At 38.0% G+C, this 288,149-nt stretch overlaps 1 protein-coding gene and 1 pseudogene across 3 annotated transcripts; one reads left to right on the forward strand and one right to left on the reverse strand.

Moving 5' to 3' along the window:
• The first annotated feature begins 58,948 nt into the window (after window positions 1-58,948).
• Window positions 58,949-75,276, forward strand: LOC132010568 (tigger transposable element-derived protein 1-like; annotated as a pseudogene).
• Window positions 75,277-104,793: 29,517 nt separating this feature from the next.
• On the reverse strand, window positions 104,794-236,198 carry NECTIN3 (nectin cell adhesion molecule 3). 3 transcript variants are annotated; one of them, XM_059392007.1, is made up of 10 exons: window positions 235,989-236,198; window positions 197,089-197,430; window positions 182,544-182,840; window positions 179,456-179,573; window positions 174,324-174,475; window positions 157,229-157,367; window positions 154,951-155,035; window positions 132,859-132,960; window positions 113,528-113,590; window positions 104,794-112,764 (listed from the first exon to the last, which is right to left on the reverse strand). In XM_059392007.1, the coding sequence occupies exons 1-10, from the start codon at window positions 236,146-236,148 to the stop codon at window positions 112,585-112,587; spliced, it is 1,638 nt and encodes a 545-aa protein (XP_059247990.1). In that variant the 5' UTR covers window positions 236,149-236,198; the 3' UTR covers window positions 104,794-112,584. The 3 variants fall into 3 exon arrangements, with proteins under 3 accessions (XP_059247990.1, XP_059247991.1, XP_059247989.1); XM_059392008.1 differs by lacking the exon at window positions 132,859-132,960 and having other exon boundaries at window positions 235,989-236,197; XM_059392006.1 differs by lacking the exons at window positions 104,794-112,764; window positions 113,528-113,590; window positions 132,859-132,960; window positions 154,951-155,035; window positions 157,229-157,367 and adding an exon at window positions 164,104-168,038 and having other exon boundaries at window positions 235,989-236,190.
• Window positions 236,199-288,149: the final 51,951 nt, after the last annotated feature.

Genomic DNA, 288,149 nt, shown 5'->3' on the forward strand with positions numbered 1-288,149 from the left:
AAAATAAAATACCAAGAGCAGATGGTTTCACAAGCAAATTCTACCATTTAAATAATTAACACCAATCCTTCTTTAGCCATTTGGGAAAAACAGCAAATCAAAGGCATCCAAGCCTGCCAAAGACCCCACAAAAAGCAAAACTATAGGCCAATATCCCTGATGAGCATAGATATATAAATCCTCAAGAAATATTAGCAAACCAAATTCAATAGCACATTAAAGGGATTATACACCATGGCCAAGTAGGATTTGTCCATTAAATGTAAAGATGGCTGAACATACATAAATCAATCAATGTGATAAACAACATTCACAGAATTAAGGATTAAAAACCACATGACAGGGCACCTGGGTGGCTCAATGGGTTAAAGCCTCTGCCTTCAGCTCAGGTCACGATCTCAGGGTCCTGGGATAAAGCCCTGCATCGGGTTCTCTGCTCAGCAGGAAGCCTGCTCCCCCCCGCCCCCCCATATCCCTCTCTGCCTACTTGTGATCTCTGTCTGTCAAATAAATAAATAAAATTAAAAAAAAAAACTGCATGATCATCTCAAAAGATGCAGAAAAGTATTTGATAAATTAACATCCATTTGTGATAAAAACTGTCAACAAATTATGCATAGAAGAAATATATTTCAACCTAATAAAGGCCATATATGACAAAGCCACAGCTAACATCATGCTCAAGGGTGAAAACTGCAAGCTTTTTTCTAAGATCAGGAAAAAGAGTGCCCATTCTCACCACTTCTATTCAACATAGTACTGGAAGTCCTAGCAATTAGGCAAGAAAAAGAAATAAAAGACATCCAAATCAGAAAGGAAGAAATAAAATGACTGTCTCTGTTGGCAGAAAATGTGATCTCATATGTTTAAAAAAATCCTAAAGACTCTACCAAAAACAAAACAAAACAAAACAAAAACAAAAAACACCACACACACACACACACCACAAAAAAACTGTTAGAACTAATAAAATCAGTAAAGTTGTAGGATACAATATCAATATAAATGAATGAGTACCCTTTTTACACACTAACAATGAACTATCAGAAAGAATAGTTAAAGTAATCTCATATACAAAAGCATCAAAAAGAATAAAATATGGAGCACCTGGGTAGATCAGATGTAAAGTGTCTGCCTTCGGCTCAGGTCATGATCCTGGGACCCCCGGATCAAGCCCCACATCAGGCTCCCCACTTGGCGGGTAGCCTGCTTTTTCCTTTCCTTCTCCCACTGTTTGTGTTCCCTTTCTCACTGTTTGTCTCTCTGTCAAATAAATAAAATATTAAAAAAATAAAATAAAATAAAATACCAAGGAACAATTTAACCAAGGAGGTTAAAGACTTGTCTAGTTGGGGTGTCTGGGTGGCTCAGTGGGTTAAAGCCTCTGCCTTCGGCTCAGGTCATGATCCCAGGGTCCTGGGATTGACCCCACATCGGGCTCTCTGCTCTGCCGGGAGCCTGCTTCCCCCTCTCTCTTTCGGCCTGCCTCTCTGCCTACTTGTGATCTCTGTCTATCAAATAAATAAATAAAATCTTTTTTTAAAAAAAGAAAGACTTGTCTAGTGAAATCTATAAAATACTGATGAAAGAAATTGAAAAATACACAAATAAATGAAAAACTATATCATGTTCTTGGATTGTAAGAATTAATTTTAAGATTCCGCACTATGAAAAGTGATACACAAATTCAAAGATGCAATCCCTATCAAAGCTCCAATGGCATTTTTTTATAGAAATAGAAAAAACAACCCTAGAATTTTTATGGATCTACAAAAGACCCCAAGTAGTCAAAGCAATCTTGAAAAAGAACAAAGCTGTAGCTAACTTCTTTTTTTTTTTTTAAAGATTTTATTTATTTGTAAGAGAGAGAGATTGAGAGCGAGCACAGGCAGACAGAGTGGAAGGCAGAGTCAGAGGGAGAAGCAGGCTCCCTGCGGAGCAAGGAGCCCGATGTGGGACTCGATCCCAGGACGCTGGGATCATGACCTGAGCCGAAGGCAGCTGCTTAACCAACTGAGCCACCCAGGCGTCCCTGTAGCTAACTTCTTAATCTCAAATTGTATTACAAAGTAATCAAAGTAGTATGGTATTGGCATAAAAATGAACACACAGACCAATGGAACAGAATAGAGAAACAAAAACCATATGTATATGGTCAATTAATCTCTGACCAAGTTACCAAAAACATATAATTGGAAACGAATATAGTTTCTTTAATAAATGATGTTGGGAAACTAGATATCCACATGCAAAAGAAACTGGACCCTTATTTTACACCATACATGAAAATCAATTCAAAATTATTAAAGACGTAAATGTAAGACCTGAAACTATAAAACTCCTATAAGAAAATTCAGAGAAAAAGCTTCTTGACATTGGTCTTGGCAGTGATTTCTGGGACAGGACCCTGAAAGCACAGGGAACAAAAGGAAAAATAAGTAAGTGAGACGATATCAAATTAAAAAGCTTCTGTATAGCAAAAAGAACAATCAACAAAGTGAAATGGCAACCTACGAATGGGAGGGAATATTTGCAAGCCATACCGGGTAAAGGGTTAATACCCTGAATATACAATGAATTCCTATAATTCAACAGCAAAAACCATTATTAATGTCATTTAAAAATGTGCAAAAAACCTGAACAGACATTGCTCCAAAAAATATACAAATTACCTACAGGTATATGAAAAGATGCTGAACATCACTAATCACCAGAGACATGCAAATCAAAACTATAATAAGATATCACCTCATATCCATTAGAATGGCTATTATTTTTTTTAAGTTTATTTATTTTTTATTAATCTCTACACCAGCATGGGCCTGAACTCACAAACTCAGGATCATGAGTGACACACTCCACCGGCTGAGCCAGCCAGGTGCCCCCAGAATGGCTATTATTAAAAGAAAAAAAGGTAAGGGTTGGCAAGGACATGGACGAAAGGTAACCCTGGTACACTGCTGGCAAGAATATAAATTGGTACAGCCATTATAAAAAACAGTATGGAGTTTTCTCCAAAAATTAGAAATAGAAATATAATATGATATTTCTAAATCCCATTTCTGGGTATATTCCCAAGAGAACTGAAATCAGTTTCTCGAAGAAATACTGGCACTCCCATGTTCTTTATAGCATTCTTCATAATAACCAACACATGGAAACAATCTAAATGTCCACTGACGGATGACTGGATCAAAAAATGTGGTATATACGTACAATGGAATATTATTGAGCCTTAAAAAGAAAGAAATCCTGCCATTTGTGACAAGGAAGAAGCTAAAAGACATCATACAAGTGAAATAAGTCAGACACAGAAGGACAAATTATACCACGTATATACAGAATCTAAAATAGTCAAATTCATAGAAGCAGAGAACCAGACTGGTGGCTGCCAGGACCTAGAGGTAGGTGAAAACAGGGAGGTGTGAATGCAAAGGGACAGTTTTAGTTATGCGACATGAATACATCCTCGAGATCCACTGTCCACCATAATGCCTACAGTTCACAATACTGTTATATACTTAAAAATTTGCTAAAAGTGCAAATAATGTTAAGTGTTTTTAATCACACATGAAAATAATAATAATAAATAAAGGGAGTGGAGGAAAATTTTGGATGTGATAGATGTTGATGGCATAGACTAGGTGATGGGTTCACAAGTGTATACTTATCTCCAAATCCACCAAATTGTATACATCAAGTATGTACAACTTTTTGTATGTCAGTTGTATCTCAATAAAGTGGGCTTTTAAAATTTTTAAATGTTCACTGTCCAATCAAACACAAAACAAATGTAGACTTCAGTGAGTTGTTTTAAGGTGAACAGTCTTGTGGCCATCATCCAGGTCAAGAAAGAGGCCGTCGCTAGCCATCCCAGAAGCCCCTCTTGGCTGTTGATCCCAATAATGGCCCATACCGCCCTTCCAACAATAACCACTATGTTGATTTCCACAGCTATCAAATCCCTGTGTTTCCTTGTGGTTTATCACCCACATGTGCATCCTTAAATCCACAGTTTAGCCTTTGGGCATTTTACTTTAAAACTTTTAAAGATGCTATCTTTGTGCTAATTTCTCAGAAGGAAAAGTGGAGTGACCGTTTCCATTTTTACCAAATAAAGTCTTTAAAATTGGAAGGTTATACCTCTAAGTCCTCTCCCCCCCCACACTCATGTATGGAATATAAGAAATGGTGCAGAGGATCCTAGGGAAAGGAAGGGAAAACTGAATGGGAAGAAATCAGAGAAGACAAACCATGAGAGACTCAACTACAGGAAACAAACTGAGGGTTACTGGAGGTTGGTGGTTGGGGGGATAGGGTAACTGGGTGATGGGCATTAAGGAGAGCACTTGTGGGGATGAGCATGGGTGTTGTACGCAACTGATGAATTACAAAACTCTAGCTCTGAAACTAAGGATATGCGGGACATCTAATTGAATTTAAATAAAATGTGTGATAAAGTGTAAATACAAAAGTACGAAAGAAAAAGTTCCTTTAATTTCAGTGTACATGAGTTTCGTGTTACTTTGAAATATAATTTTTCAAGGCTTAGGGTTTTTTAAAAAATAAATATCAGCAGCTGGGCACTATTACTCTTTTCCATGCTTATGGCCTCTAAATTATTAATATGGCTCCACTTTTCCCATTATCCACAAATAATCTGAAGTACCTTGAGGCTCAGAAAAACTTAGAATGAAATACTAAGGCTTATGTGGAAAATATATGAGGACTATTTGCCTATTTTTTTTAAAAAGTGTTATAAGAGAGCTTCAGATTCTGAATCCTTTTCTCATTTCTAGGTACAGATATGGAAGGAGCGGAGGAAAGCAGAAACAGGACGGAGGATGGGACACCCCACCACCCCACAGCTTCATTAGCCCACCGCTTAGGGACAGACAGCAGTCACTAGAAAATTCCTGGCTTTGCAGCCTCTAGGCCAACCTGTGCCATGAGTAAAAAAGACTAATGAGAATTTTGCCTACATCTGAGGCTGGAGGTTACACCGTTTCGACTTTTTATGAATGCTTGTCTAGCTTAGCCCACTGCAGAGGGCCAAGGCCTGGAGGACACAGGGAGAATTAGACAATTTAGTTGCACTGCTTAGACCCATGGATCTTCCCATGTGAGCATAGCTCAGAAGTCACCTTTTTCATTTTAAGGTGAAGAAGATCCATACCTTATGGGAATGTTTATATTAATGGATTTGGCTTGTCTCCAACTTTCTTTCAAAAAAAAAAAAAATCCAATTCACAGTAGCATCCTGTTTCAAGAAATATGAATGAAACAAGACCCAGTTTAAATATCACATCCTCTTGTTCTCCCAGTCAGGATTCCTTGTCTCTTACCTGTGCTCTTCAGGGATTAAAATAGTTAACCCTTGCATCAGATATTAGCAGCAGGCTAGGTGTGTTACATGAGTTTACTGCTTGGGCAGTAAGAACTATTCTTTCTCCATTTTTAAGAACAAAACTCAGACTAAAAGAGGTCAATCCATTTGACCAAGATTGCTCAGCTTGTAAGTGGCAGAACCAAAATCCAAACACAGGGTGTTTAACTCTGGTTTCCACACTACAAAATACTGCCTCCATTAAGTACATCTTCTTTAAGATCATTTCATTTGCTGATTATAAAAGCTACACATAACCACTGTAGGGAATTTATACAAATAAAAAAATATTAAAATAGAAATGTTAGCTTTCTATAATTTTAACTACTACTTAAATTAAACCTCAATGTGTATTTTGATGGTTTTGTGGTATTTTTAAAACTTTCACGGAAGTTGTTTCACTTGATTACTGTATCATTTGCACTTTTCTCACATCATTGAAATCTTCATGAACATAATGTTAACTGGTTTAATAATAGTTGATCATAACATACAAAAACTTTCCCTTCTACTGGACATTGAAGTTTCTCCTTCTCTGCTGCTATAAATAACCCTAGGGTGAGCATCTTACAAATTTTTGTTCCACTTTCTGATTTCTCCCTTAGGAATAATCTCCTCTCTTCTCTGGGAACCATCTGCTCCACCCACACACGTCCCCTATTTTTATATTTAAGCTGCAGAATCCTGACTTTCTGACCATAACTAATTGGTACAATGTTATATACAAGACCCAAACTGATTTATTTAATTTTGGAATTTGGACTCTTAACCTGAGACACACAAAAACTTGAGTGTTATTCCTAGCCAAGCCACATGATTGGCAGCATTCTAGAAGGACAGACCATTATCTCTGGCTGATGCAATCCCCAAAGCTGTTCTGGTATCTTGTCCTTCCCAGAGCCTGGCTTTTGAACCATTCATTTGTGTTCCCAGATTCACTCAGCATCCTCCCAATAAACACCCTTGTCTGGCACACTATGTCTGATTTGTTTTAGTAATTTTCAACCAAAGAAAGTTAACTAGTAAAAACTGCACAGTAATATTTCTTAAAGAGGTATTACTTGGTCAAAGTAAATTTAATGTCATCCATGCATACTGCCCCATTGTTCCCCAGAAATTTCTAAAGTTTGCAAACACATGGGAAGATACTATTATACTTAACATTTTTGCCAAATGTGAAGGCAAATAATACTACTTCATTATGTTTACATGTGAATTTATTTAATTACCAATGTTTAACATTTTTCTGCATTTATTTTATTTATCAACATCTGTGCCTATTCTTTGTCCTTATTTATTGTGGTCTAAGGATTTTGTTGCTGATCTCTACAAGATCTTTCTATACTGAGAATGTCAAACTTGATTAGAGGACTTTTCACATTTCACTGTAATTATGTAACAATGTATCTGCCTCTGCTCCCCTGCTACTGCCTTGCAAGTATCCTAAGTTTTGTTGGACTGAACTGCATATATTCCTTGTTTTAGTCATGATGGGCTACCTTATGCTGTGATAACAAATAGCCCAATATTTCAATTGCTCAGCACAAACAAAACAAAACAAAACAAAACAAAAAACGGGTATTTTTGTTCAGGTTTGACAGAAGTGGGAAGAGTTTAGCATTAAACACTAAGTGAGCCAGGTTGATAGAAGTTCCATCTTGACTCGTGCTTTTTTGAGCATTGTGGCAGGACAGGGAATTAGGATATTTGTGTGCTCTTTCTGCCTAGAAGTAATGTACATCCTTTCTGATTATATTTCATCAACCAACAAGCCATGTGGCCATGACAAACCTCACACTGGTAGGGATGTACAGTCATACCAGGTGCGTAGTGAGAACCAGAATACATGTGAAGATTCCTAAATGTCTACCTTCCTGTACATTCTTGCCATTTCTCACTGTTTCACCTCCTGGAAACCTCCTTCTCCCCCACATTTGCAAATTCCATCAATCCCTCAAAGACCATCTCGAAGCCCATGTCACTCCTGAAGTCTTTTCTCATCTCCTCTGGAGAGAATTGTTCTCATTCTCCCCTGAGCTACATTAAAATCTTAACATAGGACACTCATATCTTCCTATCTGGAATTATAGTCATTTATGTATAATATTCCTCCCTCCTACAGGATCCTGAGTTCTGAAAGGGAACGCTCTGTACCTAATTGGTGATCATATACTTCACAGGGCTTAGTCTAGTACCCAGTACATTAGGCTCCCCATAAATGTTGACTGAATGAAAAACAAATGTGTAGTTCATAGCTTACACACTTTAATTTGGGAGTAATACTAAGATCTTCTTGTAACTCACTGTGTGAGTAAGTATTATATTCTTAAACATGCTAAGCTTTAAATCAGCATGATCCTTGACTTTCCTGAGGTCCCTTAATTCAATGATTTATTGAGAAACATGGTAGCTATACAGTACTTGACAAAATTGAAAAGTTCTTTCTCTATAGGTACACATGTAGATGACTGGAATTGTAGAACTTTTCAGAAAGGACTTGTTTATTGATAAGTGTATCCTCAATGTAGTCTTGAATCAGTCGTGGTTTTAAAGCTTTGCTATTCTTACTTTTAAATATAAATCACTGATAGTTGGGATGCCTGGGCGGCTCAGTGGGTTAAGCCTCTGCCTTCAGCTCAGGTCATGGTCTCAGGGTCCTGGGATCGAGCCCTGCTTCCCCCTTCCCTCTCTGCCTGCCTCTCTGCTTACTTGTGATTTCTGTCTGTCAAATAATAAATAAAATCTTTTTTAAAAAATCACTGATAGTTAATCTTCTCCCATTTATTTTGATAATTTGTTTACTCGACCCTATATAAGGTTTCTGTAAGTTTACCTAGTTCTTTATATACACACATACATATGCATATATGTAATATATATATATGAACACACATAAAAGATGTACATATGCAATGTGTATATGTATTTATATAGACACATAATATGTATACACACACAGACACACCCCTACACTGTATGTGCATACACAAACACACATGTATATAGGGTCTTTACATTTAACGTTTCTCCAGATCTTCCTATGGCAGATTTTTATCATTCACTCAAATGGCATCGCCTCAAATTTGTTCCCTGACAACCCAGACTAGAGAAGCATCTGACCACCCTCACAACCCTCACCCTCCCACTAAATTCACTGTTATATTTAGATTATATTATTACCTGAAAATCTCATATATATGTGTCTATTTTGGTTTACATCTATTGCTATTCTTATCACACCTACAGTCAATCTCTTCCCACTAAAATGCACTGTCTTAAAGGCAGGGATTTTCTTTTTTAACTATTATATTGACAACAAGCAAACATTGTCTGGTATGGAGTAAAATAAATATTTTTTCAGATCAATGAGTGAATGAATAAGAGTCCTTCTGGGATGACTGGGTGGATTGCAATGTCATTCTCTTGTAAAGAGAGTGCAAAGGCAGAAGTAATGTCAGAGGAATGGTGAGTGTATCTTTGATCATGTCAAGTGTGATGTTCCTATGTGATATTCAGATGAAGGTGTCAAGTAGGAACTTGGCTTCATGGTTCTGAAGTATAGACCAGGAAACAGAGATGTGGAGGTCATAGATTGTATCTGTAACCATGGGAATGGCTGTAATTCCTGCATAGGTGTGATAGCATAAGAACAAAAAAGGACAGATTTTGGCCTCCCAGACCTTCCTCTCTCTGATGTCTGCTCCTCCCAACAGCCTCAATAGGCAGCAGTCCCAGAAACCTTCTCCTCTTGACAGTGCAAATGGCCTTGCTTCTTTAATCTCATTGGCCTCACGATCAACAAAGACAGCTCAGGAGTGCAGGCCCTGTATGGTCTATTTATCCCAGTCTGTGAGACTTGTGTTCATCCCTGATGTTACAGATGTAGGAGAATCAATACATCCCACGGGACCTTACAGAAGCGGAGATCAGACCCCACTTGCTTACTCAAACACTTGCTCCCAGCCCTTCTGGCAAAATTCCCAGGAAGAAAAGACAGGGATGTGTGAAGAGTGTTTTATCGGGGATGCACAGCGGCAGCCAGCTGTCTCTCTAATGATTATTTGTATTCATACAGAGATCTGTTCAACAAAGGAATTCAGGCTCCGAAGGAACTCCTCCTTGGTGATACACACCACAGCCCTGCAAAGTGTTTTCATAATTTACTGTATCTCTGCCCTAGAGCTGTTCGAAGCACAACATGTAATTCAGAGCTTCTAAGAATAAATACAAGTTAAGGACACTGAGTCATAGCAACCTGCCGGGTGACTCCTGAAGACTGATTCTAGCACCAAAAATCACATGCCTGTTTCCTAATTTTCATTCCAGAACTCTACCTATGTCTTTACAATGATATCCTAAAAGACTTCATCTCCCTCCTAAAAGTTATATCAGCCTCAGCTCGTGAACCAGTATTAATACCATTCAAGGTATTAACTTAGCCAGTAAACTGAAACCGAGAGAAGGTGGATTTTATCCAAAACTATCTGCTTCTCTTTAACCTTTACACCCTATCCATCGAACATTACATGCCGAGGTTAGACATTAGACATTAACTATCCACAGGTTGCTTAAATTCCTTTCCACAGTTTGCTCATGGAGTGTTCATCCATTTCTGCTTGGATGCCCCAGGGATGCGAGATTCACTGTCTCCTAGGTTAGTGCATTTATTTAATGTTTAGGTAGATTAGGCAATTCCATGTATTGGGCTGAAATCTGCTGCAGTATATTTTGTACTTACTAGTTTTAGTCCTGCCCTCTCCAGGCACCCAGAAGTCTGGAAATGTTCTTCCACTGAAGAGTGCTGCAGACTAGTAAGAGAACTATCCACCTTTGTGTCCTCTCCCCATCCAGCGTGAATCTCCTCCTTTCCTTCAATATGCCCACATGCATTCTCAGTTTGCCAGTTTCTGCTCTGGAGCCCGGGGCCCTAAACAGCCCGTTCTCCCTCAGGTGCGCTCCTCCCAGCACAGAGCTGGGTTCTGTTAGTGCTGTCCAGAACCTCATTAGTCTTTTTGGCAGGCATACCACACTATTGATTCAGACTGAGCTTACAGCCAACTACAACAGGATGTAAAGGTGTTTAACATCCTGCTGTTAAATGATGTCTCCTTTATGCTGTTCTCAGGAAGCTAATATCCTGATCCCAAGTGCAGGACTTTGCATTTACTTGTGCTAAATTTCATCACACTGAAGTAGACCCATATTTTCAGTTTGCCTTTCAATATCCTCCCTCAAGTCAGTAATAAAGATTACAAACAGGACAGGGTCAAGAAGAAATCCTGTGACAAGGAGACTAGGTCAACACTGATTCAATCATTAATCCCTTTGGACTCATTCAACCAGTTACTAAACCACCTACCTATACTCTCATTGGCCCACAGCCCTGCATTTTGCCTTATGGGCTACAGGAAAGATGTTTTCAAACATGGGCTAAAATCCAGACTCACTGCATTCACAGCAATCCTCAAACAGTGGGTTGAGTAACTTTATCAATTTAGCCTCTACTCAACAGCTTAAAACCCGACTTTCATGATCAATTAAATAAGTTCAAAATATCCACTGCTGTATTTGACAAAATTGGTAATTGGGGATCTTATCTGATGGATGCGATCATAATTTTGGCCTAATCCTTGTTTTATGTTTAATTATTTTGCATGTGCCGATGCATGTACCATTTGCTATCCATCATGATAGACCCCCTGGAACCATACCACAGGCCCCAGGATCGACCTCTGGATAGAGTCTAACTGCCCTACAGCCCGCAGCCCCATCTCAGCAGAAAGCAGCCAGAGCAGTCATCATCCCATTCCCTAACAGCAGTTAGGGTTACTTTTCTGAGGGGATAGAGGGGAGGAGGAATGAGTAAGGAACAGGTGGGGCTGGGTAGGGAGAGATAGGTAGGGGGCCATGGGATCAGGCTCACAAAATTCAAAATGTGGGTGATGAAAGGAACCAGAGATAAGAGAACAAACCAGACCATCCTGTCCTAGGTGTCAGAGGTGGGGTCTTGGCTGGTCACAAGTAGCTGTTATAACAAGAATTACTGGACCCTAAAAAGGAAGTAAGCCATTGAAGATATTATTACTAGTCCTTACTCAATGGTGTTATCAATCGTGATGTTAAAAAGATTTAAGTACCCTGGTAGCTTTCTATAAAAGACCATCTCTAATAGCCCTCAGTGGCAACCCTTTTGGGACCCCTCTCACTCCTGAGAGCTTTATCTGTATCCTTGCTTAATAAACTTCTATTGCTCTACTCAATAAATAAATATAAAAATAAAATAAAATATCATTTTTAAATATTGAAATGATTCACAGTAACTTGGCCTTTTGGGTGAGATCCAGGCAGCCTTGAATGGGCTCCCTGTTTATAAATGCACAGCTAGGTGCCATCTCAGGTTTCTGTCAGAACCCATTCTGTACCACTCTGCCTCTGGGTTCTGGGTGCATTTCACCTTTAAGTCAGCATCAGAAACCTGAAGGCTACTGGACAGGTCCTTAGTTCTCCTGGAAAATTACTTAACATGGTGGGAAAAAAGATAGCCTCAGGTTTTAACGCTTTTCAAGGGCAGGAGGATTAATGATCACATAGCTATAACGGTTACTCTGAAAGCAATCTTGCCAACTGTGCATCACAGGAATTGCCCCCAACTGTCTTCCCCAGGCCCCTGGTACACGATGCATAAAAGAGGTGTAATTCTTTAATGTTTTGGCTAAGGAAGTCGAGACACTGATGCCTTTGCTTCCACAAAATACTCAAGATGAGCCAGAACAATTTCCTCCAAACTATCATCTTTAAACATGTGCTAAAATATCACCCAAGCAATGGTACCTCACAAGATAGTCCATGGTTCCAGAACTGGTCAAAACTTCCTGGAGGTCCCCCTTTCCGCTGGGGAGGTCACCACCAGTCTTTATAACAACAGTAGTGTTGCAAGGGATCCCAGAAATTCCCAGATTCCTTCTTCATTTTGCAGAGGAAAATTCCCAGAGATGCTGAGTAAGCTCCCAAAGGTTAAAAAGCTAGGTAAGCACAAAGGGCAGAACAAGAATTCAGGTCTTTTTGACTCAGAATCCAATGTCCTCCTTACTGCTACAAAGAAGAGATGTAAGACAAAAGAAAGAAAGAGCCAGCAATGTTCCTAACCACACAAGAAATCTCCAGAACCATTATTTCTTGTACATCATTTCCATGAGAAACGAAGAATTGGAGGGCATCTCCGATCAACTTCCTCTTCACATAGAACTAGGGGTAATGGTCATGTGCATATCTGCTCCAGCATTTCTGGATTACTGATAACTAAACATCAACATCCTTTTGACCCAGGGTGGTCCCTTCTATAGCACTGGATGAGAATGGAGCAAATTGCTTGCAAACTCTGCCATTTCTGTCTTTCTTGCCCAGTGTGTGCCACTAGCAAATCTCCCCAAGTTTGTAGCTTGTCACCAGTGTGCGATATTAGCTGCTTGCACTTCTTTACTTTGTACTTTCATATAAAGAGAACTCCAAACCTTAGAAGTCTGTTTTATTTTTCAAAAACACCACCACGAAAAGCTTTTTATTTTTTTAGGAAACTGTAAAGTTGCCTTTAATCATTTAGCTATCAGAGAACTCAGAGGCTTAGGTAATACATAAGAGAAGAACAAGGAACCATTCAGCAATTCAGACAGATAAAAGGAGGAACACGGTCCTCCAGCCTAGTTTGAGGAAGAAATGCCAGATACAAAACCCTTAACTCCCACAAAATGAGGAGCCTGAAAGTCTCATGTGATACTCAACCCAAAGGTACTAACTTAAAATGTAGAGAGATGAGGGCAACCTTGTCTTCCCAAACAAAGATCCCCAAACCAGACCAATCATCAAGGTCATCCTGGATGTTTTTTTCACAAGTTCCATTTCCATAAGTGGATCCCAGCATGTGTATTTTATCAAAGTATGTAACTTGATTCTTGTAAGTCTGCTTGAAATCATCTAGAGATGATGAGCTAGAATCTTGCGGATTTTACTTTAGAGTCTTATACCTCTTGTAGTATAAATATCTGTAATAACAAGGAGATAATAATGCCTTTTGTGTAAAATATCTTGACATGGGAAAAACAGGGAGAAATTTGTATGTGCAAAGGGTATTTTCTAGAAAAACACTTCAGCGGGGAGTACTATGGCAGAGTCAGATCCCTAGAAAGCCAAACCAATCCTCTTTACTTCTGCAGAATAAGACTTGAACAACTGTTGAATACTGAAAATTTAACAGTATACATTGTGTGCAGTGGCTCTCCAATATTCAATATGGGTTTTAATCAATTTAAAACCTGGGGGAAATGGATCTATTGTCTCGGCACTGACTTGTGTCCATGGAGAGAGGGGCTTCCCTTACATCGAGTTACATGCCACCTCATGGATTCTCAGATGCAACTGAGGGCATGTCAGCAACTCATAACAAAGGCAGTAGAGGTGGAGACACATTATTTAGTACACTCATATCGTGCTTCTCCCTGGTCATATTAACTAGACAGTGTTTTCTACCCTGCCTTGCAATTAGACATAGCCTTTGACAAGTTCTGGCCAACAAAATGTGGGTGATAGGACACTTCTAGGCAGTACAAAATCTGATAAAAAAAAAAAAATCTAGCAGTGAAATGAAGGCTTAGCCGGTGACAGAACCAGAGTAGGGAATACTGGATTCCTGAGTACATGTGTAGACAGGAGCCCTACCCTACACTGGGTGCCAGTTAGACTTTATCTCAGGAAGAAATAAACCTCTAATGTGTTAGCCACTGATATTTTGGGGTTACTGGTTCTAGCAGTCAGCCTTCTGTGTCTCCTACAGAAATCAGGACAGAAGGTGGGATGCTGGTATGATGAAAGCCTAAAATGTGTGGTGTTGCTTTTGTGGTCAAAAAGCAGACAGTATGGAAATAAATAAAGCAAGCTAGAGAGTTAGAAAGCCTTGATACTCTCCAGCCAAACATTTCATAAGTTTCATCTGCAGTAACAGAAAGACCACATGCTTCTGAACCTGAAGCTGTGAGGAAAGCGGATGGAAAGACCTAGAGGGAAAAGCATGTTGATTACTCTTAAGTACCTACAGTATTGGAGCTTAGGCAAGAAAGGAGTGCTCTTCATGCAGAGACTGAAGGGAATGGAAAAAGTATAAAAATCAAGAATCTCACAGATTTGTCAGAGTTGACTGAACTGTCGTACAAACAGTAAGAGTAAAGACTGGACAGGATCCTAAGTTACAGAGGTCCTCTAAGACTTCTGCTCATATACTGACTTTGGAGCAAAGATCAGCATAACAGAGTATCTTGGTATCCAAGCCTATTGTTTCAGGGAGGTTCAAGTTAGCTGCCAGGAAGTTGGGATGAAAGAATAGAAAGAAATCAGGCTGGAGCATTATGTTTAGGGAACAATTTGCATATGGTTACTTATTAGAAGAAAACAGGTCAGAAGTCTGCTGAGTCCCTGAGTCAATTATATTGCCAAACTAATCACAGGCTTGTACTAATGAGAATCCTGATTGTTTAAGGCTTAAAAACATTCTTGAGCTCCTGAACTTACATGAGCAGGAAGCAGGCTGTTAAGGCTGTAAAGCTTACAGAAAGACTATATTGCTTTGTGTACACTTCAGATGAAGCCATGGAGGAAAACAGAAGGAAAAAACTTCCAGTTAGGGTAAATCAAGGGTCATGGAAAATGGGGAACACAGCACAGACTCTGGATCCACCAAGTCAATTCCTCTGCTATCAGGGAAGGGCTCTTCAAAAATGTCTGGCTAGGAAGATTTCAAAAGTATAGCGGACCAGTGACTGCCTTGTATAGTCCATTCTGCCCCTTTTTAAATAAACATTTAAGTTGTATATAGCTTGACCATTGCCAATTGAGGGAAAATGCGGCGCCATGGAGGGGTGAGGAGTGGAAAATGATAACTTGTTTTTTCACTTCAGAGGTCATCAGAGGCTCCATATCCAAGCCTAATTAGGATTTTCAATCGCCCCGAAGTCCTGGACTTTGAACTGAATGTAGGAATTGGCTGGAACTTAGGGGAGTCTCCCTGGGCAAGGAAACAATGGGTTCTATATATGTGGAAGGATGACTGAAATTAATATTTAGTGACCAGAAGATAGACTGTGGCATAGATTAACTAGCCACAAAATCTATTTTCCTGCTGTGACTCAACCAGACTGCTTCTCCAGTCTCTTTTGCATGTGGTCAGGTTCTGGCAGTTAGGAATATGAGCAGAAGTGATGTGTCCACTTCCAGGCCTGGATCGTGAACAGTCCCAATGTGTCAAACTCACCCCTTCCCCTCATTTGCTAGCTGTAAGCAGAGAAATCAACAGAAGACTCCAGAAATGGCAAGAAGGAAGGAGTCTAAGTCTTTAAAGGCAGAAGTTCCACTTCTGCCCACCCGCCAACACTGACAGCCTTGATGTGAGCAGAGTAAACTTCTGTGTGAAGCCACTGAAATCTGCGGTATTTTCTTCCAGCAACAAGGCTTCCCTTATTCATACATGTAGGCAGGGCACCAACCATTCATACTTAGAGGATCGTTAATTGAAGGAAGACCCAGAGACATGGACCTCTGAAATAGGTATCTATTCTTTTTCCTCCTGTGAGTCAAACACTGAATCACAGGATAAGAAGGATCCTGTTGTGTAATAAAGGAGGCCTGATTTTAAATCTATGGTCTGTCACAGATTAGGAGCTAGTTGCTGGGTATCAAATCACTCTGAACTAGTTACCTTCTAGAGTTGATGCGAGGATGGAATGAGGGAATGTGAAGGCACTTAGCATAATTTCTGGCAGTGTTCTCTTCCTTTCTTCTTTCTATAATAATAAAGCAATGCTTATGGAGCTCTTTCTCTGCAAAAAGTGCTCTAAGCACCTTAAAAGCTTTCTTTAACTGTATCTAAACTATATAGAAAAAGCAAGTGTAGCTGTATATCTGATCCTGCCTGATGTACTCAGGGAAACTCAAAAGAAGCAGGCCCCTCAGGTCTCCATTTTCTCCTCTCTGGTATCTGCTGAATTGGCCTCCCCATCCCATTCAACAGACACATACTTGGGAGGGAGAGTAATGATTTCCATACCTCCTATTGGGTGACCCGGTAACAGTGGTTCAGAAATCCAAGAGTAAACCACCCAACAGAGCATTAAATCTAGAAATTCTCATCACTGATCATGTCTTCAGCAAACCTGAGAGCAGAGTGTACCTTCTGGATTGTGGGGTCCCCACAGCAGGAGAAGATATTCATCCAGGAGCTGAGAGTTTGCAATGAGTATTCAGAGACACGGCTTCTTCCTGGCCAATGGCACACAGCCCACATGTCCAACTGATAGGCTTCTAGCCTATTTAGGAGATATCCATCTTTTCCTCTCTTGCTGCTTCTCTTCTTTCAGTGGTAACCTTACTGTGGTACCATTGTCAACATCAAGTGAAGGCTTATTAAGTCTTGACCTTTTGCCATTTTGTTTACTATTTTGGTTTTCTTATCCCTTCCTAATCCAAAATCAACTGTCTTAACTTTTTTTTTTAGTATAAAAGTCTGTAGCAGCAAAGGCGAAGCTTAGCTGAATGTAATAGGTACAATTAAATTGAATCCAACCTTCAGCATATATTAGTGCCAACCACTTCCCTGTACACACACGTACGTGCACACACCCACTTTACATTTACTGTTTACCAGAGTGATTTCCAATTTACAAAATGACCCAATTCAAATTTTCCCTTTTTTAAAATAATTTTTTTAATATAATTTTTTATTTTTTATAAACATATATTTTTATCCCCAGGGGTACAGGTCTGTGAATCACCAGGTTTACACACTTCACAGCACTCACCAAAGCACATACCTTCCCCAATGTCCATAATCCCACCCCCTTCTCCCAAACCCCCTCCCCCCAGCAACCCTCAGTTTGTTTTGTGAGATTAAGAGTCACTTATGGTTTGTCTCCCTCCCAATCCCATCTTCTTTCATATGAGGAAGTGGTGTTGCAACATGGTGGCTTAAGTGGGTATGAGAAGAGTAAAATAATTTTTTTAAAAACTTTATTTATTTGAGAGAGAGAAAGTGAGTGAGAGAGAGAGCACGAACAGGGGGATTAGACAGAGGGAGAAGCAGACTCCCTACTGAGCAGGGAGCCCAATGCAGGATATCAATTCCAGGACCCCAGGATCAACACCTGGTAGGCACATGCTTAACCAACTGAGCCACCCAGGTGTCCCCAATTCAAATTTTCAAGTGATTTAAGCTATTCCTCTTCATTCGCCATAAGTTCTTACTCAAGTTTCTCAAATGCAGTTGTATGGTGATTATTAGATTTGTTTGTGCATTTTGTAGATGAGTGCTTAATTTGCAACATTCATAGGAAAAAAAAAAAGAACAGCACACATGACATTTGCTGCTAAAAATAAAAAAATTAAAAAAAAAAATTTGCAACATTCATTAATACCCCCTAGAAGAAAATCAAAGAGGAATAGTCTGTTCTGTCAACTCCCAGAGAGTTACAAGTTAGTTTTCCAAGGAAATCTGTCTCATGTTCTTTAAAGGAAGTTGGGAGAAACACCTTACCTGGACAGAGCAGAAGCCACCCTGTGTGGTATGAAATCAGCATAGTGATCTTCTAATCATTGTTGGTAAAGAAAAGTGTGCAGAATACTCTGTGGGTTTGGGTAAAGTCACTCCAGACATGGGCCATGGTTGTTTTTTGTCCCTACAATGATGACAGTAAGATATTACAGTAGTACCAGTGGGGCAAACTTTAAAAGGAATTCCTGACCTGGGAGTTAGAAAAATCATATGTATTCAAAAGAGACACTAAATAAGCAGAACTTAGTTGATGGAATTATCAACTATCCGACTACCTCCTTAAAATGTGTTCATATATAAGGTGGAAGGGTGTTCTTTTCCAAGCCCATGGATAAAAACACAAATAGTTCCATGACTTTATTTAGGATGAATGTAATTCTATATTCATCCTAATCTTAATGCTGTGTTAAAAGTGTCTACTCCTACATTACCACAGTTTCAAGTTAAATCCTTTCCTAGCTATAAGCAGGAAGCTGGAGAAAAAACCACATGGTCCTTCTTTTCTCTTCTCCTATCCCATGCTTTCATCCCTCCCTCCTCTTACTAACTGTGGTTTCCGACACACACCCCCCACCCAGGGTCAATCTGAGGAAGGAAGGAGGGACACAGGGATGTTCTGTTTGAATGGGTACTGTTGTAAGATGCCTACATGGCTTCTGAAACTGACCTACTCTCTAGCAGGAATGGTTTTTTTTTTTTTTTTTTTTTTTTTTTTTTTCCCCCCTCCACCTTTTTTTCTAGTTTTTTTTTTTTTTTTTCTTTCTTTCTCCCGGGGATTTTTTTTTTTTTTTTTTTTTTTTTTTTTTGCTTCCCCAGGACCACTCTATGACCAGTGTTGGGGATTTTTAACCTGTAGTTCTCACAGAGTAGTTGACTCATTATTCCTGATCATGTTACCTAGTCCTCCTACACTCCCTAGGAGTCCAGAAATATGTTGAACTTATTTTTTTGCCCCTTTAGCTCTCTACTGAACAGGGTCTCATGGGAGTCCATGCTGGTTTTCTTTTGAGGTGGCCCACTGTGAGCCACAGGAAGTAATTATCTGTTGTTTGTCCTCATAGCTCTGGGAGTGTAGGCTGGGAGTATAGGCTGATCCTAAAGCAGCCCCCTTCACTTGAGCTCATCTGTCAGAATCTACACTGTCCATCACTCTCTCTTTCAATTTTTCAGGTAGAAGTCAGACATAAGTCTATTCTCCTTCAAAGGGAATACACATCAAATTCTTCCAGTCAGCCTCTTGAAACCTTTTTTCTTGGCTAGAGAGGAAAGAGAAGTAGCCCTCCACCTCTCCTCCTTGATGGAAACAGGACTCAACAGTACAAACCTTCTCAAAGAAATCCCTCTGGAAGTCCTACCCTATGATCTTCAGCAAACTGGCACTTTACATTCTCACTGTGGATGAGAGGTCCCAAACTTGTACACACTTATCACTTAAAATTTGGGGCCTGTGGGATCACATGATGAATGTAAGAGTCATTGATAATTTGACTTCCCACACAAATATAACCATTAAGCATTTGGAGGAATACTTGTTCAGTCCTCTTCTTTTGCTTAGAACCACACTTAAAAACACATACTTTGGGAAAGTAGAATTACACTGTACATATAATTTGTAAACTGTTCTTTTTCCTCAAATACTCTGAACAACTTTCTGAGTCAATAAATGTATTTTTACATATTTGTACATGGTCGTTCCAGATATCATCTTTGGACATACCACTCCTGACCCAACAAATTATTTACTGTTAGGTTATTTTTCAACGGTTCCTTTACATAAAAAAACACTCTTATGAACATATCTGTTCATAGCAAAATATAAATAATAAAAGTAGAATTATACTTCACAGTAAAAATAAGTAAAATATAAACCCTACCATTTAGGAGAAGTATTTCAAGCTGTAATCAATAATCGCAACATGTGCATTGTCATAAATTAAGAACCTAAGAGCATATTTTGACTAAATGTCCTATAGAGAATCCAAAACTCACAAAATGGATTCCAAAAGACCCATTTTCACAATTTCCCCCCAAAGCTAGTCTTTAATTCTCACCATTCTCACCTAAAAATATCACTATATACTATTAATGCTACTCCAGAAATACTTTCTGCTTGTAGTCCTGTGTCCCCTTCTCCTCTATCATTTCTTTCATTCATGCCATCACCATTTCCCACCTAAACTCTATAATCAGACCCCTCCTTACCTTCCATTCCCATGGACACCCTTAAAGCATATCAATTCTTGTATTACATCTAGAGTTAAGTTCTATGCTGGTTTCAGAGGCTAAGAAAGTCAAAATGCATCTCACAGTAATTCAAGGCATTCTCGATGGAGCTCATTCTTGTTTCCAGGGTTATGTCTGACTCTTTCATTGTCCCCACACTGCAGTTTATGCTTTAGCTATGCCCAGTTTCTCACTGATTCTGAGACACATCGAGGTTTTCTAATGGTTTCTGTACATACATTCCTTCCTTTGTCTGGAGTGATCAAGCCTTGTTCTTTATTCATCTTTCAAACTAGTCCCTACTATCTCCTATCTCTTCTGCTGAAATGGCTAGGTGGTATCCATTGCATGCTCTCTCTCCCTCTCTCTCTCTCTCTTTCTCTTTGCTAGTTCCCAATACAGTGTTTAGTTTCATTCTTGCCTTTATCATGGTGTATTGTTTTTTCTTTGGCCTGCCTGTGTCATCAGACTGAAAGCTGCTGGAGGGCAATGACTTGGTCTCCTTGGCGCTCGCACCATTAAACAAGTAGAATATGTTTGATAAATGAGAATGATCACTTAGAAATCTTTGGGGCATTCATATAATACTTAACTCATAACATAATAAAAAAATAAGTATTCCTTTCTCTCATATTTTATAGCTCAAAGAATAAAGCTAAGGGCAGGGGAAGTCACAGCCTCAAGATTAAAGCATAGGAGTGTCTGACTAACAAGAAGATCTAACAATTATAAATATTTATACCCCCGACATGGGAGCAGCCAATTATATAAGCCAATTAATTAAAAAATCAAAGAAACACACTGACAATAATACAATAATAATAGGGGACTTTAACACCCCCTTCACTGAAATGGACAGATCATCTAAGCAGAAGAATAACAAGGAAATAAGGGCTTTGAATGACACACTAGACCAGATACACATAACAGATATATTTAGAACATTCCATCCCAAAGCAACAGAACACACATTCTTCTCAAGTGCACATGGAAAAGTCTCAAGAATAGATCATATCCTGACTCACAAATCAGGTCTCAACCGGTACCAAAAGACTGGGATCATTCCCATCATATTTTCAGACACAGTGCTTTGAAACTTGAACTCAATCTCAAGAGGAAAGTTGGAAAGAAGTCAATACATGGAGGCTAAAGAGCATCCTACTAAAGAATGAATGGGTCAACAAGAAAATTGAAGAATAAAAAATTCATGGAAATAAATGAAAATGAAAACACAACTATCCAAAATCTTTGGGATGCAGCAAAGGACGTCCTAAAGGGAAATGTATATAGCACTATAAGCCTTTCTCAAGAAACTAAGTTCTCAAATATACAACTTAACTCTACACCTAAAGGAGCTGGAGAAAGAACAGCAAAGAAAGTCTAAGCTCAGGAGGAGAAGAGAAATAAAAAAGATTAGAATAGAAGTCAATGTAATAGAAACCAAAAGAACAGAAGAACAGATTAACGAAACTAGGAGCTGTTTCTCTGAAGGAATTAATAACATTAATAAACTCCTCATCAGACTTATCAAAAAGAAAAGATTGGGGTCCCTGGGTTGCTCAGTGGGTTAAGTCTCTCCCTTCAGCTCAGGTCACGATCTCAGGGTCCTGGGATCAAGCCCCTCACTGGGCTCTCTGCTCATCAGGGAGCCTGCTTCCTCCTCTCTCTCTCTCTCTCTCTCTGCCTGCCCCTCTGCCTACTTCCGATCTGTCAAATAGATAAATAAAACCTTAAAAAAAAAATAAGATAAAGGACCCAAATAAATAAAATCGTGAATGAGAGAGATCACAACCAACATCAAAGAAATACAAACAATGATCAGAACATATGACCAACTACCTGCTGACAAATTAGGCAATCTAGAAGAAATTGATGTATTCCTAGACACCTATAAACTACCAAAACTGAACCAGGAAGAAAGAGAAAACCTGAACAGACCCATAACCAGCAAGGAACTGCAGCAGTAATAAAAAATCTCCCAAAAACAAGAGCCCAGGGCCAAAGTGCTTCCCAGAGGAATTCTACCAACACTTAAAAAAGAATTAATACCTATTCTTCTGAAGCTGTTTCAAAAACATCAAAATGGAAGGAAAACTTCCAAACTCTTTTTATAAGGCCAACAGTACGTTGATCCCAAAACCAAAGATCCTACCAAAAGGGAGAATTACAGACCAATATCCCTGATGAAACACAGATGAAAAATTCTCACCAGCATAGTAGCCAATAGGATCCAACAATACATTCAAAGGATTATTCACCACAACCATGTGGGATTCATTCCTGGGCTTCAAAGTTGGTTCAATATACACAAATCAATCAATGTGATATACTACATAAATAAAAGAAAGGACAAGAACTATATGATCCTCCAATAGATGCAGAAAAAGCATCTGACAAAGTACAGCAAACTTTGTTGATTAAAACTCATCACAGTATAGGGATAGAGGATACATACCTCAATATCATAAAAACCATCTATGAAAAGCCCACATCAAATATCATTCTCATCAGGGAAATACTGAGAGATCTTCCCCTAAGGTCAGAAACATAACAGGGATGTCCACTAACACCACTGCTTTTCAATATAGTACTAGAAGTCCTAGCTTCAGGAATCGATAAACAAAAAATAAATAAATAAATAAAAGGCATCTAAATCAGCAAAGAAGATGTCAAACCCTCACTCTTTGCAGATAGCATGATACTTAAGTGGAAAACCCAAAAGACTCCACCCCATAATTGCTAGAACTCATACAGGAATTCAGCAAAGTAGCAGGATATAAAAATCAATGCACAGAAATCAGTTGCATTTTTATACACCAGCAACAAGACAGAAGGAAGAGAAATTAAGGAGTCAGTTCCATTTACAACTGCATGCAAAACCATAAGATACCTAAGAATAAATTTAACCAAGGAGGCAAAGGATCTGTACTCAGAAAACCATAGAATACTCACAAGAGAAATTGAGGAAGACACAAAGAAATGGGAAAATGCTTCATTCTCAAGGACTGGAGGAAAAAAATATTAATAAAATGTCTATATTACCTACAGCAATCTACATATTTGATGTAATCACTATCAAAATACCATCAACTTTTTTCACAGAACTGAAACAAATAATTCTAAAATTTGTATGGAACCAGAAAATACCCCAAATAGCCAAGGGAATATTCAAAAAGAAAACCAAAGCTGGTGGCATCACAATTCCAGACTTCAAGCTCTATTACAAAGCTGTAATCATCAAGACAATATGGTACTGGCACAAAAACAGATACATAGATCAATGGAACAGAAGAGAGAACCCAGAAATAGACCCTCAACTCTATGGTCAACTAATTTTCAATAAAGCAGGAAACAGCCAATGGAAAATAGTCTCTTCAACAAATGGTGTTGGGAAAATTGGACAGCCACATGCAGAAGAATGAAACTGGACCAATTCCTTACACCATACACATAAATAGACTCAAAATGGATGAAAGACTTAAATGTGAGATAGGAACCCATCAAAATCCTTGAGGAGAACACAAGCAGCAACCTCTCCCACCTCAGCCACAGCAACTTCTTCCTAGAAACACTGCCAAAGGCAAGAGAAACAAAGGCAAAATTAAACTATTGGGATTTCATCAAGATCAAAAGCTTTTGCACAGCAAAGGAAGCAGTCAGTAAAACCAAAAGACTGACAGAAGAGAAGATATTTATAAATAACATATCAGATAAAGGGCTAGTATCCAAAATCTATGAAGAACTAATCAAACTCAACACCCAAAGAACAAATAATCCAATCAAGAAATAGGCAGCAGACATGAACAGACATTTCTGCAAAGACATCCAAATAGCCAAGAGACATATGAAAATGTATTCAGTGTCACTCATCATCAAGGAAATGCAAATCAAAACCACAATGAGATACTACCAGTCAGAATGCCTAAAAAATGAACAAGTCAGAAAACAACAGATGTTGGAAAGGATGTGGAGAAAGGGGAACCCTCCTACACTGTTGGTGGGAATGCAAGCTGGTGTAGTCACTCTGGAAAACAGTATGGAGATTCCTCAAGAAGTTGAAAATAGAGCTACCCCATGACCCAGCAACTGCACTACTGGGTATTTACCCCAAAGATACAAATTTAGTAATCCAAAGGGGCACCTGCACCTCAATGTTTATAGCAGCAATGTCCACAATAGCCAAACTATGGAAAGAACCCAGATGTCCATCTACAGATGAATGGACAAATATGTGCTGTGTCTCACATACACACACACACACACACACACACACACACACGCATACACACATGCACACACAAGTACCCATGATGGAATATTACACAGCCATAAAAAATCTGAAATCTTGCCATTTGTAAGGACATGGATGGAACTAGAGGGTATTATGCTAAGTGAAACAAGTCAATCAGAGAAAGACAATTGTTATAAGTTCTCATGATATGTGGAATTTAAGAAATAAGACAGAGGATCATAGAGGATGAGAGGAAAAAAATGAAACAAGATAAAACCAGAGAGGGAGACAAACCATAAGAGACTCTTAATCTCAGGAAACGAACTGAGGGTTGCTGGAGGGGAAGGGGTTGTGGGGATGAGGTGTTTGGGTGATGGACATTGGGGAGGCTATGTGTTATGGTGAGTGCTGGGTGTTATGTAAGACTGACAAATTACAGACCTGTACCCCTGAAACTAATAATATATGTTAATTAACTGAATTTAAATTTTAAAAATAATATTTTTTTAAAAATCTGGGATTGCCATCCTGCTTGCTAGCTTACTTGATAGTAGCTGGTCCAACTTGACCTTAATGAGGTACATTACAGAAAAACCTCAGATTACTAGGTTAAAACTGACACCTAAGGATTTGAAAATATATTTCTCCTCCCACTGTGCTGATCATGTACAATGATAGCATACCTGGTATGGCTAAAATACAAGCCCAGATAAGCATTTCCAGGATGAGTGAAATAGCGCTCCTATTCAAGTAAACATCGTTTTTACTGCGTGCACTAAATGATAGATTTAAATTAGAATAAAAAGACAGAAAACAGTATGTGAAACACTTCATTACCTTTTACATTTCTGTGAAGCCTAGGGTAAAGGCAAGTACTAAAATAACAAGATTGAAAAGTGGCTGGTGGAAAGGTCTTTAGCACTTCTCAACTGACATTTTTAAAGGGGCTTATTAATGCAAAAAGCCTGAGGCTTTCAACAGGCACACACAGATCCTGACTCTCTGAGGCACAGACAGGAAAGGAAATCTGCCCTATTTGAGATATTCAATAGAAAAGGGTGAAAGGACACTGAAGCTTTTATTCCTTCAATGTCTCTTCACCCACCCACTTCCATCACCACATCCCCCAAAAGTCAGGCTGACAAATTGGGTTTCAATCCCTATCCTAAATGCTAGCTTCGCCAAACTCTGCAGGCTGCCACGCCTCATTGCCTGGCACCATTACAGGCTGCTGGGTGATGCTGTCCATCCCACTGCTAAAGGAGTTACATGATAACTGTCACTTTTCCAAGGGCCAAAGTGGATGGTCAACCTGGCTTTCTGGTATTTTTTGACAGAGCATGAGAAATCCCTTTTACAGAGGTCAATCAGTCTCTCTTCTTTCAAAGCCAGCAGAAACCAAGAGCTAGCTTGCCGGATTCTCTAACATCACATCAGAGACATCTTTAAGAAAGACTATAATAGCAGCGTTCGAATTTGGAACCTTGAAACTTAAGGATACACCTGAGGGACAGAGCAGCTAGAGAGACTTTAAATTTCCAGGGCATAATCAATAAGGAAACTGTGAGGGTCTTCAGAGATGTGGAGACAACTACAGCATATAATACCTGATTTCTAGCAAACATGATGAAACTTGCTCATGCAAACTTGTGTTTTTTTGTGTGTGTTTTTTTTGTTGTTGTTTTGTTTTGTTTTTACCTCAAATACTCACTCTGTAAGAAATTTATCATTTATCCTAACACATAGATTCACAAAATATATTTGAACTTCTCTTTGGAGATTGTTATCAAAGCCTGTGCAGAATTCTTTTTAATATATTTGGTGTTGGTCATTGTTTGTCTTCAAGGTGGATTTGGTTATTAGAAACAGACAAAAGTCACTCTTCCCTGGAAGAAACAAGATAGGTAGAATTATAATTTTTTTGTTTTACAAAATTGTATATTGATAATGACACCAATTTTGTGAGTTGTTCTGAATGTGCTTCCAAAAGTGTCATTTCAAAAATAATCTAAGGAACGGCAGAGTCACTGGAATAAGGATATAATCTTCCCAGGTAATTAAAGCAGAGTCAACATTCATTGATTCAAATAAGTTTTGGTATTGTGATTCAAAGACTAGCTATAATAAAATGCATGCTGTCCTTTCAATGATGGTTGAAAAGATGTTTAATAGCTTAGAAAATGCTTTTGTTAAAATGGTAAATTAAAAAAAAGCAGGGTATAAAATTATACATCGAGTTTTATGGTAACCACAGAAAAATACAAATAGATAAAGATTGGAGGAACAGATACCAAAAAGTAAAAGTGAGGGTTTTGTGTAGTGGAACAGCTGGTGACTATCTTTCTACTTTTCAGAATTTACTTATTTTGTCTACTGAACGTTTATAGTCTGTATAATGAGCAAAGCTTTAATTTCTTTCTTTTAAAAACTCAATTATATGTGAGCATTTTCTCATAACAAAATACTTGCTTATATTGGCCTCCAACTATGATCACTTCCCAGCATAGTTCCTCGCCTCTAACATGACGTGGTTGGGAAATTACCATCACTCTGAAAACTTTAGTAAAGACCAATATGAAGCAATAATAAATGCTAAGAATAAACACCTAGAAGAGCCACAGAATAATCAAATAGTAGGGTTGATTCTAGTAAGTAAATATTTTGTTTACTTAAGTATGTTGTACTATAATTAGACTAAATTCTGCAACCATATATTTTAGACCAATGTGACCATGTGTTGGTTAAGAAGCTTAAACATAGGGGCACCTGGGTGGCTCAGTGGGTTAAGCCGCTGCCTTCAGCTCAGGTCATGATCTCGGGGTGCTGGGATCGAGTCCCACATCGGGCTCTCTGCTCAGCAGGGAGCCTGCTTCCTCCTCTCTCTCTCTGCGTGCCTCTCTGCCTACTTGTGATCTCTGTCTGTCAAATAAATAAATAAAATCTTTAAAAAAAAAAAAAGAAGAAGAAGCTTAAACATAACCGCACAGAGCAGAGCAAGACTTAAAAAGACGTGACATTCTTTAATTGAATAACCTGTTTGCCTACTACTCAATTCATTCCTTCAGTAGACATCTGTCTGGTGTCAGAAAACACCCAGCACCCAGAAGATCTATGAGCAACTGTTATCAACGCATTTATGGGATAGTTTTTCCCATGTTCATGAAATACGCTCATGTACATTACCTTGTTGATTTTTCACACACTTCTGTATTCATCTTATAGCTACTATCAGTGTTCATCACACTGAATCAGAAATAGTTTTAGGGTCAACTATTAATACTTTGATCGCATGGGCCATGTCTCATTTGTCTTAATGACCAAGAAATTTGCCAAATTAAATACTGATTGTGCAAATTAGGAAACTGAGGTTTGGGGTTGTCATGTGGTTTGTTCATGGTCATAAAGCAACATGAGGCTCCACTTCTTTTCTATTCTATGCCTTTTCTATAATAATACCTGTATTTTTGATACCTGTGATACCATTTAGCTGTGGTTAACAGAAAATTAGTTTAATACTCAAGAATCTATATTCCCAGAAGGGACAAAATGTACAACTAAGAGAGTGATTCTTTACAAAAATGCCTGTAATTAACCACACGAACAACTAAGGATGACAATTTACAGTTAGGCAATTACAAACAAAAAGTGCTATCAGAACATAAATAATAATGAAGTATGCAAGTTGAGTTTAGCCTCACTAGGAAAAATAAGACCTGGAACTGTGACCTAACAGAAGCTCTCAAAATCCTAAAAGAAACCAACAGAAGTTGAGAGATACATCCTTTATGTGGGTAAAGTACTAACAAAACTGTCCAGAGACCATCATCTAAGAATAAAAAATGAGAACACAAAGGATGAAGGGGAGCCTATCTTCTCACAAATAGTAATAAACACAGCTTCCCTGGATCTGACCAGCTATGAGCTCAAATGTTACACATTTCTTCCATAATATCACTGAAATGAAGCCCTCTACTCAATGATGTGTTGTAAATGTTCACAACCAGATCTCTGGGGTGGAGGGAAATGCATGCACGTATAAATGCATCTATGTTTATTATAATTTTGCTGATATAAAAGATATAGATCAACCGATTTGAATAGAAGTAACAAAAATGTTATTGTTTATCATAAACTCTGCAGTCAATTGATTCTCATAGAATGCTATTGTTGATTTTTTTCCCACATTCTTGTATCTATCACCAATCTATGATTGCAATTAAACAAGTTCAGTTCAGACTCACTGATGTCACTGAATATATTAATCAGGAAGGGACATGCAGTAAGGCATCATATATAGTATTTCCACCATACAGATATAATAATGTTAGTAACCACAAAAACATATATAATCATAAATGTAGTAAAATGAGAAAAGTGATGAGTTTTGTGTATGTATTATATCAGTTTCCAATATGATTTATTTGACTTTTAAGTTCACGTAATTGAATTCTTAAGAACAGCTTAAGAATTGTTCTGTTCGGCAACTTAAGAAATGTTCCACAATTGTTCTTGCAAGTGGCTTGCAAAATTCCTGTGGATTTAACAATAAGTTCTCCCAGGCTAGCATGAGACAGCTCCTGCACAACACAGTCCCACTGCACGCCATCACTCTCTTCTCTTACCCTGCCTTGTTTTTGTAAATGGTTTTCATCATTCAGATTTATATATATGTTTATTGCTTGTCTCTCCCTGCATAATGGAAGCTCAGTGAGGGCAGGAATTTTGTCTGTCTTGATCATTACTGCCATGATGTCTGGTACTTGATGGACAGGAGTGTGAGGAGGCCAGGCTCTATCTGAGGGAGCATGGGTAGTGGAGTTCAAGTAATTCATGCCATCATCTTTGTGTGCTCGGCAGACTGACTCTGACGTGGAGATTAGAGTGAAGGAGTTCATTAGGAGATGTTCTTAGCAACACCTGCAAAGAAAGGTGAAGGAGGAAAGGCTGGCACAGGAAGAATTTAATACAGGCCCAACCACAGTGTCAGCTTACCCACAGGAGCTTGGAACTGCGACAATCCTGTGGAGTTGCCCTGAGATGGGGCAGAGTACGAGCCTTTCCATCCTCACATCAGTCATTAGATGTGGGCTGCCCCCAGGACGGGGTATGACCATGAATGAGGAAATTCTCATATTGATAAGTGGATGACAGCTAAACAGGGTCTGCGGGCAGTACACTTAGCAGCAGGGGAGCGTGTCCTAAGGCAAAGTTAGATCCAGGACAAGGTGGCAGTGCCAGCAGGAAACTGTAGTGCAATGAGAAAATGAAGAGGAAGGAATCACAGGAAGTTGCAGGAATCACAGGAAGGGATCGCATCTGGTGGGGATCGAGGGAAACGCTCAGCTTGGAAAGCACCTGAGTTCCCAGAGCTTGCTCCACAACTGTTTTCTGGAGTTGGGAGACAATGATAAAAATCAGGGTAGGAGTACACAGCCAGTCTTTCTAATTTACCTCCCTGACTTACTCTAACACACAGGACCTAGGTAGTGAATCTCTATACAGGAGTCTTCAAAGCACAAGTCACTCAAAAATATTTACTGAGTATCTGTTATGTGTCAGGTCCTGCACTGCAATCTACAAAGGAAGGAGTGCATTAAATAGACACAGTCCTTGTCCCAACGGAGCTTATGTCTCGTGTGGGGGGTTCTTCACCCAACTTCACGTTAGTACCTCCTGCAGAGCTACTTTAACATGGCCAACGCCTGGCTTCCTGGCCTCATCACCACAGATTCGGATACAATAGGTGTCAAATGCAGCCCTGGCCTCAGCATTTTCTAACTCATGTTACTATGTAGTCAGGGTTGAGAACCAATGCTTTCCGCCATTGAAAGAAAAGAAAGTAAACGGGTTACAAACCCAATACTCCCAAATTCAAACTGAAATGCGTACACTCTGGATGCAAAGAGACAAAACCAAAGAAATAAAAACCCAAACAATTGCCTGGTCCAAAAATATGATTCCACCTGCTTCTCTGTACCCCAATCTGAATCAACAGTCATGACTAGAGCAAGTCATTGATATCACATCTCTGGGATGGACCATAAGTAAATTCCTTTGCTGATCATTTCAGATTACACGCTGTACGTATCCCCTGTGTTGTGTTTGATGGCTCAGTAGACATGCCTTGCATACATCAGTAGACATCAGGGCAACCCAAACATGTTCCAAACTGTTCCTGCTGAAAATTGGCAGCACCTTGGGCATCTGATTCCTGATCCTGTTGACAGTAAGTCAGCCTTTCTCTCTGAATTCCCAACTCTAGTGCCCAGACACAGTATTTAATTAGTGTTTCAATTATCATTTAAATGTTTGCACATCAAGTTCAATAAAGATCAGGCAGATGAATTCTGAGACAAGTGGGTGTATCATCAGTGATTTCCGCAGAGATAGCTTATGTGAAGGTTAACAATTCAAGCAGAGGGCCTCAGAAAGTTGTTAATTGGTGTAAATACTTTCTCAGCTGCAGAAATCAGCAGTGTGAATAAGTGACTAGCTCCTTTGATCGTAATGAATTAAGATGTTTTTCATGCATCACAGCAGCTGGTTGGGTCCTAAACTGCAGTTACCAAGAGCACAGAGGTCATCTCTTTTCCAAACAATCTTTCATATTGGCTAAACTGTGATAACCCTGTATGCAATTAGCCATCAGCTCACTAGAATGACTTTATTGCCTGAATGTTTTTAAAAATCATGCAAATAATAAAAGAAAACTTGAATGGAACTCTTTTGGAGTGGAGAAGCCAGCTTTATATCACTATCGGAAGATGAAAGAGAAGTGGAAGCTACGGGGAATGGGACTAGCTGTTAATATTACCTTATCTATTTTTGTGCTTAAAGGGTAATAACATTGTTTATGATCAAAAGCAACATGTGGGAGATAGAAGGAAGGGAGGAGAAAGGAAACTTAAATGGCATATCTACCCCCAGCACTTCATCAATACTAACATGACTTTAAATGCTATAAAGATTCATTGAGAATATGCCAAGACCACTACCCTTGTTTAGGGAGGTACAGTCGAATTTTCATTTAATTCTGAGTTTTCCTGCCCACAAGCCTTAATGGTTTGGGGCTTTTTTTCAACTCAGGTTCAGTATGGAGAAGGTAATGTTTAATAGATCATCAAAATCAGATGAAAGGATTCCAGAAAGCTGAAGATCCCAAGAACTAAGGCAGATTACCCGGCAATGCCTTGAAATGAAATCTTGTATTTTTATAGAACCTCAGGCTCTGTCCTCTGAGCATCTGATAATTAAAGAGGGAAAAGAAATCACATAATGTGTCTGATTCTCCCATGAGTCATTTCTTCAAAACTTAGATTCACCTTACTGTGTCCAAAACATATTGATATCCAATATTTCAGAAATCTTTTCAGGATTCTTCTAGGACTCAGGTACTCAATTGTTGCTGCTGCTGCTGTTGTTGGCTTCTCCACCCAAAGGAATTTGCTTGCTCTCTATTGCTGGCTTTTCCCAAGGCCAGAGTTGTTATTATCTTTTATGTTATGTCACCTTTTCTTACACTCCATCCTTAAGAAGAGAGAGTTGGAAAGGATCTTAAAGCTGGCAACAACCTTATGAATCACGGAGTCCAATTTCCTTACTTTAAATACTACTGATGTTCAGAGTGGTTGGTTGGTCTCCCAAAGACCAATATTCTTTGGCAAGCAATGACTGAGAACCCTAGTCCAAACCCCTCTGCACTGGTTTTGACACCAGCACCAACACCATTTGGTTTAGGAACCTTGTGAGAGCTCCTTAACCTCCCTGAGCCTCAACTTTTGAAACTGTTGAAACAGGAATAAGAAGAGTACTCTCCTGTAAGAAATGTGAAAAGGATCTAATGAGAGTTTTCATGAAAAGCACTTAGCCCAGTGAATACTTGAGTATCTGTGGCTGTTATCATTAGAGACAGAACCCAGACTAGGACCAAAGATTCTGACTTTCAGTACAAGCTTTATTCCCTTCTGTCATGTTGAACAACTTTTTTAGTTGTTAGGGCTCTATCATGAAACTCAAAGTCCTCTTGCTCCAGAAAGAAACAAGTTTCCTTTCCTCTGTATTTGAAGATGAATACAAACTCCCATAAAAAAAGTGAGTTAAAAAATGACTGTCCCTTAAAGGTGGCCCTTCCAAAGTGTCTAAGAAGAAGCAAAATGAAGTATAGGGTCACTGCCCTGGAGGAGTGAGAACAGCCCTCATTATTTCTAGCTGCTCTGCAGTCAGGCCATGTTGGACAGAATGTTCCACCTTTGATTTCTTGCCTGTTTTCCCCCTGACTACATGGTTAGTCAAGTTTGGCCCTCAGCTCCAAGAACATCTAATTTCTAATTATGCTCTTTTAAAAGGCAACCAACACATACAGGGTAGAGAAACGTACCACAACACAAAGTCAGAAGTCCTCCTTCTGAAAGATGGCTCTGCCATTCCTAAAGGTTATTCTCAGGATCACTCACTTAGAAACTACAACAGCATCTTCCTAATAAAGAAGGCAAAACAAAACACTAAGCCCACCACTAACATTGATTATGTTGTCAAAAAGAATAGCTTCTGAAGTGTGTCAAGCATGAAAAGCCGTTAAGGTGGAACGTTTTCAATTTTCGACCCTGGTTCATACAAGATGAGTTTCCCTCTTCTGATCTGTGTCACTGTGAGAAACTGCCGCCTCTGATGCACCAATCAGAGCCCTGGGTGGGAAGGCAGTGCACAGACCACCAGGCGGCTCAGCTGTCAAAAACGTTTTCAGGGAAGCGGTGGTTGTGTCACTGTGGAAAACGTCAAGGGAGCAAGGGAGCCTACTTACAACACTGTGAGGCTCACATACAAAGACAGAAATGTTCTGAAAAACCATACTCCCAGCTCTGTCAACTGGAAGGGTAAAAAGTAACATAAAGCTCACACTGAAACTTAGAGACCCTAGTATCTTAGAATATACCTGACTCTCCACTGAGTGAGCTTTAAAAATTACACCTTTAGAGGTCGAATCAGAACTAAAAGAATCTTCAGAAGCCACATTAGAATCTGTGAGCTCTCTCCCACCTTGAACTTGGCTCACCTCTGCTCCCTTGTCTAGTCCGTGATCACATTCTATTGGTCTTCCTCTTCCATGTTTCTCAGAGCTGCCTGTTCCTCTCACTTTCACCACCACAACCCCAGGAAAAATTCTTCAGCGTTCCCATCTCAATTACTGCCGCATTCACTTAGTTGGACTTCTTTGATATCAACTTCCTTATGGACCAAACCAACTTGTATTGTGTTACAGGACTGATCTTCCCTAGGTCATAATTTCCATTCTATCTCTTGCCTGTCTGCAAGGACACAATTATTCTGACTTCACGCGGGTACTCACACCCCCCCCATTTTCAAATACAAGTAGCTCCATTTCCAGAGCACCGTTACCTTAACATGTCTTGAATTTGCCTCCTTCCTTCTTACCTCTAGGCTATTTATTACTGTGTTTTCTGATGCAAGTTTACCTCTCCTTTTCTTCTATGCAAATATGACACTCTTTCCTTCTGAAGGCTCCTTCCCTGGGAGTAACTTCACCCACTTCGGTACTCATCACTTCATCTTTGAGCTCAGCTGCTTCTCTTATTCTCTGAACATTTCTCACTTCTTTACCACTCTATCCCGTGGTGACTCCACCCCTCCTTGTCCTCTGAATACACAGGGTCCTCAGAAGTTCCCCTTTCCCCCACAGCTTTGTTCCTAATCATAACCAATCTCCTGGAATAGCATGAAACATACACCTGACTAAAATACTCAAAAAAGCCTGGGACAGAGATTCCAATGTGACTACTATTTCCAGCAATACTTCTAGGTATACAAAATGCCTAAAAATTCTGGAAGATATATAAAAGCCTTTTTTAAAAAACGCATGGTTAAACTGTCTGGAAAGTGATAGATGACGTCTTTAGAGGTCAGAATAAAGAAGAAATCTCAAATCCAGAAACTGGCTATCAGACTTCGTCAAAAAGAAATGAAAAGTCAGCCTCTGTCCTCTTCCCACCCTGATGACCTTGAACTTCACTTAGCAAACCATGAGGAGATAACTGGGGGTACTGACATCACAGACACTCAGATCAGGGATCGCTATATTAAGCCAGGCTCCTGGAAGCTTCTGAGAGTAAACCTGGGAAAAAACTGCCTCAAAGAGATGTGGGAGAGATAATTATCTGACCTGGCCTTGGCTCTGAGAAAAGGAAAATGATTGCTCTGAAATTTTAACCCCAGTCCTGCCCTCATACAAATTTGAGGCTAAAATCCACATTAATTTTAAGAAACATTTTTTAAAAAGCACACACGCACACACTAAAAACGACGTTTAAATCAGAAGGTGGCAAACTGGGCGCCTGGGTGGCTCAGTGGGTTAAGCCACTGCCTTGGGCTCAGATCATGATCTCTGGGTCCTGGGATTGAGTCCTGCATCGGGCTCTCTGCTCAGCAGGGAGCCTGCTTCCCTCTCTCTCTCTGCCTGCCTCTCCATCTACTTGTGATTTCTCTCTGTCAAATAAATAAATAAAATCTTTAAAAAAAAAAAGAAGGTGTTAAACTATGGTTCATGATCAACCAGTCTTCCACCTTCTTAAATATAGTCCATGAGCTAAGATAACATGGTTTTTAAGTGTTTAAATTGTTGAAAGACAATCAGAAGAGGAAAATATTTCATGACACATGTAAATTATATTAAACATTTATCAGAACATAGTTATGCTCATTCATTTAGACACTGTCTACAGATCATTTCACATTATAATGATGGGGTTGAGTAGTTGTGACACAGACTATATAGACCAAGATGCCTAAAATATCCTAAAATATTTACTCCCTGGTCCGTGACAGAAAACATTTGCCAATTCCTCATTTAAAATGATCAAAAGCAAAAGCAAACACTAATGGTCTCTGGTAAGCAAACTTTAAACAAAAACCTCAAGGAATGCCACAGGTAAAGTTCTAAGGAATCTAGGCATACAGTAAAACTAGGAAGAAAGAGAGGCAGAGGGAAGGAGAGAGAGAGGGACAAAGGAAAAAGAAAGGGCACTAATATCCAGGAATAAGCACAGGAGACAAGAGAAGTAACTAATCAGCGAATCGGACCCCTGCAAAGAATGCAGATGGCCTAAATATCAGACACGGAAAATAAAATATGTTTTATCACACTTACCCAAGTCCAGCTGGGAGTCTCCCTCCAGTCATATTTATGTATATATCTGTTTGTTTGCTCATCTATTTTTCACTTGCTGTCTGCTTCCTTTATAGAGAGTGACTGATGGTAGTTTGGGGTTTTTCTGTTTGTTTTTCCCTACATGCATTATAAATGTCATCCCTTTTATAGACCATGATATTTTAGAAATTAATTTTAAACTTCGTTTAAAATAGATCCTGGGGGCACTTAGCTTCTAGACACAATCCCAACACTGGCATTTCACCTACTCAGAATGTAACTGTCCACAATGGAATTATAAAATTCTAGTCTACTGGTGTACTTACCACTAAGAAGTACTGCAATCCGCTTAGATTCCTAACCAGGACAAGTTTGTAAGTTGTATTCTACAAGTACTCGTGAAATTGGAAAATCTTAGATCTATCTGACCTTCAAACAGGTCAGTCACCTACAAACACTAAGTCATGCTACCCGATGCTAGGGGTCATGCTCGTCCCCTAGATCACTGAGAACTCAACTCAAATGTCACTTCATAAGAGAGGACTGCCTAAGTACCTTTTTAAGAACCCCTACATACATACCTTGTCTTTCACATGACCTATTTAATTACCTTCAAGACCCTTCAAACTATCCAAATATTATCTATTCATATATTCACTGTCCATCTCTCTCTCACCCCCAGAATGTAGGTTGCATAATAAAGGGATGCTGTCTTTGTCACACATATACACCATTCCAGTATAAAGACTACTTTTATTCCTAAGACCTAGAAAAGTTCCTGACCCACAGGTATTTTTTTTTTTTTAAGATTTTATTTATTTATTTGAGAGAGAGAGAGAGTGAGAGAGAACATGAGAGGGAAGAAGGTCAGAGGGAGAAGCAGACTCCCCATAGAGCTGGGAGCCCAATGCAGGACTCGATCCCAGGACTCCGGGATCATGACCTGAGCTGAAGTCAGTTGCTTAACCAAATGAGCCACCCAGGCACCCCCACAGGTACTCTTAACAGTTTACTCATCAGTGGAATTTTGCCTGAAAAGATGAATGTGGACACACTGAGCCTTTGAGACTAGATAGACGTTATAGATTTTTTTTCTTGCCTCTCCATAAAAGCCAATGATCTCTGGTTTTACTTTCATCTCTAAGAATTCAGGGTGATTGTGACACACCAGACTCTAGATTTATTTTCAGCCTTGAAAACCTAGAAAGAGGAGTTTATAAGTTTTCATGTTTAATTGCTCTTGAAAACTGAACTCAATCCTTCTAGTATACTACACTTTCTCCCACCAGGTAATAGGAAAAACAACAAATATTTGGCCATTCCCAGGACCATGAAACATCCCCAGTTAAGCTTACCAATATCAATGAACAAATCACCATGGCTCTCCCACAGTGTGGTGAACTCCTTTCTCACCAGAATGCACCCCTGAAGATTCTGTCCTTGTAATTACGAAGGTCTAATTCTTGGTGCTAATTTGTCTGCCTACAGACTAGAGATGAGTATACATTATCACATTATCCAATTATCAGAAAGGTGACTTTTTTCCAGTTACTGTTGCTTTGCAACAATCTACCCCCAAATGTATGGCTTAACACAAGAGCCATTTTATTTTAAGTATGGATTAAGAGTACAATGGCAGTCAGCACATCTCTACACCATGATGCCTAGCACCTCATCTGAGAAGACAAAAAGACTGGGGAGGACTTGGTGGCCAGGCTGGAATCATCTGGAGGCTTTCCATGTCTGGTGTGTGGCATGCTGACCAGAGCACTGACATGAGGGCTGTCTCTGTAGCTTGACTCCGTCACAGCACAGTGGACTCAGGTTTGTCAGACCATGGTGTCCATGGCAGCTTGGGGCTCCAAATTGGAGTGTTACACTGAACAAGGCAGAGCTTCATCACCATCTAGAACCCAAGTCAGGAGTCCTACAGCATCACCACCCCCATCTCCAAGTTCAAAGCAGTCAAATCCCTCCACACTCAGGGGAGGACTGTCAAAGACTCTGCAGACAATTTTATAAACTGCCACACTCTCCTTATCTCTAAAATTCACCCCTCTCTCAACAAGCTAGCTGAGTGTATCTAGCACTAAGGTTTAAAAAAATTCCTATCACTAACAATCTGGGTAAGGCTGGATAACTCATCTGCATAATAAAGGTGTTAGACTTGATGATCTTCCTTCCAGCTTTTACATCCCATGCTTCCACTATTATAGTGTGTTGAATAATGCCATCCAAAAATTCTTGTCTGCCTACAACCTCAGGGCATGACCTTATTTGGAAGGAGTGTCTTTGTAGATGCGGTTAGTTAAGGACCTCAAGATCAAATCATTCTAGGTGTAAAATGAGCCCTCACTATAATGGCAGATATCCTTATGAGAAGAGGAGAGGACACAGAGGAACACAGAGAGGCCATGTGAAGACAGAAGGAGACGCTGGAATGTTGTTACCACAAGCCAAGAAATCCCCGGAGCCACCAGAAACTGAAAGAGGAAAGGAAGGATTTCTTCCTTAAAACCTTTCAAGGGAGCATGGCCTTGTTGCCACCTTAACCTCAGAACCCTAGCCTCCAGAGCTAAGGATAAATTTTCATCATTGTAAGCCACTTACCACTGTGGTAAGTTATTAGGACATCCCGAGGAAACAAACATAATTACCTGCTCCACCTCCTCCTTTCCCAAATCAGGACTCAAGTACCAAAGGCAAAAAGCTCTTCCTGACTCCCTGCTCCTGACCTGCTCCACAGTGATGAGTTCCTTCACGAGCCCAGCGGCGAGAAAGTAAAGAACCGAGACACTAGGGGAGTGTGCTCATGTTTTCAAGCTTTGGTGCACCCAAGTCACCTCATAATTGTTTTGTCATCAGTTCCCCTGGGCATGAGAAAACATGAGGCTGGGGCTGAGGAGTCCTATTGTTTGGAAGACACAGATGTGCTCTGACGCAGGCTCTTGGGGAACCTTCTCTGAGGCAGGGAAGATGGGACTGTGTACGTTGCATCTACCGTCCATGCCTACTCCTTGAGAAGAGAAATGGCACAACTGAGAACCCCAAGTGCAATTATCTGTATTCTCAAGACATGGAAACCAGAATAGCTTCGCCCTGATACAACAATGTCTTGGAGGCAGGAAAAACAAGAAATAAACTTAATTTCATCAGTCATAAATAGTCTACAAGTAAATCATAAAGCTGTGATTTATTCAGCAGTTCACATTTTGATGAAGATTTTGCAAGCAGCCAAAGGCTGGCTGCTCCTTCGCAGCTTGAGGGATGCTTTCATCCCTTTCTCTCCACTCTGATGCAGCTCTCCCCACCCCCAGGACTGCTGAGTCCAGAAACCAAAGCTTTCTCACAGGAGCACTCCCCTCCCTCTCCCACATCTCATTTAAATTTCTAATTCCCCAAAGCTTAAAAAAGAGAGAGAGAGAGAGATGCCCCAAGAGAAGCCAAATTGAGAAACTCAAAGTGAATAGTAATAAGGGGTTCAATTACAGACCATGTATTCTCCTTCTCCGGGGGACAAGCACACTCATACAATTTGACTTCCTGCCCTCGTTTTACTTCGAAAATGATTCGATGGCCTCCATATATTTCAAAGAAAGCATCTTGTCCACCATTTCTATCTACATAGATCACATGCAAACTAGCCTAAAAGGAGAAATTTTGTTTTGAAGATTTAAAAAACTGCCTTTTCTAATGTTGTCAAGTTAGTGCTAATACGTACAGCTATTCAGTTATTTAGAATATAGGGCCTTACACCATTTAGAGAGTATTTTTTTATTTGTGCAAACCATTTTGAGTAGATTGTGGGGAAAAGGAACATATGTAATAAGGACATTAAGCTTTACTTTACAAGGCAGAAGATCACAGGGGACAGCAAAGGAACTGAGCTGTTTATCATGGGACTTCAACTGAAAAAGGGCAAAACAGGCTGGCCATCCCAGCACGCAGGTCAGTGAAAACTAAGACACTGCTCAGAGCCCTTCTGGAAGCTGCAGAAATTAAGCCTTTTGTTCTTGTATTGTGGCCTGGTTGACTTTGCACCAGGTCGAAGCAATGATCTGTATAATTGCAAACTCTCCCTATTACCAGCGGCTGTCACTTCAGAAGTGATGTCTGGGCTCCAAGCCAGATTTTGGTTTCACCTTAGCTTGCAGGATGCTCCATATTGATAAAATTAAGTATATTATGATGCATAAAGGAGGGAGAGTAGGAGCAGGAGGTGGAAGGCAGAAAGAAGGGCAAAAGGGGTGATGAAGAAGGAGGGGACCAAAAAGATTGAAAACCACCAGCAGAGGAGGTTGGACAGAAGGTGGTCTGCAAGATGGTGACATTGTTTTCAAGAACAGCGTGTCCGTAGTTTGAGGAAAAGCAGTGTGAGGACATATAGCAGATTTCCCTCTAACCAAGAGTCTACATCCCTCCATGTTTTCCACCACAACTTGTGCTCCAGCACCCCCAACTTGGGAAGCAACTCCATCTTGTTACAAATGAAGCTCCACCAGAAATCATGCAATTCTGGCTCTAGTGCTGACTCTGGTGAAGGCCAAGGAAGTAGGGGTATCCAACAGCTTGCCTGATCTGAGTTCTGCAGGAAGGTGTGGATGGAAGAAGAGCCTTGCATGGAGCCCATCTGGGCACCTGGAAGTGTTTAAAAAAGTTGTTGGATGAGCTGAGTTCAAAGAAAATCTATTCTGCATGTAATAAGAATACATGACTCACGGGTGCCTGGGTGGATCAGCGGGTTAAAGCCTCTGCCTTCAGCTCAGGTCATGATCCCAGAGTCCTGGGATCCAGCCCCACATCAGGCTCTCTGCTCAGCAGGGAGCCTGCTTCTTCCTCTCTCTCTGCCTGCCTCTCTGCCTACTTGTGATCTCTGTCTGTCAAATAAGTAAATAAAATCTTAAAAAAAAAAGAATACACGATTTAATTTTTAAAAATCATTAAAGTAATGGTATAGCATAGGGAATATAGCCAATGATCCTGTAACAGTGTTACATAAGGATGGATGGTGGTCATACTTGTGAGTATAACATGACATACAGAGATGTCGCATCCCTATGTTGTACACCTGAACCTAATGTAACTTTGGGTGTCAACTCTATTCAAATAAAAAACAAAGTTTTAAAATCATTAAAGTAAGGTCTAATCTTGAACTGAACTATATTCAATAGTTTGAGGATTTTGGTCTTTTTTTATTTTTCCTGATACTCATCTGAAGGTTGAATCTCTGAGCCCATTTCTCCTGGATCCACACAGAAAAACCCATCTAGATCATCAAGATTCTCATGGATCTTTACAGGTTCTGTGGTATTTAGTGGTTTTCAAAAATTATAAATTGCAATGCAGACAAAATATAAAATTTTTAAAAAAGCAGTAAGAGGTATGATAGCATCAAAAGATTATCACTCTCTTGGTATGTTTTGCTATACCTGTCCTTTGGGAGAACTATCACCTTTATTCTTAATATTTGCACTCAAAAAACTATCATCTTAAATCATGTATCATTCATTATTTAAATTGCAAAGTAAGTGCACAGAAAACATTGTAGCATGGGAAGAAGGAACAACTCAAATCCAGTGGAGGCAGGGCATATGAAAGAATAATGCACTGATGTGTAATCACAACTCCACTAAGTAATTCTGTAGAAATTATTTCTTCTGAGGAGTATTTCTAAACCATAAAAATCCCTAATAGAAGCAAAACAGGCCTATTCCCCCTAAAACTCAGAGGTTGCTGCCATCTTCTTCCCTTGACAAACACTGACCAACCTTCCTCTTAATTTGTTTTTGCCCCAGGCTGTTAGTCAACAATGAATGGCAGGAATAATCAGATGATCGATACTGGTGAATCTGCAGGAATAGGTAATTTTCTCACATTCACAGGACAGGGGAGGAAGAAATAATACAATTGCTTTTCTCACTGGCAGGTGAGCAACTCTAGCAATGGTGTACCCAACTCCATTACATTCTGCCTCTTTATCCCAGGGAAAAGTGATACTGCATCTTCACAAAGCCATGAGTGGACAAGATTTCCCCTCTGTATCCTTGGAATCTCCACAGTATCTGGGTACATGGCTCACACCCTCAGTAGCTACAACTCTCTTACTAATATCTTTTTTTGGTTCTCCAAGTGAATTCACATAGACTAGTTTGCTTAGTCTTCTAATCATTTTGCTCTCACTAGGTGAAGAAAGTCTCAGAGATACTAAGTGATTTGCTCAAGATTTCAAGTCTGGTAAGGAGGGGCCAGAAACCAGGTTTCTTCCCATTATAGAAGAACTAAACTCACTTAGCTGCTCAGAAAAAATAGCATTTTGGACTGGACAATGGGCTAACAACAACAACAAGAATGATGATGATGATGTTATCACCTAGGAAAGATAAGTAGGAAGTTTTTTTAAGTTGTGTCTACCATAATTAAAGATATGACTATCTGATTATGCTTGATAAATGGAGATGAAACCAAGTATAGCTTTTTATGCCACCATTCCTATGGTATATGAAAATTAGATCATTAATAGCTTTCTACAAGAAAGCACCTACCTCTAGTTAGCACTTCTTTGTATTGGTCTAAGCGAACCCCCCTTACCATTCCTTAACTTTTGCCCATCCATCTGAAACCACCGTTTCACATTACTGTGATTCTGTTGTTGCAAATGGAAATATGCCTTTTTTTTTGTATATCAACCAACACACTTATTACAGTATTTATTGAGAGTATATCATCTTAGGCACCAAGGGTAGAACAGTGATCAAGACATCAAAAGTAATCATTCCTACTGTGATTATGGAGCAAAAAGTACCCATATTATGTAAAGTCACTTGTATTATCAAAACTTGTATGGGGTTGGTTCGTCTGTCTTATCCACATGGGGATGGCTATGCTCCAACATCAGCAGGAGTGGATATGGTGACTCTGTCCAAGGTACCAGCATAAATAGTACCCTACCCCTCATCTCTCAAGAAGATGAGTCAATACTTAAAGTGCAAAATCTGGCAAGATTAGATATATAGAAACCCTAATTATAAGTACATAAATAGAGGAGATGATGTGGAGTAAAATCCTGGACTAACAGAGTAGGTAATAAAGTAGGTATTTACTTCAGTTGGCAACTTCAGCCTTCTTGGCAATGCACCACAGATTGCATTTTAAAGTTTTCATTCTGTCAGTAGGATATTTTTTCTAGATGATAAATAAATACATTGATCTCTTATCAAAAATAACCCTAGAGATCATTAGAACATTTTCTTACAAGTTACATTACCTTTGAAGTTTATTGCTGGTAATTTATTGCAGCATATTTAACAGAGCAACGGAAAATGGAGTTAGGTCAGACTCACAAAACCACCCATATTTCAAACATCAAGGATTCTCTGGAATTTCTTATTATATTAACTGACTTGATAGTCTACGTGGTTCAGAAGCTCTCTCTTTTATTCTCCCACTTTTATCCATTTACATTGTGTCCACTCCTAAAAAGAATGTTATACGATTTAAATACATGCACTTAAAAATTAAGATTAAAGAAACAATTTTGGAGAGAAGGAATAATTTTGTCCATTATCAGGATGAGAACATTACTGCAAGTAAACACTTATTTTATCTCCCAGCTTCCTAGTAGTTGAGGCTAACATTAAACATAATATTATATAGCTATGTTAAAAGAAGCCCACAATTTTATCTGGGAAGACATTTTCATGGCACTAAATTCCTGGACAATGTTCTCCATTCTGTGTTGCAGTAAGCAATAGAGAAAGCACAATAAAAAATAGAATTCTGGAGGTGATCATGAGATATTCCTCAAATAGCCCTTCCTAGGTCAACATCTAATAAAAATCCAACAACATAAATGTTTGCATGTAGGTATCTCTGTGGGAAGTTCAGAGAACAGTCCTGGTACATAACATCCCGAGGATCTTATTCTACACAAGGATAGAGTTTGAAGAACCTAAAGATAAGAAGAGGTGGCCTGCCTCTTAATCACAATCTGTCAGCTGTATTTGAAGGGATGCTATTTTATAGGGGACACCGTGAGTCTGAGATCTTTTACACGTGCCTAATGTGCTGATTTTCTCTGCTGTGGGTTGATGATAGTCTTGAGTTTTTGCTGTGCACATGAGATGGATCTTTGTTAAATCAAAGTATCGGTGAGATTCCCTCATGTTTATTACAGGATACTAACCTGGACACCACCCACCCCTCTGGTACCTCAACCTGAGTGAGTTGTGCTGTCTGGAGAGAGTGATTTCGCTGACCCACTAGCTGAAAACCATCAAGAGAACAGGTAACAATTTTAGTTTGAACAGCCTGTGTGTTAAGCATCAAATCTTTGTCAATAATTCATTTGTCTTTTAAAAGACCCAGTCAGAGAATTGGAATCTTAAAATTGGAAGGTACTCCTTCCATGTTGGAATATGAACAGCAACCGGTAACTTACCACTAAAAGAGACAGCTTGTGGGCTTTAAAGAAAAAAAAAAAAAAAAAAAGATTTTTTTTATTTATTTATTTATTTAAGAGAGCGAGAAAGAACATGAGCAAGGAGAGAGGCAGGGGCAACAGGAGAAGCAGAATCCTTGCTGAGCAGGGAGCCCAATGCAGGCCAATCCCAGGACCCCGAGATAGTGACTGGAGCCAACGAAGTCACAGGCTTAACCAACTAAGCCACCCAGGGGTCCCAAACTTGTGTAGCTTTTAAAACACTCTAAATATGAGAATTTTTTTATATATAAAATTCATATTTTATATATAAAAATATATATATATCATACAACTTACTTCTGCTTAACTTCTAGCTACAGCCCTTTCTTTCGCCCTCTAATACATGCAGGATATGCATGATAAATAGAAAACGTCCATTTCAAATCACAGCTATACTGAAATTTGAATTATGCCATGAGTGAAAAGTTTATCTTTGCCCATAGCGGTGTGTGGTGCACCTATATCATTTCCACACAGAGAGCTCACGGCACAACTGCTGGCTGTGGTGCGAACAGCATCATTATACTATTCTTCTCTATCAACTTAATGCTCCTCTACTTCCCCCTGTGGTGGGATCTTAAGCTGTATGTTTTTTGGACCTGTCCTTCGTATAGTTCCTAAAGAGTCAGTCCTATGACTAGGATGCTAAGCTAAGCTAGGATGGGTTGGAATATGGACAAATATCCCAACCAAAGTCTTACCAATCAAAAGCCCAACTGCTCCGGCTTACACACAGGAACTGGTCCCATAACATTTTCTCAATATTTCAACTAACATACACACTATGTCATTAGTCAGTGGGGAATGTTGAAATACCAAGATCATGCAGATTGGAGGCTGTCTTGGCTGTCTTAGCAGTTTGAGGGGTTGCCCGGAAACTGATAAATAGGAGAAAATAAGTATTTGGAGAAAGGAGAGAATGTGCACAGAAGGACCAAGTCTGTAGTTCCTCAGGCCCTGAGTAACAAAGGAGACAATTTGACTCCCAGTGAGTCTCATTTCCTAGTTACAGCAGCTCCGATCCTCAGATCCCTATGTGAGCCCTGAATCCTGACAGTGTTCTCTCATCTCTACTTGACCTCATCTCCCTGGGCCTCTGTTCTTCACCAATGAGACAGCCCTGACTGAAGAGGAATGGGACAGAAAATCCCAAGGGTACAGATGGAGCACCCAAGCTGCCAAGCTGCAGAATGAGATCAGAAGCAACAAAGAACACTAAGATCCACATGCAACACTGGCCGCTGAAAGCCTCCCCTCCCAAACTCCATTTCATACAGGCTAATTTCAATAACACAGATGGTTTTATGCACCTTATGCACAAAAAGGCAGACTGCTGATTAAAATAGATAAACCATGATTCCAGTGATCTTCACACACAAAGCATTAAGTGCACTCAGTACCACAGACCATCACCAGGAACTTGACTCTATTTAATGGTAAGATGCTGGCCACACTTCCCACGAACAGTGTGGATCACAGAATTTATGGGAAGTTTCTTGGGGACTCCTCCTCACACACCTCTCATCTTTGGATGTGTCATAATTCCAGGAGGACAGGATTATGTCTGACAGAGGGACGGTGAGGGCAAATGAGGGACAGAACAGGTCATGATCACTGTGAGGAAAAGATATGGATGACGTTTGAGAGCCACTGATTTGGAACATGATTCATAGTATTTTCCAAAAGGGAGTTAGTACCTCAGAGCACACAATTTCATACCATGCTGTATGTATTCATTTTCAAGCTTCTTGTCCAGCCTCTTACAGAGTTTCAGTGAGTCATTCTTCACATGTGTTGTATTATTCTAGAAACCAATTATTTTGAAAAACAATATAGAATAAAATGGTCTCTCATCATTCTGTATTCCTAGGAGCAATTGGTAATTTCATTTGGTTTGTAATATTTCTCTTTCTTCCTCCTCTTTCCTTTTTTTTTTTTTTTTTTTTTTTTTTTTTTGGTTCTTAAAATGTACCCATCGCAGAAGCCTCAAGGTAATAATGCATAAAAAATAAAAATATTAGGAAGCAAAATTTACCCCACAAAGTTCCCATACACTAGAGAGTTTTCTATTGGGAATTAGAGTGGGAAACAAGAGGGAGAGAGCGAAGACCAGGACTTCATAGTTAAAGTGATTGCTAACTGGCACGGGGGAGGAAAAAAAAGGGGAGGCAGAAATTATATTCAGTAAAACCAGAGCAAAAAGTGCAAAATGAATCACAGAAATAATGTCTGCTCAGAATCTGAAAATTAAAATACTGCTCTGAACAGAACAGATATGATTCCCAATTGAACAATGAGCTGAAATCCAGGAAGCCTTCAAAAAAAAAAAAAAGGTAATCACAGTGAAGAATAAAGGTAAGTGCACCTTCTCATTTACAGGAGCGGACAGTAGTTCCTCAACTACTTGCTTATTGAAATGGATTGTTAACCAGACTACAAGGAGCAAAATGAAATGGATCATAACGTTGCTCATTTGAACGCTACATTCTCTCAATGAAAATGTATTTTTAAATTAAGATATGATATGCGAGATGAAATCTCAACATCTGAGTGATCACAGGACTGAGAGGGATTTTGAATTAGCCAACCTACTGTCTGGGGCAAAGTGAGTTTTTCTTTAAGTGACCATCATTCTAACACAAGGGCTTATTAGAAGATTTCTATGTGTCTTTCTCATGCACCATCCCTGACTCCAGGTGACTGTAGCTCTGTAGTGTTCTCCAGGTGACTGTAGCTCTGCCCTCTTTAGGCAGAATGACTGACTCAGCCACAGAACGACTCATGGGGGCACGTGGGAGATGAGCCCTAGCCTCAGTGAGTTTTCACATCTGTCAGTGGGTTATTCATTGCTGGTGAACAAACTATTCTCAAACTTAGGGACTTAAAACAAAAACAACTTAGTGGCTCATGATTCTGCAGTTTGGGCTGGGCTCCCTTGGGCAATCTGTCCTCCTCTGATCTTGCCTGGCACCACTCATGGCAACCTGACAAGAGGTGGGTGGTCCAAGATGCCCTGATGGAATTAGATCTGAGGTGCCTCATTCCCTCTCACGTGACTTTGCCACGTTTCTTACATGGAGACAGCCGCCTTCCAAGAGGGCAAACCCCAACTCTCAAGTGCATATTAACCTCTACGTGCATCATTTTTATTGCTGTCCCACTGGCCAAGTCACACAGCAAATCACATAGCCAAACCCAGAGTCAACATGAGAGGGAAATCACACCAAGGCGTGAAATTCCAGAAGTCATGATTCACTCTGGGCTGTCAATGTAACAATATACTAAAACTCTCATTCCACGTTTTTTTATATATCTTTTCAAACCATGTATTCTGAAGTATGCTTTGAGTAAAAATGTTCTTGTTGAAGAAAAAAAAAAAAACTTTAACTGAGGGTACTCATTTAAAATAAAGCATATCAGAGGGGAGATGGGGGCAATGGGTGAAATAGGTGAAGGGGATTAAGAGTATCAATCAATACATCTTTTTTTTTAAAGATTTTATTTATTTATTTGACAGAGAGAGATCACAAGTAGGCAGAGAGGCAGGCAAAGAGAGAGTGGAGGAAGCAGGCTCCCTGCTGAGCAGAGAGCCAGATGTAGGACTCGATCCCAGGACCCTGAGATCATGACCTGAGCCGAAGGCAGCGGCTTAACCCACTGAGCCACCCAGGTGCCCAAGAGTACACTCTTGATGAGCATGATCAACGACGTACAGAACTGCTGAATCTCTATATTACACACCTGAAACTAATATAAAACTGTATGTTAACTGTACTGGATTAAAATTAAAAACTTAATAAAAATAAATTTTAAAAATATTTGTTTTAATTAAAACAATTTGGGGCTCCTTGGCGCCGACTCTCGGTTTCACCTCAGGTCATGAACTCAGGGTCATGAGATCAAGCCCCAAGTTGGGGGCTGAGATGCTGAGCACAGATGCTCAGCGAGGAATCTGCCTGTGCTTCTCTCTCCTCTCCTTCCTCCCTTACCCCTTCTCTAGGATAAATAAATAAATCTTTAATTTTTAAAAAATTAACTCCTATCTCCAAATTTCGGAATCATTTCTTTGCTTAACATTGCTTAACTTATAATATTTATAAACAGAATACAGAATAATAGAAAACAGAATATAGAATAATAGAAATAGAATATAGAATAGAAAAATAGAATATTTTTAATTGTTTAAATACTTATTAATATAATAAACATTTACTAGAATACAATCAGGGAAGACATTCCAAATAATTGAGAGATCAAACTAATAGAGAGTGGCTTAAATAAAATAGTAAGCATTTTATTTCATTTACAATCATCATAGATTTAGCTAAAAATTGATTTTTAGAAATATTTCAGGTTTAGCTTAGCCAAAATGCTTAAAGAGGATTTTTAGTAATGTTTTAAAATGCACATGTGTATAAAACCTTACCAATAGCCATTGAAGTGAATGTTTTTGAGGAAACTATGAATGGTAATCTATAATGTAACCCTTTTGTTGGTCTACTTCCTCTGGTTCTAAGGAAGGTTCTGCTTTTCTCCTCCAATCACTCAAATGTCCAAAATGTTACATACTTTTGGCCATAGATAATTTATATCTATGGTCATAGATATAAATTAATAGAGTCAAGAGTGGTGGGAGGAACTACTTCTCTGGAGTACCTGGGTGGCTAAGTCAGTTAAGCGTCTGACTTATTTTAGCTCAGGTCATGATCTGAAAGGGAGCCCCATGTCCAGCTCCACACTCAGCGGGGAGTGTGCTTGGGATTCTGTCTTTCCCTCTCTTTCTGCCCCTCCCCACCCTGTTCTCTTGCTCTCTCTTAGAAATAAATAAATAAATAATAAAATAGAACTAAAAAAATAAAAATAAAATAAAATTCCCATTCTAGGTTCAGCAAAGAATATACAAAGTCCTTGGCCGGGCAATTCTCTCAAATCAACTTTTCTTTCTGGCCCCTCTGAGTCCCACAGAAATGTTACAAAACAAAAGCAATCATATTCTTCAACCTGAAGATAGACTTCCTTCTGTATCAAGAATTCTACCTTCTCTTTGCTGAAAAGCCCTCTTAAAGCCTCCACTTCCCCCATCTAGCTCCTTCCATCTGCCAAGAATCCTGGCCATCCTTCAGGGCCCAAGTCACAGAGTATGCCTTTCCCAAACAATTCCATGATTGTCCCAACAAATGGGTATTTTTTCCCTTCTTTGAATGGGTATTTTTTCCCTTCTTCTGTATCCAGGTAGCACAGTATAGGAGAAATGACCCAGGCTTTGGAATGAGACAGATCAAGTTTCAAACCCCAGCTCTTTCAATCCTCGTTCAGGTTTCTTAGCTGTAAAAGAGGTCTACTATGTACAGTTGTTGTGAGGAGATTAAGAGTAATAACATGGTAAATGTCCGGTAGATTACATAACATATGATGGTCCTATAGACCTAGTATTAGGAAACACACCAATTTTGTGATACCGAGGTTTAGCTTTTTATCCTCTTATTTTGTGAACAAATATGTTCCATCATAGAATATTCATCCTTAAAGAAATAAATAACTATTGTACTCCATTTTATTGCTCAAGTCTGCCTCTCCTTCATTTCAGTGTCCAGAACTTTCTTGATGTTAGTTGAAGATACCTGTATCTTTTGAGAGGAAAGAAGGAAGCAGGGAGGGGAGGATGATTGATATCCACATTACATTTTAAGATTTTATTAATTTATTTGTTTATTTATTTGAGAGAGAGAGTGTGAATTGGGGTAAGGGGCAGGGGGAGAAGGAGAAGCAGACTCCCCACTGAGCAGGGAGCCCAATGTGGGGCTCAATCCCAGAAGCCTGAGATCACGACCTGAGCCAAAAGCAGACACTTAACCCACTGAGTCACCCAAGCACCCTGATATTCGCTTCTTAAAAAAATGACACAGAATATAATATCTCTATTTATAAAGGGCAAGTAAAGGATCACTACCTGGAAAATGTTGCAACTGCTAAACTGCTACAACATACTAAATGTCATTGCAGGAAAAGTTTGTTTGTTTGTTTGTTTGTTTTTAAACCATAGTACGTTTCTATTTGATGAAAGACAACTATCATATGATCTCCCTGATATGAGGAAGTGGTGATGCAACATGGGGGCTTAAGTGGGTAGGAGAAGAATAAATGAAACAAGATGGGAATGGAAGGGAGACAAACCATAAGTGACTCTTAATCTCACAAAACAAACTGAGGGTTGCTGGGGGGAGGGGGTTTGGGAGAAGGGGGTGGGATTATGGACATTGGGGAGGGTATGTGCTTTGGTGAGTGCTGTGAAGTGTGTAAACCTGGTGATTCACAGACCTGTACCCCTGGGGATAAAAATATATGTTTATAAAAAATAAAAAATTAAAAAAATAAAATAAAATAAAGTAGAAAATAAAAGTAAATAACAAATGAAAAATGAAAAATAAAAAATAATAAATTAAAAAGAAATATCATAGATTTATAGACCTGGAATGGATGGTAAGAGGTTGTTTAACCTAGCTTACCCTTCAAACAGATCTGCACCTGCTTCATATAAATGAAGGCGAGGGCTGCCTTCACAGGGGAGGACAGTGAAGCTCCTGCAAACAATCCATGGGTTGCCCAAGGGCCTCCACAGACACTGGCTGCTGAGACCACATGGAAAATGCTGGTGGTGGATTATGTCCAGTAGATCACCTTAAAACTGCTTCTTGTTTGGCCATATATGGAGATCTGTCTATTCTCATTTGGAGTAGTGCCAGAAAGTTCTTGGGGAGATAATGAGACACAATGAAGCTAACAGGCAAGTAAACAGGACAACAGGATTCAAGCTGGGAGGTAGGGACTTGGATAAATGAATTTTTTTTTAAAAGTTGTCAAGATCAAATTTCCCTTTCTATGTAAATATCCAAACATCTTGATTTGCACCGAACTATGTGAAACTTCTAAGGATATTAATAGATACAGAAAGACAGGATACTGTCTAGCATCACTTACTTGTGAAATCCAAAAAAGAAAAAAGAAAAAAAAAAGTCAAAGTCAGGAACAGAGTAGAAAAGTGGTTTCTGGGGTTGGTGGGGGTGGGAGGTGAAAATAGGGAGAGGTTGGTAAAAGGATACAAACTTCCAGTTGTAAGATGGATAGGGTCTGAGAATATAATGTGTAACGATAGTTAACATTGTATTGTATAACTGAAATTGGCTAAGAGTATAATTTAATGTTCCCCTCTACCCAGAAAAGTAATTGGTGAAGGAATGACTCTGTTAATTAACTCAATAGTGGGAGTCCTTTCACAAGATCTTACAACTGTCAATTATATGTCCATAAAGCTAAAAAAAAAAAAAAAGGAAAAGGAAAAGAAAACACAAAAATCAGTCCTTAAAACATTGCAATATTCCATATTCAAAGGTACTCAGGATAAGATAAAGAATATTAATTTTATGAAAGCCTTTTTGAACTTTAGAGCTCAAATTAACTATTCAATCAGAACATTAGAAATGAAACTTTTGTTAATTATACCTCAATCCAGCTGAAAAAAGAAGTCATTGCTAAAGCCAATGCCATGAAGATTTTTCTTTGTTTTCTCCTAGATGTTTCACGGTTTCAGATCTCACATTTAGATTTTCAATTTATTTCAGTTAATTTTTATGTATGGTGTAAAGTAAGGGTCCAATTTCATTATTTTTTATGTGGGTGTCCAGTTTCCCTGACACCATTTATTGGAGACTGTCCTTTCTCCACTGTGTGGTCTTAGAACTCTTGTTGAAGATCATTTGAGCACATGCAAGAGGGTTTATTTCTGGGATCTCTACTCTGTTCCATTGGTCTATACATATGTTTTTGTGCTGGTACTATACTGGTTGGTTACTGTAGCTTTGTGGTATGTTTTAAAATCAGGACATGTGAGATCTTCAACTCTGTTCTTTTTAAAGATTGTCTTGGCTCTTAGGTTCTTAATTGTTTTAAGATAACTTTTATAATTTTTAATAATTTTTAATAATTTTAAAGATTGTCTTGGCTCTTAATTCTTAAGAAAATTCTTAAGAATTTTCTTCTATTTCTGTAAAAAAATACCAATGCAGTTTTGGTAGAGATTACATTGAATCTATTGACTGCTTTGGGTACTATGAACAGTTTAACAATGTCTTCCAATCCATAAACAAGAAATACATTTTTATTTACTTGTGCCTTCCTCAATTTCTTTCAGGAATGTTTTGTTGTTCATTGTTAGTTAGGTTGTTCATTGTTAGTGTATAGAAATGCATCTGATTTTTGTGTGTTGATTTTCTATCTTTTAAGTTTGCTGAATTTATTTATTATAACCGTTTTGTTTATGCATGTGTGTAGAATCTTCAAGATTTTCTTTCTTTGTTTCTTTTTTTAAAGATTTTATTCATTTATTTGACAGAGAAAGACACAGTGAGAAAGCGAACACAAGCAGGGAGAGGTGGGGAGGGATAAACAGGCTTCCCACTGAGTAAGGAGTCCAACACAGGGCTTGATCCCAGGACCCTGGGATCATGAACTGAGCTGAAGGCAGATGCCTAATGACTGAGCCACTCAGGCGCCCCTCTTCAAGATTTTCTACATATAGAGTCATGTCATCTGCAAACAAAGATTTTACTCCTTCCTTTCCAATTTGGATGGCTTTTATTTCCTTCTCTTGCCTCCTTTCTCTGGATAGGACTTTCAGTAGTATATTGAACAGAAGTGACAAGAGTGAACATCCTTGCCTTGTTCCTGATCATAAAAGAAACACTTTCAGTTTTTCCCCAATGAATATGATGCTAACTGTGGACTTCTTACATGGCCCTTATTATATTGAGTTACTTCCTTCTATTCTAGTTTGTTGAGTGTTTTTATCATGAAAGGGTACTGAATTTTGTTCAATGCTTTTCCTGTGTCAACTTAAATGATCATGTGGTTTTTGTCCTTCATTCTGTTAATGTGGTATATTACATTGATTTTTAGATGTTGCAGCATTCTGGCAATCCAAGAATAAGTCCCACTTTGTCATGGTATATACTACTTTTAATATGTTGTTGAATTCACCTTGTTATTATTTTGTTGAGGATTTCTGCATTAATATTTATCAAAGACATCAGTCTGTAACTTTCTTTGGTTTTGATATCAGGGTCAGGGTAATACTGGCCTTATAAAATGAGTTTGGAAGTGTTCCCTCCTTTCTAATTTTTTGGAAAAGTTTGAGGAAAATTGACATTAATTCTTCTTAAAATGTTTGGTAGAATTCCAGTGAAGCCATCTAATGCTGTGCCTTTCTTTGTTGGAAGGTTTTTGATTACTTATTCAGAATCCATATTGGTGATAGATCTGTTCAGATTTTTTTATTTCTCCGTGATTCAGTCTTGGTATGTTGTATATTTATGGGAACTTAAGCATTTTTTTCTAGGTGATCTAGTTTGTTGGCATATACTTGTGTTTAGTAGTCTCATCACCCTTTTTTCCCTGTGATATCAGCTGTCATATCTTCTCTTCTATTTCTGATTTTAGTTGAGTCTTCTCCCTTTTTTTCATAGTAAATCTAGCTCTTTGTCAATTCTAGTGATTTTTCAAAAAACCAACTCTTGGGAGACATGGGTGGTGGTCTGGTTAAGCAGCTGACTCTTGATTTCAGCTCAGCTCATGATCTCAGGGTCCTGGCATCAAGCCCCGAACTTGGCTCCCCACTCAGCAGGGAGTCCATTTGAAGATTCTCTCTCTCTTCTCCCTCTGCCCTCCCCCCTACCCTGATCACGTATGCTCTCTCTCTCAAATAAACAAATTCCTTAAAAAAAAAAAAGTGTGTTTTTTTTTTCCTGATTGTTTTTCTACTATTACCTGTTTCTATTCCAATCTTTATTATTTCCTTCCTTCTATTAACTTTGGGTGTAGTTCATTTTTTTCTAGTTCCTCAAGGTATAAAATTGGGTTGTTGATTTGAAATCCTTCTTCTTTTTAAATGGATTTATTTGCCATTATAAACTTAACTCTTTGTACTGCTTTCACTGCATCTCAAATGTTTTGATATACTGTTTTTATTTTCATTTGTCTCAACATATTTTCTGACTTTACTTGTGATTTTTTTCATTGATTGGTTGTTTAAGAGTATGTTGTTTAATTTCCACATGATTGTGAATTTTTTTTTAAGATTTTTTTTTAAAGATTTTATTTATTTATTTGACAGAGAGAGATCACAAGTGGGCAGAGAGGCAGGCAGAGAGAGAGAGGAGGAAGCAGGCTCCCTGCTGAGCAGAGAGCCAGATGCGGGACTCGATCCCAGGACCCTGAGATCATGACCTGAGCTGAAGGCAGCGGCTTAACACACTGAGCCACCCAGGCGCCCATGATTGTGAATTTTATAGTTTTCCTTCTGCTACTTAATTCTAGTTTCACTCTATTGTAGTTAAAAAAAAGTTCTTGGCATGACTATTAATAAGTTTAAAAAGTCAGTCCCCCCAAGTGACATAGTACATGTTTTCATTTATACAGCATACAGAAAGGAAGAAATTACACAAATGGAGATCAGGTTAGTAGTTGCCAGGAGTTAGGATTGAGAGGAAAGTGAGTGTGGGTCTAAAAGGTAGCAGGAGGGATCCGTGTAATGGGACTATTTTGTAGATTGACTTAGCAATGCCAATATCCTGGTTGAGATACTGTACTATAGTTTGTAAGATATTATTGGAGAAACTGGGTGAAGGATCTACACTCTGTATTTTTTTGACAACTGCATGTGAATCTATCATTATTTCAAAATTAAAAGTTTAGTTCAACAAAATCCTAAGAGAGACAAGTATAGCAGTTGGGAGTTCAGAGTTTGTTGTCAGGCAGAACAAATTTCCATTCCCAATTTCATCATTAATAGTTGTTTGACTTTGGTCACTGTCTTAGCCTCTCTGAACATAAGTCCCTTGTGTGTCAAACGGGGTTAGTAGCACCAATTCCACAGAGGTGTGGCAAGGATTCAGTGAATGTGTAAGAAGTCTATTTCCAAAGCCAGGCACATAGTAAGTAGTCCAAAGAAAACCATGCTTAGTTATTATTGCACCCCTCCCCTCTCTCAATACAGTCTCCAGTCAATGAGCATCATTTGAGGGACAGAGGAGAAAAAGCAAGACAGAAAAATAGGAAGACTTGCTTTTCACACTGAAGTGGGGCAAAGACTTAGTGTGAATATGTCAGATGCATAAACTGTGTCTCATATAATGAGACAGAAATGCATTTATAATTAAACTAAACAATTTTATGAACTGGAAACAAAATCACTGCCCAGGTTTTTGTACCTTTCTTTTTTTTAATGAAACAGAGAACCAATTAAATAGCCTGAGTAGAAGTCTAAATAAGTATTAAACAGAGGCACAAAAGTGATAAAGATAATTCCTTCCTAGTTTCCTAAATTGCTAGCAATAATAAGCAGAATCAATTAAAGTTTTCCTAAGATGACCTTTCTTCTTCCTTGGAAAGAAATCTCTGAGATACTTATACTCATATGAAATAAATTCCCTATTGTTCTGCATGGTCTTCCTTTATGGGGATTCCCTACCTCCAACCCCCCAAATCAGGAGAGGCTATAAGATACTCAAATCATGTGGACATCTCTTTTCAAGAATAGTGGTGGATGGGGATAACACAGGCAACTGAAGTCCCTTATATATGTTGTAATGATTGTTTTTGTCTTTTTTCCCTACCAAACACCTAACCAACAACCAAATGGGCTGATCAGCATTTGCATGTTCTATCTGTCCTGATCACCAATTCCTCAAAAGGGAAGAAAAAAAAATACCCTGGGTCAGGATAAATTTAAGCAGTCTGTAGAGTCAAGGATATCATGACTTCCTTTGTACTTTAAACCATCATAGATTCAAGAACTCATGGAACATGAAAATTAAACTCTGAAAGAGAGAAAAAAGGAACCCCGTATAACATGGAGCATATGATTTTCTTAATGAGATTTTACTATTTGTGAAGATGAATCTATTATCCTGTGAAATGGATAGAGCACAGATACTGAAATCAGAAAAAATGTAGTCAAAACCCAAGCTCTGCCAATTACTTGCTGTGTGACTGAGACACATTATTAACCTGTTTGAGATGCAAAACTATAAAACTGCGATTAAAGCAGCTGTCTTCTGGCAGTTCTGGGAAAAAATGAGAGCACTTCTGTGCTCTAGCTCAATGGGTAGCTCAAAAGTGGAGCCCAGGACAATATTCGATCTTTTCTTTCTTTGCCCTTGTACTCCTTGTTCTCTTGTCATTGTGGCTTATTACTAGGCCAAGTGACTCCCAGCTTTTGATTATGAAATTGTTCCTCAAGGACTGAGCCCTGGCTTTTCAAGGCAATGCTGAAGGAAGACATGATGCCTGTCAAATCTCAATATTCCATTTCTCTTGTATTATTAAGTAAGTCCTTCTGAATCAATTGCATCCCACACATACCAAAATTCACACAACATTCATTCTTTGGAATATTTAGGAAAGAGAGATAGGTAAAGGGAATGGATCTTAGAGAGGAGTTCGAATCCAATGACAGGGGCCCCTTCAGAGACCAATGGGTTCATTCCCACTGACCATGCAAAGTGCATGGTCTCCCCATAACATTAAGTGAAGGCCTCTGACTGATGCAGAGAAGCACAAACATCCATTTCTAACCCATTTTCAGCCACCAAAAACTCAGGAAATTGCTAGTGGTAAAGTGGCTGTCTCCTTGAATGAGAGAAGGAAGATGGCACCTATGGGTCAAGAAGCAGGAATCTGGTTTTATGCCAAGGTCAGAGGCTCCTTTGATTACTTATCCATTATGTATTCACTTCCTTATGCATTAATTTTTTTAAATAGACTAGAAACAACATGCCATGGCAGGACATAGTCAGATATGTAAGCAAATGTTAATATTATCATGTGCATGAAATGGCCATCAGAAAACTGATCCTTTCCTAAGTTTCTGCTTATGCTGTACCAGAAAGTTAGACATCCAGCCAAGAGCCAACCATCCATCATGGGAATGAAGGCATCTAGGACTAGCCAACCTCATGTGGATCAATCAACTATCTTAGAATATGAATGAGCCAACACTAAAAAAATAGAATTTCCTAGGTGAGCCCAGCCCTGTAATACTGTGATTTACAACAAGAAATACTTATTTGGTCTTGTCTCTATTTCTGGTGCCTCCTAAAGCCCTTGGAATTTCCTAAGTGATGAGAGAAATAAAGGAGCCCTTTGTTATTTAATGGGGTGATTTTGGGATACAGCTAAGGACCTGGTCTAGTCTTCCCCAGGATGAAAACCATGTGATCAGGGAGCTGAAACTCTCAGTCCCACCCCACTAACCTACAGGGAAGGGAGAGGGGCTGGAATTTGAATCAATCACCAACAGCTAATGATTTAATCTATACTGCCTCTTAATAAAGCCTCCCAAAATCCCAAAATGATGGGGTTCAAAGGCTCCCAGCTTGATGAACTTGTGGAGGTCCTGGGGGAATGGCATGCACTGTACCCCTTTCCTCATACCATGCTCCACAAATCTCTTCCGTAGGACTCTTTCTGAGTTACATCCTTTTATAATAAACTGGTAATCTGGCAAGTAAAAGGTTTCTCGGGAGTTCTGTGGGCCACTCTAGCACATTCATCAAGCCCAAGGAGAGGGTACTGGAACCCCCAATCTATAGTCAGTCAAAGCAAAGGTGACACCTGAACTTGTGATTAACATCTGAAGTTGGGGAGAGGGGCAGTCTCGAAAAATACCCCTTAACCTGTGGAATCTGACACTGTCTCTAGGTAGATAGTACCAGAACTGAGTTGAATAGTTGGACACCCTGCTGGTATCAGATAGTTCCTTGGTGGTGGAGAAGGAAATAACATGTTGTAACTGGATACAGTATCATAAATCCAAGTTGCCAATGAACAGAATTATAACTAAATACACAGTTATAGTTTTAAGCCACTAATTTCTGGCTTGGTTTCTTACCTAGCTATAGATAACATACTTGGTGAAAGGATCTCTGTATGCTTTTGATACAACAAAAGACACAGGAAACCTCTTACTCTCACCCCCATTTTTCTTATATCTAACTGCCTTTGTTCTCTCCTTTTTTTCCGTATTTCTGCAACTTTTGAGATGACTGACCACCTTCTTTTTGAACTATCTCCCTTGAATGTCTTCACTGCTCTTTCCTGGCACCCCCATCTCATCAAGTCTCCTCCTTCCAGCCACTTTTGCTAGTCTCTCTTCCTCCAGATTTTCAGCACATCACTTCTTGACCCTCTGTTCTTCTTGTTCTGTCTCACCCCTTTGGTGAACTCAACCTGATGGCTTTATCCTGAGAATTATCCTCTCTATCCTGAAGACATGTAAGTTCTTACTATAATCTTGATCTCTGTATATCATTGTTTTCAACAATTACCTGGGAGCTGCTTTTCATACAGAAAACACAATACAGGCATACCTTGTTTTATTGTGCTTTTCAAGTATCACATTTTTTATGAATTAAAGGTTTGTGGCAATTTTTCTAACTGCAGCATTTTCTCACTTTTTGTTTCTGTGTCACATTTTGGTAATTTTCATAGTATCTTGAACTTTTTTATTTTTATTATATTTGTTATGGTGAACTATGATCAGTGATCTTTGATGTTACAATTGTAATTGTTTTGGAGTGCCCATATAACACAGCAAACTTTATTGGTAAATGTTGTGTGTGTTCTGAGTACTCTACCCACCAGCTGTTCCCCATCTCCCCTTGTCATGGGGCCTCTCTACTCCCTGAAACACATAAATATTGAAATTAGGCCAACTGATAATCCTATGGTGGTCTCTAAGTATTCAAATAAAACACTTTATTCATTTTTATACAAATAAAACACTTTATTCACTCACTTTAATCACAAGCGAGAGATGACTAAGCTTAATGGGGAAAAGTATGTCAAAAACCAAGATAGGCCAAAAGCTAGACTATCTGCACCAAATGGTTTGCCAAGTTGTAAATGAAAAGGAAAAGTTCCTGAAGGAAATTCAAAGTGCAACTCCAGTGAACACACAAAAGATAAGAAAGCAAAATAGTCTTATTGCTGATATGGAAAATGTCTTGATAGTCTGGATTGAAGAGCAAACTAGCAACAACTTTTCCTTAAACCAAAGCCCAATCCAGAGCAAGGCCATAACTCTCCTCAATTCTATGAAGGCAGAGAGTGAGGAAGCTGCAGAAGAAAAGCGGGAGGCTAGCATAGGTAGGTGTCTGAGGTTCAAGAAAAGAAGTCATCTTCATAACATAACTGTGCAGGGTGAAATAGCAGGTGCTGATGAAGAAGCTGCAGCAAGTTCTCCAGAAGATCCAGCCAAGGTAATTCATGAACATGGCTACACTGAACAAGAGATTTTCAGTGCAGACAAAACAGCCTTCTATTTGGAAAAGATGTCATCTAGGACTTTTATAGCTAGAGAAGATAAGTCAATGCCTGGCTTCAAAGCTTCAAAAAACAGGTGGACTCTCTAGTTAGGAGCTAAGGAAGCTGGCCCCTTAAAGTTGAAGCCCATGTTTATTTACCATTCTGTATAATCCTAAGGCCCTTAGGAAGTCTGCTCCATCAATTCTGCCTGTGCTCTAGAAATGGTACAACAAAGCCTAAATAACACCACATCTGTTGACAACATGACAATGAGATTAATGCTGTTATCATGATGGCTAATACAACATCCATTCTGCAACCCACGGTTCAAGGAGTAATTTTGACTTTCAAGTCTTACTATTTAAGAAATACATTTCTTAAGACAGTGGCTGTCATAGATAGTGACTCCTCTGATGGATCTGGGCAAAGTCAATTGAAAACCTGCTGGAAAAGATTCACCATTCTAAATGTCATTAAGGACATTCATGGTTCATGGGAAAAGGTCAAAATATCAACGATCACAGGAAATTGGAAGGAGAGGACTGCAACCGTAATGGATGACTTTGAGGGATTTAAGACTTGAGTGGAGGACGTAACTGGAGATGGGGTGGAAAGAGCAAGAGAACTGGAATTAGAAATGCAGCCTGAAGATGTGACTGAGCTGTCTCAATCTCATGATAAAACCTGAACAGAGAAGTTGCTTCTTATGGATGAGCAAAAAAAAGTGGTTTCTTGAGATGGGATCTACTCCTGGAGAAGATGCTGTGAAGACTGTTGAAATGACAACAAAGGATTCAGAATATGACACAAATTTAGCTGATAAAGCAGCAGCAGGGTTTGGGAGAACCATCTCCAGTTTAGAAGGAAGTTCTACTGTAGGGTAAAATGCTATCTAACAGCACTGCATGCTACAGAGAAATTGTTTGTGAAAGAAAGAGCCAATCCATGCAACAAACTTCACTGTTGTCTTGTTTTGAGAAATGGCCATAGCCATCCCAGCCTTCAGCAGCCACCACCCAAAGCAGTCAGCAGCCATCAACCCTAAAGCAAGACCCTCCCATTAACAAAAAGATTACGACTCACTGAAAGCTCAGATGATGGTTAGCCTTTTTAAGCAATCAAGTATTTTAAAATCATGGTATGTACATTGGTTTTATTAGATATAATGCTATTTCACACTCAGTAGTGAAGCATAACTTTTATATGCACTGGGAAACCAAAAACTTCATTTGATTCACTCTAGTGTGATTCTCACTTTATTGTGGAATATCTAGATATTCCAAACTTGAAATATCTCTAAGGTATGTCTGTCTTTACACAGACTGTGATTCTCAGAAGTCATGTCTGACAAAATTAAAAACATCTGGAAGTCTCTTAAGGGGTCCTGATTTCAAGAGAAGTTGTTTTCTTTGTTTGTTTGTTTGTTTTGCTTTTAAGATTTTATTTATTTGACACAGAGAGAGAGAGAGAGCATGAGCACGGGGAGTGGCAGGCAGAGGGAGAAGCAGGCTCCCCACTGAGCAGGGAGCCGGTGTGGGACTCAATCCCAGGATCCTGAGACCAAGACCTGAGCCAAAGGCAGACGTTTACTGACTGAGCTATCCAAGCACCCCTCAAGAGAAGGTTTTTTTGGGGGGGTTGTTTTGTTTTGTTTTGTTTGTTTTTTGTTTTTCCCACCTGACTGAAATTGCATAGTAAATTCAGGGCAAAATATTTCTCATCCTCGATGAAGAAGCCAAAAACCAACAAAAAAGCCAGTACGAGTCAAACTCTTCTGGTAAACCCAAGGACACAAGATAAATGAGATTCAAGTCCTACACACTCAATTATAACTGCTGCTGAAACACCGTTTTGTACTTAAGCATTCAGAGATGCTTCTGCCAGTTCCAAACAGGAATCCACATGTAGCTCTGGGCTTCAAAGAATGAAATAAAACAACAATTTCAATTTTATAAGTCCTCAGAGTGAAAACAACTGAGATGTAGCCTTTTTCTGGCTGTTGTGTGTTCTAGTCCCTGCAGGCCAATTAAGTTCTTTCAAAGCCCCAGCAAGGGCTTGAAGGTTAATTAAAATGTGTGATTTAGGAAAAGCTGAGGATAGTATATAGTGCACATACTCCACCAGCTGCCTTCGAAGCAACATTTAATTAACCAGCAGTGAAGCTCAGCACCTGCTTTTTTCCCTATTTCTACACAGACACCATGGAAGCGGAGAGCCAAGGTCTCAGTAGGTGATGCACATAAAGACAGTGAAGGGAACATCTCTCCATTCCCCACTCCCACTACCTCTCCTCCCCTTAGAGATGGATCCTGCTTTTTGGTGTCTCTATTATCATACTGTCCTAAGACTTTCTCCCACAAATGACAGATCTGTCCCCATTGCCCCTCCTCCAAAGCCCCACCTCCTGCTCTCCCACCACGCTACTTCCCATCTCTTTTCTGCATTTATTTCACTGTGGCAGCTACTTGGCTACTTAGCCAGTGGTCTGCTGAGATGCTAACCCTCACTGTAAATATCTGCATGTTAACTGAAGGGTCTATATGACTTGAAAGCCCATCTGGAAAGCAGTAGCCAGTCTCAAAGACAGCCCCCAGTGATCCCTGTCTCCTGGTATCTCACACTTGTATAATCTGCTCCACATATTTTACCAGGGTTGGTCTGGATGGTCAACAGCATATAACAGAAGTAATGCTATATCATTTCGGAGATTAAGTTATGAAAAAAACTTCCATTTTAGGAGAGGCCTTTCTGGTCTTGTGGCCTGAAGAGTTCCTGCAGCCCTCGTTATGCCTTCAGAAACTAAAGACTTGCTGGACTGTTTGGCTGCCACTTCGGGAGAGATCCAGACCTAGTCCCCCCCAGGTAAGCTGCTCCCAGATTCAAAACCTACAGAAACTGTGAGAGAAGCATTTTGTTGTCTTAAACTACTAAGTTTGGGGGTAATTTGTTATGCAGCAGTCGACTGCTAATACAGAATATTGTATCTTTCCCATAGGATGGAAACATATAGCAGCACACAGAGGTGACTTGCTGTAGAGTGAGCTGAGCACCCTTCCTGGGGGTTTCTAAGAAAAAAGGACAAGGAGAGCAGTTACTTCAGGAAAAATGTCCAATAAGAGTGTTGCTAGGCAGAATCAGCTGCCCAGGAGAAGGAAAGAGGTAACTGCTCAGGAGACCGGCATTTTACTTTGTCACATTAGGCTTTGAAGCCTCCTCTATTCCCTACTTTCTCTCTTCCTTATACCTCAGCTGCCCTGAGTCTATAGACTGGCTACACTTTGTTTTGTCAGACACCTATCTCACATTACCTCTGTCAAGGTATATATCTCCTCTTTCTCCTAACGTTTCCTTTGAGGAGATGATACACATCTGTGTTCCTTATGCATGAAGTGAGTTTTTGTGTAATGATTCCCAAATGGTTAGTTAGGAGGAAGAATCTATGGCACATGAGTGGAAGATGTGAGTCCTGTTTGGTGAACTAACAGACTCAGATGGGAAGCTTTACTAGAATATGGATTGCTCCGTCCTATTCATGCTTTCATTCATTTCACATATAGTTGCTCAAAGGTTTCAGGCATGGGTACAGGTACAAGGATGAAGAACTAAATGAATCAAACATCCTTGCCTGAATGAAGCTCATATCGGAAATTTTTGTTCAGGAGATTTGACTTTTCCTTCTATGGCTCTGTAGTGCTGCCAGGCTGATGAATGACTGACCTGATCCGACCTTGGGCCCAACAATGTGACTTCCTTTTTGATACAGTCACTCTTTCTTATTACAGAATATCTGATATTTACTAAAGAATGTAACATCTATATGAGTTATAAAATATAGCAATAAAATGAATGTCTGTGAACCCCTTATTAATTTGTGAGCTAGAACATCACCAGGGCTGTCCCATCTACTTTTGCTTTCATCTCCTCCATCCTCCTGCTTCCACCAGAATCCTCCACCTCCTTGGTTAAGTTTATTCCTAAGTATGTTACTCCTTTCAATGCTCTTAAAAATGGGATTGTTTCTCTAATTTCCTTTTTTAAAAAGAAGGACCTCATTATTAGTGTAAGAAAACACAACTGATTTTTAAAGTTGATTTTGTACCTTGAAACCTTGATAAATTCACTTTTTATTTCTACCAGCTTTGGATCATGTACCATGACCAAGTGGGATTTATCCCTGAGATGCAATGATGGTTCAACATATGTAAATCAATTAATGTGATACAGCACATTACCAGGAAGAAGGATAAAAACCACATGACCATCTCAACAGATACAGAAAATGCACTGGACAAAATTCAACACCATTTCATGATGAAAAACTTTCAATAAATTAGGTATAAAAGGAACTCACCTTGACACAAATGAAAAGGCCACAGCCAATGTCATACTAAAACTGAAAGCTTTCCCACTGACATCGGGAATAAGACAAGAGAGGATGTCCACTCTTGCTATTTCTATTTAACATCATCTAGCCAGAGTAATCAGTCAAGAAAAAAAAAAAAAGGTTTCAAGTCAGGAAAGAAGAGGTAAAATTATATCTGTTTGCAGATGACATATTATCTTATATGGAAAACTTTAAACACTACACACACACACACACACACAAATATTAGAACTAATAAATTTGGTAAAATTTTAGGACATGAAATTAACACATGAAGATCAGTTGCATTTCTGTGACTGTCTTTTATGATAGATTGGTGGTAGGGGGCTACTTTGATTAGTGGGAAAGGTCCTTGGACTGAACCTCAGATAAAGGGCTGCCTGCCCACCTATGGTACTTTGAAATCAGTCTTGGGTATAGGTGTTTTTTTTTGGGGGGGGGGTGCTGGGGTGATGTGCAGGTATTTTACATAAAGCACTGTGCAGTGGAAATAGCATGAACTTTGGAGTCAGTGAGACCTGAGTTCAAGTTTTCTTCCCACCACTCCATATTTTCTGACTCTGAGAAAGCCATTTTCTCTTTATGAACCTTAGTTTCTCATCTATAAAATGAGGCTATTAATATTTACTTCACACCTTTATTGTCTGAATAAGAAATGACATGGCATATATGAATACAGACGGCCTCAAATTTAATAGAGAGTTCCATATAATGCGGCTGTGAGTGGTGGCCATAGTAGAGTAAGTATTAACAGTAAAAGCAAAAAGCTTTATCAAGGTTATATTAAGTTTTATGTCTTGGGTACCAAGCTCTATGAAAGAATTCTCCCCCTCCAAACACTGGGACTTTCAGGACTCTCCTCCTTCCCTAAATTCCTTAGAAACTGGACAGGAAAGATGTAAGCATGTAAGTATGGAAAGAGGTTAACAAGGTAACAAGTATATCTACTCCCCATGGTGCTCCTGAACTCAGTCAAACCCACAGTAGATTCCATGTCTTTTGACTGAGAAGCAACATGGTAGAGTTGGAAAAGTATGTTTGGGTACCAGATGCCTGGGGTTCTAATGCAGTCTCTGCAGTTTGCTTACAAGCAGTGTTAGGAGGGTAGTTCCATTCAGACCTGCTTTACTCACCTATAAAATGGGAATAATATCTCATCCATTGCAAGCATCAAGTCAGGTAATATACATAAATCTTTAAACACAGTTCCTGTCATCAGGAAAATCCTCGCCAAATATTAATACTCTTTCTTTCTGTTCCCCCATCTGAATGACACAGCACAACTCTAGTAACTCATGGAGATTTAGAAGTAACTCCAGTGCTTATTTATGATTCAAAAAGGAGGAGAGGTATATTAAAACCCATTCAGATGTGCAATCACTTGTCAAGAGAGAGGAAATCCGTTCTTTGCCCGAATTGTTATGTTATTTGTGTTTTACCTCCAAATAACACTTAAAATACAGAGGATTCAAATAAACCAACAAAATTATTCAAACCACAGATGAAGCATATATGGGTTTTTAACTATTACTTATGTAACAAGGACTACCTCTACGGAAGACCTAGTGATGAAAGGGAACTTAGAGCAACACCTCCAGGCTAACTGTACATCCCATATGGAAAGCCCAACTAGAACACCTTTTAGAGACAGAACAATACTAGAATGCCTGGATTCAAATCCAAGCCTTCCCCTCATTAGTTGTAGGACACTGGGCAACAAACTCTCCAAGCCTCACTCTTTCCATTTCTTAAAATGGGAATAATTATAATATATAACTCATAGCGTGAGAATTTTTTTAGGAAAGAAAAAAACGCTTTATGTAAAGTGATTATTTATACCACTGCCTGGTAATTTAGTACATGTTAGTGGACACTATCATTTTCAAGTGGCCACTGAGCTCTAGCTTGAAGTTTCAGGAAAACTCAGGACACACAGGTCTCTCATCGTTAGATAGGGCTGGTCCTGTCGTATAACACAGATTAAAGGGAGGATATTCTTTACCCACCCAGGTGGGTCCCCTGATGCTTTCTCTCTCCTGTGGCTTCTGCCGTGAAGGTTTCTAGCCAACCTCCCCACTCCATTCCCCAGCTTTCCTGCTCCAGTTTACTAGTGACCTTCCTAGAGTGCATCACGCAGCATTAACCAAGTGCTCAGGATGTGGCCGAGCAAAATTGGACCAGGGTTGCCACTAACAAAGAGTGACACTGAACCTGTACCAACAAAGAATCCCATTGGGTTAGGTTTTGTTTTGTTGTATGCAATATTATAAGATCAAACTTATTTGGTGCTACATATAGGCCTTATCTCTTAGGTTTTTACCTTATTAGTTGATTTCAATGTTCCATCTATTCTGTCCTCCTAATAACACTTTGAATTCTACTTTTCCCACTTGTGTGTCAGCTACAAACAAAGCTACAAACGAAGTAAGAAGCTTCATCCAAATCATGAAGAAAGGGTATTTTCTTAAATTGCTGACAGTAAAGAGGAATGGTGCCCCACCTCAGTTTGTGTGACAGAAGGAGGGGTTGAGGCACATTATTGACCCAGTTTACCAAGGATAGGGTGGCCTGGAGTAATCTCTGCAAGCCAATAAAAGCCATTAATCAACAGCAAAATTAATTTATCCATTAATCAATCAATCAATCATTGGGGAGATGCCTGAAAGAAGAAATGCCCAGGCTAAAATTCACACTGGGTAAGAAATGACCAATATCAGATACTCTGAGAAAATGTTTTATTAGAGAACAATCATTCTATTCCTGAACAAGGTTAAAAAAAAAAAAAGTTATGCAAAACAGGAAAACTGAAAAAAACCCATAGAAACTGCAGTTAGTTCATAATTCACTATGATCTGCTAATACTTGCAGGACTTCTTTTTTAAAAAATGTTGGAAGGAAAAGACTGCTGTGACTCATAACAGATATAGATTCTTAGGCTACATGATTTACACCTTCCATATATGAAGATAACTAAGAGACATAAAAGATGGATTCATTTCCCTGAGGGATTTGTGTTAGAATTAAGGAGAGAGAATGAAAACACATAAATAAAATACAGTCATATTAAATACTGAGGAGAACCCAAGGGAGACCAAAAAAAGGGGAAGTAGAGAGGAAAGCAAAATATTATTGAAAGCCTACCGACTATGTGACAAGTGATTTCCATCCATGATCTCTTTTACTCCTTGCCAAAATTCTTTAGTATAAATAACCCATTTTTATAGATGAAAAAACTGATGCTCAATGAGTTTAAGTAATTTTTTCAAGGCTCACAGGTAAGAAGCCAAACATGACTCAAAGTAGGTTTATCTGCCTCTAAATCCTACACTCCCTCAGTGCAACAAATTGCCTCCTTGGGTTACAGTCCATCTGGGGAGAGTGGATATATACAAATTGGACAAAACAAATTCTGCCAAAGAATCATTTCTCAAGAATATCTGTTAAGCCCTAGGATGGTGCATGATGGTGAGTGTAAAGGACAGAGAAGAAAAAATGGCACCTCCAAAGTGTAATGGCAACACCACTGCTGAGGGTCAAAGTAAAAGGTAAAAATGCTTTTAGATGAAAGATTGAATCAATTTCTTTCTGAATTACTGAATCTAGGATGATAGTGATTTACACAACTTAAATTCTTTGTAGAGGAGACCAACAAAAGCTGGTGAGAAAATAGGGCCTAGAGTTCTGAGAGGTACTTCGACATTGAGGTAGTTGCTGAACTTAAGGCTCTCACTGACCAAGAGCAGAACATAAGAGACAGAGTACTGCTGAAAATCTGTAATTATGTAACTAGTGGGTCCAATGAAAGGTCACCAGAAACCTTCTGAGACGTCAGAATGAGGCAGAGTCAACAAAAGCCAAAGTAGGAGAGGGTCTCAGGTGTGATACAGTCCATGAGTGGCTTCAATTCTCCACCACTCCCTACACCCACATCTCTGCCAGGGTCTCATCAGTAGTGAAAGCACTTCTCTTCCAAAGACTTGGGGTTTATCACTGTGACTTGTTTTGACCAATGGTATATGGGAAGAAGTTACAGTGTGCCAGCCCCAAGCCTGGCTTTTGAGAATTTTACATGTTTCTGCTTAGCGTCCTGCGTCTCTGCCATTACCATAAGAAAAACACGGCTCAGCTTTCTCACTGATGCTAGGAGGAGAACAATCAATAGAAGAGCCTCCCTGGTCGAAAGTACAGCAGAGCCCCTCCGGCAGCCACAGCCTGAAGAGAGCCACCAGCCATGTCCGTCCTAAACCAGATGAACCCCTAACAACCTTCAAAATGTGTGAGCAGTAATGCCTAATTATTGTTCTACATCACTGAGTTTTTGGTTGGTTTGTTATGCAGTTGCACCTAAACATCAGGTGAGTTGACTTTGGCAAATATGTCAGACATAATATGGAGAAAAGATTATTGAACTTGGAAGCAGGTAGTCACTAGAGATCTCTAAGAATAAATGATACTTCAGGAAAATTGTAAGCTCGAAAATTAGATTTCAGGGTATTAAGAATAGCAGAAGAGTCTAGGAAATGCAGTCGTAAGTAAAGAAGATTTATTTGAGAAGCCTCGAGGTTAAAATAAACAGGATAATTGTTAGTGGGATAATCAAACATCATATCCCAATAGAAGTGTCTTGTGCATATCTGGAAGGATGGGAAAGAAATCCGTGGGGCGGTCAAGGGGGGCACCGGGAGGCTGATGATCGTGGAGCACAAGAGCCTAAGTGTGGGGGGAAGGGGCCCCAGAAAACAGACAGAAGTGAGGTTCAGCACAGAACACAAAATTAGTGATTCTGTAATCATCAAGGAGACATAATGAAGGAACTAAAGTCAGTTTGAGTCAATAGGCCACACTTCATGGACGGGGTGTTTTCTCCAGTGAAATCCCATGAATGTGTAGACAGCAATCTGAACAGGACTCTGAAGAGGGAAATATCCAATCAAGAGATGTATCCAAAGAGTTATAATAGAGTTTTCATGGTAAGAGAAGGAATTTGACATTCCAGTCCACAGCTTTGAGTCTTTCAAAGTGTTTCTAAGAGGGGCACCTGGGTGACTCAGTCTGTTAAGCATCTGCCTTGGGCTCCAGTCGTGATCCTGAGTTCCTGGGATCGAGTTCTGTATCGGGCTCCCTGAAGAGTCTGCTCCTCCCTCTGCCTCTGCCATTCTCTCACGAATAAATAAATAAATAAAATCTTAAAAAAATAAAAATAAAAACCAAAGTGTTTCTAAGTGGCTAGTCATGATATCAGATGGGGATGTGAGTTTCTGGGGTCTCAAGGAAAGAGGAGCACACGGTGTTGGGGTATTAGCAGAGAAGCATGGTACACCATTACTGTAGGCTGCCACCAGCCCCCCAGGCTAACAGAAGTTGCCTGTCTCAGGGTTTCTAACACCTGGAACTCTGAGGTTTCCTTTTTTTGGCCTAACTTCACAATCCCTAGCCAACTATATGAATGCATCTGTCTGAAGGTTTTTTATTATTTATTTATTCTTAAAGATTTTATTCATTTATTTGAGAGAGAAAGAAAAAGAGAGAGAGAGAGACAACAGGAGTAGGGGGAGGGGCAAAGGGAGCAGGAGAAGCAGGCTCCCCTATGAGCAAGGAGCCAGATGTGGGGCTCGATCCCAGGACGCCAGGATTGTGACCTGAGCTGAAGACAGCTGCTTAACCGACTGAGCCACCCAGGTGCCCCGAAGGCCTTTTAAAATGGCGTAATAAGACTATGGAAAACACCTATGAACAATTCATTGATGAGGCTGGTTCTATTTTTGATCACTGGTTTGCACTGTTGTGCCCCAAACTAGCTGAGACCAGTGCATCACAGCCATGTGAGAAAAACGGAATAGGAGCCATCTTCCAAAGGTCTCCTCTAGGCAGGACTGCTGCTGACTCACCAGGAGACAGAGTCAGCACCACGGTGCCTGGGCTGTCACCGGCAAGCTGTTCTGCCTCATTTCCACTCTAATGGGGAGGCAGGACAGTATTTACTATGCCTGCTCTGACACCACTGGGATATTATGAAGCCTTCCCTGCAGCACAGCACTCCTTCTGGCCCTCCGCCCCAGACTGCGTGGGGACTATCAGCGAAAAACTGAGACCCAGATGCTTGGTGCCGCTGGCCCATCAGCTGCATCCATACTTGTGATTCTGGCCAAAGTTACCCCCAGAGCACCGATCAGGTGGGCAGAGCATAATTGTCACAATGGGTTCGTGCAAGACGAGGAAGTGACGCTGTTTGGGGTTTTCCAGTAAAGGAAAAGCAGACACACTGCAATGTGAGATGAGAATTCGGCAGTCCGGCCTGCTCAGGACCGTCATTTCCAGCGGTGTGCCACAAATGCTGCTTAGGGGAAGGAAGAAGCATGTAAGGCAGACCTAGCCCTGAGAGCGAGGACACCCCTAGCGACCCTCGGTTCAGATCTGAAAATCTGCTGTTGCAGCATGTCAGCAGGTTTATGACTGGAATAGACTACATTAGCATTCCTATTCCTACAATAGCATAACTATTCCTACAATAGCAGGAATAGACTACATCCACCAAAAACTTAGAGCAGCTCCCTAACCAATGAGTGAACAATCTGTGCTGGGTATTGTTTGTTGGAAATCAGAACCTTCCTATCTTTTTAAGCTCTCTTCTGCCCTGCAGGGATGAGAAGCTCAAAACCCACAGTTCCCAAACCTCCTTGCCAGTGGGCCCAGCTCGATGTGGCTGATGAAAAGCATTTGTTTGAGAGGAGGGAGTTCTTTAATAAATGGTAGTCAGGAAAGGCCTCCTGGGGAAGGTGATCTTGGAGCAGGGATCTGAAAGAAATGAGAGAGTGAGTCACGGAGCTGTGTGGAAGAAGAGCTTCCTCCCGGCAGTCTTGGAGGCCTGAACATGCCGAGTCTGAATGAGAAAATGCTGTGGCTGAGGTAAAGTGAGCCATGGGGAAGAAGAGAGAGGTTCAATCCGAAAAGTGAGAGGGGTCCCTATTATGGACAGTCTTATAGATCATGGAGAAGTTTCTGGCTTTTACTCTGAGGAAGATGGCAAACAGCTAAATCATTTTGAATAATACCTGTCATTCTGCTTTTGTACTAAGGAGAAAACTTTAGAACCTTATTAGACACCTCAGCAAAGAAGATACAAAGATGGCAAATAAGCATATGAAAACTTGCTCCCACATCATAGGTCCTCAGGGAAACATAAATTAAAACAGCACAGGGATGCCACTGTACTTCTACTGGAATGGACAAGTGCTAGCAAGGATGTGGAGCAAGAGGAACGCTCATGAGCTACTGGTGGGCAAAATGGTACAGCCACTTTGAAAGAGGGTTTGCTGTTTTTGTTTTTTTAAAGATTTTCTTTATTTATTTGAGAGAAAGACAGTGAGAGACAGCATGAGAGGAGAGAAGGTCAGAAGGAAAAGCAGACTCCCCAGGGAGCTAGGAGCCCGACATGTGACTTGATTCCAGGACTCCGGGATCATGACCTGAGCTGAAGGCAGTCACCCAACCAACTGAGCTACCCAGGCGCCCTGGTTTGGTGTTTTTTTATGAAACTAAACATACCCTACCATACAATCCAGCATTTACTCAAAGGAGTTGAAAACCTATACTCACACAGAATCTTTCATACAGATGTATACTGCTTGATTCATAATTACCAGAACTTCGAAGCAACCAATATACCCTTCGGTGGGTGAATGGATAAACTATGATATATCCAAACAATATGTCATTCAGCATTAAAAAGTAATGAACTACCAAACCACAAAAAAAAAAAACAAGGAGGTGACTTAAGGGCCTATTATTACTGAGTGAAAGAAGCCAAGTAAGAAGGCTATAAACTATATGGTTCCAACTAGATGACGTTCTGGAAAAGGCAAAACAATAGAGACAGTAAAAAGGTCAGTGGGTTGTCAGGGGTTGGGGAGGGAGAGATAAAGAAGAGATTTTTAGGACAATGAAAATATTCTTTATGATGCTATAATGGTAGATCCATGTCATTACACATTTTGCCCAAACTAACAGAATGTACAGCGGCCAAGAGCGAGGCCTAACATCAACTATGGACTCTGGTGACGATGGTGTATTAATGAACATTCATCAGTCGCAACAAAGTACCACTCCTGTGGGGACTGCGGATACTGGGGGAGGTGAGGGAGGTGTGGGAGAAGGGGTGAAAGGAAATCTCAGAACCTTCTGTTCAATATTGCCGTGAACCTAAAACTGCTCTAAAAAATAAAGTCTATTTCAAAAAACAGAGCACGAGAAAACACAGACATAGCATTTTATCCTCAAAAACCACTCCGCAAGCTACTTCCCACCAGCCCACTACTCCTCCAATATAATCTACTGGCTTCTTGAGTTTTATTTGAAAACATCAGTTTTTGCCATCCTAACAAGCTGGCTTATGAATGATTGTGAATTCTAACATCAGGCTCTTACCAGAATTTTCTGCAAATTGCAGAATAAAAGCTTAGACCCTGGATGGGCTACAAGACAATGTTAGATTTAAGGAGAAGCAAGAGATTCAAAAGTAATAAGAAGTTCATGCAAAGCAAGTAGATGCCTGGATTTGGCTGAGACAATTCCTCTGGGAAGAAAGCCCACTTGATGTTAAAAAATCTCTCCCTGGAGGGGGCTCCAGCCCAAGACCTTTGAGAGTCCCACAGCTGCCCTCCGTTCCACTGTGCTGAAGAGAGCCTCCAGATGAAGAGGTGCTCTCATGTGAGGACTCACTTCAGTTCTTAGGGGCTGCCCACAAATACTATGCTAAGTAAGACTTGCCCAAGCGTAGGGCCTCTGGCACAAAACCAAGCTTCTGAAACAAGAGCTGAAAACCAAAGAAAATCGCAAGAAAGTGCTAAAAAGAAGAGGTGAGGAAAAATGTGGATGAGGAGTGGGGGAGGGGAGGAAAAGAGGAAAAGAAAAAGGAAGAAAGAAAAGGATTTAGAGTATCCCAGGTAACACTCAAATAAAGGGTTCTGTGAGGGGGGGGGGGGGAATATCCCCGACAAAACAAAGGAGAGAAAAATGTCTGAGTTTCATTAACTGACCTTAGCGAGAACTCAAGCAAAGAAGAATGCCAGGCTGACTTTAGAAACTTTCTCAACTGAAAAGATGAGAGAGGTTATTAGAGCTTTTATTTGTCGCTTGGTTCAATCAAACCCTTTCCCCAGTAAGCTTCTCATCTAAAGCCCCATTTGGGAAAATAACATCTAGTCATTAAAAAAAAAAAAAAAAATCTTCCAGTTCTATGTAGACATGAAAATAGTTTAAAACGCCAATTGTACAGCCAGAATTCAGAGGGCTGTTCACACACAAATAACCCAGATTTTAAAGAGGCACTCCTGGCTCTAATAGCTCACCTTGTCGAGACCCTGCTCGCCCCCCTCACCACACAGTGCCCACCACACTCCTGTGGCTCCTCCCACGGGCTCTGCATGTCCCACACCAGCCCATCCACACACACCAGCTTGTTCCTCTCATTGATTTAAATGCGTGACACACGCTGAATGGGGCCATCGACATCTGGGGAAGTCTTCTGCCTCAGTTACTGTGTTTGTGGCACAGCGGGAGAAACACTGAACACCTCCTGCCCCAAAGGACACGGTATCTGTTCATCTTCTAGAGATTCTCGCTATTCAGAGTAGGTATGTGGACCCCCAGCATGAGTATCACCCATTTGTTAGAAATAAAGAACCTCAGGTCCCACCCTCAAACCTGCTGAATCAGAGCCTGCATTTGAACAAGAGTGGCAAGTGAGCTCTGAGAAGTCCCGTTCCACAGAGGCCTGCTTTAGAGCCACACAGAGCCAGGCATCAGATAAAGGGACTGTTTTCTTAAGTTCTAACCGGAAAGAGTCCTGAGGACCTTCTTTGATATCCTCACTCTGGTATCAACTTTGGACTTTGGACATGTCCAAGAGAGGGAAAGGCAAGCTAGCTGCCTCCTCACTTGTGCCTTTTCTAGTAGCCACAGTAAAATGTCAAAAGAAACAGGTAAAAATAATTTTAACAATGTATTTTAACCCAACAAATACAAAATATAATTATTTCAACATGTACTTAATACAAAAATATATTAAAGAGATATTTTACATGTTCTCTTATACTGTGTCCCTGAAACTCAGAGAGGATTTTATAGGCAAGCACAACTCCTTTGGGCTCACCACACGTCAAGTGCTCAGTAGCCACATGTGGCTTGTGGCTTCAGTACTGACCTGTGTATCTCCCAAAATTGCTGTGCATCAAAGAACATATGTTAACAGACATTCTGAGCACTAAATGCTGACATTTGGAGAAAATTTATATATTAAAGATCACTGGAGTCTGTTGTGAGTTTTGCAAACTATCGTGGCCCCCAATTTACTTTGCTCCCTGAGGATGAGCCATGAACTGCACACACGGCCACACGTGTTTGTCTTTGGTGCCATGATTTGGTCTCTGAAGAGCACAGAACGTGCTGTCAGGATGCACACGGTTGTGTTTTTGACCATATCCTCATGGAAGGACTTTGGCCGAGTCCAGTTTCACTGTATAGTCTCAGTTTCCTTTGTTCTCTAAAGGAAAATAATCTCTCTTCCGTGAACCCCACAAAGTTGTTGCGAAGATAAAACGAGTATAATAGGTGTATGTAAACTATTACAGATTATGAATTACTGCTTCTTGTCCTACTTGCATTTATTAAACCTAGCATGCCCTCACATAATTCAAAACATAGATAATTATAGGTCTTTTGATGTTTTAGTACATTTCCTATTCACTGCTTCCGCTAGCAGAAAGCTACTTTTAAGGTGTTAAGGTTGAATATGCTGCGCTGTGCTGTCAGATGGGATGCCTACAGACACTCCCTCTGCTTAGAGAACATGTCCTGGGCAGACTCTTTCTGCAGGGGGCAGAGGAAAGCCAAGAGAAATTGAGACGGGAGCTGTGCCCAGAACATGGACTTGGAGTGAGAAAGAGCAGGTAAGAATACTGGTCCCACAACTCACCCTCCAAGTGGTTTTTCTTTCTGAGCCCCTGTGTCCCCATCTATGAAATATGTTCCTGCCTAGAATGGGAGTGGGCTTTACAAGAGAAAATCCTGTACAACACGGACCACTGTACCCAGCCCAGCGTCCACCCTCATTAATTTGTAACTGTTTTTCTATTATTTCAACACAGCAGATGTCTGGCATGTCATCTGGAGAGGGACAAGCTGTGGTGAGGTTCTAAAGTGGCCTGGCCGTTCATCTTGTTAGGCGGTTTTGTGTGGAGGCTGTTGGCATCTGTGTTTAGCAGGGACGGGCTCTCGGTTGGCGCTCAGCTTTATGACTTCAAGCCACTTAACATCCTGCTGGACAGAATCATTATTTCTGAAGAGCTAGAGAAGCAGCTCATGAGATGGATGGCTCCCTCCAGTCTGGCCAGCTCCCATGGGGCCTCCCTCACAGCATCTGGTCTCTCACAGAGAACCCTTCTGCTTGATCGATTTGGGCAGCTCTAGTCCCTCCTCTTGAGTTCTCCCTTCCTGACTATACTCTATGAGTTTGTGATGGCGATGGTATCCTTCTGGGTGGATAGCCATAAGAAGTCTTTTCAGCCCACCTGGTGGGGAAGCCTCTGCAGGAATGAGAGCTTCCTGGGGTGGCCTCGGAGCTCTACACGGACTGGATCAGGGCCAGAGGGGCACCATTTGCAGGCATTTTTAACTCTAACACTGAGCCTTGGAGGATAGAAGCCTGAGCAACCAACTGTCTTGGTTGCTGGAGACTCCGAAGGTTCCCTGGAATGCAAAACTTTTGTCAGATTATTGGGAAGCCTAGATGATAGATTTCATCCTAAGGAGCAGCTGGGTAGAGCAGGGCTTCTCCAACTTTAGTACACATATGAGTCACCTGGAAATCTTAATAAAATGCAGATTCTGATTCAAGGTCTGAGGTGGGAAGTTGAGATTCTTCATGTCTAACAATCCCCCGGTAGTACTGATGCTGGGATTCACAGGCCACGCTCTGAGTAACACTGGGTTGGCGTACTTGCACAAGGCTCTGGAAAGGCCTGGGCTGGCTTCCTGGCCACACCTGTTCCCAGATGGGATTCTGCGAACTGCACTTTCCTCAATCATTCTACTTTTCCTGGCCCTGAGAATGAAACCCATTGTTCCTAACCCCCTCATCTTCCATCATCCTAGAGAGCCATGGTCCCCCACTGCCTTTTACCTTCCCTATTCATACCAGTGCTCACACTTTCTCATAGTCCACAGTCACAGTCAACACATACAAGTTTCCTCTTCTCATTTCTCACATCTCCAGGAGTGGTGATTCCAAGTCACCACTATTAAAGCTCCCCCTCTTTTCAACTTGCCCACTTCACCCATTTCTAATGTAAATTTGGATTTAGCCCTCATTGTGCTACAAACATTCCCCTTGTACATTAGTGTGCCCTAGTTGGAGGCTTTCCCGCCACAGTAGACAGAAATCTAAGCTGATCCCCAGGATTTCTAGGCCCCAGGGTACGTGTACCGTCTGCCAGGAATGCAGTCAAACACCAATCTAGGTGTTAGGAAGAGATTTTGCAGATGTAATGATTTTTCTAATCAGCTGACTCTAAGGTAGAAAGATGGTGACCTTTTGGTGGGTCTGGCCTAACCAGATAAACCCTTAAATGGGACAGGGCCTTTCTTGGCATAAGAGATTAGAACTGTAAGAGGGAGAATCTCCTTCGCAGGCTTTGAAAACAGAGAGTGCATGTGGAAGGGAACTGCAGGGTATTCTGGAAACTGAGAGTAGGCCCTGGACACCAAGGAAACAAAGATCTCAGTCCTCCCACTGTAAAGAATTAAATCTGGCCAACCACCTGAACCAGCCTGGAAGCAGATTTTTCTCCATAGCTTCCAGATAAGAATACAGACCAGTCAACACCTTGATTTTGGAATCTGAGACTCTGAGCAGAGGATGTCATTAATCCATGCCTGGACTTTTGATGCACAGAAATTATATATGATAAATGGGCAATGTTTTAAACAACCAAATGTATGATAATTTGTTATGCAACAATGGAAGATTAAGATATTAATGTATCTACCTAGATTACCAAAACAGGAGAACTTATGATTACCAGTCAATTTGGCTAGAATTTCACTTGTATAATTTTTTCCAGGAATCGAAGTATACTGGGTCAAGGTATGAGTGAAATGATATGATCAGTGCATTAGAAGAATGTTATAGAAGTGGTGGACCATGGCATAAAACAACACCCCTGATTCTTTTCTGATCTCACCTTTTACCATTTTCCCCTCACTTCCCCTATACTAATCATACCAGCCTCCTTACTCTTCCTCAAATACGTCTTGGGTGCACCTCCCTCAGAGCCTTTGCACATGCTGATCCCTCTGCTTCCATCACTCTTCCTCCAGGCAGTTGCAGCACTCTGTTCCTCAAAGGCTGTAGGTCTCCATTCACAAGCCTCCTTTTCACCACATTTACAGTGAACATGATTGGTCACACATGTGGTCAACTATTTAAAATATCAATCCTCAGGGACACCCGGGTGGTTCAGTCAGTTGTCTGCCTTCAGCTCAGGTCATGATCTCGGGGTTCTGGGATCGGGCCGAACATCGGCCTTACTGCTCAGTGGGGAGTCTGCTTCTCCCTCCCTTCCTCTCCCTCACTTGCTCCCTCTCTCTCAAATAAATAAATAAAATCTTTTTAAAAATAAAAATATTAAAAAAATAAAATACCCACCCTTAAACCCTTCTCCACCAACACCCACCAACATTCATATGTATGCCCTGGCCCCCTGCTCCCCGACAGTTATCAATAGTCATTTATTTATTTATTTATTTGTTTGTTTCCCCCTCTCCTCTAGTAGAGCCTAATTTCTGGGAGAGCCCAGTTTGATTGTCTCTTCCCTGCCATAGTTCCAATGCCTTTCAGAGATACATGGTGGGCCCTCAATAAATATTAGAGATGGGGATTATTGTAAATTGTGTGATATAGGAAGGCCTTCTGTAAAAGAAGACAACCATGGTTAGCCAGACTGCAGGACACATCAGCCACAAAAAGAAAATGCTTTCTGACTTCAAATCCCTTTATAATGTCTTTCTATACTACTTATAACTTGTAATAATAGCCTGATGTACTTGAAAATGCCTACGTGTCTACGTTTTCACATGGGTACCCAGGCACACACTCGTATACACACATTCATGCACATGCACATGTGTACCCACACACAGCTTAGTAACAAAGAGTGAGCACCATATATGGGGGGGGATTGATGAGGGGGAGGGAATTCTCTACAAACCCTGAACAGCACAGCAGCCACTGCCTGAGCACAAAGTAGGGGAAACTTCTGTTGATGGGAAAAGTGGTCCTGAGCTTGGACTCAACTGAACTTGGATGAATTCACCAAATCTCTGTGTTAAGCACAACAGAGAAGAAAGTACATTTCTTTCTTGGCGAAGAGGTACTTTGACTATTCCACGGTGGCCTTAATTTAGTGCTAATGGATTAATTTCCAGGTTGCACGTCCTCTCTCCTTAAATAGCACTTAGTGTAATTGATGCCAGGTTAATCACTATGCTAGCCACGGGAAGTGTCCATGGGGCAGGAACCACATGCTGTCTCACCTGTGCTTAAAGAGGAGAATGTCACGCCTCTCTGAAGAAACAAGGATGCCTGAAAACAGTGCTGAGTCTCAAATGAGATCTTGGAGAAAAATAAAGCATGAAGCAAAATGTGGCAAAGAGACCAAACACTCACCAGTACCTAAGAATCAGAGTGAAGATGAGGGGGATTCGTTTTTTTCTTCTCTATATTACTAGGTAGTTTCCAAAATCATTACAATAGGTACGTATCCAATTTAGAATTACTGACAGTACAGTGTTATGGCGAAAAAAGACATATGGAAAGTATTTCCAATCTGAGTTAGGACTTATCTTAGTCTGTTAGGGCTGCTGTAACAGAAGACCACAGACTGGGTGGCTTATAAGCCATAGAAACGTATTTCTCATAGTTCTGGAAGCTCGGAGGCACAGTAGACTTGGTTTCTGGTGAGAGTCCACTTCCTGGTTCATAAACAACTGTCTTACTGCGGTCTCACACGGCCTCACATGGCGGGAGGGGTCAGGGAGCTGTCTGGGGTCTCTTCACTAAGGGCACTGACCCCATTCAGGAGGGCTCCACCCTCATGACCTCATCATCACCCAAAGTCCAGCCCCGCCCCTCCCCCATTCTTCATACCATCACATTGGGGGTTAGGCTTCCACATATACATTGTGGGGGGACAAATAAGGAACAACAAGACTCTACGGAAGCACACTAAAATGTTAACAGTCGATCTCTCTCAACACTGAGATCATTGCTAAATGTTATCCCTCCCCTCTTGGCTTTTTATTATTTTCCAAGTTTTTGATAGTGAGCATGTACTACCTTTTCAATGTAAAAAGAGTTGGTTAATTTTCTAAAAATTGCTACCATCCTATTTTTACAAAAACGAAGCATTTTTTTCATTTAAGTACGTTTATGTTAAACAGGTTTCATCTCTGATTCCTGGCATACACTGAGAGGGGAAAAGTTCTTACCTTGGAGAAGTAAAGGGCATGTTCCCTGTAAAGTGTACACCTTTTAGCAAACTTGCCATCCCATCCTCCCTCAGATTTTCCCATCACTCATTGAAACAAGTCAGGCATGGACAGCTACATGCCTAGACTTACACTCATTTGAACCCAGGGCTGAAGTGACCTTGGAGATCATCCAACGCCACCCTCTTTCCCAGCAGAGGAACAGAGTTCCTGAGACAGGATGGGATTTGCTCAAGGTCATACTGTATTGGTGACATCATAACAAATGCAAGTTTAGAATCTTAGAGAAAACACGTTTTCTTTTTTCTGTGTGTTCATGCTGCTTATTCTTTGGACTCAGATATAAAATCCTTATGAATTCCAAGCATAATGACTTATATATAGTAGATTCTCAATAAATGAAGATTTAAAGAATAGAAAAATTAACCAAAAAAAGTTTTGAACCTGAATGATTAATGCTTTAGACAGGGAAAAAGAGGCTCTGAAAATAGATATAAATTCCTTTTCCTTAACCTGATAGGAGGAAAGAAAAAGCAAAGACAAAACTATCTTAAAAGTAGAACATCTACCCGTCTGTGACACTGGTTGGCATCAGGTGCTAGGAACTGTTAGGTCCCCCAATAATGGGTCCATGATTAAAGGAACGAGACTGATACAAAGCGAAGGTCAAGCAAAGCTTTATTTTGCACCAAGCATCAAGAATCAAACCGAACGTTCGGGGCCGCACCTCTTACAAGAGAGGGCAATCCTTCTCGGTTTCACAGACTAGTTTTTAAGAGCAAAGGCCATGCGGTCGGGCCTGGCCACACACAGGTGGCCAATGAAATTGTAACACACAGAGAAAGCTGCATAGTGATGCTAGGTGACCAACTGAATTACAATTTACCTTATAGTAGATATTTGAACTAGCCTATCACCTTGGTTAGAACTGGCACCCAAAAGGCTCCCAAAAGGTGGGGCCCATACTCCTTGGTAGCTAGGGAGACAATATGCAACCCCCCTCTGATCGGATGTCTCCATCTGGCCTGACCCATCCTTGCATCTGGGCTTTGTTACCTGGGGCTGGTTTCCGGGACTTGTTTTTAAGGAAGTCCCCTGGGGGGAGGGGAGCAGGGACAGTTTAAGGGTTAAACAACAAGGTTATTGTTTAACCTGGATGAGAGCCTCTGGCTAAATAGGTCCTTACAGGAACTGTCCCCAGAGAGGAAGCCAAATGACTCTGATGATGGAAACACATGGGGAGGCCTGCAAAGATCCTTCTTCAGGAGTCCAAAGAACTTAGATGAAATGTAAAAATGTCTCTGTCTTTTCCTGGTGGGTAAGACAAAACCTAATTCAGTGGCCACAAGGGAGCTCCTGTAAGCAGTTGATGGAGGAGCTTCCAGAACCTAGTAGGGTATCACTCAGCTCAGTAAAAACCAAAGTGGTCAACACCTGACAGACTTCAGGTAGTAAACGAAGGTTTAAATGTACCCTAAAGGCAGTAAAAAGAAGAGAAAGAACATTTACTCTCCAAAGTAGGAAAGGTTTTAGAAGCAAAGAGAACATTTTCAGGATTTAGTAAGACTTACGAATGACAACACACAGGCTTCTCCAATGACTGGATGTACATAAAATGCAAGGCTAGTTTTTCTTCTGTCCTTTCAAACCAACTAGATTCTCCTCAGTAGCTGGGCTTACTCTGTGGCACAGTCATTTCAAAAGGACTTGGAAAACCACACCACACCACTCACAGACATGGCAGCTACCAGAGTTGACAGAAATTTCTCTACCATCCCCATTATGAAGGCCTCCAATGCTAGTTTTCATATTTTCCCATCCAGAGAGGCCTTTTCTGAAGATTTCAAATTGTCTTTTTAACCTCAATCTTTGACCCAGTTGAAACACAATGCAAACAAGACAAGCACGGTATACCAGATGTCCTTTCTCTAAATGTTTTCTCTCCTATTCTAAAATGGAGGGTTTGAGTTTTCTTCACAGGGTAAGAAAACAAAAGGTCTCTGAAGACAATACTGTAGCATTGCTGTCCTATGTGTCATGGGGTGGGTATAATGGACAAAGATATCTATCTAGTTCTCATAGAGCTCCAATTTTCTTAGATGCTTCCCTTATTGGAGGACAGCATTCTCTTCTCAAGATAATCTCTATTTCTCTTATTTACTAACATCAATACCTAGACTAATTTGGTAAAAAGACGGCTCTTCTGACAGAGCTATCCAGGTTGAAAGGAAATATATCAAGGGCTTTCATCTTTAGGAAAGGGTCTTAAATACAGACATGGCTTAATATGCATTCATTAAGTACTCCCCGTGGAAGACAGACTAATGCCTCTTCCCAAAGATATTCACATCCTAATTCCCGAAACCTGTGAAAATGTCAACTTACATGCCAAAAGGCACTTCACAGATGTGATTAAACTAAGAATCTTGCAATTGGGAGGTTTATCTGTATTTTCTTCCTGGGTTCAAGGTAATCACATGGGTTCTCATAAGTGAAAGGTGGAGGAAGGAAAGTCAGAGTAAAAGAAAATGCAAAGGTGCTGCAGCCCACTGCTGCTACCTTTGAAGATGAAGGAAGGGCCACATGCCAAGGAATGCAGGCAGCCTTCAGAAATGCAAAAAGGCAAGGATACAGATTCTTCCCAAAGCCTCCAGAGGGCATGCACCCCTGCTGACACCTTGATTGTAACCCAGTAAGACCCTTTCAGACTCTGACCTCCAGAACTGTGAAATATCAAATCTGTGTTCCTTTAAGCACTGAGTTTGTGATCATTCATCTCAGCAGCAGTAACAGGAAGCTACCACAGAAGCCCACTGAAAAGAACATTTGAGAAGTACCCAAATCATCCTTCATCCCTTTCTTTAAAGAGAAGATTGACAGAAAAAGCAACCCCAGAGACTTCTAGTGTGAACTCTTCCACCAGCCTCTCCCAACAAACCCGTGCCAGAAGGACTTGTAAGATCAAGCACATAGAACCACGACCACCCCCACTTGGGCTAATGGGCATTTCACAAAGTCATATGCAATCAGAACAATCAATTCTAAATGATAGAGCTTTTTGTTCTGCAATTCAGCTTTCTGGCCTCCTTTTCACTCCAGATTATAACAAATCCAAATACCTCAGTAGCACATGAAACAAAGACATTGCCTAATGTGTAATTTGGGAGGGAATTTAATGATACATCTGTCTGTTTTGACAAAGCACAGTCTTGAAGTATCTATTTAAAATAAAATCAGCAGATTGGCAGCGATTAAAAATGAAAGTCTATAAAAAGTTTAGGGAAAAAAGCATTAAAGTCTAATAGCTCTTGGTTTATGTGCCAGCATTATAGTAAATATTTCTAGCACCAAATTTCTCTTCTAAAATTTCGGCATTGGCTACTGCAAAAAAATGCCACCATTAAACACATACCAAAAAATCCATCTTTTATAAATATTAGACAATGAATCTATCTGGGATGCAGTAAGACTGGGTATGCATAATATTTCAAGATGTTTTACTGGATGTTGCTAAGCATTATCTTTCAAACCAGTAAGGTAGGAACAATAAGCTTTTACTTTGTCTGAAGATTGCCTTGAAATCTTTTTGATACTACACTAATGTTATTATGCCTGAGCAATTTATTAGGGAATGTTGGAAGTGTGTGAGTTTAGGATGCTCTAAATGATCATTTGGAAATATACTAAATAATCTTTTTATATCTGTTCTCAAAAGCTTTAATATAGTTTACACCTTAAAGCAATAATGTACTGACAACCAGAGCTACCAAAATGAACTTTTAAGTAATTTAGTCATGAAATTGCAGAAAGTACCAGTGCCTGAATGGCACTTGTAAGAAGTCTCAGGGTAAATCTGCATATGCGACAGCCTCAGACCCAGAACCCCATCTTAAATCACATCCCAGTGCAGACCTCAGTCCTCTCTTGAGATTCATCTTACTTTACCTTCTGGCTCCAGTTATGCTCAGTGTCTCCTTAAGTCCCCTGTGTCCCTTCCCCAACTTCACTTACTGAAACTGCTAGAGATTTGTAAGAATCCAGTCCTTACTTTGTATCTTTTAACTGGTATTAACCTGGTAATACAAATTCTCTTATATGAGCTCCTTATGCTATAATGAAACCATACCATCAGTGACTCTCCCAAGAATCACAATGTGAACTTCAAAATAATTTTACAGCTTTATAAAACTTGTTAATTGTATAAATGGCTACAGATGGTTTAAGGCTTGGCATAGGACTGTGCAAATGTGGAATTTTAATACCTTTGTTATTTTTTCTACTTCCTTAGAATATAGTTGTCCAAAGCTTCTCCAAGAAGAAAATACAGGGAGAATATGATCAAAGAAATCATGTTTATTCATTTATTTAATATATATTTATTGTATATCTAGTATATATTATGTCTTGTGCTAAGGGTTGAAAATATATTGAGGACAAGATGGACATGCTTGTGGCCTTTCTCCTCACGGTCTAAAATGACTGCTAAACCACCAGCCATCAACAAATGCATTCCAGTCATTAAGATGTAGAGAGGAATAAAGAAGAGCATTCTTCCCTCTGTAAGGGAGGAACTGTCCACATTATCATTTAAATCTCATTACAAAAACTGGTTTCATGTTTCCACTGAGTTGCAAGGTTGCTAAAGAAAACAGATTCTTAGCAGCATGGTTAGTGCCCAGCTCAAAATTAGGGCCCTTAAAAAAAAAAAATTAGTGCCCTTATTGCTAAGGAAGGAAAAATGAATCTTGGAGGTTAACTAGCATACTCTGACATAGTAACTTTATCCCTTTATATTAAATAGCACATAGCCTGACTTCAAGCATTGGAAAGTCTCCAGTTAGTCTGAATAGTAATCAAGTATGACAACACACGACACAGCTTTGTAATATATAAAGTGCCACATAAATGTAAAATATTATCATTGAAGTAAAAACCCACTAGCTGTTAATTCAGGAAATTGGCACTTGAAACACTCATGGTCTGAAAGATGTTTTAGGATAGAAATAGATCAATCCCATAATAGATTGACTTATTTTCTGTTAACAGTTCTTTCAACTTCAGGTTTATTTGGTTGCTAACTTTTACAGAGTTATTTCTATTAACAGACTGTTTTTCTTTTAAAAATATTAAAGTGTTTGGGTGCCTGGGTGGCTCAGTGGGTTAAGCCCCTGCCTTCAGCTCAGGTCATGATCCCAGGGTCTTGGGATCGAGCCCCATATGGGACTCTCTGCTCAGCAGGGAGCCTGCTTCCTCCACCTCTCTGCCTACCTGTGATCTCTCTCTGTCAAATAAATAAAATCTTAAAAAAATATTTAAGCATCATTCTTGTATAAAACACTTGTCCTTGGGTTTCTTTCTTGAATGCATTGCATATTCTCCTTATTCATCAAAAACGACTCAGGGATAAATTCACTCATTCAAGATATGCCTATTGAGTACCTACTGTGAAGCAAGCACTGTTCTAAGTCCCAGATAATAGAATACACAGTCCTTATTTTTAAATGCTTTCAGAGTTTATATTCCAGTGGAAGAAGAGAGAAAACAAAGAACAAAGAAAACTTTAGTCTTGCATTTTCTGTGAGTGATGCAAAGAAAAAGAAACACCAGTTAATGTCCCTTGACGTCTGTGATGATATAACAAACATAACGTGATCATTAAATAAACAGGGGGGAAGGGAAATGGAGCTGAATGGACCGGCTGAACAGGGGGTGACTTTATGGTAAGGGCAGGAAAAACAATAGAGAAGGAAAAAGCTGGCACATGTTCACGAGAGAACACTGCATTATGAAATGAAATGTTCACGAGAGAACTGCGAATCGTGATAGTGCAGAGTGTTTTGCTGATGAAGGTGTAAGACTCGTTGGTTCACCAACTCCAGAGCTTCCAGGGGAGAAATCCGAAAGTGGCCCCGCACACGGAGGGCAAGGACAGACAGACGACGAGGCAGCCCCTCAAGACGGGCAGGAAGTGGCGGGTTTAAGAAGCAAGGGAACGGACACAGGAGTCTTGTCTCCAGAAGCCACAAGGTGCGGAGATCGCCACACCGGTCGCCCAGAAACTTCACGGTTCACAGCGACGTCTTACCTGGGCTAAGTCAAGGCTACCGTCTCGGTGGTCTCAGCACGGCGTGGCCCGCTCACAGCTGCCTCCTTGAACGTCACGTGGTTCCCGCGCGGGGAAACGCGGACAGAGCGTGAGGAACGTGCGGAACGTGCGGAACGTGCAGACGTGCGTTCCAAGGACGGGGAGCGGGGAGGAGCCTCTGATAGCCGAAATCCAGCTCCCACCTCAAGGGTCAGCCGGCGGTCACGTCCATGGGATGACCTCCTCCAGCAGCTGAGAAAGGCTGGAAACACCGTAGCTTCTTTTGCCCTGTGCTGTCTTAGACTGAAGAGCTCACGAGCCAAGCGAGCAGAGGAGGGGCCAACCCCAGTGCGGGAGGAGGGGGCACCTGTGATGCAGAGCTGAGCCAAGGCCTTTATGCACCCCTGCATTCATGCTGCTGCTGGGGCCTCAAGCCTTCCTGTGGTGTCTAGTTGAGGGAGGGTTTCAGACACTCTAGGAACAAAAATAAATATAAATCCTACTTAGCACCCTGAAGGCAAAGCAAAAGGGTGATGAGAAACGATGACATGTCATCTGGGGTTAAGCTGGGCTTGTGCGGGGAGGGAGCGATCAGCAGAAACTAAGAAGGAGGCATCTGAACCCAGACAAAAAGAATGAATAGACGGTCAGCTGGGCGGTAGAATGGGCTACTTCTGAGAAAGCGTTAAACACTGGCAGTTACTGGTGAGAAAAGAGATTTTGGTGACTGAAGCCATTCAAAAATTCCCAGTGTCTGTGTGCAGATGACTCATTTGAATGTTGATATATAATGTAGAATATTTTCCATGAGTTAAATTTAGTATATCCCTAGCACTGGTGTGCTGGGCTAGCTTGAACTGGCTCACTAGATTCCACTGTAAGCATCTCTTCCTAAATCTGTGTTCAGTGATGTCAAAATGGTAGCTTGAAATTGGCCTTGGTCGGAGTCTTTACATCATGGGAACTGAGAAAGGCTATACCTGAGAGCTTTTTTTTTTTTTTTTCCTTTCAGAGAGCTGGTTGTTAAACATTTACCAACACATCTGCTCTGATGTCAACAAATGCTAGGATGGCAAGGCAAGAAACACTTGGAGAAAAGCAATAAAAAGCAGTAATCTAATTAAGCTATTTTAAGTAAAAACTTGATACAATATTTTGCTATTTTGCTAATGGTTTAACTTCCTCAGAGAGAAAGTATCAAGGTTATTTGGGGAACAAAGGGAAAAATCACACATTTAAGTTTGCTACATCTGTAGCAATTTGCTTAACAACAATGGTTCTAGAATTTACCTAAATCTAGTAACATCACTTTTTTTCCTTTTTTTAAAAAATAAAATTTTATTGATTTATTTGAGAAGATTTATTTGAGAAGAGTGAAAGGGTGGTGGGGAGGGACAGAAGGAGAGAGAGAGAGAGAGAGAAGCAGACTCCCTCCTGAGCAGGAAAGTCTGATGTGGGCTCCATCCCAGGACCTGTAGATCACGACTTGAGCCAAAGGCAGACACTTAACTGACGGAGCCACCCAGGTGCCCCTGATAACATAACTTCTAAAGAGAACGTTGTAATTTTTTGAAAACACATTTTATTGACTCAAATTACTCCTTATTTATTCAACTATAATCATTCAAAACCCGTCTTCTGATTACTAATTATTGTGCCAGGCTCAGCATGGGAAATACCAAATGAGAATAAGGATCCTAGGACTCAGTGAGTTTTCAGTGTAGTTGGAATAGGGAGGCTTTAAAATAAGAAATGTTTAAATATTGAAAGGGTACCAATATTAGTGAATGGCTCAAATATTATGAGATGTAAGATAGAGGTAACCACAGGCAGAGATGATGAGAGAGAGATGTCACAGAGAGCTTAAATGGGCCCGGGCTATCAGAAATGTGCAGAATGTGATTTTATTGTTACAGAACAATCTAACATATTGCTGCTGGGAATATAAAATGGTGCAGCCAATCTGGAAAAGAGTACGGAAATTTCTTACGCAACTAAATATGGGTTTACCATAAAATCCAACAATTGTACTCCTGGGCATTTCTCCCAGAGAAATGAAAACTTAATGATCCCCCCCAAAACCTATACACAGATGTTCATAATGACTTTATTCAGAATAGCCCCAAACTGGGCAGGGTAGTGGTGGTTCAGGGATTCCAGTTTCTTTGACCATTTAGCCTTGAATGGAATGAATGACTAAACAAATCAAGGTACATCTATACCATGAAATACAATGTGGATAGATCTCAGGGGGGATTATTCTGAGTTAAAAAGCCAATCGCGGGGTGCCTGGGTGGCTCAGTGGGTTAAAGCCTCTGCCTTTGGGTTAGGTCATGGTCCCAGGGTCCTGGGATCAAGCCCCACATCAGGCTCTCTGCTCCGCAGGGAGCCTGCTTCCTCCTCTCTCTCTCTGCCTGACTCTCTGCCTACTTGTGGTCTCTGTCAAATAAATAAATAAAATCTTTAAAAAAAAAAAAAAAGCCAATCTCAAGAGGTTACATACGGTGTGATTCCATTTATACAGCATTTTTAAAATGACCTAAATAGAGGAATGGAGAACAGATTAGTGGTTATCAGGGGTTAGGGAGGGGCAGAGGGGAGGAGGTGGCTATGGCACAAAAGGATAGTACAAGGAATTAGTTTGTATCTCAGCTGTGGTGTTGGTCTTATGAATCTACACATCTGATAAAACAGCTTAGAACTAAGCACACACACACATATACATGACAAAAGTGAGTGCATTTAGAACTGGAATCTGAATAAGGCCCATAAATTATATCAATATCAATGTCTTATTTGTGACATCATACTTCAGTTTTTCCGAGATTTTACTGTGAGAAGCGAGGTGAAGGGAACACAGAAAACCTTCTGTATTGTTTCTCCCAACTGCATGTGAATCTGTAATTATCTCAAAATAAAATGTTATTAAAAATTATAATAGTGAGTAGAAAAGAGAACATAATCTCCATAATACCAATTCACTGTTATAACAATAATGGCCATTTCTTTTATTCTCGTGGGTAGTAGCTGGATAAACACAAAGAACAGGATGGGGTTTATTTGACTATCTCAAATAATAATGTATGATTTTAACAAGGCACCAATTGCAGCTTTAATTATTCTCTGTATAAGAAGAAAATAGTACTCTCATTCAGGCTACTCTACCACTGATGAGTGTAAGTCTCGGACCACTTCCATCCTCCATGGCTCTCCGGACAGGACTAATGTGAAGAGTCGTAGCTACGACAGCAGATACCATTTAGGCCATCTGGGCAGAATGCTATACAAGCAGAGTGCTTCCTTCCCTACCATCTCTTAATTTTTTTAAAAAAATATTTTATTTATTTATTTGAGAAAGAGAGAGCAAGCAGGGGAAAGGGGCAGAGGGAGGCGGAGAAGCAGGCTCGCCACTGAGCAAGGAGCCTAACTTGGGGCTCAATCCCATGACCCCGAGATCATGACCTGAGCCAAAATTGGACCCTTGACCTACCGAGTCACCCAGTGCCCCCTTTCCCTTAATTTTTTAAGATAGAAGACAATCAGGAACTTTGTAGCAGAGTGGATCCAGAGCCTTGGCCTGCTATTGCGTTAGAATGTAAAACTTAAGGCTCGGAATGGCAGTGAAGCCTTATTTTTCATTTCATAAGGGGGGAAAAAAGGCGATAATCTGTTTAGTTGAAAATCATAATTGAAGGGTTTGGATCTTCATGTATAATATCCCCCACCTCCCCACACACACACTCAAAAGAGACACCTACTTTATGTTCTTCTTATAAATGAATATTGAAAATTATCTAGAACTTACTGATGAAACCATGCCATAAATTTGACATTTGAATCAGTTCTCTCTTGAGTAGCCCCAGGTAAGATCCAAAAGCCACAATTTAATTTTAGACCCATAGTGAAAGGTTTATGACCGTGTTATTCAAACAAACACATGTTGCTGTGAAATACCACCATGGCCAGGCCATCTGTTTATCTGGGCAATTTCATTTAGTACACAGATCTGACGGATAAATCAGCTGCCTTTTGGCATCACAGGGCCTGCAGAAAAGGCCAAAAGTCTGTAATTCAGTTTCTGCTCATCACTGGTCAAGCAAGAAGCCCTAATCAGAGGAGAGCGGTAAATGACTGATTTCAAACTGCAGCCTCTGGTCTTTCTGTCTGTAAGCTGTCTTTCTAGAAGGTCCTTCAAGTTAGATCGGACATACAACCATATATACCTCTGTATGACTCACCCAGGTAGTGTCTTGAAAATGCTAATGACATTGTTCAGCATTTTCGGCTGTTCCTCAGGCCACTGTTTTCAAAGCAAAGGTATTTTAAGATATGAGGTCAAAATAGAATCGTTGGTATTACTGGGCATTGTTGTGTTGGTCAATAAGGATCTCATGTGGAAAATTTAATAAATATACATATGCTTTATGAATTTTTTAAAATATTTATGTATTCAAAACAAATTCAGATAGATTATTTTTCTGTACTTCTTTGTGTAGGATAGGGGAATAAATACAAATGTGAGATCAACGGACACATGTTCAAATATCTACTCTCTTTCTTGACCCGCTCTAAATTGGGCAAGTTACGACACCTCTCTGAACATTACTCTTTGAACCTCTTCCCTCATCTGTAAACAGGAAAACTACCTCTCCAAGTTGTGTAAGAGTTAACCCAACAACAATTACACAGTTGCAGATTAAAAGCTTGCTCAAGTCTTTCTTCGAGCTTTTCTTAGGTAACAGATCTCCTTGGGTTGTTGTGAGAATTGATCCAAGAGTTGGCATACAGTAGGTGCTCAATAAATGCTTGCTCTAGCCCCTTACTGAGATTTTCTTGGGTAACCAAGTGCAACCACTGAACAGGAACAGCTGTTAATTCAGGGCACTGTGTACGGAGTGGTTCAGAGTGCGGATCCTGAGGCCAAACTGCCAAGCTGTGAATACCAGGCTCTAGCACTTTATGTGTACATAACTGGGGGCAAGTTATTTCATCTTTTTCATCTATGAAGTGTGGATAATAATAGCACCCCTACCTAAAAAGGATTAAATGAATTAATACAAATATAAAGCGCTCAGAGCAACACGTGGCATGCATCAAGTGCTGGGTCAGGGTTAGCCCCCACTATTATCATTACCATGTGTTGTTTAGAAACCTACACTTCATGGCTCATATCTATTATTTGCAATGACCGTTTTTTTTTTTTTTAAATCAGTCATTTAATAGATCTATTTCTTTTCCCATTGCTTTATATTAAAAATACCTGAGTAAATCTGGCTCTCTTTTTTTCCCCCGTCTCATCAAGTCTTCCTGGGTGAAATTAGGCTTCAAATGAGGGAATCGATGACCTTTATGAGTCTCTGCCAGGAGGAGAAGCTGGCTCTAAGGTTCTTTTGAATATCTGAAAAAAAGGGGGATTTTTCTAGTAAATCTACCCTCGGGCTTGACATTCTCTAGGGTTCCTTCCTGCATTAAAATTCTGTGAGGAAATCCTTTTCCACTCTTGGAGATGATTACGGAGAAAGAAACACGTTTATCTAAATCTCCATGGGAAAGAAATGAATAGTAAAAATGGAACTAAGACACCCTTACTCCCTTCTCTTCTTCAATGATGAGTCCAGTAATGTATTTCAAAACCATTCTAGCATATTAACTTTCACAAAGCTTCCTTTTTGCTTTCCTCTTTTGGGAAACCGCATATTTAATTATATTAAATGAAAATGTCTACAAGCCAGATTAGTAGCAGTGGTCTTCGAAGAGAAAAAGATGGTACCGATGGGCTTGTATTTTGCGTGAACTGGTGCTGGGATAATGGATTTGCACTCTTCCCAAACACTCTTATGCTCTACTTCCCTTTGACCAAGGTAACATGTCATTTGTTTAAAGATTTTATTTATTTGACACAGAGAGAAAGACGGGAGAGAGGGAGTGGGAGAGGGAGAAAGAAGCAGGCTTCCTGCTGAGCAAGAAGCCAGGAAGGCTGACAGGACTCCATCCCAGAATCCTGGGATGGTGATCTGAGCCGAAGGCAGGTGCTTAATGACTGAGCCACCTAGGTGCCCCTGACCAAGGTAATATGTTTCGGGGATGGCTGCCTCAGGCTACACACGTGGGTTTTCTCCATAGCCACAGCACAAAGCAGAGCCGTTGTGGGTCCACACCATGGAAGCTCCTGAGGTGCTGGGGACACTTCTGTGCTTTACTGACCACCCACAGACTCGAAGACAGGGTAAGCCACCAAAGCAGGTATGGGTCAGAGCTCATTTCATTCATCTTAGCGATCCTCCAAAGTAAGGTGACCGAGACAGGGGACCACATTTAAAAGACATCCTGGGTGGGGCGCATGGGTGGCTCAGTCATTAAGCAGCTGCCTTAGGCTAGGGTCATGATCCCAGAGTCCTGGGATCCAGCACCACATTGGGCTCCCTGCTCCCCGGAGAGCCTGCCTCTCCCTCTCCCTCTGCCTGCAACTCCTGCTTGTGCTTGCCCTGTCAAATAAATAAATAGGATCTTAAAAAAAAAAAAAAAAGACACCTTGAGTCTTTTCTCTTTCTTCCCCAAGACAAACTTCTGTGCTCTCATCCTATTTCCTAGTCTGGGTCACAACACAACATTTATGAAGCACTTGAACCCTCGTGGAACTCGGGGAAACCCAGTTTAAAGAAAGAATTCTCAATGATAAAGCTTCTAGGAAGAGGGTGCCCGACACTGGGTGTGGCTCTCAAGACTTGGACAGGCCGCCAGTCGCCGGTAGTTCCCTAGCTCCGCCCCCATTGGAGCTGATTGCTCAGGCACTGCAAGTAACTTGCACCTTGAGATCAATTGTTTCTGTCTTTAGTAGACCTGTGAAAAACTGAAGGCTACCATTGAAAGATAGGAGAGGACAGATTTTTTTTAACTGCTTATCAAATATATAGACTGTTTCAAAAGCTTAGCAGTGAAAATACTCAAGGTCCTTTAGGAATGAGCTTGGAGGTGGCTAAATACCACTGGCCTACTAGTTCATAGGTGACTAATTCTGCAGCAAGCTCTCCTGGGAGCGGCAGCATGAGTGAGAAGAAGGCGGGCTGCCCATTGAGGCTGGAGTAATCTAACTTGGGTGGGGAAGGGGGGTTCCCAGAGCAGATGCCACTGATGCTCCAGCCAGACACACAGTAACCATAAGACCCAGCTACACCAGGATGGTTCGATGTCATGCCTTTTTTTTTTTCCCCTCAAAGAAGTAATTTGCTAAATATAACTAAATAGTATCTAATTTTTATACTGAAAAGACTTTTCCAAGACAAATTGGGAAAAAGTGTCCTGTCCTACATGTTCTGGTTTGAGGTTAAGAAAATATAGCCTTTAGAGTAAGGAATGCATAAGCCAGAGCCGGGAAACTTTGTGTCCTGCCAAAGGAAGAGAAGCTACAGACAGCTCCAGAGCACCCACGGGTTTGGGAGTGGGGTCAGAGCCACTCTTCACCTGACCAGAGCCTGGGGGGGTGGGGAGGCAATGTGTTCAAGAAGTCCCCCAGCTAGGCCTTCCAACTGGAGCAGGTCTGCCAGAACAGGGAGAACAGGGGCATCCCGAAGGCATGGGTTACACTCCAGCTGCGCTTTGCCTCCAAAAAACCAAACCACATGCGGGGCCAGCCCAAGAAGGCGTCTGAGGTTTGCTGCCTTGGCTCATCTGCTTTGTGGTCCATTCTCATCCTCTGCAAAACACAAGACTTGAGAGCCGTTGCTCTAGGAAATCACTCAAAGAGAATTCATTTCAGGGACAACAATTTTTATTTATTTTTTAATATTCAGAAGACACCCATTATTCTAGGAGCTCAGAATTCCTTCCAGCCTTCTTGTATGTTTCCTTAGTTTCTGAAAGGCTTCACAGTCCACGGAGTTCATCTCAACAAGCACAATTTTACACCATTTTTTGTTTGTTTAAAGATTTTATTTGTTTATTTGACACAGAGAGCGAGCACAAGTGGGGCGAATCAGAGATGGAAAAGCAGGCTCCCCATAGTGAGCCGGAGCCAAACCCAGGGCTCCATCCCAGGACCCTGGGATCATGACCTGAGCCGAAGGCAAATGCCTAACCGACTGAGCCATCCCAGTGTCCCTACACCATTATGAATATTCTGCTCCACACTGATTGTTCCTTTTGCACATGAGAAAACATGTTAAACACATCAGCTAAGAAGCTAAAAGGGTGTGACTTCTCAAGTGAGGAAGGGGGAAAACTCACTGAGAGAAGCACTATTTTGTGTGGACTTCCTTCCTGTCAAAGTGTGAAGTTATCCACCACTCCAGCCACTAACAATGTTTACCTTGAACTCAAGTGTAACCGCCTTTGTGTGTTTAATGCTGTTTTTGAGACCATAAAAGTAATACATGTTTTTTATAGAAACTCTGAGAAAGACGAAGCCTCTTACACTGTTGGTGGAAATGCAAGCTGGTACAGCCACTCTCGAGAACAGTGTGGAGGTTCCTCAAGATGTTAAGAATAGGGCTACCCTATGACCCAGGAATTGCACTACTGGGTCTTTACCCCAAAGGTTCAGATGCAGTGAAAAGAAGAGGCACGTGCACCCCAATGTTCATAGCGGCAATGACCGTGACAGCCAAACTGTGGAAGGATCCGAGATACCCTTCAACAGATAAATGGATAAAGATGTGGCTCATATATACAATGGAATATTACTCAGCCATCAGAAAGGATGAATACCCACCATTTGCATCAACATGGATGGAACTGGAGGGGAATAAGCTAAGTGAAATAAGTGAAGCAAAGAAAGACAATTATCATATGGTTTCACTCATATGTGGAACACAAGCTGTAGCACGGAGGACATAGGGGAAGAGAGGGAAATGCAAAGGAGGAGAATTCAGAGGGGGAGATGAACCACGGGAGAAACAATCTAGAGGTTTCAGAGGGGAGGGAGGTGGGGGGAGGGAGTAACAGGGTGACAAGTATTGAGGAGGGCATGTGCTATGATGAGCACCGGGTGTTATACTTAACTAATGAATCACTGAACACTGCATCAAGGACTAATTGTGTATTATACGGTGGCTAATGGAACAGAATAATAAAAAAAATCTTAAAAAAAAAAGAAAATCTGAGAAAACACACAAACATAGATATAAAATAAAAATCAATTTTAACCCCATAAAGGAAGGGCTGATAACATTTATTTATATTATGTTAACATGAATTCACCCAGTTTTACTTATACAATACATACGTACACAGTTTGTGATTGTGTATCACACCACCCATATGCCATGCTACGGCAGCTATGACACAACTGAGATCACAGAATTTTGAATCTTACCATTTCACTTAATAATAGATCATTAGTATTTTCTTTGGTTTAAAATATTCTTTGAAGATATTTCAATGGATACATAATGTTCCATAGTATAAGTGTATAATTACATATTAACTTTCCTCCATTAATGAATTTTTGTATTTTTCCAAATATTTGCTTTTTTAAAATAATTTAATACAAATGTTAACACATGAATCTTTGCCTAATTGTTTTACTATATCACAGGGTAAAGTGCTCAATGGGAAATTATTAGGTCAGAAAGTGTGGGTTTCCTTTTCGAAAGATGCGTTAGTTTATATTCCTAGAGGTGGTGTATGAAAGTATGATTTTATTAACCTGCTTTCAATACTAAATATTATAATTTTTAAAAAATTTTCTGTTACTCTAAGGAGTGAAAAATGGCCATATCATTGTTGTTTCAAGTTTCACAGTTTCTAAGAAGTTTCGTTTTTCTAGGAAAAAAAGCATGATTGTATATATGGCATATTTTCTTCAATACATCTATAGTAGGTCTGTGATGCTTGGCCTTATGGAAACATCAGAGCACTGGCTGCCAAAAGGGGAAGGGCAAAGGGGGCAGTTTGGGGAAGGGGCAGGCTCTCTAGCCTGGAGCAGTGGCACAGCAAGAAGGCTGGGTCAGAGATGGCTGGGAAGAGGACTCTGGACACTGGGGAGAAAGGTGCTGGAGGGGAGAAAAGAGAGTCTTCGAGGATGTGATGGTCTGGAGACAAACACCGTGTGATAGTTTGTCTTCCTGAAGACATTTGTTTTGGGAAGCCAGCCTAGAATGGATGCTGGGATGGGCAGGAATCATGAAGTCCTCCAGCAGTGCGTGGCAGACTAGGGCTAGGAATGCAGCAAGTCAGACCTACCCATCTGGTAGCAGATAGTGGGAAGAAGTTCATCTAGGAAGGCTGAGGATGTATCCAGAGGGTAAGGTGGTGGCAGTTGTCCAGGTAGACAGCACTTGGCATCAAGCAAGTTCACTGAGTGGTCCTTGATAGGACCTGGAGACCCCCAAATGTGAGGCGAGATCAGGGTGCTGCAACATGTAAAGGCAGACCCTGGACCCTTAGCTGTGGCTCAGGGGAGAGACCAGCAAGGCTAAGGGGGGACCCTGGATGATCTCAGGATCTGGACAAGTTAGGTCAGATCCTTGGGCATCGACATCCAAAGAGGAGGCCAGTCACTACAGCTGACGTGCAAGGCTTGGGCTGGCTGGACAGGAATATCCTGAAGACTTTGGCACCAGCTTCAAACATTCTCCTGGCAAGGCCTGGGACCAAGCCCAGTTGCTGCCTCCTGTTGGGGCCCGAGAGATCTCAGCTGTGGGGACTGGCAGATGGAGGTGGCAAGGGGCCAAGAATGTCATCAGAGAAAACAGAGAGAGAGCTCTTGAAGACACCCCAAATGAAATTCAAAACACTGCATTTCATGCTCACCGTGCATGCTCTTGAACAATTGGAAAGTTCAAATGATAAATTGCAAGAGATTTATGGGTGAGGGGAAAAAAAAAAAGCGTGTACTAGAAAAGACCCAATGGGGAAGGAACAGAAACTAACCAGTAAAGCACGCTAACCAGAGTGGGATGAGCAGTCTAATAAAGTATGTTTTGATACCAGCAAGGGCAGGGAGAGGGGGGTCTGAAAAGCAAAAGAAAGATTTGTAGGGACATATATATTTTTTAAAAAGCCAGATTATAAATCAAGAGCATGAGATTAGTGATGACTTTTAAATGGCTAAGGTATTGAACTGATTTTCTTAATCTGTCTTTAATAAGAAAAATGGAACCAAGCAGTCGTTTCAATTAGGTAGTAATGTAGAGTTTGCAAAAACGTCCACAGCTGGTAAGAAAAACCTGGAGACTGTAAATATGCAGCTCAGCGGGTCTTGATGAAATTCATCCTTGAAGTCATGCCTGTAAATAATCCACACAACTTGGGGAAAGGGGTAGACAGAGTGGCGAGCGGGTGGGAGCCATGAGGAAGGCGGGAGAAGGCAGCCAGCTCCCGAACCCCTTGGAGAGTGCCATGGGGGTGCCGTGGGAGTAGGTGTTATGCCAGAGACATATGAGAAATCTCACCATGGCCTTGGGAGGCAGGCATGATAGAGCACTACTGCTCCAGGAAACACCATAGGGTGAAATGGTTCAGAGCTCGAGCAAGGATTTGCAGGTGAGGGTCAACGTCCTTGTGTTTTCTCATGTGTCTTTAACACCTTCCGGACAGTTTGCCAGGTCGCTGTGAAAGGCATTGATGGAAAGAGCTATCTTTGTCTTGAAGAGCATATGTTGCATTTTGTTCAACCCAGCAAATATTTGACAAACACATATTATGTGCTTCTCCTGTTCTGGGGGAGCGATGGAGGAGACAAAAATAGGTTATGACTTTTTAGAGCTTATGAGCTCATGGAGACACCAAAGACCAAATGAGGAAAGACCACACAATGGCATAAGCTACGTTGTCAGCACAGTCGGTGCAGGCCGTAGGGGCCAGGCCAGAAAACACACTCACATGGACTTTCAACTAGGGGAGATGTCAAGAGGGGAAACTTGAAATGGGCTTGAAGGATGAGAAGGATCCCAGACAAGAAGAGAGTGTAGACTCTCCCTGGAAAGGTTAGAACAGCAGGTAGTGTGTGCTGGGGAAATAGTACACTGGCTGGTGGGAATAGAGAGCCTGTGCTGGGAATTGGGAAGGGATAGAGAGGAAGAAAGTCATGTTGCAAAAGGTTAGAGTACCAGAAAACAGGATAGAATGTGAGTTGGTCAGCAAGAGTTATTGTGGCATTCTTGAGCAAGACAGTGACATGTAAAAAAGATGTTCAGTCCTGGAGAATGCAGGCAGGATCAGAGCATGGAGAGATGAATAGGAGGGTATGCCTTCAATAGAAAGCCACTTTTCCTGCCACCACCAGGATCTAAGCCACCAGACTTCTCCATTAAATGCTTTAGCCAGCCTCTAAACTAGACTCCATGGTGTGCTTGCCCCTTTTTGGTCAGTTACAAGATGGCAGTCAGAGTGATCCCGTTAAAGCATAAGCAGATTATATCTCTCCCCTGACACAGATCTCTCCAATGGATCCTATCTCACAAAATAAGAAGCCCAAGTCCTTACAATGACCCACAAAATAGTACCTGATCCAGGACCCACCTCCCATTCCCTCTCAGGCCTCATCTACCTTTTCTCCCCCATTCATTGCTATTCCAACTGTGGTGGCCATAATCCTGCCACAGGACCTTTGCACTTGCTGCACCCTCTGCCTGCATGGTTCTTTCCCCAGGTACATGGCTCTCCACCCCTTCACACTTTTACTTAAATATCACCTTGTCAGTGAGGTCTTCCCTGGCCACTCTATCTCACCTGTAAACTTTGTGCCCCCAATATTGATTCCCTTCCCTACTTTGTTTTTCATTTATACTTCTTACAATTTTTAAACTAAATTTTTACTGTCTCTCTCCACCTCTGTCCCCATGAGACAAAGATTTTTATTTGTTCTGTTCATCATCATATTCTTAGTACCTAGAGCAGAACTTGGCAAGGGCGCAACCCTACGGACTGCATGAGTGAGTGGATGAATGAGTGAATGACTATTACAGAAAGCTGAGAGGGGTTGAGGGTGCACAGCGGATGAGAGCTGTAAGAATGGAGAAAAGGGGGGTGCCTGGGTGGCTCGTTTAAGCAGCTGCCTTCGGCTCAGGTCATGACCTCAGAGTCCTGGGATTGAGTCCTGCATCGGGTTCTCTGCTCAGCAGGGAGCCTGCTTCCTCCTCTCTCTCTTCCTGCCTCTCTGCCTATTGTGATCTCTCTCTGTCAAGTAAATAAATAAAATCTTAAAAAAAAAAAAAAAGAACGGTGAAAAGGGGGATCACTGTATGAGCAACTGTATAAAGCTGCCAGAGCCTAGATTCCTGAAGGAAGAGTTAAGGAAATGCACATCCTCTCAGCAGAAGCCCAGCTGTTCCTCAAGGAGTCTGAATCCTGGGCTGATAAGGTCCGAGGCTGTAAAGGGGAATCATCTTTGATGCATGATAACCATCCAAATGAGACCCATTAACTGACCTGCTACATGAGTAAACCTCAATCTTTTCAGGATATTCCTAATGAGGTTTTGAGACACGTACTTTCTCTCCTTTTATCTTTAATTCTGCTTAATATTACTACAAAAAAACTATTTTAATACTGTTCACAATTCTAAAATCAGTTTTAATGCATGTTCTACACACCCTAAGAGTTCATTTTTTAAAATAGCATTTAGAGGTTTCAGGTTGCTTAGGAGAAACATTATAATCTATTGTTTTATAATGAGAATTCTTAAAGACGCTCACATATATGGAAATTGAAAATAAGGAAGAAAAGAGATTATGGGATGAGTGATATGAAGGGAATGAATGTGAATGTGAGGGTGAAAAAAACAAGAAACAGATGGAGTCAAGGTTTTGAGTCAAGGTTAGATCAAGGCAAGAACTTGCAAGTGGGTGGGGGTGGGGTGTGGGTGGGGAAAGAGAGGAGCCACCGCGGGGCTTCGCATGAAGTGCTGCCCATCCTCTCATCCGTCTGGCCTTGTGTGTAAGCACACAGAAGGTACCTGCCGAAGATGGGATCTGAGAGGACCTCAGCAATGATGAGTCCATAAATAAAGAGCAACCGGTCTAATGAAAATAACTAGCTGCGTTCAGTGTCTCTCCCGGTGTGAGCAGGGAAAGGGAGGAAGAGCTCATTGCCCTAGCCCTCAGCCTGTGACCTTGCTGCCGTGGGGTCTCCTCACCAAAGAGCTGGGGTGGACGGGGCATTCATCTCTAAAGAAATCTTTGCATACCAAAATCCATCTCAGCATCTGCTTCCAGAGACCACAACCTGCCACATTCTTCCAGTAGTCCTAGAAAGTGGTCAATAAGATGGGATTTTGGAGCCAAATCACTCGCCACCGGGCAAGCAATGAGGATTCGGCTGGTGACAAACAGACCAGGGCATCCCCTGGCCCAAGGTGATGGTCCAATAGGCAGTTAAATGAAAAGATACATCCCCGGAAAGGGACCAACTAGCAGGTGAGGTTTATCCGGTGTTGAGAAGGGAGAACGAGTAACTAAGAAGACAGTGGAATTGGAGGAGTATTGCTTAAAGCCATTAACACACAAAAGGCAGTGAAAAGCTGCAGGCAATGAATAGGCAAATAAAAGTGGAAGGTGAGACCCAGAGAATCTCCTTGGTAGTTACAAAGAGACTCTCACATCCTGCAGCTGAGCCCCAAGCCTGGAATTAAATCTAGTGCTGATCTTCAGACACCGCTAAATATCCCACCAAGATAGACCCTAGGAGCTATGCACCCCACTCAAGACCTACCCTGCCTCTTCTGTTGGCTACGAGGCCCATGGTAGGACTAGGTCACAGAATGACCACCCGGGGTCAGGATCCAGAAGAGGGACTCTGGTCCAGAGGATCTACAAGGCCTAACCAACATCTACTGGCCAAGACCAAGGCCATGTCAGTGGCACTGGATTCTGGGGCTGCTTGAGCAAGAGCAGCAGGGACATACGACTGTAGGGAGGCTACTGATTTGGCAGCATTCTCCTGAGGCACAAGATTCAGACCTTGGCAAGACCCCCATCCCCCAGATGGTTACCTTGCTACTAGGATGGTTCCTAGGTGCATGAAGAGAGAAACAGCCTATACTCAGTCAAGCTGAAATGCCAGAATTTCCTTAGCAGACAGAGGAAGAAAAAAGACTCAGGAATGTAGACATGCTAGAGGGTCTCCATATATATTATAATATATATTATGTGAGGCCCAGCAACCCACCAAAGGATTAGGTTCCACAGAAAGGCCTGGAGGACATGCTAGATACCAAGGCCGTCAGGAACACGCTGGTGGGAAGGGCTCCAGCATCTGTTCAGCCATGATGAAAGGACCACAAATGATAGGCGAGAACCCCAAATGGTAAGACCCCCAAATAACAGAGGCCAAGTGGGAAACTGCCGGCAGCAAGCCAGGTTGCTATTGGCTCATTGAGCAGGTGGGGGACAGTAGCAGCCACAGGGGCTTGACCTTCAGCGTTGTGAGCAGCTTACAGGATCCCTGGGCCAGCGGCACCAGCACCTGGGAACGTCTTAGAATTGCAACTTTTCAGGACTCCATCTAGACCTACTGAATCAGAAACTGGGATAAAATCGGAGCTTCGTCAAGCTGTGCAGGTGATCGTAATGCAAGCTAAAGTTTGAGCACCTCAGGATAGAACACAGGTTTAACAGGACTGACTTTGGAAAGCAGGGCTGTGCCAGGAAACCCAAGAAGTTGGAATGAATTACAGCAGGGGATACCTGGGCTAGGATGTCCTTTGCATTTTCGAACAAGTTCTGCTTTCTCTTTAGCCAACAGAAGCATAGGAGTTTACAAAAAGTCACAGAGCCTTCAAGTCCCTTTACCCCCACCCACACTGCCACTTGGGAAATGTATTTGGGTAACTGACAATTTTGAGTTCAGAGCAATGAGTAGCTCCACCCCTTGATCTATTAAACAAAGTAACGTAACACCTGCTTCTACCCCAGAAGCTGGTTCTTTTCTTTGATCTGAGCAGATGAATAGAGGTAGGTCAAAAGCACCAATTCCATACTGTCACTTTGGGTTTTACCATCCTTAGGAAGGGGAGTGTGTAGAAAATGGAGAGGGAGCCTCAGGAGACCGTGGACAAGAAGGCAGAGCTATTCTTAAACACAGTTCGTGAACTGATAGCAACGTGGAAATGTATGAGACTGGAAATTCAAAGGGCCATTTAAAGTCTGAGATATGAACTAATTATTGTCTGGATGATTCACCACCTAATTTCTCTCTCTAGCTATTTCAGAAGGTATAAAAGGACTTTTCTCCACTTGTATGTGCTTTTTGGTGAAAGCATAAACCTAAAGTCGAGGCTTTTCCCAGAACCTATGGGAAGAAGAAACTTGCAGGAAAATCCCTGATTGCAGGGGTTTGCAATTGTGTATCTAACCACCAAGACAAATCTTCCCCACATGTGTGCCCTTGCACATTTGTACTCTTGCACAAACCATCTACATGTGTAAAATATGTCTGCTCTTTTGTTTACCAGGTCATTTCCTACCTATGCAACACCTAGCTAAAATCTATGTCCAGAAAGCCTTTTGGGTGGCTCAGAATACGTTCCCTTGTGCTACTTTATCATTTTATTCCAATACATTTTTTGACATTCCGAGGAGTGAGATGTGGCTATGCTCCCAGAGTAATGAAGGTCGTTGGGGAGTCTAACAGTACAATGGGATGGGTAGATATTCTCCCTCCCACTAGCTGCCTATAGGAGTGGAAGAGATAACCAAGGACAGCCTTGAGGGTGGTGGTTACAGTTCCTGATCACCATATGTCATACCAGTTAGAGAAGGTTTGGGTCGGGGACCTGCTTGCAGCCGCCAATTATGCATATCCCTTCCCAACTCCAGTGATGGTGTGTCCATAGCTTCAGACTGGCTACGGTGAGATACTCCTACTGTGGGAACCAGAAAATGCTGTATCCGAGTTTTGTTTTGTTTTCCAAATCCAACAAGATTTATCAGTACCTTTATCACCTGTATTCTTTTTAACATTCTACATCTCCTTTGAAGAGGCTCATGCTTTCCTCTACATTCTTGAATATAAAGAATGTATTTATAATACCTATTTTAATGAGTCTGTCTTCTAATTCTACCTTCTAGATTCGAATGTTTGGCTAACTATGGATCTAATCCAGCCCAAGTCCCGTTTTTATATGGCCCATGAGCCAAGAATGGTTTTACATTTTTAGAGGGTGATAGACAACAAACAAACATTATTAGCCATCAGGAAAATTCAAATAAAAAACACAATGAGATCACACTTCATATTTACTAGGATAACTATAAGCAAAAAGATAAACAAGCATTAATGAGGTTGTAGAAAAACGGAGCCCGTACACACTTTTGATGGGAGTGTAAAAAATGCAGAAGCTTTGGAAAACAGTTCAGAATTTCCTCAAAAGGTAAGTAAGCCATAGAGCTGCCATAGAATCCAGCGATTCCACTCTTAGATATATATGCAAGAAAAATAAACACATATGTTCAAAGACTGGTACATGACAGTTCATAGCAGCATTGTTCATAATTCATAATTTCTTCCCCAAATTGTAAAGAACCCAAATGCCCATCAACCAATGAATGGATAAAATGTGGTCTCTCCATACAATGGAACATCCCTGGAATATTATTCAGCAAAAAAAAAAGTGAATGATAAATGATACAAAGCATGGATGAACCTTAAAAGCAGGCCAAGTGAAAGAAGCCAGACACAAAGGGCCACATGGTATATGATTCCATTTACATGAAATGTACAGAAGAGGCAAATCCACAGAGATAGAAAGCAGTCTGGTGGTTGCCAGAGGTAGGGGCAGGGGGGGGGTGGGGAAGGTGGGTGGGAGTGGGTTTCTTTTGGGGAAGATGAAACTATTCTAAAATTGATTATGATGATGACTACCTAACCCTGGGAATATACTAAAAAAAAAAAAAAACAAACAAACCACTGAGGGGCACCTGGGAGGCAGTTGGCTAAGTGGCCAGCTCTTGATTTCAGCTCAGGTCATGATCAGGGTCCTTGGATGGAGCCAGCTTCTGGCTCACTCAGGTTGGTTTCAGGCTCCGTGCTTGAGGATGAAGTCTGCTTGAGGATTCTCTCTCCCTCTTTCTCTGCCCTTTCCACTACTGGTGCTCTCTCTCATATAAATTTTATAAATGAATGCATGAATGAGTAAATAAATAAGTAGTGCTTAGTCGTTAAGCATCTGCCTTTGGTTCAGGTCATCATCCCAGGGTCCTGTGATTGAGCCCTGCTTTGGGCACCCTACTCATTGGGGACCCTGCTTCTCCCTCTCCTGCTCCCCCTGCTTATGCTCGTTCTCTCTCTGTCAAATAAATAAATAAAATCCTTTTAAAAATTAATAATTAAAATACTGAGTTTTATACTTTAAAAGGATGAATTTTAGGGTATCTGAATAAAAAAAAATTTTTTTTTAAGATTTTATTTCTTTATTTGACAGAAATCACAAGCAGACGGAGAGGCAGGCAGAGAGAGAGAGAGGGAAGCAGACTCCCCGCCGAGCAGAGAGCCTGATGTGGGACTCGATCTCAGGACCCTGAGATCATGACCCGAGCCAAAGGCAGTGGCTCAACCCACTGAGCCACCCAGGCACCCCCATAAAAAAAATTTTTTTTAAGTGGTTCCCAGACTTTCACATTTCAAAGACCAGTGAGCATCCATTCCCAAAACAAAATTCAGGGATCTATGATAGATAACCAATTTATTTTGGGTAAGTAATAATCTTTTTTTTTTTTTTTTTTTAGATTTTATTCATTTATTTGACAGAGAGAGAGAGGTCACAAGTAGGCAAAGAGGCAGGCAGAGAGAGAGGGGGAAGCAGGCTCCCTGCTGAGCAGAGAGCCCGATTGGGTAAATAATAATCTTAAAGTTACTGGGGTGCCTGTGTGGCTCAGTCAGTTAAGCCTCTGCCTTTGGCTCAGGTCATGATCCCACAATTCTGGGATCGAGCCCCCTGTTGGAATCCCTGCTCATCGGGGAGTCTGCTTCTCCCTCTGACTCTCCCCTCTTAGCCCTTCACCCTCTCATGCTCTCTCTCTCATTCTTTCAAATAAATAAATACAACTTAAAAAAATTTTAAAGTTATTATCTAATACAAGCATTATTTCATAAAAAAAGGATATTTTAATACCTAAGGATTAATAAGGAATGAAGAATTCTTTAAGTGGAATGAATTTAGCTTCACTGAAATATTTTCACAACCACTTATAATAACATGTAACTGATCATGTTTCAAAAACATTTCCAATATGCCTTAAGAAAGTACTTCTGTTGCTATTTTTATTATCTTTTTTAAAAATGGATCCCAGTATAGAAATTTACCATTTTAATTAAAGATGTTTTCAAATCCTGAATTTTACAGTCATGTAATTAGGTTATCACTTTTTATATGTATTTTAAACACAACTGATTTATTGATAATAAGGTAAATGAAAAACTTCAGTTGATAAAAACTTTATTCAAAACATGTCAAGAACCATACAGTTCAAAAATAAAAGGTAATTTCTGGTAACTTAAAAATAAAGAATATCTATAACAACCACATTAACTCTACTATTTATAATACAATCTCAAAATCAAAACTAATTTTTGTATTTCTATGTTTTGCCCCATTTGAGCTAAAATCGTCCGCCTTTCCCCACTACCTTGTTACGCAACCCTTTTAGTTTTAACACTTACAATACAACTTGAGCATTTTCTAACAAGTAAGAATATATACTCTTGGTTTCTTTCTATACATAGTTCAAATTCCCAGAAACGAATTTTTACTAAAAATATTTTTAAAAGAAAAAAGGAGAAAAAACAGGTTAGTAAAACATTTTTATTTGAAAACAATGGGTAGATTAGTATTCTGAACTGAGCTGTACAAGAATACATTTCTGCTTGAAGACTCTCCAGATTATTCGTTACATGTTTACGTCGTAGGGGACACATTTGCAAGATGCTTTCCAGCACTTACTAGCCAAGACTCACGACCCGCAGGTGCTGTGAGATAACAGAATTAACCTCAGTTTATGCAGGGAAACCGAGGCACATGATCAGATCTTCTCAGGGCCAGAGTGAAGTCTCACTAGACTAGCTTCTGACTTATGCACAGAGCCAAATGTTTGCATATGTACTATAATTCGCTGAATGGTGGGAGTAAACGTAGGTGGGATCTGCTGTGGGAGAATTAGTTTTGGCTCTGTAAATAAAAAGTTCAGAGAATGGATAAGGAGAGAGGACAGCTTCAGTGTAAAAAGGGTTAATGGGAAGAAAGTTAAAACCAGAGGAAGCCTATTCAGACAGAGATCACTTTCCAGAATTAAAAATAGCAAAACAAGAATAGGAAAAGAATTATAGCTATAGTATTTCTCATTTCTAAGCCCAGGGGCTTTTATAAGATCACTTTAAAAGTAGGACCTCACTTGAAGACAACCCCAAAGTATCTTATTTGTCCCTCCATAAAGTCATGTGAGGTACAGAGTACAAACTCACAGGTAAGACTGAAGACTACAGAAGTGAAGATGTTAAGACCACTTCAAGAGGGAACAGGCTGGAACAGACGTCATGTCTTTAAGCACTGGCTTAGGAGTAGAAACAGAAGATAGAGGATAAACAGGAACTTTTCTGCACGGACACGTGGAATAGTCCAGGGATCCAGTAGCCACAACAGCTACTTAACTTTTTTTTTTTTTTTTTTACACAAAGGACTTGGAATTTCAAGTACACAGCGAAACCTAAGATGGCAAATGCTCTTCTGGGTATTGAATATGCAGTAAGTTCTCATAAGACCGCGGGAAAAAGCAGAGGCATTACTGAGCCACAGTGTGGGGAAGTGCAAACCAACGCATTGAGGGCAAAATACTGCTGTCTGTAGCCAGAATATGAGGGACACCGAGTTTATCAACATGTCTTGAGAGAGGAATTTAAATTAGCCTGATCAGCGTGCTAGGGCGGGTTAAGGAAGAATACTGGTCGTTTCTGGAACCATTGTTAGAAGCCAAAACAGTGACATCCCATCACTTGACCCTGGGCTTCATAGATCTATTGTGAGTTATTATGGGACTTTAGGGATGTTTGAGGTATATTCCTAACTTCTGGAGGAGACTCACAAAACATCTCTTCATGGCCATTGGACATAGTTATAGCAGCATGGGTCAGAGTTCTAAGCCAGTGTAGGACATCTGATATTCTGGATTCCCAGGCAGTCTTTCGTTCTAGGTGTCACAGTTCAATCCCATGTCGTGATGATAAATACAACCAGTTCAGGCTATGATACCAAGGATCCTGCTGGGGAAAACCTCAAGGGGGCAACTGTTTGGTAAAGAATACAGAATATAGCTAGTTCTTTTTAGTGCAGGGAGGTAGGTAACTTGACACATAACACGGCCTTAGACCCCAAACATGGATTAGAAAATTCCTGCGAGTGGACCAGTGGAAGGGAGGTATTCCCAAACGATGACATGGAGAATCCTTTTCTTTATCCACGGCAGCTTCCCTTCTCCCTGGGATGTGGAAGGAACTCCCACATCATGCTCTCAGTTGATACTGGATGATAAAACGGTACGTAGTGTCATCTGAGGTTTCGGCATTCTTTTTCATTTTAGATTACTTGGTGCCACAGTCAAACTGAAACTTGAGAATAACTAACTTAGCAATGAAAATGCAGTAGAAATAACCCTAATGTTTTATGTATTTTGACCATCAAAGTAAATAGAACCTTTTTTTTCCTACCCCTAAACTTTTTTTTTGGAGAGATAATGTTAAAGCAAATATGATAAAATGCACCTGAAAGAGTGAAATGTTTGCAGATGTGAGGGTTCTTTTGTGCGTGTGAATGGAAAATTAAAAAAAAAATTTTTTTAAGTGGACCCTACTCCCCTCTGTCTCTCACACATATCGTCCCTGCCCCTTTCCCCCCAAGAAAGGAAAGGTCCTCACTAAGGAGAAATGTTAGCAGGTGTGATATCCTGAGGAATCCTGAGCAAATTCTGTTACATTATATGTAATTGAAATTATTTTGGCAATCTTTAATTAGTCCTAGTAAACACCCTGGAAGCCATTAGTTAACATTTGAAGAATCCTGCTGGGGGGGTGGGGGTGGGTGGTGGCGGATAACATCCTAGGAAGGCTGTTAGCATTTGAAAAAGTCTCTTTAGAGGCTTCTACCACCAGTGTTTTATTGGTAGCTTAACTCCAGAGACTTTGTGAATAAATGATAATTTTCAATGGCCAAATTACTAGCATTAAAGGTACATGGACTGGCCCAATACTCCAGGCCTCCCATCAGTAGGATAGGAGACTCAAGTAAGCCCACTAGCCCCGGATCCCTTGATTACTAACCTATTCTGTGTCTAGCAGTTAAAACAGAACTGGGTCGCCTGACACTAAACATTCTGGAATACTATTGGATTTGCTTCTAATAAACCTTTTGCGTAAGATGCTGTTGTAAGATGCCCTAAAAGAACAGAACTGGGACATTTTCAAGCTTACAGGACAGGCTGACTTGTTACAGGATGCCTGCTTGCTTGTAAACATGAATGATGTAGAAATTGGTCTAAAAGCTGATTTCAGTGTAAAGAATCACCTGGTGAGGTTGGGGGATGAGCTGCAGCCCTCACCCACCTCTACCTACTGGAGGCTACCAGAACACCCCAATCCTTGCAAATGACCAAACTGGTCAAGTCCAGTTCACGACAATTTTCTTTAATGGAGAAAATGTAAATTCCTTTATAAGTATCATAACATTAATCCAGGCAGAGTCTATAGTCAAATAGGCTTGCAAATAGCAGTTTCTAGTTTATCAGAAGAATGGGAAGTCCCGGGTCCTCCTAGAAGATCAGCAAACAGTCCAAGGATGAAGAATCTTGTCAGCTAAGGACACGGCTGAGCCACTGGCAGGGACCCCGACATTTCTACCTCATAGTCCTCCTATTCTTCTTCTGGTTTTCTACCAAATCTAGCCAGTCTTCCATCTACCCTCCTCTCCCTGGGAGTTCAGTAAAGGTGGGACACAGCAAACAGCAATCAGTGCATCCAAGAACTAAGGCAGAGGTGTTCGATGCTGGGGCCCAAATTATTCTAAACCAACTGGGATGCGGTGGCTTTAAGTACTGGATTGTTTTTGCAGCTCCAGTTAATCTAACAGATGTAAGACTCTCTGAGCATTTTGAGAAGTTCAAAAGCTAAGTAAAAATGAGCATGTGTGCTTCTTTTCATTTTAATAAACATTTCTTACGGGTTTTCTCCTGTGTATTTTCTTAGATCTCCGCTAAAAAACAATCAAGAAAATGTATTCCCTAACTCCTCTCCCCAGCAGCAGATTTTAAAGAAGTCACAGCTGGCCAGCGATTGGCACGGTCTGTGAGTGTGTAGCACAGGAATGGTCTGTGAGTGTGCAGCACAGGAATGGTCTGTGAGTGTGCAGCACAGGGGTGTGGGGCTTTCCATCCCCACAGGGGCTCCCAGAGAGGGGTCGACACAGGAGTGTGGTCCTTGTCCATGGGGGATTCAGGTAAGCGGCTTCTCCTGGAATCCCGTCTCTACCAAAAACTCACTAATGTAGCTGTTATTAGTAGTAGTCTGCAAACTAAAAGCAACCACTGGCTATGGCAACAGGCACCTGCAATTTTAGACCAAGCTTAAGAGGCTAAGCTCCAGATACGAAGCTTTCCATAAGACAAAATCGGTGTTATCGTAAAAGAAAGTGCAAGTCCTACTGGCACTCGTCTATACTCAGACTGGGTCAAATTGAAGTTCTCGGGTTACCACTGGTTCTTCCCAGTGCTGGTGAAGGTTCTAGAAGTTTAGGTCCAACATTTAATCATAATAGAGTCAAAGGCCTTTTCGATTGGAAGAGAACTTCTAATTTCCCATCATCATCTTGTTTAACCCTCACATTTTGGAGAGGCTGGGTAAAGTCTCTGCTTTATGGATAGTGGGCAACTGAGGCCCTGGTGAGGTCAGGTGACTTGCCCAAGTTTTCATGGCTAGAAAGGGGTTAGTTGGGAGTAGAATCTGTTCTTTTAATTCTTGGCATATGGTCTGTTCTCGATACCCCAGGGAATAAGAGGCTACAATGAAAAATGAAAGTGACTTTCAGATTACTATGAAAGAGAAATTAGGATAATATATATCCGCAAAACATCGACAAAGAAATTGTGCTGTCCTTGTGAGTACATGAGGCCATGAAGGATTTACGAGGGAACTAGTTCATTTAGTTTATAGGGCATTTATTTCTTCACTATCTACCATGTGTGTATTACAGGGAGGTCTAGCACAGGTTAAGAATTTCATGTTCCAAGTCCAAAATGCATAGACTTCTTCAAACTTAGAAAATACGAGAAGGCCAAGGATGGGAGAACCCTCACAGAAGAGCGGCAAATAACTGCCATTGAAGAATTAATCTCAATTAATTTTCTGCCATTGAGAATTATCCCATGATGTCAGAGCAACCCTAGACAGTACAGAGGTGTGGTGTGCGAAGAGCCTGATGACACGGCGATGATGCACACTCCTGGAGCCTGGGCTGCCTACACCCCGCAGGACTCTGGGGCTGCAGGTCTGAGAGGGAGCACGCCCCCACCCAAAAAAAACGATCAGCTGCAACCGTTAAGTGGGTAAGCGCTCTGGGGATTTATTTCTGTTTCAGTGTGTTTTAGTAAACCAGTTATGGGAAGAGTAGCTAGTATCAGTTGTGGCTTATAACACTCATTGACCTTTAAGGGCCTAACTTCCAAATTTAAATAGCCATCATCAAGTCTAAATGTAGAGATTGACAGGCTAATTTCAGATGGCATTTTTTTGGTTGAGGGGACTGGCTGATCAAACCCTTTTAAAGCTCCTTTCCGTTCCACTCAGTATTCAGAGAGAACAAACGGGAGACACCGGGATAAAGAAGTATATAGCTATCTGACCCATGAAAAGGGCCAACAGCTATAAAACCTACTGATTCATTCAAGAACTATTGAAGCTGACAGAGAAGCTAGGAGTTTGGTGGCTATAAGAGAGCTGTCTACACCCTGAAATTTCTTTCCTGTAATGACATCAAAATGTTAAAAATTTTATAGGGCTCTGAAGATAGGCCCCTAGGCTCCTAAAACCACCCAGCCCTTCTAAATTTAGCAAAATGAAGAAATCTTTACTCCCCTCCCCTACCCAAGGTCCAAGATGAATTTTTGTGATGCTAATCAGCAACCCCCTTCCCAGAAGGAGCCTAGAAACCATCCTTCATGTGTTAAGTCTTTTTAAAGCTTTCTAATGGTGGTGTCATGGCACCACATCTCTTCCTCTGCAACATCTAGGATTTACAAAAACTGCTTCTCTCTCAAGGAGAGCTGACCAGAGCCATCTCTCTCTTGTTGGGAAACAATTGTGGGGACTCCTCCACCTTCGACTACACTGTTCACTGATGGGATCGCAGGTAATAAAGTCAAATACGTTCTTTCCGTGTCATCTTGCTAAAAAAGGGCAGCAAACTCTAACTGAGGTAGCACAGTGACAACAGCGAGGAGGGTCCTTGGGGTTTACCCTTTAATTCCACGTGACCAGATAGCCTTGTCATTTGCTAAAGCACTGAGTTAGAGTTTAAGCATCTTTTCGCCCAGAACCGTCAGTCCCCCAGGCAACAGGGGCAGACTGTGGGACTACTGTAGAATAGCCTGGATAACTTGTCTGAACGAGCGTGGCACCTAGAAAAAGGAGACAAACACACAAGCAGGAACCAGAGCAGGCACATGAATCACAAGGTATCTTTGGTATCTCATTTGAAGTCTATATTCATATTCTCCTGTTCCCCTCTACACCCGAAACTTCGGCTGGAAGCGTGAACTCTTTTATTAGTACTTATGTCATTCTTTCCTACTATACGGCAAGTCTGTAGTGTTTTTCGTATCTGTGACATACCGCTCATCTTCCCGAACACGCAGGAAAACAACGCTTCCCTTAAGATGCGAGGGGAGTGATCGACATTTGGGAGGGTACCTGGGCCCCCTCCTCTGCTCACACCACGAAAATCACTACCTTCAATCTCAGGGAGGCTACCTTGGCAAAGGGTGAGAAAACTCAAGATGGCTGTTTGCAGGCACCAGAGTGTCGCACTGCTAAGTCAGTCACTACACAATTCGCTTTTTAGCATCCCTTCGCTCTTGTTCTTGACCAGGTAAGAGCGGGTGGGAGGATCAAGGGCAACATGGGGGTCGAGCATATAGGCCATACTGGAGTGGCACTTTAAAAAAAAATTTTTTTTCACATTTTCTACCTGGCTTTTAAAAGCAGGAGTTATTTCACGGTGATTTTCCAGCAGGCTTTTCTGAGGTAGATAAAACTTGGATGAGAAGCAGTCTGAAGAAGCGTGAGTGCAGTGGAAGCCTTTGTGGATAGGATTAGTTTGACAGGAATTTCAGAAGGCAAAGGTAAGCTTGTCATATACAATCCTACAGAAAAGAGGGACAGGGCTCAAGTCTGTCTACCACGTAGACAAGGCTTTTAGAATGGAATAGGTGGGAAACAGGCTAATCTGGCTAGGAAAGAACAGAAGTGTGGGAACAACAGAGCAGAACCTTGGTGAGCAAGCAGCTAATCCAGGCTAGGTGGAGAACAGCACAAAACATGTATCCCTCAGGACCTTAGCGATCAAGAAAGAACACAGATTGCAGTTATCACAAGACTTTCAAAAGCAACCAACAGGCTTGAGGGTTTCAACTGCTTTTTTGTTGTTGTTTTTGTTTTTGGATAAAAAGCAAATTTTGCCTCTTTCCTCAGGCCTCCTGTTTGCACAGGTACTGTAATTGCATTAAGCATGTTAGGGAAAGCCAAGTCCCAGAGAAATAATTAGGGAGATGGATTCTGAACTCTTTTTTCTGCTCATTTGAGTTACAGATGAACAGGCTGGCCTTCCTAAAACTCAGCCAGGCTAACAGTCCCAGCTGGGGCCTTTCTTTCTGGAGAATCACTGCTGCCATCACGGGCAGATGTTCTACGTTTAACGAACATGCTGTCGGCCAAATATTAGTGGTTAAACACTATCATCACAGAAACAAGTTCACAAACACAGCTGGTGGCCAAGAAACTCTTAAGGAAGGAAAGAAATTGGCTATTGGCTCCAAGCCATTCATCACGACTTCTGATACAGGTAAACTGGGATTGTTTTATACGAGAGAGAATAAAATGATAACCATTGACCTCAGTTTCTCTCCCCAATTTAAGATAAAACGTTTGTCAGGACATCCACTGGAAAGAGAGGGAAATCACACGTAATGTTCTCGCGGGTTGATGTAGGCTCTCTCGGGCTCGTTGCTTTGACGATGTTTGCCAGGACTCCGGTCTTGGTAGCATATCTGACTGTAAAGGGGGTACATCTGCTGAATCCCATCTTCCCCCACGGGGCTCTCATCTTCATAGTCCAATCTCCTCCTATTTAGTCCATTCTAAAAATTCAAATATTACTTACATTAGCAGAGCAGCTTGTTTGCATTTTCCTAGCACTTTGGTAAAAACAGGCAAAAAACTGGATTCATTATCTTCTGTGTCTCTGATTCATTATCCCACAAGCTACTGAAAGGCAAGGTAAGGTACAACAACTTATCATTTTCCAGTCCTGAGTTACTTACAATACCTGGATAAGAGTCACAGCAGCTCCTCAATAGAAAGTTATGACTAAAGGGAATATAGTCAATTTCAGGTTTCAAAATTTGGAACCAGTATCAACTAAACTAGGGAAGAACAAGGCTGTGAACTTCCAGAGTTCCTTGGCAGGCCTCAAGCTGGTGATGGGTGGCTGAAATACACAGGGAATTACATCCAACAGCCAAAACAAAACCAAAAATACCTCAGGATTCCGTGCTGGGGAATTAGGGAAAAGACAGTGAAATGAACTGGTATTTGACCATACGCCCAACATAACTGAGACTCACAAATGCTGTCATAGCTATCACCATCAAATGAACCCCCAAGATGCTGCTCTGTGGCATCTCTGGTACTAACCTTCTGCCTGGTTACTGGTTTCATAAAACTTGATTACTTCTAAGATAGGCAAGCAAGCTCAAGGACTTTACAAAATCATACTATGGATGTTCAGATAGCAGAGAGGTGAAAAAAAAAAGCAATTTTCATGGAAATCAAATGATATTTTAATAAGTATAATAATAAGTCCACTTGGGCAGACCCCCACAGAAGGACCTCGTTACTTACAGAGTGCTGGAGACCGCCAACCTCCCTTTCCTTGAACTGAGTCTGCAAAGGCAGGTGTTCGGTCTGGAGGAAGAAGACAGAACAAGACAAGCATTTTAAAGAACCAAGCACGCAGTGGTACACATCAACCAAGACCATCCATGAAGATGCCTAAAGCCTGTCATGTCTTGTCAAATGTATGTCAACTAAGCAAATGTTCCATTTGAGGAGGGGATAAGTAAATACATTTCTTGAGTTTGTCTCTCTCTCTCCCTACTCCAGATCTCCCCCCTACTCTAGACTTCTGGAAGGAAGAAAACATACCAAACATCGCCTGCAGAAACTCGAAACTCTCATGCAAATTTATACACATCTTACTTGAGGGAGGACTTTGCATAAAAGGTCTCTTACCTCTTCTGCAGAAGAATCAGATACTTTTTTTTTTTTTAAGATTTTATTTATTTATTTGACAGAGATAGACACAGCGAGAGAGGGAACACAAGCAGGGGCAGAGAGAGAGGGAGAAGCAGGCTTCCCACCAAGCAGGAAAGGAGCCCGATGCAGAGCTTGATCCCAGGATCCAGGGATCATTACCTGAGCCCAAGACAGATGCTTAACGACTGGGCCACTCAGGCACTCCAAGAATCGGATTCTGTGAATCAGCTAAAAGTGACTTTGGGGTGATAATGAAAAGTTATTTTTTGTCCTTATCTATAGATACATACATAAGGTCAACCTTCTCTTCCTGAGAGCTACTCTCTGCCTCCCATCCCCTGCAGACCATAAAGGGGATTCCTCATTTTCAAACTTCACCCTAGGAAAAATCCCTCTCGGCTTCCCCTTGGCTTAAAAACGCATCCTTACCCTTCAGCCCCCAGGTCAAATATTAGCTCTTCCAAGAAGCCTTGCAGAAAGCATATATTATCGCAATTATTTGTTTATATTTGCTTGTCTCCTTCACCAGGATTGAGGGTGCTAGTTGGAGTATTTTACAAACATCATCTCATTCATAATCTCCCTAAAAATTCTACAAAACGGATGTTTTTATTTTACGGATGACTAAATTTGAGGCTCAGAGTGATTCAGTAAAGTGTCTCCGGTCACACAACTGGGGAGTGATGGATTGTGATTCACACATGGCTCTGTCTGAATCCTAATTCTATATTCCCATATTCCCTGCCTCTAGCTCAGTGTCTGGAAAATAGATGTTTAGTAAAACAGAAGAAGGCTGGAAAATCCCAGCATGCAGGCATATCTATCAACATGTCCTCCTTTTCAATGCCTTTCCCCCCATGCTGTCCTTCCAGCCTGGAAGGTCTGCCCCTTAGTCTCTGGCAGTTGAAATACGCCATCCATCTCAGCTTGGCTGCAGTTATTTTTTTTTTTTTTCCCCTCCTACAAGGCCCATCAAAATTAATTTCTTTACTCCTAGTTTTCTTAATTTTCTTGTTTAGATCTCTATCAAAGCACACACTATTGATCTATCTGACAACATCTGTTCCTTTTGACCCTAGTGAAGAGTGAGAGCCTTTCCTGGCCATTGTCCTCCAGCTCCACACCCTAGCCTGAGCAGGAAGTCAATAGTTAACTAATGAATTTAGTTAACTAAATGATTAAGTCTTGATATCGCATGTTAAGGTTATCCAAATTATAAAGTATGTCAGACAAATTCATTCCTTTTATCACATTCTGCATGAGTCTAGGGTGCTTTCCACATGACCACGTGAGATGGAGAGTACATACTGGTGAAAGCCCATGGCAGGGCCAACTTCATGGAGTGTGACCAGTCACACAGGGCCTTGTGTTTGGGTCTCACTTTAATGCTCAGTGGTTGTTGCCATCTCAGATTCTGTGTTTTGTAAGTGCTCTAATGAAACAGTGGAGCATCACTCAAAGGTGTCCTCTTCTGCTGCTTGTGTTTGACTTGGTTCTTGGTCCTCACCCTTACCCTGGTGTCCCAGATCCCCCTTGCTTTCCCCTCTCTGTCCCTGTCCAGGGACTGTGCTGTCCTCGCCCTGGCAGGGGCCTGAGTGCAGGTACAGGGAAGGCTGGTGTCAGGACTGCACACCCCCCACATCATGGTATTTCTGGCAGGTGACTAGAGGACACATCTCAGTGAGGACAAGTGTCTCACCCTCATCTAGGAACCTGACATCACCGTCTTGACATTGGCTGGAAAATAGGGAAAAAATAGGAAAATAGGGAAAAAAAATACTTTAAATTTTTTTGCTGTTTTATACGATCCTGGTTGCTGTTCTTCTCTTCTATCAATATAGGTAATTGAAAAATTATTCTACATCAGTGCTGTTATATAATTTGACAAGAGACAGGCAGTTAGAAGCTTCTGTGTATAAAGGGCAAGTTCCTTTCTTCCCACTGGTGGCAGAGTGTAGAAAGCAAGGGTGCAGTCAATACTGAAAAGAGACCATGTTCTAGAAATACAATGATTACAGCCTTAAGAGTTCAAGAAAATATTGGGTTGGAATATGTGCTGCTCTATGTTTATGCTACAAAATTCCAAATGGCATATTTAATATGACTAGAAAATAAATTATCATCCAGATTTTCCTGAACACTCAGGGTCACACTTATTTGGTCATTGTCGGTGAAACACAGCGACAAGCCATATAGCTTTGGAAGCCAGTGTTCACCATGGGTGGGATGAACCATGTAGCATCCTGAGTAACAATATAGCCAGTAATATATTAATAGCATTAGAGCGTTATAGAGGCAAGAAAATCTATTTCATTTCAATAAAAAGAGACTGCAATGTGTAATAACAGCATTGTAATAATAGCATTGCTACCTTTTTCTTAAGAGTAGAAGATGCATAATTAGCCAGAAAGGTACATGTGAAAATAAAGGACAAGAAGAGAGAGTTTCTAGAACCGGGCAGACAGAAATGGTGCGTGGACACTCTGAATATATTGCACTTGCACTGAATGGACGACAAGCATGTGTGTAAGGTCCTCTTCTCTAACCAATATTGTAAACTGTCACTAACAAACCACCATTCCTCATGGGCGCCCATGAATTTTGTAATATAATATTGAACCGAAATCTATGGAAAGAAGTACAACACATCCTGGAGACAACCCTGCTTTAAGGATCAGGGGTTATGGAAAAGTATGCTGCCCTTACCTTGGCATTGTGCAGCCCTCCGATGTCTGACAAGAGACATAAGGAATTTCATTAATCTAATGGTGGGTGGGAATACGTGTTCTATAGTCTCTGCACTCCCTAAACTACTTGAAATGTTGAATATCTGACTTTAGAAAAAAGTTAATCACCAGTATATTGAAAAGTGTCTTGTGTAATACCTTACTTATGCTTGGTGCTTAGTATATGTGTACTAAATTAACTTACAATATTTTAACTAATGGATACACGGCATATATTATTCTATTAGTCTTACATTTTTTCGCCCAGAAAGCATTGAGCTACTCTGAATCCCTAATACATATTTTGATTTCCTCACTGGTGTGTACTATCTTTTAACAACTTTTGAGCTACTGAGCTACAACCCATAAGCACTTTCCTCATTTCTTAAGTCATGTAGACTTTCTGGCTCTAATGCTTCTTCCTTATAATGACAAGTGATACATTGTTTATTTCTGCTTCAGTCATGATGGAGAACTAATACCACACTAGCCCTCGTTTCACAAAAGACACACCATAAAACTGGACATAATATAAGAAAGAACAGTTTTCAGACACTGGATAACTGTGCTGCATGCAACTGGGATCTGAGAGGTTGAAACACACATGGTGATCCTATAATAACCCCGGCGACTATCTGACTTTTCTGCTGATCAGGGAAGAGAAAAACCCAAGAAGAGCACAGAGCCTTGCTCAGCTGCAGGGACAGACTTCAGCACTCAGGCAAGCTGAGCTGATGTAATCTGTGGGACAGGGTATGGAAGAGAAGGTGAATCCCCATTGGATATGCGAGACATTCAGTAGAGGCCCTAAAGTCATGCTTTAAGACTAAGGCTAAAATAGCTCCAGGGTACAGAGTATTCTAGAACAACCCTAACAAAGCTTAAAAACAAGCTTCCAGAAGAACAAGTTGATCTTAAAGTAATTTAACCGACGGCCAAAAAACAACTCGATCCTTATTAAGGAATGACAGCAAAATTCAAATAATTGACAAGGTAACATTCACAAAATGTCCAGCATTCAATTGAAATCTACTGAACATGGGCAGGGGGGAAAGCAGGGAAAAAAATAAGTCGATAGAAACAAACCCAAAAGTGACAAATAGGGAATTAGTAGACAAGAACTTTAAAACACTTACTATGAATAAGGATAAGAATATAAAAAATACGACCACAATAGGAGAACCAAAAATATGAAAGAACTGAATAGAACTTCTAGGACTAAAAAAATACAATATCTGAATTGGAAAAGCCACTGCAGGGCCTTAACAGAGACCATAAAAGAAAAGCTCAAGGCACTTGAAGACAGAAACTATCCATACAAAGAACAGATAGGAAAAAAGCTTAAAAAAAAAATTAAACATAACTTTAGTGATCTGTGGAATAACATCAAGAGACCTATCATTTGGTATAACTGGAATCCAGAAGGAAGGAAAGACAGAAGAAAATATTTGAAGAATTGCTAAAATTTTCCAAATTAGATGAAAAAACACATCAATAGCTCTAAGAAGCTCAATGAATTCCACTAAGGGTAAATATAAAAAAACGACTCTGATACATATCACACTTGAATTGCTGAAAATAATAATAAAGAAAATCCATGATGTGGCCTGAGGAAAAAGTAAGATACAGTAGATACAGAGAAATAAAGATAAAAATTACACTGGCCATTCACCAGAAAAAAAATGAACTCAAGCCCAACCATGACAATAAATATATTTAATAAAAATAGACTAACCAGGGCAACTAGGTGGCTCAGTCGATTGTCTGCCTTCACCTCAGGTCATGATCCCAGGGTCCTGGGATTGAGTCCTGTGTCTGGCTCCCCAGTCAGTGGGGATCTTGCTTCTCCCTCTCCCTCTGCCTGTTGCTCCCCCTGTTTGCTCTCTTTCCTTCTCTCTCTGTCAAATAAATAAACTATTAAAAAAAAAAAAAAAGAAAAAGAAAGAATAGACTAAACACTGCAGTTAAAGTCAGGGATTTGGGGGCACCTGGGTGGCTCAGTTGTTAAGTGTCTGCCTTCAGCTCAGGTCATGATTCCAAAGTCCTGGGATCAAGCCCCGAATCAGGGTCCTTGTTTAGCAGGAAGCCTGCCTCCCTCTCTCCCACTCCTCCTGCTTGTGTTCCCCCTCTTGCTGTGTCTCTCTCTGTCAAATAAATAAATAAAATCTTTTTAAAAAATAAATTAAGTCAGGGATTTTCAGACTGGGTAAAGAAGCAACTCAATTAGATGTTAGCTGTGTGAAATGCATTTTAAATATTAAGATTATAGATAGATTACAAATAAGAAATGGAAAAACACATACCAGGAAAGCATGATTCACTAAAAAAAAAATTTTAAACTGGCGTGGGTATAATATCGAAGTGACTACAGGACAAGGAAAGTTACCAGAGATAAGAATCTTTCAGGGGTGCCTGGGTGGCTCAGTCAATAAAGCATCTGCCTTCAGCTCAGGTCATGATCTTGGGGTCCTGGGATCCAGACTTGTGTCATGCTCCCTGCTCAGTGGGGAGCCTGCTTTTCCCTCTCTTTCTTTCTATTTCTGATTTTGAAATCATAACAGAGTTTAGTGAGTAGTCGATAACAAAAACATACCTGGAATACTCAAAAGTGTTTAGAAACTGAACAACATACTTTTAAATAACTCAATGGCCAAAGGAGAAATAATAAGGGAAACTAGAAAGTATTTTGAATTAATTATAATATACCAAACTTTTGAGATTTTGAAAAAGAGTACTGGTTAAAGAAAAGTTTATAGCTTTAAATGCTCATATTAGAAAAGAAGAAAGTCTCAAATTAATGACCTAAGCTGAAAAAAGAAGGGCAAATTACAGCCAATGGAAGTTGAAAGAAAGAAATAAAAAAGAGTGAAAAATTAATAAATAAACAAGGGGTAAACATTTTATAAAATTAATGAAACCTGGAAATCTGGTTCTTAAGATTAATTGGAAAACCTCTAGTAAGAAAAAAGAGAAAACACAAACCAGTATGAAAATTAAAAAGGTGATACTACAACTGATCTCATATAAATTAAAAGAATAAGAAAGATGTACTACGAACCATTTGATAACAATCTCAAAAACCTAGATGAAATGGACAAATGTCTTGAAAGACACAATTACAATCCTTTCCACAGAGAAACTCCAGGCCCGGATGGAATCACTAGTGAATTCTCTCAAACAATTAAAGGCATCTTAAATTCTTTCTGCAAATGGTGTGAGGGGGTCTCTTTGTAACTCCTTTTATGAAATTAGCATCACCCTGGTACCAAAACAAAAAATATTAGAAAAAAAGAAAACTAAAGATTTTTATTCATAAATCTCGAAACCCAAAACAAAAATAGCCTTCAATAGTTGAAACAATAAATAAATCATAGCATTTTCATAAAATGGGATACTACACAGCCACGAACAGAAATTTATTCATGCAACAACACGGAACTCAATAACATTATGTTGAGCAAAAGAAATTAGACACAAAAGAGCATGCTGTGATTCTCTTTATGGGAAGTTCTTTTTTTAAAAGAACTAACATACTGTGATAGAAATCACATTAATGGTTGCCTGAGGCAGGAGGGTGTTGGAGGAGGGAATGGTGGTAGAGGGTATGTATGACACATTTTTCTAGTCATGGAAATGTTCTTCACTGGGGTAGTATTCACATGAATGTAGAGCTTTGGCAAAGCTTATAGCATAGCATTATGTAAGTTATATCTCAATAGAGTTGAATATTAAAAAAACTATACCTTCCATTTTATCATAGTTATTCAATATTGTAGGAACATGCGTGGGGAGGCAAAGTAGAATGGGAAGTCATTGACACAGTCTGGAATCTGTGATACAGGTACTTAGTAAATTCTTAATAAATACTTCACCAGATTGTCCTTGATGAAGGAGTTTCATGGTAGTATCAACTGCTTTGTTCTAGTGACTGAGTCCCATTCTGTAGAGATGATTTCACAGCACTAACAGAGGAACACATGAAGAAATGGCTACCAAACATAATACACAAAAAATGGACTCCTTAAGGCATCTAGGATATTACATTCCTAGCTATTAAGTACCTCTCTGAAGGAATTTATAAAATATTACTAAAAGATGAACCAAAAGTCAGTTTTCCCTTTTACTTCATTTTTAATAACTGTGAGAGTGTTGACATGTGTGAGCAACAACTATAAAGTGTGTTCTAATCAAGAGAAATTTATAACATTAATTAGGTACTTGTTTAATGAGATACATAATTGTTACTGTTCTCCATGATAATTAACCATAAAAGCAAGCTATTCACATAAATGTCTCTTATTATTATAGTAGACCGTTGGCCTTCATAGATTTAACATTGCTGGTTCCAACCATTCATGAGTGAATTTAGAAAGGTTATGACAGGTTGTAAGGTTGTAATTTGTAATTTTGTTGAGACACAAATTTGAATCAAGACGGGGGAGGCTTCTGTGATGGGATAATCATTTAGCTAGTTAATGAGCTTAGCAACTGCTTCAATATCCACTTTTCAATGTGTCTTTGTTATTCTCAACTCTTATAGATGAGTTTTATAGAAGATGGGGTATTTAAGAATATAGGGTTTCTCAAAATCTTGTGAAGTATATCCTCTAGGAATGTCAATGAGAAGTGCTATATTATTAATCAAGCTTTTCCTTTGAAATTTAGAAATGGTTCCTTATTTTTTTAGTTAATTCTTATTTCTGCAGTATCTACCATCAATCATGATTAATGCAGATTGCCACGACACATTCTATAGGTTGAATATATAAATTCGGTCTGGATCTTATTTTCTAAGACATGGGATTTATTTACTTACAACTCCTCTTTCCCAGTGTCTGGGAAGTAAGGTTCATTCCTATGTTCTGTCTGCACACCCCATCCTATAATTCCTTTACTGTTAACCCTCTAAGAGACAGGGAGGTTTTTCCTAAACCTCATGTGGTGCTATCACACAGCAGATGCTCAGTTAACACTGGCTATGTCTGAGCCATGCCATGCACAGGATCTGCCTGGACTCCATCTCTTCACTAGTGGTCCCCACAGAGGTCTTGGGTGCTAGCCCATGTTGGGAAACCTGGTTCAATTGAACTGGAAACCTCGGGGTCTGACTTCCTAACTTCAAGGAACACGGCAGAGTTTCATCTGAGTTGGGTCAGGAGAAGGCGGTGAGCACCATAAAAATAGATTCTAGTTCCTTAGTACTGAGCAATCTTGTAAAGAAAGACTGAAGGAGAAGGTCTAGAAAGAAGTTGGCTCAGTAATGCCAACGTGGTGAAAACAGACCATCGTTCCATTCATCATAGGCAAAAGAACAACCATAACTTGTAAGGACTGACCAAAGATTCTCCCCCTCCTCCCTGCTACTTAAAGTAGGTATTGTACAAGATGCTTTAATGTGCTCAGGGTCTTATACTGTCTCCCCGAAGTAATTCTATCATTGTTTCCATAAAAGAGGCTTGGAGAGAAGTAGCAGTGTTTCCATGTTTGCAGAGCTAAGATTCAAATCCATGTTTATGTAATTACAAAGTGCATGTCTTACACCATAACACGAAATTGCCTATTTTCCGTCTTGAATATATCCTGTCTCTTCCTAATGTGACTGCAGAAAGGGGACTGAAAAGCAGGAGGACATTGAGCATGTGAAAGGGGAGAGGACAGGAACTAGAGGAAACCTCAGTCCTCGCCAGCTTTGCCACCTGCTCTGCGTTCTCTACATCTGAGCGGGTCAGATAAAAGCTAGGGCCTGTGTTACTACTTCACCTCCTGCTGGGGCTCCAGCCTCCATGGAAGGAAAACAAAGAGAAGGCTTTCCTTGACACTCTCAGAGTTTTTAATCTGCTTCAGGCCATCGATGAACACAGAATGGTCTAATACTCTTTAAAATTAGTTCAGAGGTCATCTTCCCTCCAGTTTTACTGTTTGTTTATAGTTTATATATAGTTTATAGTAATATAGGTAGTACCTTAAAATGCAATGTCCACTTCTCTAAGATCTAGTATCAAAGACAGGTGCAAGAAGAAAGGACTACAGAATGTCTTATGGTAAACTCTTCAAATGTGTGCTTAAATCATGAGATTTATATGACAGAAGAATATTAGATAATTTATCTCACAAGGTAGGATTGGATTTTTCTCAAATCACCAGAGAATTATAACAGTCAAGTTGTTGTTGAAAATGTTGTATTATCCAAAAGGGAGACAGTGTTCCTCCTTATTGTTGGTAAATAAATTTCATTACTTCTACGAGTATACATTCTAGATTTTAATTTTTCAAAGTGAAATTTGATATGACACATTTTAATGAGAATTCTTACCTTGGTTTTGGTCTCAATCCTTACATTAAAATACCAAGACAGTGACACTTCACTAAATTATAATGTGAATGCACAGCCAAGCATCTAATTAAGGAGACAGATGATAAAGGTGATGGAAAATTATTTGTGAGCAAACTAGACACCCACATTTAATGCTAAGATGTCCCCGATCATAAATCCTACCCATTTCCAGGACACAACTGATTATGCATGCATTCATATACACTATTTTCCATAACTAAATATTTTAACATCAGACTGCTATGCTGGCCCTGCCACAATGGGCATCTTTGCGCTTCAAACCCTTGCCCTACTGCTATACCATTATTACCCACTCACACCACTTTATCTCCAAATTTGCTTGCAAGGTAATCTTTCAACTTAAGACTGTTAGTATAGTTTCCTCCACACACCAAACACCCTCAAAGAAATATTAATTGCTTTTTAGACATCAGGCACAGTATTATATCCCCCAAGACACTCTGCAGAAATATTATCCACCATTCTGTCCTATATACTTTTTGAAGATATGTATTCTCAGAGAACACATGACAAAAATGGTCCCATTTCTGGTTTAGTTGTTGTAGTGGTCAAAATTTTACACGCTAAAAAAAGAACCCAACTCCAGTTCCTCTCTAGAAACTATTAATATGTGCCGCCTCTCCAATCTCATATTTAATCCAGTATCTAAGTTCCTTAACTTGTAGTATTGAAAAAAAGATATCTGGCAAGACTTTCTTTGTGGTTAATAAATTATGCTATTCTTAGCAAAAAAGATTAAAAGAAAAGTAGGAAGAGCCTCCTAAAATCATCAATACGAAACACATTTTAGATTGTGGGACAAAAGAACATACTACATGTAGAACATCGCTATCGTCTTCTTCTTTGCTATTGAAAGGTGAGATAATATAGGAATCATTTCCCTCCTTTTTCCATTGAGGGTTTCACTAGAAAGTAGAAAATAAAATAAAAGAAAGGTCTTATCTGTTTGCTTAATGGTTACCTATCCCATAAACCATCAAAGGGATCCCCGAACATATTTAGTTAATAATTACATGTATTTTCCTTTGGGATCTTAAATTTAATTGAATGGTATTCTGCACCATTTTCCTGAAAGGAAAATAGAAAAATATAGACAGCATGCCCTTTTTCTTCTTCTGAAGGAAGATAACCTAACAGCAATAAAGAAGGCGAGACAGAAAGAGAAATCATCTGCTATGGAAAACTAATATTAACCTTTGGGGACAGCAATTTTGTAAATATAAAACCCAGAGTAGGCTTCTTTGTTTGAATTACAGAAGTAACTGTAATCCCAGCTTGGCATTTCCCTGAACACAGGCACTGAAGTCTTCCACCAGCTGCACAAAGGTACCCTGAGGGAGAATTCTGCTCATGAATTAAGCACAACCAGAACACATTAGCAACTGATATGAAGGTTCACAGCACCAGTGGTTGGAGGAGGCAAGTGAAGCAAGTCAGATACAGGAGGAGGAGAGAATCCTTCCAGTGGAGGTATGTTGCTTAGCTAACAAAATGAGTCAAGGATCTTTTTCAGGTTTTCAGTTCACTCTAGACTGTCAATATTGGATGTTTACAGAGTGATATGCTCTTATTAGATGCTACTCTTCGTTGAGGCAAGAAACACTGCTTACTAAACAGCAGTTAAAACAACATTTTGTGTTCATGCACCCATAATTAAATGGCCAAACAGAGCTTAGATGTTTTCTATTAGCCCACAGAAGAGGCTAACAACTACAAATAACAGGTCATCTACTTGATCTGGGATTCACGAATACCACTGCAAGATCTTGTCTTTCACTCAATGATTAGAGGAAGGAGTTTCGCTCTGTTAGGACATAACATTTCCATTATTTAAAACTCAGAACCAAATGTGGACTTTCGGAGAAACAGCAGAGGGGATGAAACAAATGTTTTAAATATGAACTTAAAAAATATTTAAATTCACTATTGACAAAAGTTATCTACCCGCTGCCCACGCTGGGATGGTCCCAGGCTATGGGTGACCCTGGCTGCAACTGTTTCCTCAGGAGCCATCAGAGGGTGTCCCAAGCGGCAAGAGCGCTTTCCCCAGGCCCATGCAGTTAGTTCAGACCCAGTATTTATAAGGAGTGCCATTGTGTTTGGGATGTCTGCCCTGAGACAGGATGGGAATTTGGGTTCTGCTGTCAATGACAAAAGAGTGCTACAAAGGTGAAGTTAAGTCTTCTCCTAAATGGCCTGGAAATAGTCTGTCCTCTGAAATAACCTCATCATTAGCAACGCTCTACTAATAGGGATCCGAAAGAACTTACGGGCCACTGCCCTCCAGGAATTTACAATCTGGTTTCCTATGGCTTGTCTTCCCACTAAACAACAAAGCAAGGTAGTTTGAATGCAAGCACCTTAAAAGTGGAAAACCTATCTTAGCCTTTTACTTTTCTTTTCTACCACAGTGCTCAGTGCACATAGGTGTAGAACGATACAATCACCTGTTGATCTGATCTGATTCTAACCTCTAATAGCCGCAGATCCACAATTTCTATCTGAAACTTCCAGGAACAGGTACATTTTGGAATTCTAAATTTTTCAGATTTGTAGAAAAGTGAGATTTACTTATTCCACATACTTGTAAAACATCTCAAGCAGGGTCTGGTACAGAACCCCATAATCAAGCATATAACTATTTATACAGGGGAGAGTATGAGTATTCACATTAAGTGAAGAAAGAAATGGCTAATTTAACTTCACGAGAGTCAGCAGTTTAGGTCTAATTTTGGTGTAAAATGAGTTAGGGAAAACTTGAGACGCTTAGGGATTTTTGGAAATGTAGAGAACACTGTGTATCTGCGGTACATATCCCAGGAAAGACAGGAGTTCAGAGACTAGAAGTCAAAATGAGCTGAGGAGAGATGGTGGTTAAACAGCGTTAGGGAGGACTTTCCTGGTGGGATGGGAGGACTTACGTGACCACTCTGAAGGTCCTGGGTTAGGTACAGTCAGTCCAATCACGGAGAACCAGACTGGGGTCCCTAAGCCTCCGGAACCACACAGATCCCAGGTTATGAAGCCACATGGTGAAAGCAAAGGCTGAGAAACACTAACTAGCTAATGATAATGATCACATCGATGATGGTGACTGTGGCTAAGTTATCTAGATTCTTCTTCCTGAGCACAGGAGAGCTCCTCGAGCTCTAGGTCTTTCTAGAGCATAGGAGAATCCAGGATTTGGAAACCAATAGTAGAGAGCAAAGAAAAGGAAAAGAGAAAGCAGAAAATGTCAACAGATCTACAGACCCAAGTCAAGTCTGTGGATCCTAGAAGCTTATATAAAGATAAAAAGAGAGTAAGGTATGGCCATATACTTCATTAAGGCTTATAGGACAAAAGGTGTAGTTGTCTGCAGAAAGGATAACAGTGTAAATAATAGCAGAGATTGCTACCATAGATTGAGTGGAATCACGAGAATGATCACCTTTCACCCAGGAAAACAACATACATTTTTCAAAAGCACAGTGAAAGGAGAAAAATACCTGCTCAATTGTAGGAGAGAGTATATCATAGGGGCTGACTAAGGGGTACAATGACACTGCCTGAAGAGAAGGCGAACTACAAAATCCCCAGGGAGTGAGCAGCTCATGTTACACTGAACCAATTGTGAGGTTGCAGAGGAGTAGAAGGGATGGGGTGGCTATGCATGAAGCGGTAGATAGGACTTTCTAGACCCCAGTAAAAGATTGAGGTGAATCAGAGTCAAATCAAGGGCTCCTGATTGAACGGATCATGCAGGATTGCAGGTGAAAGATCTAGAAGAGTGAAGGCCTGAAAATGACAAGATGCAACACAACGGGAGGAGTTAAATGTTCTCACATGAAGGAAAACGCTGCTGCTCACGTAAAGATGAGGAGCAGCTGCGAGTTCAGAAATAGGCCTCCCTTGTTCATAGAGATGAAGCATGTTGTATTAAGGAAGGGTGGCATGCACTTGGAAGAGAAGTCGTGTTCTCCTAACAGCTCCAGAATGGGTAACACATCAAAGAAAGTAAGCACATCTGTGTGTTAAAGGAAAAGGCATAATGTTTGCTTTTGATTGTAGTCCCTCTCTCTCTCTCTCTCTCTTCTTTTTTTTTAAAATTTGCATTTCTATGTAAGTTGCTTGGAGGAGAGGGAAAGCACACACTCAATGCAAGTAGCTTCAAAAGCTGCAAAAATCTTTTATCACTTTTTCCTCCAAAGAAGCTCACTGTCTCTGCTAGAATTTCATTCTAGTTCAAAAGGATTTCGTGAAACCCAGCAATACAGGTAGAACAGACAAAGGTTCTTAGAAAGACTTGTGCAAGATCTCACTGTCAGTCTGGGTGCTCTACTATGTTCACAGAACAAATGAGGCCTCCAGCCCATGTGCACGGTACATGGCAGATCAAAGAAACAGCCAACAGGAAAAATATCCTCCTAACAACAATTTGTGCATGGAGAATTCTCTAACAGGTATCATGGCACCATCGAGGATGAAAGTTTCACTTCTTAACATGGTCAACAATGAACTGATGGACCCACTGTGTTTTTCTCCTTCTAAAATCAAGTTTGAATACCATTTCATCTTGTATTTAGTATGGTATGGGGAAATATAAATTTTTAAAAAATACATGCATAAAGAAGCTAGATAGTTCAAATTTCTTCTGTGATAGTTCATTTTCATTTATGGACATATATTTTAGCTTAGCATCATTCCAGTTTCTGCACCAAGCTAAAGGTCCCGGAAGGGCATGTGATGTGTATATATGCTGAGTGTGTGTGTGTCTGGGTGCAGAATGATGGTGAAAGGCATGGAAGGAAGGAAGGAAAAAAGAGAAGCATGGAAAAAAACAGCTGCCATATACATAGGCAAAGAGAAAAGCACTAAGAGCAGAGGGCTTAAAATCTACATGTAGAACTCAAGGAGCAAAATCATAACGTATGGAAAGTATCCAAAAGAAAAAGGTGTATGACAGTACAAAGCCCTCAATTTATTTATTTTAGACTATCATTTTAGTTCAATCTGCTCTCAGTTCAAAACAAGAAAAGGCTCAGAATATTTAGAATAATGCCAACAAGATGCCTGAATGTTTCCCTACTTTGTGAAATGTTGACAAAAAACATCTACTCAAGTACTTGGCTACAAATCTGTGCAACAGACCTTTAAAAGAGTAAGCTGGATAACGAAGTGAGGTGTTCTAGGAAAATACATGTGCTTCAGTGGAGCTAAACTCTTTTTCTAACTTAACAGGAGATGACACACATATATATTTCAACTGTTTTTAATTTGAGATGATTTTTTTTTTCTTATGAGTTTCCACCCACATGTGCAGTGAGGTCATATGGTATCTCCTTCTAAATAGCTTTCAAATGGCAATAGGCCCTGGAGTACAGAGCTCTGTTGTATACAGATGCAAAGTCACCTGAGTTGTAGGGAAAGGACGATGTACTAAATTGCAGCCGCTGAGCATCTTCTGAGTACAATCCCACAGGCTGTGGGACAATGTAGTTACAGAAGTCTGGTTGTTCTTACTAATTGATGAATCAGAAGCAGGAGATTTACTTGTTCCTTTCCATTTGAGAAATTCCAAAATGTTAGTGCTAGAAGGGCCTCAGGAATTATCCAGAAACAAATGGATATAGGAAGGAACAGAGTTCCTTCTTTCATATAGGAAGGAACAGAGTTCCAGAGTAGTCAAGGTATTTCTGCAAGGATTCACTCATGGCAGAGCTGGACCAAAAATCTAGACCCATACTTCTTAGACGCCCAGGCCAGTGATCTTTCCAGTATTTACCTGCAATCCAATGTGAACTCTCAAGCTAGACTGCCTGAGTTCTAATCCTGGCTTTCATAGCTGGGTGACGGTGAAGTTCGTTAATGTTGTGAGCTTCAGTCTGCTCATGTGAAAGATGAGGATGATCCTAGCACGTGCCTCACCAGGTTGTTATGAGGACCACACGAGTTAATACATATAAAGCACTTACAGCAACGTCTTGCATTTAACAAATGTTAAATAAATGTAAGCTCTAATTAGTGTCAACATGTTTTCTCAAAACAGCTCTAGGAGAGCTCGGAGTCCATTTAACACATTTCTGTAACAGTGGAACAAAAAACCTGAGCATAACCACGTACAACAAACAGAAGGAAGAACAGCTTCAATTTACCTGTATCACCACTTCCCCTAGGCTGGCTCTGCTCACTGAGTGCCTGGAAAGAACTTCCCAGCTACACAGAATTATCCTTGCTGGGAAAGGGGGGGTAGATGACCAACCAGCTCCCCCAGGGTTTTGGGGTACCACAGGAAGGATCTGAGTTTCATGCCCCCTCCCCAGACAGACAAAACTGAGAAGCAGAGCTGGCTGGCTAGGAACAAGGAAGAGAAGGGATTAATATTGGTCACACAGCGGGGGCACCTGGATGGCTCAGTGGTTAAGCCTCTGCCTTCCGCTCAGGTCATGATCGCAGGGTCCTGGGATCAAGCCCCACATAGCATTGGGCTCTCTGCTCAGCAGGGAGTCTGCTTCCCCTTCTCACTCTCTGCCTGCCTCTCTGACTACTTGTGATTTCTGTAAAATAAATAAATAAAATCTTAAAAAAAATATTGGTCACACAGCGGGAGCAACCAGGGTTCTCAGTGACCTGCTCTGAAGAGGACCCCAACAGATTTTGCCATTGAAAAAAACAATGGCCTATTTCCTTTTTTGGGTGTTGAGTTGTAGAAGTTCTTTATATATTTTGGATACCAACCCTTTATCATTGGATACCATTCCCTTTGTCATTTGGAATTATCTCCCATTCAGTAGGTTGTCTTTTAGTTTTTTCACTGTTTCCTTTGCTATGCAGAAGCTTTCATTTGATATATTCTGAACAGTATATTTTTGCTTTTGTTTCCCGTGTCTCCGGAGACCTATCTAGAAAAATTTTGATATGGCTGATGTCAGAGAAATTAATGCCTATCCTCTCTTCTGCAATTTTTATAGTTCTAAGTCTCACATTCAGGTGTTTAATCCATTTTTAGTTTATTTTTGTGTATGGTATAAGAAAGTGGTCCAGTTTCCTTCTTTTGCATGTTGCTGTCCAGGTTTCATTCTCGACACCCAAAAATATATATAATCCAATTAAAAATGGTCAGAAGAAATGAACAGATAATTCTCCAAAGAAGATATCCAGATAGCCAACAGACACATGAGAAAATGCTCAGTATCACTAATCATCAGGGAAATGAAAATCAAAACCACAAGGAGGTATTATCTCATACCTGTCAGAATGGCTAAAATCAAAAAGGCAAGAAATAACAAGTGTTGGTGAGGATGTGGAGAAAGGAATTCTCATGCATTGGGACAGCACTATGGAAAGCAATATGGAGGTTCCTCAAAAAATTAAAAATAGAACTACCCTATGATCCAGGAATCACATTATTTGATATTTACCCAAAGAATACAAAAACACTAATTCAAAGGAATACATGCATCACAATGTATCGCAGCATCATTTACGATCACTAAACAATGGAAGCAGCCTGTGTCCATTGATTAATGAATAAAGAAGATGTGGTATATGTACACACAATGGACTACTATTCAGCCTTAAGAAAGAATGAAATCTTGGTATTTACAACACGGCCATCTAAGTGAAATAAGTCAGTCAGAGAAAGACAAATACCATATGATCTCACTCATATGGAATTTAAGAAAGAAAACAAAGAAAAAAAAAAGAAAGACAAACCTGAAAATAATGCTTAACTATAGAGAACTAATCGTTACCAGAGGGGAGGTAGGTGGGGTGATGGGTTGAATAGGTGATGGGGATTAAAGAGTAGACTTACCATAATGGACCAAAAAATGATTTAAAAAATTAAAAATGAATACAAGTTTCAAATTTTTAAAAATAGGTACAAGGAACAACAGGTTTAACAGAGTTTCAGATGCCTTTCTTGGAACTATGGAATCTTAGTTATCTTCTAATACTCATTCTAGTCAGTAAGTTTGACTAATCTTTGATGTCTGGCATGGTCACTTCTGAAATACAACTACTTTTCACATTTTATGCTTTTGTAATTTACTTTCCTTTTTGTTTTACAGATAGTAATTCTTTATTCTTATTGGACTTTTTTTTTTTTTTTAAGATTACTTTGATAGTATTCCTAGCTCTTACTTGTTCTCCCTCTTTCATTGGGCCATCTTTTCCTGATTTTGAATCGTCCATTTACTTTAGAGATCTCTTCTACCCATATGTGAAAAAGAAGCAACACTCTTTTTCAAAAATTTATCCAAGGAACTGATCATGACATTGCATAAAAGATCTGAAACTTACTGGGACATGAAAATATTCATTAATGAAATAACCATCTACAAAATGAATTTCCACTCAAACATCTTTCCCTACTTAATTCCATTTCATCAGCATTAAAATCTTAGCCTTTTAGTCTTTCATTGGTCATGAAATGTTGTGACCATCCAATAAAGTATGTCAAATACAATGCAAGTATAATGTAAATAGATTATAAAGTGATATTATAAGTCTTAACAAAGATTTTCTTTCCTATATTGATATCTATTTCACTTCTAGTTTTATACTTGCATGTTTCAAAAGGCTTTGGATACAAGAAAATACATAGAGAAAGCAAATTTTATTTCAAAAACAGCGGCAACATTATTTCCAGCCTCACATGCTTTTCCAGAATATAGCAATACCCCAGTAAGAGGTGGAGTCTGTGTCAGCATCTTGCCTTGCATCTTTGAATCTTGAGCTGCTACGTAAGAAAACGTGCTGTCCTGAATTTGCCATGCTGGAGGGCTCATGCAGGGAAAATAAAGGGGAAGAAAGAGAGAGAGAGAGAGAGATCTTCATGAGACAGGACTGCAAACTGCTCCAGCCCCCAGCTGTTTGAGCCTTCCCAACCCATGAACCAGGTAAATGAATGAGCGTTCAGATGTCTGCAGTTCCAGCCACCATCTGACTGAAATTTTGTGAGAAACTCTAAGCAAGAACATGCTAGTAATAAACGACTGCTGTTCACGTCAGCTGTTAAGTTCGGAAGATTTGTTATGCAGAAATAGGAAAGCAACAGATTTTAATACTTGGAAGTAGGGCGCTACTTTAACAAAACCAAAAACATGGCAGTGGCTTTAGGCCCAAGCTACATGCAACCATTGGAAGGGCTCTGAAGAGAGAGCTAACAACAAAGCTTGATAGACTTCAAGAAGACTTTTGGCACACAACTAAAGGAACGTTAGGAAAATGCTGTCAAAGCTGAAGGAAAGGGAATCTCACCATATAGTGAGAAAAGTTTAGTAGCATTGTTGTCTGTGATGGTACGGAAAACATTATATGTATAATGAAATGGTCTATTTACCTAAGGAGATTTCTAGGCAGAATATTCTTAAGTGCCTACTAAGTTTTCTTTAAGCTGCATATGACAGAGAGAGATGTTCTTTTTTAGTAAAGGAAATGTTTAATATTCTACATCAGTTTACCCTAGGATAAACTGAGAAGTGTGCCCCTTCTCCTAAATTGAAAGATTTTGACAGTTTATAAAGATAAAATTCTGAGAAACCTACATGGAAATAGATCTTAAGGGTTTTAGATCAGGTGGATGGAATATAATGAATCAAACAAAACTCGCTCCTACAGATGTACTATGTCAAGATTCTCGATTCAATATATTAATTTGACTGGCTACTAGTAGCTCTAAGAGTTCAGTTAGATGACTGACATACAGGCCCAAAGATGAACTACACTAAATGAAGGTGAAATTCTAAATTTCTTTGGAATACCAAAGAGGAAAGTATCTTTAGGCTTAAGGAGATCAGACGTTAAAGTAGATTTCTTACGTAAGGTTTATTTTAACCACGCCTCAACTGTACCTGGCAGGCGCATCCTGAGAACATTTCTTGACCAACTTCTGCATGAAATGCATTCACGAGGGGCGCTCTGGCATCCTTGAAGAGTCCTGTGGTGGCTCTTCTCTGTAAGCCAAGAGGGACAGTGCTGCCAATGTAGAATCCATATGTATTTTACAGTTCTCCCCACCTCACTTTTACTCTACACCCTCAGGCATTCTTACTTTCAAGATTACTAACGATACACCTTCATTCTTTCTCTACCTCTGTTCTCAAAAGTTGCTCCTCCTTATGTCCCAATCTAATGTTTTTCTATGAGTTCCCATGTCTTAATTAGAAAAAAGAAATAAATCAGAAAATATGTGCCCACTATCTGAAAAATCTATACAGTATAAACTATTTAAGGTTAAAAAAAATCACATTAAAAAAAGGTTAAGTGACCCATAAGGAAAATAGCAGGAGATTGTCTTCAAATTTGGAGGCATGAATGTTATAATACCCGATTTTGATAATCAAACAAGGTCATCTCCTTTTATTTGAGTTGTATCACTTTGGATACCTACTTCTCGCACCAGTTCAGGGTATTAAAGAATCAAAATTTCTGCATTTTGACTCTTAATACAGTTAAACACTTGCAATAGTGTTTTGGAATTTTTATCTAAAATAAAGGTTAAACTTAACAGAAAAATTCCTTTATCTCTAAACCTCCAAGATAGTGTCAAGAATCATTCCCAAGCTTATGGCCCACTGATATACATCTAAGGGTCTCACGAGAAGATATTTATTATTGGTAATAAATAACATTTCTCCCAACAATAGCTAGCCCCCCAAGGTCCTGGAGACCTTGCTTCCGAAAGTCCTTGGAGACTTACATCATCCATAATCCTCTTTGTCCTCACCCACCCCCAAGTCCACCCCTACTCTGCCTTTAAAAATTCTGTCTGTAATCTGGTTCAGGGTCCAAGTCCCTACTCTGCTGTGTCAGGTATACTTGGGCCCAAGCACAAGCTTGTCAAATAAACCCTTGTTTGACTGCATAGGTGCTTGGCTCCTTGGTGGTCAGTCCCTCAGACGCGGAAACTCGGGCATAACAAATCGACTTAAGAAAATCAATATAACTGCAAGAAAGAGGTCTAGATTAACAAAACAATCCTTTATCGCTGGCTGTCACACACACACACACACACACACACACACACACACACACACGAATGGAAGCAAACCACTTTAACCAATGTAGGACGTAAGACAAAGAGATTATAATCCAAAAGCACTTGATACTTGCCATCCTGGAATATTGCATTTTGTTCCAGAGAACATATTTCATGAGAAATACTAAATTAGAATTTTCTCAGTGGAGAGAGAGACCAGGGAGGGAACCAAAACTATATCCTAAAAAAACCAGTGAAAGATAACTGGGGCACAGTCCAGTCAGTTGTAGAAAATAGTGAGAACAAGTCAGAGAGCTTGAAGTATTGGGAAAGCTATAAAACAGTTCCTGGAAGGGTTGTTGTAAACATTTAAGGGACGTATGAAAAGTATCTGGATTAAAAGAAATTATGTTAATAGATGCAGCTTTAAATGCTGAAAGGAATTTTAAGAATTATAGAAATCAGAATCAGGACTAAGCTGGAAAGAGGCTAGATTTCTAATTTTCTAGGAATTTTAACTATCAAAAATGAAATCTAGTACCTTATGAGGTAGTGAAATTGCTAATGCAAGTGTTTTAAGTTGAGGCTGAGTTACCACCTTCTTAGATATTGTTGATGGAAATCTTGTCTTGGGTGGGAATCTGGGCTATGAAACCGCAAACGACATTTTCAGCTCCAGGGCAACGACTCCCATTTGCCTTATGCCACCCGGACTACTCTCTTCCCTGGCAACTTAGCTGACCCATGATGTCACATTCCCCATTTTTTTTTTTTTTTTTTAAGTACCATGTGGATCATAGGCAGTTAGTTAGTTCACTACAGGGGGCTGGGAAAAAACTACTGTTAAGCACAGGATTACTCAGTTATAGAAAACTTTAAAATAAAAATACAAATGGGTCACTTCTTGTGGAGCCAAGAACCATATCACATATTCATTACAAATCCTTTTTGTAAGAATTTTAATGAGGACAGTTTTTGGCACTTGGGCTTCTAATCACATATAGTAACATAGTACTATAAGAATAGTAAATAATGAAAACTATTGAGCAAACATGGAAAATAATTCAAGTATAAATTAATTGTGTAAAATTAAATATAAAAGTAGACTTATAAGTAGGAATCATTACTAATTATGTCAACATTTAGTACTTTAGACTTTAGCCAATCTAATGGGAGTGTAGTGACATTTCACTGTGGTTTAATCTGTATTTCTCTTAGTACTGTCAAGCTACAGTACCACAATGGTGTCAAGCTACTTTTCCTGTGTTAATTGACCATTAGCATATCTTCTTTGATAACAAGTCTATACAAATCTTCTATTTTTTTAATTGAATTGTTGTCTTCCTATTATTGAATTTTAAGACTTCTTTATTTATTCTGGATATAATTCTTTTGTCTGATCTATGTGTTTCAAGTATTTTTCCCCTATCTGTGGTTTCCCTTTGTCTTCTTAATGGTATCTGGAAGATCAAACATTTTTACTTTAATGATGCCTAATTTATCACTTTTATTCTTCTATATTCTATATTTTTCTGTTCTCGTACAATTATCATGTTTAGCATATGTGTGTGTATGCACGATATATGGTTATACAGTTTAACATGCAGTACCTAGCTCAGCGGTACAAAACCACAGTAACATTTTCAACTTTGTAGCTACTTTTCCTTGAATAGAGCCTGCAATTTCTCAGGTTCTACTTAAAAATAAAGCTGTTATTTTACATCATTTTTCTAAAGGTATATTTGTGGTTTCCATGGGAACATATACATCAGTAATGAGGAATTTAAATGTTTCAAACAAATACATTTACATGGCATCTCTTTTAATAAACAGGATTGATAGCCTAAATAATTACTGCCCACCAAAAAGCTGAAATTGAGATTATTACCTTTTGTAAGTGCCAATGAATTTAAAGTAGGAATCATTATAAAGCTAAGTATTTCCTTTTAAAGACCTTTTACAATTCTCATTCGTCTAAAGTTACTTAGGTGTAAGAAATATTCTGCAGTTAGCAAGTTTTATATCTCATCTAATTTTCATTGTAGTTAAAGCTGCTGTAAAGATATCATTCAAAGCTTCAGTATCTATGTGAGCTGTCAGTTATAATTGTAAACCAACCATAAAACAATGTATAATTTGCATTTACAGAAGAGAACTTTTTTCTTCTTTAAAAAGAGGCAAAAAAAATTTTTTAAGTAATTTTTGCTTACATCAAATTGCTTTTCATAAAGACTCAATAGTGTCTGAAAATGCCAAAAGACCTTGAAATTAAACTCAATGGAAACATGTACAGAATAGAGTTGGCTACCTCTAAAGTACGTGCTTTTGGTAACTCATTAGCTAACTAATCAAATATATAAGTATATATATATATTTTAAGTTAACTACACATACATATTTTATTTGTACACTCAGAATCACATTAAGATATCTATGAATATGGCTGGTTCCAACTAACTCCAATGTTACATTTTAATCTACCTCCTATATTATTTTCTTAAGGTAAAAAAGAAACAAGAGAAAGGAGTAGGAGGGCCTTAAAATTAAACTTGATTTCCAATGTAGAAATGCCTCCAATAAGATACAACAAAAGACGATAGTGGAGTCCTTTAAACAAGAACAGTTGGGAAATGTATTTGACCTCTTGATTATCTGTCCCATTATCATATAGACCTAATTACTGGAGAGGTCTTCTTTATCATAAGTATTCAAATCTATGTTCTTATCACCTTCTGATCCTAATTTTGTTGTCTAAAACTACAATGAAAAATACAGTCCCCAAATCAATTTAACAATAGTAAATAATCATGGAGCTTAGCTCTGTGTGGGGGTAAAAAAGAAAACAGAAAAGCAACTATGTAGTCATAGATATGCTAAATGAACTTGAAGCCAAGGAGAGGCTGCCCCAAAATGTGCCACTTTGTTATGCATATTATTTTGAACTGAAAACAATGAAAGCCTAAAAGATTCAGGAAGAAAATTTTGCCTTTCCAGTCCCTTCCAGCTGCCAAAAGAATTCAGATAGGAAGACAGCTATCACCATAGATACGGAAGATAACTACATTACAAAAGGAACTAGGTACTAGATCCGGAGAAACCGAGCAAGCCCTGTTTGATCGAAGTCTTCTATGTCCCATTGTTTCTAAGTGGCCCAACAAATAATGTGTTTACCAAACATTTACTCTTTTTGATCTTCCTGATCTTCCTGTGAATTGCTTTCCTTCCCTTTGAAGTCCCAGACCCCTCCCCCTTCTCCCAAGTTGAGAATGACAGGTATACCACACATTACCAGGCTCTCTTTGTAGTGTCATGTTTGCATGGATTCCTGGTACATACAAAATTGAATTTGATTTTCTCCTGTTAATTGATCTCAGGTCAATTTAATCCTTAGTCCAGTTAGAAGAACCTTGTAGGGTAAAGAAAAATTTTTTCCTCCTGAACAAACTCAAGCTGGGTCTCAAAAAACAAGAAACTGACCTAAGAATTCATCATAAGGAATGATCCCTTCTTACATCTGCATTTGCTAGTAATCAGTACACAAAGATATGTAATGGGAGGTGTTTGTAAATATGGAAATGATTATAATAAAATGATTTTTAAAAAATAAAGGCATCAAAGATTCAAACTAAAGTGCTACTCTGGATAAGTTTCCCATCCCTCCCAACAATATCTTATTAATTCCTCAATAATAAAATGCTATTTACTCTGAAATACAAATTAAACTTTTAATTCACATGTCCAAGGAAACAGATGCTACTTTGAGGCTTATTTCTTCTTAGACTCTAATTCTCAAATAGCAAGCAATATTTTAAAAAACAAAAACAAAACCATGGAGTCAATAATAGATTAACTGCTTGCCCCACACATATTTCTAATTAAGCAAATATTAGTAAAGCAAACAAAGGAGATTACTGTACATAAAACTGAGGGAACAAACATCTTGGTTGAAAATATGTGCCAAAGAATCAACAAAATAAATTTGGGATTTGGAGTCCTGCCACAATCAAACTTAATCAAACCAGTGGTGAAAACATGATCTCTGAGGAAAGAAAGTGGTAATCCTGTTTACTATCAGGCCCAGGAACAAGAAATTTGCATACAGTAGCTTGTAAATATGGAAAGTTACCTGACAAGATGCCAAGACACACTGGGTGAGACAATCACATACTCATATAAGAAAACAGAATAATTTAGTGGCTCTAGGTCAAATGACTAAGGTTAATTTACTCAAGGATAAATTGTGGTCTTGACTACCCAAAACAAACTCTTCTGGATGTTTTTCCATCTATTAGATTTTTTTTAGTTTCTTAATTTGGGGCATTTTAAAAACTTATAAAACAACAAGATATTGAATTTAATTTAGTATTTCTAACTGATGTCTAATTTGTGGCACTTTTAAAAAAATTAAGGCCTATGTTTTATTAGTAATTTTTTTTAAACCAATGAACTTTAGAAACATTTAAATTAGTTAATTCAAACATGCTTTCTTCAAACTTAAGAGGTTTCAAACATAAATTTTAATGAAAATGTTCATTCTAATTTTATCTAAGATATGTGAATAGATTCAAAAACAATCAAAAGTATGTTAAGTATTCAGGGGCTACCTAGGGACTCAGTTGAGTGTCTGACTGGATTTCGGCTCAGATCATGATCGCAGGGCCATGAGATTGAGCCCCACATAGAGCTCCACAGCTGCCTCCATGCTCAGTGGAGAGTTTGCTGAAGATTCTCTCTCACTCTCTATCCTTGTGCCTCCCCCCAACCCTATGTGTGTTCTCTAAAATAAGTGAATCTTTAAAAAAAAAAAAAAGTATTCAGTAAATCTGTCATGAAATGAACTGGTTTCAAATGAAGTGACCAATTACCCATGTTCTGGTTTTTCCTAAAAATGTCTTACACTATTTTCTAGTGGAAGGGCTGAGGGTAGGCTGCCCCAAGATGGGTCATTTAGGCATGTGGGTTATTTTGAGCTGAAGGCTATCAAGACTGTGTGCTCCAAGAGAAAATTTGACCCTTCCTTAACTATACAGAAGAATCTAAATTATACAGAGAATAAGGGTTATTACCAGAGATAGATTTTATCTGAGTAACCTGTCTACATGGCAGGACAAATATTTATTTACCAAACATTCTTTTTCATTTTCCTGTAAGTTGCATTGCTTCCCTTTAAGTCACTGAACCCTACTCTCTTTCTTCTTAGTTTAGAATGACATATACCTCATTTTTCTTATCTCTGGAACTTCCATGTTTGTAGGGATTCCCTATTAAATTTTATTTTCTCTTGTTAATCTGTCTCATGTCGATCTGATTTTTAATCCAGCTATAAGGATCTTTGAAGGGATAGGAATTCTTGTTCCCTAGTTACTACACCATTTTATGAAAATAAAAAATTAAATAAGTGATATAATTCATAGCAAGTCATAAAATTAGAACCCAAGGTTATTCTCTATTTCTTAGAGTTCTCTAAATAAGATGGCTATCTCCAATTACACTTTGGAAAGTGACTATCACAATACAAGTACTTTTACAAGTACTTATGTTCACACTGGTACATTTTTTTCTAAGTTAAATATTCTTATCAGCTTAGGAAGACTTTTTTTTAGAGGAGGCTGAGATGTAAGAGCCATTTTGACTATGGGAAGAAAGCACTTTGAATTTAACGATCAGAAATGGAGGAGGCTATTAAGGAACTGGGGTAAAGGCATGAGACTAACAAGTCAGATGTACTAGGGAGATCTCTCAGACAAACAGCAGTCTCAAAATTGGGGTTGGTGCACTGGGGCACATAAATGTGAAATCAAAACATTCCTGGAAATGCTGGGATAAAAGATTGCTCTGCCAATACCTAGGAGAGTTTTGATAATAATAAATAGCCTGAGAGAGTTTCCCCATAGTATTTTAATGTCAACAGGTAGTAACAGATATTAGTAAATTAATTTCTATTATTAATCTCTGTTACTATTCTCTGCTAGGAAATCAAGCACTGTGAGGGGCATCAAGACCCCACTGGCACTGCACACATCACAATTTGAAGGCAGATGCCTAAAACGACTCTCCATTTAAGTCAGTTTGATTTAACCTAGGACTCCATAATTGAATCTACTTTAATGAAAGAGTGTTAAAAAAGGGGGAAAAGGTCGCTCAGCAATGCTTACCATCATTCATCAAATGAATGAATGAACAATGTAAGTTTAGACATAGTGTTAACATTTAACTTAAATAATATATTATTTACATTATTCTCTCAAAAGCTCATAGGGAGCCTTTACTCATTTCTTGTTTGTTGTAACTTGTCAAAAGAACTTCAGGAAAACAAAACAAAACCAAACAAAAAGCCCCACAAACAAACAAACAAACAAACAAAAAACAATTGGCCAGGACTAAAATCGAGACTAAGTAGTCAAATTTAAAGTAAAATTAGATTAATGTCCATGTAAAGATTTAATTCACAAATAATGAAAATGTGTATTTCCTGAAAACAATTTACTTTGTTTTGCATATTTTAAATAACTCAGTTCTCTGTCCAAACTTTTCTACATAAAGAGGAATCACCTTCCAAGGACCCCTAGGTGACTGAGTCAGTCAAGCTTCTGCCTTTGGCTCAGGTCATGAGCCCAGGGTTTTAGGATCCAGCCCCACCTTGGGGAGTTTGCTTGTCTCTCTCACCCCCTACTCATGTGCATGCTTATTTCTCATTAATAAATAAAATCTAAAAAAAAAAAAAAAAAAAAAAAGTAATCACTTCCAAAAAAGGAAATCATGACCTTTTAAATAAAGGCGACTATTAGGTCCTCTAAAATTTGGGAGGAAATTTCACTCAGCCTAATGCATTTAACTTCAATAGTTCTTTTACTTTGACTTACTCATGAGTCAGTCATGAGTTGCCCTTAATTAAGACCTATAGTTTCCTGATGGCAGTATGAATTTAACACGGGTATCAAATAAACCACTCAAGATTTCATGTTCTGATTGTATCTCAAGTATGAATAGTCTAAATTTAATTCTTTACAAAAACCAAGGAAAAAAACACAATTTAAGTAAATTAATGGTTAGAATACTACCTTTATACCTGAGTTCCAAGTAGCACTGAGCCATTATTTTGTTTCCCCAAAGTTTAGTGTTACACCTGAGTTAATGGTTCAGACTTTAACATACTTTATGAGGTACTTAAAAAACATTTTGGTGATAACATTAAAAAGTTGAGGTTCATTTCCAGTTATTATGGATAGTGATAATTCTTTGGAAATGATAAATTATTACAGATTGAGATCTTGGTTATATATCTTGCTTAAAAACAATGATAGACTGGCTATAAAACTTCCAAACTGTTTAAAATAAGCTTTCTAGATATTACACAGGTAGAAGGATGAGGTAACATTGTATATAAATTCTGACATCTTTCATGTTCCCCCAGAATTCCTGGAATTATCCTCAACTAGCTTGGGAAATTCCAACTTCATAAACAATTTTACTATCTCTGCAACTCAACAATGACTGAGTAGCCTCTACACAGAGCAGTTTATCAGATCTCAAGAAAGATTACAAAGGCAATAGTAGTCATGGTTTTCAATTCGAAAGACAAAAAGTAGAAAAACGGGAGAACCACAAACATATTTGAGAATAGGGAGTATGCAATTTTTATAATGAATTAGTTCTTAAAACTCAGTGTTAAAGATTTGAAAGGAAGAGAAAGGATAGTATATTTATAACATCAAACCAAGCGGAATTATACTATAAAGTTTTATGAAAAGGTGTGAATTGGCTGTTCTCTCTTCTGGATTGTTCAGGGTCTCCTAAAAGGCCAACATTTTAATTTTCTTATATTAATCATTTTTTTATTTATCCATTTATTTTTTGGTTATTGAGTATTGGTGGCTAGAATGAAGCCAGTTCTTTTTGATAATTTAAACTTCATAAAATAATTCAGTCAGTAGGAGAAATAGTTCTGAGTGTACTGTTGCATACCCAACTTTTTCTGTTTCATTTTTGGTTTTGTTCTCCTGTCTTTATGATGGGCCGGCTGGGAAACCCGGGCTCCAAAATGGCGGATCTTCCCGCCAACCCTCTCCAAGATGGCGGACTTTCCCGCCACCCTCACTGCAGCCTCCGCGTCACCGCCGCCCCATACCCTCCGATCACCGCATACCTTGCTTTATATGGACGCAAGGCTATGCCCTACCTCAACCCGATGAAAGGACCTGGCCAACTCCCTCCCAGCGCGACTTCCCCGACTCACCATCTCTCTCCCCCCACTCTCTCTCTGAGTCGCGGAACCTCGCCGGAGGGTGCTTGCAATAAAGTTCATCTCTCGGATCCATTTGCCTCGTAGGCTTTTTTTCACTATCATCGGCAGGAGCAACCTAACACTTTATATAGTCCTAACTCACTCAGGCAGTTCAGCTACAAACCAGAAACAGACTGCAATGAGAATGAAAGTCCTAAGTTTTTAACTTCTTTGAGAAAATCACATAATCAATGTGCTGATACTGGTAATACCACTAAAAGTACTGACGTGCAGTTAAAAACTCAGAAGTTTTATCAGTTAGAAATCATCACTCCAGGTTTTCTGGATCAGTGGTGGTTTATATGTATACAGTAAGTCTAAAATAAATTTTCTTAGAGTAATTCTACAATTTACAGCAAGTCAAAATAACTCAGTCTCAACCTTCTTAATTGTAATAATATTATTAGATTCCATTTGATTCTACTAAAAATAAGTGAACAATATCCCTCTAAAACATTTTTTCTCTGTGATAATTACTGTTTAATACAGAGATGAATAAAATATATAAAAAGATAGTGGCTAGTTAGGTGCTATGGGCCACAAAACACTATTAGAGGAGCCAAGTCTTCCTAATTTCCATATTTCTCAGATGAGGTGAGAACTACTCATACTATGTATATATCCTGAAGATACTAGATACTGAAAGAAACTAGTGACTAAGCAAAATTACTGTCTTTAAATTAATTAAATTTCCGGGCGCCTGGGTGGCTCAGTGGGTTAAGCTGCTGCCTTCGGCTCAGGTCATGATCTCAGGGTCCTGGGATCGAGTCCCGCATCGGGCTCTCTGCTCAGCGGGGAGCCTGCTTCCTCCTCTCTCTCTCTCTGCCTGCCTCTCTGCCTACTTGTGATCTCTCTCTGTCAAATAAATAAATAAAATCTTTAAAAAAAAATTAATTAAATTTCCTATTTAGTTATGAAGTTTATACAGGAAAAATAAAGAAAATAATGTATCATAAAAATGTTTTAACTAATATTTTAATAGCAATTAGCAAAAGTAGGTATTATTTCCCCTACCCCACTGAAGAAAGCATGGCCTCACAGTGTCATCATGTATCAACTTCATCAAAATTAAAAAATTTTTGCCCTTCAAAAAATCAGTTAAGAGTATTACAAACAAGAGAATGATAGAAAATATTTCCAAATCATGTATCTGACAGAAGACTAGTCTCTAAAATGTCTTATTCTATTTGGGCTGCTATAACAAATTACCATGTACTAAATGGTTTAAAGAACATTTATTTCCACAGTTCTGGAGGCTAACATTTTAGTTCTTGGTAGACGCCCTCTTCCTGGTTTGTGATGGCTACATTCTTTGATCTGCACAGAGCAAAGAGCAGAGAAAGAAGTTCTCCCTTGTCTCTTCTTAAAAGGGTGCTAATCCCATCATAAGGGCTCTACCCTCATTACTTAAAACCTCTCAAGGGCCCCACCCTCCAAATATCATCACACTGTGGGTTAAGGTTTCAGCATGTGAGTTTGAATACATGTTTGGACACAAACATGTAGTCTATAATAAAGCACTTTCAAGATTCAACAATAAGAAAGCAATTCAATAAAAAAATGAGCAAATATTCAGACACTTCACCAAATAAGTTAAATGGATGACAGATCAACAAGTAAAAAATATGTTCCACATATGAGTAATTAGGAAAAACATACAAGTCAAAATCAAAATGAAGCACAACCACACATCTATTAGAACATCTGAAATTTTAAAAGTCTGATCATAACAAATGGTGGTAAGGGTACAGCGCAACTCATACACCGCTGGTAGGAACATAAACAGGAAAACTGCGGAGGATGACAACTTGGCATTTTCTTAAAAAGTTACACCTTTTAAGTTGCACTGACCATATGATCCATTGATCCAAACCTAGATGTTTACTCAAGAGAAATGAAAACATATATTTATGCAAAAACTTCTATACAAATGTTCATAACAGCACTGCTTGTGATAGTAAAAAAATGGAAATGGTGCAAATGTCCATTAATAGGTAAATTTAAATAAAATGTAGTATATCTACATGGTACACCTATCTAAAAAAAATAAACCACTGACCAACACCACATGAAGGAATCAAAATCAAAACCATTATGATGTGGAGGGAAAGAAGTGACACACACACACACATACACACACACACACACAAAACAAACAAACAAAAAAGGATTATATGATTTATTATATAAAATTTGTGAACATGTAAATTAATAGAGACAGAAAGTACATCTAGTGTTTGGGTCCCTAGGGATGTGGAAAGGGAGCAAGGGCATGACTAGAGGGTAAAATACAAAGGGGCATCAGGAAACTTCAGAAAATGATGCATGGTGCATGATGGATACATGCACCTTTTTAATTGCAGTTATGTTTTCCTAGTGTGTATGTATATTCATGAGTATATTTGTATATTGTGTTTGTGTATTTTATGTAAAACTATCAAACTCACACTTTAAATATATACAATCTGTTGCATACCAATTATAAAGTTAATAAAGTTTAATAAAGTTCTTTTTTAAAAAAGAAAGAAAAAAAGATGTCATCATAGGAATTTGTCTATTCCTCACTAAAATGTAAGCTCCATAACGACAGTACTTATTTTTTATATCTTACTATGTATTCCCAGTACTGGCACATAAGAAATATTCAAGGAATATTGGTTTGATAAATGAATGATGGAGAAAAAATAAAATAGAATTCTGAATCAAAAAAGTAGACACCGTACCTTTTAATTTCATTTCAAGCACTACAAAATTTATAATAAAAGTATCAATAATTTCCAAAGGAAATATATGCTGAGTTTTCATGAATCAAGTACTATCAGTTTTATTCTTCTAAAATAATTTCACTGCTTGGTCTCTAATATTTTGATTAAGAATTATATAGTTTACTTTTTAATAATAATAAGAGCAAACTCATAGTACTTTCTATCTGTCAGGCATGTTCTAACATTTTCCATTTTCTAAGAATGTAATCTATGGTGATTTATTATGTTCTATTTTCTTTTCTTTTTTTTTTATGGTTCCATATGTTCTATTTTCTATGTTCTATTTTCTAAGGATGTAACCGATGGTAATTTATTAATCCATATAAAACCTTGGGTTTATCTTTTTTGCATTTATCAGATTGATTAGCAAGAGCTTTTAGTGAAGATACCACTCCTTTATACTCCCTTATACTTCAAATATTGTACCTATATTTCATTTGAATATATCATTGGTTTCTTTTTTTTTTTTTTAAAGACTTTATTTATTTGCCAGAGACAGAGGGAGAGAGAGCGAGCACAGGCAGACAAAGAGGCAGGCAGAGGCAGAGGGAGAAGCAGGCTCCCTGCCGAGCAAGGAGCCCGATGTGGGACTTGATCCCAGGACCCTGGGATCATGACCTGAGCTGAAGGCAGCTGCTTAACCAACTGAGCGACCCAGGCGTCCCATATCATTAGTTTCTAAATCATGGTTTCTTCCAAGCTTTATTGATCACAAAATTCCCCCTACCCCATAGACCAGAGTAAAGCCCCATAATTCTTTGACTACTTTTCTCAATAATTGCCACTAACTATTAATTGGAGGCAATATGTAAGATGCAAACTTTTTTTGCCATTTGAGGGCAAAACCATGCTAGAAATACTCTATATTCATTTACTTGAAAATAATCCATTCAGTCACATAGTTTTCTCTAATTTGGATAAAAAATGTTATTTCTTCTGTCATCTTTCTCTCTCCCTTCTCCCTGACCACAAAGCCTATAACTACTGTTAGTATCTGAATAGACAGTAAAATATCTGGATAGACAGTAAAATATACAGATCCTGGGAGAAAACCAGAACACTGATGATAATTAACAAAAGCAGCTAATCTAAAAAATATTATTGGAAAATGGTAGTGATGTGTTTGAAAGATGAATTTTGAAAGGAAATAATGCAAATGTATAAAACACAGTACTAGTAGGTGGGCAGGTTCAAGAATAAAATATGGCATGACTGGTAACAATTAAGATATTTGGAAGACATATCTCCAATTCTAGAAATTGTTAGTCCTCAAAAAATTAAAAATAGAGCTACCCTATGACCCTGCAATTGCACTACTGCTTATTTACCCCAAAGACACAGATATAGTGAAAAGAAGGGCCATATGCACCCCAGTGTTCATAGCAGCAATTTCCACAATAGCCAAATGGTGGAAAGAGACAAGGTGCCCTTCAACAGACAAATGGATAAAGAAGATGTGGTCCATATATACAATGGAGTATTACTCAGCCATCAGAAAGGATGAATACCCAACTTTTGTATCAACATGGATGGGACTGTAGGAAATTATGCTGATTGAAATGAGCCAAGCAGAGTGAGTCAATTATCACATGGTTTCCTTACTTGTAGAGCATAAGGACTAACATGGAGGACATTGGGAGATAGAGAGGAGAAGTGAGCTGGGGGAAATCGGAGGGGGAGACAAACTATGAGGGACTGTGGACTCTGAGAAACAAACTGAGGGTTTTGGAGGGGAGGGGGTTGGGGGAGGAATGGGCTGACCCGGTGATGGGTATTAAGGAGGGCACACATTGCATGAAGACTGGGTGTGGTGCATAAACAATGAATCTTGGAACACTGCATCAAAAACTAATGATACACTGTATGGGGACTCACATAACATAATAAAAGATAAAAAGTAAAAAATAAATAAATAAAATAAAATCAGAGTTCAAAAACATTTGATCCCAATCATAACAGCATTTCATTTTTATCTTATAATATGTCAATGGAAATATAAGATTCACTTTACTAAACTTTTTGTACCACAAATTTGGATACCAAGAAGCAATGTATATATAATTCACACTGGAATTAAAAGAAAAAAGTTTCATTATCTACTTATTAAACGTTTAAATGATCATAATTTTGTCCAATAAATAAGCACACACAAGAATGAGAGCTTACAGGAAAAAATGGCCTATTAAGACACTTGAAAAGATGCTAAAACTCACTACTAATGAGATTGCAAAATTAGAATTTTATATGCACATTCTTTTTTTACCTATTAGATTATCAAAACTCAATTGGAATACACATGCTGTTAGGAAGGATGTAGAGAAATCGACGCTTTCAAGCATTACTCATAGGAGTGCAAAACAGTGCAATATTTATAGAGGACAATTTGAAAGAATCTATCAAAGTATAAACACATTTACTATTTGATATAGCAAGAGCAAATCTAAAAATTTATACTGAAGATTATACCTGCATAGAAGCAAAATATCATACACATAAAGTTATTCCCTGCAGCATTATTGGTTTGTTAAAATATTTTGACATTATAAACTATGTAATATATGCATATTAGAATCTTCTGTAGACATTAGAATGCAAATGCTCTGCATCCCAATAAAAAAAGATCTTCAGTAAGTCTTCGGAGGAATGGTAAAACATTTAACGATATCTACAGTTACATTTTATACAAGAAAAAATAAGATGGGTGTGTATTGTTTCCTTTCTATGCTTAAATAAACCATATTAAGACAATCAAGAAATTCATAAAAGTGATTTTCTGTAGAAGGTGCTTTAGAAAACACCTTTTCATATTGTTTTGTATGTATTATCTACTCAAAAGCATATGTAGAAACACTTCCTTTACAACACTCTGCATAAGCATTTACAAAAATTTACTAAAGAATGTGATATACCATAATGAATTATTGGGGGGAAAATCTTAATTTTCCCAGATAGTAAATTCTATTGAAGTATTGCCATAATCAATATGACTGATAACAATATTACAGTCCAGTAATTCAGGTTTTCAACTGATTTCTATTTTCTTATGCTATAAAGTCACTGACAGGAGTAAAAGCCCTGTAGGAAAATTATAAAGTACAGAAAAAATACAACATAGAACAATATTCACAGAGAAGTTGAATACATAATCATTATTAATATTTTAGAATATTGCTATACAGTCTCTTGGTTCCCTTTGATCTTTTTCATACACAATATATTGATACCTGACACCGATGTTAGCTAAATGGACATTAAATATACTGAAACATAGCGATGTATCTGGGACAGAGATATTCTAGAATATCATAGACTGAAAAGAATACAAAGAGGGGGGTTTGATTCTTTTTTCACTTTTGCATTCAAAAAAAATTTTTTTTTTCTGAGTTCTGGAATTTTTTTTTTATTAATTAAATTTATTTATTTTCAGCATAACAGTATTCATTATTTTTGCACCACACCCAGTGCTCCATGCAATCTGTGCCCTCTATAATACCCACCACCTGGTACCCCAACCTCCCACCCCCCCACCACTTCATTCCCCTCAGATTGTTTTTCAGAGTCAATAGTCTCTCATGGTTCACCTCCCCTTCCAATTTCCCCCAAATCCCTTCTCCTCTCCAACTCCCCATGTCCTCCATGATATTTGTTATGCTCCACAAGTAAGTGAAACCATATGATAATTGACTCTCTCTGCTTGACTTATTTCACTCAGCATAATCTTTTCCAGTCCCATCCATGTTGCTACAAAAGTTGGATATTCATCCTTTCTGATGGAGGCATAATACTCCATAGTGTATATGAACCACATTTTCCTTATCCATTCGTCTGTTGAAGGGCAGAAAGATTCCCTTCTTTTTTTTTTTTTAATAAACATATATTTTTATCCCCAGGGGTACAGGTCTGTGAATCACCAGGTTTACACACTTCACAGCACTCACCAAAGCACATACCCTCCCCAATGTCCATAATCCCACCCCCCTTCTCCCAATCCCCCTCCCCCCAGGAACCCTCAGTTTGTTTTGTGAGATTAAGAGTCACTTATGGTTTGTCTCCCTCCCAATCCCATCTTGTTTCATTTATTCTTCTCCTACCCACTTAAGCCCCTATATTGCATCACCACTTCCTCATATCAGGGAGATCATATGATATCTATGCCCCCAACGTGGGAGCAGCCAACTATATAAACCAATTAATAACAAAATCAAAGAAACACATGAACAATAATACAATAATAGTAGGAGACTTTAACACTCCCCTCACTGAAATGGACAGATCATCCAAGCAAAAGATCAGCAAGGAAATAAAGGCCTTAAACGACACACTGGACCAGATGGACATCACAGATATATTCAGAACATTTCATCCCAAAGCAACAGAATACACATTCTTCTCTAGTGCACATGGAACATTCTCCAGAATAGATCACATCCTCGGTCCTAAATCAGGACTCAACCGGTATCAAAAGACAGCATTCAAAAATTTTTTATTGGGTAACTACAATGTGCTAAGCAAAGTGTTGTGCCCTAAGACTACAGAACTAAGCAAGGGAGACATGATCCTTGCCTTCATGCCTAAAGCTTAAGGTCTACAGCAGAGGTTCTCAGAAATGGGGCATCAGGATTCCCTTATACTTTAAAATTTTGAGAACCCATTTACATGGGTAGTAACTACCTTAACTACCTTAGTAACTACTTATATTTATCATATTAAACATTAAAACTAAGAAAATTTTAAAATATTTCATTCATATAAACAGGATAATATGTCACAAACATCACCTTTTACATGAAAAAAATAACCATGTTTTCCAAAATAAGGATTGGTGAGAAGAGTGGAGTTTTATTATTATTTTTTAACAGTTTTGCAAATCCTTTTAATATCTGAGTCAAGAGAAGCAAGCTTGATTTTCGTATCTGCTACATCATTCAATCTGTTGCAACAGGTTGTTTGGTTGGAATACATGAAGAAAAAATGGCCTCACAGAGATACATTGCTAGAAAAGGGAGAGACTTTAATATTGCTTTCAGACAACTGAGAAAATTTTCCTTTGCTACTATACCAAAACTCAACAAGTAGAAGTTTCTCAGGGTTAAGTGCTAGTTGCCATCTGAAAACAGACCAATGAACTTTTCATACTCTCTTACATGAAAATCCATACATTTATCTTATACTTTGAATGGATATTTTACCCGTGTCATTATAACAGTGTACATTATTAGTCATTTGGCAATCACTGGTTCACTAAGTTATGCAGACATTCCAAACATTGGTACTTTCTATGATTAAATACACACACACACACACACACACACATAAATAAAATTCACTAATTTCCTCACCAATGTCGATGCCATGATTGCAGTTACAGGTTTTATAGAAATTATAATTTTTATTTGGACTCTTAATTTTTCATTGGTAACAAATACTGTCAGTTATTTGAGTGACAGGTTCAGTTCATTAATTTGTGAGAAAATGTTCAGTTCATTAATTTGTGAGAAAATGTTACTCAAGCCTGAATGGCATAGTTTGTTAGTTATTCTTTTATGTAAAAATGGTGTTCCACAAAAAAGGCAGCTAAGTTTAGCTTGGAATTCAGTCACAGAGCACTTTATGCATATATCCCATCTAATCACACAGAATATTACTACACACATACACATATACAAGTATCTGAAATCATGAAAACTGATCTGTGTACTCTAACATCTGAAACACTGTTCATAAAACACTTACAAGCTTGTTAAAAATTTTAAAAATTACCAAAAATCAACTGACATAATGGTTACTTCTGCAAATGTGGTTACTAAGGAGGGGAAAAAAAAAATCTCATAATATTTCAAGAGATTAGAAAGCTTTTTTTTTTTTTTTTTTTTTGCTTCAAACAAGACGAATTTATTATCTTGTAGTTCTGGAGGTCAGAAGCTTTACATAAGTCTTACTAGGCTGAAACTAAGCTGATAGCAAGTCTACACCCCTTCCTAAGTCTCTAGAAGAGAATTTTTTTTGCAAGTCAAGTAACAGTATCTATTTCATGAAATTTACTAGACCTGACTTTCAAAGAATAAATGCTATTTTCAGTTGAACTAAGTATTCTAAAAGATATACATTTACATCCAGATTTTTTCCCATATCAGAAATCAAACTCTATTTGTTACGTATATTCTTCCTGAAAATGATTCCTTGATTATTTTAGTTGGTTTGGGAAATATTTTTTTCATATCAGAGTATTCAACTCCCAATACAAGGCCAAAATATCGCATTATTCATAGAATGGAAATTGTTGTCCAAAATTTTAATATAAATAAATTTTATATCAGTGTTCAGAACTTCATGCTGGATTTGAAGCTGGATGAGATTAAAAAAAAGCCCCACTAAACTATAAGCAACATTGGTCAATCTGAAAAATACTGGTCTTATAATAGAGTGCAAAAGCAATTTCTAGAACAACATGTATTCTATGGTCACATTTGTGTTAAAAAATATATTTGTAGATGTGAATATGGATGATATACACATAAAAGTAAACTCATGGAAAAAAGTGTGGGAGAATATTTAAATTCATAACAGTGGTGATCACTGGAGAAGGAAATTAGGTTTTGTGATGGAATTATGAAAAGGGACTTTCACAGTTGACTGTAAATTTCTGTAGTTTCTAGTTTTTCTGTTGTTCTAAGAATATACTTACGGATTACCTATACAACGTTAATACAACATAACAAAACGTAAAATACATTTTAACGTCATTAGTTAGTATTTGTTTCCTAAATAAAGACCCAACTTTTGTGGGATTATTACCTAGCACGTGACAAGCTAGTAGCATTTCTTTTTTTTTTTCATTTATTTATTTTCAGCATAACAGTATCATTATTTTTTCACCACACCCAGTGGTATTTCTTTTTTTTTAAACGATTTTGTTTGTTTATTTGACAGATAGAGATCACAAATAGGCAGAGAGGCAGGCAGAGAGAGAGGAGGAAGCAGGCCTCCGGCTGAGCAGAGAGCCCGATGAGGGGCTTGATCCCAGGACCTGGGATCATGACCTGAGCTGAAGGCAAAGGCTTTAACCCACTGAGCCACCCAGGCGCCCCGCAAGTGGTATTTCTTAATTAATCTTTGCCTTCGGGCAAAATATTCCTTTTTCCTTCCCTCATACTTATGCATGCTTCCATGCATCGTCTCTGCAGTATGGTGATAGCTACCACTCAAGGAAACAGCCTTTTCACTATACCAGGACACATTGTCTTAATTTACATTGAGAACAGAACTTCTCAGGGATGAGTGTTGGCACCATTCCCACAAAAGCAACAGTTACACAAGGTAGACAAATGTGGGTTGTGAGGAAATGCTTCCTTTGAGGCTTCCCAAGAATAGAATAGTGATGAGTAGAAGAAGTTGCACTCTTCCTTAAAGTCATGGAAACATTTGGGAGCATGGCCTAGTGACCTAGTTACCTAGGTCAATGACTTCAAGCAGGAATTACCACATCATTTTAAAGGTGAAAAGTCATCTACTGAAGTGAAGTGGAACATTAAAAAGGCATTTAGTATTACAACATGCTGTCATTGCACGAAACTAAATTGGATAGTAATAACACACTCACGTATTTCTTAGTAACTGAGATACAGTTCTATGTACGTTACATTTTGAGATCACATTAATTAAAACACAAACAGCCATATAATTAATATATGACATTATAATGGATGAATCATAACAAATTCTTACTGATGGATAATAATTTTAGCTTAATTTATTCTTTATTTTTTGGGGGGATAGATGGCATGTGCAAAAATGTGCTCATGCAGCTAGTGGTGGGGGTGAGTGAGGGAAAGCGAGAATTTTAAGCAGGTTCCATGCCCAGGATAGAGCTGGAAGTGGGTCTTGATCTCACAGCCCTGAGGTCATAACCTGAGCCTAAATTAAGAGGCAGGTGCTTAAATGACTGAGCTACCCAGTTACCCCTAGCCTAATTTATTCTTAAAAGAATACAAATAATTTAATAATTCTATAATTTAGAGAATTAGGAGTTATTTCATCTCCAACTCAAGTTCTTACTCTCTTAAGCAAAATGACAGCAAATAGTTAACTCTCAGCTATATTTTATAAAACTAGTTGTATAGCTATAAGATAGAAAAAAACAATCATGTTTTTCACCTGCTTAATTTCAAGGTGAGGAAAAAGTCACAATGTTACTAAATTGTCTCTGATTCCCAAAGTCCAATGTTTGTTATTCATTGCAGGTGCTCTCCTATCAATTTTCTTTCTAAACATTCCATTACTTTTCCACATGGCTCTTCATTTCCACCCAGGTTTATGCTTTTGAGTATGCAATTTACTACAAATCAAATTACTCTAATCAACAACTGAGTATTTGCATCGATGTATCATAACTCCCACCTCCAAAGGCCAGGAAGGCTTCCCTAACTCCAAGCTAAAAATTGTAGTTTCTAGCATTGTCAACTCAAATCATCCAAGAAAGATCTTCCTTTTGTGTTTTTTTGGTAGCAAATACATACATAGCAATCATATTTTTTAAACTAAAACCAAGGACACATGATGATCAAAACCAAATAATTTTTCTCTAATCCATAAGCTTTTATAAATATTTAATTTGAAGGTATTAAACAGTAAGTTATATAATCAATTGATTTTACAGACAGGAATGAAATTATATGCAGTTAGGGTCATCCTAGAAAATTACCAACAACATTCTAAGAAAATTCCCAAAACCGAATCTAGAAATTCTCTGATCAATTACTAGCTTTGTGGAGGGAGAAGACAGCTTGCTTTCTGCAGCAGTTAACAACAGCTCTAGCTAAATATTTTGTTGACATTTCACACTACTTGTCAAGTTCATTTATTTGCCAAGAGGGATGTGAGGCTACACTCTTTCTCTGAAAACAAGGAGTCTGAAAAGATGGCATTTCTTCACCCCTCAGACACCATGTTCTGTAAGACAACAGAGCCGGTGACCCCTGTCAATGAATGTTCTTTTCCACCCCCTGCTCAGGCAGGAGACTGACTATCTGGTGAACTAAGATACAGAAGTTGAAAAAATCTTAACACATATATTTCCATGGAGTTTTCCCACCAAATTAAATTAATTTGTGGACAAATAATTTGCCTTACTTGAGCTGAAGACACAAAACATATCTTTGGAGGAAAATATTATAGAATATTCCACAGGTAAAAACAAAAACAAAACCCCAGTACAGGGTTAAAGCCCCAAAAGGTACATGGATGTGAGAGGAAAAAAAAAAAAACCAAAACTACTAATGCTAAGAATAAAAGTATTCAAATATTCTGATGGATTCAACTTTCCCAAGGAGAGCATATTAATCTAGATATAGCACATAAGATAGAAGCATTTAACCGATACTTTCACATGAGTTATTATAAACTGATTCCAGAAGAAAATTTTAAATGATCATAAATGTAATATGGGACCAATATTCATACTCAGAATTTTAAACTGGAATATAAACCTTTCATTGCTAAATAAAGCAATGCTAAAATTTAGACTTTGAGTATGCTGAAAAGAAACAAAAATAAAATACATACTCCAAGGAGAAAAAACTCTTCATCATACCCTACCAAAGGCATTCAATTTTTCTTTTATATAAAAATGCATATTATACAGCGATTCTGTATGTCAATAAAACTGTTTTAACAGTAAGTCTTTGGCCATAAGCTTTTAGTAAAAATTTTTACTCCTAATACAGTGTTGATTTGTCCTATCTACTCTGGCTTCACATCTTTTCTTACTAATTTGTCAACAGTTTATCCTTTAAATGTTTCAGAGAAATGATTATGTGTTATTATGCAACATTTAATGTATAATGACTAGATAATACTCAAATAATATGCATTTTCTCATATTTTTAATTTCATTTTAAGTACAATCATGAACACATACCTGATATAGAAGGTCTTTTTGAGGCAAGGGGGGAGATCGTTCTTCATACATGGGAGGTGGTTTATGTGTGGGTGGAAGGTCGATCCTGCATTAAAAAGGTTAATAAATGTGATTGCAACATTTACCAAAAAAAAAAAAAAAAAAAAAAAAAAGGCAAGAAGAAGGGGGAAAACAATCAAGGTTCTCAAGTTTTGTGGATACTTTCCTCACACTAATATTTATATTAGTGCACATGCTTAATTCATTTCTTATATTTCCACTAACCTATCATAGATCGGGGCGGGGGAATCCTGGTTTTAAACTTCCAATGTTTAAAACCAATCTAATTGATTCATTTAAAGAAGTAACTCAAATGAAAGCATGTTTCTGAAAATTAATAAAGTAACCAGTAAATAAGTAATCAATTTACTTCAGTAAATTCAATAAATACACATTTTTCCATCAGACTATGTCTACCATATTTTAAAGATAGTCAAATGTATGCAATGGAAGGCAAAGTGTCATAAAAGTAATTTAGAAAACTGTATCTTAAAATGATAATGAAAAGAAATTATACTGCATTTTGGAAATACTTCCAAAACTAATTTTCAAAACCCACAATTACACTTAGAATAACTATGATGCAAATTAAGATTTTTCAATCTAAAGACCATTATAAATCTTGTCACCTGAAATAAACAAAGAGACCATTACATCCTCAAGGAATATTTATTTTTGCCAATATAACTTAATAAAACTTTTAAAAAACTTTCATATATTTAAGTATTGTTATAATAAAAACAAAGTTAAGTATATCTTGTAGCTCTCTGCATTTTAGAAAACAATTTTTAATAAATTCTTATAGTTTTGAAGTTCACAGATAACTAATTTTCAATTCATGTGATGACTAAATCAAACAAAATGTCACCTATATTAAAAAATAAAAAGAATGAAATCTATAAAGGCCAAAGTAATTACAAATTCTCTGTGGTCTAATAACTTCTCAATGTGGGCATGAAATAATAATTTTAAATGAACAGAACTCAAATGACAAATAAAATGGTTACATGGATGTAATTATTTAGTCTACTAGTAAATTATATTTTTGAAATTATAGAAATGGCTGAGATAACTTGGAAACTAAAATGAAGTTAACCACATGCTACTCTTGAAATAGTAAAGAACTATAAGCATAATTGTAACTATAAATATTATAACTATAAATATTAAAGAATCAGTGTTACAGGTGTTGCACTGAAAAGGTAATTTGCACTCCTTTGAAAGTAATTATTTCCTTTCATCTAATGAAAATCACAGCAAATTTATAGCTCCAAGGTGCCATCAGTCATTTGGGTGAGAAAACCGAGGCCCATGGAGGCAATGTGACTTGTTCAGGATCATACCACTAATTTGATCATGATAGAGCTGAGACTAACACTCCGTTGTCTTTAAGAAGATCTATGCTATACCTGTGTCAGATTAGAGAGGGAGAGTCACATACAAAGAATTTATGAAGACAGAAGAAATACATTCTTTGAGAGATAACCTCATGTCCAAATACAAAAATATTAATAACTATGTAAGAAATAATGCCATTTGTATAAAAGTCACAGTTCATCAACAACATCATCTTATTCTACTCATCACAACCATAGAAGGTAAAGAGGAAAGTATTATTTACATTTCACAGATGAAGCAATAAAAGCTGTTGATGGAATTCAGTGAATTGGGACATTGTTCTTTTGATTCTAGGGTGAAGTGCAATTTATGCTTTAACATTCTAGCTCAATGACTAGGCCCAAAATATTGCTTTCTCTTTAAATAAAAAAGTTGCACATTTTGTAACTCACCAAAATAAAAAATATTTAAGGAAAAAAGCTTTAAAACTAGACATATTTGATACTTCTTGGCAGTTCAGAGTAAGATCTAGCTATACATAAGACTGGCATATACAATCTGGAGGAGTTAAACTTAAGATATTTTGAATCTCTCTTTCAACCATAACTCATCAAAGACCTGCATTTTTATTCATAAGGCAGAACAAAAGAAAAGTGCCATTACATTATCATTTAGAAAGATGTCCAATAAATTTTTTGGTGAAAAAGGTGTCTAATATATTTGTCTCCAACAACCCCATGACACTATTTACCTTGACACAGTCTGATGAAACCACAGTCATCTCACAAAGATCTAACAGTATCTTTATTCCCATCCCTCAGACATTTCACAGCTATAAGCAGCTGTAAAGATAAAGCCTGACTTACACTGAATGGTGAACACAAGCAAAAAAGTTACCTACACTTTGTCAAGATAGGATGGTCTCTTTTTTCGAGGAGTCAGCAGGACAGTCACAAAGACAGCAATGATGAAAAGAGCAAGGACAGCTCCAATTACAGCTCCAGCTACGGCTATGGAAGAGGTCTGCTTAAATGGGACATCTGTAAAGCAACCAAAATTAGGCTTTTCAAACAATTTTTTAAAAAAGAGTTCTTGAGTTTCCATACCCTAATTTCTAAAATGTTCAACGACTGATTGAAACATGTTACCCAACAGCAAGATTAGAGAACCCCCAATTTGATTATTTTTCGTAGGATTATGCTAACCCTGTTCTTCCTTGCAGGATGTCACCTTAGCACTTCAGCTTTGCTTTTTTTCCAAGTTATGAAAATAATATCCCCAGTCAGACATCAACAAGTTTATCTATTTTCTATGGGCAAGGAATGTCTGAAGAGAAGACAGAGAAAAGGATGAAAACTATTTTAAATTCCTACTCTAAAAAATAATTTTTTTCATTATTCTCAGTTAACCAACAATATACATTTGCCATTTTTATTCTAGTAGAACATAAGAGAATTTCTATTAAGGAAACCAAAGGATTACAAGAAGGGGCAAACCAAAGACATAAAAAATATCCCAGATCTAATAAGTACGTTGAAAATTACACTGTATGTTTTTACATAGAAATCTTCCCTTAACTCATAAACATTTAATACAAAGTCCACTGAAGAGAGTGTCTTTACTACACAATTAAATGAAAAAATCTTCCCCATCCCTTGTTTGTAAACACACTACGTAATTTCTAAATACCAATTTCTCTTTCCTAGTCTGTACCATAAATTTTGTTAAGAAAGTATTTTAAAAACATATTTATCAATTTTTAGCAATTATCACTTCATACAATCCTGAAAAGTCACTCTACTTTATGAACATCCAAATAAGGGAATTAAGGAATTTACTAAAACTATTGTTATCTATGTGCTTTCAAATGTAAATGTTATGGGTATGACAATACAATCAACCCTTACATGTAAATATTACTTTGATAATTTAAGTGACATCAAACTTTTTGAGTAACTGCCAAGTATCATCGATATATAAAATTGTTTTATCTTTCTAACCAATAAGAAAGATAATAGTAAAAATGAAAATACTGCAATTCTAAAGTTAAATATTCTGCCCAAGCTCTTTCAATCAACTAATAGAGAACAAAGAGTAACATAAACCTAGCTGGGGTAGGCTTGAAGCCCTCACCATTATGTCCTTGTTGGGAGAAAATGGTTTTTGCAATATCTAATGTAGAGTCTCTTTTTGGTCCCCTACTTGGAAATGGAGAGTTCTCAGATTTCACTTACATGGACATTCATATAAACTTCTAAATAATTGCAATGACTGGTAGAACCAGACATGGCAAATTTAAAGGAAATTAAAGCACTATCAGTTTTGAAATACATTTCAGTGACTTATCATCATAAGTGTTTCCATATATTACGTATTTAGAAATATTTTCCAACTGTTTCTACTAAAATGTGAGTCATATGATGTTTGCTTTTAAAAAAAGTTTTACTTTCTTGTTATAAAAATTTCTTTAGAAAACTATCAATCCTCAGTTCATTTATTAATGTCATTCTGTTAGTCTCATTCTACACTAAGAACTTTATATCAATCTAAGTAACCCATTTCATTTAGATTAGAATCTAAAAATATTAATATATACAATTTTTTTGTTGTTGTTAAAGCAGGTTCCATAGAGTAGAGTTCAATGCAGGGCTTTAATTCATGACTCTTGAGATCAAGAGCAGGATGCTTAACCGACTGAGCCACCCAGATGTCCTCAGATAAGACAATTATTTTAAGCAATATAACCAGCTTACTCACGTGAGACTTTACCCTTATTTGCTAACACATGCCTAATTTATCTTCCCATTATTGCTCATTTGTCTAATTCCCACTATTTCTATTTGAATATGTGCTACACGAGAAAAGGTCTGAAATCCAAGCCAGCAAATATTATTCTGCTCCTGTAAATGTTTAAAAACTTAGAATGACCTAGGAATAATTTCTACTCTATATTATCACTTTTCCCACTGTATAAATTATATTTTTGTATTCAATCTTTAACAATAGGTCAACTGAAACCTATTAAGATTACTGTGCCCAAAGTTACCTGCCCAAGGTCATACACATTGTCAGTGGCACAAATAAAAAATCCCAATGTGTCAGGTATGCTACTTATGTCACACTAGTTATTCTAAAGGTTTTCCTTTAAAGGAAATCTTCATTTTGCTAAAGGATAAAAAGCAGCCTTATCATTTTTGCCCATGTGTACTGAATTCAAATCTGAGGGTTATCTTGATGGTAAGGACAAAGTTAATACCATATTTATAATAATACTTCCAAAGGTATTTTTGGAAAACTCAGGTTACTCTTTGAATATAGATTTTCAATGTATAGATCATTATACATTCTTCATCAAACAGCACACCTCCAAAAAATCTTTGTTAATCTTAGCGAAGATACTCAATTTGGTAGTGGTTGTAAGAAAACATAATCACAAACTTTACATATCCTAAAGTAATTCCCAACTCTATACACTATTTTTCATACCCTTAAGTAATTCTCAAGTCCAATAGACACTATTTTTAAACATTTAAGTTATATTTATCTACTTCTGTCCCATTAGCCTTATAACTCCTAGCTCTAGAACTTTGTAACTCAGAGTTGACTGCACAGACCTTAACTCCTCCTTCTATCTTAATTGGACATATTTCTTTTACTGAGTTCTATTCATTCTATATTCATATTTATTTTTGTACACCTCTTCTTAGTATCAGAAAAGTATAGCAAGAGCTGAAAAGAGTAACAGAAAGGAAAGCTAGGTATGAACCCATTTATCAATAGGCTATTCTATATAGGTAAATTGACTACGTTAAATACATCTATGGGATATTTTCATATTTCCATTTCGATTTTTCTACTAATTGACCAAAAAACCCCAAAATATATTTAAGGGTATTAATAGATGATGAACACATTATATGAAATGCAAAGGAAGGGCAGAAATTTCTTGCATTCAAGTCAAAGAATTTTAATGAAAACTAAGAATTTTGTTCTAACACTGTCTCCTCCACATTTGCCCACATAATCTACACAGACTCTATATTACAACAAAATAGGAAAAAAAATAAGCAAATGTATAAAAATTTGGCATTCTTAAACATTCAGCTAATTTACTGACTGACATAAAGCAACACTGCTATCACCCAAGGAAATGGTATACTAAATCTTTTTTTTTTTTTTAAAGATTTTATTTATTTATTTGACAGAGAGAAATCACAAGTAGATGGAGAGGCAGGCAGAGAGAGAGAGAGGGAAGCAGGCTCCCCGCTGAGCAGAGAGCCCGATGCGGGACTAAATCCAAAGACCCCGAGATCACGACCTGAGCCGAAGGCAGCGGCTTAACCCACTGAGCCACCCAGGCGTCCCATAAATCTTAAAGATATGCTTACAATCAGCAGAAAACAAGGCAAAAGTGTTAAAATATTTGGCATTAAAGGATTGGTGTATGTGTATCTCAAAAGAATAGCTTCCTATTACCACGGCACCTATTCTGGATATATTATACTGGAAACTCATCTACAAAACCAACAAAAAAATAGCATTCCCCAATACAACAAAACCTTACTGCCCATAACCAGAGATATCTTACCTATGCCTTAGCCTTAAGGGGAAAACGTTAAAAAATCTGTTAACATATACCAAAAGAAACCATACAGATATAAGAAATTTCATTATTTTGAAAAAATATACATATAATTACTAAACTGAATTTGTCTTTATTACTGATACAGAAGAATAAAAAATATGTGAAAGCTATTCAAACGTTTGCTCACCTAATTCACATCTTGCAAGATTTGAAAAAAACACTTCTATACAATAAAATAAAGCAATTAGCTAAAACCACTTAAAATGGGTGAGTATAGAAATCTAGGGCGCCTGGGTGGCTCAGTGGTTAAGCCGCTGCCTTCGGCTCAGGTCATGATCTCGGGGTCCTGGGATCGAGTCCCGCATCGGGCTCTCTGCTCAGCAGGGAGCCTGCTTCCTCCTCTCTCTCTCTCTCTCTCTCTCTCTGCCTGCCTCTCTGCCTACTTGTGATTTCTCTCTGTCAAATAAATAAATAAAATCTTAATAAAAAAAAAAAAAAAAGAAAAAAAAAAAGAAATCTACTTGCCCTGGGCACCTGGGTGGCTCAGTGGGTTAAAGCCTCTGTCTTCAGCTCGGGTCATGGTCCCAGGGTCTTGGGATCAAGCCCCACATGGGCTCTCTGCTCAGCTGGGAGCCTGCTTCCCAAACCTCTCTCTGTCTGCTTCTCTGCCTACTTGTGATTTGGTCAGATGAATAAATAAAATCTTTAAAAGAAAAAAAAAAATCTACAAGCCCTTTTCACACTTGTATTCAAACAGTAGGTCCTAATAATTAAATGAAACCTTCACTTTTTTATACCCTTCATCAAAACTTCAGTGCTGTATCACGATTCATACATTAATATGAATTATCTACAAACTTATCTCAACTTCTATTTGCCCCCATAATACCTATCACTGTGTTACCAATTTTCCCCATAAATAGATCTCATTTTTATTTTTCAATAGCCTCCTTTAATGCTTACCTTTCCAATACATCTAGCTCTTTATATCCATCCAAATATTTATCTACTTTTTAATAAAAGTCCTCTCTTTGGCTCAGAACAGTGTTGTCAGCATCTCATTCAACAAATTCTCAATAGTAACCTAGTATGTGTCAGGCACATGCTCAGTGCCAAGAATGCAAGGATGAATTTTATATCATCCCTATCCTCACCATAGAGAGCAAAATCCTCAAAGTGGGGTCACAGAATCCATACATATATATTCCAACATAGGGATTTATCATCATTTATCTTATCCTTTTTTTGGGTAAGTGATAATTAATAAAATAAATGTTGTACTAGTACATAATACGTAAACTGGCACTGGTGGCCCCACATCATCCAAATGTCAGGAGTTCACTTGCTACACAAGACACCCACAAAATCCTGTGGGAAGCGTGGAGTGGGTTAGTTCCAGAACATAATCAAATAAACACTGGGTTGTTCCCTCTCGGCACAGTCAGCATATTGTGACCCACTATGATATATGAGAGCTGAGGTGAATGAACTAGCCTCAATTTAAATAGAGGTCAAGAATGTAAAGGAGGCACAAGATAAGTACCCTGAGTGACAGGGGAACATCTGACACATAGACCAAATGAGGGTATCAGTGCTAATCCATGTTATTTATTAGTAAGCATTTATTCCCAGTAGGTATCATTCCTGCAAAGAACTGGAAGAATGAAGAACAATACTAATAATGAAGGCACATTTAGATACTAAATGAAACTGCAAATTAATTTTTTCTGTAATAATAAATCTATAGTACTTTTCCTAAATATTCCTTCTCTTTTACAGCTGTATGCTGCTATATTTACAGATGAACTAATGGCAGGAGGGATTATGTGGGTAGGAGTTTAAATGGAACAAGAATGACCATGAATGGATAATTGAAGCTGGCACATGAAGGTTCATTATTCTATCCTACTTTTGTATAATTTCCCACAATACAGTGTTTTCTTAAAAAGGGAGCCCAGTCTTCTAGATCTAGCTACCTCTGGCTTTAAGATCGGACTGTCCCTTCAAGACTAGGTATTTCCTGAGATATTTCTCATGAATTAAACTGTGAAATTAGATATCATATCTTTATAGAAATATTATACATGTAAGGAAATGGGGTCTTGACTTACTCTCAAATATTTTAAAGTTATCCTACTAAACTCACTTCACTCTGCTTCACCTATAACATCCAGCCAGACACAGCAGCAGAAAAGGTAAGAGAACTAGTACAACCCAAAATTGAATCAGGTTTTATCCTCATAAATTGAAAGGAACATGGTAAAATAACTATCATCAAGGTTCAAGAAAATGACCCCTGTGGATATAAACAGCAAAAGCTATTGTAAGCAAACCTATCACTACTCAACTCAAAGTAAATAGGTGGCAAACAAAACAAAACAAAAAAACTTGCAGATTATTGGAATAGGAGAAAACAAATATTAAAAAGAAAGCATTTTTTAGAACATAGAAAAGGTGATAGGCCATGTATACTATTCTAGAGATTCTTTCAATGCATGAATTTTCATTGGTATAACAAGAGAGAAACCAAGCTGAATCTAGTCAAACTGTATGCTATTTAAAAACAAAAACAAACCAAGAAACACTGCTGCTTGCATTAAGATAATTTAAAGTTTAGGAAAACCAGTATAATTTTAAACATCAGAGATAGAAAACAGGGAGGTGATTACAATTAGAAACAATGGCATTTATACTGAAAGCTATTATAAGTGAAAACACTAAATGCCAACTTACAAAAATTTCGTGAAATATGTTCATCCAAATGAAAGCCAATATAAATTATTTAACTTATGTCAAACAACAGCAAAAACATTCAAAATTAGTTTTAACTGCTAAGACTAAAGAAACAGGTAATTAATGATTGTGGAGAATGTTATTCATAATGTGTAGACAGGAAAAAGGAATTAAATGGTCAATTAACACTAAATTCTGTAATAGCTCAGCTACAAACTTAAGTGCTCTCTCAAACTTTATTTAACTGTATCCTTAACCTGATACTGTCTTACTTGGGAAGAGAAATAAAATAGTTTCAAATTCCCAAAAAACTTAATTAAAATATAACAACTAGGTTATATATAACACACACACACACACACTCTCTCTCTCTCTCTCTCTCTCTCCATCAAATGACATAACGAGTACAAAGAAGGTAATACAGAGACATAGGCTTGTTATAGAAATATGCCTCTAAAGAATTTTTAAAAAGCTTTTATTTAAAGATTTGTTGCATGGCTATTAGGGCTACCACCTGATAAATAACTTGGTAAAAAATACCACTGGTACAAATTAAAGTTAAATCCAAACCCAATACACCAAAAAATTGAAAAAGGATCTTCTTATGGATAATACATTTCCAATTAACAAGTAAACAGAAAGAACAATTAAATTTATCATTCCTCTATTAGAATTAAAGTCAATACGATACCGTTTCTTCCTCTCTTATATTTTACACTGATTACTTCCACACATTCATAACTTCTTGTTCATATACCTTTACTATTAATCAAAAACAAAAATCAAACTCAAATCGGATGTTTTCCACATATAAAATTGTTATATTTATCTCAATTTTTGCACTCATACATTGTAATTCCTACAAGCCCTTCTGCTACACATTTAGCTAGGGTTATCTTTAGAAAACGTTCCTATATATGGCTATCAGAAGCAATACTTTCTACTGAAAAACCTTAATGGTTTCTTTAAATGTTAGACTTATCAAATAGAAACCTTTTAGGCACATGGTAAAATACTAAATATTTCAACTATAATGTATTCCTCAAATGTCACTTTTAAAGTTAACCCCTAGCCTATTAAAGTTTTAATGTATTTTAATCAAAATGGCAGGAAAAAATAAAAGTTGCATTCATCATCCCTGCATCACTGAAATATTTTAACCAGTGTGAAAGAAAACCCTAAAGTGAATACAAAAACAAGAAGCCAGTTCAAAGAAAAAAGAAACAAAAATAAACATGGTCAAAATAAAACATTCTTCCATCTTTTCCAGAAAAAGAAAAGGTTTTTCATATGTATCTATCAATTAGCTGTGTATATCATGGATATTAAAAAATTAACAAAAAAAGTTTAATGACTATTCATGTTCACAAATAAGTCTCTAGGTACAGTAAACAAACCTCTAATAATCAGCAGTGCAATGTTTCAAAAAGTCTTAAGTAGTATCAGATTCTTAAGATTTTGAAATCTTTTAGCTTGCCAAATGATTTAGTTTAGGGATACAGGATGTATCAAACACACACTTGTAGTTTTGCATGATGCCCTCTCCCATCAAAAAACAAAACAAAACAAACAGACCAAAAAAGGCCCACCCTGAACACATAATGGCCACAATATAAAGGAGGGTCTTAATCACTAAGTATTTATATTTTTGAAATGCAGTTCTTAAAATATATTGCTGATTTCCTTCACATAATATTCAAGTTGAGATTTAGACAGTGATTATCCTGCTCAGATTCATATAGCATTTCAAACCATTGTTCTAAAGATGAAATTGTGAACAAAAAGCCACATATTCACATCTTCCATAGTGAGAATTTTAGATCCATCTTTCTTGTGGCCATATCAGTGCTATATTTAAATTAAAAAATAAAGTCTATTTCAATCACAGAGTATTACCAATAAAATTTCCTTCCAATGACTTGGACCAAAGAGTTAATATTTGTGTATCAGTGGTTAAGGATATTAAAGTCAGATATTCTTAACAATGTATCAGTGAGCTTACCTGTATCCTTAGCTGATATTATAGTTTTAGACTAAGTGTGTGAATGTTTAGGAAGAGAAAATAAGTTCCTAATTCCCACAAAATATTGCTAGTTCAAAGAAAGGAAATTACGCTATAATAGTTTAGAATAAGGCCTTGACTACTTGCAAAATTCTATGAACATGTTAGAACTCTGCCTTATAAAACATTCCTTCAGATTTGATGAGAATCACCAGGATTTGGATGGTTGGGGGGTTAAAAAAAAGTACCTACTTTGCCTTTTTATTAACAAAATAATTTATTTATGATTTTCCTACTAACTTCCACTTCAGTTCCCTGGCAAAATACCTAAGGCAATTCTACACAGTCCTTTTTCAAATGAATCATCAACAGAAAAAACATTCTTTGGGCTTCAAAATAGTTGTCATTATTACAATTTTATAGGACTCCATTGTAGAAGCAATTTATAATTACCTCACAAAGAAGAAGATCCACATTTGAAGATTTAGATAACATTTCTTTTTCAAAAGATACATGATTTCTGGGAAGAATATACTTAATGAATTATGCAAAAAACAAAAACAAAACAAAAAACCTTATGATGTTTCCAGTTTTAATTGGAAAAACAAAAACCTTGAAACAAATACATACATTTAGGAGGAAAAGGGGGATGGTTTGCCAATATCCATCAGCAAGCGTTAGTGACTGGTTCTATAATCAGATTTTTCTCATTAAACCTCAAATTTACAAGTTTATTCTAATTTTTCTATATATTTACCTGTTTGAACAACATCAATATTAGATGACTAAAATAAGATGGGCTAAAAAATTCTTTGTATAGATTCTTGGCTGACATGTCTCATTTCTGAAAACCAGTACTCCAATACTAGCTTATCCACGTTGTTCCATATACTGAAATGCCCTCTCTGAACTATATTTAACTGCGTACCATCTTTTCGTTATTATTCTTATATTTAGGACATAAAGCATTCAAACAAAACTATGCCACTTAACATACGAAAATCCATGTTCATACAACATTTAAGAATTGTCCTCCAGAGATGAGAAAAATTGTAATAATTATGTTTAAAAGGCATGTTTTTATTATAACTCTTGTATTTTGGACAAAAATACTGACCAGCTAATTATGCTCTTCCACACATCATGTTCACTGAGTTTACTACCACAGTTTTAGTGCAACAAAATATCTTTGAAAAGCCACTCTACAGTAATTATGGCAAGGCTCATTAAAATGCAGAGGTAAAGATTCCATTTGTGTAGAAACTTAGAAAATAATGTTTGAAAAGCAAAGGTGTTTCATCAGGCTGAATATTTTTTGGTATACTAAAAATATATATAAACATTTCTTGAATTAGTTTTATAGTCAATTTTGATGTAGTATCATTTAGTGGTGATAAATTTTGAGAGGTATATGTTTAACAAACATTATACTTGAGATTATAGTCTTAGGTAAACATTTAATACACAATGCCAAGGTAGTTTCCTTTTTTTTGTTTTTTAATTTTTGTACCAAAAAAGTCATACATTTAATGTTGACATTTCTTCTTACCTGTGTGCCTCAGACCAATAAAGTACTCTGCATTAAAATTTAAATCTTGACAGTAGTACAGCATTGAAAAAAAAAATTGTAAAGCAGCTCAGATACATTGAACCCAGATTTTACATTTTCATTTGTCAAATTAGAATATAAAAAGCTTGAAAATCAAGTTGAAAAAGCTTATTCTTCCTCAAGAAAAAGTATGAACAATTTGAAAATGATCAACTAGTATGAATGAAACATTGTACATAGGTAAGTCACATATAGTGGTTGCTAAACATACCACTCCCTCCTGGAAATTACCGAACCATCTACGTGTGAAACTAAGTCATCTTCATTGTCGTCATAATGTTCATCGCTGACGAACTTCATTCCCATTTTTAGATCTTCATAATAATCCATTGGTCTTTCAAACCTACTGAGATTTTCTACATTGTTCCACTGCGTTTTTTCAGGCTCTTCTAAATAGTCTTTCCGTATTAGATTGTTCACTGGATTTTTGTTTTCTTTTTTCACACTGTCTGGGTAAGAATCAAGCTCATCTTGTTGAAGAACATCTATTTGTGATTCTTTTTGCATATCTGATGGTGGAATGTAGTTCTTGGCAAAATAGTCTCCACGAAACGTCCGTCTTCTCCTATAGCAGAATATTCCAGCCAAAACACTTACAAGCACTATGAAGAGAGCCCCACCCACTACACTAGCAATGATTGTGCCAATTGTGTCATCCTTAATTGTTGCCAAAGTTGACAATGGGAAGGGCAATTTTTTTGGTTCTGTTGCTAGATCCTCGATGTCAGCTGTTGAGGGATGCCACTGAATTGTAGGCTGAAGGGTGGTAGTAGTAGGAGGATCTAATGGAAACAGTAAAGATAGACAAGACACAGAAAGGCAAAGAATGTCAATGCAGGCTGATTCGGCAGCAAGTTGAAAAGACAGCACAGTTAATGAATATATATTCATAGTAATAATAGTTTTTCATTCTTAAGATCAGAATGTAGTGGTACTTATGTACTTTTAAAAAATAATAAAACTGACATTTAGCCAGTTGACAAAGAAGTAAAAGGAATGAAAAATTACCTATGGTGTAAATCCTAAATTATTCTATTCCAAGTTTAATCATGGTATTAAATGTCAAGGAATACTTTTTTCTTCTTCTTCTTTTTTTTTAATGAAAAGCATACTTAAGTGTCCTATATACAGCTGGCTTAAGAATTATCACATAAAAAGATTAAATAATCCAAACATTTTCTTAGCCAGAAGAACGAAGAAATAAAATGAAAGAATAAAAAAAAAATTAAGGTATGATTTCTTAAGATCAATCTTTACCTAATTTCATTTACTTTTTTAAGAAAAGAATGAAAAACTATAGATTCTTGTTAAGTGGCCATAGTATAAGCTGTTGGTTTAATAATTCTCTCAAAAATATTTTCCTTAAGTAAAGAGAACTCTTCAATTTTTAGAAAGGACACCATTATTAGGTAATTTGAAAATAAAAAGCATATGTTTAAGTTGTGTTAGCCAAATGGGCTATATTATCAAATGAGACTAACAGACAAAGACAGTAAAAACATGTTACCAAGTGTTATAAAAATGTCATCACCATGTCTATATCCCATGGGTAAGATTTCTGAACACTTAGGAAACTGGAAGAATTTCAACCATATCTGCAAAATTTAGTGTCACATTGCTTTAGTATGGAGTCTCAAAGAATAGCTAATATTTTAGAGAGAACATTCTAATAATACTTATATTAGATGCAAATGATCCTGTGTATTGCCATTAGATTACAGAGTAAATAGCTATTAATATTAAAAAGCAACTAAACATAAATAGTAAAAATTAAAGATTGGTTAATAATCAATTAAGTGGTATTTGTAGGTCATGTTACACAAAATGCTAGAGTTTGAAGATAGGATGAGTTAAAAAATCTTGAATTTCTTCTTTGATAAAAATAAATGACCCGAATGGTAATCTCCTAAAATTAATTTTTAAATGAGTGGTACTGATAGAGCTTTTAAAAAATGATGGTTAGAAAAATACTAAAGCTACATGGGGTAAGTTATTCTAAAATTACAAGCTAAAGAAAAATACTTACTGAAACAGGTTTCATCACGGAATGCCATATGTACAGAATGTGGTAAAAATTTAGCAAGTACAATATAAAATTTAACAAGTACAGTATAACTAATTTCCTATGAATTTAAACCAATATAAAAGGCATTCTGCCAAGTACTTTCAAGTATTAGTTATCATATTATATGTAAGTGACTCAAGGAAGAGTTTTAATTTGTAAGAATATATTATTAACTAGCTGAAAAATTTAATTTAAAAAAAATTGTGAAATTGTAGGATGATTTCTAGTATAAAGTAGTAAAGCTTATCACATAGGGCAACTTCAGATAACCAGGACATTAAATAAATTAAAAAGTAATCATCTGTCAGATAACTCGTGTATTTTCTGAGGTGGTGGGACTAGTGGGAAAGTTTTAAAAGCCAAATGTCATCTTTGTAATGATTTCCAAAGAAAAAAATATTACAATAAACTGGCATTAGCATGTTTAAATTTAAGTACAAATCATCTACTAACTATATGTAATTCACACATTTTTGTGCATGTAAGATTTTAAGACTTTTTGATAGCTCTTAATGAAATGCTATTTTTCTCAGACCAATGTATGCATCTGAACTCTCACCAAGTATAAGATATATAACCAAGTATCCCTTAAAATAAAAACAAAAACAAAAACAAACACTGGTATTTTTTAGTTCTACTTGCAATGTTCTTTATGTAAACACAGATGGATGGCCTCTAATTATATCAGATTTAACAAAATACAGCTTTCAGAAAATCTAACTAAAAAAAAGAGAGTAACCAAAAAAACCCAACCAACCAACCAACCAACCAACCAACCAACCAAAAAAACCCTATTTTAAAAACTTATTTGTCAGTGGTTCCAGAAATTTTTTAACCTGCCATCCTCTCCTCAACCAAATAAAGATAGCACAGCCTCATTATTAACATGATTCCATGAAAGAGGGACCATTGTTAATAATTATCCTGTATTTTAAGCAATGGACATATATAAAACAATGCACACGAGACATTTATTCATGCTTTTGAATTCTTGCCCTGCTCCAAAATAATTACACTGAGAGTTAGAATTTGCATAAGGAATCAAATGGACTATTTTGTAATCACTAATAGCTACTTATTTATCATAATTTAAAATCCTTCCCACAGCACTCCTTATTTTTTCATTGTGTTTTGATATTATTTGCAGAATGTGTGATAAATGAGTATATAATGAATGTGATGAACTAGTAGAGACTTTGAGTTCTCTACAACCAAATGAAGATAATTTCCCCCCCTCCAAATTCATGAGTTCTGCCAAAAAGGAAAAGTAAGGCTTCGTTAGCTATAAGGTGTATTTTAGCCCAATATATTTAAAAAATTACATGAATTTAATTTCTTTTTCTTTTAGGGTATATAAGAATTGTTTACACAATCAAAATCTATGAATTTTAAAGTTTAAAGATTGCTAATTATGTGTGGATTCTTATACCAGATATTATACCTAATTCCTAAATCAATAGGTTTCAAAATTCAAGATTTGCATAGGAATATACTTGAGTTTCAGGCATGGGAGAATTTATATGATATATAAAAATTTGTTCCTCTACTCTCAAAGAAAAGTACAAAATATCAGAGTAAAACATGCCAAAAACAATTAGAAAAACACAATTTGCAACAGTCATTTAGTATTGGACAAAGATTCACTGTACCTCCTTGAGTAGTAACTGAAGTTGAATATTACAGTCTTGGATCAATCACCTTTTGTCCAAAATCTTACACTTACCAATGTGGAAAAAATGTAGAATAAAATTACAATTTCCCTCAAAGAGAGCTGCTAATTCTACTCTGTTCTGAGTAGATCTTTTAGTTTCCCATCATAAGATGCATTCACTTTAGAAATATTTTAAAAAATCATTTTCTAAATTTTTATATATCAATTTTAATACTGAGGTAAAAAATTTTCTCTAGAGAAAATAAGGTACAAATAATTTACAATAAAAAAGAGCAACAGCTTGATTGTTTACTCTGGGTGAATTATGGCCTTTCATTCTGATAAAAGCCTACTAGGATTTACTAGACATTTTGGAAAGGCAGTATTATATCTAGGATATTTAATGTCCTCCTGAAAGCTCTCAGGGGCGATAACTAAACTCAACATAGTGTACTGTATTAAATATTAAAGATGCTGGATAGAAACATAAAGTCTAATTCTAATGATTACTTAAAGAAAATCATCTCATAGAATGCTATATTTCTGAAGTACTTATCAGTAATCAATTGATTTTTCATCAGTTATCAATAAATTAAATTTCATCAGTAAATAAAAGTTACTGGAAATTTTATCTCTTTTAGGACTTAATTGAGGTTGATCAAAAAATGTGTGAAGTTTACCATCAGTGTTACGTTACTTCCCTTGTCAAAGAAAATAAAGCTATATAAAGCACATTCTGGATTTTTAATTCTTTCCTGATTGTTTTCTTCTCAACTTTTTCACTCATGCAAGAAGAGTTTACTGAACACCTATCAAATGCCAAACATTACTGCAGATGGTAGAAATACAGTAGGGATTAAAGCAGATGAAAGGTCTTGGGTTCCAGTAGAAGTAAAAACAGAAAAAAATATAAATAAAATGTGTAGACGTTATTTGGCAATATATGCTGTAGAGAAAAATAAGGCAGAGGAGACAGAAAGGAGTAAAAGGTTGAGAAAAGTACTTTCAATTTTCAATTTTAATTATGGTCATGAAGGTGAAACTTCAGCAAAGACCTAAAGGAAGTGAGGGAAAGAGCTATAAGGATACCTGACGAGCTTTCCAGATGGAGAAACAGCAAGTCAAGGACTCTGAGGTAGCAATGTTCTTGTTATGTTCAAAGAACAGTAAGGAAGCCAGCAACAAGGCCATGCGAGCAAAAAATATAGTAAGAGATGAGATCATCTAGGACCAGAGCATATATAGACCCTTAAAAGTCATTGCAAAAACTGGTTTTCATTATGAGTCAAATGAGAAGTTCACGAAAGGTTTGCAGGAAAGAAGTGACATGATCTGACATGCCCTTTGTAAGGATCATTCTGGCTGCTCTTTGAGGATAAATTAAAAGTAGGAAGATTAAACGGCTCTTTTATAAGGGCTGCTGATGGCCTGTGTCAGAATACTCACAAGAGAAGTGGAAAAATAGTAAGGTTCTACATATAATGTAATGGAAGAGCTACCATGGATTTGTTGATGGGATGAGTGGGGTATGAGAGAACAACTGAAATCAAGAATAAGCATCAAGGATTAAACCCTGAGCGAATATAAGGATGGATTTACCAGTGATAGAAAGGAGGGAAACTGTTGGAGGAAGAGGTGTGGTGCAAGGGGCAGAAGAAAAATCAGAACCTCAGTTTTGAATGTTAAGCCATAAATGCTTATTATACCTCTACACAGAATTAGTGATTTTAATAGGCAGCCGGACACAGAAGTCGAAAGTACTGGGAAATGGATCCAGAATGCCAAAAGATGTAATAAATCAGGATATCATCAACAGAATCAGTATATATAAGAATGCCCAAACTGAGTTTTGGTATTTAAATGATTACATAATAATACATTGAGCCTGAGATTTATACGTAATATACCATATCAAATTTTGTACAACGGAAACAAAAAGGAAGCAGTCCTTAGGTAACTACATTCTAAATATGCATTCCCTCTGGCTTTAAGATCCAAGAAGGAAAGGAAAAGGAAAGGGAGATATCCTTAATGGAAGAAAGGGAGACTAATAAACTAATATTTAATTTCATTCTGATTTCCACCAAAGCACTGATACTGGCAGAAAGGGCTAGCTAGGGATGTACACAGGTCTAAGCTTCTTGTGAGAGTCATGAAAAAATATATTTGCATCATCCCCATCATATGCCAGGCACTAAGTAAATGCTGAGTATTCAATGATAAATGAAGCAAACACAAAGTGCTTAACTATGAAGATGGATAGATAATAAGTACACAAGTAAGCATGCAACTACAAACTGTGAGAAATGCCATGAGAAAATAATATGGGGGACTGTTCTTAGATTCAGTGATCATACAAAGACAAATAATACAACATCAAAATAAGCTTAAAATTTCTCTAAAAATCTAACTACTCAGTTTTAGGTAATTACATAATTGCCATACAAACCTGCTTTTCTTAGGGTTCTCTTCCTTTTTCTTTAATTTGCCATTGTTTAGACATGAAAGATTGCTAAATTCTTGTAGTAAGTAGATGCTCAAAATATTTTATACAATTTTTATAAATGAGCATTACATTGATAATCTTTGATAATATTTATAGCCACACCCATGAAAAAATATACTTTAAGCTCTAAATGTATTTTGTACCTGAATTTATATACTCTAACAAAAATATCCATAGAAAAACAAATGGAATGTGAAAAATCTAAGTTCTTAGTAGCTTAAGGACTGACAATAACAAACATCTTAAATTTTATTTCAATAGTACGTTTTCAGTAGCATTCCTACTTCACTCTCAGTAACTCAGTATGATATAGTTCCATATTGAGTGACAAACTGTTATTTAATAGGCCAGATCATCAAAGTCAATAACCCATTTTATTTGTGAAACACCTGTGTCCAAGTAGCCACCAAAAAAAACACCAAAACCAAAACCAAAACCAAAAAAACCCCAACCAAACAAACAAACAAAAAATACACACACAAACAAAGCCAGTATTTGTTCTTGGGTGTAAAAATGACAGAACCTAGAATAGTACACACCACTACCTATAAAAGGAATACTTGATACTATATAACTGAAAAATTAACTATAAATAAACAAAGATCTTAAAATGTATATAAACTTGCTGCATAGATATTTTGACATTTCCTTAAAGTAACATCCCCTAACATATGTAGTTTAGGTAGGGTTACTTTATTATATATATGTTTTTTTGATTATTTGGAAAACTCAAAGTGAGGAATCTGTATATTAGCAAATACAAATTACCAACTAGAACATAATATTATGACTATTGTTACAGGAAGAACTTAAGTAATTCATTTTGCAAGTAGATAGTAACTTACCTGAAATGTAGATGACCTTTTGATCACTTCTTTGACCAAGGGAATTGGTCACTTTACAGACATAAACACCAGAATAATTGAAAGTCAACGGATGGACAAAATGAAGAGTATTGTCTGAAGCCAATAAACCGTCAGGCCATTGTCCATCCAACCTAGATTTTAAAAAGCATGAAATTATTTTAAATATCTTCAAACTTTATTCACAGCTATTTAAATAAGATATTATACTGTTGAGATGTTAGTGAAAGAACTGGCATTCTTTAGATAAAATTCACTATGAAATGGATAAAGATACAAATTTTTATTTCAATAAAAATAAAGTTACTGTTAAAATCCATTAATACCCACTCTTTCAAAATAGCAACTGACCTAAGTGCAAGCAGGTCAACATATTAGAATGAGAGGGAAGGAAAGAAAAAAAAATTAGATGATTTTAAAGAATTATATTCAGAAAACTGGAAAGGAAAGCTGGAAAATTAGAAAAAATTTATTATTTGAAGACCTACAGTATCAAAAGAATTAAAAATAATTCTCAGTGAATAGATCTATTCATGATCTATCTATAAATTTCTTAAGAAATTTAAGATAAAATCCATTTAAGTACATGATAATGTTTAAGCACCTTCTGTTACAAATTCAAAGAACATCACTTCATACTGAGCAAATCTATACCGAACCTCATTCAAAGATGGTCAAGTTTCTAAAGCATCAGAAAGGGTCTGCTTAATGATGTATTAGATAAGGGACTATAGCATCCAAAATCTATAAAGAACTTATCAAATTCAACACCCAAAGAATAAATAATCCAATCAAGAAATGGGCAGAAGACATGAACAGACATTTCTGCAAAGACATCCAAATGGCCAACAGACATGAAAAAGTGCTCCACATCACTTGGCACCAGGGAAATTCAAATCAAAACCAAAATGAGATACCACCTCACACCAGTCAGAAATGGCTAAAATTAACATATCAGAAAACGACAGATGTTGGCGAGGATGCAGAGAAAGGGGAAGCCTCCTACACTGCTGGTGGGAATGCAAGCGGGTAAAGTCACTCTGGAACAGTATGGAGGCTCCTCAGAAAGTTGAAAATAGAGCCATCCTATGACCCAGCAATTGCACTACTGGGTATTTACCCTAAAGATACAAATGTAGTGATCCAAAGGGCCACATGAATCCCAATGTTTAGAGCAGCAATGTAGATCATCAACAGATGAATGGATAAAGAAGAGGTGGTTTTTGTGTGTGTGTGTGTGTGTGTGTACACACACACAGTCACAATGGAATACTATATACAGTCATCAAGAAATGAAATCTTCCCATTTTTAATGATTTGGATGGAACTACAGGGTATTATGCTGAGCAAAATAAGTCAATCAGACAATTTTCATATGGTCTCTCTGATCTGAGGACTTTGAGAGGAAGGGTGGGGGTTGTGCGGAATAGGGAAGGAAAAAATGAAATAAGATTGGGAGCGGGATGGAGATAAACCATAAGAGACAAACCCAATCTCACGAAACAAACTTGAGGGTTCCTGGAGGCTGAAGGGGCAGGGATACGGTGGCTGGATTATGGACACTGGGGAGGGTATGTGCTATGGTGAGTGCTGTGAAATATGTAAGCCTGATGATTCACAGACCTGTACCACTGGGGCAAATAATATATTATATATTAATTAAAAAAAAAAAGTGGAGGTTACTAGAAAAATAAAGGGTCTGCTTATAAAACAATCTCATTTGTAAAGTGGGCATCTGTGACAGTAAAAACCAAGGTACAATCTGGCATCAATAAAAACTTTTTAAAAATGGTGTCTATACTAATTTGGCTAAGAGATCTAGTGAATGCATTACTATATACCACAATAGGAATAAAATCTCACTATGACAATTCTAAAGCTATTTATTGCAAAGGAACTAAGTACACTGTTAGACATCATACTGCCAACCTTAGGGTACCAAAAAACACATAAAGATATATTTATTTTGAGGTTATTTTTAAAGACCATGAGTTATTTTTTAAGAGAACAAGAAGTCAAATAAACTAAGCACTCAACTATTATAGTTTGATCTAAGCAGATTTTCAAAAGGTTCACTTACTCATTCACTCAACCATCCATTACTTAATTGCCAGGAGCTTAATATTAACCATACTCCACTCTGCTGGTGTTGTGAGCTACAGAAGTAAATAAGATATTGTCTTTGCTTTCAATGATCTAAGTACACAGAAAACTGACCACTAATTATGAAGAGAATAAGAACAAAAACTAATAAACAAGTAGAAAGAAACAAAACACTGGACAATAGGAGGAATCATTTTGTTCTGCAAATCCAACAGTAGTAAGTGGAAAAACAGTCAATAAAATCTTTTACAGTGCAGGAACTTCAATTTAGCATTGAAGAATAAAGGTAATATTCTCACATGGTTTTAAAAAACAAAAACACCCAAACTCCTTCTACAAAAACATTGAAAAGAACATTTGTGTAAGCACTGACTTTCAAAAGGTGAACTTCTTCTAGGAAGATGAGAATGAATATGAAGTATATAAATACCAATTATCTCTCTTCACTTTGAGGCCCAAATTCTAATCCCTTTAATTCTGAGAAACACAAAAATGGCTTATAAAATTAAAATTGCTTGTTCAAATAAGCCACAGTCAAAAAATTCTAAATATCACATTAAACTCACACCAAATGACATGTTAAGCACATTCTATACTCTTTACCTATGTTACCTGGTTTATGTTAATTGTCTCTATCCTTACATCTCTATGATGTACTATTAAGAAACAAAGGTCTTACTCAAAAAGACACCTCCAAGTACAGGTACTAGGAAGGGAACTTGGAATTGTACGACTTTTATACATAACCTATCCCACATCTTAACCAATGACTGCTTCCCACTTTTAAGAAAATGTAAATTAAAACAAAACAAAATCTGTATTTTTGTTTAAAGACAACAGATTGATCAAATACAGTTTCCTCGCTCCCACAAAATCCCACCTAAAACAAAAGTAAAGGAAATGAAAGGTATTAAAAACCCACATGGAAGAAAGAGAAAAGGAGGCAGAATTCATTAGACAAGATGTTTCAACAAACTTCTAGAAGAAAGAAAACAGATGGAGGAAACAATATATGCTGTGAGCCACTGTTTCTCAATCAAGAGTGATTTTGTCTCCAGGAGACAACTGGCAAGTCTGGAGACATTTTTGGTTTCTACAAAGGGGTATAAGGCCAGGGATGCTACTAAACATCCTGCAATGCAGAGGATTACCTCCCACAACAATGATTTATCCAGCTCAACTTGTCAACACTGCCAAGGATGAAAAGCTCCACTTTGGGCTGAAGAAGTGCTTCTAAAAGGCATATGAATGGGGATGGAGCCAATTTAGTCCAAGGAATCCAAGATTTGGAATTTGACTCACTGTACTAATACAGAAAGCCAGAGTGAAGCAGAGGGCTAGAATTATGGACATTAGTTGAAAGTTGAAAAAACAGACTCCTCTCAACTCTGTACAGACACTAGGCATTTGTGTTTTAAAAAGAAGATGAAGGTTAATCCAATAAATAAACTGAATGACCACCAAAAAAGATTTCCACTCTTCCTGAGTGACATCTGAAGCTTCCCCAAGAAAATAACTCTTTACCTGATCACTCTAACTGTATCTACTAATGAGTAATCTCCACTATAAAGACAGAGTTTCTACTCAGAATTTTAATACATTTTAATATTTCAATGCATCACTGTGAAATGACTGGATAACTGAGAAATTAAGGAATATCAACAAAATTAAAAAATAAAGGGAAAAAAAGACAAAATAAGAAGCAGTAAAAACTCTCTGAAGAGGCAATAACTTTAATATTGTGTTTCTAGGGGCACCTGGGTGGCTCAGTGGGTTTAAGCCTCTGCCATGGGCTCACGTCATGATCCCAGAGTCCTGGGATCGAGCCCCACATCGGGCTCTCTGCTCAGCGGGGAGCCTGCTTCCTCCTCTCTTTCTGCCTGCCTCTATGCCTACTTGTGACCTCTGTCTGTCAAATAAATACATAAAATCTTTAAAAATATTGTGTTTCTAGGAAGAAACAAGACATTACATATACAAATAAGAAAAAAATGCAATGCAATGAAAGAGAAATAAGAAAATGCTCTTAGAAATTAAAAGTATAGAGGTACCTGGGTGGTTCAATCAGTTAAGTTGTCAACTCTTGATTTTGGCTCAGCCCATCCCAGCCAGGACTTCTCTCTCTCTCCCCGTCTGCCCCCTCCTCCCTTGTCCCCCATCCCTCAAATAAATCAATCTTAAGAAAAAAGAAATTAAAAATATGCCCCCAAAATGTTTTAAATCAATTAAGTCAACGGGGGGGGGGGGGAATCAAGGAAATTTCCTAGGAAAAACAAAACAAAACAAAAGACTGAAAAATAAGAAAGGACGTTTTGTATATAATAAATAGGAGGTCTAGTAAAAGCAAATTTTAAAAAGGAGGGGAAATGATAAAAAAAAAAATGACAAAATTATACACAGGTGACAGATACAAGTCTTAAGACTAAAGGAGGGGGCTCCAAATACTGGGAAATACAAATGAAAACCTCAGTATGACAGTTTGAAAGTTCATAGATAAAGAGAATAAGGATATTTTTGGAGGCTAAGAATTATTAGCTTCAGGGAAAACAAGATCTTAGACAAAAGAAAACAGAACTCTAGTATACTATGGTCAGTAAATAATACTTACATGCCATAGGGAAGCAAACAATGATTACAAAGTTTAACTAAAAGTGGCTTAATTTCATTGGGATTCATGAAGGTAGGAATATGTATATGGACACCTTTGTGTGTGAAGGGGTAGATATAAAGTTAAATTTTCATCCATTACAACAGAAGTCAATAGATAGTATTAAGAAGTAGCAATTTAAGACCAACAATGATAACCACCAGAAGGAATTGCTAAATGGCTAAAAGGAACTGCAGGGGTAGAAGGGGAGAGGTGGGACAGAGAACACTCAGAAACCCTTAATTTAATTTCCAGCCATTACTATCATCATGTATTACACTGATTTAAAAAAACAACTTTAAATATGCACTTAATACTTTCCACTTTTAAATAATTTCCCTTTAGAAGTATCTGACATTATTACCTGCTCCACACAGATTTGAAGGGTGGTGGATTTGCATCAGCATTACACTTGAGATTAACACCTTTTCTTCCTACAAACCAATTCCCATCATAGCCTGTCACTGAAACTTCTGGAGCATCTATAAAATAAATGCATAACAGTACAAATTATCTTTTGTTAGTAATAAATGCAATAAATAATGACAAAGCATTAACATAATGACTAAACTTCAAAGGAACAGAAATCGTTTTCCTTCTGTCAATATACAAAACCAGCGTGGAAAACAGCAGTTAATAATTATTAGTTGATTGAAAGAATGAGTGCATGAATGGAAAATGAGTTCCCAAACACTAGGCAACGATAGCACGTACAGTTCTAGTTATTTTGGACACTGAATATAAGGATATTCACAAACATATAAACACCAAGAACAAAATATGAGAGTCCTATTATGAGAAGTGTAGATTTATGAACAAAGGAAATACATTATACTACTTAATTTGATTAGACATGGCATTTAAGTACCAAGTAACCATATAACACTGTCTTTTAAGAAATGTCTAATCTGAAAGAGAATATCCCCCAAGAGATACAAAGTCAATTACAGAGATTAGGTTCCCTGTATTATAATTAATTACTATTCTATGGGTAAGCAGAAATGTGAAACAAACTTTCTAAGGCTATAATATCAACTAAAGTAAGTTATCTGTGGCCTCAACTGTTCTAAAACAATTTTATCCATTCAATGCACCCAAATGTCTTCTGGTACATGTGTAATATTGTGTAATATAGTTTGTTAAGTAAGCAATTATCAATATCTACCAGCAATATAAATTTATGCATTTAAATCATACGATCCAATATGAATCATTCATTCAACCATCATATTGTTTTTTAACTCCTAATAAGTGGCAGGCACTGTTGTAGGCTTATGGCATACATATAGATTCTGTATTCATAAATTTATTTATTTTTTTATTAATTTTATTTTTTTTAACTTGACAGACACAAGTAGGCAGAGAGGCAGGCAGAGAGAGAGAGAGAGAGAGGAGAAGGAAGCAGGCTCCCCGCCGAGTAGAGAGCCCAATGTGGGGCTAGATCCAAGGACCCTGGGATCATGACCAGAGCTGAAGGCAGAGGCTTTAACCCACTGAGCCACCCAGGCGTCCCTTTTATTTTAAATTTTTTCTTTCATAAAATTAATTTTTAATAGTTTTTAATAAGAGGATATTTTTGAAATATTAAACTAAAGCCTCTTATGAGAACTAAGAAGGAAAAGAATAGGATGATATAGAGAAGAAGGGCCTAACTGCAAATGAGGTACGGGTCATGAAAGCTTCCCCAAGGAAGGGTCACTTATGCATGGTACAGGGACCCTCCTGTGAGTTACACAGTAAACTAGATAAAGAGTACAGTGACCAGATGGGAAATTAGAGAGAGACCAGGTCAGTTTAATTCTGTCAGGGAAGCTTGGTCTATTATCAATCAAGGTTTACAAAAAAGGGTGGTAAAAAATTAAACTTTTACTAAGGTACAATTACTTATTTAGTAATTTAAAGAAAGAAATACCTATCTCTTAAATACCAAGAATTAACACTTTTGTAACTAACAATTGGTACTAAAAATTGTTGCTGAAAGAACAATAAAGAGCTCTGTGAGTTTAATTTCTTTTAATTGGGAGGAGGGAATAGGTACACTAAGGTAAGGTATCCCCAAATAATACCTCCAAATTTAGAGATCTGAACTTTGGATATAAGATTTTATCTCCTCAAACTTTGTTCACATGTTTTATAAGTCCCAATTAAAAAGAGGGAAAAAAATCACCAGTACTCTAAGAACATTTTAGGAGCAAGACAATAAATCTAAGCCATAATTATATAAATCTTACATTAAGAGAAATATTTTTATATTTAGGATTTCATTCAAACAACCAACCAAAAAAAGCATAATGTACCCAATACAAATTGAAGAAAATTTCAGTCATTACTAGATATAAGGAAGGACAAAATATATATAAGGAAAATACTAATAGTACTTACAATTGGGATCTGAATTTTACAAGAAAAAGGAAAAAAAGTTAAGAGTCTATGAAAATAAGGTAGGAAAAGAAAACAGAAATTTTAATTGGATTCTTCAGAGTAGTGAAAAGAAGGTATCTGCACTTAGAAATAGAATGGTAGTAACATTCATGTAAGGTAACTTCGAAGTTTAACCCAATAAATGTTGAAAAAGATTCTTACAATTAGCTTTAAAAACCATTATACCGTGTAATGAATATGTGCAATTTAAAATTCCATATATGTCATATCAAAAAATAAAACACTAAGAACACTGTAATACGTCCTTTTAAAAACCTATTAATTTTCCTTACCTTAAGTTACGTGCATTATCACTTTTTCTTCTGCTCAAAATTTTTAAATGCCACACAATGTTTCAACAACTGAGCTAATGTACAGGAAAAAAATATATGCATATACGTATATAAACATACAAACTTTACACAAAAGGGAACATCCCTTAACAAAAAAATAAAAATAGGAGATGGGCTAACCTTTGAACCTTATCCAAATGATGTCTTTAAAATACTGTCTTATTATATGAGAATCTTACAACATGATCAGTAAAATGAGATGAGAAATAGTATTGGAAAAACAAAGATTTTCAAACTAATTAATATGCATTTAGACAATAAAAGATTCTTGCTGAAAACATCATGAGTAGCATCAAAAAAAAAATGAGCAATAGTGAAATTAATTGAACTGGCAAAGTAGTTGTTTGCCTCTAAGTATTGCACATTTTGAGGTATAAATTTCCACAATTTGCTTAAGCCCAGCCTATTTTTAAGGTCTGAAAAGGAGAAGGCTAAATAATTTTAAGTTGGAGAGCAACTTTAAAGTCACTGCCAATTTCACAAACTAATAAGAAATGGTCTGATTAAATGAAATTTCCACAAAGCTATTTTTAAAAATTAAGGAAAAAAATTTCAACATGGAAAAGATATAAGAATATCTGAATATTAAATATTCAAACTAACAAGTCTGCCATAGAATTATGTCACAGAAGAAAATTAAAGTAAAATGTTTAAGAGCAAATGTTATTGTTTACTTACACTGTATATCTAATATGAAAGAATATCGGATGTCCTTTTCCAAGGCTGGATGTTTTACAACACAGGTAATCCGCCTTCCTCTAGCAAATCTGGTTGGAAACAGCTTGTACTGGCTGACAATTGTTGCCGTTTCATTTGGAAAAGAAGTTGTAGTGGATTCCATTTCACCAAGATCACCTTCCCAGTCAATATGTGCAACTGGCTTTCCAGTGGCTGCGATACAGATGGCTGCTACAGTTTCATTTCCTCCATCAATTAAAGAATCTGGCCCTTTTATCAGGCTCACAGTGGGTTCAACTGTTTACATTAAAAAAAAAAAATTAGTCACATTTCAATGAAGAATATATTTATATCTTTCCAAGATATATCTAGCCATAGTTCATAAACTTAGGGGAAAATGTATATAAAATCTAGGCTTTAAACATGCTTTTAAGTAATGCTAACATCAGCTAGATCTTGGGAAAAGGAGAAGATCATGAGTTAAGACAAACAAGAACCTCAGCAAGACTTGAAAACTTTAAAGAAGGTTCTCCTTAGGAGAGATACCATTTTTCTTTATAAGGACTGATGAGTTCTCCCTGAAGTTAGTATATGAAAAATTCCTGTAAATTGGGTAATTTTCATTATAAGAGTTTAAGTATTACTCTGAAAGGGGAAAAGATGTAGTTTTAAAACACAGTGCTTCATTTTGCAGCAAAACACTTACAAAAAACATAAATTAAGTTACCAGTATGGAACCTATACAGTTAGAATGTAATGTCAATAATAGCTATGTTTATTAAAATGTGTATTAGAATGTATATCCCATTATCTTCTTCCAGTATAAGAAAGCTCCTCAGCAAGTGAAAGTAACCTTAATGTTCAGATCCTTTCATCTACTTTCCATATAACCTTTCTATCTCTTCACATTTTCCAGCAAATTTCATGTGTTTCTTTCTGCATAAATTCCTCAGTCTTACCTCATGAACTGTCTCACTTTCAAAGCTTCCAACTGATTTTTAATGCCATCTGTTCTTGATTTGTATCTAAATATTTTTCATAATTTACTTGAGATACTAATATTTTCCTAATGTATTGTATGAGATGTATTATTGTAAAATAACAAAGGAAAGAGTACATACAACACATGTAATCAATACTTTGTAGTAAACATCTGTGTAAACACCATACATCTTAATAAAAACAACAGTACCTCCCAGGTAGCTCAGCATGTCTCTCCTTGATCTTAACACCTACCAGCCCAAGAATGAAATCATTATAATGACTCTGGAAATAAATTTTTGCTTACTTTTCATAACAGGTCTACAAGCAACAAATGTAAAGTCTGTAAAACAACAATTATATTTTACCTGTTTCTGAACTTTACATGAATGGTACTAAACTATATATATTTTTATATAGTTCTTCTTCGATTCAACTTTGTGCTCCTGAGATTAATTTATTTGAGAACAATCAGACTTTATTATTTTAGAATTCAAGATTTTTTCACTTTTTAAAAACCATTTAAATTTATATGCAGTTCTACAGATTATTAACTGCTGTACAGTTTATTTACCATTGGGTTTTGGTGCTATTTCCTGTTTAGTATAAACAACTTTATAAGAAACATTCTCATTGGTATATCTCGGTATATTTGTACAGGTATTTCTTTACTTTGTCTCTTATAGTGGAATTGCTACTACTATTTTTATTTTCAACTTTACCAGATAATGCCAAAAAGCTTTCCAAAGTAAGAATTTACTACCAATCTTAGAGCACCTGTTGGTCCAGACACTCACCACAGGTGGTATTGTTTGACTTCTCATGTTTGTCCATCTTATATGCATATAATGGTGTACTGTTGAGACTGTATTTTTTATTATGAATGACGTTAAAGTTCCTTCCATGTTTATAGACTATTTGGAATTTCTTCTGCAAAATGCCTATTAAAGCCAATTGCTTTTACTTACTGATTTGGAAGAAGAGCCCTTTTTTTATTACATGTGGTAAAAATATCCTCTAGCAGTTTAGGGCTTATCTTTTTGCCCTATAGTGTGTTTTGATTAAGAGAAGTTTTTAATTCAATTGTACTAAAATTTACCAGTTTTTAATTTCCCTTTTATGGTTAACTACTTTTATACACTAAAAATTACTTCTCTACTTCAAGGCCAATTACTGTGTCATTTTTTTATAGTTTCTTGTTCTCTGCAGAAATTTTATAGATTGACTTAACTCTTCAAATGTTAAACGATGCTGTTTAATAGGCTGTGTCTGATAATTCCAACAACCTATATCTTTGAATGTCTGTTTCTGTTGTCTTATTTGTGCTGCCTGCTACTTGTGGGTTCTTCTTTACTTGTATTCCAGAAAACTATAAGCCTGTGTTTGAATAATTAAGATAGAAATACTGTGAGGTCTAGAATAAAGATAATTTTCCTCCAGAAAAGATCTGAGTTTTCTTCTGCTAAACTCCTGAAATCACTAACCAGTCTAGGGCCTCCTGATTTTAAGATCAAACCACTCAGGTCATTATAAACCTGTAAGTCTATTAGAAGGCTGGTTTACTTCTACTAATTTCCCACTATTCTAAAAATGTAAGCCTCTGGATAGCAGATGAATAAGAGAAGGGTTATTAGACATCCCCCATCTTAGCAGAACTACACTTAGAAATCTGTCTCTTGCTTCTTTAAGGCTTTCAAAATCCCAGCTAAGCACCTCAGGTGTTTCTTCTAAATTATCAGAAGTCCTCAGGTTGCATGCAACTTTCAGTGCTAAGCTTATTTCTATTTTTACCTTCTCCTAGACTTAATCTACTAATATTTCTCACTTGTTTTTACTTCCTTGAAGCTTTCAGTGGTATTTTATTTCACACCCATGGGAGAGTTGTTTTGAACAACTTACACCATCACTAACTTTTTTTTTTTATCTTTGAGGAACTTAAAAATTTATTTTAAAGTCAATTTTAAGTTATATTTCTGCAGGCGCCTGGGTGGCTCAGGCAGGTAAGTGGCTGCCTTTGACTCAGGTCATGATCCTAGGGTCCTGGGATCCAGCACAGTATGTTGGGCTCCCTGCTCAGCAGAGAGCCTGCTTCTCCTTCTCCCTCTGCCTGGTGCTCTGTCTACCTGTGTTCTCTAAATAAATCTTGAAAAAAAAAAAAAGTTACATTTCTGTTTCTTCTGAAGGAATCAATCTCCTGGTTGTAGACTTTATTAGCTTTCCAAAGTTACTTTTCTCATAGACCTCAATATTTTGGTTAACTTTCCTGTAACCTTCACTGTCTAGTTGTTTTGCTGCTGCTTGCTCTTAAGATGCTATCAAAGGGGGCGCTTGGGTGGCCCAGTGAGTTAAGCCTCTGCCTTCAGCTCAGGTCATGATCTCATGGTCCTGGGATAGAGCACTGCATCGGGCTCTCTGCTGGGAGGGTAGTTTGCTTCCCGTCTCTCTGCCTACTTGTGATCTCTCTCTCGTCAAGTATATAAAATCTGTTAAAAAAAAAAAAAAAAAGATGCTATCAAAGCCCTCTATACTCTGAATGGAGGTAACATGGTTTTCCTAGTTCTGTGTGAACATCAGGATTGTTAGTTAGATCTAATGCTTTCCGGTGGTTCTTTTCCCAACCTCAAGATTCCTCTCCATCAACACAGATCAATACTAATCCAAAGACTTTAAAGGGGCCCTCTGTAGATCTCTAAAACACACACACTCTCTCTGATGCTCTCTGCTTTCCAGTATTCTGCTCCACAAATTCTAATCACCTGTCCTCCCTGAATTCCAGAATTTCTCTTTTACTCCCTAATACCATCGATCTCTGCTTCAAATCCTTGTCACTGAGTTGTACTCTGAAAACTGACTAAGGTGGAAGCCAGAACATTATACGGACTCACCTTGTTTGTTTTCCTTCTTTCAGGGATCATAATCTTACATGGCCTATTGTCCAATAACAAAAAACTGTTTCTTAAAACTGTTTCTTATTTGCCTGGTTTCTTGTTCTCAGAGAGAGGGCAAATCCAGTCCCTGCTATTCCATCATCTACAGCAATGGAAATCTATTTTTTTTTTTAAATTATGTTCAGTTACCCAACATATAATGGAAGTCTGTATTTTTATTGCAAAAGCAGTATTTCTAAAAATTGGGAAAACAGGGAAAAAATTAGGCACAACTACAATACCCTAATGCAATTATTATCATCTTCCACTTCTCTTTTTCTAGTTTCTATATGGATGTAATAATCATGGCATACGTACAATTTTTTGGTTCTTTCCACCCACAGCAACACTTCTCTTAACCATAATTTTAATAGCTATAAAATATCCCATCAAGAGAACTAAGCAATTGCAAAACAACTGTTCTACTGTGGGGCATTTGTTGTTAAATTTTCCCAAAGCTTTTTTGTTATATCACATTCCCTTAATTTGATTTCTATTACTACCACTCCACTGAAATTCTAATGTTACCATGTAATCGATAGGCTAAATTTTTTATTTGCCATTCTCTTTGACCAATTTGGTAGAATTTCAAACTTTGACACAGTTATTAGCATTCTTTTCAAAAAGAATTAAGTACTAATAATGCCTTAAGGTACCTGTTCTAAGTAATGAATTGCCTTCTAGGCTATACTTTAAGAATACTAGCTGTGTACCACTGGGCGCCTGGGTGGCTCAGTGCCTTAAGCCGCTGCCTTCGGCTCAGGTCATGATCTCAGGATCCTAGGATCCAGTCCCGCATTGGGCTCTCTGCTCAGCAGGGAGCCTGCTTCCTCCTCTCTCTCTCTCTGCCTGCCTCTCTGCCTACTTGTGATCTCTCTCTGTCAAATAAATACATAAAATCTTAAAAAAAAAAAAGAATACTAGCTGTGTACCATTCTTAGGAAAGCCAAAAAAAAAAAAAAAAAAAAAACACGGTTGTTCAAATCATTTTGTAAAAAGCTTAATTCTCACTGTGGAAAAAAGAAAAAGCTGCTAAAATAATCTTAAAAATTTTATCTTCTCCTGATATAAGTAGTATTACTTTGCCAGAGTTTTCCTCAAAGCTCTCTTAGAGTTCTTCATTTCAATTTCTTCTGACCTCCGCCCCAATAAATACTGGGTGTCAGTTACTATTTGCATCTCCCTTAGAAACGTTTATCTGATACAAAACTACTATCTACATAATCTCTAATTTCCTTCCTTTTTCATACAAGGCTTGATTCCATAGTTTCTAACCACCTGTCTGGTACTGTTTGCCTATATATCTTCAAACTCAATAAAGACAATGCTGATCTCATTATCTTAGCCATCCAATCCCAACACCTGGATTTCATTCAGACATGCCCACTGGAATTTATACTAATATAACTTACACAATCACAAAGGCTGGAAACCTTTTTATGCTCAAACCTCCCATGTTTCTTGTATCCAATCAGTTACAAAGTCTTGACAGATATTCCTTTGTAATAGCTCCCTTCTTCCCTCAAGTGGCGGAAATCAGAAAATTAATTTCAAGCTTTCATGGCCACATGACTGAAGGATTAAGATTTTAGGACTTCTTCATTTCTTTATTTTTTAAAAAATTTTTATTTATTTATTAACATATAATGTATTATTAGACCCAGGGGTACAGGTCTGTGAACTGCCACATTTACAGACTTCACAGCACTCACCATAGCACATGCCTTCCCCCATGTCCATAACCCTACCACAACCTTTCCCTAACCCCCTCGCCCTGGCAACCCTCATTTTTTTTTTTGTTTTCTTTTTTTTAAAAAGATTTTTATTTTTATTTATTTGACAGAGATCACAAGTAGGCAGAGAGGCAGGCAGAGAGAGGAAGGGTAACAAACTCCCCGCTGAGCAGAGAGCCTGATGCAGGGCTCGATCCCAGGACCCTGGAATAGTGGCCTGAGCGGAAGGCAGAGGCTTAACCCATTGAGCCACCTAGGTGTCCCAACCCTCATTTGTTTAAGAGTCTCTTATGGTTTGTCTCCCTCCCGATGCCATCTTGTTTAATTTGTTCTTTTTGTATCCCTCAAACCCCCCACATTGCCTCTCAACTTCCTCATATCATGGAGATATGATAATTGTCTTTCTCTGAGTGATGTATTTCGATAAGCATAACACCCTCTAGTTCCATACATGTCGTCACAAATGGCAAGATTTCATTTCTTTGATGGCTGCATAATATTCAATTGTATATATATCTCTATCTATACACCATATCTTCCTTATCCATTCATCTATTGATGGACATCTAGGTTCTTTTCATAGTTTGGCTATTGTGGATATCGCTGCTATAAACATCTGGGCGCACATGGCTCTTCGGATCATTACGTTTGTATCTTTACGGTAAATACCCAGTATTGCAAATACTGGGTCGTATGGTAGATCTATTTCCAACTTTTTGAGGAACCTCCATGTTGTTTTCCAGAGTAGTTGCACCAGCTTGTACTCCCACCAACAGTGTAGGAGGGTACCCCTTTCTCCGCATCCTCACCAGCAAGTGTCATTTCCTGACTTGCTAATTTTAGCCATTCTGACTGGTGAGAGATGGTATCTCATTGTGGTTTTGATTTGTATTTCCCTGATGCCGAGTGACGTGGATCACTTTTTCATGTGTCTGTTGGCCATCTGGATGTCTTCTTTGCAGAAATGTCTGTTCATGTCCTCTGCCCATTTCGTGATTGGATTATTTGTTCTTTGGGTGTTGAGTTTGATAAGTTCTTCATAGATTTTGGATACTAACCTTTTTTTCTTTTTTTAAAATTGTATTTAATTATTTGACAGAGGGAGAGAGAGATGAGGGGGAGGAACAGGCTTCCTGCTGAGCAGACAGCCCGATGCAGGGCTCGATCTCAGGACCCTGAGATCATGACCTGAGCTGAAAGCAGAAGTTTAACCCACTGAGCCACCCAGGTGCCCCAGATACGAACCCTTTATCTGATACGTCGTTTGCAAGTATCTTCTCCCATTCTGTCAGTTGTCTTTTGGTTTTGTTAACTGTTTCCTTTGCTGTGTAGAAGCCTTTGATCTCGATGAAGTCCTAAAAGTTCATTTTTGCCCTTGCTTCCCTTGCCTTTGGCAATGTTCCTAGGAAGAAACTGCTGCGGCTGAGGTGAAAGAGGTTGCTACCTGTGTTCTCTTCAAGGCTTTTGAGGGATTCCTTTCTCACACTGAGGTCCTTCATCCATTTTGAGTCTATTTTCATGTGTGGTGTAAGGACAGCATGTGGCTGTCCAATTTTCCCAACACCGATTGTTAAAGAGGCTATCTTTTTTCCATTGGACATTCTATCCTGTTTTGTCAAAGATTAGTTGACCATAGAATTGAGGGTCTATTTCTGGGCTCTCTATTCTGTTCCATTGATCGATGTGTCTGTTTTTGGGCCAGTACCATACTGTCTTGACGATGACAGCTTTGTAATAGAACTTGAAGTCTGGGATGTGATGCCACCAACTTTGGCTTTCTTTTTCAACATTCCTGAGGCTATTCAAGGTCTTTTCGGGTTCCATATAAATTTTAGGATTATTTGTTCCATTTCTTTGAAAACAATGGATAGGATCTTGATAGGGATTGCATTAAATGTGTAGATTGTTTTAGGTAGCATAGACATTTTCACAATATTTGTTCCTCCAATCCATGAGCATGGAACATCTTTCCATTTCTTTGTGTCATCCTCAATTTCTTTCATGAGTACTTTATAGTTTTCTGAGTATAGATTCTTTTCCTCTTTGGTTAGGTTTATTCCTAGGTATCTTATGGTTTTGGATGCAATTGTAAATGGGATGGACTCCTTAATTCCTCTTTCTTCAGTCTTCTTGTTGGTGTAAAGAAATGCAACTGATTTCTGTGCACTGATTTTATATCCTGATACTTTACTGAATTCCTGTACAAGTTCTAGCAGATTTGAGTCTTTTTGGGGTTTTCACATAAAGGATCATATCATTTTCAGAGTGATAGTTTGACTCCTTCTTTGCCGATTTGGATGCCTTTAATTTCTTTTTGTTGTCTGATTACTGAGGCTAGGACTTCTAGTAATATGTTGAATAGCAGTGGTGATAATGGACATCCCTGCCGTGTTCTTGACCTTAGGGGAAAAGCTCTCAGTTTTTCTCCATTGAGAATGATATTCGCTATTAGTTTTCCATAGATGACTTTGATGATATTGAGGTATGTACCCTCTATCCCTACACTTTGAAGAATTTTGATCAGGAAAGGATGCTGTATTCTGTCAATGCTTTTTCAGCATCTATTGGAAGTGTCATATGGTTCTTGTTCTTTATTAATGTATTCTATCACATTCATTGATTTGCAGATGTTGAACCAACCTTGCAGCCCTGGGATAAATCCCACTGGGTCTTGATGAATAATCCTTTTAATGTACTGTTGGATCCTACTGGCTAGTATTTTGGTGAGAATTTTCACATCTGTGTTCATCAAGGATCCTGGTCTGTAATTCTCTTTTTTGATGGGATCTTTGTCTGGTTTTGGGATCAAGGTAATGCTGGCCTCATGAAATGTGTTTGGAAGTTTTCCTTCCATTTCTATTTTTTGGAACAGTTTCTGGAGAATAGGAATTAATTCTTTCAATGTTTGGTAGAATTCTCCTGGGAAGCCATCTGGCCCTGGTCTGTTTGTTGGGAGATTTTTGATGACTGCTTCAATCTCCTTATTGGTTATGGGTCTGTTCAGGTTTTCTATTTCTTCCTGGTTCAGTTGTGGTAGTTTATACGTCTCTAGCAATGCCTCCATTTCTTCCACATTGTTAATTGCTGGCATATAGTTGCTCATAGTTTCATTGATTTGTTCTATTGTTCTTTTGCTTTCTATTTCATTGATTTCTGCTCTGATCTTTATTTCTCTTCTCCTGCTGGGTTTAGGTTTTCTTTGCTGTTCTTTCTCCAGCTCCTTTAGGTGTAGACTTAGGTTGTTTCTTTCCAGATGGGAAGCCATCTGGAAAGCCACCTTTCTAGTTTCTTGAGAAAGGCTTGGATTGCTATATATTTTCCTCTCAGGACTTCCTTTGCTGTGTCCCACAGATTTTGAACCGTTGTGTTTTCATTATCATTTGTTACCATGATTTTTTTCAATTCTTCTTTAATTTCCTGGTTGACCCATTCATTATTTAGAAGAATGCAGTTTAGTCTCCATGTATTTGTGTTCTTTCCAAATTTCCTCTTGAAATTGAGTTCCAGCTTCAGAGCATTGTGGTCTGAAAAAATGCTGGAAATGATCCCAATCTTTTGATACCGGTTGAGACCTGATTTGTGACCCAGGATGTGATCTATTCTGGAGAATGTTCCATGTGCACTAGAGAAGAATGTTTATTCTGTTGCTTTGTGATGGAATGTTCTCAATCTATGTGTGATGTCCATCTGGTCCAGTGTGTGATTAAAGGCCTTGATTTCCTTGTTGTTCTGTTGCTTAGATGATCTGTCCATTTCAGTGAGGGGGTTGTTAAAGTCTCCTACTATTATTGTATTTTTGTCGATGTGTTTCTTCGATTTTGTTATTAATTGGTTTATATAGTTGGCTGCTCCCATGTTAGGGGCATAGGTATTGAAAATTGTTAGGCCTTCTTGTTGGACAAACCCTTTGAGTATGATATAGTGTCCTTCCTCATCTCTTAGTATAGTCTTTGACTTAAAATCTAATTGATCTGATATATGCATTGCCACCCCAGCTTTCTTTAGATGTCTATTAGGATGGTAAACTGTTTTCCACCCCCTCGCTTTAAATGTGGAGTTGTCCTTGGGTCTAAAATGAGTTTCTTGTAGACAGCATATTGATGGGTTTTGTTTTTTTAATCCATTCTGATACCCTGTGTCTTTTGATTGGGGCATTTAGTCCATTTACATTCAGGGTAACTATTGAGACATATGAATATAGTGCCATTTTATTGCCTGTAAGGTGACTATTAATGTGTATTATCTCTATTCCTTTCTGGTCTACTACTTTTAGGCTCTCTCTTTGCTTAGAGAATCCCTTTCAATATTTCCTGTAGGGCTGGTTTGGTATTTACAAATTCTTTTAGTTTTTGTTTGTCCTGGAGGCTTTTAATCTCTCCTTCTATTTTCAATGACAGCCTAGCTGGGTATAGTATTCTTGGCTGCATGTTCTTCTCATTTAGTGCTCTGAATATATCATGTCAGTTCTTTCTGGACTGCCAGGTCTCTGTGGATAAGTTCGCTGCCAATCTAATATTTTTACCATTGTATGTTATAGGCTTCTTGTCCCGAACTGCTTTCAAAATTTTCTCTTTGTCACTAAGACTTGTAAATTTTACTATTAGATGATGGGGCATGGACCTATTCTTATTGATTTTGAGGGGGTTCTCTGCACCTCCTGGATTTTGATGCTTGTTCCCTTTGCCATATTAGGGAGATTCTCTACAATAATCCTCTCCAATATACCTTCTGCTCCCCTCTCTCTTTCCTCTTCTTCTGGAATCCCAATTATTCTAATGTTGTTTCATCATATGGTATCACTTATCTCTCCAATTCTCCCCTCATGGTTCGGTAGTTGTTTGTCTCTCTTTTACTCAGCTTCTTTATTCTCTGTCATTTGGTCTTCTATATCACTAATTCTCTCTTCTGCCTCATTTATCCTAGCAGTAAGAGACTCCATTTTTGATTGCATCTCATTAATAGCTTTTTGATTTCAGCTTGATTAGATTTTAGTTCTTTTATTTCTCCAGAAAGGGCTTTTATTTCTCCAGACAGGTTTCTCTAATATCTTCCATGCCTTTTTCGAGCCCGGCTAGCACCTTGAGAATCATCATTCTGAACTCTAGTTAGATACAATGAAGGATAAAATATGAGTATAATAATGAAGGTTCAGAAAGATCTTTTTTATGAAAGGTGTTGTTAAGATAAACTAGTTTTAAAACGTTAATAGAGGAAAGGGTAAAAGTTTAAAAAAATTAGCATATAGAAAAAAATAAAATTTAAAAAATTAACTTTGCAAGACTAAAGAATAATGAGGACAAAGCCATGAATTCCATGCCTTGCTTTCTCCTCCTCTGGAATTCTGCTGTTCTTGATAAGTGAACTTGGTCTTGGCTAGATTTCTTGCTGATCATCTGGGGGAGGGGCCTGTTGTAGTGATTCTCAAGTGTCATTGCAGGAGGCAGAATTGCACTGCCCTTACTAGTGGCTAGGCTAAGTAATCTGCTCTGGTTGACTTTTGGGAGCTTTTGTTCCCTGAAGGCTTTCTGTAGAGCTCTGGAGAACGGGAATGAAAATGGTGGCCTCCCCGGATCTTCTGGAGTCCCTGCTCAAAGAGCAGTGGCCTGACTGTGCCACGGATCACAGTTTAAGGTAACTCCAAGTTGAGAGCTCACTCCTCAGCTCTGTCTCTGTTGCCAGCTTCCTTGCTCTAATACCTGTGAGCTCGGCAACACTAAGACACCCCTGATTCTTCTGTGACCCCATGGGATCTGAGACCACACCGCCCCCAAGTGGGCTTCAAGTTGGCTTAGCCTCTGGAGCCATGTCCCTCAGTGGAGCAGACTTTTAAAAGTTCTGATTTTGTGCTCTGTTGCTCCCCTGCTTGCTGGGAGCTGGCCTCTCCCCCTGCAGTCTATCTTTCTGTCGCTTTGGATTCACTCCTCCGCAGGTCCTACCTTTCAGAAAGTGGTCGATTTTCTGTTTCTAGAATTGCTGCTCTTCTTCTCTTTGATCTCCTGTTGGATTTGTAGGTGTTCAGAAAGGTTTGAAAAACTACCTAGCTGATCTCCTGCTATCTGATATGATCTCAGCCTGCTACTCCTCTGCCATCTTGACTCCTCCCCCTCGGACCTCTTCATTTCAATCCATCAAAACACCTAACTGACCTTCATAAATCATAACTTTTATCACATTACTCCCTAAATCTAGTCTATTATGACTTAAATATCCCTCTAAGCAAGGTAAGAAGGTGATCAAACCAGTGTTTCTCAAACTTCATTCTGTATACAAATCACTTAGAAATCCTGCTAAAATGTAGACTTATCATTCAATAAGTTTGAGAGGGACCCCAAATCCTATATTTCTAATAAACTCCCAAGTGATGCCAATGCTGCCAGTTCAGCAACCACACTTTACATAGTAGGAGTCTGAGGGTAGAAGAAGGGAGGCAAGAAGTACAATATCTTATACAAATTTGGCATTTCAGGTAATACAAAGCTCAAATTCTCCATTATAACATTCAAGTTACTTTAATGCAGTCCTACTCAAACTTTCTAGCCTTTAGTTCTTGTACTTTACATAAATCCTCTGAACAATCAAAAAATTATTCAGTGATTCCACTAATGAGTGATTTCACTAATCGCTCAACAATGAGTGATCTCTCCTCTCCTCTTCCAGAGGACCCTTGGCAATATCTGGAGACATTCTAAGTTATCAACACTGAAAGACCCACCAGATGCTAGCAGCAGTCTTTCAGTGACGATAACTTAGAATGTCTCCACAGACATTGCCAAACAGTCTACAATGGACAGGACAGCTCACTAGAGCAAAGAATTCCAGCCCAAAATGTCAACAACACTGATGCTAAAAAGAACTCTGCCTTATTGTATATTGTTTTCTGCCTCCCCACACTGGCTCATTTATTCTCCCTATACTTACTTCCCTCTGCTTACCCCAAATCTATCCAAAATTCAACGACTGGTTCAACTGTTTTTCTATACAACTTTTGTATACTACTAAGTTTTACCAATCCATTCCTATACCCTACTTAAATAACACTCATGGTGTATGGCTGCTGTATACCAGGAATTCTTGTAGGCCTTAGAGATAAAGTTAAATTTAAAAGTACAGAGCTGTAGTCCACCATGTGTTTATAATGTAGAAAAGACACAACAAACAGTATGGTAACTGCTGCAATAGATAAGCTCAAGAAAAAATGGCAAAAGAGCCAAAAAAAAGAAAGAAAGAAAGAAAATCAAACTGCAAGTGGGTATATATTTCAACAATGGCTTTCTAAAAGGATGTGGTTTGATAAATAGCAGTTAAATATAAGAACTAGGAAGACAGGAAGAAAAAGAAAGCAATCCAAGAAGAAAGAAAAACACATGTAAAACAAAAACCGGTATTATCAGAACTACAAATAGTTCATCATGATTATTTGTGTTGTAAAGTGGAGAAAGAGATGAAATAGATGAAGCTAGATACATAGGCGTGGTGAAGATCATGACTAGTCTTATACTATAAACACTCCTCAGTTTTAAATCACTGATAATTTAGGGGCAATTACTAGAATTTAAAGCAAAAAAACCCCTTACTCCAATGGGTTCCCTCTTCCATACAAAACTACTGTTTTCTAGCCATTGAACTTTTTTTATGACCTTTTTTAACCCTGATGGCCTGCACTTGATTTTTCAGGTATTTATTTTTGCCTTCTTTTTTGTTTTGTTTGTTTCTGGACCTATTCTTCTTTTTTTTTTTGTAATGTTAATGTTAGTCACCATACAGTACATCATTAGTTTTTGATTCAGTGTTCCAGGATTCATTGTTTGTGTATAACACCCAATGCTCCCTGCCTTCTAGTCAAAGTTTCTCAAAAGTATCTTTCATAAACATGAGTTATATTTTCCCACAGGTGTTCAGGCATTGTCATAAACATATGAAATTCTCAAATATTTAATTTAATTTCAATTTTTAAGTAGTATCTCTCAACATGAAAAAATATCTGACAAGAGCTGAACAAAATGGCTTTCCTGCATGTCAGAGACCCTGAAATAATGCCTTTAAATATTAGGGGCAGTGCATTTGTTTGCTGCTCTGGAAGCAGACACTAAGACCAAGTGAGGAGCACAAAGTGCTTTTCACTAGGGTGTAACACCCAGAAGGAAAGTGAAGAAGGAGGGTTGAGGAGGGGAGCTATCAGCAGATCCAACCAAGTCCCCAAGAGACAAACAGGCAGATGCAAAGACTGCCTGTTAAAGGAGTCCTACTTTGATTGGAAAATGCTAAGGTTGCTATTACTCCTTAATCTTTACTCTGGTATTCTAAAAATACAAGCCAGTATTTCCAAATTAGTATACCTTTCACTGCAAGTGGCTATCTTAACAATAATAAGCTCATTTTAAATTCCTCCATAAATTTTAAGTTATGAGAAAGGAAAAAGCAGAAGACTGCTGATTAGAAGCAAAGGCCCAAGGATCAAACAGCTATGAAATCCACAGTGGCAGACGTAAAATCTGATTTCAGAAACATGGAAATATATCAATGGCTCTAAGACAACAGTCATTTAAATAAATGGACAAGCTTATTTAAAAATGGAAATTTAAAGTTTGAAATTTTGAGAAAGAATACTGAAAATTCAAAAACACTCAGCATTTTAGTATTGTAATTAAAAACCAATCTTTCATGAAAAAAGTAAAATAACTAAGAACCACACAGCATTACACAGATAGGTAGGTAGATACAAAATTTTGTTTAAATTGAGAGAGCAGAGAATCACAGATTTTTAAGAAAACACTTGAAAAATCATATCTGAATTATTTCAAATCTAGGCTTATGTATATACAGTTAATTATTTTAAAATCTTAAAAAAAATTTTATTATAATCCTTGCCAGTACCACCAAAATATACAATTCAAGCATACCTACCTAATACAGTTACAGTTGTAGAGGATTGAGCATTTCCAAGCGGGAATGTAACAGCTTTGCATATGTATTTTCCAGAATCAGAAAATCCTATGTTATGTAGAGTAATTGTCGCATCATTAAGTGAATAGTTTTTAAATAAGACTCTTCCCTGATATTCTCCTTGAACAGAGAATCCATACTGAGGATGATGAACTGCAACAGTCTGTGAACTTTTGCCATGGATCTTCTCCCATGAAATCTGTGTTATAGTTTCATTTACTTCAATTAAACACTTCAATGAAACATTCTTTCCCCATACTGCTGTGACATGTGGCTCCACAATAATTGGCCCAGCTAAGGCACCTATGGGGGAAAAAATAGTTCTTAAAAATAGAAAAAAGTTATACTAACATATGATCATTCTCCCTCCCTGCTTGTTTCTCTCTGTCCCTCCCACTTACCCTTCTATAGATGCTCACCTGCATGTCCATGCACATTCACATACACACATACATTTATGACTAAATAACAGGAAGAGCTCAAAAGAGGTAGATGTTCCTGGGGCTGAATGTTAGACCCAAAGAGTGACTCTCAAATAAATCAAATACCTGTCAATATGTGTCGCAGTGGGAAAAGCACTACATTGGGCCGAGAATAAGCTTGGAAGGAGATCATTCCCCAGTTAAGCCTCCAGATGAGATCCCAGCCCTGACACCTCTGACTGCAGTGTTGTGAAAGACTCAGGCATAGAACCCAGCTGAGCCATGCATGAATTTCTGACACAAAGAGAGATAATAAATGCATGTCGTTTAAAAGCCACTGAATTTTAGAGTAATTTATAATTTGTAATAGATCACTAATACATGCAGGATCTGCCAAACCAAATATATTACCAAAGTATCTTCTGGAGGATTCCTCTATCAAGAATCTCTATTAAAAAACTTCATTTAAGATAGATCACTACTAGAAAACATTAATTTAAAAAATTATGTAAATGTGAAATCAATTTTTTTCTATTTCATGCATGAAGAAAAATAATTCCATAAGCAAAAGTTAAAATGAAATGACATCAAATTTCTCCCTTGTAATACTGACTTCCGTGGTCCAAATCTAAATTATTTTAGAATAAATAAGACCAATATTTATGAATACTAAAGTCAAGCAAGATGTTACTGATCGACAAGTATATTAGAACATATATATAAAGCCCTTGGAGAGTTTATGACTCATATGTACTGATAAAATAAATATTCAAATTCAGAAGTAAACCAGTATAAACACTCAAACAAACTTTACAGTTTTTACAAACTGTAAAAACAATACACTGCACAAATAGTATCTTTGAAATTTAAGGTCTTATTGATATTTTTAAATAAATACAAAAATGTAGAGAGTATCACTTAAAAAGTAAACAAGAAAAATGTATTTAAACATGTTTAAAGAGTTCTAAACAACAACAAAAACTTCACAAATTATTATTTCCACTAACCCTTTTTGGGATGAAAACAACATAAATGATATATAAAATATAAATAAAAAACTAGGCAAACTATGCCATCCAAATTGTAAATGAATTTTAAAAAAGAAGTAAACAAACAAGAGAGTGAATTGTACCATTTAGGAGATATATTACGAAAAAGGATAGACAATTCACAGTGACTATACTTAACAGTTAAGGAAGAAAAGGGTTTTTTAACCATTGCCCCAAAAAAGTACCGAGACATCAAAATTTGCCACTGTGTTTTACCATGCTTTCAAGTGTAGATAATTACTAAGTTAATATATAAATATTATAAGTACTGTAATGTATTTTAGCAAGCTATCGTAAGTCTAGTACTAAACCAGAATATACACATAAAAGGACAATTTATGAATATTAAATTTTTCATATGTTATGAAATAATACCCAGCTTTTTGTTTAAAGAAAAAGACATATGATGAAGTAGGAAATTCCAAGAATATAAAGAGATTTTTAAACTATCACAATGAAAGCTCACATTGACTTCCTCATTTGAGGTTGAAAAGGCATTTTATAAAATTTAGCATTCATTATCTGAATTTTTAAAAAACTCTAACAACTGAGGAAAAAAGGATTTTCATAAATTTTTATTAACATATAATGTATAATATAGAATTGTTTATATATAAGTAATTTTGTACATAAAATTCATATAAATACAAGTTATATAAATATATAAATATAAAAATTATTTATATATAAAATATATAAAATAGATTAATATATAAATATAAATATGTAATATAATTTTAATTAACATACAATGTAACATATAATGCCCCATCTGTGAGTCATCAGGCTTATACATTTCACAGCCCTCACCATAGCACATACCCTCTCCAATGTCCGTAACCCAACCACCCTCTCCCTATCGGAAAAAAGGATTTTTTTTTTTTAAAGATTTTATTTATTTATTTGACAGAGAGACAGATCACTAGTAGGCAGAGAGGCAGGCAGAGAGAGAGGAGGAAGCAGGCTCCCTGCTGAACAGAAAGCCCGATGTGGGCCTTGATCCCAGGACCCTGAGATCGTGACCTGAGCTGAAGGCAGGTCTTTAACCCACTGAGCCACGGAGGTGCCCGGAAAAAAGGATTCTTAATAATTAAGTAGATTCTTCTCAAATCAGTGGCCATCATCAACACTAGAAAAAGGGGGCATTGCTATTAAAAAAGATCAAGACAAAATGGTGCAGTATCATTATCACTGTTCAAATGAAAACGGAAATTCCAGCGCAATGATGTAGAAAGAAAGAGAAAGAGAAAGAGGGAAGGTAAAGCATTAGAAAGAAACAGACAGAATTATTATTCGAAAAACCTGTTAACTGAAAAATCTAAGGCGGCCAAGTAAAGGGTGCATATAAAATATGGGTGCATATAAAATATGCAAAATACATTAAAAATATATAATCAACATGTTAGGATAGGTGATAATCTTTACAAATTTATTACAGAAAAAACAGTATCTGTAAAACATTAATATTTCAAATGCCCATGAAGAAAGTTGTGAAGAACTAATAAACCTGAGCAATTGACTTGAATAAATGTAACATGTGCCATATTCCTGTAGGAAAAATTAATGCTATTTAGACATCATATCGCCCCATACCACAAATGCAACTGCAATGAAATTTCTGATAAAAATTCTTGAAACAAGACTAGGAACAATAGCTAAGAAATATTTCTAAAACATCAATGGTCCAGTAGGAGGGAGGGGAAATGCTAAAGTAAAAATAATAAAAAGCTTACTATTAGTATCTGAAAACAATTTAAAGTATACAAACTGACCTATAAATTTATCAGTACTATTATATATATTGTACTGATATACAACAATATTTTTCTATGAGCGGGGAAATAATGAATTAATCAAGATGCTGAAAGGACAAGAGCTAAATACTTGGAAATGGATCCCTGCTTCACACTAAACACAAACACGACTGAAGATCAAAATGTAAAAAACAGGCACACGTGTGTGCACATATACTGACAATAACTTTGTATATTCTGGCAAGCAACATTAGTTATTCCTAGAGAGTAGGATACTGAGGATTTAGGGAAGAACTTTCAGTTTTTACTTTGTGTTCCTCTTTGATGTCAAAATCATTTATAAGTAATGTTCACAATAATAGCAAATTAAAAATAAGAATAAGCAGAATTAAATTCTCCTCAGGTGGAAATGGAAAAGAGATAGGATAAGGTGTTACGGACTGAGTATTTGCACTTCCCCAAATTTTTTTATTGCAGCCCTAATCTCTAAAGTGATAATGTCTATAGATGGGGCCCTTGTGTGGTAATCAGATATATGAGGTATTGAGGGTAGAGCCCCTATGGTGACATACAAGAAAAGGAAGAAAGACAAGCTCTCTCTCTTTCTACTATGTGAGGACAAAGCAAGTGTCTGTCTTCAAGTCAAGAAGAGGGTCCTCATCAGGAATGGAATCTGCTCACACCTTGATCTTGGACTTCTCAGTTTCCAAAACTGTGAAAAATAAGTATCTGTTGTTTAAGCCACCCAGTCCATAGTGCTTTGTTATAGCAAACTGATCACCAAGACATTAGGTATCAGAATAACCTGGGAGGGATTATGCTAAATTATATTTCCTTTCAACTGGTAAGAACTATGGCCTAGTGAGCCACCATTAATGAAGGGGACTATTTGGAGACAGGAAAAAGAAAAAAAAGAATCCACTGACTCAAAAACGTATTTATAACATGTAAATATATTCTACAGTATTTAAATAGGGAAATCCACTCTCAGCATAAAAGGTAGAAAAGAGTTTAATAGATTTGATCAGAAAAACTGATCCCTTAGTAAAGAGCTTGAGTAGATTTAAGAAACTACAAATGGCTATTTTTAGTACGTTTTTAATTTTACTCATAAATATTAACAACTATCAAGTTTTTCTTTTTCATCTTTTGTTTTAATATCTAGGAGATAATGAGTAATTTTTACTCTCCAATTTTTCTACAAAATTATTCTGGGTAATTTTTGCAAAAGTAAACTTGGAAATTTTCTATTTTCTATTGTTTCAATCCTTAAATCCCTGAAGAAGTTTTGATAATCTGGCTCTCCCTTAGAGATTCCATGAGCTTCTAATAATGTATCTCCTTTTTTGTGTTTTAGTCAGCCAAAGTTAAGTATCTGTTCCCTGCAAATAAGTGTATAACTTTCCAATCCTAGACAAAACCCCAAAGTTAAAAACCACTTCTAAGTAAGATTTCCACCCCCATGGAATCTTAAAACTGCGGAGAAAGAGTTTCTCCACCATGGTTCTTATCCAAAGTCACTATTCAAACGCCTCATTTCTCAAGGTCTCCAGAACACTGAGACTACCCCTACCCTTTTCTTCCCCTTTTCCATATGGAGTTTGACAGGAGAGCAGAAGTGTATACTGAAGAAACATAAATGTTTATTTCTAAAGACCTAAATTATCTGAAGTAACTTCATCATTAGGAATGACGTAAGTCTAAAATATAAAGAGGCTAAGGAACAGCAAAGACTTGAACCTTTCATATCTGGCAAGACCCTATCTGACATTGTCAGAATGTATTCCAGGCTACTGTATACTCTAGAGACCAAAGAAAAACATATCATTTGTACCATTAACTGATTAATTGTCCTTTCAGAGAGAAAGAGAAGTGTTTCCCTCCTACCTGTAGCTCCCATGAAAACTCTAGATCTGTGAAAATAAAGCTGTCTGGATTTTTCATGTATATTTGAATTTATTTATTTAGAGCATACAGAGAACACAAATCATTTGGAAATATTCAAAAACAATTGTGACAGAAAAATAAAATGTAATGATTCATGTACTCTAACTTCTATGGGTTATTTAAAAACAAAAACAAACAAAATGACTTGACATTCATATTAGAGATCACATTAAAGTGCTAAAATCCAAATATAAAGTGACAACAGTTCACTGCCTCTCCCTCTCCCACTCCCCCTACTTACAGTCTCTCTCTCACTGCCATCTGTCCAATAAATAAAATCTTAAATAAAAAATTGCTAAGGTGAATTAAAGACCAAAATAAATGGAAAGATAAACTTTTCTCATAGGCTAAAAGACTCAATATTCTTAAAATACTAATTTTTTTCTATATTGTGCTACTGATAAAACACAATCCCAATCTGAATCCAAGCAAATTTTTATAAAAATTGACAAGCTTTTTTTCTTAAAATTCACACGGACATGCAAATACAAATTTTTGTGACTTTAGACTGGCAAATACATCTTAGGTATGTTACCAAAAGCACGAGTGGATTTCATCAAGTATTTTCTACTCTTCAAAACACACTCTTAAGACAAGCCATTTAATTGGGAAAAAACTTTGCAGAACATATCTGATAAAGAATTTATATCTGATAAAGAACTTGAAAGAATTTATATCTATAAAGAATAAAATACAAAAGATCTCCTAAAACTTCATGAAAAAACAAACAAGCCAATTAAAAAATGAGCAAAATATCTGAACAGACACATCACCCAATAGCACATGAATAGGTGCTCAACATCATTAGAAAATGCAAATTAATATCACAGTAAGATACCACAACACTTATCCATTAAAGAGGCCAAAAATCAAAAAGACTAACGATATGAAATTTTAGAATGTGAAGGTACTGGAACTCTTCTTCATTGCTGGTTGAACTGCAAAATGGTACAATCACACTGGAAGACACCAGCAGTTTCTTAAAAGTTAAATATACAAGCACCATATCATCCACCCATTTCATTCTTGTTTTCATTCACTGGAAAGGAAAACGTGTGTCTATAAAAAGACCTGTACACAAATGTTCACAGCAACTAACTAACTTTCTTTAAGATTTTATTTATTTACCTAAGACAGAGAATGAGTAAGGGAGAGAGCATGAATGGGAAGGAAGGGCAGAGTTGGGGGAGACGCAGACTTCCTTCTTGGCAGGGAGACTGACTCAGGGCTGGATCCCAGATCCCCAGGATAACAACCTGAGCTGAAGGCAGATGCTTAACCAACTGAGCCACCCACGCGCCCCCAGAGCAAATTTATTCTTAATAGCCAAAAACTGGAACCAACCCAAATGTCCATCAGCAAGTGACTGAAGAAACAAATTGTAGTACAGCCTTACAATAAAATATTATTCACCAACAAAGGGGAAAAACCAAATAGAAACAGAGGGGATTATCTTCAACTCGAGAAAGAACACCTATTTTTTAAAAACCTACAGTTAACATTATACTAATGCCAAGAAACTAGCTGCTTTCCCAATCAGATCAGGAACAAGGCAAGGAAGCCCTCCTCTGTTGTACCTTTTCAGCATTATCCTAGAAATTTAACATAATTTCTAGTATATAAATTCTAGTATAATTTCTTACATTCTAGCTAATGTAAGAAAGGGAAATAAAGTGATTGGGAGAGAAGAAATAAAACTTTGTTCACAGATGACATGACTGTCTACATAGAAAATCAGAAAGAAATGACCAAGAAAACCTCTTCAAACTAATAAGCAGTTATAGCTAAGCTGTAGGATAAAATTATCTTCCTATATGCTAGCAATGAAAAGTGGAATTTCAAATTAAAACACAGTATCATGACCCAGCAATTGCACTATTGGGTATTTACCCTAAAGATACAAACGTAGTGATCCAAAGGGGCACGTGCACCCGAATGTTTATAGCAGCAATGTCTACAATCGCCAAACTATGGAAAGAACCTAGATGTCCATCAACAGATGAATGGATCAAGAAGATGTGGTATATATACACAATGGAATACTATGCAGCCATCAAAAGAAATGAAATCTTGCCATTTGCGACAACATGGATGGAACTAGAGCGTATCATGCTTAGCGAAATAAGTCAAGCAGAGAAAGACAACTATCATATGATCTCCCTGATATGAGGAAGTGGTGATGCAACATGGGGGCTTAAGTGGGTAGGAGAAGAATCAATGAAACAAGATGGGATTGGGAGGGAGACAAACCATAAGTGACTCTTAATCTCACAAAACAAACTGAGGGTTGCTGGGGGGAGGGGGTTTGGGAGAAGGGGGTGGGATTATGCACATTGGGGAGGGTATGTGCTTTGGTGAGTGCTGTGAAGTGTGTAAACCTGGTGATTCACAGACCTGTACCCCTGGGGATAAAAATATATGTTTATTAAAAAAACAAAAACAAAAACACAACCACAGTATCATTTACATTAATACCCCAAAAATGAAATATTTAGATATAAATCTTAACAAAATATATACAAGATCTGTGTGAGGAAAACTACAAAACTGATCAAAGTTATCAAAGAAGAACTAAATAAATGTAAACATATTCCATATTCATGGATAGGAAGACTCAATATTGTCAAGATGTCAGTTCTTCCCACTTAATCTATGCATTCAACATAGTCTCAGGCAAATCCCAGCAAGCTACTTTATGGATAGCAACACACTGATTCCTGAAAAAAGGGAAGACCCAGAATAGCAAACACAATATTGAAAAAGAACAAAGCCAGAGGACTATCACCACATGACTTCAAGATGTAGTATAAAGCTATAATAACCAAGAAAGTGTGGCATTAGTGAAAGAATAGACAAATAGTTCAAAAGAACATAATAGAGAGCCCAGCAATAGAGGACTACAGTCAATATATTCAGATAAAGGAGAAAAGGCAATATAATAGAGCAAAGGGAATATTCTCAACAAATGCTGCTGGAACAACTGGACATCCACATGCAAAAACAGGAATCTAGACCAACCTTATACCCTTCATTAACTCAAAATGGGTCACAAACATAAATGTAACATGCAAAACTATAAAATTCCTAGAATACAAACACAGGAAGAAACCTAGATGATATTGGGGGTGGTGATCATTTTTTAGACATGACACCAAAGACATGATCCAAGAAATAAAGGACAAACTGGGCATCATCAAAATAAAAATTTCTGTTCTGCAAATAACAGTACCAAGAGAATGAGAAGACAAGTCACAAATTGGGAGAATACGTATGTTTGCAAAAGAAAAATTGTAATAAAGGGCTAATATTCAAATTAGAGAACTTTTAAAACTCAACAGTAAGAAAAAAAAATTGAAAAATGACCCAATGACCTTAATAGACACTTACCAAAGAGACACAGATGGCAAAGAAGCATATGAAAAGATGCTCAACATCATATTATTAAATAACTGCAAATTAAAACAACAACTAGATAATCACCACACACCTATTAGAATGGCTAAAATTTAAACACCGCCAATACCAAATGCTCACAAAGTTATGGAGCAACAGGAACTACCATTTATTACTGGTAGAAATGAAAAATAGTACAGCCACTATGGAAGACAGTCTGGCAGTTTCTTAGAAAATTAGATATACTCAAACCAACAACTGTATTCCTTTGTCTCTACCCAAACAAGTAGAAAACTTATGTCTACACAGAAACCTATCATGGATGTTTATGGCAGCTTTATTCAGAACTGACAAAAGTTGGAAGCAACCAAGGTGTCCTTCAGAAGATGAATGAATAAACTGTGGTATATCTGGACAATGGAATATTAGTCAGCACTAAAAAGAAATGAGGTATGAAGCCACAAAAGCCATGGAGGAACTTTAAATGTATAAAGTTAAAAAAAGCCAATCTGTAAAGGCCATATACTGAATGATTCCAATTATGCAGTATGTTGGAAAAGGCTAAACTATGGAGACCGTAAAAAGATCAGTGGTTGCCGGGAGTGGAAAGGAGGGGGGAAAATGAATAGCTGTAAAATATCAAGAATTTGTAGGGGAGTAAAACGCATAATACTATAATGGTGAATCTATGTCATAAATTTGTCAAAACCCGTGGAATGTACAATACCAAGAGGGAACCCTAATGTAAACTATGGCCTTTGGGAGATGATTAAGTGTAAAATCATTTCATCAATTTTAACAAATGTATCACTCTGGTAGAAGATGCTGATGGGGGTTAGTGAGGGGAAGGGTGACTAGAGTGCCTATGGGAACTCTGTCCAATTTTGCTATGAAGTAAAACTACTCTTAAAAGGTAAAGTGTATTATAAATTTTAAAAAGGAGTACTTATATAACCAAATACTACCCACAATAAAAGGAAATAAACTGACAGATGCAACACTATGGTTAAATTTCAAAGTAATTATGCTGAAAGAAGAAAGTAAGAGTACACAAAGTATAGTTCCATTTAGATAAAACTCTAGAAAATGCTAACTACTTTACAGTGACAAAAAACAGGTGTTTGCTTAGGGGAAGGAGGATAGGCAGGGATGGGACAGATGATTTACAAACACAAGGAAACTTTTGAGAATGACAGATAATATTCACTATCTTCAAGGTAGTGACGTTTTAACAGGCAACGTTTTTGTTAAAACTTATCAAATTGTAAACCATTAAGTAGGTGCAGCCTATTTTATGTTACTTATACGCGATAAGGCTGTTTTATATAAAAATGAGGCTAGGAGAGGAATTGGAGAACATTTTGTATATAGATAACTTAAGATGATTTTTACTATAAAGACAGTAGCTCAAGAGAGATGATGCATCACGAAAAGTCTTTTCTTAATGAGAAATATTATAGTGTATTTTCACACTGACTGAAATGACTGAAAGGAAAATTTATGAGACAAGAGAAGGCACAGTTGTTAAAACTGGTTATCTTTTAGAAAAGAGTGTGGGATAGGACTCAGGGATATTAAGCCACTGACTGCATCTTAGTTGTAGATGGCAATCTACCTTTACAGATGGGTAGGTATGATAGTGAAAGTTCTTTTCTGACTACTTCCATTTACTCTTTAAAACAGAAAGCAGGGATTTCATGTGCGAATAAGGGAGGATGTCTAGAGGCTTAAAAAGAAGGTATAAAACAGCTATGGGGAAAGAGTCAATAGAATGAAGTAGTATTCAAAGTATGACTTTTGAGAGTCCCTAAGACCTTTTCAGATGGTTAATAAAATCAAAACTCAGGTCACAAGTCATTCCAGGTAACTATCATTTTTCATTTCTTTCTGTCAAGAGTATACCATATATATTCCAGAACATAGGATATTCAGCAGGTTAACCACAGAAGCAGGTATGAAAATCCAGTTGTTACTAAGATAGATGTTAAAAACATTTGCAAAATAAAGAAGTAGTCTACTCATCACTATTTTTAATAAAAATTATTATTCATCAAAATATTTATTAACATATAATGATTGTTTTTGAAGGAATTAAAACATTCTAAAATTACCGTTTGAATTTTTAATCAAGTAAATACTGGCAGATAAGAGCCACACTAACAAAAGCCTGCTGTAGTCCTCGATAATTTTTTTAAGAGTAGGAAAAAAAAAAAAAACCACTGACTAGGAAAATGTAGTTTTCAGGGTAGTACCAAGAATCACCTGCGGGACGCCTGGGTGGTTCAGTTGGTTAAGCAGCTGCCTTTAGCTCAGGCCATGATCCCAGCGTCATAGGATCGAGTCCCACATCGAGCTCCTTGCTCAGCAGGGAGCCTGCTTCTCCCTCTGCCTCTGCCTGCCATTCTGTCTGCCTGTGCTCACTCTCTCCCCCTCTCTCTCTGATAAATAAATAAAATCTTAAAAAAAAAAAAAGAATCACCTGCAGTTACTACTCTTGAATTATGGTGACATCCAACAGCATTCAGCTGCCTGACTGGAGGCCTGGAAGTGGCAAACAGTATGCAAGATTTAACCTAGGTTGAGAGTTTTACCAGGCTAGCAGAGACAAAGATGAAAAACGGGTTGATGGTACAAAGAAATAAGTTCAGTGATAGACCATATACTTTCAGCTCCTCAAGAAGGGAAGAAAAGGAATTAGGATCAAAGAATTATACAAACCAATGTAGCTAAAGATTATCAGAATTAAAGTTCTAAGCAAAGTAAGGTGAATAAGGTGAGACAGTGGGGAAATCAATTTCTCTGAAACTCAGTTTTCACATTAATAAAATGTCTCACCACCTTACAGTTGTACATTCCTGAAAATTGTCAGTTTTTACATACCATTTTGTTGGATTTTCATTTTACCATTTCATTTGATCCCCATACGATATCCTTCTCCCTCCAAAAAGCACATTGTGAGGTAGATAGGTAATTTTTTCCCCATATGACACATGAAGAAAAAGAAGAAGAAAAAAAAAACTTAACGAGGGTCATACAAATAGTAAGAGACAGTGCCATCTAACATCGTAGGAAAAGCTTTGCAAGAGGTGGAATCCAAGATTTTCATGGCTAGGAAGGCCGATGCAGGTTAATAACAGATCCAGTATTACATGAAAATACAGAAAATAAGATTGGAAGGTTGAATCCAAAATGAGTAAAGGGCAGTAATCAGAAATGACACAGCAGAGAATAAACTAAAACTAAAACTTCTAATTATGCTTTGACACAGTGTTTAACAATTCCGAGAATAGCTCAATTACTACATCTGGCTAATAACTACAGTACTGAATAGTACAGCTATATAACATTTGTTACATGGGGTACCTTTCTAGAATGGAAGTCTAATAAAAGTTAACTTCTGACTACAGATTTGAGTTTTCTATAAAACACAACAAAAAAATGAGCCAAAAAGAATTAAATAATGATTTACATGTAACCAAACAGGGAATAACGGATGCAAGAGATAGCAAACTTCTACTAAAATATTTCCATATGTTAACACTAACTATAAATTTTATCCTATTGTATCATATCATCTTATCTGTAAGTAGTAATTCCAGCCTTTACAAAATGCTCTAAAGTGTTGTTTCCACCATCTACTCTCAATCACTACCTTTCAATTTCAAATAAAGAAAATATCTTGATTTAACCAACATAGAGGTTCTCTTTAGTTATTATGCTTTTTTAAAAGCACAGTTTCTTCATATTTTCAGAACAGAAGCACAAAATCTTAGACCTGGAAGAGAACTTAGAGAGCATCTGATCTAATATAATTTTATAGAGACATTTGATGTGATTTGCCCTTAACATACAGCTAGTGGCAAAAGAGAGACAAGAAGTCTTCTGGTTTCAAAAAGTAATCATTCCAACTCCTTCATGCTCAGCACATTATAAATAAATTCTAAACGTTTCAGAGAAAGAATATCTAGAAAGGCTACTAGTGGGGACATTCAAAAGTTCATTGATTTCCAAAATAAAAAGGGCTTGGGGGGCTGCAGTTATTAAATCAGTGCTAATCCCAACAGAGGTGAAATGCTCCTGGGAGAATGGATTTTTCACAACAATTACTAAGAATTTGCTCTTTCAAGCCTATTGCAAACTGTGAAATTGTGGCAATTTTCAAACACTAATGAAATTATGAGTTTTAATCCTAATAAACATTTATTTCCCCCAAATACTACAGTAAGTATATTAATTTAAGCTTTAGTTATTCCAGCATCAAAATTCATAATCAGCATTAAGCAATTTTTCAACCGAAAGAATTGTTTAACCATACTAATGAATTTGTTTCTGATCCTTTAGTTCACTTTAACCTTATAAGTGATACATAAAAACAGAAGACCTATTATTGAATACATACTCTCAGATGAAGTAAACACCTGTTTTGTAAAGAACAGATACTTAAAAGACACTGATCTCTTTTCAATTCTCATAGGAATATAGGACCCAAGTAAAAATTTATACATTTATACAACATGCATTAATTATCCAGAAATCTCAAATTTACTGTTTTATTTTAAAAAGACATCTCTAAACAAGTACATGGAGGCTATGGTTCAGTAGAGTATGATACTTCTCAGATGTGAGAACTGAGACTTAAATGGTGAATGATAAGAGGGTAGAACAAAAAAGCAAGAACTCTGGAGGCAGACTAACTTATATTCAAGAACACACAGATGTCTAAATTTTTATCAGTGTGACCCTGGGTACTCGCCAGCCTATTTCATCACCTATAAAATGGGACTATTCTCACCTAATTAACAAGGTTTCACTAATTCTTTTTTTTTTTTTTTTTAATTCAAAGCATGGGAGTATGCACTGATTAAACACCAAAGGAAACTGCTAGAATTGTTTTAGGTCCAGTTAAAGCTAACACCTAATTCTATAGTAGCACCATATACAAGCATGGTTGTATAACTTTCTTTTTTCTCCCCAAGGACCATTAGTAGTTGAGAGGTAAGCATAAAACATCTGTACACCTGTACTGATTTAGAGTTAAGATTTTACAAGGCTGGTGGTTAAATGAAAAATATTGGGTCAAAGGATTAGATACTACAGGACAAGTCTAGGTTGAAAAAGGAAGTGAGTTAATATTGACCAAAATAGAATAGGTATGGCATATAGTAAGAGTTCAAATATTTACTGAGTTTCATTTACTGAGTATTAAGTACTAGGTACTATCAGGTAGAAAATAGTGTACCTTGAGATTTCCAAGAGCTAAGAATCTAGAAGAGAAAATAATGTTTCTAAGGCAATGGATATTATGCATAGAGCAATCACAGAATTTGTTATCTGAGCCAGAACATAGATTTTTTAAAGTGAAAGGGAAGTGAAAGAGCACTACTGATAGATTACGTCAGAATATCAGTTACCTAGACATTCCAGACAAAATGGGATATATCACATTTATGGGAGCCACCCCAGTCAAGCAAGGGTGGCAATGCATACTAACTTGGGAGAATGTATGAGAGACGTGTACAGTAAGAAAAGCTCCATCTAAAAAGGGAAATTTTCTTTTAGCTAAGCCTAAACTAGTAATCCTAATTTTATTTCAGTAAATTTGTCAGAGAATAGTGGGATTTAAACTGGATCTTAGGCAAGGTGAGTTTTTCCAAGCAGAGAAAGGGCACTTAAGAAAACAAAAATAAAAAGATCCACAGACAGAAAATGCAAGAAGAGTCTGGAAACCAGAAAAATCCAGGTATTGGTAAAAATAAAAAAAAAATAACAGAGATGAAGCCAGAAAGACAAATTCTTAATTCAGTTTATTTGTGCATCCACCTTGATCACTAATACTTTGAAACCTACCTGTATTGACCAGTCTTCATGTTGAAGACGACCAAGGAGGAAGAACATTCCTTACCCTTCAGAAAGCTTAGAGCCAAATCAGAGAAAGTATAAAGCAGGAGGAAAAAAAGAAGTAACACTACAGAGTGAAAATTTAGGAAGCCAAAATACGAGCTAAGAAAATTCATCTAGCAGAAATTCACATATTATAGTGGAGAAAAAAAGCACAGATACAGAAAGAGCAATTAGGAATGTAAAGCTCTAATTATGACCTTATTTGAAAGAAGATTCTCTGCAGATATAATTAAAAATCCTTCCTGGATTATCCAAGTGGGCCCTAAATCCAATGACAAGTATCCTTATTAGTAACAAACATGGAAAAGACAGTAGCAAAGACCATGTTAAAACAGAGGCAGATGGAGTTATGCAGCCACGGAATGTCTGTGGCCTCCAGAAGGTGGGAGAAGCAAGGAAAAGAATCTCCCCTAGAGCTTTCTAGAGGGAATGTGGCCCTGCAGACACCTGTAGGGTGGACTTCTGTACTGCAGAACTATGCGAGAAGAAATATGTTGTTTTAATCCACCAAGTTTATGATAATTTGTGATGGCAGCCCTAGGAAACTATCATGGGAAGTCACAGCACTAAACTAAGCATGAGATATAAATGCCCAGAACAAAAGTAGTAACAATACAGATGCAAACAGAAAAGATGTTCAGACTTATGGGGGAAAAGTACAAAAGAGAGAGCTTAAAACTTTTATCAGAGCAGCTCTATTCTTACACATGTAAAATTGTTGAAGGGGAAAGAAAATGGAAAAAGTAAGGGAGCTGAATATTACCAGACTATATGTCTATAATCATTTTCACCACCGTTTGGTGATTTGGTCCTTCTGCATTCTGGTCAAAAGATGGACAAAACAAAATTCCCAAGATTTATACTATAAGCCTGCCACCCACCATACTCTCTCTTCCATCCCAATTTCCATAAAAACTATCTCAGCAGCAAATATTGAATCTAGTTAAGCGCCTTATATACCATTATATATAACAAGCAATCTCAAAAAAAGTTTTTAAGTCACTTTTTTCCCACTGTCTCCAAGATGCAGATCTTTCCATCTCTAAAATGGGTTATTAGTGGCCTATATATATATGCAAACTTGGTTATTATTCCTGGTGGCATGACTCTGACATTTGATGAAATGTGATAACTGTAGGCAAACCTACAACCTACGACCTACCTTAAAGCAAGAATGAGCTTATCTTTCCAGTAAGATTAGGATAGCATCAGAATGAAAACTTGCAGAATGGATATTACAGGCTTATAAGAAAATTCTCAGAGATAATGGTCTCCTGTACGAGTTAACATAGTGAAACTGCTATCCTAAACTGCTATCCTTAGAAAGGCCTTCATGTAAGGATGGCCGCTGACTAATGGTGGGTAATTTAAAAGATCTGAGGAAAAGTTCTCACCATTAATTGGTAATGATGGCTTACTGAGCCCCAACTGTTTTGTACAAACAATAAGTTTATGATAAACACCTACTTTCCCCTTCTAAGAATCTGGAATTTAGATATGTCCTCGGCCTACATGATCAATCTCCAACAAAAATTCTGTTCTTGGAGTTTCTAATGAGCTTCTATGGCTAGCAACATTTCACCCATCTTGTTACAAATCATTCCTGGGGGAATTAAGTATATGCTGTTTTGACTCACCAGGAGAGGACTCTGGAAACTTGTGCCTGATTTTTCCCAGACTTTACACATGACCTTTTGCTTAGTGTGGGAGCTTTTACCATAATAAATCATAACCTTGAGTACAAATATATGCTTAGTCCTATGAGTCTTCTTAGAGAATTACTGAATCTAAGGGTGGTCTTGTAACTCTACAACACATCTTTTTTTGATGTATTATTGACATACAGTAATATATTAGTTTCAGGTGTACAATATAGTCGTTTGACATACATTACAAAATGCTCACCATGGTAAGTGTTACCAAGCTGTCATCATATAAAGTTATCAAAATACCATTAACTATATTCCCTATGTTACAAACACATCTTTTAAAAAAGAGTATCAAAGAGCTCTTCACAGCACAGGGGGAAAAACAATATAAAGAAGGACTCTGAGGGACGCCTGGGTGGCTCAGTTGGTTAAGCAGCTGCCTTCGGCTCAGGTCATGATCCCAGCGTCCTGGGATCAAGTCCCACATCCGGCTCCTTGCTCCGCAGGGAGCCTGCTTCTCCCTCTGACTCTGCCTGCCATTCTGTCTGCCTGTGCTCTCCCTCTCTCTGACAAAAAAAAAAAAAAAAAAAAAAAGGACTCTGAATTTGAAGACTAGAAATACTTTTAACCATTTTTCCACTTACATTTTATTTTTCATGGATGCACACAAATTATGATTATTTCTAAAAATCCATGAATATAATACTGTTAAGTATGAAATAAAAGTCCAATAAATATAAAATAAGTCAATACACATAAAGTAAAAACTCCAGGTGATAGGAAAGTACTGTCAGGTTATTTTTTTCTTCCTTAATGGTATATAAAATAAGTGTCTCTCTTAATCAGTGACCTCTGACATTTGATGAAATGTGATAACTGTCAAAATCTGATATCTTAAAGCAGTAAATCAGCATCTGCAGAATAAGTATCACACGTAAGTCAGAAGTTAATGAAAATTATAACACTTAAAAAATAAGACTAGTAAAAATTTTTAAAGAATTACATTTATATTGTTTCATTTCATATGCTTTCTAAATATTTAATTAAAATGTTTTATGTACATGAATATATAGCTCTCAAAATTTCTAGAAAAGCACTAACATAGACACGTTTCATCTCATTTGGCTTAAAAGGACAACAAAGCACATATTTATCTTCTAATCTCATGTACCTTAAAGTGCCTTTATACTATGGAGACGAATGTGTTATCAATTTTTTGTCTGTCAACTCCAAATGCACCATCTATATATGCTGATAAACAGAATTCCTTTAAGCACTTCTCCTTTCATGTAAATATGGTATTAAGCTTTCTCAGAAGATGGCATTATAGGAATTCTGCAGGAGGGAGAGGCTCTCCTGGCATGTCCAATGCAGATCTGAAGTGAAAAGCACGAGTTTGAGAATAGTGGGAAGACCCAGCCCTAGCCATGTGTCCAGAACCCAGTCCCCCTACAAACTGCAGTCTCAGCCAGGCAATCTTCATTCCTCGGTCCTCTTAATGTAGAAATCAGAGACCCTATGCCGTCCAAATGTTCTCAAAAGTCTACTGCCCCACTAGCACCAGAACTTTCACTACACACTCACATCACCACTTTCACTCCCAAAATACCTTATTCCTTGCCTAATAATTCCATACAAGCTCCAGCCTTCTTTACTACCAGGTGTCATGAACTATACCTTCTCAATGAAAGTCTGAGTCCCTTTCAAGTTTGTCCTTTTTCGAGGATAGTCCCTCACAGCCTTCCCATACAATACAGTCTCCTTATAACTGTATAGTTTCTTTCTTTTTAATCAAAGTTAATTAATTCTTTAAGTTAAACTTTCCCTAACTTATTGTGTAGTTTCTGGCATGAATGCTGAAACTGACAAGGTTACCTTAAATTTACATGGAAATTAAAGTGAGTAGGAATAGCCAACGCCCTCCCCCCAAAAAAGAACAAATTTGGAAGACTAACATCTTCTAAATTTCAAGACCCTGCAAAACTATATAGTAACGAAAAACATGTGGTAAAACTATATACAGTAATCAGAACTGTGTGAAACTAGCCTCACACGGACACAGAGATCAACAAAATAGTATGGAGAGTTCAGTAATAAGTTTATTACATTTAAGGTCAACTGATTTTCAATAAGGGTGCCTGTACAATTCAATGGGGGGAGAATAATCTTTCAACAAACAGTCCTGAGACAACTGAATATCCACATAAAAAAGCCCGAGTATACATAAAAATTAACACAAAACAGATCACAGACATAAATGTAAGAGCAAAAACTATAAAACTCCTATAATACAGTAGCAAATTTTCACAAGCCTATGTTAGGCAAAACCTTTCTAGTTAGATAGGACACCCAAAGCACAAGCAACAAAAGGATAAAGAAAGGAAATAAACTGGACTTAATTAAAAACAAAAACTTTTATGTTTAAGTGGACAACATCAAGAGAGTAAAAATAAAGCCTACGGACTGGAAGAAAAAATGGCTGGTTGTAGATCAAAGGTATTTGTACCTAGAATATAAAAAGAACCCTTATAACTCAATAGTAAAACCACACACAATCCAACTGACAAATGAGTAAAGGATCTAAATACACATGTGCCAATAAGCACATTAAAATGTGCTCAACATCATTAGCCATTAGGGAAATGTGAATTAAAACAATGACTTACCACCTCATACCCACTATAATGGCTACAATCAAAAAGTCAGAGAGGGGCATGTGGATGGCTCAGTCAGTTAAGCTACTGACTTGGGCTCCGGTTATAACCGGAATGAGCCAGCATCTGGCTCTGTGCTCAGCAGGAAGTGTGCTTGTCCCTCTCCCTCTGCCTGGCATCTGCTTGTGCTTACTTTCTCTTTAAAATAAAAAAGTAAAAATAAAAAAGCCAAATAATAAGATGTGTTTGTTGGGGCCTGGAAGAGCCCCTACAATGCTAGTACGAATGTACTGCAGTATAGCCATTTTGGAAAACAAATTGGCAATTCCTCAAAAGGTTATGGTTACCACCATTCCACTCCTAAGTAAATACCGAAGTGAAATAAAAATGTATGTTAATACAAAAATTAATAAATGAATGCATATAGCAACACTATTCATAATAGCCAAAAAGCATAAATAATGCAAATGTCCATCAACTGATGAATAAATAAAATGTGATATATGTACACAATGGATTATGTAGCAATAAAAAAGAATGAAGTACCGATATATGTATTATATGGATGAACCTTCAAATCGTTATGTTAAATGAAATAAATCAGACATATTAGACTGCATATTATATGACATCTACAGGAAATGTACATAAGAGGCAAATCTATGAAAATATAAGGTATATTAATGATTGCCCAGTACTGGGAGGGGTGAGGATAAATGGAAGAATGACTGCTTTGGCAGGGAGTAGACAGTGATGAAAATGTTCTAAAAGTGAATGATTATGGTTGTACACCTCTGAATATACTAAAAACCCATGAATTATGCTCTTTAAATTAGTGAAGTGTATGGTATGTGAACTATATCAATAAAGCTATTATATGTTTTAAGAGAAATTTCAGGCAAAAAAAATTAAAAAAAGAAATTAAGGAGATTCTCACTAAAGAAAATACAAAGGATGTTCTTCAGGCAGAAGTAAAAGGATTCCAGAGGGAAACTACAAGTTTCAGAGAAAAAGAACTATAGAAAAAGTAAACATATTGCAAAAACTAAATAAACACCTACTGCATAAAACAATGTCTTAAAGGATACACACACGCAGACACAGATGCTAGCACTAATAGCAAAATAAGGATAGAGTTAAAAAAGAGTTTGACGTTTTCCTGTATTGTCTAAAGTGGAATAATATATTTAACATAGTAATTTTATTGAACTTTAATAAAATCAAGAACATATTTTATAATCTCTAGCTACTGAATGAACAGTAAGAACCTACAAAACAAACAATTTAATAAAGGGGAAAACAGAATGAAAAGTAATATAATGGAAAGAAACGAATAAACAAATAAAACAAAGAACATATGCACAAGTAGAAATTAAAATGTAACATAACAGATTTAAGCCCAAATATGTAAGTGATTAATTACAAATAACTAAATATGCCAAATAAAAGACAAAGCTTAGCAGCTTTGATATAAACAATTAAATGCTGCTTACAAAGGATACACCTTAAATTTAAGAGTGCAGGAAGGTTGAAAGTAAAGGCTGGGGAAAAGAGAAAATGTGAACACTAACCAAAATAAACCTAATGTAGCTATACTAAAATCAAACAAAGTAGACTTTAAGGAAAGAAGTATTGCAAGAGATAGTGGGCCATTTAATAATGATAAAAGGGTCAGGTGCCAAAAGGTAGAACAATTCCAAATTTAACTGTACTTTATAATTCAGCCTCAAAGTATACATAGCAAAACTTCACAGAATGTATAGAAAAAAAAGAAAGACAAATCCACATCATGGAATATCATTCTAACACACCTCACAGTAATTAACTGAAAAAGTAGGGGGAAAAAATCAAAAGGGATAAAGATTGAACAATGCAACCAACTTGACTTAATTGATATATAACACACAGAGAAAACAAATAACTGAACAAGCACAATGTACATTCTTTTCAATTATACGGGGAATTTCAACATTGACCTAATGTTGTGCCCAAAGACTGAAATCAGACACAAGTTCTTTGACACAATGTAATTAAGCTAAAAATAAAAAACTAGGGGCACTAAAATATCTTCATGTTTAGTTACATAATATATATTTTTTAAGGTTTTATTTATTTCAGAAAGAGAAAGCTAAGTGCCCACACAAGCGGGGGTGGGGGGGTGGGGGACAGAGGAGAAGGGAGATGAAGAGAATCTCTCAAGCAGACTCCAAGCTGAGTGCGGAAACTAACTCAGGGCCTGACACCCGCTTGATCTCATAACCCTGAGATCATGACCTGAACTGAAACCAAGAGGTGGATGCTCAACCAACTGAGCTACCCAGGTGCCCCAGAGATAATTTTGAAATAACCCAAGACTCAAAAATGATAATCATGACTAAAGGGAAAAAAATAGGCTCAGATGTATATATAAGAAAAAAGAAAGGCTGCAGATCGATAATCATTCATGTCAAGAAGCGGAAAAGTAATAGGAAATAAACCCTCCAAAAAAGGGAGAAGAAACTATGGAACAGAAAATAATGAAACAGAAAAAAAAAACCTTAAAATAGAGAAGATCAATAACAAATCAAAGGTGAGTTCTTTGGTTAAGTCTAATAAAATTGATAAAACTCCCTGCAAGACTGATGCAGAAACTAAACTGACACAAATTACAAATAAGAGGATGAAAAGGGGGCACATCACTGCAGATTCTTCAGATATTAAAAAAAAAAAAATTAAAAAGGTAATAAGAGGACATTAAAAAAACTTCATTAAAGGGCTCCTGGTTGGCTCAGCAGGTTAAGCCTCTGCCTTCGGTTCAGGTCATGATCCCAAAGTCCTGGCATTGAGCCCCGCACTGGGTTCTCTGTTTGGCAGGAAGCCTATTTCCACCCACCTCCCCTGCATGCCTCTCTACCTGCTTGTGATCACTGTCAAATAAATAAATACAATCTTTTTTAAAAAAATCCTTAAAAAAAAAAAACACCAAAAAACTTCATGTCATTAGATCTGAAAGCACAAAACAGACAAATACCTACAAAAACAGAATGGTCCTAAGTGACACAGATTAAAGAAAATCTAGTTTTTTTGAGCCCAGAATAACCTTGATACCAAAACTTGGCAAGATCATTAGAAAGGACTATTCCAACACAATTGATAAAGATGAAGAAAAGAAAATAACTGACTCCAGTGATATAATAAGAGATATACTCATCAAAGCCAAACTGTGATTATTCCAAAAACACAAGATAGTTTAACATTTTCTTAAAATGGAATTTAACACATTATTTAAAAGGGGGGGAAAGGGACATCTGGGTGGCTCAGTGGGTTAAGCCTCTGCTTTCAGCTCAGGTCATGGTCTCAGGGTCCTGGGATCAAGCCCCGCACCAGGCTCTCTGCTCAGCGGGAAGCCTGCTTCCCCCTCTTCTCTCTCTGCCTACTTGTGATCTCTGTCTGTAAAATAAATAAATCTTCAAAAAAAAGGGGGGAGGAGGGGAAATTCATCTAATCACCTCAAATTTAAGACATTGTATTTGTGGGGCACCTGGGTTGCTCAGTCATTAAGCATCTGCCTTTGGCTCAGGTGATGATCCCAGGGTCCTGGGAAGGAGCCCCACAAGGGGCTCCCTGCTCCATGGGGGCCCTACTTCTCCCTCTCCTACTCCCTCTGCTGTGTTCCCTCTCTCACTGTGTCTCTGTCAAATAAATAAAATCTTTTAAAAAATTTTTTTAAAAGATAATGATAAAATTAAACACCATTCATGATAAAATTTCTTAGTAAACCAGGAATAGAAACTTTCCTAATCTGATAAGGATTTTATTTAAAAAAAAGTATAAGGATTGGAGAGAAATAAGGCTTTCATTTTTCACAGATAGCATGATGTGTGATGGAGAATCCAAAAGATTGGACAAAGTATTAGAAATAAATGAATTTAGCAAGGTCTCTCGATAGAAGTTCATGATAGCTAAATCATCAGATTTTTATATGCCTGTAAATAATGAGAAATATTTTTCTTTTTATTTTTTATTAAGTATTATTTGCTTATTTATTATTATTTGTTTTTATTAAGTATTATTTGTTTATTGTATTATTTGTTTCAGGGGTACAGGTCTGTGATTCATCAGTCTTACACAATTCACAGCATTCACCACAGCACATACTGTCCCCACTGTCCATCACCCAGCCATTCCATCCCTTGTAAATCCCTCCACTCCAGCAACCCTCAGTCTGTTTCCTGAGAGTAAGAGTCTCTTATGGTTTGTCTCCCTCCCTGGTTTCATCTTGTTTAATTTTTTCCTCTCTTCTCCTATGATCCTCTGCCTTTTTTCTCAAATTCCACATATCAGTAAAATCATATGATAATTGTCTTCTCTGATTGACTTATTTCACTTAGCATAATACCTTCTCGTTCCATCCACGTTGTTGCAAATGGCAAGATTTGAATTTTTTGAAGGCTGTATAATATTCCATTGTAGACAGATACCATATCTTTTTTACTCACTCATGTGTCGACAGACATCTAGGCTCTTTCCATAGTTTGGCTATCGTGGACATTGCCGCTATAAACATTGGGGTGCATGTGGCCCTTTGGATCACTACATTTGTATCTTTGGGGTAAATACCCAGTAGTGCGATTGCTGGGTCATAGGGTAGCTCTATTTTCAACTTTTTGAGGAACCTCCACTCTGTTTTCCAGAGTGGCTACACGAGCAGTGCAGGAGGGTTCCCCTTTCTCCACATCCTTACCAACATCTGTCATTTCCTGACTTGTTAATTTTAGCCATTCTGTCTGGTGGGGGGAGGGGAAGGGAGATGGAGAGAATCTCTCAAGCAAAGAACTTATTCAACAAGAACATGCATAAAATGATCCAGCAAATACACCACTAAAAGAAAGGTATGTGATGTTCATAGCAGTACTTTTCAAAAAAGCCTCAAAGCAAAAACATCCCAAACGTCTGTCCAACATTAAAACTGATAAATTATGGATCAGCAATGGACAGAATACTGCATAGTGGTGCTAAAATAATGCTACATTTAACAACACGAATGAATCTCACAACATCAACAAAAAAGTATTACATAAAGTTCAAAAACAGATAACAGTAATTTATGGTGTTAGAGGTCACAATTGCAGTTTTCACTGGGAAAACAGAGATTTGTGACTGGAAAGAGTGTAAGAGTGTAAGGGGGCTTCTGGAGTGCCAGTAAAGATTTATTTCTCAACCAGGGTGATAGTTTCATGGACATGCTCACTTTGCAACAGTTCATCCAACTGCACAATTACAATGAATACTTTTCTACTTATGTATGTCAATAAAATGTTTTAATATTTCATTATTCTATGTTTCCAGCCTGTTCACAAACTAATACCTCACATCTTCTAATGCTATGTTCACTTGGCACTTTGATTCAAATCAAGCCTCAAAATCTCAGTTAACTCAGTCAAAACCAAAATCATTACTCCTTTGTCACAAGTTGAGTTATGTTACCCTTAAGATACACTGTAACCCTTAATTACAAGTACCTGTGAATGTGACTTTTGGAACCAAGGTTCCAAAGACCTTGGAAATACGGTCTTTTCATAGGTAATTAAAATGTAAGTTAAGATACGGTCTTATTGGAGGAGGGTGGGCTTAATCCAATGTGACTATATTTATACAAAAAGCAAAATGCCATGATAACAAAAAAAGAGACTGTAGAAATGAAACCCATGGAAAGCCAAAGATTGATGGCCACCATCAGAAACTAGGATGGGACAAAAAAGAGTTCTACCCAGAGTCTCAGAGGAAATGTGGTCCTTCTGACACCTTGATTTCAGACTTTTTAGGCTCCAGAACTGCGAGAGAATAAATTTCTGCTGTTGTAAGCCACCCAGTTTGTGATATTTTCTTGTGGCAGTCCTAAGAAACTAATAAACCCTTCCATGTAGTATCTTAATTCTTACCTCAACCTCCATTCCAGCAATATTTAAACGATTCTCCCATCTGTCTAATATGCAAACTCCAAATGCACTCCTCATATACTGGGATCATCAATATATATTATTTTGTCTTTTAATTATTTTTTTAAACTTTTCCCTTTCATTTCTACCACTGCCATCCTAATTCAGGCCTTAATACCTCCACAACTAGATAATCCCACTTATGATAAGTAAATATTGCTTCAATACTTCATTCCTGTGTCTTTTTTTCTGCTCCCAAACTTTTAGTAACAATTACATCATATTCAAAAGGTACTCGGCACTCTGGCTCTATTCTACTTTTGTCAATATATAAATACAATTGGTCCTCAAGAACACATTTTTAATATTTTATTTATTTGAAAGTGAGAGAGCACAAGCAGGGGGAGTGGCAGAGGAAGAGGGAGAAGAAGAATTCCTACTGAGCCGGGAGCCTGATGTGGGGCTAGATCCCAAGACCCTAAGATCATGAACTGAGCCAAAGGCAGACACTTAAACAACTGAGCCACCCAGGTACCCTCACATTTTACTCTATCAGCTAGCTTTACTCAGTACCTAGAATAATTCTAGTAGACACAGTGCTCAACTAAATACTAACCACCAACATAAACTTATTACTACCTCCATATCATTGTATTTTATAAGTTCATGTTATGCTAACTCATGCTTTCAAATACTGACCCATTATTTTATTCATTCTTAGTTAATATCTTATTTCATTTTTGCCCTCAAAATTCTATTAAGTCCCATATTACCCTACACTCACTTATTCTCAAAATATATAATTTATAACATGAAGATCCAAGCCTTGCCACAACCTCCCTTTTCTAGACCTTGACATTTCTCTGTATCTTCACCCACCATGTTATTGTCCCCTGTCTAGTAGAAAAAAGAGCTGCTCATCATTTCTAAAGCTATCCTCTCTCATCTGTGTTCTTAATCTTTCTATTTACATTCTGTTCCTGGACCTTACCATTATCAATGTGCTTCTCCCACTGTCCCTCACCCTCTCAACCCCACCAAAGACAAATACCATCATAAAAACTAAAAAAGATTTTAAGAGAGGTTAAGGAAACAATCCCACTTATAATTGCTTCAAAAAGAATAAAATACCTAGGAATAAATTTAATCAAAAAGATGAAAGACCTGTACTCTATAAAAACTGTAGTACATTGATAGAAGTGAAGATAACACAAAATCACATGAAAAGCTATACCATGCTCATGGATTAGAAAAATTAGTATTATTAAAATGTCCATTTTATCCAAAGCAATCTACAGATTCAATGCAATCTCTATTAAAAAAAAAAAGTATCTTCCATAGAACTAGAACAAATAATCCTGAAACTTGAATGCAACCATGAAAGACCTTAATAGCCAAAACGATCGCAGATTTCAAGATATACTACACAGCTGTACTAATTAAAAAAGTATAGTGGCATAAAAAACAGACATATATATCAAGCCCTGAAACAGACCCGTACTTATATGGTCATTAATCTAAGACGAAGGAGGCAAGAATATATAATATGGGTGCAAAAATTCTCTTCAATAAAGGATGTTGAAAAAATAGAACACCTACATGAAAAAGAAAGAAAAGAAAAGAAAAAAGAAACTGGACCACTTTCTTACAGCATACACAAAAACAAAATGGATTAAAGACTTAAATGTGAGACCTGAAACCATATAGTTCCTTAAAGACAAAGGCAGGAATCTACTGGACACTGGCCTCAGCAACATTTCTCTAGATATGTCTCCTCAGACAAGGGGAAAAAAAGCAAAAATAAACATTAGAACAACACCCAAATAAAAAAACCTTTGCACAGTGAAGGAAACCATCGATAGAACAAAAAGACTACTTAATGCATGGGAGCAGATATTTATAAATGATGTATCTTGTAAGAGGTTAATATTCAAAATACATAAAGAACTTACACAACTCAGGACCAAAACAAACAAATAATCCAATTAAAAATGGGCAGATAACCTGAACACACATTTTTCCAGAGAAGATACAGAGGGACAATAGACACATGAAAAGATGTTCAACATCACTAATCATCAGGGAAATGCAAATCAAAACCGCAATTAGATATATCTCCTTACACCTGTCAGAATGGCTAGTATCAAAAAGACAAGATAAAACAAGTGCTGGCGAGGATGTGGAGAAAAGGACTATATAATGCACTGTTGGTGGGAATGTAAACTGGTGAAACCTCTTGTGGAAAACAGTACAGAGGTTCCTCAAAAAGTTAAAAATAGAAATACCATGATTCAGTAGTTCCACTACTAGGTATTTACCCAAAGAAAACAAAAACACTGATTTAAAAAATATGCACCTCTCTGTTTACTGCAGTGTATTTACTAGTTATGGAAGCAACCTGAGTGTTCATCAGTAAATGAATGGATAAAGAAGGTGAGGCATACACACATTCTCCCCCCCACCAAAATGGAATATTACTCACCCATAAAAAAGAATGAGATCTGGCCATTTTTAACAACAGGTATGGACCTACAGTGGATTATGCTAAGTAAAATATGTCAGACAAAGAAGGTAAGTTCCATACGATTCCACTTATAGAATCTAAAAAACAAATGTAGAAACAAACAGAATCACAAATACAGAGAACAAACTGGTGGTTGCCAGACATTAAGGGGTTGTAGGGATGGGTGAAATAGGTGAAGGGGATAAGAGGTACAAACTTATAGTTATAAAGTAAGTTATGGGGATGATAAGTATAGCATAGAGAATAAAAATGTCTATAATATTAGAACAACATTGCATGGTGACAAATGGTAACTATACTTATTGTGATAAGTATAGCCTAATGTGTAGAATTGTCAAGTCACTATGTTGTACATCTGAAACTAATAGAACACCGTATGTCAACTACACATTTCTTTTTAAAAACTTTTCTTCAACTTTTTGTAGTGACACCATTAGAAAATATATTCGCCTGTGCTATGATAACAATATCCAGTTTCTAAGAATAGTAATGCCAGTCTAAGAGGCAAAGCTATAACATCCAGTGTCTTAAGAAGCAAAAAGGAATGACCCTGACAGACTGTCCCTTGGCATTACCTTGGCTGTAGTTCTGGATATTGTTCTAGATGCCTAGTCTCTTCTGTATCTTAATTTCCATACCTAAACCACCTGATATCCTTCAAAAAATTTCCTTTTAATGAAAGTTAAGTTCCTAATGTTTCTAATTCAGGACCTTGGTTGATGTCTTAGTCAACTCAGGCTGCTATAGCAAAATACAGACTAGGTAACTTAAACAGCAAACACTTCTCATAGTTCAGAGGACAGTAAGTCCAAGAAGTCCAAGATCAGGCTTATGGATGGCTGACTTCTTACCTTATCCACAACATGATGTAAACAGGAAACTCTGAAGTCTCTTCCTCTGCTTATAAGGCCACTAATCTCATCATGGGGCTCTAACCTCAAGAACCTCATCTAAATATAATTATCTCCCAAAGAACCCTTCCTAATACCATCACATTGGGACTTAGAGCTTCAACATAACAATTCTGGGAGCTATATGGTTTCAGGTCTCACATTTAAGTCTTGTGTTATCTTCACTTCCATCAATGTACTACAGTTTTTATAGAGTACAGGTCTTTCATCTTTTTGATTAAATTTATTCCTAGGTATTTTATTCTTTTTGAAGCAATTATAAGTGGAATTATTTCCTTAATCTCTCTTAAAATCTTTTTTAGTTTTTATGATGGTATTTGTCTGTCTTTGGTGGGGTTGAGAGGGTGAGGGAGATAACTGACATCAAAGATATTGGTCTATTTATCAAGTAAGTTTTTTTCTTATCTTCCCTCCTTCTTATGCGATTAAAATACCACAATCTTGAAAAGAACGTTCCCAGTCCTCTACCCAATTCCCTTTCCTCTTCTTCCTTCTCTTCTCTCTCTCTCTCCTCCCCTTCTACTACCTCTTTCTCAAACAATTCATCTATTCCAAATACCTCAATCCCAGTAAGTCCCAATTCCACATACCAACCCCACCATCTCACAATAAATTTCCAACTACAGCTCTAAAATGTATCCCTGAGGTACCACAATTTAAATGCCTCCAAAAAAGTTAAGGGACGAAAATTAATCAACCCTTTTATTACAATCCTTTGCCAGCCATTCAAAAGACAACCATTAAGTATACATCCAACTCTTCCTTCTTCACTCACTGTGATATCCAAACACTAGGTCCATTCAAGCCTTTTGCCAAATTGCCATTTGTCTCCACAACCTTGTCTTCCATGGACAATTACAATAGTTTTCCCTTTTATCTCTCATACCCTCCATATATAACAATATACATTGTTATCAGAGCTATACAATATCCTCAAATCACAGAAAGACTCAGTAGTTACTTGGCTTCAAAAGCTCCTCACTGCCTACCATACAAAGTCTACTCTCCTCAGCATCAGCAAAGTTTAAAAAAAATCCACGACTTCCCTACAAAAACTTCATGCTTGAACCACATGGGAACACTTCTTCTAGAGAGCTCTCAGTCCAGTGATTTTTTTTCAAGCTGGAATGCCCTTTTTCTTTTACTTTTCCTCACAAATGGAAATCTAAATTTTTCCTTCAAGGTTCAGCTACAGAATTAGATCCTCCATTACCAATAAAACTGCTCCTTCTATAATCCCACAATACTTTTATATTTCTGAGACAATTCATTTTCCCCTGCATTATTGTTAGTTGTATTTACAATGCAAGATTCATGAAGATTTCATTTAATTTTCACAGCAAGTCTGTGAATGAAGTATTTAGCCAACTTTGTAGGGAATGAAAAAGGCAGAGAGGCTAAGTAACTGGATTTAACACACACACATGCATGTGGGCACATGCATGCACACACACACACATTCTAACTCCAATTCTCCTAACAATTATATTTTACATTTATTAAGAAAGAATCCAAGGCCCTTGCCTACACAGTCCTTTCTGTGTAACAGACCTGCTTTGTGTTTTAATATTCTTTTCCCTGTTTGAAGTAACCCTGTTTTACTTGTCCAAACTTAATCCATTCCTGAAGACAGAGTTCTAAAGTTTTACCTCCTCTAATCAGCGTTCCTTGACTCTTCCAGGCCTTACTGATCTTTTTTAAAGGATGTATCATACTGGTTACAATGTCCTTACAAATATCTTTGTCTATATTTTAGCATGCAGTTAGTTTTACTAAATAAACTTGGCACCAACCACTATGTCTTATTTCACTGAGGTATCCTCTCAACTACTTCACAGTCAGTTGGTGCTCTATTACCTATTTACTGATTGATGCTCAATGGTCCCCTCATCTATCCCCTAATTTCTAAGTCCTTTACTTTTTGCATTGCAGGCATGGATCTACTGTTGTGACTAAACATTATATTTTAGTAGTAAATTTTACTCATCCTACTCCTGAAGTTTACAGGTCTAGTAAGTATTTTAATCATCTGACTGAAGAAAAATCTAGAGTGACTATTTTAGACAACTGTAGAGGGCAGCAAAGCAACAGTAGTATCCCCAAAGAAAGCGATGTATTTTTCTTAGGCAGTTTCAGATTTGTTTTTATATTTTAACAGATGTTGTTAAGATTAAAGCTTTTAGAAGGCAAGACACATTTTTTGCACACACTACACAGATTTCACCAACTACTTATGCACTTAAACATTTGCACTGTTAGTTATAAATATAACAAAACTGTGTCAATGTCCAGATCCTTTTATACATAATATGGAAAAATAAGTTTGACGAACAATCCATGGCTTCAAAAGAGCTACCATAACTGCTAATTCTTATGAATCGAAAAGTTGAAATGCTTTTTCACTTAAAAAGTGTAAAAATAATCTATCTTAAATACAGAAAAGAATGTCAATAGCCTAAACTGTTTATTTCTTGCTAAAGAGAGATGTCATCATTAGTGTTATTAATTCTAGCCTTGATATGCCTTATTTTTTTACATTCAAAATCAGTCAGACAACATAGGAGCTATACCAGTTTTAAAAGAAAAAAATAACAAATTTCTGACATTGCACTAGTGTACAAGAAGCAGAAGGTAACGACTTGAAAGGGAACAGGAGTTCCTACCATTATACTTTAATGTTAAAGTTCATTCTGGTTTTAATATTAGCCAAAGCTGTATAAATAAATTAATTAATTAAATAATCATATAAGTATATTTATAATCATATATTTACAATGCTTGTAAGAATGGTGAAACTACTATAAAAGTTGATATAACTGCATTACTTGCACATATTACTGAAGGCTTTTCTTTCTGGTAATTTTTTAAAATCTCTTCTAAGTTTAATAAGCAGAAATCAGATTTAGAATAGCTGCTAGAGCCATTAACATATGCAGACTCATGGTTTAGTGAAAAATGCTATGACGCTCTAGCCCTGTGCCCTTAATGAGACGACTAGACAAAGTACTTTCTCCCACTTGAATCTCTTCAATAAAAAATAAAGAAGCTTTTTAAAAACTTTACATTTAAAATAAAGGATCCGGGTATCTCTAAGCAGATTTAAAAACTAGACAGTTTAATGGTTGACTTAGTCAATATTAAATTGAACTTATAGCCATGAATGATTATCTCTAATCTAAATCAAATTAGAAGGGAATTTGGAGTTCATAATGACAGGACACTTGTGAAATGAATCTTAATCTAGCCCGCAATAGCTAAGACTAAATTAGAAATCATATTAATAATTTTCAAAAACAATGGCCTAAGATATTTTAGTAATGACAATAATGTCTATCGTGGATAACACACAGAAATAATTAAATGAAAATGTCTCGCCACAGTTTAGCAATACTAACATTTCATTAATATTTTTGTTTTTCCTCTGAAGCCATTAGAAGAGTCAAGTACACTCTTAATTTTATACAATGTTCTCAACACCAAGTTGGAATCCTCACTGTATGCACCTGTTTTTATAACTGTCTCTTTGTTTTTTTATGTCCTTTTTAGTAACAGCACTGACATATTCCCATTACAAAACAATTGGTTATCTTAAATTTACCTAATTTATTTCAAAAATTCAAACCTACAGTGAAATGTGTTATACATAAAGTGAGGTATGTCACACAGAAGCTGCTTAAACTACATAAGTCCTGAGATAAATAATACACAACTGATATTGCAATACCAAAGGGGAAAAAAAATTGCATTCCTTCTAGGTCAACTCTGCAAACACCTCAGATTCAAAATGGATAAGACAATGTGGAATAAAGAGAACTAAGGAGAGCAAAAGGAATTTTTAGAAAAAAGAAAAACCAATGAAGAACTACCTCATCAAACAACATCTTTAAAACCTACCAACCTCTTATATATATTTATATATGTATAAATATATATAAATAAATAAGTTTATTTATTTATTTATTATTTTTATCATGTATTTTATACACACACACACACACACACACATACATACATACATATATTCCCTCATCTTGGAAGGTAGGAATAGGTATGTCAAAATAGGAATAATATAAAATATATAAACCTAAGGATGTATTTTCTAGTGTGTTCTGTAAAATACAGTTTCTGCAATATAACAGGTATTACAAAAAAAAAAGAAAGTTTAATTAATTTGCAAACAGGGTATCTGTGGAAGAATTAGACAATTAACAAACTAATTAACAATTAGACAATTAACAAACTAAGGCACATAGTGACTTTACATAAGGGGGTTATATGGTTAGTTTTTCCCATTCCCAGGTCTTTTTCATCATGGTACTTTCCCCTAGAAACATATCTTCTGAGACTTAAGGTCCATAGACACACCTTGGCAAACATTGCTCTAAACCTAAAAACATGAGGGGGGGGAGGGGAATAGAATATGCATGTGCATGTTTAATAATGTGATCGCACGTCACACTATTAAACATAGAAGAGGGTAGGCATCCAGGGACTGAGGAATAAAAGACATCTAAGATCAGATAAGAAATAAAATCAAGTTCAGAAAAGTTTCATAGTTACCTAGTATAGCTATTATTGTATTTTACTATTTTATTTCAACATGAAAGATGAAATCATAAACCAAGTATTCCCTTGATGCCATTTATAGTACAGCAAATTTGGTCAGTTTCTTAAACAGGAGAAAAAGCAAATGTTAAAATCTAGATATTCTGAAAAATACTTTGTTTATTCTGTGATATGTGTTATGATACACACAATGAAGCCTGAGGCAAGATCTTCACTGCAAAGAGCACATATCACAAAAGAACTTGTAATTACATACTACATAACAAGTATAAGGACTAACTACTTTATAAAGAATTTGCTCATTTTAGGCAGGAAGTGGTAAGAGAAGGTTTCACAGAGAAAATTAACCTTAAACCAGGTACTTGAGAATTTGAGTTGGTAGGCAGGAAGGGTAATGTCATTTTAGGCTTAGTAAGTAAGGACCAAAAAAAGGGCACAACAATTTAGAGACTACAATTTAGATCTGCACTGACCAATAATGGTAGCCACCAGCCACAACTGACTACTGAGCACAAGAAATATAGCTAGTTTAAAATAACAATCAGTAAGTGTAAAATACACACCAAATTTCAAAGACTTACTAAGGAAGAAAATGTAACATGATGAAGTGATATTGGTTATATTGTGTTAAATAAAATATATTATTAAGGTTAATTTCACCTATTCCTTTTATTACTTTTAATGTGGTATCAGGATAACTTAAAATCATGTATATGGCTCCATTATATTTCTGTTGGACAGTGCTGGATTAGATTAATTTGATTTTGCTGTTAAACTCTTGAAATAAAGAAATCTGAGTGCCTACAACACGCCAAGTATTTCTGATACATTAGTGAACAAAACAGTGGACTATATTCTTTCAGAAGAGGGACCATATCTGGTCAAATCATAAATTAAAATGCTGTAATAAATAGCACTCACTGAGGAAACAAAGAATCATATGACGATGTCTCTTAATATACAAACACCCCAAATCCCCAGGCTCCATATCCACCCCCCTTGCAAAAATTGTTCCAGGAAGTCCATGGTGGGGCCTAGGATGTTGTTTCAAAAAGATTTCCTAATAACTAAGACATGGACACACCTGCACACCCTACTTCTGCTGACCCCAGCCAGCTGAAAACAGTGATTTATAGCCCCCCAACCTTTAATCTATTTCTTTCCAATAACCCTAGGCTGAGAGCCTAAAAAGCCTCCACTCAGTGCAAAGCCAACCTATTTAAAATAAGAATAACTGATTCTTTTTAACCAATAAAGTTAAAGAAAATCAAAGATTTTTAAACTTTCCTCTCCTATCTATAGAGCTGCATGTATCATAATTTACTATCTTACACCTACAAAATAATCATCTGAGGTGCTGAAAAGCATACTGCCAATTCTTAGCCACTTAATCCAGTTATGAACTGGCATATTCTCACATATGCCTCAAATTCCAGTTTAAGAATATCCACTCACAATGCAACAGGTAATTTTTTTTCCTACTCATCTTAATTAGCAGATGACTGACAATTAGTTTGTCTTTATTATAAATTGTTAAGAGCACCTTAATGAATTACAGAATATGCTATAAAAATTTTACTAATTTTAAAAAGGCAAATTACAAAATGTCAAAATACTCCATTTTTTAACAAGAGTATCCCATTCAGCTTCTTTTCAATAATTTCCAAAAAACAGGCAATAAGCCCTAAGTTTTACTTAACTACACTGATGCAAAATGTACATCAGAGTTGCTGAGTCACTAAATTAAACATATATAAATATATGGAAGCATAGGTGAAATAAAGTAAGATGGTAAATACATATATGCACACACAAATATACAACTGCCCAGTTTTTTCCAAGTCCTATTTCTGATGATGTAGCTAAATATAAGAATGGAAGATCTGGGTCTTTTGCTTGCTTCTAAGTTTGGTTCACTTTCCAATTATATCTGTTTAGGATGCAGAAAAATTTATATAGGTAGTATGTATTATAGGCCCCAATCTGATACCATCAGTAACTTGAGAAAGTAAACTTAATTGTGACACTTTTCTCCAACTCTACATTTTCCGTATAAACACTAACATTCCAAGCAACCTTACGGAACTGCCAAATCTTAAAATGCATTCTACATCAAGTGAAGATTCAATTTGGTTCCATACAATTACACAAGCTAGTTAATTTCACTATATCCTAATATTCTGAAAACTGGTCTTCTGAATATTTTATCTGAATTTAACAAATATTTGAAAAACACTGCATTATATACACAAAATAAAGTGCAAACAGAGTAAGTCAGTTACCTTGAAAACCCAGTTAATCAAGATATCAGGGTAGAATTTAAGAATGACAAATACCAGGCAGGTTAGTTTATAAGGAGCAATCTAATAAGTGCTAATATTTGAATGTTGACTATATTCCATGCAGCCTAAGTGTTTTTATTTTATTCTTTGACTTAATCCTCTCAAAAATTCTATAGGCAAGGTGATAACATCTTTTTTTTTTAAAGATGAAAAACCTTAAGTTTACTGAGTAAACCTTAAGTTTACAGCTTGCCAAGAATTCAAAAAGTTAAGTGGCAGCCTTTTTTCAGAATCAAACTGCCTATTTAGTACCTACACCATAAAGAGCAGAAAGAGAGAAACCAAACTTGTACCACCTACCACAATGCCTAATCTCAATAAGATATGACTCAACTGATTTTTAAAATTTTTTTAAAAGATTTATTTATTTGAGAGGCAGGGGCAGAGGGATAGGGAGAGAAGCTCCCTCTAGAGGAGGATCCTGAGATCATGACCTTAGCTGAAATCAAGAGTCAGATGCTCAACCAACTGAGCTAGCCAGGTACTCTGCAACTCATTTTTTTTTAAGTAATTTTTTTCCCCCTCAGTTCACATTCATATATCTTTACCCAAAGGGATACATATCCCTCTTCTGGGCAACCCCCGATTACCTCACACAGATGTCTATCATAAACACTGGGCTGTCCTATGAGCAACTATTTCCTTCATGTCTCTCATCATAATGTTGTAAGCTCCTTGAAGCCAGGACTCTGCCTTACTCATGTTTTATGTCCCCAAATGCCTAACAAGTGCCGAAATACAGAAAGTACTATAAGTGCTATCAAAGGTTTAATATAATATTAGATCTTCTTTTTTATCACCTTCTAACATCCATCTTCAGATAAAACCTTCATGAAAAATGGAAAGTCGCAGAATCCTAGATTCAAAAAGAAACTGACAAAGGTCAAGAAGTCTTTACCCTTCTCCTTCCTTGATACCATATCCCTTTTAGTATTTTCTACCTTTCAAGAAAAATGGTGGAAAGCAAGTGAGATAAATGTAATCACCTGTGAATTAATTACTGCCATCATAAAGAAATATGGCTGAAACTAATGTAACATTGTGTGTTAACGCTACTTCAATAAAAAGAAAAATACAGAATTTCTGAATCATGAGCTTTAAATAAATGAAATTTCTGAAGTCACATGGTATTGTAAATCTAGTGCCCTTGACCTTTATACCCTGGAATTTCTTAGGCTTAGAAAACAAAAAAGAAAAAAAACCTGACAGTTTATAAATGTTTTAAAAGTTCAGTTCTTCAAATAAGACAGTGTACACCCTCAAAACAACATAAATGATGTCATTTTTAACAGGTTTCAGAATATCAAGTCTACCAGTTGCAAGGATTTTTTTTTAAGCAAATGAACATGATATAAAAATTACCTTGCACTAATGGATGATACTGCAGGTGTTAAGCATAGCTAAGGTCGTGCTAAATTTACATAAGCCTTATATAAAAAACAGCAACAGAAAGAAAAAGATATCCATACATGTTGAACAAGCATTCTGATTAACAAATAATCAGATAACAATCTCTTTAAAGCCTAAAAATCTTTTCAATTCCAGAACTGGCTACAATAGTACACACAAAATCTTATCAGTAGTACTATGAATATCACATCAACAAACAGGTTACATTAAGAAAATTCCACTTCTATTCTTACTAAGCATCCGGAAGTCAGGGCAACTGTGCCCTCCTCAAAGACTATCTAAAACAGAGAGAGGCTGATGGAAAAAAACTTATCATAAGGGTCCACAAATTAGGGTGTTATTAACACTAGACTCCAGAAAAGGAAGCTCTTTAAAAGAACAGTGCACACAGTAACACAAAGCTAGTGCCTGTCTCTACAACTACAAGAACTGACTCTAAAAACTTCAGTTTACACCTGCTCTAAATCACAGTTCATTTGCCTATATTACTTGAATTTTTAGGACCTAAAATAAAAATATCAAGCCCCTCCAAAAGGACACTACTAAAGAGGTCTGAAAAAAAACAAAAACAAAAAACAAACCCCAAAACAAGTAACTCCTTTCTTCCACATGAAAACCAGTGCATTCCTCCAAAAGTAATCAACACTTCACTTGTATAAGCACTATGAAATTACTACTCAAAATCTATATCCTTGAATATCTGTACACATCACCTAGTTTCAGCCTTCTATGAGGCTTTCCCCAGCTAGATAAGCCTTTATTAGAGATACAAATAATATTCACCGGGTCCTTAACACAATCTAAATCAGGCTACTAAGCTGTTAACATCCCCTCCAACTTTGCTCCCACCCAACTGTAATCCACAATCCTCCCTAATGGAAAAAAACAGTACACAAATTCAACCTAGAATCTTCCACCAATTTAAAAAGGTAACGGCATTAAGAATTGTGTTGTGGAACCAAACAGCTGGGGAGTGGAGCTACAGAAACAGTGTAGATTAGATAATGAGCCGTTTATCAGACTATACTCTGTAAATCAGAAACTTTCATTACAATCCTTGAAACGTGGTGGTGAACTGGTAAGAGGAAATTCTCAGCCTATAAGGGGCAGCCAATCTCCTGAAAACTCTGCCTCTCTCATAACCTACTACCCTGACACACCTCCCGGAACAGGACACTCTTTCTTCTAAACCACACCATCCCAGAAATCTGCAGGACCTTTTAATAATTACTGATAACACTTCTGGTTTCATTTACGATTTCATTAAACACAGATCCAACAGCAGCCTTATGTACCAGTACAAATGCCTTGGGTAGACCAATCTTCATGCAAACGTTGAGTTTTTGCTTGTCCACCTTCCTCACCAAGTACGAGTCTTAGAAATTAATAACTTCCTGCAATATTTCAGTATTACCAAAAGACAGGCGGAGCTAATCCCCAAAGACTGGTGACCCTACTTTCTCAAATCATCACCTTCCATTAATGATAACTTATGTCCATCTCTCTTCCCTGAGAGTTCAATTTTTTTTTTTTTTTTTACACGATCCTTAACAAGTGGACTTCTGGGTTCCGACACCCAGGAACGAATTTACAAAGAGACTAACTCCCAAATGTGACAGGAAAACTCTTAACACAAAACGAGGGAAGAAAGAGACAGGGAAGAGGCGTGGGGTCTGTTTTGATCAGAACAGCCGCAGCACAGTGGATGCAATCAGGTATTTAACTCATCAATCGAAGTCCTGAGGACAAACGGGGTTCGCAAAAATAAACATGGACAGTGTGAGAGACGTCCTACAAACTGGAAGGCAGCGGTGGTCTCAATGCAACGCGACCCAGGGGCTGCCAGAGCAGAACCGGGCCGGACGACCGTAGAAAACTGACTGTAGGGGATGCGGCAGGCTGGGCTAACATGGTGCCTTCCACGGGGTGGAAGGCGATGAGGGGTTGGGAGCCAAAGGTTTCATCCCGTCGGGCTCTGGTCCCTAAAGGTATCCGGGCTCAGAGCTCAAGTTTCACCGGGAGAAAAAGGGGGCAGCAAACATGCAGCCCGGCACCTTCGTCCCAGCCCCTGAGCCCGCGCCCTCGGCTTCCCCCGCGAAACAGCGCGGAGGTAACGGTCCCCCGAGCAAACACCGAGGAGCTCCCCGCGCACCCAGCACTCGGCATCGGGCAACCGCGCGGCGAGCGGGGGAGGGGAGCGGGCGGCCGGCGCTGCACTCGCCGGCCCGGGCCCTTCCCCGGCCTCGCCCCGGGCGCGGCCAAAAAGTTTCCAGCCAAAGTCCGCGGTACCCGCTCGCGCAGCCAACCGCCGAGCACAACTGCCTCGTCGCCCCGGAGAGCGGCCCGCGCCGGCTCGCCGCGGCGCCGGGACCCTCGGTCGCGCCTCCCTCAGCCCGCGCCGGGCTGCCGAGCTTCACCTACCACAGAGCCGGGAGAAGAGCAGCAGCGGGAAGAGCAGCAGCAGTAGCGGTGGTGGCGTCGGGGGCGGCAGCAGGAGTCCGGCCCCGGGGGGAGAAGCGGAGGAAAGTTGTGCTTTGCCGCCTCCGGGACACAGCGGGGCCGGCCCCGGGGTCCGCGCCATCCCCCACCCTCCCCCCGGCCCGCTCGCTCGCCCACCCCCCGGCTCCCCAGGCCCCGGCGCCTTAGGCTCTGGGCGGCGGCAGCAGCGGCCGCGGCGCGGCGGCGGCGGCGGCGGCGGCGGAAGGTCCGGCGCGCGGGTGCCCAACTCCCAGTTCTTGAGCCGTCGCCGCCGGCTGACACTCAGCCGAGCGCTCACGGCTGCCTCGACTCCGCCGTCGCCGACGCCACTGCCGAGGCTGAGGCGGGAGCCGCCCGCAGCCGCCGCCGCCGCCACTCCCCTCCCCCAGGCACCCGCCCGCCTCGAACTCCTGGGAACTCGGAACGCACCACCCCGCCCCGCACGGGAGGGGGAGAGGAAGCCGACCCTCAGAGCGGGCGCTGGGACTCGCCCTCCCTTCCTCCCTCCCCGCACAACTCCAGCTCCCGTCTGATCGCCGACTGCAAGCCGCGTCTCCTCCCACCCCGCCCTCCTACACACGCTCCTCCCCCTTTAAAAAAAAAAAATCTCTTCTCTCCACTTTGATAACGGGTTTCTCCCAAAGCAGAGCTTTCTAGAGGACAGGAAAATCTGGAATAGGTTAGCAGGCCCCGCCCCCTGTTCCTGCCTGGTCCCCGCCTCGTTCCCCCCTTCCCAACATTTCCAATGGTCTAGCCCACTCCGCCCCTCGCGGGTCCACCGCGGCCCCGGCGCAGACGGAGGCGGAGGGCGGCGGGACAATCGCGCTGGTTGCTTTCCTCGCCCGGGCCGCGCTCTCCCTCTGGCGGGGAGCCGGGACAGGAGGGGTGGGGGGTGGGGGGAAGTGAGGAGGGGCAGGCAGGATGGGGCTGCCCTTCCGTTGCCCACGCTAAAGGTCCCTGTCTAGGAGGCTGTACATAGCCTGCAGAACTAGTCCTCTCCCTCCTCGCCGGGGACGCCCGGGGCTGAAAGGAGAGACTTTCTCCTTCCTGCTTCTCGGGACAGCGGCGCTCTCCGAATCCCTCCTCTCTTTCCAGCTCCACGTCCCCCAGCCCTCCCAGGCTTGTTTGCACCAGGCGTTTTTCTTGCTCCTTCTCTTGGGAGGGCGGCTTGGTGGAAGGGTCAGCGAAATCGAGCGAGAAGAGGGGCCCCGGAAGGTTTGCTTTCTCGCTCTTGCTTCTCCGGCCGCCGAGCTGTCCGCTGTCCTCGCCGGGCAACTGGCAACAGGAGGCCATGGATTTCCCCCATCGGAGCGCCTAGAGTGCGGTGGTGTTTTTCTTCGGTTTTGTTTCATTTGCATGTTCGCACGTGTAATTTTATTTTCATTGCCTGTTTTCCTCTGAACTGATCGCGGTAAAGGGACCTCGGGAAGTGTTAAGCATTTGCCCGTAAGAGGTCTGGGATGCCCCAGGACCCTCCCTCACCCCAGGTGGCTACGCGCCCTACCCTCCTCTTCCGCCCGCCACGCGAAGCCGGGGTGGCCTGACCTTGAAGCCACTACCCCTGGCAGTTCTGCAGGGGCGAAGGACAGTTTGGACTGTCCCAAGGGGACTGGAGGCAGAGGACATACGTCCTCAGTCCTAACACCATTAATTCTATATGGGCCCTGACATCTCCACCAAAAGCAAGAAATGTGCTCCCAATAAGAAGGAAAGTCGAACAAGGATTTAGCCGCCTGGCGCAGCTAAACTAATGCTTGCCTGCCGCCAAGATCACACCCCTTCCATCACTAGCCACCACCCCCCACCCCTCCACCCATTGGTTTACAGTGCTTTACTCACCTGCAAAGCTATACACCATTCTACCCCTGCCTACCGCTCTTTTTCTTTCTCAACTTGCGCCTCCCATCCTGTCTCCCAGTGCTCGGTTTAGTACCTTTCTTCCTCCATCCTCTCTCTCTTTCTTTCTCTTTCTCTCTCTTTCTTTCTCTTTCTCTCTCTCTCTCTGTCTCTCATCCAGCCTGTCTCCCGCAGCCACTCCTTTCCATCGTCTATCCTCAGGATGCGCTTATGAATAAACCTTGTCCTGCGTCTTTCCCGGAGATCCCCTGATGATGATCATAATTGACGAAATGCAGCTATTGTGACATTCCTCAGTTGTGCTGACACCACCGCTTCCCTTGAGAAAATTTCTTTTCCTATTTTCTCATTCTCTAAACCTAATTTCCCTGCTAAATTTACATAAAGCCCACTGTGCAGCGACTAGCTAATTATCTGTTTAGATAGCACTTCAACACGTTGTTGAGAGCCAGTTAAATGTTAAACAACCAAAATTTTAATATCGTTAGCCAATTTCATTCCCCTGGCCTTCCCCTGATGGTTCCAGTTTCCAGAAAAAGTAATTTAGCCAGCATTTGAAAAGGTGCCAGAAGCTTAATATGGGGGGCCATTGTGCAATTGCTACAAGAGACCATAAGGGATTAGCAGGTTTAGCGCTTCTCAAAAGGATGATATGGAGCTTTAAAAAATATGTTTCCTCCATAATTTCAGAAATTGGATTAGTGACATACTATGATTACATTCTTCTCTGACCTAAAGTGAAGCCAGAGCATGGAAGAGCAGTATTTATAGGTATTATACAAGCATTAAAAGAGCACTATGCTGGTATTTTATGTGCATACTGGCATTATGTTCTAATATTAATCATTTGTGTTGATATAGCATCTTTGGCCGGTGTCAAAGCACAGGCTTACTTCCTATGGAAGATAGCAATTACTATTATCCCTACTGCACAAGGGGAGGAACCTAGGCAGAGAGGTTAATTGAAAATACTTCAAGCCACATGTGGTGGGTTTCCTGCCAGACCCAAGTTCTTGCCTTCCGCTGGGCACCACTGACCTCTCAAGATTCCTTTTAACACGAAAAACAAATTTACTGAGGTCACTCAAATTTCTACTTTCTAAGTGTCGAGTCTTAAATTATGTTGTTCTCAAATGAAGACATAGTCACCCCAGGCTTTCCTGTTGGAAATTATTACTAGCTACAGAATGAGATTTTATATGGTATAATTCATTTTCAAGTACCAGAATTACTGTTGACTTAAAAAAAAAAGAATACTTTATCATGAAAGTATTACTGTGTTTTATACCATTTTCTCTAACTTTACAGATAAGTTCACTTTTATTATTTGAGTGACAAACTGGCTCAGGAATAATTATAGCTAACTTATTAATATTTCTGGCACCATTAAATCCAAAGTATGCATGTATTTTCCAAGAAGAAAATTATCTGAACAAAAGGCAACATGATCCTACTGCCAACAATGATTTCATTGTTTTGGGTTAAGAGTACTGATGGTGTCCATCCGACTTTCTGCCTCAAAGACTGTTGGCTAATTACTGAGGTTCATTAACTCTTAACTAAAAAACAAAGGTTGACATATTAACAAAGAAGTAACTATGTACAGTACTGGGCATCATACATTTACTCAAATAATCCAAATGATAGGTTTGAGACTATTAATAAAATTTCATGGCTGACTCTGAAACAAAGAAAGTATTTTATAGTGAAGGTGGGCCATTATGTACTCAGCTCATTCCCCTTACCATCAGCAAATTTTTTATAACCTGCTGCATGAAGAAGTATAGCTTTTCCCTCAGTGGAAGAGATGAGCAATGTTTTGTGGAATGTTTGAACTTGGTACTATATTTGATAATAAGTTGCTGTGACTCTACTAGAATCATAGTCTTCTAAAGCAGAACTATGCAAATAGTTAAAATCTAACTGCAAACCCACAAAAAGTCCACCCACTTGCAAAATCTTCATCAATGTCACATTTATCAAATGCAATTATTTTCTACTGAAAAGAGTCCCCCTATATATTCATACTGATTTCTCCCTCATATTTCCTTTGGATCTTTGCTCAAGTTTCACTCTATCATTCAGGTGTTCTATCACTGCCCCATACGAAGAGCTCCCCTATCCCCCCATTCCTATCCCCCTTAACTTGCTTTATTTTCTTAATTGTACTCTGACACCATCTGACACCTTGTGTTTTTATTTAGTGTCTGTTTTTCCCTTCACTAGAATGAAAGTTCCACAAGATTGGGCAGGGACCTATCTATTTTTTCATTGTGGATGCCCAATCACCCAGAACAGTATCTGCCATGCAAGTCCCATACCGGATTACTAAATGACCTGTAGTGACATAGCATACTCAAGTGTGTGTCTACAAGTGTGTGTCTAATCACAGACAAACTCAACAGAAGAAAATTATTAATTTTTTAAGGCTTTGAGCATATGATCATGTTGAGTTTTTTAAGCTGGAAGATGATTCGCTGACTATTGCTTAAGAGTCTCTATTTAGGGGTGCCTGGGTGCTCCATTGGTTAAATATTTGTCTTTGGCTCAGGTCATGATCCCAGGGCCCTGGGATTGTGACCTGTGTTGGGCTCCCTGCTCAGCAAGGAGTCTGCTTCTCCCTCTCCCCTCCTGCCCTCCAACCCCGGCTCTTTCTCTCTCTAATAAATAAAAAAAATTTCTAAAGATTCTGTATTTAATTACTCCTAATGCCATTTATTTAGCTATCCTCTCTCTACTCCTTCACATTCCAGGTTTGTAATACTGGGGCAGGGGCTCTGGAAACTCTGCTTCCTTTACCAGCTGCCTTTCTGGTGGTTTCTGTCAATAGAAGTCCCTGAAGGAAGGGTGGAAGGCAGGAGTAGAGGCACAGAGGCTTGATCTTCTCTGTTTGCTTCCTGTTCCTACCAGCATCCAATCATCATTAATAGCCCTTTCCATTGTCTTCAGCAGTTGGTTCCAGCCTCCCACTTTTACACTCTTAAGAACCAGACCCATCCTACTTCTGCAGAGGTACCAGCACTGGCCAGGTTGTGCCAATTCTCAGAGGTTTGTGCCCTCACTCAGCAAGAACCCTAACCTGCGAGCTTCTGAGCTCTCATAACCCAACCCTTTCCCTTCGTTTATCTGGCTTTAAAGGTGGTAATGGCTCCTTATAGTTTACATCGCAGGATTACCTCAGTGTTCCTCTTTTTGGTGTGGAGACTCCCTCCAAAACCCTGTGTAAAAATACCTATTATTAAATTCCCTCAGTACCATAGTATGCTTCCTGTGCTCCTGATTGAACCTTATTTGGTGCTCTTTTTTATTTCAGTGACTATTTCCCAAAACCTTCCCTTTGTAACCGTTACTTTTCTCTCCGTCAGACTGTCTAAGATAACAGAACTAACGTCAATCTGTCAATTAATATAAATAAAAACAATAAGGTAAATGGACAAAATTTGTTCTATATCATTAGCAATAATCCCATTAACATGTGTGTTTGAAATAAGTAAATTTGGTGGTAATTATGTTGGTATTTTATTCATATATATATATATGACTTATTTTTGTTGTTGCTAATATTCTTTAGATCGTGGTTAAAACAAAAAAATTTCTAATTTTAGGTGGTTTATTTATTTCACAGAACTTGCTTGCACTTGAGAATCATTATGGAACTAAAAGATAAGAGGATTATTTGGGAAAAGAAGCAATGGACTTCTCTCCCAAACCTACAGTGAAAACAAACATACATTTCACATAGCTATCTTAAAGCTTAATTCTATAATATACAACTCTTTTTTAGAGACACCAGCGTTCTAAAGAATACAGTTCAAGAAACTGGTGTTGAGGCAGAAAGAAGAGCTATGCTATAGCGTTATGGAAGTTCAGGTAAAAGAGTAAGCTAATTTAGCAAAGATGATTAAACTCCAAATGACAGGTGTTGGGGATGAAAACAACCCAAGTCCAGACCCCAAATACCAATAACAGTATTCTTACAAGCAATGGAGGGAGGTACACTATTGGAGAGAGCAGGGTAGTCCCAGGTCGGCCTGAGAGAGACTGGGAAGGCCTAAAAGCAAAGATCATATTTGAATAGTCCTATAGGTCTACAGCCATACCACCCCGAACGCACCCAATCTCATCTGAATAGTCCTAAAGAATGACTCGGAATTCTCCATACAGATGGCATAAAAGCAGCAGAGGGAATAGAAGAATGACAGATGGAAGGATATGGGGGCACGACAGAGTATGATGTGTTTGGGAAACCACAAGTATTACTGGGCTGCTAGAGGGTTACCTGCCAAGGGGAATTAAAAGGAAGGGCGAAAAATGAAGTTAGACAGGTAGGCAGGGAGTTTTGAGGTCTTCTAAAGAAGTTTAGATTGTATCTGGTAGATCATAGGAATAATCAAAGGATTCTGAGTAGGCAATGACAACATCTGGTTTTCTAGAAAAGTCAGAGATATGTGTGGAAGGGAGGATGGATGGATAGATTGTCCAGGGGCTTGGGAAAAATCAGCAGAAATTTCAGAAGGAAGTTCCTGTGAGGAGCACAGCAAATAAAAGTCTGAACGCAAGCCGCGATAAGTGGATGGAAAGGAGAAAATGAATTCAGGAGAATTTTATTATTTTAAGACAAAATCATCTATTCCCACAGTGGTCTGAGTATACATGGCTAGCTAACAGGTAGTAATGGAGGCAACTGTGGAGGCAAAAGGCACATGAACAAAAGGACAAAGAAGGATGAAAGGAGAGGCACACGAAAAAGGGTAATGAACATGTGGGTAGAGGCAGAGGGACATTAAAAGAAGAAAGAATGTGGAGAAGAAAGTGAGGCCAGGGGATCAAATGAGAGAGGTCGAAATAATATAACTGATGGTTTAATAATTTACTGGGCAAATTTTATAATTCTACTTTATATTATTCCTTTAATTCCTGTGGGTGTAACTCAGATTCATGTAGTGGCCTGTACGTTTTCCTTTATATATTATCATTAATAAATATCTGTTGGATGAAAAGAAGAGAAAAAGAGTTTTGTGGATGGCTTCGTATTTCGATTGACTGAACAAAAGAAATCTGGTGTCTGTGTAGGTTCAGTACAACGAAGAGCCACTTTTCCCCTCGTGGGTGTTTCAACAAATCCAGTCCTAATTAGTTGCCTGAAGCTGTATTTCTAACTTGTACCCTTTGGTATCTAACCCACAGCAGATACTGATCAGCCCTCCACTTCTGCTGACCCTGAGATTTAAGGAGGCTTTGTAATGTAAGGTTAAAACCCCTGGAGCTTTACTGCCCGGGTTTCAGTTCCAATCTTCTGCTTTGGCAAGTTACTAATTCTGTTTAGAGGAAACGTTGATTCCTTCTTCACAGCATTGTTTAAGGATAAAATTCATTCATACAATGACTTTAGGACAAGTCTGACATACAAAGCCCAAGAGGGGTTATTTTGTTGTTGTTATTAGTAGTAGTGTTAGTATGTTTGAATATAGTTTCAGGAATCGTGTTATCAATCATCGGCAACCTGGGAGTGGAATTTTGAGCAGGCTTTCGTTGCCTAGGTATAATTGAAATCTTGAAACCGGTTCTGATGAACTCTGCCTACCATTAACCAGACTGTGCTAATTCAGCATTCCTCTTCACTGTTTGCAGACCTCTGCAGTGGACCCTCTGTGTAGGCAGAAAAATGGTCTCCCAAAGATGTCCATGTTCTAATCCCCAACACCTGCGGTTGTGTTAGGTTGCGTGGCAAAGGCCAATTAAGCTTGTAAATGCTTATGGTTGCTAATTAGCTGACTTTGAGAGTAGGAAGAGTATCCTGGATTATTCAGGTGGGCCCAATGAAGTCAGTCACAAAGATCCTTAAAAGTCAAAGGGGGGAAGGCAGAAGAGTCAGAGGGAGAGGTGACCATGGAAAATGGTCCAGGCATGCAACATTACTGGCTTCAAAGATAGAGAAAAGGGACAATAACCCAAGGAATATGGTAAGGTTTGGAAGATGGAAAAGGCCATGACCTGGATTCTCTCCTGGAGGTAGACTCCAGAAAGGAATGCAGCTCTGCCCATGCCTTAATTTTAGCCACGTGAGACCCCTGTTAGACTCCTAACCTACAGAACCGTAAGGTAATAAATTTGTGTTATTGTACACCATTGAGTCTGTGGTAATTTGTTACAGCAGCAGTAGAAAACTAGTTATGATGTAGAAATATATACTTAATCTTTGTGTCTCAGGCTCCTGGCACAGAGCTCCCAGAAGCCTTGGAATTTCCTGAAGGGTAGGAGTGAGAAGAATGTTTTTGTTATTTAATAAGCCCCTTTCAACCAGATCTGCATTCATGATAACAATGCAACTCTTGGAGGATGGGGCTTAGTCCCTGGAAAAACCAGCCACATGATTAGAGGGTTGGAACTCTCGACCTCACTATCCCACTCAACCTCCAGAGTGTGGAGAAGAGCTAGAGATAGACTGAATCGTCAATGGCCAATGATTCAATCAATCATGCCTCCTTAGTGAAGCCTCCATTGAAAATTCTAACTGAAGTGATTTGGGGAGCTTCCAGGCTCATCATTACATGGAGGGCCGGGAGCAGGGTGCACTCAGAGAAGGCACGAAAGCTCTGCTCCCTTTCCATAGACATTGCTCTGGGCATCTCTTTCCTTTGGCGGTTCCCGAGCTGTGTCATAATAAACCAGCAAATGTGTTTCCCTCAGTTCTGAGAACCATTCTAGCAAATCATTAAATCTGAGGAGGGAGAGTCATAGAAACCCTCAATATTTTGCCAGTGGTCAGAAGTACCAGTGACGTTTGGGACCTGTGCTTGGTGTCTGAAGTGGGTTAGCCTGTTGGGACTGTGCGGACTCCAGGTTAGAAATGTAGGATCCCCAGTTGGTAGAAAGAGTTGGGAACACCCCTCACCACATTTGGTGTTAGATGTTGGTGTGAGTAGAGAAGAAACTTGAGTTTTCTTTTACTAGTACACCTCCCAAGCCCCCTTTTTTAATTTCTTTGACCAACACTCAAGGACCTGAATACAAAACTCAGCACTATGCCTAATCTACCCCATCTAGCTTCCCTTAGCACCACTGTGGGCCAACTTCATTCTTTACCAGTCAACTTGCTGTCTTCATGAGACTCCAGAGGACACCTATACTGCCATGAGCCAATATCCCCATATCCTTATTCTTAACATTCCTGCCTTCTCAAACTAAATGGAAAAAAAAGGATTTTCTCTTAATATTTATTATCTTTTACATTATCTTCTACGAAAAAGCTTCTGTTTTTTCGACTTCAGTCTATGCCGCCCAAAGCAGGACTGGCTGTATCTACTTCCTGGGCCTTGTTCTGCAGGCCTTCATTCAACAACCCAGCCACATACACTTTTTTATTCTACTACTACTTGAAGCCCTTGACAATATCATTATTTCCAGCCCCCTGTAGACCTTCTCCCTGAAGAGCTTTTCTAGCCTAGCCCCCCATTTTCCTACCAGTTTATCCTCACTGTTGAATTTGCTCTTCATCTTCCTGTTTTTGTCTTCTAACACTTATCTCCAAATCCATTATTCCCCATCCTGGCCTTTCTGCCTTCCTCTCCAGACTGGGCATTTTCAGTAATGCACTCACTGGCCCTTGCCTGCTTTGCTGACCCTCTCTAACAAGGGCATTCTGGCCCCAGATCAGGAGCTGCTGGATGAAATCTCAGTAAGGATACCTGTTGTAATTCCTGAAATTTCATGGTGTCAAATTTCCCCTCAGGTTCTCAGTTACTCCACAGACCTTGCACGTATCCTTAGTAAAACCTTTATAGTCATTGCTCCAAAATTTTTTCTTTCTCTTCAGGTTTCCATTCCTTTCTTTACTCATGAACTCTCATTGGATAAGGTTGTTTCTTATTTCCCTGAAAAAAAAGTAAAACTCTCTCGTAGGTAAATTACATCAGTCGCCTTCTCATTTAACTTACCTTGTCGCCCTTTCCTCTCCCTTAGCATTAATTTGAAAGCTTGTTGACAACAACCTCATCTCCACCCTCCCCCACTAATCAGAACCTGTAGATTATTATATTCTAAGCAGCTAAAGATGGAAGAACATAGATGAACCACTTCTTAGAAACAGATCAAACACTTTGAGTATTAGAATTCTTTAAATCCATCTTCAGAATCAGGAACTCAGCTTTAAAGATAATGCATTGCTGATAGCTTTGTTACTCTCTGGTACCCTACACGCTTTCTCTGACAGAAATGAAAATCCAAAGGAGTTGTCCTAATGCATAGAACTAAATCAGGGAACTACAAGCCAGTTTGCCAAGGGAATCAGTTCTGTCCCTTTCATGATAAAAATGTTAACGCTTAGCTGTTGCCATTTACTGTTTGAAAATATCATTTTGCTACAAATGATGGTAAGTATTTGGGTAGATAAACAGGTTTTGTTATTGTTTTCATATGAGATTCTATAACTAGGTGCGTAGAGCCTCAGGATTGGAGGGAATCTTTGCTTTCTAATTTTCCTTGTCCTTTTTACTCTGACCTTTATACATTCGTAAGAATTCTATCTATTTAATTCCTTGAATTTGTCTTTTCCTATATATTTCCATAACTATCTCTATGGTTACTTAAATTACTATGAAATATACTGTATTATTGAAAAATATCTAGGCATTCATACTTCCAATACAACTCACCTAGAGAAACTAATATGTCATTTTTGCCAATCTCTGTTTATAACAGCATGAGAGGAATTCCTGGGGGAACTAACCCTTTTGCCTCATGATAAAATAACCTTTCAGAACTATTAAATATTTTGCCCCTGTAGGGATTATTGCCAATAAATAAGCTATGTTTTTGAATGCTATGATAGAAGATACATTTCATTTATTCAATAAATATTCCAGACTGTCCATGGTCCATGGAGTGGAGATATAGCAATAAAGAAGACATAGAGATCCTTCTCTTTAATGACTTTTCAGTTTATTAGGGCAGGCAGATATTAAATGAATAATTGTGCATTTTTTTGGTCATAATTTTATTAAAGGTATGAGGAAAGGCACAGGATGCCAGAGTGTATATAAAGGGTTCTGAATCCATACATGCAGTTAAAAATAACCACACTGAAGTGTCTAAAATAAAGAACTATACAACTCAACACTCAAAAATAATCCAATTTAAAAAAATGGGCAGAAGACATGAACAGATACTTCTCCAAAGAAGACATACAGATGACCCACAGACACATGAAAATATGCTCAACATTACTGATCATCAGGGAACTGAAAACCAAAACTACAATGAGATATCCCTCTACCCCTATCAGAATGGCTAAAGTCAAAAACACAAGAAACAGCAAATGTTGGCGAGGATGTGGAGAAAAAAGAGACTTTATGCTCTGTTAGGAATGTAAACTGGTGTAGCCACTATAGAAAGCAGTATGGAGTTTCCTCAAAAAGTTAAAGATGGAGCTATCTCATCATCCAGTAATTGTGCTACTAGGTATTTACCCCCCAAACATAAAAACACTGATTCAAAGGGATACATGCACCCTGATGTTTATAGCAGCAGTATCAACAATAGTCACACTATGGGAGCAGCCCAAGTGTCCATCAGTAGATGAATGGATAAAGAACATGTGGTATATACATACAATGGAAAATTATTCAGCCACAAAAAGGAATGAAATCTTGCCATTTGCAATGCCGTGGGTGGAGCTAGAGAGTATAATATTAAGCGAAATAAATCAATTGGAGAAAGACAGATGCCATATGATTTCACGTATATGTAGAATTTAAGAAACAAAACAAGCAAGCAAAGGAAAACAATGAGAGAGGGAAAAGAAACAAGCCAAGAAACAGACTCTTAACTGAGAACAAACTGATGGTTATCAGAGAGGAGGTGGGAGGGATGGGTTAAATAGGTGATGGGAATTAAGGACGGCACTTGTGATGATCACTGAGCACCGGGTGATAAATGGGATCATTGAATCACTATATTGTACACCTGAAGCTAATATAACACTGTACACTAACTATACTGGAATTAAAATAAAATAAGTAACTTCATTGAATAAGTGTTATTTAAGCTAAGACCTAGGAAAAAAATTGGTATCATCCCTATGAAAACTGTGTGAGTGAGTGTGTGTCTGCATGCGTGTCTTGCAAGGGTCCTGGTAAAGGCCACAGGAGGTCAGTTTTGAAAAATTAGAGTAGGAGCATGTGCCAGATATATGCATGTAGATTTTGCTTTGACTCCATCCTGACTTTCCATGTTTTTCAAAGCACAGGGCGGGGGGCTCCCAAACTACATTTTGCGGACTCCTTTGTCAGCACGTTTCCTGTGAATTTCTGCCGCTATGCAGCACTGGTGGGCCATTTAGCGTAGGAGAAATGGAAAAGTCATTTTTTTTTTCTGCTTTTCTTGGAGCCTCTGGTAGAGCAAAAGAAGTGGTAGAAGACTGTGGGCTTTAGAAGTCAGTAAAAATTTTTAACAGCATTTGTAGAACAAGTGCCTATTTAGTCCCACCAGCAATAGGAACACATAGCATGTCTCCAGCATATGCAAGAGAAGTGAAGGCTAGTGGACTCTGGCCCAGGGAGCAAAGCAGCATCCTGATCTTCAGCTAATATCTCGCTCATTGAAATGGTCCTTTAAGTCTGTTCTCCTGGCTGTATACTGTGTCATAAGAGACTAGAGAGGCAGAAAGTGTCCAGGTAAAGGAGATGTTATAGGTCATGCTAAGTATTTTGGACTTCTTCTCATGGTAATGGCAAGCCACTGAAAGATTCTCAATAGAGAAGTGACACAATCAACTTTCCATTTTTAGAAAGCAATCTGACTGCCAGAGAGAATGTATTGGTAAGAATAAAAGGAAATTCAAGTTAAGTATATATAGGAAACCAAGCAAGAAGTGGTGATAGTTAGAGCCACAATGATGAAAATAGAGAAGCTGACAGAGTTGAAAAGGAATTGGTAGGACTTAAAGATTGGTTGGATTTTGATGGTAAGAGGAACAAAGTCAGGGCTGATCTAAAGTTTCTGACCTGAGCACTGAGTAGGTACTAATGCCATTCATTGAGAAAAGACAAAAATTTATAATTAGTTTCATTGTTTTTATCAATATTATTTTTTTAAGATTTTATTTATTTGAGACAGAAAGAGAGAGAGAAAGAGAAAGTACAAGTCGGGAAGGGGAGGAGGGCTAGAGAGAGAGGGAGAAGCAGGCTCCTCCCTGAACAGGGAACCTGATGCAGGGCTTGATCCCAGGACCTTGAGATCACGACCTGAGCCAAAGGCAGACTCTTAACCAACTGAACTACCCAGGTGATCCTAACTATATCAATATTATTAATAATATAATAAATTCTGCCTATATTAGCCATAGTTGGTTTCTGTTCCTTGCTTTATCTGAGATTATCAATGTCCTCATTTTAATCATAATGTTCAACATAATTGACTATTCCCTCTTTCCAGAAACATTCCTGTCCCTCAGTTTTGATGCCACCACATTTTTAGTTTCCGTTTTTTCCTCTCTGGCAATTCCTTTGTTCTTTTTGCTAGAACTGCCTTTTCTTCAACATGTCATTTAAATATTCCTGCATCTCAGGTTTACGGCTTATGTGTTTATTCTGTATCATGTCCTAAGTGAACTCATGTATTTACATGGCTTGAAATACAATTAATTTGCTGATTATCTCTTAATTTACTTCTCCAGACTAGACCATATCTGGATATCCAATAGTACAACTATCTTATCTGCATGGAGGTCTTATATACCTTAAATTCAAGATTACAATATTTGCCCCTAAAATTGTTTTTTCTTAGTGAACAGCATCTCTACCTACTCAGTTCTCATTTTATATTAATATAGAAACAGAGTTTATTAAATGTATTTTGGGTAGTTCATCAAATCTCTAAGAGGTAAATCTCTAGGAGTCTTGATAAATAAGAATGGAGACTAGCAGCCAGAAACAATAGTCCAAATCACACTGCAGGGCTGATCCAGGAAGGAGCCAGGGCACTAAGTGCCACATCAGGCACCAAGAAGACTTGAACTGTATATTAGACATGTAGGGGACGAGAAAGTTTTCCTTAATCCTCTTAGCAACCCTGGTGAGTTCTGAAAATGAAATGGACAAAGACAAATTAACAGAGAAAAACCTACTAACTTACCTAATGTAAGTTTTATGTGACAGGGGAGCCTTCCTAAGGAAATAAAAACCCAAAGAAACTGTTAAACCCATTTCTTGTCCTAGTCTCCGTGAAGGGTGGACTGTCATAGAGAAATGTGATAAGAGCAAAGGCGATAAGGTAAGTATAGCCAATTGCGGACAACAACACAGCCTGTTTGATTCTTCTCAGCATCCCTTGTCTTCAGAGATAAGGATGAGTCTCTTTTCCAGGTACACCTTCTCACAAGAGGGTCTTCAGACCGACTTTCAGGGAAAAGAGCAAGGGGAAGGTCAGAGTGGTCTTCTTGTTTCTGCCATTATCTCAAATGTCTCTGGCTTAAAATCTTCAGCATGTCAAGGTGCCATATTTGGGGATAGTTGTGTTCTGAACCCAGTCAGGCACCATCTCTTATGCTGCCACCACTGTCTGAGGTTCTCAGTCTTTCTGCCACCATCACGACCACCAAAGAGAGTTTCTCGAGCACTGTGTGTTTCATAGGCCAGGTCTCTGATCTGCCCAGTGTGGAAGCAGAAGCTAGACTGAAACTAGCTCAGGAAGGAATGCAAGAGGAGAATGTGAGAACAATAAGCTTAGGTGGCTTTTTCAAGTCTTCTGGCTATGAAAGAGGAGCAAGGCAGCTGGAGCTGGAGTGCAATGTAGTATCCACAGAATTCTTCCAGACTGGAAGATATTAGGAGATGGGGAGAAGCTGATGATATTGGGGATTAGAAGATAATTTACAGCAAAGGAGTACCCGAATAGCGAGATAAGAATAAATATGATCACGCTATTGTCTAACATTATTCTGAGGGTACTATGTGGAGAAAATGAAAAAGAGAAATTGGATATTTAAACATTAGAAAGGGAGAAGTTGAATTATCACTGTTTGCAGGTAATATAATTGTACACCAGAAAATCTCAAGACAATGAACTGAAAACCCATTACAATTTAAGAATTCAACGAGGTGGCTGATTACAAAGTTAACATACAGAAGTTAGTACCCTTCATATATTAAAATGTGTTAGGAGATCTAATAAAAGATAGGATCCACTTATAATGTCAATAAAATGGTAAAATATCTAGAAATGATTTTATCACGAAATATGTAAAATTTGAATGAAGAAAACTTTAAAATAGAAATCATAAAAGTTGTAGAGAAAACCATAAGAATTTTTTCCCCATAAACCTAGAGTAAGGAAGGGCTCTTTAAGTTCATCACAGAAGCCAGAAGCCATAAAAGTAAAACTAATAAATCTCAGTATAAAAAATGTTCTGCATGGCCAAAAAAAATTGCAATTCAGATTACAAAAGTTGTCTTTACATATATAACTTCTACAGATCAATTTTTTGAAAACACAGTACAATGGAAAAATAAAGCATATGAACAGCTCTTTGAAAAGGAATTAAAGGACACCTGAGTGGTTCAGTTGATTTTAAGCAGCTTCCTTCAGCTGAGATCAAGATCCCAGGGTCTTGGGATCAAGCCAGACATGGGGCTCCCTTCTCAGTGGAGAGACTGCTTCTCCCTCTTCCTCTGCTCATCCCAATGCTGTGTGCGCTCTCTCTCTCTCTCTGAAATAAATAATTTTTTTTTTAAGGAAAAGGAACTAAAAATCGCTTCTAATTATTGGAAAAGACTTTCAATCTTTCTCATAATAAGCAAAATGCTCATTTTAATGAACATAATAAGCAAAATGCATATTATGAGATCAGCAAAAAACTTTGTGACACCCTTTTGTTGGGTGAATATTACCACTCTCATACTTTTTCGGTGGAACGGTCATTTGGCTTAACATCTGTGGAGGATAATTTGGCAACATCAATCAAAATTTCAATTGTATTTTCCCTTTCACTGTGCAATCCCACTAATAGGAATTGAATGTATAGGTATATTTCCAATGTTCAGACGTATCTGTTGCCACATTGTTTATAATTATAAAAGTTTGGAGACAAGCTAAATATTTGTCGATGAGGTCAGCTTCAATAATGTAAGGGTCATTCATAATTAACGTAATGTAGTTAAAGAAGAAAGAACCAGTACTTTTGTAACTGAAGCAAACAAGACTTCTTCACCTGATGTGTAGCAAGTGAACAAAACTGATACTGAAACTTTGCAGTGAAGAAAGATGATTTATTGGTATGGCACCACCTAGGAGAATAAGGAATTAATGCTCAAAAGTCCCAAACTCCCCTGTGTCTTGCAAGGGAGGGGTTTTCAGGGCAAGATTTGTGTCAGGAGTCTCGGGAGAAGGTGGATGGTGGTGGTTGTAGGCCCATGAGGTCATGTTAGCAGGTGTTCTGCTATCACTTCATCTGGTCCTCCGGGGGTCTCTTCGTTCTCAAGAGACTTGGAATCTGAACAAATATCTTTATTCTTTATGTTAGAGAATTCATTAGGTATATCTGGTCGTTCTATCTCCAGGTTGCTGCAGGTTAACTACTTGTCCCACAGGTTCCTGTGAGTGATAAGCATTCCTATCCCTTGAGCCTAGGCCCACGTGCTCCTTTGTCGGTCCAGCCGTGCCTCGGGTGGTATGACCTCTACTGTTCCTTCTTCTATCTGAACTGATAAGATGGACACTGTTTCTACCTTATGAATTAATATTGTCTCCAAGATGCATTTTTTAAAATGAAAACAAGATACGTAACAATGTGTTCAGAATATTCCTTTTTTATTTTTTAAAGACCTAAGGAAGAATATGTTTTTATGAAGGCCAAGGGTGAACTTCCCCAAGATGAGGCAGGTTGGCATGAACATTAATTTTGAGTTAAAAGCAAGCAGAATGCAGCAGATTCAGGAAAAGCTCTTTACCTCCCCCTCAACTGCTTGCCTGTACCATTACGGAGCCATTAACGGAGATTCCACTACGTAAGACACTTACCTGTATGACAGGGCAATTTCTGTTTTCCAAACATCTCCTTTCACCTTTCTGCTACAGGGCTTCCTCACACGTTGTATTCCTATTCCCACTGCTCTCCTTAGTTCCTGGGAGTGTCATGTCAGCCGGCTGTCTTTGTAATTTCATATCTATGTGGATTCCCTGTACATACAAAATTAAATTTGACTTTCCCCTGTTAATCTGTCTCATGTCAGTTTGATTCTTCATCTGGGTAGAAAGACCTGGAAGGGCAGAGGAAATTCTTCCTCCCTGATGTTTGTGTACATTTTCTTGTGTGTACATAGAACACTTGCCTCAAGTAGAAGACAAGATACCTGGCACTAGGAATAAAAAGATTTTCATCATATTCCCTCTTATCATTTTTGAACCTTGAACCATTTATATATATTGCCCAATCAAAACAACAACACTGGGAGCACAAAAAGCCTATGAATTTCCCGGAAATACAGAAGGAAATATAATCCACGGAATTTGTGGAGAGATTGGCTTTGAATTAATGATTTCCTGAATTTTTAGGGCCAGAAAGAAAAGAGGGAAGAAGTAGCATTGATTTGGTGACAGGAGATTGAAGGGTTGAAGATATTTTCTGTTTGAGACTTTTTTTTTTTTTTAAAGGAGAATGCAAAGTCCTGAGAGTATTAAGAGTACAGAGGGAATGGAATCATAGAAGATAGAACTTGGAAGTAATTTTGGTGGAGAATAGGAGAAGGAGCTGACCATGGGAATGTGGTCAAATTATGAGACTGTATTAAAGGCCAGGTGGATGCTGGTTATTAGAGATCCAAACCACTTCCTTGCTATGCAGGTGTCCAATTTAAGTGCAACTCTTAACTGGTTGGTGTCAGAGATTAGTGAAAGTGAAATGTTTAATTTTTACTCTTGTGTTCTTGCTAATAGGAAAACTGAGGAAAAGATAGTCTCTGAACTGGAAGACACCATGAGAATGGGCGATGAAGCTGCCTGGAAATACCACCCCTTTAGGAAAAATAGCTCATTTTTACTCTTTGCAATCATCTGTCACACAAAGACAAGAACGCATTTACAGTGATTTGCTTACCCAGAAGCAACACGAATTCAGTTTGAATTTCTTAAGTTCTCAGAAATTTGGTGAGATTTGGAAAGTTTAAGCTCCATCTATAAATTTATGAACAAGTTGTCAGCTTAGTTAAACTCTTTTTTACTTGTTTATTATTCATGTTAAATCTAGTATAAGAAGAATCTGTTTTGAGAGGTTTTTAAAAGGAACTTAAAAAAGTGTACCAGACTGAATTTTTAAAATATTCCACCATTTACACTAAACTGAGAAGTAGAACTATATCCTGAATCATGCTGAACTATAACTATGAAAATGTGAAGAGCAGAAAGCTGATATGCTTCACCTATTTCTGACATAATAACCTAGCCATTAAAAAATTGAGGCACAAAAACATAATAACACATTGTTATTTTCTCAGGCTTTTCACTGCAAATATTATACTCTGAAAGATTCTGCTCACTAAATTGCTTTTTTAAAATCCTAATTTTCCAGATTGAAAATAAATGTATTTTCTCAGGAATTTAATCTTCAGATGTAGCTAAGACCCTTCTCTCATTTAAGACTCTTAAAATTATATGTGGGAAGACACAATAGTTTTTGTTATGATAGGATAGTCTCCTATTGAAATTAAAGGTAATATTCATTCCCTGTAAGTCTGTTGTTGCAAATCTACTTAGGAAGTACTTTAAAAATCCCTTCCCTTCATTCTTTTGCCCATGGAGATAGTTCCTTTCAATGACCAAGCATTACCTTCCATAGTGATCTTTAAATAGCAACAATAAAAAGATATTTTCTTTGAAGTTGTCATTGCAAAAGGTATTATCCTTGTGCTAGTCTCAGAGTAAAGACTGGATTGACAGGTGTTTTGTGATGAAGTCTTAGTCTTCCTAAAATAGACACTCTTCAGTGTTAAGGCCAATAGTTCTGTAATTGTATAGGAAAGTATAAATTGTACATTTTGGCTTTCTGTGTAAATCCAGTGGAATATTCCCACTGCATTGACTAGAATCCACACTTGTGAAGAATTATGAAAACACAAAATACTTTGCATTAAAGTGATACAACCATTTCAAGGGTAAACAAGTAATAGCAAAATATGTTGAAAATATGTACTATTTCATATTCCCATGGTACTAAAAGGTAAGGCTACTTACAAAATGGAAAGGAAATGTGTACAGTATCTTTTTAAAAAACTGTTTCTGAATACAATGGAGCCAATGTACTTTTTGAATCAGAGACTTCCTAGATTTAAAAGAGTTCAGCCTTCTTTTATTTCATACATGAGGAAACTTAGGTTCAAACCCTTTAAGTAAGTAGCTCAAAACTATACAGTGTTATTAATTAAATTCCTTCAGCTGTACATTACAAATAATCTCAGGAATAGTAGCAAATCACAAAGAGTGATTTACTTTCTTGTATGATGAAAGGGCTAGAAGTAACCAAATGCTTGTGTTAGTCCAGCTGAGCAATAACATTTAAGGCCTAGGCAATTTCAGTCTTTCTGCCATGGGCTGTATAGATTACTGCCTCTTGGCCTTCATTACCTTCAATGTTCATGGTCACAAAAGGGCTGCAACAGCTCCAGGCATCATGGCCAAGTTAAAGGCAAAAAGAAAGAAGGATCGGAGGTTAATAACTTCTCTTCAACAATAGTGAAACTCCTCCCAGAAACGTCTAAGAGACTTCCCTCATATTTCTTTGGCCAGGACTAGTTCACATGGCTATGCCTAGTATGGGCCTTTCTAGCCTTCTGCAAGAATCGTCTTCAGAATGTTTATATGATTCACCAACAAACTATGTCAATCAGGCACAGCTATTGTGATTTTAGAAAACAATTTTCCTTGGGGTGCCTGGGTGGCTCAGTGGGCTAAAGCCTCTGCCTTCGGTTCAGGTCAAGATCCCAGCATCCTGGGTCAAGACCTGCATCGGGCTCTCTGCTTAGGAGGGGGGTCTTCTTCTTCCTCTCTCTCTCTCCTTCTCTCTCTCTGCCTGCCTCTCTGCCTACTTGTGATCTCTGTCTGCCAAATAAATAAATAAAATCTTAAAAAAAAAAAAAGAAAACAATTTTCCTTATAATTAGAAATCAGCCATATTCTACCTAAACACTCTGAGATAGAAAATAATTCAAGAATGCCTAAGTTGCTTAAAGTAGAATTATTTCAGAATAATGGAGACAGAATTGGTAAATGTGTCCCATTTTCTATACTACAAGTATTATCATTACTACTGGTACTACTACTATTACTATCATCTTACTTGAGGCCAGGAACTTGCTTTTCTTTAAACACTGAAATTATTGGGATGCACAGATCTCTTTTCAGAAGGATTTTTGGTCTCTTTTAGAGCAATCAGGCTTGTGAAGAACCCTCTCCACTAAATATTGTTCTAGGAGGAGATGGTTTCAGCATGCTTTCAAATTCTTACCCAATTCAGAAACCTCCATACTTTTTATTCATTTTTCTTTATGAAAGACACTCATGGCAGAAATAAGCTCTGAGAATGTGAGTCTCACCTAAGCCATGTTTGCTTCCACAGGTGCTAGTCACAAGGTGCCTCAAAACCATATTAAAAGTTAAGATTTATCTGCCCTTCTGCTTTTGGATGTGAGATCCTATAATGAGTCTCTGAAGGAAACCAGAATGAGATGAGGTTGTGACCCCTTGGTCTCCATGAAGTGACACAGCAGCAAGCATGATTGTCCACTGACATTTTGCTCTGTGGAATCTGTCACTCCACTCACGACAGGCTCAGGCTATTGGACTTACAATAAGGCTTAGCAGTGTGATATAGTAGCAAGACCACAGGCATTGGGGTCAGAAAATCAACTTATGAAGCTCAGTTTCCCCATTCACTAATACACTATGACATATCTGAACTCTATTTCTTCTTTAAAATGAGGAAAAGGGCACCTGGGTGTCCCAGTTGGTTAATGTCTGCCTTTGTCTCAGGTCATGATCCCAGAGTCTTGAGATGGAGCCCTACATCAGGCTCCCTGCTCAGTGGGAAGCCTGCTTCTCCCTCTCCCACTCCCCCTGCTTCTATTCCCTCTCTCGTGCACTCTCTCTGTCAAATAAATAAATCAAATCTTTTTTTTAAAAATGGGGAATAATAATAATTACTTCAAAGATCTGTTTTGAGAACACAGTGGGATGTTATTTAAGCATTTCATAAGTGAGAAAGGGAGTCATAAATGTATCTTATTAATTCAATAATTTCATTGGGATAGACACTATCTCATGGATTTATAACAAAGTTCTAAAATCAAGGCCATGTCTAGAAAACTTTCCCCCTCACGTTTGTGTGTTCTTTGCCCTCTCTGTATTCTTAGGATAGCAACAAAGGAGCAATCAAAAAAGGGTTTGAATGTGTTCGTAGTATTAAGCAGACTCCTTTTCTCATTCACACTGAGCTTTTAAATCCTAGCACTTTTAAAGGACAGTGTGTCTGGTCCACTGCTTTTGTCTTAACTCTGTCACTTTATATAGTAAGACCCATTGACATTGAATATGAAATATTCTTATCTGGGGTCTTCTTTCATAGTTCTAGAAGATGCAAGATTGCTGGATGAAACTGGTCCACTTCTGGAAAAATTAAGAGACCTTCACTGACAAATAAATGTTCACACATTTTGTTATGTTTATTTTATAGTTATTTAGATATGCTCAGAGATTTTTATACCAGAAGACTTAGGAGAACAATTAAATATCTTTCAGATGTTCATATGTGTTATCCACTCAGAGAAGCCTTCTCTGGCCCGTCAGTCTAAAGCCTTCTCTGGCCCGAAGTCTAAATTAGGGACCAACCCAGTTTATTTCCTCATGTAGCAAATAGTTGATTTACTATCTAACTCAGAAGAGTAGAACTTTCATTAAGACCTTGTCTATGGGTGCCTGGGTGGCTCAGTGGGTTAAGCCGCTGCCTTCAGCTCAGGTCATGATCTCAGGGTCCTGGGATCGAGTCCCGCATCGGGCTCTCTGCCCAGCAAGGAGCCTGCTTCCCTTCCTCTCTCTCTACCTGCCTCTCCGTCTACTTGTGATTTCTCTCTGTCAAATAAATAAATAAAATCTTTAAAAAAAAACAAACAAAAAAAAGACCTTGTCTATTTTGTTGACTACTACACACATACCCAGCACTTAGCTAACACAGAGATGCCTTCAAAGAATATTTGTTAAGTGAGTAAATGAATAAAACCAAAGAGCAGATAATGTTTTCAATGAATATATTCCATATTTTTTCACATATTTGCTCCTTCCATAGCTTGTGAGGTAGAAAATAGGTAGGGAGAGAAGACCAAAAGACAGGGGGAAAGAGTGATTTAAAAGGCATTCATGCACTGAGTTTTTCCTTTATTTTCATTTCAGTTGCCAACCCCCAAAATCCCGGTCCAGAAGAAGTAGTGCCAGGCGGTTCTTGAAGGCCCAGTCTGATTGTCTAGTAATTGTGGCAAGGTTTGTCCATGTATGCAAACAGTCCAGATTTAAAGGAAAAAGACAAATAAGGCAAAAAAAAAAAAAAAAGTAAGAGGCATCTGGGAAGCAGGTGGAGTGAGTGCTGCTGACTAATTCTCCCCTTCCCTGCCCTTCATAGAGAACAGGCAGGCTAGTTCTCACCCTTTAGATTCAGCTCCCTTTGTCTGCCCTGGCAAGAACAGGGGCACATTCTACCGTATACAACATGTTCCCCAAAGAAAGGTGATGCAGCTAACTATGAAATTGAAGCTCCCAAGGAGCCTGTCCTGGTAGCTGTAATTATTATCTTGAAATATTTTGTAAAAAGTGTATTTGAAGCAATATTTTCTGGATTATTTTTCTTAAAAATATGCATGTGTGTGTGAATATATGAAACATTGTGGAGTAAGAAAGATTAGCAATATTTTTGCAAATGTGATTTCTAATTGCATAAATTGCAACTCTGAACTTCTCCCTTAGGTTTGTAAAATAAACAATCTCAGACGTGTTCATTGTTGATGGGATCCTATTTGAAGACTTCTAGAGATTCAAGGATTGTACCTCTGATTTATTTTTTCCCCAGAATATTAGATTTCTTGTTACGCTACACAAAATTATAATGCTTGGTAGTTGAAGCATACCTTTGTTCTTAAGAATTCCTGCTGTATGTAGTCTTTGGCTCAGGGCATATATAGGAAGCTACATGTATGCGAAGGCCTTCTCACAAGGCAAGACAGCCCACAGTGACCTACTGTGTCACTAATCTTCACAATTCAGAGAGGTACACAGAGAAGTTAGAACCAGAAGCCAGGAGCTGCCTATTGGCCTCAGGACAGCAATTCAGCTCCTAGTAGTTTGCTTTTCTCAGACTGAAGGATATATTGAAAAGAGGTCTTCCTTGCTTGACAGGGAATTTAAGCCATAGCATAGAAGAAGTACGAAAGAGAGAGTTATTTGCTAAGTTTTAAAGCTTCTCTCAGACCTCTCTCCCAAGCGGAAAGGAAGATGAGATCTTATTCCAATTGAGAGATTTAAGGCAGTCATGAAGAAGGTAATTATGTATAACTAAATTCACGTGAAATAGGAATGATGGCTTAACAGCTATTTATAGCTTGAATGCTTTGGAAACAAGTAGAAATTTAAGACTGAGTGGTTATGCCAGTGTGTCTCTTTTGTGAAATAAAACCTTACTTCTAGAGGAGTAGTTGGTGGAATGTGAAAAGTGGAAGGTTAGTCTACCAGCAAAAGATGAGACCTTGTGAGAGCCCCCTGGTACCTGGGGTAATACACAGGATAACCCTAGAAGTCACTCTGCAGACCAGCTACAGTCTAACTTTCATACCTATGCCGCATTAAATATATTTTCTTTCCTTTTTTTTTTTTTTTTTTTTTTCGCTTTCCAGTTAAGGTTCAGGAGGGGAAAGCAATCAAAGCTAAATAAGATTATGTCCTCCCCACACCCCAAACCCCAAACCCACAGTTTGGTAACTGATGGAATTGTAGAACTGTAAGGGATTGTAGAGATCACCCCGTCTTTAACATACCCGCTTTTTGTTGATATACACAAGAGATACGTGGAACGGAATCAACTGACCTCCCATAATGCAATGTGAAAGGAAGGATCGTGTATAGGAAAGGACAAATAGATTTGAGTGCAGGACCTATCACTACAGAGCTTGGGCAAATCAATCAATGTCTTGGATCTTGGTTTCTTCTCCTTAAAAGGAAGAGTTTGGGGACACCTCGATGGCTCAGTCCATTAAGTGTCTGACTCTTGGGTTTAACTCAGGTCATGATCTATATGGATCATGAGATCGAGCCCCAGGTCTGGCTCCCTGCTCAGTGGCTTGGAGATTCTCTCCCTCCCCTCCTCCCTTGTTTGCACGTGTGTGAGTGTGCTCGCTCTCAAATAAATAAATCTAAAAAAAACCAAAAACAAAAAACGGAAAGAAAGAAAGCTTAAAATAGAGTTTGAATTGCAGTGATGGCTCTCAGGGAGGTAGGCTTGTGCAAGCTTCCCAGCTGAGACCCATGTGAATAAAACAATTAAGTCAATGCCTTGAAACTCTAACACTACAATATTCTAAATCTGTGGCATAACAAAGCCAGTGTCTCATTCATTTCCTTAACGTTACACGGTAACTTATATAAAAAACATAATAATAAAAAAAGAAGGAAGAGAAAAATGAACTTTTACATTGTCCTTGGAAAGCAAACACAAATGACAAGTCACTCTTTACCTGTTTTAAAGTCATCAAAATGTGATTACATTATTATGTGAACAACTCAGTGCTGATTTAATTACTTTGAAGATAATGACCCAAATGGCCCACTATATAATCGGTATAGCTTTAGAGATCAATTTTTACTTCCTAGGGACTTGACACATTTAGGTTGGTGATGCCGTGGTTCATTCTAGCAGTGTGGTATATATATTTTCCAGCCATTTGCCATAGAATCAGTAAGTGTGTGTTGCAATCTATGTTATAGTACAAAACCTCTGTCAGGTACAAACACGGATCTCGCTGATAATCTCAATGGCCAACAAGTCAAATTTCAGCAGAAAAAAAAAATGTCAGAGAACTGTGTATGGGTTTCAAGCAATTCCCCTTTTAAAACTACTTTTCTTCAATTTCATTTACTGATTTTAAATTGATCTTTAAATCATCCTCACATTTTTTTTTTCAGAAAGAAAAAGTAATATTCACTTTATTTTATTTATTTATTTATTTTAAAAAGATTTCATTTATTTGACAGAGACACAGCTAGAGAGGGAACATAAGCAGGGGGAGTGGGAGAGGGAGAAGCAGGCTTCTCACTGAGCAGGGAGCCCAATGTGGGCCTCGATCCTAGGATCCTGGGACCATAACCTGAGCTGAAGGCAGAGGCTTAATTGACTGAACCACACAGGTGTCATGTAATATTCACTTTAAGTCTGGGTTGGCATCTAATCATTTGTGTCTTTTCTGAGAATGTATTTGCCAATGGAGAACTACTGAAGGAACAAATTCACAATTTTGATTTTTGTGGCCTCACAATAGATTATTGGAGGATCTTTCCACCGATATAATTTTAAAAATTAATAGACTTTATTGTTTTGAGACATTTACAGAAAACTTGAATGGAAAGTCTGGAGAATTCCCATGTGTCCCCCCAAAACCTTAGGAATTTTCCTCTGCGGTTAACATATTGCATTAGTGTCGTACATTTTTTAACAGCTGATGAGTGAATATTGATACATTATTATTAACTTTGGGTTGTATAATCTGTGTGCTTTGACAAATTATAGTGACACTTCTCTTTTTTTGTTATAACAGATCCAGTACCATAAATAAATGGACATTAATTTATAGTAGGAATGATCAGAGAAATATATAAAATTGCCTATTTATAAAGATCTTCAATTGCCTAGAATCACCAATTACATGTTTCACTTTACCCACCATGTTTAAAACTCAGATTTGCTATCTTCTCTCCACGGAAAATTCTCTCTGTAAGTCTTTACTTTTGTCAGTACTTTGCCATCAACCAGAATAGCAGCTGCTTTATATACTGGGGACACCACGGTGCAATTAGTGTGTATATGGTTATAAGAGTTATAAAGTTCTTTAACTAGTTTTGTCTTTCTCTGTTAGTGACAGCCTCAAAATAATAACATTTCATGGCAATGACATTACATTAAGACTTGAAAAAACCTAGATGGTGATCTTAACCTTGATGTTAACCAGATGTGAAATTCCAAATATAGTCTTGTACCACCCTGGGCTTCAGTTTCCTATAAAAGAGAGGTGTGAGATTAGATGATCTCTCAGGTCCTTTCCAGCTCTGCTGTAATTCCTCATTCTTTTTGATTTTCTGTCCTGATGGCTTTTTCTTTACTTTCTCTCCATCCTGCAGCCATCACCCATGCAGGTCAATTTATATCATGCCCATGTTAGCATAACCAAATCTGGATTAATCTCTCTGGGATCAGGCTCTTCCACACTCTAGATCATTACTCATAACACAGGCAAGCTAATCTCCCTGAAATACTACTTTTATCATTGGATACTTGTCCTCAAAATACTGCATAGTTTCCTATTACTGCCCTATGAAGCATCAAGTATTAATTCATTTGCTTCTCCTAGGGCAGAAGTTACAAACTTAATGCTCACACAGGCCAGGCAGGCAAGGGAAAGTGAAGCCACCAGAATGGGTCCTATAGCAAAATCTGAGAACACACATCTTACTAAAAAGGAAGTCTCTAGAATGCATGGCCAAGTGGGTAAGTAGACTCTGTGATGCCAAACAGATTTTTCAATATTTCAAAAGAAATGAAATTTAGATTTCTTTACAAAATATTCCAATTTTTAAGTGTTGACAACTAAATCAATATTTTCTCTTGTGATTTCATTTTATTTGTTAATTATGTCAAAAATATATTCCAAAGTCAAAATAATATTACAAGTTACAGTCATAGAAATCTTGTTTCCACTCCTGTCCATTCTACCGTTTCAGCTCTTCCCTGTGAGTAATGGCTTTACGTAGTTGTTGATTGATCCCTCCATCATTCTTTTTGAAAATATGAACATTTTACATGTATATTATTTACTTCAATTTCTTACACAAACGATAGCATTCTACAAACATTGCTCTGGCCCTTGTTTTTTTTCAGTTACTAAATTCTGGATCCATAACAGTAAATAGATATCTTCCTCACTTCTTTGTGCAATTATATAGGGTTCCATTGTTGGGATGTACCATAGTTTATTCCAGAGATTAACAAGAGTACAGCCCAAAACCCAAATTTAGTCTGTGATCTGTTTTTGTATGTACTTCAAGCTAAGAATGAATTTTACGGTTTTTTGGTTTTCTGTTTAAGATTTTATTTATTTATTTGACAGAGAGATCAGAGTAGGCAGAGAGGCAGGCAGAGAGAGAGGAGGAAGCAGGCTGCCCGCTGAGCAGAGAGCCCAACGCAGGGCTTGATCCCAGCACCCTGCTATCATGACCTGAGCTGAAGGTAGAGGCTTAATCCACTGAGCCACGCGGGGGCCCCGAATTTTATGGTTTTAAATGGCTGAAAACAAAATCGAAAGAAGAATAACATTTTGTGACATGGAAGTTATGTAGAACTCAAACTTCAAGTATTCACAAATAAAGTTTTATTGAAACACAGCCACACATTCGTTCATGGTTTCTGGCTGCTTTTATGGTTAGATGATAGAGCTAAGTTTTACAATAGAGACCATATGACCACAAAGCCTAATATATTTACTGTTTGGCCATTTACTGGAAAAGTTTGCCTGGTTTGTTTAGTCAGTCTACTGTTAAGAGATAATTTTGGCTGTTTCCAATACTTCTTTTTTTTTTTTTTTAAAGATTTTATTTATTTATTGGAGAGATACAGACAGAAAACTAGACAGCACAAGTCGGAGAGAAGGAGAAGCAGGCTCCCAACAGAGCAGGGAGCCTGATGCAGGGCTCAATTCCAGAGATCCTGGCATCATGACCTGAGCAGAGGGCAGATGGCTGGCTGACTGAGCCACCCACGCACCCCTTCACTGCTATCCTAAATGATGCCTTAAGGAGCAGCCTTGAACATAAAGCATTTTGTATTTTTGCCAGTATGTCTATATAACAGATGCTTACAATTGAAATTGCTATGTCAAAGGAGTAAATGCATATGTGATTGCACTAGATTTTTTCAAATTCCTCCCTGTGGGGATTGTATGAGTTTTGCTTTCCAGCCAAAAATGAGAGCACCTGTGTAGCCACAGCCTCACCAAACAGAGCATATTATCAAATGTTAATTTAAAACATTTTAATATGCTGGAAAATTCCAACAAAACTATCTAAATCTAGGATGCAGCTGGGTATCCACTCATTTCCGATCTGCAATATATTAGTAAGGTTGTGCTGTGAAGGAGGGTATCTGGCCCTGGGGGTGCAGATGGAGACTGACAGCCACCCTGTCCACCTGGTTCTGCCCTAGTGCAGGCCTGCTTGCCTTCCTGGAGGAGAGAGTGGTCTAGGCAGAGAGAGTCACCATCGTCTCGCCTACTCATTGAAGGTGCTTTTTGCAGTTTATTGATATGGGGCCTGGGTGACAGGACTACAGTGATAGAAGGTGGGAATCTGGAGAAGGGAGGACCCTCTACATCCAGTGACCTCTGTTGTGGGCTGTTCAGATGCAGAACTCATTTCACTAACCTATTTATTTTTCCTACTTCCCTCCAGTAGGCATTCCCCAAATCCATCCCATCCTTTAAGGCCCAACTAATTAAGATCCTAGCCTCTCAGCAAAGTCTTTCTTAATTATGCCCATTAATCCCTCATTCATTCATTCGTTTATTCATTCTGTGACTTATAGTCCATCACCAAACTGGTTCATTTTCTCGTTTTATCTTATCACCTTTCTTCTTCCCCCCTAACTCAACTTTCTTTCCATCTTCTAACCCCCACCTCTTCCATGGTAGAGTGCTAGGTCTATAGCAGATACTTCATATCCATAGTGGTCAAGAGTGGAAATACACACTGGGAAAAAATGCACTGCACTTTCCAAAATTGCATCCGGAAAGCACTTGAAGATTCTTTCTGGATTAGCTGCTGGTATGGACTTCTGCTTCAGAATGGGATCTGCTGGTGTCCTCTCAGATTAGCAGCAGGGGACATCATCACATCAGCGGTAAGTGTGAATTGTGGTTAAGACAAGAAGCTGAGGTCAGAGCCACCCGAGCAGCAGCAGCAATGAGGATATGGGTGAGGGATGAGGAGCAGAGCACTCAGGATGGGTTGACTGGTGGAAAGCTAGCTGCTACGGGGTGACTATTTCTAGATGGAGAGACAAAAATGCCAGAGCCCAGGAATGGTTTCACTAGGTTGTGTCTGTGTAGTGAGAAGTCGGGACTCATGGTCTGGAGTCAGCAAACTTTTAAGATCTAGACAGGAAATATTTTAGGCTTTGCAGGCCATGGGTCAGCTACTCAACATGCTGTTGTAGCACCAAAGTCACCACAGACACTGGGTCAATGAATGCGTGTGGCTGTGTTGCAAGAAAACTCTGGATGCTGAAATTTAAATTTATGTAATTTCAGATGTCACAAAATGTGATTTCATTTTTCCAACCATTTCGGAGTATATTATAGACAAAATATCTGTATTATAAACATTGTACTTGCTGAGAGATCTTAACTGTCTCCAACTCCAGAGGCAGTGATAATGTGACACTATGGAGATGTTAGCTAATTCTACATTGACAGTCATATTGCAGTATAATTGTACTAAATCAACCCTACACTTACACAATGTTGTGTGTCAAATATACCTCAAGAAAAGAAAAAGAAAAGTGTAAAAATCATTCTGGGTTCATAAGTTGTAGAAAAACAGGTGGTAGGCTGTAGCGTGTGGGCACCTGGTCTAAAGGCTCAGTGCTGATCTAACGAGAAGCTGAGTACTCATTTCTGTTCATGAAACTAAACATTAGTATATTGGAATTGGGCTGTTTTTGGAAATAATTTTCTGGTACAAAACTTGGTATGCTTGGTCATTTGAAAAGTAGAATTATTATTCCTATTCTTCTTCATGAGATAGATCGTAATAATGGCAACCATTTGCTGAGCACATACTATGTGTCTGAAATCTTCATACTTTAGCTAATACCCACAACAAACCTATGGGACTCAAAAAATTCTGTAATTTACTTGATACCATATAGCTGGTTAGTAACTAATCCAAGATTCAAACAGCAAAACAGAGCCAACTGCACATGTACCCATGAAGGTAGCTTAAGATTGGGTAAAGGTCTATAATTTTAATAGGGTCACCAGCTAAAACTTGGGGCAGAATAACAGTAAATCATGCTCATAGTTACCTACATGTTTCACAACTTAAGTGCTGACTTTAAAATGCTATTTGTAAGGTGAAATTAGAAATTTTAGTAAAAAAAGTCTTAGAGCTTTAGATTAAGATGTAATGGTCAACAATGAATTATAGCTTTTCTTGTACAAAACTCCAGTGTTGGAGTGGCTCTAAATATAAATATCTGAAACCATGGAATGTCTATATATCAGTTATCCAGTCATAAAAGACGATACAACGGTGCACACAGAACCCAATACTTTTTATCAATGAATGATAAAGGAAAATAGTCCATAAAGGCTTCCTCTTCTTTATACTTCTATGATTTACACAGCGCTCACACATATATTATTTTTACCATGTTATGTATGATTCACCACAACCCTGGATGCTTAGTAGAATAGATGTTATTCCTATTTTATAAATGTGACTATATGGCTCAGTGAAGTTCCATGAAACATTGAAGATTAAGGAGATGGTTTTCAGAGCCAGATCTGAGACCTGGGCCAGGCTCACAGGTGTGCCACCTGTGCAGGTACACATGACCCTGCACTGAAAAGGCCCTTGTGCTTGGTTTAATGCTCTACTGGCATTGTTTTGAAATTTTAAATGGTTTATTAACAAAGGGCACCACATTTTCATTTTGTATGGGGTCCCTCAATTTATGTAGTGAGTTCTGCCTTAAACCAAAATCTTGTTATCATGTGATCTATATTCTTCTTTCATTCTCTAAAAATTCTTTCTTTCTTTTTTTTTTTTAAAAAAGATTTCATTTATTTATTTGACAGAGATCACAAGTAGGCAGAGAGGCAGGCAGAGAGAGAGGAGGAAGCAGGCTCCCTGCTGAGCAGACAGCCCTATGTGATGCGGGGCTCGATCCCAGGACCCTAGGATCATGACCCCAGACGAAGGCAGAGAAATTCTTAAGATGCTTATACTTGGGAACACCAAACTAGACCATGGCATGTTTAATCCATAATCTTTGAGTTTATTCATAATCGGTCATTTCCTGTCTTTAGAAGACAACAAAGAAATCTTTTCAAAATCCTGATGGGAAATGATTTTCTACCTAGAATTCTATGCCTATGTAAATTACCTATCAAATGTAGGGTAGAGGGTCGTCTGGGTGGCTCAGTCAGTTAAGTGTCTGCCTTTAGCTCAGTTTATGGTCCTGGGGTCCTGAGATGGAGTCCTGAGATTGAGCCCCTCCCCAGTGGGATCCTGCTTCTCCTGCATTTCTCCCTGCTCATGCTCTCTCTTTCTCTGTCGCTTTATCAAACAAATAAAACCTTTTTTTTTTTTTAAATTGTGGTGTAGAGAGTAAAAGAAAAACGTTTTCAACCAGCAAAGACTCAGAAAATGTGCCTCCAGCAATACTAAGAAATAGAATGACATGAAATTCAGGAAATGGTGGTTACAAACCCAGGACAGGAGTCAAGGGTGGTCCCAAGATAACAATGGTGGAGAGCAGCAGCCCCAAATGAAGCAGAAGGTTGATGTGAAAACTTTCTGTAGTTGGAGTGCGAGAGAGGAGGGACGCATCTGATCAGTACCTGATATGATGGAACTTCAGAAAAAAACAAAAACAAAACCCCCGAAAAGATGGCTATTAGAAGAAGTTGTGAGAACAAAGTAAAATAATCAGGAATTCCAGGAACAAAACCAAAAGGCTACGTATGAAAGGATGTGCAACTGTTTGATAGTACACCTACTTGACTCTGCAGAGAAATTTTATATATACTCAAAATAGTCCACTGTTACATTATTTAATCACGACCAATATAATCACAGAGGAAGGAATTGGGGAGGTGTGTCGATGATTGCGTCTTAATTGCTAACTCCTCGTTTATCAGAAGGGTATAAAAAGTATCTTTCTAACATTGGTAAATCAAGAACAGCGATATAAGCATACTATTTATAATACCAAAGTCAGAAGTTCAGAAGAGGTTGTCTCTAGGGAATTTGGGGTTGGGGAGGTATGGAGAAAGATGTTATTGATATTCATTATAACCCTTTCAGTCCTATTTGATTTTTGTAAGCATATGCATACATTACTTTTATGTAAATATGATATTTAAATCAGAAACCCATTTCAAGGTTGGAGTTCCATGTCAGTTATTAAAACGAAAGGAATGAGTAGACTGTCATCTTTTCAGGTCATTCTGATAGATCTATATGAACCCCTATTTCTTAAACTAACCTATGTGGTTCTAGTCCATGTGTTCTAATTCTGACTTTCCCGATGGAGAGATTTTATTTTTTATTTTTTTTAAAAGATTTTATTTATTTATTTGACAGAGAGAGAACACAAGTAGGCAGAGAGGCAGGCAGAGAGAGAGAGGAGGAAGCAGGCTCCCTGCTGAGCAGAGAGCCTAATGCGTGACTCGATCCCAGGACCCTGAGATCATGACCTAAGCCGAAGGCAGAGGCTTAACCCACTGAGCCACCCAGGCACCCCTGATGGAGAGATTTTAAAACTTAATTTGCTAATGCCTATAAAGGGATTTCACGTGCTTAGATGAAAAGCTTAGTCAATGTTGAAGCTATTTTTTCTAACGAGAAATTTTAGGGTACATTTAGCTATGACTTTTATTTGATATCAAATGACAAAGAAATATAGGAAACTGAACATTAAAACTACCACTGTAACATTCTATTATAGTGTGCTTTACTTTAAAAACTCTAGGTAATTTTATAAATCAAAGGAAAATAGAATTTTTAGACTTCCTAGAGGTCACCAAAATGAAGAAGGAAGAAAGTATCGATAATAAAGTTAAATCAATTTTTAAATGAAACCTAATGCACTCTGAAGACATATATAAGATTAAAACATTATTTTAACATATCTCATGTCATTACCTGGCATTAGATGGTATTTAAAAAAGATATATAATTTAAATAACATTAATTGAGCACCTGCTATGCCATACCATTTTGCTAACTTCTTTCAAATACGCAGTATCTTTCAATCCTCTCCATTGTGCAGGTATGGAAATAAGCTTCAGAAATAATAAGTGACTTGTTGAAAATTAGACAGGTAATGTGATCAAATTTATAGTTTATACTCATGAGGTCTAATTCTAATTTGTGCTCAGTCCAACACATTGTGCAACTTTTAGTTAAAGCACATGAAACAGAAATGAAGACAATGAGAGTAATCATGAATCAGATACAGTGGCAGCATCTCAAATTGCCACCGAATTTGAAAAGCTGTGAGTTGGCAACTTGGGCCTGAAATATTCACAGTAAAATTGGGTTTGGTGTGATCAAAGCAGGGGTTAAAGCTGAAAAATATTTTGGGGAATTTAGACTCAGGCTTTTTTAAGGTAGCAGGAATAATAATTTGAACTTCAAGATCAGTGGTTCTCAAAGTGTGGCCCCTGGACTAGTAGCATCGATATCACTTGAAAACGTATTAAAAATGCAATTTATTGGGTTCCAATCTAGACCAAGACCAATGTGCATCTTCAACTTTAGATGTACCTGAACAGCTAGTTACAGCACAGAATTTTGATTCCCACCAGGTGTTCTGATTCAGTTGGTGTGGGGACCAAGAATTTACATTTTTTTTTAAAGTAGGCTCCAGCGTGGAACAACATGGGGCTTGAACTCACAACCTTGAGATCAAGACCTGACCTGAGATCAAGAGTCAGATGCTTAATTGACTGAGCCACCCAAGGGCCCTGAATTTACATTTCTAACTTAATCCTTAGGTGATGTTGATATTGCTCTTCTGTAGACCACAGATGTATTTGAATTATAGTTCACTGAATCCCACTGTAAGTCACTAATTAATACTTGTTCAAAGAATGAACAATGAATGAATGACTGAACTTTTCACCAGAACAAGGGGTTGGAACAGGGAAGTGGATAGATCTAGAGGATATATAGAGATATAAAGGATTGTTAAAACTGAAGAATTAGGGGAGATAGGTCAGGCAGATAGCTCCAAGTCAAGAGGCTTGGTAATCAAGGTTATACCTAAAGAAGATAAGGTCCACGTATAGTACTTATGTCCGGGAATGATCCGGAATGTCCCTTAGCAGCCCGAATTTAGTTTCATCTATGCTGCATTTACTGGGTCTCAGACATGCCAAGGGAGGGAAACTTTTTGTGTCAATGATTGCAACTAGTTTTATCCAAAACTCCAAGAATCACTGGAGGGAAAAAGGAGCACAGGAAATTAATTCCTATTTTTTAGCATTGTATTTTTTTTCTCCAAGGCATTCCCCAAATGGGAGGTTGACCAAAACCCAGACAGCACCTTCTCCAAACTCTTTTGTTTTTATGTCAGCATAAAGTAGCAGTGTCTGAGGACATATAATAATAATAATAATAATAAATTTCATATTTCATATTATATATAGGTACAAAAGGTACATAGGTACAAAAAATTTCTAAAATAAAGATTTAAAACTTAGAAACAGTGAAGCATAAAATGTATCTTGTTCTTTTCCTTAAAGATTGATTGATTGATTGATTGATTTGAGAGAGAGAGAAGGAGAGATATTGAGAAAATGAGAGAATGAGTGGGAAGAGAGGCAGAGGGAGAAGCAGACTCGATTCCAAGACCCTGGGATCACGACCTGAGCTGAAGGCAGATGCTTAACTGACTGAGCCACCTAGGTGCCCCAAAACATATTTTGTTCTTAAAATAAATCTCATACCTCATATAACTTTCCAGTACTTCCAATTTTCTTTCCCAAATTCAGAAAGGAATGTCGAAGTCACATTTGCAGATTCCATTGAAAATATCTGTTTTCCAGACTAACAGTTCAGACAGACATGTGTAGTTTCTTTGTAATTTGAAAGTCATATTTAACAAAAACAAATACCTCCACAGCAGAACTCAGAAATCCACAGAAAATTATTGTACCTTGCAGTAATAGATATAGAACAATGTTTCCTTTTCTTTCTGAAACAGACCTAGAGATTCATAGAATTGTAGAGTGGGGATGGACCCATGGGAGCTTGAATCCTTTGTATTCAAATTAGAGAAGGAGGAAATAAACAACAGGGAAATGATTAAGTTTGCTTATGATTCCTAAATAGCAAAAGGTAAACAAAAACACAAACCCCAAAGCCTCTGAATTGAGAGAAGCCTATGGAAGAAAGGGCTTTTTTCTGTGGGAGATACTTATTTTTCAATTAGTCAAGGATATTAGAAATCTCTTAAATGTTGGTTTATGAGTCTGCCTTACTTTGGGTTTCTCCAAAAACAGACTCATGAATTTAAATCCAAGTGGTTGATGTGACAGATGACGTTAGGATTTACCAGTGGGGAAGTAAGGAAGTGAGACAGAGAAGGGAACTTTATCAAGCAAGTTAGCACATGCAAACTGGAGCTGAGTCCTGAGGGGGGAATCTCTGGAGCCAAGACAAAACCCGTGCTTCATAATTCTCCCACCAATTGCAACAACCAGTCCTTAGTTAAGGCAGGATGAAGGGGGTGAGGCAGAGATTCATTCTTCAGAACTACTGGTCTGCCATGCCTTCGGGCGGAAAGGGTTTGACTCAGAGTCAACTAGAAGATTTGTATGGCCCAGAGCAAAATGAGAATGTGGAGCCCTTGCTCAAAAAGCTAGAAAAAGGTGGCTCTTTGTGTCTGTCTCATTCTCTCTCTCTCGGTCATGGTTTGTGTGTCTGCACTATGCTTGTGTATGAGGCACATGCATATACATGTGTGTGCGTTTACAAGCATGTGTTTGTTATTTATTTAATGTCACACTTTCTTGGGCACAGGGGCACTCAGAGCAGCTACAGATGCTCACAGTTACCTGATCCCTGTCCCAGCCCATCCCACACTTGGGCACATGGTAATGGGTTATAGACATGTACCTGACCCCTGACTCTCACCCCAGCTTGTGCCCAGGCCCCCTGCTGCCACCCCACCATGGGCAGAGAGTGGCAGAACACTTGGTCAGTGTAGGGGAGAGGCAGAAAGGTAGCAAGAGGAGAGTTCTGAGTGAGGTTCTGAGCCTCCTGTAGATGTTTTAATGTCCCACGGGACTTCACATACAGGACACAAGAGTTCAAGACATGCTTACTAAGAATTTCAGTATAGCAACTGTGAAGAATGAAACCGCAGCATGGGACTCCCTTCTGAGGACAGGAACTGGTAAGACTGCAGTGCTCGTACACTGACAAGTCCGCCCTGATTCTGCCAGCCAAGTGAGCCCTTCGGCAAAGAGAGGAAGGTGCTCGTCGCCTAGAGCAAACTACGGTGGTAAAACCCAAGGGGATTTTTAGGGAGTGGGACACCAACAGTGTGTGCCCCGGTTTCAAAGATTTAAATTGTAGACTCTTTTTCCTGTAATTAATTTTATCTTGCTAATGGGATCCCAGGAAGTTCTTTAATTGGCTCTGGACAGAATTACTGTAACACTTCCAGATAATCTTCCCTTTTGGCTCACCCCCATATATTAGGGATTAACATGGTCGTACATCTCAACTTAGCAGCCATGCTAACATGTACAGTTTTCCCAAACAGTCTCAGTCGTGTATGGAATATATTTACGGAGCTCCTATTACGTGACAGACACTGTGGTAGGTGCTGAGGATGTAGTGATGAACGAGACCAACAGGCTCCTACTACAATGGAGATGGTGTTTCAAGTTTCTTTCACTCAAGGAAGTGTCTATTTGTATCTCACTGAAAATCTCACCACATCTTGGAAGCAGTGCTAGTATTCGGAAAGGAGCAGTGATATCCTTATTTCATTTCCATTATAGCCCTTGAGAGAATTCATGAGGACTCAACAGCGACACTTCCCTACTGTTTAAATCCATTTAGAATCCTTGCTAAGCTGTAAATGCAGAGCAAAGTCCCTTGGGTTAATTATAGATTTTGTAAAAATAGGTCTATTTTACTTTACACAATGACAAGCTCACCAGCATATCATCCAGGAAAACACATAAGCAGTTGTTCTTAATCTACTGTGGTTTTTAATTGTCATAAATTTGCTTTAAAGAGCTGAGATTTATACTGAATCACTGGTGGTCGCTCACCGAATTCATGGGGTTCACTTTTCGTTACCCAAGTAAACTGAACACAAAACTTAGTTTTCCATTTAGGCCTCCATCATTAAAATCTTAAAACTGGTCCTGACCATTTATTTTTTATCTTTTTAAGATTTTATTTATTTACTTGACCGAGAGAGTGTGCATGCAAGAGAGAGAGAGAGGGAAAGCAAGTGGGGGAGGTGGGACAGGGAGAAGCAGGCTTCCAGCAGAGCAGGGAGCCCGGTGGGGCTTGTGGGGCTTGGGGCTCATGGCTCCATCCCAGGAGCCCAGGATCATCACCTGAGCCAAAGGCAGATGCCTAATGACTGAGCCACCCAGGGGCCCCTGTCCTGACCATTTAGATTGTAATTTCTCTTCAGTGCTCCTTTAAAATATGAAAATAGCACTATCTTGATGGCTCCTTTCTCTCTCTCTCTTTTTTTACTCTATCTTTGGTGTGAAGAAGATTTTTAAGAAATAACTCCTCCACACCAACAAGGCTTTCAGAGCTGTGAAATAAAAATCACATCATGAAACGAAATAATTCTCACATTGTTCCTGGAAGAAAATGGTCATTGTTTCTTATCTCTGAGGTAGCTCTTGGTATGATGGGTGACATGGCAAGAATAATTGAGAAAAATAGCTGTGTGTATCACAAAAGCCAAAACGCATCTTTTCTATTCCATAAATAATCATCAGCTCTCACTGACAGTGGATATTGTGTACTCAGAGAAGAAGTGTTTATATTCCTAGATCTGATATGAAAAGCCTCTTATCTCTCCTTCACCATATTTGTAGTGATTTAAAATACCATTTGCAGCGTGCACTATGCATACTGTACGTATAAAGATGTACTACATCTTAGCTCATACCTGTTTCAAATGAGGCTGTCGGCCGACGATCCCTCTCCTTGTAGATCACACATAGCTTGCATAAGAAATATCAAAAGTAAGGATCACACAGAAACCTGATTTATGTTGGTAGCTGTATATATCTATATATCTCTATATCTCTATATATAGATATGTTATTGATAAAATCATATGAAAAGACAGGTTTCAGAAATTTAAAATGCCATTTTGCACCACTTTAGTACTTTTATTTTCCTTATCATAAGATAGGAAATGAATTGCAAAACAGTTCACTGGTGAAACATGGCAGCAAGGGAAGCAATGTGCCATTTCTCATTTAGGAAGTCCCTGAAACCAAAGGAACATGTAAGAAATTCTAGGTTAGCTGGACTTTATTTGAATGAAATAAATATTACACTAACTTTAACCTGCGTTTTGATGTCTCTTTTACACATGGCATTGTGGAAACTTCCAGCCCCTGTAAGACATCTCACAGTTCTTCCTGTAGTCTCCCTGCAGTGTTTTATCATCATGCCCAAGCTATATCAATGATTATCACGTGGCACCTTCCTTTTTATCTCCAACTTCCCTATCTCCAGCTCGGACCTGCATCTGAGAATGTCTGATGCCGACACGCCCGTTGTCTCGAGGCCAGAGGAAGGTGGCCCATGAGCGTCTGAATATTTCACAGATGTCCTGCTCACCTCTAACTGGCTACTCTCCTGGGAGTGGTCTTCATTCTTTCAGGACATTACTTTCTTTGCTAGATATTTCCTTCAACTGATGTGACGGAATCCTCCAAGAAGTCAAAATTTCCGATAACATAGCTTCTGTCCCTCCTACCGTAAGTATATTCTCTGCTGATCTTTCCTTCTTCTAGTGTTCGAGTCTAAAACCCCGAGTCATCTGAATTCCTCCCTAACATTCACACCCCATATCTAATCCTTAAGTAAACACGCTTGACTCTGCCTTTAAAGATATCCCAGACCTTACCAGTTTTCACGCCATCCATATCTATCATCTTAATCCAAGTCTCTGTCACACCTTGCCTGGGCTGTTACAATAGTTTCTACCTGGTGTCCTTTTTCTAGCTTTGCCACTAACACAGCAGATGGAATAATCATTAAAAAACCCACATCACACTTCTGCTGTAAACACTGTAATGTTCTCTGTCTCACTCAGAATGGACTGAGTGAGACCAAAGGATTTCCCTTGTCTTTAGTGATCTGCCTCCTGGCTACGAATACTTCATCATTTCCGTTCCCCCCTCACTTACTCGCCCCTCGGCCCCAACCTTTACCTTCATAAAGCTTCTTTCCTTATTTCATTTTTTGCTTTCTGCAACTGTTACCTCCTCAGAGAGGGCGTTCCTAACTTGGCTAGCTTATAAAAATAGAGGACTGTTCTCTGACCACTTACACTCCTCTCTCTCTCCTCCCTTAGCTGAATTTTTCATATCCACACTTTTGACTATCAGATACATTGAAGATTTATTTTATATATTCGTTTATGACCTGTCACTCCAAGTAGAAAGTCAATTCTGTGGAAGTAGCAATGTGATTTGTTTTGTTCATTACTGTATCCCCAGAATTTGGCAAATAGTAGGCGCTCAATAAATATGCATTGACTAAATGAATCTGTCACCCACCTATAGTGGTGGGTGACTACTGGGACAAAATTCTGATATATTTGGATCCTTGACTAAGTATTATAATAATAGTATTGCATTCTACTATTACTCTAAGCTATTATATTGAACAATAATACTACCACCAGTGATTGAAAAAAATATATTTGTTGCTGAATGAATAGCTTCAAATATATGGCTACCTTTTAGGGAAAATTTGGTTACAATTCTGGGTAGCTGTACTAAGAATATCTTAAGATGTGATATTCAAATTATATTTACCATAAAATTTATGTAAAGGAGAAGTTTTAACTATTCATTTGATTCGATGATATCTAAGTTTTCTCTCAAAAGTTTTATTTTATAGACCTTTCCTTTTGAAGTTAAATAACTGAGAATTATATTAAAGGGGGCAGAAATTTAAAAAAAATTTTCTTACTCTATTTGTAAACTTAGAAAAGAAAAATGTTTGTAAGTGGAAAGGACTTTGTTGTTTGTTTTCCATAGCTTACACAGTTTTATAGTTAAGTGTGGATATGTGTTTCTGCCTTTGTCTTTAGTGACTTTCTCCTTTCTCATCAAAGTAATAATTTATTTTCTGTATAAATGACAGTGCATTTAAAACCTTCCTTCAGAATAATGTAATTTAAATTAGTCTATTTTAAAATGGGCCCTTTGTCTGCAGGAAGGCTTGATTAGGCCTAAAACTCTATCCAAACACAGATTTTTTGGAGAGTCTTATAAAAGTTGTTAACATCCTTACCAACCCAAAATGGTTTTATAACCTGAAATTAGCTTCATTAATTCCTGGACAATATTATTAGCCTCTAAGGGCTCTTGTAGATCAACGGGGTGGGGGGGGGAGGGTGTTGCTGAGAAGCATGGAGAGAGATGCAGGAAAAAGAAACAGAGCAATTAGACCATAAAATAGATAGTAATCAATTGCTAATGTTAACTAGCATTTATAACATCCTTTGAAGTCTTCAGAAGTTCATTTATTGGAAAAATAGGAAGGTAAGAAAAATGAGATTTGAATGAAAGATGATCTTCTGGAACACAGAATACTAGCCTAAAAAACTTTAGGCCAGGGTAAAACTTAAATCTGAAAATTTTAATTCAAGTTCTTGAATTAAGCAACCTCATTAAATAAGCATTCTCCATCATTACTAGAGTATCATTTCTGCAGCGCTGATTACAGAGAATTCCATAATTAGAGTCTTCAGTAGCAAAAGAAAAATTATTGTAATACTATTAGTAACACTTTTCACCTGAAAAATGGAAACTTGCCTTCTTTTATCTAGAATAAGATACTGCTTAAAGGCTGTTGAATTGTAATTATTTTGGTTAATCGTTATATCCCAGGCTGAATGATTAATCCATCAAGGCTTAAAAGTACATTTGTAGGTGTTTTGATGCTGAATTCATTTCTGTCAATGACCAAGATATTTTTCTTTTTTCGATAAAGGTCATCAGACTAAAATTGTTTAAACCCGTGGTTCTTAAAGTTTAGTGTGCATGTGAGTCATCTGGAAGGCTTGTTAAAATTGCTGGGTCCCACCCCCAGAGATTCTGATTCAGTAAGTCTGGAGTGAGGCCTAAAAATTTATATTCCAAAAAGATCCTATGTAGCATTTATGCTACTAGTCTGGGAATTGTACTTTAAGAATAGAGAGCCTCTAGTTTAGATTAGGTAAGTGGTTCCCTCACAAAGTATTTTGTTCGAACACACGTTCTGGTCTTTAATAGAAAAATGTTATTTTTTAAAAAAAATATTTATTTATTTGACAGAGAGACACCAAGAGAGGGAACACAAAGAAGCAGGGGGAGTGAGAAAGGGAGAAGCTGGCTTCCTGCTGAACAGGGAGCCTGATGTGGGGCTAGATCCCAGTACCCTGGGATCGTGACCTGAGCCGAAGGCAGACACTTAAAAACTGAACCACTCAGGCACCCTTCAAAAATGTTATTTATCATCTAAAACAAAATATTTGAAATGGACTGCTCAGATATGATGTTTAAAATGCATTGAGCTCTCTGCTGTAACTTACTTCATCTTGCTTGGGTCTAACCAACAGTGCATGTTTTCAAGATTGCAGGACTATGCAGTGTTTAAAAAGCTGTTGGCCCATGGAATATAAATTGGTATAGCCACTGCTGAAAACGGTGTGGAAGTTCTCAAAAAATTAAAATAGAAATGTCATACCATCCAGTAATTCCTCTACTGGGTATTTATCCAAAGAAAATGAAAACATGAATTTAAAAACATGTATGCACCTCTATGGTTATTTTAGCATTGTCTATAGTAGCCAAGATATAGATAAATGTCTGCAGATTGGTGAGTGGCTAAAGAAGATGTGGTGTGTGCTTGTGTGCGCGCGCGTGTGTGTGATCTCTCTATATAGAATAAAAAAGACGGGTGCCTGGGTGGCTCAGTGGATTAAGTCCTCTGGCTTCGGCTCAGGTCATGGTCCCAGGGTCCTGGGATGGAGCCCAGGGCTCTCTGCTTGGTGGGGAGCCTGCTTCCTCCTCTTTCTCTGCCTGCCTCTCTGCCTGCTTGTGATCTCTGTCAAATAAATAAATAAATAAATAAATAAATAAATAAATAAATAAATCTTTAAAAAAAAAAAAAAAGAATAAAAACCTGACATTCACAACAATATGGATGTACCTAGCGGTTAATATGCCAAGTGAAATAAGTCAAACAGAAAAAGCTAAATACTATATGATTTCACTTGTGTGTGGAATCTGAAAAACAAGACGAACAAATAGAAACGGACTCATAACCACAGAGAACTGGTGTTTGCCAGAGGGGTGGGGGTGGGAGGATGGGTGAAATAGGTAAAGAGGATTGAGAGGTACAGACTTCCAGTTAGAAAATAAGTCAGTCCCGGGGATGAAATGATAGCGTAGGGAATATAGTCAATAGCATTATAAACTTGTGACAGATGGTAACCACACTTACCATAGTGAGCATTGCCCAATGCATAGAATTGTCGAATTGCTATGTCGAATCACTAGGCTGAAATTAATAAAACAGTGTATGTCAACTATACTCGATTAAGAAAATGGATCAGGAAAAAAAAGCTCCTGGGTCATGACTTCTATCTCCTAATACTTATCAAATTAATTAGCTCAAAAGAAGTATGGGTAATATGAAATGATAATCTTCTAGTTTGAATTATTTCATTGATTGTCTAATACTTTATTTACACTGAACTGATTTCTGGAACTCTTTATTAATGCACTGGACCTAGCTTACTTCAAAAGAGTCCTTGATCTAGTTTGAACTTTACTTAACTTCCTTGACCAAAAAAAAAAAAAAAAAAAAAAAAAAATTGTATGATCAGATATACAATGCCAAGCTATTAAGATATGATTCACTCTGAGTAGATTCTCATTTAAATAAATTCCTCACATTTTTAACTATCTTTTGTTCAATTAAGTATCCAGTTTGAAAGAAGTTACTGCTGAAATAAAAATGAGAAATAAAAGAGTAAAAAACCCACTTCCAGGGTTATGGCAATAAAAAGGAAATTGTCTTCTCAAAAGAGTTTTTCCTTAATTCGACCTAATTACAATTGTCTTTCTATACATAACAATAGAACTTTTTAGTTCTACATTAGAAAATGGCTTCTATCGCTCATTTTGCACCCATTATCTTCTGAGATACAACCACATGTTAAGTCTTCTGTTCTCAGCCTGTCTCTCTCCACCTCAGACATTTAACAAAGCACCAGACACAGCCTGAGTCTATCTTGTCTAGAGGAGACTGGCATCATCTCCATGGGCATACTTACCATTAAGGTTATCTGGAATTGATGACCTACCATGTCCTCTATTGTGATTCCCAGGGTGGCTTTTGTTATTTTCACTTTTCCTGATGGTACAGCTATTTTGTGTTTACTGGGCTTCTCCCAGGCTTTAGAGTTTGCTGAGATGCTTCTGATTTACAAAGCAGCCCAGATTTTTTTAGGCATATCTTTATGAATAAGCCGTATAGAAATTTCCATGGATAAAATAATCGGATGAAAATTCAAATGTAATGTTACTAAAAGCATCATATATGAGTATTAAAATATTTATTATACTGAACTTTGGAACATATGCATATTCCCCAAAGTCAAGTCTTAGCAGGCCATTGCAATGATTTAGGAGCCTTTAGTATCCTTCCCTTTCTGCCCCACATTCCATCTTAGAGAACCTGCCCATTTCCTATTCTCAGAGCTCTCCCTCAATCCCTGTGAACTGGTGCAGATGACTGACTTCAGAGAGACAACAATGTGGGGTCTGAAAATGAGACTTAGAACGTTAGGTAGCTAGCTATAGAAGCTAGTTGTAGAATATAATGTAGATGCCAAAATGGAGGACACCATCTCTTGTGAACAGAAAAATGGAGGAAAACTGTTTATGCACAGAAAAGGAGAAGAGTAAAGCAAATTAGCACAGAAGAGCAGGGAAAAGGGAACATTTGGGTTGGAGAGCTCCTGCCAGCTTTTCAGTTCCTGGCCATCCTGGATACCCTTCCTGTCCTCTGCAATGGCTCTGCCTCAGCTAGCTGGAGTGAATTCTCTTTCTTGCAACTAAGTAAACAATGCTCAACTAAGACAATGAGTAGGGTGAAAAGTTCTTTATTTGCAGTTGGAGGGATAATAAAATAACAGAGATAACAGAGTTGGTATCAGAGCCACCATGCTGTCCAGCCCAAATGTTTCCCATTGCATTTTCTTTATTAATAACTTAAAATTCAAAAATTAAAAGGTAATACATTCTTATTATAAAAAAATCAAATAATGTGGAATTAAAGAAAGTTAACGATATGTATTTCAAGTTTCACTTTCTTCTGATGCATTCTTCAAGCAAATTCCTGTTAGTCTGTTGCATAGCCTTCTAGATTTATGTATTTACAAATAAAAAATGCATTTATCTATCTATCCATCCATCCATCCATCTATCTATCTATCTATCTCAATTTAAATACAATGTCTCTTTTTATTCTTTTCCAGACACAGGAAACATGTATGCAGGATTCTCCTATAAGGAGCCCTTCATGGGTCTGAGGCTGATCATCAATTATTTCTTAGTTTCCTTTCTCCAGGTTAGGCAATTCCAACTCCATTATCTTTTCCTTGGTAAAATCTATTTCAAGCTCATTTTTTTTCTCTTTCTCACTAGAAAGGAAAACCAGTCTCTGAATTAAGTGCTCTAATAAAATTTTTTACAAATCTTTAATATTATAATTTTAATACTGACTATCTTTGAATCAAAGTCTCATCATCTGTATAATGGGGTCATTGACTTATCTAGTCAGTTCTGAGGCTTAATTTTGTTTGACATTCAGGTGATTATTCTCAGCTAATACATATTATAGTCATGTATAATGTGATGTCCTCTCAGTTAATTCATTGTCTCTTTTAAAATTTATACTAAATAGAAACATGGCTTTCTTTCTTAACAAAATGTGACCATCTTAAAGCCAAAGATGGAGAATGGATTTTCTTTAGAGGTACACTTCCCTTTTCTCCACAATCCCCCTACAGTGGTGATCATCTAAATTATTCCCAGAACATCAACATTTGAATACTTATAAACTTGAGAAAGTTCTTTGTAAGTAAAGTAGTTAATTAAAATATGTTTTATAGATTTGGTATTTCTGAGATGGCAGAATAGGAAAAATCTCAGTGCTTTTCCTTTCAATTATTTTTTAAACATCTGTTTTCAAATAATTTTTGAAATGTATATCTACACAAAGCATGTAAGACTTACCTGTAAAGTTAAAATAATAGTGAAATAAATATCTCTGTACTTACCACCCAGTGTTTGGAGACAGGACATTACCAGCACATTGGAGGCAATTTGCCACGTGTATTCCTTTATGCTCTCTCCTGGAAGTAACTTCTGTCCTAAGTTCTTATTCCTCTTGCTTTTCTTTGTAGTTTTGCCACCTAGATATTTATCCTTAAACATTATTATATTGCTTAGTTCCCTCAAATGTTAAACTTTATACAAATTGAATTATATTGCATGAATTTGTCTGAGATTTCAGCAAGATGATTTTGAAATTCATTCATGTTGATGTCTATAGGTTGAGTTCAATCATTTCATTGATAAATAATACTGCAGTGTATGAATATTCCACAGTTTATTTGTCCATTGTATGATTGAAACGTTTTGGGGTTGCTTTCCAGTTTTTGCTACTATTGATAATGCCCACAGACATCCTTAGATATTTGTCTAGCAGCAGGGTTTCTTGGTTCCATCAAAAAAAAAAAAAATCTTTTTAAACATGAAGCAAATGTCCTTAATATAATAGGGCCTGAGAAATGCTTCAGTGAATTAATTTCAAAAATCTGATAGTTGATTTAAAGTCTTTTTAATATTTCCTAGCAAATATGTACCAAGGAACAATTATGAACTTATTTGTAGATGGAATAAAGGTGAAGACTTAGTAATTGTTTAATTTGTTTTACCCATTCCAAAAGGAACTATCCCCTTGCTGAAGAAAACATGGTATAATAGGAAAGGGATAACAATTCTATCATGTGTGCTCCTTGCTAGGCCACCGAGCAAGAACACATTTGCCCACTAAGCCCTCTTAAAACTTCCCGGGACAAGGACAGATGGAGACAAATACAGTAAGTCAAATATTTGGCCAGCTGACTTTTTTTGTCAAATTGGTCTCTGCATGGGTGGCAGTCAACTTTCCCTTCAAGTCTCCGTCTTACCCTGTTATTCACATTCAAACATTCCCATTCCTATTCCCATGAAAAAGCATTTATTAAACACTTAGTTATTCATTGTACTGCAAATGAAATCATGCCTATAAAGTGAATTAATGAAAAAGGACACTATTCTTTGTCACCAAAGAAAGTTTAATAATTTTTTTTAACCTGTACCTTCTGTTAAGACTCTAATTGCAATATCAATTCTTTCCATACAATCTGATTGATTTATATGCCAACAAAGACCTAGACATTAAGAACACAAGCTCACTTATGATAATGTCCTTGTAATCACAAGCAACCTTGGGGAAGCCTGAGTTTGCCCACTGTCTACCCCTCTGGCAGGAAATATTAAGAGATTAGGTACTTCTCGCCTTGGAATTAGACCCTTCCATGTTCTCAAATGATGCAGCATTCTAGATTCCAGATTTTCTTGCCCTGACATTGGTAACCAATCTGACTTCTTTCGCTTTTCTTACCTGAATTCCTGGCTTCCAAATGCTTGGTTTATTTCTTTTGTTTCTTAACAGTCATTATTCTTTATTGCCCAAGTAACAAATTATCATTGTGGATGTAATTGGGGGTGTCCCAATTTACAGTCGAGGTGTGAATAATTGCCCTGGGTAGTGAACCACATCTCCAAATAGTGTGTTTGACTTTACTCATGTAGATAAGCAGATTAGCAAGAAATCACTCTTTCTCTGACACTCATCTCCTCCCAAAGGTCCTTTCCATATTCCAAGGGTCAGTTCTATTTGTTCCTACCTTGTTTTCAGCTTTATTGTCTTTGTATTTCTTGCAATTAAATTAAGTCTAAAACAATTCTTATTGCGAAATGTTCTTTTAAAAAAATTTTAATTAACAGATAATGTATTATTTGTTTCAGGGGTACAGGTCTGTGACTCATCAGTCTTACACAATTCACAGCACTCACCATAGCACATACTTTCCCCAATGTCCATCACCCAGCCACCCAATCCCTCCCACCTCCTTCCCCTCCAGCAACCCATGGTTTGTTTCCTGAGATTGAGAGTCTCTTAGAGTTTGTCTCCCTCCCTGTTTTCATCTTGTTTCTTTAAATCTAATCTATAGACTTCTAGCTCAAGTGTGATGGGAGCATTCTTACTGCAAGAGTGCCTGAGGTCAGCTGCCTTTGGCCATCTTTTCTCTTCTTTGTAATGGTTACCGGCTAAGGCATTAGAGCTGCTATGAGCTCTCACACAAATGTCTCCTGCTATAATATTTTCTTTAGTAACATTTTAAGTTAGAAAAATGAGAAGTAGCATATGCTTATCTTGTTAGAGTGGGGATTTGGACTCATTATCTTGATAAAATTGCAAGATAAATACAGGATTTCCAATTAAACATGAATTTCAGATAAAATATATATATATATATATATATACTTTAATATATATATTTTAGTCTAAGTAGGTCCCATGTAACATTTGGGACAAACTTATGCTAAAATGTATTCATTCTTTCTCTGAAATTCAAATTTAACTGGTCATCCTGTATTTTAGTTCGCTAAATCTGGCAACTCTACCCCCTGAGCTGGCAGACTTCACAGCGGCCAGCAGATGTTGGTTGCTCATTAAAAAGCCACTACCTTCTCCAACACAGGGCTGCTGCCTTAGAGCTGGTGTTGCAGCCAAAGTGGAGGCAACCAGAAGTCTAGTAATCATTTAGAATGGCTCATGTCCAAGAGAGCAAGAATTAGAGTGGACTTTATGCTCCAGTAGATTTTGCATCAGCTGGTACAGATCAGTCTGGTGATTCTTCAAGATCTCAAAGAAGGATTGTCTTTCTCCCCAACACCTTCTTCATTGCTCTAGTAAGATAGTGGTGTTCCATAGTAAAATTACCCTGAGTTCCTCAGTCTAGCTTTTTAGATTCTCTTCTGTCCTCCTCGCCACTTTGTCCCAGCTTTTTCTGCCCTCTTGGTGACTTTATTTCCGTGCCTTTTTTTTTTTTTTTTTTTTTGCCTTTTTTTTTTTTTTTTTTTTGGCCTTTTCTTGTCACTGGGCCTCTGCGGGGGTTATCGTAATCTATTGTAACAGATTTCAATAATCTTGACTTTTGGGTCAAAGTGGTTTGAGTTCCTGTACTCTCATATCTCGGGAAGCCACTGATCTTATGCAAATATGGTTCCCTCAAGCAATTTCAAAGATTGTCTATAATAGCTGTAGCTTCTCTCGAAGAAGAAGGAGGAAAGGACGAAAGGGCAAGAAGGGGGAGATGAGGGATAAGAAGAGAGGGAGGGAGAAAGAGAGGAAGTGAGGGAGAGAGGAAGAAAAAGAAAAAAATAGAAATTGCCACTTCCTCACTAGCATTAAAAAAAGGAAGGAAGAAAGAAAACGATTGAAGTTTGATAGTTAGATCATAAAATGCAGTGTATGTTAAAATTAGGGAAAAAATGAAGCAGGACTGATTCTAAAATTTCGCGATAACCCCTGGAAACATCTTTGGTGTTCCAAAGATTTTTCTGTGTGTGGTGTTTCTGGAGGAGTGTGTATATAATCATACATACAAATGGGTTCATACTCTATAGCCTGTTTTCAAATCCTTTTTTTTTTTTTCCATTTACTAGAATTTTATAAGGATTTTCCCATATGTTAGAGGTGGAGGAGAAAGAGTAAGGTATTCCCCAAACAGAGAGGTCACTCTGAGACGGGAAAACAAAGCAGACCACCCCATACAGTTTGCAGAGTTTCATTCAGGGTAACTTACTACATGGCAGGGCGGGATCAGATGAAGGATGTCCACAGCGGCTGCGTAGGTATTCTCTGCAAAATCCAGACCTCAGTCCACAGAATTTACAGAGTGAGGGGACACGCAGAACGGCAACGAGACCAAAGAGTTCCCACGCACCTCAAAGGGCTTGCATGGACCTACTTGACAGCTAACCCTTAATTAGATCTTGTGGCAACACCTGTGCACTAGGAAGGAAAAGATATGTTATCTCTAGCAGATTCATCGTAGGTCAAAACAAGCCTCCTCTGGGGACGCCTGGGTGGCTCAGTTGGTTGGACGACTGCCTTCGGCTCAGGTCATGATCCTGGATTCCTGGGATCGAGTCCCGCATCGGGCTCCCAGCTCCACAGGGAGTCTGCTTCTCCCTCTGACCTTCTCCTCGCTCATGCTCTCTCTCGCTGTCTCTCTCTCAAATAAATAAATAAAATATTTAAAAAAAAAAAAAAAAAAAAAAAAAACAAGCCTCCTCTGCATTCTGGGCTTTGGCGGGCATTTCTAAGGTATGTATTAACCTCCAAGGGACCCGGAAGAGGTTACTGAGCAAACATGAACAAGAGGGAGGGCCAAAGATGAAGTCAGTCTTGTCAGCACTCCTACACCATATCATTAAAAAATACCTGTAAAATATCACTCTAAACTAGAATATTCCGCTGATTGTAATGCTTAATTATACATAACCAATCACCTATTATGTACATATAAATTGTTTCCTATTAACGTGTTATGGCTAAATCTTTGCAAACATCTTTTTTTTTTTTTAAGGTTTTATTTATTTATTTGACAGAGAGCAGAAGAGAGAGGGAGATAGAGCACAAGCAGGGGGAGTGGCAGAGGGAAGAGGAGAAGCAGGCTCCCCACTGAGCAGGGAGCTCTATGTGGGGTTGGATCCCAGGACACTGGATCATGACCTGAGCTGAAGGCAGATGTTTAATGCACTGAGCCACCCAGCCACTTCATGCATACACCTTAAATTATTTCCTTAGAATAAATTATCAACAGAATTTCTGGAGCTGGGTAAAGGGTATATTACCTATACACTTAAATTGATTTTTAAATTTTTGAATAATTATTGATTTACAGAAGAGTTGCAAAGATAGTACAGAAATTCTTGTACATCCTTTAACCAACTTCCTCTGATGTTACCATCTTATGTAACCATTGTATATTTACTAAGTTAACACTGTAAATATTAAATTAAATCATAGCATTAGTGTCTTTTTTCTGTTCCAGATGCTAATACATAAAATTATATTGTAATTAGTTCTCATGTCTCCTTAATATTTTCTGAATTTTTTTTTGTGACCTTGACACTTATGAAGAGTACCCATTAGTTATTTTTAGTTTATATTTGTCTGATGTTTTCTCATTATTAGACTGGTAATATGACCATTTATATGGCTTCATGGTTTTTGACATATACTTTTTCTTTTTTTTGAAGCCCTTTTGCACAATGTAAGTGATAAGCTAATTGAGAGAAGTAGTTTAAAGCAGATCTTTTAAAATGATACATATATATCCCCCACTTTTTTTTAACATTATGTACTTTCACTTGTCAGTATTTTCATGTTGGGCCAAAGTTTTGTTATCTGTTTTATAATATATTCTTGGAATTCCTTTTTTTAAATTAAATTCAATTAGCCAATATAATTATAACTACAATGAATAAATCACTTAGGATTCTAGTTCCACTTTGCTTAAAATGGAGAGAGAACTTAAGCACTTGAAAAGTAGCTCTTCAAGATCCTTATAATTTTCTTTTGCATTTGACTTACCCTTACCCACATCTAATTTGACAGCAATTTTTTCACTTTTAAAACTACATTCATTGAGTCTTTGCAAAGCACTTGGCTTCCATTTGAAAAACAAATCAGTTTCTATTTAATCAGATTATACAATTTAATTAAATAACAATTACAATAATGAATAGAACTGACAGAAATTTAGGGAAAACATAACTAACTCTTGGTGATCAATGCCTTGATTTTAAGTGAAATATTAAACATTGAAAAAGCAGCAGTGCTGAGGTGAATGTGAGAGAAGATCTCTAGGTTCAAGCATCCAGTATTCAGAGGGAGCTAGTCAATGTGCTTTGTAGCAAGAATGGTGAGTGCTGGTTAATCTAGAAAAGTGGTTGAGAAGAGACCAGTAAGGGAGCAGCTGATGTTCAGCCAAATTGTTCTAACCTATGTAAATTTCCCATTATATGTTAGGAGAATCTCAGTTTCCCTACCTATGACAGCAGTAGATAATAGTATAAAACTTATATATCCAACGAGATTATATAGAAATAATCTATGTTGGTAGTAGAAAATTCCTTCTTGGTGATGACTAACAAGACTGAATTACTTTTCATCTTTTAGCTTATTGATCATCTGTATTTATTTGTTTATGATCTTAATGTATTTAGCAGTTAGCAGGTCAGTCGCTGACTGCATTTATTTCAAGGTTTCCAGACTTCAAACGGCTTCAATTATCTGGTAACAATTGTTCTACTAACTGCTGTATCACTAATCTGGGACTGAACTATTGCCTCTTTCTCCTCAATCAATCTCTGGTGACTCCCAGTAGGAACATTATAAGGGTCTGTAATTACAAAGCCACGTACAAAAAGAGAGGGAACATTCAGCAACTGAAAGGGGATTCAGCATGCCGATTAGAAATATGTCTAGGTAAGCCTTGCTACTTATATGATCTGCCACCTCTGTCTCCAGCCTCTCTAACATCCACTCCTACTGCTTTCCCCTTTTTTGGCCTTTGTACTGTTCTTGGGACACACCGAGCTTATGCTCACCAGGGGCCTTTCTTTTTTTTTTTTTTTAAAGATTTTATTTATTTATTTGACAGAGAGAGATCACAAGTAGGCAGAGAGGCAGGCAGAGAGAGAGAGAGGAGGAAGCAGGCTCCCTGCTGAGCAGAGAGCCCGATGCGGGACTTGATCCCAC

This window comes from Mustela nigripes, chromosome 2 (genome assembly GCF_022355385.1).
Source record: "Mustela nigripes isolate SB6536 chromosome 2, MUSNIG.SB6536, whole genome shotgun sequence".
Taxonomy (NCBI): Eukaryota; Metazoa; Chordata; class Mammalia; order Carnivora; family Mustelidae; genus Mustela; species Mustela nigripes.

Bases quoted from the DNA above. Each gene is read 5' to 3' on its own strand.
- NECTIN3 (XM_059392006.1), bottom strand. From the start codon at position 236,148: ATGGCGCGGACCCCGGGGCCGGCCCCGCTGTGTCCCGGAGGCGGCAAA. The intron at 197,431-235,988 runs GTAGGTGAAGCT...TTTCCCCCATAG, and splicing joins GCTCTTCTCCCGGCTCTGTG to GTGCCTTAGCTGGGCCAATT. The intron at 168,039-174,323 runs GTAAGTTACTAT...TGTTTCCATTAG, and splicing joins AAAGGTCATCTACATTTCAG to ATCCTCCTACTACTACCACC.